The sequence below is a fragment of the Aristolochia californica genome, unplaced genomic scaffold (genome assembly GCF_029961685.1).
Source record: "Aristolochia californica isolate CCGP_79_NKW_82.1479 unplaced genomic scaffold, dmAriCali1.0.hap1 SCAF_14, whole genome shotgun sequence".
NCBI lineage: Eukaryota > Viridiplantae > Streptophyta > Magnoliopsida > Piperales > Aristolochiaceae > Aristolochia > Aristolochia californica.
This window is the reverse complement of record NW_027181815.1, coordinates 5,208,578-5,477,005: the sequence shown is the minus strand read 5'-3', so window position 1 is coordinate 5,477,005 and position 268,428 is coordinate 5,208,578. Positions and strand designations below refer to the sequence as shown.

Here is a 268,428-nt window from a genome sequence, read left to right as displayed (position 1 = left end):
ACTCGGATTAGATTCGTTTTGAATTAAAGGGTAAAGATATAATTATTGTTTCTCTCATTAATATAAATACAATGCGGGGGAGGATTAGGACGTGACTTAACCTAATCCTCATTCCCTCCTCACTCAAAGCCTCTCTCCTCTCTTCTCTCACTCTTCTTCCTCTCGTTTCTCTTCTTTTTCCTTCACCTCACCTTCAACCTCTTTTCTCTCTCTCTCTCTCTTGTGCGGTCTTATCATGGGATCCTAAATCTAACATGGAATCAGAGTTATGGATTTAAGATCCTAATATTAAGATGGTGATTAAGAGTTTTTTATGACCAAACCTTACGTGGAATATTTCTATATGAAGCAAAGATTCAAGCTACGACAAGATAAGTTCCTTATTTTTGTTGCTTGTTCTCTTTAATGACATTCTTGCTGAGGTTTTAATCTCTAAAAGTTAATTAAGAGATGATGATTTTTGTCCAGTCTAGATAGAAGCTTATAACATTACATTTCTTGCTTTGGAAGTGGTTATTTCATATTTTGTTTTATACTTGTTTTGCAAGATTGGCCATACTTGATCAAGATCAATTATGTTGAGTTCGTTTGCATGTAAAGTTGACTCTTTGTGCTTGAAAGCTCTATCATCCCTATGTTAGTACCTGTGATCAACATGATCTAAAATTATTGCTCCATTGGATTTTTTTTTTTTTTTTTGAGTTCTTAAAATCGGTTATGTGTTGTTCCTCTCTTTGCTTCCTAAAGAGCTTGAAAAAAAAGTGTTGTATTTCCTCTCATTAGGAAGTATTCCACGTTGAGATAAGAGTTGGATTTACTTACCCAACAATTCAAGGAAAAAAGGGAAGTAAGGGGGGGTTAGTGCACTTTGTAAGTGCAGGGGGAAAGTGAAGTACTTTCCCCAGTGAAAGTGAGAGGGAAAGTGTAGTATTTACTTATGTTAGTGTGCGCAATGAAAAGTGCAGTGTATAGTATTTGTTTGTGTTAGTGTATACAATGTAAAGTGCATTGTAAAGTACTTATTTGTGTTAGTGTGCACAATGGAAAATGTGGTGTAAAATGTAGATAGATTATTTATTAAATAAATATATTTTGATATATCTAACTTTCAAAAAATTAAATTAATATTAGTTAATAAATAAAATATATTAAATATAACAATTAAACAAATATTTACTTTTATATTATTAAAAATGTAATCAAATTGTAATTTTATAATATCTAAATATGAAATAATTATACAAACATCGTACTACACAATGTACTACACAAACATCGTAATAATAAAAATAAAAATAATACAAATATAACTCAATCACCTATTTAATATAAAAAAATTACATTTGTACATACAAAAATACAACACAAAAAATATTTGTCAAATTAGGATGGGGAAACAAGGTGGATCTAGGTCCATTTGTTAGCATTTTTTTTTGTCAAATTAGAAGTTGGGGGTTTAAGGTTAAGAGTTTAGGGTAGAGTTGAGTTCTTAAAAATATGGCTCGAGGTTAGGTTGAGTGTTTAGAAACTCCACTTGACCCAAACATTAAACAGAGCTAAAATTATTTTAAAAGGAATGAAAGAAAATAAAAATAAATTATTAGTTTTAATTATACTTTATAATTAAAAAATAAAATTGGGAAATAATTAAATATTAAGTATTGCATAATGAAAAAATCCAAAATATGAATATAAAATAAAAAACAGAAAAACGAGATTATAAAAAAATAAAAAGAATATAAATAATAACAATGGTTATTTAAAAGGAAAATTTAATAATAGTAATTATGGTGTGCGTTGCATTGAGTTACTGTAGTTCATCTTCCTCGCTCAGCGAGTGGAACGAATAACGGAGGTTGCAGAGAGGGGAGAGAAGTCATCGGTGCAGGGGATGGTGAGAAGAAAAGAGTCGAGCACCGGGGAGAGGTCGCCGAGGAGGCGACTGAAATCGCCAAAGGTCGTGATCGAGAGAGGAGTCGGAGAGGTTGCAAAGAGGGGAGAGAAGTCGTTGAAGGTCGTCGGTGCTGGGGACAGCGAGAGGAAGGGAGTCAAGCGCCAGAGATAGGTCGCACAAAGGGCGATTGAAATTGCTGAAGGTTGATCGCGAGCGAGAAAGAAATTTTTTTTCTCTAAAACCCTCTTTCGACAGAGCCCTCCCGATAGTCCAAGCCCGATGTAATTGAGGGAGGGAAAGTGAATTCAGAGCTCGACCCCTCTGAATTCAGCTCTGAATTCACTTTCCTTCCCATTATGCCTAAAATGGGGAAAAGTGAAATACATTTGAAATTTACTTTCCCCTTGCACTTACGCTGGGCAGTAACGGCTTTTAATATATAATACCCAGTTACACTGGGCACTAATAGGCCCTAAAAGTTTTTTTTTATGATAGTTGGCGCAAGTTGATGAAGGAACATTTCTTTTTTAGAAAAATCTCCAGCTTGCTTGAGATACTTGCAATTTGGTATAATTTCAGTTGCCTTAATTTGTTTTCTCCTTGCCTACAATAATTAAGGCAAGTCAAAATTGAGATCCCTTTGGTCAAGTGGTGCCTATAACCCAAAAGGAAAGTTTCTTTTTTTTTTAATTTTTGAAGTGGCTAATTTAAATGAAGATCTTCCATAATTTGATTTATTGATTGATATTCCTTCGTCATTAAGAAATATATGTGGTTTATCTATTTGATATTGGCTAGCAAGTGGAATATTTATTTAATGCATGATTGATTGATTAATTTCAAGTTAAGCCAGGTTGGTTCTTCTTCCTCTCTCAAGTTGGTTCATCTTTGGCTCTTCTTGTTGGCTTGGTTCAAGTTGGTTTGCTTAACAGAGAAGTGAATTAATGTATGATTAAAAGGCTTGTTAAACCTCAATTTTCTCCTCTTAAGGCTCAGCTATTGAGCGTTGGTTATATCGGTTATTGATCCTCTTCTTATATATTACATAAGAGTATTGCTAATTTAAAAATTGATGGTTGAAGATTACATGGGAAGTAAAAGTGATTTTCTCAAAATTACAAGTATACCCTTGAAAGGGTTGTCTAGTTATTTGAGTTGGTCACAATCACTTAAGAGGTTCCTCATTCCTCCAGACTTCTTAGGTCATCTAACCAAACTAGCTCCACCTATTGATGAGGAGGACACTTCTTGTAAAATAGTTGAAGAATTATACATTGGTTATTAGTTGGCTAATAAACAACATGGAAGAGCATGTGGCCAACGATGTTATTTATCTTGAGACCACCAAACATATATGGGCCAAGTTTTACTTTAGTACAGAGAACTTACAAAAGTTATATAATTTTTTTCAATACATGTTCAATACAAAGCAAGGGGGAAATCTACATGAGTATTTGGCTCAGTTTAGAGGGTTGATTCAAGAGTGGAAAATTTCTCAACCCTACTTCACCGATATCTCGGTTCAAGAAAAGCAACGGGAGGCCTTAGCAATTGTTAATTGTTTGGCCAATATCAAGTTATATCTTGAGATGGCTAAAACTCATCTCTGTAGCTCCTCAACACTTCCATCCCTCAATGACATAAGTGTAACACTACTTTAGATACCAAACCATGTTCCACCTCTCAACCTGAGGTATCATCTGCTATGTACTCAGGTAATAAAGGTATGAATTCTACCACCAGATGGTGCGGTAGAAATTATAGAGGAGGCAGAGGAAGAGTTGGTTCTTCTGCTATGTCCTCTTATACATATCTCTAAAATCCATTGGGATCCTTTTGTTGAATCAGATCATCAACTTTGGAGTGCTTACTTACCATCACCTTGTTTCCGAAGAAACATATGGAGACAATATAGATGGATATGATGTAGATATATTTATATACAAAGAACACAAATTACTATAGGTAAAATATAATTTAACATAAATAAGTGATAATATTAGTTTTTTATACTTTGTCTCTAGGACATGATAGTCCTCATCCCCCACCCCACCCCCTCCTCTACACGCAAAACACTGTAAAATAAATCTTACCTGGTGGTGCCGACATCCGGCAGTGGCATCTGGCAACAGCCTGTGATAACGAGCTCTTGACTGGATTCCTCTAGTGGCAACAAGAAGGAGAAGGAAGGATGGAGGAGAAGAAAAAAGTGAAAAAAGTGAGGGAGGAAGAAAAATGCAAAGGGAAGTAAACAATACCTTGAGTATAGGGCTCGAGTCAGGGCGAGGGGAAAATAGAGAAAAAAGAAAAAGGAAAACAAGGAAGAAAAGGGGAAAGAAAAAGGAATAAGAGGGGAGAGAAAAAAGAAAAAGAAGGGGTGAAAGGGAAAAAGGAAAAACAGAGAAGAAAGGAAAAAATAAGTAAGGAAAAGTAGGAAAAGAAGAAAAAAAAATGAATTACTCCTAATGAATTTGGGAAATTTGTTGGGAGAATGGTCTATGTACTAGTGAAATTTCAAATTTGGTTGGGACAAGTCCAAAGAAAAAAACATGGAAGAAGGGAAAGAAGAAAATGGAAAAAAAGAAAAGAAGAAAAAGAAAAAAAGGAGAAGAAAGAAAAAATGAAATAAAAAAATCGGAGGAGAAGAAAAAAGAGAGAGGAAAAAAACACAGTAGTGGGGAAAAACAAAAAAATAAGGGAAAATAGGAAAAAGGAAAAAAAAGGAGAAGAAGGAACAAAGGAGAAAAGAAAAACAAGAGGAGAAGAAAAAAGAGAAAGTAAAAATCTTAAAAATATTTAAAATTATTAAAATTACAAAAAAATAAAATATTTTCAATGAATTTGAGAAATTCATTGGGATAAGGGACTCTCTCAATGAATTTTCTAATTTCGTATGGACAAACCCCCAAGAAAAAAAGGAGGGAGAAAAGAAAAGAAGAAAAGGAGAAGAAGGAAAAAATGAAAGAATAAAAATACGAGGGAAAAAAAGGAAAAAAGGAAAAAGATTTAAAAGTAAGGAAAAAAGAAAGAAAAAAAAGAGAAAAGGGAAAAAAATATTAAAATTTAAATTTTTTTAAAATTGTGATAAAAGATTTACTCCTAACGAATTAACGAATCCAGAAAATTCATTGGGAGAAGGGATGAATTTTACAATTCCATTGAGAAGAGTCCCCTATGAAAAATAGGATGGAGAAAAGGAAAAGAAGGGAGTTGTATCTAAAAGAACATTTATGACGAATTTATCATTTCACTGGAATTAAAATTCCCCAAAAGATCATCCTCCGTTTGGATTGCAAGCTACAATTCGCCTATATGGGGCCTAAACTAGTATTAACCGATCAACAATACGATAGTGAATTCATTCCCGGGCCTTATACACACCACCCGTCACAATGTGGGAACTCGCCATGCCCAAAGTCATTACTTTAACCGCAAGGAGGAGAATGTTGAAGACAAAGTTAACGGCTGGAGTAGGAAAAAATCCTTCCCTTCAATTAGATGTCTTTTTTCTACCAACAAATTTTAAATTCACTTGAATTTATTTTTCAAGCCTTCACTTTTCCTAGCAAATTTTCCCATGGGAAGATTTTTCCATGAGTAGGAAAATTCCCTGAGAAGATGTATCTTGACAAATTTAAATTTGTTGAAAGAGATCAACTTCTACTAGCGAATTTTAAAATTTAATTTCATTTGCAGGTTTTTTTATTGGCCCAAATGGATTTTCTTGTAGTGAGAAAATGGATATTCTGATGTTAGACTCCCATGTGGCATCGAAATCAGGAGAATGCTTCCACTTCACTCATACTTTAGTTTGTAGGCAACCCATTACCATGACCACATTCCCATCAACCTTTTTGTTTCATCAATCTCTAAACAAGTGACAATTGAGGGGCGAGTAGTGCCTTACAAGTGACAATTGAGGGAGAAGGGCCATCCTACACTACTTGTAAGTCCATTTAGTCCAATAGAGAAACTATAGCTAAGTAGAAAGCTCGAAATTGACAAAGCAACACAAGTATGCATTGGTTTGAGAATGATAAGTAGTACTCTTGGGGAGGGTTGTCTCTGAACACCTTTTCCATCTACCAGTGCGGGAGGGGCTTCTCTCCCTCCCTGTTGACATGGGAGGGTGGGGACTCCTTCCCTGCTTGTGAACAGAAAGGGAGAGTGAGGGGCATAGCTCAATCCCTCCTGCTTAGCTTTTGTTAAGCAGGGGAGGAGGGCACTTTATGTCTGCAGGTGGGGGAGGGGCCAAACAAAGAGTCAGGGGAGGCTCCACTTGTCCCTCGTTTCTCTGACTATTCAGATGGTAAACGGAGGGAGGGGTAACCCCTCCTTGCTTCTGTTGCCACTGGGGAGGCTCCGTTGACGTGACCTCTCCAGATACCAAATTTGGTCGCTTCGTTGCTTCTGAGGAAACTTCGTTAGAACGATTCAGAATCACTTTTTGGTCAAATGATCAAGAGGACGTTTAGATTTTCTGGAGACGGCTTCAAAGAGAGAGAGAGAGAAGGCCCTCTGTCCGCTTCAACGAATTATTTAACGCCTCACTTTCTCCTCACATTAGCCTGAGTTGGCCGCCGATACAAATCTTGGTAGGCTGTAAATGTTATATAAAATAAATTAAATTAGTTTATATGCTATTTATTTTTATCTATCGAATAATAATATAAAGGGTACTTGGATAAATAAAGAATAATAATTATTTTAATAATAATAATAATTTGTTATTATAAAATTATAAAGTTATAAATATAAATAAGTATATACATATTTATTATAATGTATAATAAAATTATTAAAATATTTAAAAAACTTTAAATCATATTTATCTTAAATATATATTAATTTAATCGAATATTTTGTTCCATTTTTATTTTTAATAAATGTTAAATAAAAAATAGGATAAATGAGCGAGGAACAGGACACTGTAGTAAATAAAGTAAACCACGAACACTCTTTCCGTCATTCCATGTTGACCTTCCCGGAAATTTCAAACTAAACAGCTAAAAAGTTTAAGATTCTGTTCAAGCGTCCGCATCCGCGTCCGCGGACAACTTCACACAATTTTCGGCTCCGCGATTTCTGGTCGCGGAAACCGAAGGACTGATTTCAGATTCTTGAAGAAATTAAATAGAAATTCAATCGGATCATACTGGTCCTCTCTCCATTCTCCGGAATCTGTTTGCAAGTCGTCGAATTGATGGGAACGCCCGAATTTCCCGATCTTGGGAAGCACTGTAGCGTCGACGACTGCAAGCAAATCGACTTCTTGCCTTTCAGTTGCGATAGATGCAAACAGGTTTGGTTTGTTCAGCCTTTTTTTTTTAGTTTTCTTCTTTCATCATCGGATTCTGGTTCAAGGAATGAGGTATCGACCCTAGTTTAGTTTCATATAGGAGCTTCTGGTTTTTTTGTTTGTCTTCTGTGTTGAGGATGGTGTATGGTGATAAATTTTTTTATCTGGTACCCTTTTCGGACATAGGAATGACGCTTAATTGAGTTGAAGGAAGATGGGTGTTGTCGTTAGTTTCCTATAGTTTGAGACATGATTATATTGCTACCATTTTTAAGTCCTCTTTGGTTCTTTTAAGCTTTTTTGGGTAAATTGTTTATTTAGGCAGATCTGTTGTCCTATGGAGTCATATCTCTTAGGTTCTAATGTTTTTCTCTGTGTACAATCCTTTCAATCAGGCAATTATTTGATACTGAATAGTAATGAAAAAGTCCAAAATATGAATATAAAATCAAAAACAGAAAAACGAGATTATAAAAAAAAATAAAACAGAACATAAATAATAACAATGGTTATTTAAAAGAAAAAAATTAATAATAATAATAATTTACTGTAGTTCATCTTCCTTGTTCAGCGAGTGGAATGAATAACAGTAACGGAGGTTGCAGAGAGGGGAGAGAAGTCGTCGGTGCAGGGGACGGCGAGAGGAAAAGAGTCGAGCACCGGCAAGAGGAAGGTAGAGGGGGCGACTGAAATCGCCGAAGGTCGCGAGCGAGAGAGAAGCCGGAGAGGTTGCAAAGAGGGGAGAGAAGTCGCTGAAGGTCGTCGGTGCTGGGGATGGTGAGAGGAAGGGAGTTGAGCGCCGGAGACAGGTCGCACAGAGGGCGATTGAAATCGCTGAAGGTCACGAGCGAGCGAGAGAGAAATTTTTTTCGGAAACCCTCGTTCGACAAAGCCTCCCAACAGCCCGAGCCCGAGCCCGAGCCCGATGTAATTGAGAGAGGGAAAGTGAATTCAGAGCTCTGACCCCTTTGAATCCACTTTCCCCCTGCATTGACACTGCGCACTAACAGCTTTTGGCATGTTTTACCCATTTCACTTACGTTGCGCACTAACAGGGCCTTAGGTGTATCGGGTCTTTGGTTCAATGGCTTCATTGGCAAGTTGCTAGTGTGATGTCCTGGGTTCAAGCTTCTCTTGCATATGAGATTCAACATTGAAGGAAGGGGGCATCTTTAATAATCATTAACAGCAAAAATAACTACAATCATTTTTTAAAACCTCACTTAGAAACACTTTTGTTCTACATTTCTTACCAAGAAACCATCTAGAGTTTAACTTGTTTCTCGTGACAATAGTGAATTATTTTAGTTCTTATTGAAATGGCCAACTGAATTCTTTTCCATGTGCTATCATGGCTTTAATGTTGTTGATTCTTGACAATTTTTGCACAGGCTGCAAATAACAATGTGCTTTTTGTCGGACACTTCATTCTACAACTTCAAAGGTCATGTTTTATGGGACATTATATTCGATCAGTTTTGTCAATATACTAAAGGAAGCTGAAGGAAAGTGTTTCTCGTATAGTTTTCTTCTTGAATTGAAAGATTGAAAAAAAGGGTTCTCTGAAGCCTTCCAGTCTTCTTGTTGTGTTGCACAAAGATCTTTCTTTCGGAATTCATAAAACCTCAAAACCTCGAGTTGGTACTTACAATGGAAGATCTGCTCCTTCCAGCTCTTGCCTCCAACATTTGGGTACACCACTATGAAGCACTCAAAGAGACGAAGTGGTAATGTCGGCTGTTTCTTCTATTTAGGTTGCATAATTATTCACAAAAATGTCATCTAACCTCATCAAGAGGAGTAGAAGTTGTGGAACACCTTGTATGGGCTCACATTTTTTTGTTTCATTTCTATTCTGTTTTGAGACTCCTCTTTGTTTGGGGAAACTATTTTCTTCCCTTCACCAAAAAGTTGCTAATTGGTGACGTTTTACCCTATTCTGGCTCAATCTAGTGCAAACAAGATCCTGAATATAATTGATAACATTTTAAATTGACTGATGTTTAATACTTAAAATCTATGAAAGAGTTCAAAATAAAAAGGACAATTGGATTTCAGTAGCTAAAACAGGCAATGTTCAGAAAAACCACTTTTAAGCTGATGCAGACATTTGGCAATAATGTATTCCAAAAAGTACTTTTATTTATTTATGTATGTATTTATGTATTTATTTTGAATGATGAGAAAATATTTAATCAGAAATGCTTTTTTTGTTGTTATTTTCATTATAGCTCTTCTGTTGCTCCTCTGAGTATTTGTTGCTGATATATCTTTATATCCTTTAATTTCAATAATCTTCCATGTAGGTATTCTGTTTAGAGCACAGAAGTCACATTAAGCATCAGTGCCCAAGTGCTGACCCGAATGATGTAACTGTCCTCATCTGCCCTCTATGCGCCAAAGGGGTTAGGGTAGTTCCAAATGAAGACCCAAATATCACTTGGGAATCACATGTAAACACGGATTGTGACCCATCAAATTATGAAAAAGTGACAAAAAAGAAGCGTTGCCCTGCCCCTGGTTGCAAAGAAGTCTTAACATTCTCTAACACAATCCGTTGCCGGGACTGCATGAGAGAGCATTGTTTGAAGCATAGATTCGGGCTTGACCACAAGTGTGTTGGACCACCCAAGAAGTCTGATGCAGGTTTCCCCTTTGTTGGTCTTCTGAAAAGGAGCCAGAAGAACAATTCAAAAACCACTCAAAGTTCGAATGCACCATCAGCATGGGCCACAAACTTGGTCAATGCAGCTTCAAGTGTTCGAGCCTCAGCTGAAGCTGGCATGGCAAAGTTGAGTATAGCAACAAACCAAGCCTTGCAAAAGGCAAGGGAAGGAATGGCGCAGAGTAGCAGTTCTGGTGCTGGAGAGGAGGAATATTGTCTCCAGTGCCAAGCAAAGTTCTCCTCTGTTAAAGCTCTAATAGAGCATGTAGAGAGAGTTCATGAGCAAGGTGGTCGAGTAGGTCCTAAAAAGGTTACAATTGATGTGTGTCCTAAATGTAGTAGAGGGTTCAGGGATCCAGTTTCCTTGGTGGAACATGTGGAGAGGGACCACGGAGGGACTTCAGTGGCTTAAGGTAAGATCCATGACTTGCATTTTATTTTCTCTTCTTTGCATTTCTGAATGTCATATTCTTTTTTCTTTTTCTTTCAAAAAAAATATTCATAAAAATCTAAAAAACCTCTTGAAAAACATGTCTGCCATCAGTTTTTACAATTCGCTTATTGTGGATTTCATTTTAAGACATATATGGTTTTGGCAGTCCCATTTTTGTTGTTCATCTTAATAATTTTGCACATCTGATGAACCTAATGCACCAGTAATGTCCATGTTGCAGGTCCAATCACTGGATCAGACTTCACAATGGAAATTGATCAGAGAGACACAACTTCCTCTTTCCTGCTCCTATTGTCTACCGACATCTTTGGAGGATTGACAGCAAAGAAGTTTCACTTGGTGCTTTGTGCGTCTGGCACCCTGTAAATCTACTGCGGCGGCTGCAGATTTAGGAGTAAAAAATTTCTCCTTAATTTGCAGATACTTCTCCTTGTCAGCATACTGTCGAGTTTGCAACATTTTTTTTTTTTTTTTTTGTTCACTTGAAGGACCAATTGAGTTCATTTGCTTGCCCAATTGTGATGATCCCGGGAATCTTCAACATTTGTGCCCGCTTGAAGTCGATTTAATCACAAATTGGACGAAAAAAATGGTGTTGAATGCTTCCGCTATCACTTTTGCAAATAACCGTGAATATTTTATGAAAAATTTATGTAATGTTTTAAAGACCGGAGGGGGTTGGTTCTCGTTGGAGTCCCAAGTTAAAGCGTGAGCTGGTATACCATTGCGATGTGAATTATGAACCTTTAATTATTATTTTTTTTAAATTGATTGATGGTTTCAAAGTTAGTGGTTGGAGGTGGATAGAGCCCCTAATCTTGCTCTCCCATTCGTATTACTTTTCCTTAAGGATTCTGTATGGAGCAATCCGAAGAAGAATATGGGTTTCTCCCTTTTCGGGGGCTCCACGTTTCCCCTTCTCACCGGCCTTCGCGGCAGAGTAGAAGGAAAATTTTGTTTTACAGAAGCCATTTAAATTCTGTATCAGTACCCAGAGCAGGAAGGTATCTTCTTCTCCGTTGGATGGACCACTTTTAAACTTTACTTCGTCGTCTTCGATTAATTTACATAACAAGGAATATCACACAATCAACGGTTGGATGGGAGATAAATTACGTTCGATTTCTGCTCTGTGGTTGTCTTCTTGCGAAGCTTCGTTCCTCTGTTTGTCTGATAGCAGTGGATTTGAAATCATGGCAGATTGTAAGGAGGAAGGAGATGGGACCCAACTTTCCACGTGTCCTATCCCTCGCAACGTCACCACTTGCTCTGCATTCACTCCTCTCTTTTTCTTCACTCTCCTCTCTTTTTCTTCTCTCTCCACCAGCCCTTTTTGCGAATAAAACCACCCACACGCAGGCAACCACTGTGGGAGGGAAAGCTCCATTTCAAGAAGTGGAAGAGAAGGAAAAATGGCTGCGAGAAAGCACAAATGGCATCCACCTCCGCCTCCTAGCCCTAAAATCCCCCACCTTCCGCGTCGAACTTGTCGGCAGTCGAGAGCGGTGAAGGCTGTCGCTGTAAAGGTGATTTCCGGCGTCGGTGAGCATGAAAACAACTTGGGTCCACGAGGGAGACTCGAGTCGCTCTTCGACCGAGAACGTACTTTCTCTCGCTCGATTTCTGTCATTTTGTTAAACGCTAGCGATGGAGACGATCGAGACCGTGGTGAAGAGAGTGGAAGCCGCCAAAGCGGTGCGGAGGCTGACGGAGAGGAATGGAAGTTCCAGGCCGAGTTCCTACGAGCCGAATGTAATTTTCTGAGGATGGAGAAGAAAGTCGCTTTGAAGAACTTGAAGCGGAATCGAATTCAAATGGAGAAGATGCTACAGACTGCTTGGCAGACCCTAATTTTGGTGAGAGGGTCCGTCTCTCTTACTGTGTTGTAATTTCTCTCATTCTGTTGACATTCTTCTCTTTTCAAATTCATTGTCGGAAATCTTAGGGGAGAAAGAAGATGTTCGAAGGGAAAAACGCAGGGACTGATCTGCTCGAAGAAGAGATTGAAGAACTGGAAGAGAACCTGGAGGAGTTGCAAAAGAACTTTCGTGTTCGAGGTTACGAAACTCAAAGATGCTGTAATTTTGATAAGAAAGCTTCCATTCTTTGCCGTCGTATAGAAAAGTTGGAAATGATCGCGGAGGAGAAGAAGTGCGTCAGAGAGATTCGAGAAATGGCGGAGGCGAGCTTAAGAATCGAGAGTAGCTGTTATAGATCAGAGAATCATGTCTCTTTGAACCGGAGATCCCAACTCGCCTATGTAAGAAAGAATCTGTTGCTTACCTCCTTGTTTCATGGAGTACTCTTTAACTTCTGTCTAAATAAACGGTTTTCTTATTTCATAAACGTTAAATGTTTACATCAGAGGAGCTTCACATTCTTCTTTTCTTCTGGTCGTATCGTCTAACCTAGTACTTTCTGTGAGTTTCACCGTTTCTGCTTATCGGTTTGGCGTTTGTTCATTATTTTTCACTGGCTATTGTTCCATTGCTGCTGACCAGCGAACTGATCGAGTAAGTATCTGAGATACTACTCTCTCTCACTGTAACATTACTATTTACAACAAGGTAATTTCACGTAAATACCTATTTAAAATAAAATATTTTTAAAAATACCGATGTCATCAAAATATTTCTAAAATTACCCAATTTTGACCGGTCAAATGCCTATGTGTACAGTCAAAAATGACACTTTGACTATTTATGTGTCACCACATAATCTGTGCAGTAAACATATTCAACACGTCGTCTGCCACATTATTATTTTACCATGTCATCTGCCACGTAATCTGACACATCATTAAATAAAAATTAAATATTTTTTTAAAAAATAAAAAAATCAGATACATTTTTTATTACCTAATATCTACAATATTGGACATTCATCTTTGGGAAAAGTAATAAATGTTATGTCTCGAAGCCTAAAAATTATTTTAGAGTTTAAAAATACAATTTATTTGTATAATTTTTATCATATTATTTACAAAATAATAAATTATTAAAAATATATATTAATTAATTAAAAATCTTACAACACCTTTTATTATCAATTAAAAATATTTATTAACTAAAAAAATATAAAAATTTTACTTGAGTTTAAAAAATAAATGTACCGGTACACTTTTTATTACCTTATATTTAAAATAATAAGTTATAAAAAATCTTACTCTTACCATTTTAACACCTTTTTATTATCGATTTAAAATTTATTTTAATAAAAAATTTTGAAAATTTTAGTTTTGAGTTTAAAAATCAAATTTATCAATACATTTTTTTCAAATTTATTTTTACCTTTATTTTTAAAATAATTAAAAATAAAATAAATATATAATTAATTTAAAAAATTTACTCTTACTAATTTAACATATTTTATTATTGATTTAAAATATTTTTTATTTTTTTATTTTTTGAGAGAGGGGCATCGAGGGCGAAGTCTGAGGCCGAGCAATGGGGAGTGGCGGCAGTAGCCACTGCGAGAGGGGAGAGGAGAGGAGAGGAGAGGAGACGGCAGCGAGAGGAGAGAGGCCGAGGCCGAGCGGCGGCAGCAGCCACTACGAGAGGGGAGAGGAGAGGGGGGAGAGGAGAGGAGAGGAGAGGAGAGGGGAAAGGGGGGGAGAGGAGAGGAGACGGCAGCGAGAGGAGAGAGGCCGAGGCCGAGCGGCGGCAGCAGCCACTGCGAGAGGGGAGAGGAGAGGGGGGAGAGGAGAGGAGAGGGGAAAGGGGGGGAGAGGAGAGAGGCCGAGGCCGAGCGACGGCAGCAGCCACTGCGAGAGGGGAGAGGAGAGGGGGGAGAGGAGAGGAGAGGAGAGGGGAGAGGGGGGGAGAGTAGAGGAGACGGCAGTGAGAGGAGAGAGACTGAGGTCAGAGGAGGCTGAGGCCGAGCGGCGGTGAGAGGGCGAGAGGAGAGGGGGAAAGAGGAGAGGAGAGGAGGTCGAGGCCAAGCGACGACAGCGAGAGGAGAGGCGGCAAGGCCAGAGGAGGCCGAGGCAAAGCTACGGCGAGAGGGCGAGAGGAGAGGAGAGGAGGCCGAGCGGCAGCGGCGGCGGCGGCGGCGGCGGCGAGAGGGCGAGAGGGGGCGAGAGGAGAGGAGGCCGAACGGGGCGGCGAGAGGGCGAGAAGGCGAGAGGAGAGAGAAAGATGGGAGGCGACACATATGGAATTTAAAATAACTTATTTTGAAATATAATACGGTGGAATACAGTGAGGATTATTTAATTTTTATTTAATGACGTGTCAGCTTACGTGGTAGATGACATGGTAAAATAATGATGTGGCAAACGACGTCTCGAATATGTTTACTCCGCAGGTGACGTGGCGACACATAAGCCGTCAAAGCTCATGTGTCTCTTTTGACTGTACACGTAGGCATTTGACCGTCACAGTTGGATAATTTTAAAAATATTTTAATGACGTCAGTATTTTTAAAAATATTTTATTTTAAATAGATATTTAAGTGAAATTCCCTATTTACCATCTTAACGAGCCAGAAAATCTGTTAAAGGAAGGCTATTTTTAGTGTTTAGGCATGAGGACCTCCGCATCATTTGAAAATATGATACACCTTCTATGCTGTGAAAAGGGAGAAGTTCATTAACACTTTGCTGTTATTTGCATGAACGTGGAGATGATTCGAAGGAAGATGGAGGGTCTGTCCAAGGGGATGTTGGAGCAGATGGAAGAGTACGGTAACCTGTTGGGTACCAGCAGCAGCTCCTCCGCTTCCACGTCCAGGAGAACTGAATTTTCGGAAACAGAGACGCCGCAGCAGGCAAGAAAATGACAGCACAAACCATGCAAATTAGTAATTACAATCACACAACCACTTTAAGCATTGAGGATCTGTAGTAATTTAGGAGTCAAAGATGGTGCCAATCGGTGTGGTCGAAACTCTAGGTCGAATTCTAGAAAACGTTGTAGAGATTGAAATGAATTCCGGTTAACGTGGGAAATTTTTGCAGGAGAGGCGTGGAGAAGAAAAGGGACGTTGTGGGTGGCGTTGTAAGGCGATTGTGAAGAAGATAGCGGAACAAGTCAGATCAGAGACTGAACAGTGGTCTCAGATGCAAGTAATGCTTGGCCAAGTCAGAGCACAGATGGAAGAACTGCAGGCTTCCAGAGATTTATGGCAAAATCGAGCGATCGAGTCTCATGATCGGCTCCTGGCTGTTCAAAATAATGTAAATACATTTACGGTAACTGTTGTTATCTAGATTAATCACAGTTTGCTTCATGGTCACATTTTTTTTTTGAAATACTTCCAGAGTTTGCTTAATGTGGAGAGAGATGAAGCTTAAGGCAATATCATTCTGGTAGACTTCAATAACTCGATCCTCTAAATGAAATCTTTGGGTTTTCAGATTCACGAGTGGAGACATAGAGCTCAGCTGTCTGAGACAAAAGTATCGGAACTGGAGAAAGAGGTGTCGCGGCTCCAAGTTGAGCTCGAAAGATTGAGAAATGCGGATAGGAAGGACTCCACCACGGCTGAAATCCCACAGGATATTGAGAACGCATGGGGAGCTGCGAGGATGAAGGGCTTGGATAGAGTTACGGATTCCCAGAAAGAAAAGGAGAAACGGGTATTGGTTTGTTGTCGTTTGAAGGAGAAACCAAGGCAGAAGGAAGAGGACGGAGATCAGAGGAAGAGGGCATGCTCCTCCTGTGGAACACTTCCCAAGCGGCTGCCTCTTCAAGAGTTGGGAAATTCTTCCTTGTCGCGGAGAAGACAAAGTAGCGCATCTGTTTTCCCTACAGACTCTCCTCATCCTACCAATGCTGAAAGGGGGGATTAAGAGATGCGAGAACCAGAAGAACTGTTAATTTACAGAGATGCGAGAACCAGAAGAACTGTTAATTTACAGAGAGAGAGAGAGAGAGAGAGAGAGTTCTTCTTCACTACAGACGAGACGTAGTAGCTACTTCCACCGAATGAGCAGGTGGGGCAAGCATTGGCACATCTGCTGACAAATCTATGATCTCTGGACACAATTGTAGCCAGTACATAAGAGATATAGCCAGCAACTAGTAAGACATTAACAATCTCAACTCAAGTATCTCGTTTCATTTCTTCGATATTTTGATAATATGAAATTTTCTTCACGTTTACAAACGCCTCCATTATAAAGGTGATAAAAAAATTAATCAAATAATAAATTTATACAAATAAATAAAACAAATCGTTGATACCTGTGTATGTTAGTCATATTCACTCTTCATTGGGGGTAGGGTGGGAGGTTTGAGGGTTGCAACAACTTCTCACACATCAATGGAAATTCAAGGCCCAATACAAATACAATCGAAAGGATGGTTGGGTCATATACAGTGATTTACACTAACTTGTTCCTGATCTTCGTCAGCATCCCCGTCTCTAAAGCAATCCGAGCTTTTGTTTCTTAACAAAATGATGGCAGGTGCCCACATGCAGCGCGTCCAAACCTTTGAAGTTCTAGGCTCAAACAACAAACTCCAAATATGAATACACACCAATTAGGTCTTGAATTATCTAATTCCGGAGCATTTAACAACCAGCAGCTTTTAAGAAGTTGTCAAATGGACTAGATGCAGGTAGCCTATACATCTGTGGCTGATGATGGAACTCAGTTGCACAAAATGGCAAGGCAAGTCCATTGGAGCATTTGAGTGGAGCAGGGATGAAATTCTGGTCGACAAAAGGATTGCCTACCTGTAGTTTCAAATTAACAAATTTTCATGGAAGTTCAGACAGCGGTATCTATTTTTTTTTAAAAGATAAAAATAAAAGCCAGCAAATTCACTAACTATGCATTAATAAATTATTAAATCATTAATATTTTTCGATATCTCCAAGTATTTCCAGTTATAATGAATATCCATTCATGAGCATATAATGGAAGAATTATTCCCCTTACCGGTTGAAAGCCTTGGTCCATGAGTGAATATGAAGGCTGCTTCACTGGATCTGGTCCAAAGTCAATCAGAAAAGTTTCCTGTTTCTGTTGTTGACTCATGAAGACAGACATTTTCTGTTGTTTTCCAGCAAGTAGGGCCTCACAGTGACTAGCCATTTCTTTATAAGGTACATCAGGTGCAGTTGACACTGAAAATCTCCCAACATGTCGAGCTGTCTCCAGAACCTACACAGATCTCAGCACATCAGTTTTAAAGCACTCAATTTAGTTTTTAAACATTATAAGAGATAACCTCTTCATTTGGAGGTTAGCAGTTTAATTTCTTACTCCTAGAAATTAAGAAACACAATCTATCTAAAGTGTGCAATGTTTTCCTGCAAGAAACAGAGGTTTCATCTCCCTTCTGTTAAAGATCGAGAGTAACTCTTCCATTTTGTTGCAATTTACTCCAAAAAGAAGAGAACATTAGGAAAATGGAGTAAATTTTTTCTGCTCTTCAGTTTCTTTTCTTTTCTGGGAACCTGAATCATGTCTCTCCTTCCTTCTCAATGAAATTCCAATAGACATTAAAAAAAAAAAAAAAAGAGGGAAATGGAGAAGCATACAGATTCCAGAAGTTGATTGACACTCAAAAGATTTTTAGTGTTCACATCGAACTCAGATTGAGAATCGGTCTGGCTTCCAAATGGGTCAGAGAAACCATCATCTTCTATTAACAGAGCTGGCAAAGCCTGCAGATACATAATGGATACGGTCAGCCAAAAAACATGCTTAATTGATAAGTTCAAACACGATGTCTACAATAAAAATTACCTCATCAAATGATTTGTGGTCTTTAGAACCAATTTGTGAGATTTGCCCATGTGTCTCTAACAACTGAGCCCCTAAAGGACAAACATCATCAGGCAAAAATTCGCTAGTGAGTTGTTGCCTTATAGTAGTTGCCTCTGCCTGCAGAAGAAGCAAATTTAAAATATTACTATTTTGAAGAAATAGTGTTTAAATAAAGTTTCTGAGATGCTCAGGAGTCCATTTGAACTTACATCTGATAAGTTTCCCAAGCTCTTAACAATTGTAGAAGCCAGGGATTCTACTGATTGACTGTGGGTGATAGTCATGGCAGAAAGAGACATTGAAGCAGCACTTTCATCTTCTTTTGATCCATAAACTTTCAGCCGATGGTCAGCATCAATATTCATAGCCTGTAGTTTGCAATCTTCAACCAAATGAAGAAATGGATCAACCTGAGACAAGCATAACAAATTACAATCAACATAGAAAGGTTAAGTAAATGAACATTCAATTATTTTACCGAACCAGGTTCATCACATATTTTTATTCTTCTTTTTCTTTTTCTTTTTTATTTTGAATGATGTGATTCATCATATATAAACAAACAAGTGCATGGTCTAGTATTGCAACTTATTAATGCATGTTATTGATACCACTGTATCTGTCAATGATGCCTTAACACAAGGGATAAGGGATAGAATATTATAAGCCTTCGCTGAAAACACAATCATAGATGTTGCTAGAGTAAAGAGGGAACGGCGACGAGATGGCTGCAAGCAAGCTGCAAAAACAATGAAACAGGCATTATTCATTGCAATTAGGTAATCAGGACAAATGAGAGGAGAAATATGCTTGGGTTTCTGCAAGGGCAAGACAAATGCATAATGTGGACAATAATTAAAGATATTTCCTTTGAATCATAACCAAAACCCGTGAGATAGCTTGTTTATGACTATTAAACATGTTATTTGAAAATGATATTAAAAGCAAAACCTTGAAATAAAGTTAGCAGCAGAAAAGATTCAACATCTTATTGCAGCTTTAACTGATTTCAGTGCAAGACGTTTTAGGCTACAAACATTGCCAGAACTGCAAGACAGGAAATCTCATACTAAAGAGATAGACATTCAACCTGACACCTCACTAGCTTTTCCTGCTTATTTCTTATAATAATGTAGTAAGAACGTAAGTGAATAAAAAATGGAAAATCTTACAATTAAGAAATATTTGATTAAGTTCCCAGGTGAAAATGCAAGTTAATCTACCAGATGAGAAGGAAACTGTAGAAGCTTACCCTCATCTTTAAGGGCAATGCTTCGAAGTGAAAATGCAAGCTGAAAACTTCGAACTAAAGCCTCATGACTGGAAACCTGCATGATGTAGTAAGACCAAGAGATACTTAAGAAAAATATGACATGAATTCCCATAAACATAAACAGACTTTAAAAATAAAATTAAAGAAAAAGAAAAATTTGTCATTAGGTCAATGGCATTTACACATACGGACAGATTACAAAGATAAAATATGACATCTAATGCAAAGGCTTGGTACACAATGTACTCAAATTCAGTTACAGCCTAATAGCCTGTGATATATGAGACTATCTCTAGAATACTTTTTTTTCAATATTTCTCTAGAATACCTTAAACACAAAAAAAATCCCAGCAAACAAATGTAGCCATCTCATCAATTCATTGCATAATTGAGACACTTAAATTGAAAATTAAAAATTAGCTATTGACTACGTTTATTTCATTGTGCAACCACGCTGGACCCTCTGATATGATTGAGTCTATCCATCAAGTTTCAGTACAGGTGCCAAAAGTGCAGGGCTTATGGTCATTAAAGGCGACAACTAGGATTTCCATCTGACAAAAAGGAAGAGGGACTCATATAATAACAATAACCCTAGATATCCAAAACCACAAGACTGATGTAATTAGAGGGTTACAAAACACACATGTATCACCTTTTTTTCCTCTCTTATATGTGGAATCTTTTCAAGTTTTTCTTCTCTTAGCCTCTCACATAGGGACAAAACAGATGAAATCAATCCAGAAATCCTGAGTGTCTGGGTCTAAACCTGACAAGCAAGAGATCATCCAAATCTAAATCTGGACCCAAGTCGAACTCATTTTTCTGGGCCATGCTTATCTCCAGATTACTGTGCTGATTGTAGACAGTAATAGACTATGGTGAATTATTTTCTTTCAAATATAATGTAAGTTGCACTCTTAAGGCAGGAGCTCACATTATTTTTAAGTTTTATTTTATGTAATTCCCCTACTTTTACAAGTTCACTGATGTAATTTTTGTTTACTATTGAACATAAGAGAAGGACGCAAGAGAAGCGACTCATTCTCTGCATGGAAACCTAAAGCTCGTGCTGTCTTCATCTCCTCTTCTTCTAACTCATTTTTCTGGGCCATGCTCATCTCCACATTACATAAAATAAAACTTAAAAAAGGTAATGTGAGTTTCTACTTTAAGATTACAACTTGTATAATAATTGAAAGAAAATTCACTTGTTTATGAATGACATATTAATAATCATTGAATCTAGAGATAGCATGAATCAGCAACTAGAAACATGAACCAGGCCTGAGAATCTACTGATTTCAAAATTACCCAATCTCAGACAGCAGAAATCACTGCTAGCTCAGAGTGAATATACAGTAAATGTGAATCAGTAGTAAGAGAAGAGTTTGAGAAGGATGAAACTATACTGAAGAGTGGATGAAGTGGAGGTTAATGTCACAGGCACTTTCATAAATATGCATGAATAAACCAAAGGTTAGCATCTGAAGGGCTACGGTATGCACATGCAACAAGAGGGAAAGCAAAATTCTTGAAATAGTTCTCAGACTATCCACATTAAATGGAGCATACTGTTGGGCTATGATAAAACACAACCTACAGAATATAGCGCTGGCAGAAATGAGAATATTTAAATGAAATTACTGCAAATGACTATAAAAACAAAATAGAAGTGCAAATATAAGCAAGGAGAAGCAGAAACAAGCAAATGATCAGAGGGAATAATAAGAAAAGGCTGAATAGTACAACAGTGAGAGGCATTTTGAAAAAGAAAGTAGACTGATTATCAAGGAGAAGAGGAAGCCTAAACATGACAAGAATAGAAGAGGCAAGGATAGATTTGTAGAAGGTTAATCCAAAGATGGAGCAATCAAATGAAGTGAAGATAGAAGCTTTTGATGATGATGATGATGATGATGAGACAAGTACTGCACAATTCATGCTATATTTATCACATCTTATTTGATATATATTACATAAAAACATATTATTGAAGTTGGGTCCATGTCTATCCCAAAATGACTTGCTGAGTTAGAAGGTCTTTTCTGAAATAATGAGCACAAGATCTTTCTTATAATGGATCTATGTGGTACTATTTTTAGTATTCTCCCTCATGTGTGGGCCTTCTTTAAGGCTCCTACACATGGACAATATTGGGTAGAAGCCCATGTCTACCACTCTGATATCTTGTTAAAATTGGGCTCAAGTCTATCCCAAAAATGACTAGCATAGTTAAAAGGTCTCTTCCCAAGTAATAAATGCAAATCTTTCTCATTGTGGATCTATATGGGTCTATTCCTTACACATTAATATTCTGAAAGACTCTCGGTGCATATTACATAGTATATGCAGAAGGTACTTGCAACAACATAATCAAGGTAATATTTCAAACACAAGTTAAATTTTAGGGAACTAGAAACCCCCCTATGAGGCCATTGAACCAAAGGCCCACTCCCCCAGAGAATGAGAAAATTGAATTTACATGTGGCTGCATTGCTAAAAAAATGAAAACCAATCCCACGGAAATCGTGTAGATCCTCCTTCAGAGCCAAGACAGTTGAATTTACAAGCTAATTTAGTAATCCAATGCAGGGGTTGCATATGCTTCAAGTTCATCAAACACATCTTATTGTAAGCGGCATGGAAGCGAAACAATTGAGAGTCAATGAAAAATAATTGCATAAATACACAATTGCCGCTGCACTTGTAACGCACAAAACACAAGATGCTCTCACCTTTGTTCGGGAGAATAGCAAAACTAGGCTGTATGTGTGAGCAATTGCTTCAAAGTTATCAGGAGAATTTTCAGGGCATGTGGCTTGTGCCCATATGGATGAAAACATCAGAGTGATTTGACGACTGCTTAATCGAAGAGTAGTTGGGTCCTGACACAGAAAGATAAACAGTAAAGCAGACTCAACTAGTAGCAAAACTGTAAGAAATGTCAGATTGTTTAGTTAGGCAAAAACTGTAGAAATGTAAAGCAGGTACCTACCAAATCCTTACTCATATTGTTAGAAGATTTAACATCTGTATCAGAAGGGAGTGAACCACCTCTGAAGCTAAAAGCTCTGCTCTTTGTGGACTGCAGTTTGATAAGTGGGGAACTATTATTGCCCTTTGATACTATATCATCATTCATCACGGCTTTTTCCAAGCTGTCCTCACAAACACTTTCTCTCAAGGAGCTTCTTTCTCTTCTCAGCTTCTCAAATAGAGCTGCAGAAGATGAAAAGACAGATACAGTTCTTGACAGAGTCCTCCGAAGATTATTCCCTGGGGAATCCAGAGAACCTGAGCTAGTAATTGGACAAACAGAAGATGGCACAAGGATAACAGAGAAGACCCGGTGGGCCCCCACCCTTGTTTCCTTGTCTGGGAAGATCATCGCCAGAAGTAACTGATGAAATAGTGACTCAGGAAAAGCCTACAGGATGTCAAATAGATTATCAAATCAAATCAAATTTAAGAAAGTGAAAGAATGAATGAAAGGAACCAAATCAAATTACCTTGTTATGGTATGACAAATTTGGTACTGCTGCAATTATTTGTGCAGTTCGGTAAACAGTTGCAATAGTTGTTCGAGCCATGATGGTAGAAGTTGAAATGTTCTCCAACATAACAGCCATCACATCAAGAACAAGACCTGCATCCCCAACCTGTTCATGATAATTGAATTTTATCCAGTCATTGTTTCAGATGTAATTTTTCTTGAAATGAATCTCATAACATACTGCTAAAAGAAAATCAATTGGTTAGTGAATATTGGTATTTTAGCTTTCAATTGTTTGTTTCGTTTTTAATCTCTAGCCACCCAGACTGGTTAGGCAGCCAAACTATACTCCCTTTCCTCGATAATAAAATCTCTCAATTCAATGTTCAAAAAAAAAAAAAAAAAAGCATCAAAATTATTTACACAACAATTCATAGCAAATAAGAGAAGAAGAATGCTCTACCTTATTTGCAACTTGCACAAGGCACTCATCTACTGCTGTTCGAAATTTTATGTTACATTTTATAATATCAGTTCCCAAATTGGCGTCATCAAGTGATAAATGTATGCTTTTCCTTAAATGCCTCATGAGATCAGTCACTGCACCAATTATTGCTACGGAAGACTGAATCTTTGAGTGTTGAGAAAGGATGGTTGTGACTTCAACAATGCTCAGCTGCATATCAGGTTGTTTGACTACAGTCTTATGATCAAGGTGCTTGATCAAGATGGATAAGAGTAAGTGTGTATTTTGCCCTGGCATAATTCAAAGAAACCAAAAGAAGGTCAAGTAATCTGATTTTAAAACAATATTCTTCAGATCATCTCAAAGTTGTTGATTGTAGAAATTTGGAAAAAGACTAGGGAGAAACCAAAAGGTACCGTACCAGATTTCTCCATTAACAACTGCATATCTTGCAAGACAGGAAGAGCAAGCCCATGTTGAGTTGACCACAGATTCTCATGATCAAAAAATCGAAAGAGGGACTCCAAAACCCGCCGTACAGTAGTAGCCTCCTTGGCCAGATTAGCCATGTTTTGCACACAAATTTTTGCCCAAAAATGAGGATTACAGGCATCTTCACTGTTGACAAATGCCAAAAGAGAGGCTTAGACCACAATTCACACCAAAGCACATTCATTTGTAGTGTCTTAGAGGTAGTAGTCTTACACGTTGATGTTTACTTCGCCTTTCACAATGCTTTTCCAAGAAGGAACTGTTGTAGGAACATACGCAGGGGCATGGCCCTCAGCCTTCCGCACTTCTTGGACCCACCGGTTCGGGGCACCCTGTCTTTCATCTGAGTTTTTTCTAGGACCAGCATAGTTTTCCAAGACTACAGATACAACCTGTAACAATAGCAGGAAACAAAAATGTAAGAACTATCAGACAATATGTAGTAGTAAAAGAAACAATGGTTCACAGAGTGAGACCAGGATCATAGAAATATAGAAGTAGTTAGCACTGAGAGAGTCAGACAATGCCTACAGCTCAAAAGTGTAACACCAAAGAAAGATAAAATATTTTTCCTTATTAAACAACAAAACAATATACAAACCAAGAGCATAGCAAAATTTGTTTGTAGAAACTGGCCATTGCTGATGTCATTTGATGTTGGTGGAAAAAATTGCAATGAAAAAAAGATTTCTTCCTCAGGCAGCTTCACTTGAGAGTCCTCTCATTCCCTAGAAGGGAGTATCTTCCAGTACTTCACTGCCTCCAAGCATTATCAGAAGATACTGGAAACTAGTGTCAGTACAAATATTTTCAAATCCAGCACCCCAACCTCCTTGGAGCCAACACCTCTCAGCTATCCAAAACCTAAACTATGACTGTAGTTCATGTTGGAACTCTGGCCCTTCAAGGATCGAATTGTATATGGACCCACACCCCCAGGTCCGCCAACCACTTTGCAGACTACCCTGCTAAACGGGGTTCAACCCTCCAAAGCCTCATTGTGGAGGATGCCCCCCCTCCATAGGTTGTATTTCTTCCTCTTTTTATAAATATTCACACATTCAATAAAAAAATAAAAAAATAGAAGGTTCTTGACATGATATCACTTTTGGAAGCAACTATTAGAAATTTCTAAAGGTAGTATTAACTAACAAAACTCTTCAACCTTGCAGTAGATTGCATGCCCATCTTACTCCTTAAGTTTCAAAGATTCCAATGTCGTGGTAATGTATATTGCATATAGTATGAAAAACTTTATAAAAAAAAAAAAGCACTATTTTTGTCATAAAATCAGCTGAAGGGTATTTTCTCAATTTACATTAGTTGTAATCTCCAGTATAGACATTATATTGTTCAGCATCTTCAGATCTACATCTAATTCAAATTTGGTGTAATTTGAGTATGTATATTGGGAGATATAAGGGTTTAAGTAAAGTGTAAGTGAATAGGGGCATATTTATAATTGTCTTTTCCTTGAGTAAATAAAAGAAGATAGGGTTCAAAAGCACAAACCCCAAGGAGAAAAATTTCAGACTCTCTTCTCTCTTTCTTTTTCCCCTTCTTCTCTCCCTCACTTTCTCTCTCTATCATCTCCAATATTACTCCTTCATGGTATCAAAGCAGTAGATCTTGGATACAAACCTTCATCTTCCATCTTTTCTTTTCATTGAAGCCTACGAATTCAAGAAAGGAGATTTTTTTTAAGTTTGTGCATAACTGGTTAACAAAAACGAGCCTTTTTCTCATTCTTTTCTGCCATAACCCAAGGATTGTTGGCTTCTACTGCATTTAAGTGCAATCTAGTGCTGAGATAGAGTCCTAGGGGGATTATTTGACTTGGGAAAGTCCCATTCTTCTGGTCCACAGCCCAATACTGGGTTTTTCTGGGTGCATCATCAAATGGTAGGTGACATCAACCATATCGTTGGTTGATCAATATTAGTTGGTTGAAATCATACATATTGGTTGATATTGGATTGAATTTGGTTTTTTATGAAAGTGTGCATAGAAACCTTAATTTCTGATAAGTGTGGCCACCTACCTTGCACACCTATCTTATGATTGAAGCATTGTTTGCTTGATTATGACTGTTGGGTGATACTTATGGCTGATTCTGGTAAAATAATTACTCTCTCAAAGGAATCTGGAAGTTCTAAGGGAAATCACACAATCCTAATTACTTCTGAAAGACTAAATGGCTAGAACTATCTTCGCTAGTAAAAGTCAATTCTGATATACTTAAAGAATAAGAGGAAGTCCAAATTCATTAATGAAGACCCTCCTAACCCTTTGAATGATGATTGGGAAGCTGAAGATAGTCAGGTGATAACTCGGCTAATTAATAGCATTCATTACAAGTTGAGGAATCAGGTAATGTTTTTTTTTTTTAAAAAATATGTATATATTAACAAAAAGAAATACAAAGAATCAGGTAATGAATTGTGACACTGCTAAGGAGATGTGGGTATCCTTAGAATCTATTTTATGCTCAGGAGAGCAACTTTTCACTAGTGTATGAGCAATATGGCAGACTATTTAACCTCAAGAGAGGTCAAAGGTCTGTTACAAAGTACTACAACGAGTTGATTGGTATACAGCAGGAGATAAACATTTTCCATCCCTTATTACTAATGAAAGGGAGTCTAGAAAACAACATGTATAGGGTACATATTACAAAAAAATTGGATGGCTTGGGGTTATAATTTGATGTTGTTAGGGCACAACTATTAGCCTCAAAGGATGTTCAATCTTTGTCAGCCTTTAGCAAAGACTTGCATACAGAGTCTGCTATTATATCCCAGGGAAGTAAAGATATGACTAGTGTTCCTGTATCTGCATTCAATACTCTAGGCTCCACAAAATCATCTAGAGGTAGAGACGGAGGAACTAGAGGCAAAGGTGATTGTAGGACAAAAAGGAAATGTATCCATTGTGGACGGTCTAACCACTTTTCTGACAAGTGTTGGGCCAAGTTTGGCAAGCCAACGTGGGCAAATTCACTTATCCATGGGAGTGTAGAGGCAATCTATTGGGCCCACAGTGAACCTTGTCCAAAAGCAGCTAATGAGATGCAATAGCTAGTTCAGCGTATAGCACAATTGGCTGCTAGTTCTACCTCAGCATCTATGGCTTAGTCTTCCACCTTTATAGCCACTTTGGATAGTTCAGCTTCCTTCACCCACCTGGGTTTTTAACTCAAGTGCTACTACCCACATGTCAGGTATGTCATCTCTATTTTCTAAGTTAAAAAATTTTGTTGCCATTAAGCATGTCATTTTAGCTAATGGATCCATTTCATCAGTTCAAGGAATGGGTACATTAGTCCCATATTTTTCCATGTCACCTCAGTTTGTACTGTTTGAATAGATTAAAGAACATCTAACCATAGACTTGGGTCCCCAAAGATATTTTCTCGGCATTGAGGTAGCTAGAAATAAGGCAGGACTAGTATTGACATAGAGGAAGTATGTCACAAACATGTTGTAGGAATATGGTTTGAGACCCCTATGGAAGTTGGGCATGATCTTCATAATGAACAGAGTGATTAACTTAATGAAAAGACAGTTTATCGCCGATTAGTTGGTAAATTCATAAAGGCCACAGTCACTCATCCAGACATCTCTGCTGTTAATGTTGTTAGTCAGATTATGGACTGCCCACGTAAGGTTCACATGGATACTCCACAAAGAATATTGAGATATTTGAAGGGGTCATCTGGAAAGGAGTTATTCTTTAAATCTCATGATCATGTGAAAATAGAAGCCTTCTCAAATGCTGACTAAGCAGGGTCAAAACTTGATAAAAAGTCTACCACAAGCTATTGTGTGTTCTTGGGAAATTATTTGGTTAGCTGGAAGAGCAAGAAGCAAAACGTTATAGCCTGATCCAAAGCTGAAGTTGAGTATAGAGCAATGATTCATGCTGTTAGTGAATTGATGTGGGTAAGATTTGTGGTCAGATAATTTAACCTATAGAGAGAGGAATCTATAACTATGTACTGTGACAACCAGGCAACCATATTCATTGCAAGAAATCCGATATTCTATGAAAGAATTAAACATATTGAAGTGAATTATCACTTCCTCCGAATGCAGTAATGAAGAAGGAATTTATCACTCTCTATGTTAGGTTTGGTGACCAACTTGCAAATGTGTTTACTAAATCATTGGGTAAGCACGAGTTTAAATCTTTTTGTGGCAAGTTGGTACTTATGGATATATACAAAGTTTTGTCATTTTACATTAGCAATAATCTCCAAAGACATTATATTATTGAACATGTTTACATCTACCTCTAATTCAAATTTGGTGTAATTTGAGTATGTATATTGGTAGATATTAAGTGAAGTGCAAGTGAATAGGGGCATATTTGTAATTTTCTTTTACTTGAGTGAATAAAAGAAGATTAGGTCGAGCATGACCACCAAGGAGAGCAGTTTTAGACTCCTCTCTTTCTCTTTCCCCTTCTTCTCTGCCTCACTTTCTCTCACCATAATCTTCAATATTACTCTTTTTCTATCTTGATACTGGAATATAGGATTTTCCAATAATTGAACCTAATGAAGATCAATTCTTTGTGGAATTGATTGGCAGGCATTTATAACAGTTGAATAAACATTTGTTAACTAGAAATCCTCTAAACTCATTACTCCGCATAGCATTGAAATAAGGGATTTCCTAAGACAAAATTCATTTTTATCTTTATAAACAAATTTTTACTAGTCCTTGTTAACATTTTAATAATTATGTACTCTACTTTTGAGACTGAGGAATAAAAATATTATTTCTGACATTTAGGCACCCAACACAATATGTTGAACATTGATGGATATGCTGGCTGACCTCACCTTATTTAGATGACAACACCCATGGAAAATATGCTTAAGCTAATTGGCTTATCAAGAGAAGATCAGGGTGACACCAGTGAATCAGGTCAACTTTATACAGAGAAAAAAGTAAAAACTACGGATTCTGCCGTGCTTAGAGATTTGGAGTTACCTATACTTGTTGTACAGTGAATTCCTCGTGTCTATATAACATTCACATAAGCATATATATAAGCAGGTAATATATTTGCATATACTTTCCCAGTGTATATAATCGTCTTCATATTAATCAAAAACTATGAAACTTTTATATCCCAAAAGCGGAAAGACTGGGAAGCTCTCTTCCCTTGTAAACTGAAGCTTGAAGACATTCTTCCCCCCCCCCCCTTTGTCATTATTGCTTTGATACTTTATACAACAAGTTCACCATTTCAGGAAAAGCAAAAAAAGGGTAAAAAGTGGAAAAGACTGAAATTGGTTACTTAGTTATGATGAAATGTTGCCTTTCCAAGATCACCAGTTTTTAAATCACATACAGAAAATTAAATCATGCAATTATGATGCCTCTGAATCCTATTTGGATAGATCACTTAGAAACCAGAAAGTGAAAAAAAAAAAAAAAAAAAACTGTTTCAGTTTATAAATCTCTAATATGATTTTAAAGAAATACCAATCAGTAGGAAACCAGCAACTACAATATATATTGACATCCAGAGAGGAGAAATACGATATATATTGACATCCGGAGAGGAGACACAAGTTACAGAACAGTAAGCTTACGTTATCAAATTCTGATGAAATATGAGAATATTCACCCATGAACCAAACCTACACATAAGAGCAAGGAAAAAACCAACATCAATGTACTTGGATAATTGGCTTTATGATAGATCACTAAGGAAAAGGTAAAAAGGAACAGCACTGAACTCATAACAAAAGAAAACATAATAAGGTATCAACCAATCAAGAAAAAATAAATAAAACTAAATTTAAATGAATAACAGAAGCCATACCATTGAGGAAAGGGCCTGCAATGCAGACGACCTCAGATGGATAGTCTTTTCATATTCTCCAATTTCCTGGCTTAACTGACATAGTTTTGGGATCAAGCCTTCTAAGTTGAACATATAAGTACCATCGACCTGCAAGCACAAGGCATTTCAAATTAATTATGATGGGTTTTTCCTTGCACCGAAAAGTAACAAAATCTCATCTAGCACCTACCTGACAATTTACGAAGTCAAAAAGAGCTTGGCAGCCTATCATACGCATCTCATCTTGCCGTGTTTGATCCAACAATGTGTATATGATGCTGACTAAACTACTTGCAAAAAGTGGCCTGTAATGCATTCAGTTAGATTCACCAAATCCTTTTTTCCTTTTTTATTCCATGATATGTAGCTCATAATTCAAATAAAACAAATGAATCCATCCAGTCAACAACAATAGAAAAAAGGGTGCCTCAACAAAAAATACAAAAGCAACAGTTCACTGGGATAGATTAAAAATAGTCACCTTAATATATAATCCAGAAACAAAATCAAGGGCAGATAAAGAAAAAAGTCTTTCTTGTTTACATATACTGAATCACAATGCAACAAAATTTCCAGTGTGTTGAAAACAAATATAACTAACAACGTTAAAAGATTTTTTTTTAAAATTGTAAAAGAAGAATCTTGTGAAGTTTATAATGAGAGATAAGGACCATTATTATAATGCAGCAATAAAAAAATGAGAGAACAATCAATTTGCCTTGACAATGTGAAAACTAATCTTTTTGGGATAAGGACCTATAAACCAAAATCAAATATAGTATCTTCTCAGGCAAATGCCTTCAAGCAACCCAGGCTCACTGAAAACTTACTCAAGAGGTTATAGGATACAGCCAGATGAAAGGCATAATAACAGTCAGAGAACTCACATTTGCTCCTGACATGAAGATAACAACTTCCTGTAAATACATATGACAATAATAGCAGAACCGAAACGCTCATTTCTTAGTTCTTTGTAACATTTTTGCTCCAGCAAGTTTGTGATCTGTTAATCCATAGAGGAAACTCTATCAGTGAAGCAAACTTGTACATTTTAGCAAAATGTAGTTCTATAGATAACAATATTTCTGGCAAACATACGTTTATTAACTGGATATTGGTCTGTAATTATGAAAATTGAAAGAGATAAGTTTCATATCGAGAAATCTGTTCCAAGTTGGAGACTCCTATATTGCTTTCTTTGACTTTCATTCTTCTTTATTGGTCCTCTAAATAGTGTAAAACTTGGGTCCACACCCCATAATAAATAGCTATTTTTTTAAACGATAACTGGCCTAATTCAGAAGGCACTTTCTCAAATAATAATCATAAGATTTTTCTAAATGTTAACCTTGAAGGATTATTCTTACTAACGTTCTCCTCAGTTTCAAGCCTAAACAAACAATGGGACTAAGACATGAATGATATAAATGGGGCACAAACTAGACCAACATAATAGATGTCTTGCTCCTTCCATGTTAAAATTAGGTTCAATTCCACCTCAAAATGACCAACCAAGTAAGGGAATATTTTTGCAACTAAACCGCATAATTTTTTCCAAAATTTAACAATGTAGGATTATTCCTACTAACACCCTCTCATGTTCAAACCTAAACAATCAAACAACATCCCAAATGCAGACAACATGAATAGGACACAAAGTAGGCTCAACAAACAAACACCCCGTTATGGTAACATATTAAAGTTGACTCTAGATCCATCTCAATGCGACTAATATAAGTTAGGAGGTCTATTTCCCTACTAATAACCGCAAGATTCTTTCAGACTTTAACTGTTTGAGATTGTTCCTACTAGTACTCCCCCTTCATTCTCACACGGCAAACAAAATTGAAGCATAAAACATTGATAAATAAATACCATGTTAAAGTTAGGTCCATGTATATCCCAAAATGACTAGCTGAAGTTAGGAAGGCTTTTTTCAACGATAACCCACATGATTTTTCAAGGATTTAACAATATGGGCTTGTTCCCACTAACGCTACCTCTCAAGTCCAAACCTAGAAAAACAAACAACAGCCTAAGATGTGGACAACATAAACAAGGCATAAACTTAAATGGGGCACGAACTAGGACCAACAAAACAAACACCCTACTCTAATACAATGTTAAAGCTGCATCTACATCCATGCCGAAATGACTTGCTGAATTTATGATGCCTTTTTCCCAACTAATAACCACAAGACTTTCCAAATTTTAATCTGCAGGTTTTTTTCCAACTAAAAATGGAAATTAAATAAATAGATCACAAGATTCTATGCTGACCCTTAACCAAAACACAATAAAAATAGGCCAAAAAGACTGCTGAATAATTCAGATTCCAGAATGCCATAATTTATGGTCACCTTACACCAAATAGAAGGATCTATTCAAACAAAGAGAAGACAGAAAAAAAAAAAAAAAAAAACATAGAAACTACAGTTTAGCATTTTCACATTAAGGAAATCACGAAATGGTCATACCTTTGGAATACGCATTGGGTTTCTCGAAGCATATTCACAAAGTTTTGCAATCTTCCGATCATTTGGTTGTTCACTCTAACAAAGTCAAATGAGAAAATTGTAATCATGAGACAAAAAAAAACAAATAAATGACCACAGTTTCAATAGAAAACCCATCTCCACTTAAGTTGAACCATGACTACTGACTACTGACTACTGACTACTGAATAGAGTATTAGCTATGTCTCACTTAAAATATCACTTCCTCAAAAGCACACATATGAAATATAACCTAGACTGCATAGTTTCATTTTCAGCCATGAAGCATACGTCCAAACATGTGACAGAAGAAAAAAAAAAAGTCGTGTATACTTGAGTTTGGAAAAAGAGAAACATACATACATCCAGACTCCAGTAAGTATAAAACTTGCCATAAGGAAGCCTTAGTTATCTCACAAAAGACTGCAGATAGTGCGGAAACCTTGCTTGAACTAATAGAAGCAATAAAATTGCAGGGTACAACCAAAAAAAAAAAAAAAGCAAATAAACATGGGATTTACAGAATTCAGTCCAAAACAGAAACGTTTCCCCTACGATTCTTTGGTTCTATGAAACATTATTAAGATGAAATATCACATTCAATTTCCAATTTTTCAAATGAAACTTTTCATGCATGTTGACGAAAATTTAAATAATACTTATTCTTTCACCAAATAGCAAAACCCTTAGATATGGTACTCCCAATTTCCTTGCACTTAATCATTGACTAATACAAATGAATTTCGAAGACATTCATTTGTATTCGTTCAACCAAAGGCATACAGATCATAAATGACTAAGATCATAGACAACCAAATCATTCACAATGTCTAAATGTGAACCAATCCAGGAAAACAGATTGAAAAACAATCTGACGAACAAAATTTAACCTGTGATCGGGGGAAAATATCCGTTAGGAGTTTCTTGTAGCGCTTCACGGGTTGCCTTGATCTCGCTCGCATGGAAGGACAGAAGAAGCAGAGACTACCGCAAATAGGCAAAACCTTCCTTGAGATGACCCCCATTTTCTCTCAATCTGTAAAAATCAAATTCCAACTTCCTTTTCTTCAAAGCAAAAACCGAGTAATAGTCGATTCAAACGATTACAGAGTGAAGGAAGAAGGAAGAAGGAAGAAGGTCCGATCTCTTTTGCAATTAGTGGCCCTCAGATCTCGGGAACCAGCCTACAATCAAAGCTAAAAATTAAAAACCCACATTCTCAAATCCAAAAAGCGCATTTCACAAACGTCTATCACTGAACAGATAAAAGCATATAAAACGTCAACACCGATTACGAAAATGATACTGAAATACCTCGATGCGACGTTACGAAAGCAGACCGGAGGCTGGGCACCCCTTGAAGTTCAGCCAGAAAAGCTCAGGATCTCCGACATCTCCCTCCGCGAAACATTCTGAAGAAATGCCCCTCCCCTCTTCGTTCTCCTCTCACGCTTATTTTTGGCTTTTATTGCTCGCCCGCTAATCGAACAGAAGTTTGTCCACCTAATAGAAATTCACCATTTTCGGAATAATTTAAGACACTTGTCATGTCGCCCCCAATTCTGCTGAAAATTACAAGCGTTTTTTGTTTTTGGCATTCTCGCGGAAATGGACCGGACGATCGAGTAAGCATTTCTGTCCTACCTCCAAACTTCTTTCAACGAATCAGCAACGATTTTCTCTTGAATGGGCTTTCAATGTTTTTCCTTCATTAGTATAAAATGATTTTCTTAATGCGTGTTTAACGAATTACGGATACAATTTGGGAAGCAATTAACCTCGGCAAGGAGGGGGTACTACTGAAATATATAGCGAAGACTGAGGGTATTCCGAATATTCTGTTCTTTAATTTTTTTTTAAGTTTTCTCTTGGACGCGGAATGGCCGGATTTGATCTCGTTGATCGGCGGTGAAGGGCTATCAGCCAGCTTAGTTTAGGGATAAATTATATAGAAGTAGCACCCATAAGATTACTCCACTTACAATTGTGACTTAGAAGTCGCTTAATTTCATATATTTTTTTACTAAAATTATTAATAAAAATCTAAGACCCCGTTGAAATTTTATATCCCAAAAAAAAAAACTATAAACATTTTTATTATTATCACATTTCCAAAAAACCTTAAGATAAAATTTTATTAGTGATTTACTAGAAAAATTATATGAAAAATTCTTAAAAAATTGACATGTTAATACAGTTTTCCAGGGAAATAAATTCAATTTAATATCAATTTTATCTATTACGATACTTATTTGATAATTTTTTAGTATAAAAATATTAAATATAAAATTATCGTGAATTTTTGTCTTGTGCTAAAATTATTATAGCATTAATTATCAAATACTTATTTTAAAAAATTCATATGATTTTTCGCCCCATCTTAGCAATCAAATTTTAACTGAAAAATTATTCTAATAAAAATTTTCAACTAAAAAATATTTACATGAAACATAAGACATTAATAGTCCCTGGTATCTTTTTAAGTTTCCTGGAAAATATACTAACAAGGTCTAAAATACTCCTCTATAAAATTATTATAATTCTAAAATACTTAACTCAAATAAACCTCTAAATGATAAAAAAAATTTCATTTAACTCTTCCTATGAAACTCATTAACACATTTTCTTTCCTATGAAGCACTAGTTATTGTATTTTGTCCAAAATGAATTTCTTCCGAACGTAAGGCTCGAGGAGAAGTGAGTCAACAAAGCAACTCGGACATCATCAGAGCGTCCAAAGACCGTCAAAGGAGTCCACAAGTAAGAATGTCTCCAACCTCGAACTTTGGTCAATTACCGGTGCGCTTTGCGCACACGCCACCGGCGCAAAAATGTCGTAATTGCGTGTACTTGCACGGCACGAATATCTCGGCTGTCGTAATGCAAACCGGGACATGTGGGAGTGTGGGACTACTAGTTTCTGTAGACCGCTCCGCTTCATGATGAGGAGGTGAGGAACTTTGAGCAGCTTTCCATTCCACGGTGGATGTACAAAAACTCTCTCGTAGACCCATCTCTCGAGATGTGAGGTTCTAGTGAAGCTGGCTATGCCACGTGGTGGCTTATGGTCGCAGATTTCTAGTCTTTTTAAAGGTTCACTTTACCGCGGCGTCATTTGGTTTCTCTACTTTAACTGCGTTGACTGTATATAAATACACCGCAAAGATCTCTCGCATTCAAGGCTGAATTTTTATAGCCTGAATAAAACCTTGAATTTCCCTCCCTCGCGCCGGAAAATTCCCGCGGGGAACGTGTGGAGGGCCTAGTCCGGCGCTATACTCTAGGTTATTCGCGTTTGGAATGATCTTTTCGAAGCAGGTACTTGGAATTCTCATCCCTTCTTTTGTTCGGTGCGCTCTGAAATTTCTGCTGGGGGATTTCGAACTTTTAGGGTTTGGAATAGGTGGGGTTACTAGTTGTGATTGGATTTTCCTCACTTCCGGTTACTCTTTTATCTCCCCAATTATCTCCAATGAAACGGCCGAGATCGTACGGGGAAGATCTGGACGCCATCGGCGACAAGAGTGTTTGTAAAGACTGGGGAAGGAGAGATCAGGAGTCCGACCGTTCGTCATCTCATCGAAGGTTTTATCTGAAGACTGAAAACGCTCGCAAAGGTTCATCTTCTTCCTCAGCTTATGCTCGTTCATTTGATGAGGACCGAGAAGTCTCTAGAACATCTAGGAAGCGTTTTGATCACGACTCAGATGGTTTTGACCGGAGAAAGGGTTTTGAGCGCTTCCGTGATTGTGGCGACCGAGTGCTCTCAACTTCTTCGCCTCGTAACGTTTATGGAACCGAGAGGATTCATCGGTCGGAAAGCTTTTCCTCATCAAGGAGGGATTTTCCAAAAGGGTTTAGGTGGGAGAGGGAGCGCTCTAGGCGGGAAGACAGCGTCTTGTCTTGGCGAAGACTGAGCATCAATAAAGACTCTGATGAAGACATGAGATTTGGTGTGGATAAAGGGAATCGCTTGGGTTCTGAGGACAGGGGAAGTGTGAGATCTCCACCGGGCCATATAGAGGCTGTCAAATCACCGCCATGGTCTAAAGATTCTAGTGGCGAGAGATCAAAGAGCGTTGACACGAAGAAGAGCGAGGAAACACATGGAGAGAGCGGTAACAGTAGCGAAATGGAAGAAGGGGAGCTGGAGCCGGAGCCGGAGCCAGAGCCGGAGCCAGATCCAGAGCCTGAATCTAGACCTGAATCGGAACCTGATCCGCCTACTGTTGTCAAATCTGAGGCCTGCGAGATCTCGCAGATACAGAAGGAAGCTCGGGTTGGGTCAGAAATAAATCCTCAAGGTGAAGAGAACTTTGAGAATGACAATAAGTTGGATATTTACGATATTAAGCAGGATGATGAGACTGTAGAAACTATTGCTGGTGAAGTGAAAGAAAGGAGTAAGGCCTTGGATGACTCGGAGGGAACAATTAATGATATTGGTGCAGAGCAGGAGGTTAAAGCCGATGAAAATGAAGTGAATGGAGAGAAACTTGAGGAAGAAACTTTGGCTCTTTCTTCCCCTGAAAAAGAGGAGACAACAGAGACAGCAGGAGTTGAGAATGTCCTACCTTTGGAGGAGGAATCAAAAAAGAACAAAGGTATCAACCTTGAGGTCCACGCAGAGGAGAATTATTTACCCAGTAGGAATAGAGAATGTTCTCAAGGAAGTGATGCATTAGAAGTAGCTTCAAGGATTATGGGTGATAAGTTGAACATGGGCGATGTGAAGGACAAAGGCAAATGTCTTGCTGTTGTGCTGTCCCATGAAGGCAACTCTCTAGAAGATAGTGGGTCCTTGGGAAGGGATACGATGGCTGGGAGAGAGGATCCAATGGAAGGACCAAGCACTAGTGGCTTCAAGTTATTTTTTTCATCTAATTTAACTAAACAGACAAAGGTCAGCAGTACTGGTGTTAATAGGAAGACCGAAGAGAAGTTGAAAATGGAACCCTTGGAGCTGTCCCTTGGATTACCAAATGTGTCAGTAGCTCCTCCTTTCCATGAAGATTCCCAGCAAGGTGCAAAGTCACCAAGTCATGGAAGGAGTGCCCAAACTTTACCTATAACTACGTTTTGTAAAAATTCTGAAGGGTTTACTGCCTCAATCTCCTTTTCAGGTTCCCAGACATTTATACACAACCCTAGCTGCTCTCTCACACAAAACTCTTTTGAAAACTATGAGCAATCTGTCGGTAGTCATCCCATATTTCAGGGTATAGAGCAAGTTTCCCAGGGGAGTTGGCATGCACAGTATCCCAATGATGCTAAGCGCAAGGAGGTGTCTCTTTACCAAAGAGTAATTCAGAATGGAAACGGTGCTCTAAATTCATCTCTGGTGTCTCCTAGAATTTTGAATGGTCAATCTGGAATTGCTGGAGTCCCTAGCCTGGACAGACAAGCAAGTCTTCAAAGACAAATGTCAGAGCATTTTAGGCAAGAAGAGGTTAGGTCTCCCTCTCAAAGTATTGATTCTCATGATGGTAGATCAGAACACAGTGGGGATCGTAAACGGATCTTGAGAGAGAGAAATAGTGGTGGTGTTTTATTTAGGTGTAGCCAAGGGGAAACAGAACAATTTGGGCCAGGAATTGCAGAATGGTATGTTGGAAAGATAGTCTCAGACCCAATACGAACTGTGATGAGAGTAATTAAAGAAATGCCTGACCAGTCTGTAGTATATTTAAAGGAAAGCGTCTTTGAGATGATAGAGAATGAAGTTAAGCTTCGAGCTATGCAGGAAATGCTTCAGAGGAGGTCTGACCTTACACTAGAAACTCTGACTAGCTGCCATCGAATTCAGTTAGAGATCTTGGTTGCACTTAGGACTGGACTCAGTGATTTTCTTCGGCGGGCCTCTAGTGTTCCTTCTTCTGATTTAGTGGAGATCTTTCTATATTTGAAATGTAGAAATCTCGCTTGCCGCAGTATCCTTCCTGTGGAAGAATGTGATTGCAAAGTCTGCTCTCAGAAGAATGGCTTCTGTAGTGCATGCATGTGCATTGTTTGTTCAAAGTTTGATATGGCTTCTAACACATGTAGTTGGGTAGGCTGTGATGTTTGCGTGCATTGGTGCCATACTGACTGTGCATTACGTGGTTCTCATATTAGAAATGGAAGGAGTATAACTGGTTCACATGGAACAACAGAGATGCAGTTCTTTTGTGTTGCCTGTGGTCATCCTTCGGAGATGTTTGGCTTTGTAAAGGAAGTTTTCAAGACCTGTGCAAAGGAGTGGAAGGCTGAAACACTTTACAAAGAACTGGAACATGTCAGGAGAATCTTTTGTGCCAGTGAGGATGCAAGGGGAAAGCAACTGCATGAAGTGGCCGTTCGGATGCTCAGTAAATTAGAAAACAAGTCCAATCTTCCTGAAGTCTTCAATTGTATAAATGGATTCCTGTCAGGTAAGTTGGCTACTCTCTCTCTATCTAATAATCAGTCATTAATAAAACAAATCGTTTATAGGAAGACACAAGATTATTAAATATACTTCACTGGCCTTGTTATTATCTTTATGCTATAAAGAAATGCATTATGTTCTGTAACCATAATTAAACTTACTGTTTATTCTCTAAGTTTCTTGTTCAAAAAATTCGCGTGGTATATATTTGAGGCAATAGTATTTAATTTTAGATTTGAAGTCAAGTTACACTTATTTGTAATTTCACTTACATGAGATTCTTTTCTATCTTAAAATCCAGTAACGGACTCCAAATATCACAAGACTCCATCTTTTTCAATAAAGGAGCCCCAACCACAAAATAATCCCAGTGAAGGAAATAATGGAATTGCTGGTCTAACTCAGGAACGACCTTGGCTAAGACCTTTAACTACAGAGAAAGCTCCTGCTCACTTGGAAACTGTGGGTGGGGTTGTCTCTATACTGGACTGGAAGAGGACAGGAGCCAGAGGAAGTGACGTGGTTCCAGAATTGCAAGTAAATGTTGAAAAGAGGCCTATCCTGGATGAGCTGGAAAGCATTGTACGGATTAAACAAGCAGAGGCCAAAATGTTTCAGGCAAGAGCTGATGATGCAAGAAGAGAAGCCGAAGGCCTGAAACGAATTGCAACTGCCAAGAATGAAAAGATTGAGGAAGAGTATGCAAGCCGGATCACAAAGTTACGTTTGGGTGAGACAGAGGAAAGACGGCGGCAGAAATTTGAAGAACTTCAGGTTCTTGAGAGAGCACATCTTGAGTATTTCAATATGAAGGTTAGGATGGAAGCAGATATTAAAGATCTATTATTGAAAATGGAAGCTACAAAGCGTAACCTTAGTATGTGATGCCTATGACTTTTATATTTGCAAGGTTTGAGGACTCATCACAGTGTAACTATACCACTAGAGGAGAGAAAGCCTCAGGTTAGAATACGTGAACGTAGGTTGTACTATCTATTCATATGTTCCATGCAACATAGAGTTTTAAACTTCATATGATGTACAATTAGCTTAGCTGTTACCTTTCTGCCTTCTCTTCCTTTTTCTCTAACTGGAGTCTGTACAGTGATGCTCCATCTTTTGTGCTATGCATGGTTCCATTTGAAGAAGCAAATTCAAAGAAAATGTAGATTGACCAACTGGAGTCTCTCTGTCTCTCCCAGTATTTTCTCTTCTGTTTTTATTTTTGCTTTGTATCTGTCTTCACATCAGTTGGAACATAGGTACCATTTTACTACTACATCAATTCCTAACATTGTAAGGTATGAAAGGATGGGGTTGAGATCTAGCAGTTCTGCAGAAATGTGGCATCATTTGTTGAAGCTTGGTTACTTTTGTTTTCACCAGGAGCTCAGGTATACTATTTACCACTGTACCTTTCTCCAAAAAAAAGAAAAAAAGGTATGCTTCTATCTTATACAACCTTCACTTGAATCAGTCGCTTATTCTTTTTTGGCAAGTCCCTATTCTTGCATCTGATGGGCAAAAGTCACCAACTTTTTTGACCCATGATCAAGAAAACATTCATATGCATGGTAAGTACTAATTTCTACCTTGCCCAGTAAAGCCAAGATTGTTAGATTCCATGTTTGAGAGACATTGATCTCAATATATTTGGCGGAGGATTTTTTTAATTTCAATTTTGCTAGCTGGCCGTGACTTTATTCTTTTCAGTTTGAATTTGGGTGGAACTGGCTGTGAATTTCCATGAGAACCCTCTACTACACCAAAATTATATGAACTTACATTGTACTTTATTCATACTACCATTTACACATTTAACGACATTTTTTATTTTTTGAAAATGGTGATAACTTTTATTAATCAACCTTGGCACTAGTAGTACAACAGCTTAGGTGGAGCTATAGCTCAATCCAAAGGCCAAATGATCTCTCGATTCCTCCTCTTTTGCAAGATCATCAGTTTCTGAATTTACTGACCTTGGGTCTTGTGCCAAGTATTAGATTCTTGATCTCATAAAATAAGTGCCTTAATTTCCATGGCACTACAAGTGATTTACTCACTCATCCTATTATCAGAGCAGAATCTCCTTCTACAATTAGCGGGCTGTTAAAATACTGGTTGAATAAATTGGTGCTAGTCAATAAGGTTCATACTTTGGCTTTACTGGAGTTGCATATCCCTGCTGAGCCAGAGAAAGTCATGAATACCTATCCGTTTATGACCTCTAATTAGGACATCGACCTCGGGGCGGGGCTCCAATTGGGCCATGGTGAGGGGTTTTGTAGTCTCATTTAAATGGTGTTTTCTTTATGCTTGTTTTTATTCTTGTTCAGTTATTTCATTATTCTAAAACTTATCTTTAAATTTTTTACTGAGATACTTTAATTGTAATATTTTTTTTGAAAATGGTTTTAATTGTAATACAATTCTACTTGTTTTCTCTATTATAAATTAAAACCCATTGTACTTAATTATAACCAAGTCAATAAATTATTTATCTTTTTCAGAAATTCAAGATGGTACCAGAACAGGTTATGTGATTTGATTTTGTCGACCCACAGAGATAATGTGATCATTTTCTTATGTCAATTCTATTAATTTAGGTTGTGTTCTTCTTTTTCTTCCTCATTGATGTTTTTCAGTCACAATACCCATTTTTCCCTTGATGTTAGTACTTCTATAAAACTATTTTCATTGACCTTGTGCTAATATTTTTTATTAATGAACTTGGGAAAGGTGGTACGCCCTGTATGCAGTTAGTCCATTGTAGGGTGCTGTGTTTTAAGATTAATCTTTCTTGTGGTTCAATGTGTTACTTAAATTAAGGTTAAGGTTTTATGGTGGATTTATTGTTTTTTCTCATAGGGAAATGTTGGTTCTGGTAATTATTCAGTAGTAACTTTTGTAACATTTTGGTAAGATACTTTGATAATACTAAGTTATGTAATTTGTTTCTATGAAACTATTTTTATTTGAAATGGTAAAGTTATGGTTGTTTTTATTGTTAATATAGTTGAAATATTACAAAATACAGAAAGAGGAAGAGGAGTTTAGTCAAGCTACAGTAAGGAGCAAAGAGTCCCCAACCAACAACTGCCATTAATTATAGGGTTACAAATATACATGCATTCCTTGGACATGAATGCAAGTCCTTAAGGATGGGGTAGAGGTGGGCATGACATGGGTCAGGTTTTTGAAAACCCATTCTTGTGTCATGCACTTGCCTGATAGCTGTTCCCACGGGAACCCATGATGAGGTTTTTTTTTTTTGAAATGATAAGATCCCATGATGAGGTTGAAAATCCAACACCGTCTCTGCCTTATTTTCTTGCTTTTAGTCCTCATTTTTTGTCATTTGCCCCAAGCCTTGCATGCTTGGCCATCTCTGTGTTAGTGCATGACTCATTAAATTTTTAACATAACCTTATAATATTTGTCCAAAGTTAATGAAACATATTTAATAACATATTGAATATGAAATAGATAAAAGTAATAAAGGTGTAAATTAACCAAAACCTAATATGATTCTATGCTACAATTAAAATTGTCTCCCCAGATACCTTTGTTCAAGTGAAGAATCTCCTTGTTTTTTTAATATTGGTGATTTCTTAAATTAAAAAATTAAGGGTAGCTTTGTAACTGCCACAAATTTTTTGCAGCCAGGGTTGGAAAAAAAGAGATGGCAATTTTGGTATGAGCTTCCAATTTTGGTAGATAATAGATCTAGAATAGAGGGAGGCCCTTGTAGGTGTTATTTCATAAAAAACTATTATGCAAAACTGCTTCAATCACACTGCTAATGGAGCTAGTTGCTCCATCATTTTTTTGTTTCTTTCATAGGCAATAGGGGATGGCCACCATTGCCGACTTCCAAAGGGTCTTACTTGGTTAAGTGAGATTCTACATGGAGCTTTGGGAAAAGCTTAATGTATGAAGCTGGCTGGCATGCAGAGTTGAACTCGAAACTTATTGAAAATTTCATCCCATACCTTGAAGGAGTAGTGCACAAGGATGTGATCCACTGTTTTTCCTTGAGCATCACAAACTTTACAGAGGCTATTCACCACTGGATACAAATAGCTCCTCATATACCTTGTAGGACTTTGGTAGGAACAAATAGTTTGCGACCAAGATGAGCCCTACAGGTAGCACTGCTGCTAGATTATTTAGAAGTAAAGTGAACTACAGGAATAGCAACTTAAATTGGTTCATCCTGTCTTGAAGACTGTTGTGTATACCTTCCAAGTCTGGAAAGCAATTCTACCTCTTGTAGTGCTACTGAGTCATGCAAAGCTTTTCTCAGTTGTGGATTCCATGCTACCCTGTCTCGTGCATTTAAAGAACAAAAACATTCTTATTTATTGGCAAGATTTATATTCTCGAGAATTGAGAGTTTATTGATGCATCACCAATTTAAATGTTTGTCTAGAATTTGATAGATGTTCATCATTGAGCCTGGAATCTGAGATTGCAGAGGTTGCTTGCATTTGTAGATATCCTGCCAAATATTTGAAATTCTATATGATGGAATGTCAGTAGGAATCCGAGGATGAGGATCAAACCCATATTGTTGAGAATCTGCCTCCATAATGAATCATACATGCTCAGAAGGAAGTCTTTGTATAAGAAGAAAAGGTAGAACCCAATCATATTTCTATAAGATTACAATAGCTCGACAGTTAATGATGCACAGAGGTTTCCTCAATTCTAAAGCCAACGAAATCTTACCCCAACCATTTTCTATATGAAGAACAACTTCACTTCCATGAGAATTTCGATCTTCTCTCTTTCTTAAGATTTTCACTCCTTTTCTCTCCGCTCTGTCTCATAAAGCCACAAATTCCACTCTGCAAACAATGAACAATTGTCTGTCTTTTCATACAACAGATACTGCAAGACTGGGACTAGAAATCATCCGCCCCGTCGAATTCAGAATCATCCGTCGCAGCCGCTTCTTCACTCTCCGAGTCGCTCACAACGTACTTGGTCTGCACCCTGTTCGCCCTCTGCGGTCGGGCCCTCGGGGCCACAACGGCGGCCGCCGATGAATCAGGGGAGCTTTCTTCCTCCTCTTCCTCAATTTTCTTTTCCAGCATGGACCCGCTCCCGCTCTTCTTATTGAACGGAGAGGCCCTCATCTTCCTCACCTTCTTCTCCGGCGAGATTGTTGAAGTTTCAGACGGCTTCAGCATTTCAGTCATCAGTTTCTCGGTCAACAGCGTCTTCTTCCCTGCGCCGGCCGCCGTTCCTCGCTTTCTCGCTTGCTCCTGCCCTGTTTTTGCATGCGCATTAGCAGGTTTTCTTCCTCCCTTCTTACCACCTTTTTGGGCAGGCTCTGGCTCGCTGTCTTCTTCTGGGATAACTTCCATGGCCTCGTCGTTTTCATCATCTGAAATCTCAGTGATTGTTGAGGGAGGCTTTCTTGAGGTGGTCCTTTTGGCGGGCTCATTCTTTGGTTCCTCGGTCTCCATGGCTGCCAGATAAACGGAGACAATTAAAACCACCGCGAGAAAGCGGGCAAAAAAAAAAACCCGGAAATACACGGGCTGATTCGCTCGATAAAAAACCTGTTTTATCAGAGGGCGGAGAATCTAGGTTATACGCAGCCAGACGTTGTCTCAGCTCGGGAATGTCGTCATCATCCTCATCAGTATCAACCGATGCAGTTTTTTCTTGCTGATGAAATACCCAATTCAGAAGATCAGCAGAGAATCTCAAAACAAATATCTGTCAACATAGTGGAACATCAAAATCACCAACCTTTTTTGCTGCAGGTTTCTTCGGTCGTCCCCTGCCTTCGGGTTTTGCTGGCCCTCCTACAGAACAGGTAATCCTTATCAATCCTTATCAAATTCCAGTCTCTTTATCGTCATGAAGCAAATCTTTAACAATTGTTCTAGCTTACCCATCTCGATGGGCTCATCATCTGGCATGGCAGACTCAGGTATTGTCTCGGGATTATTGACCTTTTTCGTGTTATTTTTCCTTTGGTTCTTCACTTGTCGAGAAACTTTCGAGCTACCTTTTCGGGTCCCCACAATTTCCTGCATCGCTGCTGCATCTCTCTCGTCTTGCTTCTGCATGAGAAGTCGAAGGTTTGAAGGATGAATGAAACAAGTACAAGGAAATTTACATTTTATGATAATCAGGGATACATACATCGAGTTCCTGGAGAAAAGCATCAAGATCCCTCATCCATAAACCCTCTGGAGTCTCTCCCTTGAGTTCCTCGACCTCTTTTTTTATTTTATCCTGATGAGCCAAAAGCTCTTGCACCTTTTCAAGAATCAAGTTTCCAATAGGCATCGAGAGCAGATAATCGTAATCGCTTGCCTGCACTGCTACTGTGGCGGCTACCTCCTGCTCTCCTTCAGCCTCATCTGACTCAGCAGCATCTTCTCTATTTACAGTTTCACTATTCTTCGGTTTGTTCGGAAATGGAGTGAAACCCTTCTGTTTCAACTCGAGGAACAGATCGGCTCTCTTCCTGTTATTGACAACAATCTCTCCTTGCACCACGCCCAGGATGAATCTGACTTTGTTATCCACTTTTAAGAAATCAAGTTCAAGATTCTCGAGCATCGCTTTCTACAAAATTATAGCAAAAGTCAAGTATTGTTCATTGCACAAAACAAAGAACAATTCGTTCTTACGAACATAAACGAAGGCTCACCTTTCTTTTCACATAATATTCAAGCCTTAAAGGGACGAACTCCTCCAAGACTGAAAAAAAACAGAACAGATCAGAATCGGAGATAGATACAAGAAGAACTCGATAAAGTATCTGATTAGCAAGAAGAACTCCATCAACTTACTCTGTTCAGGGTTGTCATACTTTTTGATGACTCCTGTAGAATCAAACAAGTGCATGTTACTCGTACTACTTGTAGAAGTTAGCCTGAACTTTTTCATCAGTCCCTCTTGCTTAACAGATTTCATGGTCTCCTCAGTGAGGAAAATATCAAAACGGATTGAAGTGACACCACAGCTGTTATTGAAGTCCTGAAAACACCGGAATTTATCAGCAGGAATTACCAAAATTATTCACGGTTGTACTACCAAGAGATACGGGTCAAAGTTTACCGTTATGAATGGATCCTTGGTTTTATCACTACCGATGACTGAGGCCTTCAAGAACGTGTCATATTCATCAGTCCATCTTCTGATTGGCAGCTCCGTTATCCTCAAAGCCGTTTCATCAACTTCCTCTATGATCCCACTGATGGTATATGATTCCTTGGACGTCGATTTTTCGATCATGCCCTAATGCATTCAGGTATCATCTAGTTTAGCACATTAATCTTCGTGTTCAAGAAATCAAAAGCTTCGAAATGATAAAGATAAACAGGATAAAGTTACCTTGAATCCTTTGTACCAAGGGTGCATGGGCACCATGGATTCACCACTTAACAAGCGTTTCACGTTTGCGACAATGTCCCGTGGATTGTAGTTGGGTATGTAAGTGCTCCAACCAGTTCCAATTCCTTCGCTTCCATTTACAAGAACCGTAGGTATAATGGGCATGTACCTGAAATCACATTAAAGACGAACCTTGAAAAATGATCTTCCGTGATCATGGAAGGTGTTTGAAGTTTAACAGTGATCTAGTTTCTTTGCTTTTTTACCAAGTAGGCTCGATATACTGCCCATCCTCATTCAAGTAGTCCAGAAGAATGTCATCGTCCTTCGGGAACAAATATCGTGTCAAAGGCGACAGACAAGTATAAATATATCTAGCGCTTGCATGATCTTTGCCCCCCTGTGACAGAAACATTTTGAGGGAAAACAGATTAGTTATTTAGAAAGGAGACATCAATATTCTCTGAACTTCAGTTTTTAAAGGCCTGTTTCCTAGACATGAGTAGAACTAGGATAAGAACTCTTAAAAGTGGGTTCTTCGACGCCTGGCTATACCTGTTGGCGACTTCCAAACTGCCCGTTAGGTTGTAGAAGATTAATGTTGTTACTGCCAACAAAATTCTGCGCCATCCCAATGATGGTAGCATTGAGACTCTGCTCACCATGATGGTAAGCTGAGTGCTCAGACACAAAACCAGAAAATTGGGAAACCTGTATTGATCAGAAATCGAATACAAGCGATTACTTCAGTCCACTTCTTCATAATCAAAGAAATTTTGAATGCAACTCGATGAAGGAAACCGCACCTTAATCTCCTTCACAAAGTTTCTCTTGAAAGAACAGAAAAGAATCTTCCTCTGGCCCGGCTTCAGACCATCAACCATAGATGGTATGGAACGTTGTAAATCCGCCATTGAAAACAATATCAGCTCCTTGTTGACAAAATCACTGTATTTGATGAGTTTCTCCTTCTGATCAAGGTGGGTCCCCGGCTGAATGAAACAAATAGTTCCTTCATTTACAGATTTCAGAAAGGAGCCAAGTGACTCCCAATTTCTCGTATTGCACAACGTACCTCAAACTGGCGAAGCCAATCTTTCCTTGCCTCGATCTTTTTCTTGCTAAATGCAAGCTCAATTGCGTCCCCATCTTGATCATCAGCCCATACGAAATCCTTCTTGTGTTTGCCAATTTCTCTGAAATACTGTCTCCCTTCCTCACTCGTATTTGTCCCCAACCCCTGTCAGCAGAGATATGATAGGCATCAGTAAATAGTTGAAAGGCATATAGGATGGAATAATCAATCAAGTTGGCCAGGAGGAGCTCGCTTCTCAAAACAGACCTTATAATACTTTACACTCCAACCTTTGGCGTTTCCTCCCAAGCTTTCCTTCCATGTCTCATATTCGGGCATGGTATAGAATGACAAGATTTTCCTAGTTTTGTTATTGGTTGCCTGCACATCACAGATTATTATGTTAGTGATCGCTGAGTAAAAAATCCATCACTGAGAACCTTATCTAAAAGCAGTCTTTGTCTTAACCTTAACAATAGGCGTGATGAACTCCACCAAGAAAGAAGGGATTCTGAGCAATGAAGGCCAGCACGAATGAAAGAAATTGATCAGCAGACCCTTGATATGGGATCCATCATGATCCTGTCGTGAAAGGATTTAAAGAAAAAAAACATCACATTAGATCTAAATGAAAGATGGCGGAATTTTAGAACCCACCTGTCCAAAACTTACCTGATCAGTCATAATCATTATATGGCCATATCTCAAAGATTTGACATTCTCGTATTGTTTGTTCTGCTGCAGACCTAAAATTTGTTTAATGTTTTGAATTTCAGCGTTCTCCATCAATTGCTTATGGGATGCTTCTCTCACATTGAGAAGTTTCCCTCGAAGTGGGAACACACCGTAGAGGTCACTACCCACCACATCAATGCCTGCAACCTGTAAATATCACATACAATAACTGGTTACTCTATAGTTCATGATTGCCTTACAATGATGTCACTATAGTTAATATTGTCTACCGCAAGAGTCTTTGCTGAGTCTCCTTCTGTTAATATCAGTGTACACTTATCAGAGTTCTTCCCACCAGCCTCGTTAGCATCTTTGAGCTTCTCAACAGATACTCTCTGTTTCTTGCTTCCATCCGTTTTCTTAAGTTCTTTGCTCTGCTTAAAATTGGCCCAAGATAGAAGACTCTCCACGATGCCAGACCTAGAGACTGAAACACAAAAAAGACAAACGACTAAATCTTTGTTGCTTTTTTTTTTGTTCTCCTTTCTAATATGAAAAAAAAAAAACTATTAAGAGGAATAAAAAGGAGAAAGAGCCTGACCCTTTTTAAGGAAATCATCTGAAAGTTCGCATTTTGATCCGAAGGAGCTTTGACGAGTTGTCAAGGTTTCTTTTGTTTGTGAATCAAACGCTGGGTTGTCAATTAGTGCATTGACAAAGACCCACAAATGATTTCTCGCAGCATGTGGTTTCAAGTGGGCGTTCTTGTTTTTCTTATTCACAACAGTCACTAAGTGGTTCGTAATCTGGTTGGTAACGTATTCCACATGCGTTCCACCCTTGATTGTGGCAATTCCATTTACAAAGCTGACCTGGTAGAGAAACTCAAGAGGATAATTAGTTCCCATTTTTCATGTTTAATATCACGGCACCCATTAAACCTCTTCAAAATGTTCTTTTCGTACCTGTTGAAAATGCCCATCACTGAGACTTGCACAAACTTCCCATCTGTCGTTTACTTTCTCTATGATTCTGTTTTGGAGAACAAGCAAGATAAGAGACTTTTGGTTCTTGAGAAAATGTTGAATGGGGAATCTTATTATATGCTAGAACAAACCTGGGGAGCTCCTCTTCTCTGGATTTGTTGGCAGATTTAAGATAGAGATTGACATAATCTTGAAATGACTTAACTGGTACCCTTTGTCCATTTAATTCAACTTTAACAGTCTTTCCCAGCGTCCCAGCCAAGTCCACCACTCTCTTCTTCATTAGTGCAACGACATCGTCTTCCAGATGAGTCATGTTGAATTTAGCCAGATCAGGTTTAAATGTAATTTTCGTCCAGTTTTCACTTTCCTTGCACTTGGTAATGACGGGCTCCGATTTGTTTCCCATGTTGTCGGAGAAAACCTTTGCAAAAGGAAGACCATAGCAAACAGTAAACAAGGCTACGTTGGTAGTGAATTCTTGTAGAGAGATATTGAACTGTTGAGACTTACTTCTTGAAAAGAAGAAGAACATATACGTATATAAATGGCGAACAAAGCCGGTGGCAATTTTATCATTCTCTATTTCAATTTTCAAATCCCTTCAATCTTTAAAAAGTAAACGAATAATTTCAAGGTGCTATGTAAGGTTAAGAAATACAATTTCAAGAAACAAAACATTCACCAAAGACGATAAGATACCACATCTCAAAAAATGCGATGAGAAATTAAAGAAAATACCTGATAAACATTTCGATTACTTGCAAGGGCATACCGGCAAACTACTAAATGTTAGTCATTGCATAAAATCTCGAAAAAGGAAAATATTTGGAACAAGAAGTAAGAAACCCTAATGATTGAAATAAAATGATCAACCAAACAAAATAAGGGGTAGTGTTACTTCTCCAGGAGCGTTAACGTGAGAAGCACAAACAGAGCTAACATGAGGGAAAAGGAGGAAAAGATAAAAACCAAGATCTAAACTGAAGACAAATAACGCATTAAAAGCAAAACCGAAGATCCAAACTACCTGCTTATACTTCTTTAGACGCCTCCCATCCGCCGTCTGAATGATAAACTCCGTCGAAAATATATTGGTTAGCTTAGCGCCATACCCATTTCTGCCACCAGTAGTTTTCTTTACGGTATCATCATAATTACTACTTGTCAACAGATGACCAAAAATCAACTCAGGCACATAGACACCTTCTTCTTGGTGCATCTCCACAGGGACACCGGCCCCATTATTGTAAACACTAATACAATTCTGCTCAGCATCAATATCGACTTTCACGGAATCCATAAAGGGGTCACGTTGCTTGTTATCAGCGGCATTGACGAGGATCTCATCAAAGATCTTGTAAAGGCCAGGGACATAGGTAATGGAACGATAAAATATTTCCCCGGACTCATAGACCCACAGAGTTTGGGTGTGTTTCTCAATGGATCCGATGTACGTGTCAGGACGAAGAAGGATGTGTTCTAGCTGTGTTTTCTTCTGATATGTCTCTTCAATGGTTTTCTTGCCAAGCGGGGGAGCGGCATTGCCAGAGGTGGAGTTGAAGGCGCTGCTGGTCTGTAAAGGCAGCTTCTTTTGGGTGGCGCCGGCCATGGTGGTCTGGGGAAGGGGAGGCAGACAACGAGATTGTGTCTTGATGCAGAAAGAAAGCACTGATCTTGGAGTGGAAGGGGAAGGGGAGACAGAGGCGGGCTTTATTGTTGTGCAGACGCAGGAGGGAAAAGACCGAGAGCCAACGGTAGCATGATTTGAATTTGAAATGCGAGGCATTTAAAATGGACGGTTGATTGGAGTTGTCAGCGATCGATCGGCTCTCGGTTCTTATTTTGAAATCTTCAGTAGTCCAGGTGCACTTGCACGTGCGATTCGTTTCGGATGAAACCGGCATGAGGGTTTTGGGCTGAAGGGTGCGATTCATATGTGGGCCTTCTATAGAGCGATTTTTATGTGGGCCTTCTTTTGAGCGATTCTTCCCGTCCCCTCGGGTGTCTAGTTTGTTATTCTCTTGTAACGGCCCAGATTTAGGTCGAAGCCCGTTTTGTTTTATAGTGTAAATGTGTAATATTCAGCTTCTAATAAACTGTTCTTAAATAAAAAAAGACAGGTGGAACGGAGAGAAGGACGGGAAACCTTTCAATCCACATCAAAGAAACACAGAGGAGAACAAGAAATAAAACTCTGGCTATGTTTTACTCTCATTTCAGTGTTCAGAGGGGTCCGGCAGCATTTTGGAAGATTAGGGAATTATTTGTAGAAGATTTGAAGCATTGGGAGCAATGCTCCCGAAAGTTAAAAAAGATCAGAGTAATATTCCTTTTTGTCTTCATTTCTGTAGTTTGATGACTTCTACAGTCATTGCAAGAATTTATGGATAGAATTCTGCAAAGAAGAATATGCATCTTCAGTTCTCCAAAAATATAGCTTACAGAAGAGTACCAACATTCCTTTCAAAAACTTACACGCGAACTTAGATCCTCAAACAGCTGAGACTTCAAAAATATATACCCACTTCCTCTGAACCCAACCGATACACACCCTTAATGAGTCCTTCAGTAGTTCAGATCTCTGTATCATGAATCCATGGCTTCTCGGTTTGTGCTCTCAGCACATAATATCTATCTAATTCTAGCTACTCAAACAGCCTAAGTTGTCTCCAGCCAATCAAGAATAGCACAAGTATCAGTTTTTTAATCAATTTGGCACCACACCCAGAAAGGATACATGCCCTGTCAGTTTTGTTCAACTTCCTTGAGCATCTCCACCACTTTCTTCATTTTGGGTCTTTTGGCTGGTGTAGAGTCCGTGCAGAGCAAGGCTACTTTTAGAACTGCAAGCATTTGCTTCCTCCAAGTAAAAGATACAGTGCTTAGCTTCACGTCCAGTATCTGCTCTGGAGTCTCTCCCCTAGTTGGTGCGCTGTAGACCCACTTGACCAGATCAACTCCATCACCAAATGCCTCATCCACTGGGGTTCGGCTTGTGAGGATTTCAAGCAACACAACTCCATAGCTATAGACATTACCCGGTACAGTTACTTGCATGGTATAGGCATATTCTGATAAAATGGGGGAGAAAACAAAGTAAATTAACAGAGAAGTAAAAGAATAGGAAGAAAGACAAATGAACAAATGTATCATACCTGGAGGGATATAGCCAAATGAACCGGCAACAGCGCTAATGCTTGCTGTGCCTTTTGATGGGTCCAGTAGCTTTGAAATCTCAACCTCTCCAACCAAAGATTTGAAGTTGGCATCGAGGAGAATATTACCTGATGAGATATCAAGATGAATAATAGCTACATGATGAAGATATGCCAACCCTTCAGCTGCTCCAACTGCTATAGAAAGTCTTCTTGGCCAATCTGGCTCAAACTCGCTTCTAGTGGAGGTCTGAAGAAGCTGAGACAAAGTACTATTAGGCATGTAGTTGTGAAGCAACAGGGCAACATCTTCATATATTACAAACCCGATGGGCCTCATGAGATTATCATGGCAGAGTTTTCCAAGCCTCTCAAGCTCCCTGATCATTTTATTCTGGTGGTGGCTTACGGTTCTATCCATTGATTTGAGCCTTTTTACAGAGAGAACAAGCCCTGATGGCATAACAGCCTTATACACGGTGCTAAAAGTCCCAGTAAACATTTTATTTGAATCCTTAAGAGTTGCTTTAACACAACATTCAAAATCTACAGCTTGTTTCAAGTTCTCCACAAAGATATTACTTGCTATAATGGCAGGGGGATACTGGCTCTCATCAATTGCATCAGAAGCTGCCTTGGCAACCCTTTCTTGTTTCTCTCTCATCACGAACAACAAAACAACAACTGTCACCATGACAAAGACAGCCAATCCAGAACCTATAACCACTAATATGGTCTTGTATGATACTGTGTGCTGGCTATAGTCATGATCAGCACCAAATGAACTCCCACAAGAGGAGCTCAACGGATCTCCACATAGCCCTTTATTGCCTGAAAAGTTTGCACTCGAGGCCTTCTGGAAAGGTCCAAAAGTAGGCACTGGACCCGTCAGCATATTATTTGAGAAGTCCACCTCTATCAAGCTCATCATGCCCTTAAGGTCAGAGGGAATGTTCCCTGAGAGCTGGTTGTTTGAGACATCCAGCGAGACCAACTTGTCTAGCCTCCCCAGTTCTCGTGGAAGTGGTCCATGAAGATGGTTGAAGCTCAAATTCAAAGCTATCTGCAGATTCTTGATCCGACCAATCTCAGGAGGGATGCTACCTGTCAAATAGTTACTACCCATTTGCAATTCAAGCAATCTTACACAGTTCCCAATCTCATGAGGTATCTCCCCTCTGATTGAGTTCTCACTCAGATATAGAAACTGCAACCTTGACATGATGCAGAGCTCCTCAGGTATGGTACCATTGAATCGATTATTACTAAGATCAAGCTTGTTCAGATTTTTACAACTCGAGAGAGACTTGGGTATGTCCCCGATTAGACTATTGCCAGAAACAATCAACTCTTGCAGGTTTACGAGCCCCCCAAGCTCATCGGGTAAAGGTCCCATAAATCCATTATTAGCTAAATTCAGGAGAGTGAGATTAGAACATCTAGCAAACTCTGGGACTATTTCCCCATAAAGAATGTTATTATCTGCTTCAAAGTAGGCAAGGCTGCCAATGTTACCAATATCTTTAGGAATGCCCCCAACAAGCTTGTTATTCCCAATTCGAAGATTTGAAAGGCTTTTACAAGTTCCAATCGAGTCGGGAAGATTACCCTCTAAATTGTTCATAGTCAAGACTAGAACTTGTAATGTCCCTGATGCAAAAAGATTCTTAGGGATGGGTCCCATAAGCAGGTTCGAGTGAAGGTTCAGCACTTCAAGTTCAGAAAACAACCCCAGATTTTCTGGAATGCGTCCGCCTAAGAAGTTCTCATACGCCGTAAAGACTCTCAACTCAGTTAGACTCCCAACCCAATTTGGGATAGTACCGTTTAATCTGTTTCCTGATAATTGAAGTTCTTGCAGTTTTTCAAGATTTCGTAGTTCACTGGGGATCGTTCCCGTAAGCATGTTGTCTGAGAGGTTTAATGATTTGAGATTCATTATGCTGCCCAACTCAGACGGTATTGAGCTTACAAATTGATTTCCAGATAAATCTAGATACTCAAGTTTTGACAATCTCCCAAAAATATCAGGAATTGCGCCTCCGAAGCAATTAAGAGAAAGATCTAACCATTTTAATGCTTTGAGCTCTGAGATTACGAAGATGTTACCTTTCAGCTCCCGGCGAGGCAGTTCAAGCCTTTCAACCGATCCGTTCGAGTTGCTTCTTATTCCAATCCAAGCGCAGTAGTCAGAATTGTTCACACCCCAACCCAACACGGACAACTCTTTCTGAAGGGCCAACATTGTTAAGTGATTGCTATGCTGAGAAGATACAAACTGGCTGATCACTGAAAAGCCTAGCGGTAAAAGACAGAACCAACAGAGAAGGGCCATTAGTGGGTTCATATGTTCTGCAAGCGAAGCTTCGATCAAAATGGCCCCCTTTCCGTCAACAAACAATCCCTTCCCATCGAACCCATTTATCTCCGAACAGATAGAAGGAAGGACTACAGAATATTATTCTGTGTCAGTCGTGAACTATAACAAGATAGGAGACGGAACTAAGAGCTCCCAAATTGAAGAAACTCTTCCTCGATAGAAAAATTAAACAAGCGATCACTGGTTACAGTTAATCCCGCCAGACAAATGCTACTTTGTCTAGGCAGGCAACTTTCAGTGACGATGACTTCAGAACGAGAACCAGTCTTCTTCTCTACTCCCTCTGTACATGGCTACAATGATTCTTCTTTGGCGCAAATAAGGGAGAAAGAATAGCTCCGACGAACTCCTACTCTTTTACCGGAAAAACCACGACCACTGGAGAAAACTCATGTCCCTTATCGAGAATGTTTCTTCCCTCAAAGCTTATGCTTCTGGTCCCGCCGCTACAATGTCAGCATCCTCCAAGAAGTTTTATTCACAACCCAATTTTCTTACTTTTCAAAAGAAAACTTCATCATCGAGATGAGGAAGAAGGCTTCCGTTCAATCTCATAACAAGCACCAAAAACCACGAAATCCAACACCAGAGGAGAGGCCCTGTTAAAAAATTTCCCACTTCTGCTAGAGCCGGTCCTAGTGCAGCGAGCTCAGAGGGGAGCCTGCTTTACTGGACGCTAATAAATGAAAGCCTTCCTCCTGCAAAAGGGGTGGCCAGTTCCGTCACGAGAAAAGCACAGCGCTGGTCAATACGTCAGTCAACAGAAGATCTTCAGCGGAACAATTATACTTTCAGCCTTTCAGGGTGAGAGAGAGTGGGTCTCCAACTAGATCTCATTCCTTTTTTCCCCCTTTTTTTTCTTCATATAGGCCACTAATTCTTCTACCCTGATCCTATAAAATTCGTATTAGTTTCTTCCCGGACTAAAAGATTTTCTACTAATTCAAACACTGTCCGGCGCAGTTTCACATATATTCCCGTATCGAAAATTTGACAATCGTTAACTGGCGTGATCGCAAGAGCTGACTGCAAGTGGTTTTCCGCATCGATTTGCAGAACAATTTGCTAGCCTACTTTATTCCAGAAATCGGTAATCCGGTTCTTTTGACTGATTATTTGATTTGGTCTGCTAAAAAATATGATCCAGCTATGTGAATCTCATTTTGGGCTTTTCCTTTGCTTGCATGAGCCAGGTCTGAAGCTACTGCAACTGCTTCACAAAGTAAAGAAAGGAAAGTAGGAAAATAACTTCTATCCACCATTTTATCTTCGCACTGAATTTTTCCTCTGTTTTTTCACCTATGATTCCTTGAACATAGTATAAAGCCCAACTCACTTTACACAGGCCATTCGTTAATTATGCATTGATGATAACAAATTCTGAAGATAAGCTTAAGAATTCAACTATTTTATGCTGTCTGGGGCATTAATTCGGGGGCACTATGTTTTAAGCCTTCGAGATTCTAATAAGACTCTTGGGAACTCTCCCGGCCTTGTTCAAGGGAATCAGGAACAGGATTTAGGGGTGCGAGTAATGCTTTCATCCATTTCTATTAATTATTCCTAGAAAATCACAGTTCGCATATTAAAAAACGACACCAATCAGCTGGTAATTTGGGAAGTCTCTTCATCAAATTGTCAAAAAGATTGAGAGCAGGAGGGAGCTGAGAGGTCAGGCTCAAATCAAACTGGGTCTCAAGTTTATTAATCAATCTCTCAACGTATGATTATTATCTAAAAACAGGCGTTACAGTTAACTGGACAGAAAGCTGAAGGCTGCAGGCACCTCCTACCACCAAAGCAAGGTTTTGGGCTGGACATGACCATGCCTTTGGATGCATTAAATAGTTTTCTGAAGATAAGTTATTTCAGATGGAAGGGACAGGGGCGAGCGAGCAATTCACGTAGAAGGAACACAGGGTCCCACGATATGGGGAGTGGCATCTAGGAAACACTGCAGGGACAGCCATGTCGGATGACAAATGACGACCTCCCTCCATGAGATGATAAAAAGCTGCACGAAGAGAGAGAGAGTCTGTTCAGACACTTCAGAGTAATCTCATTCTCCTTGAAGAGAGAACATGGCGGACATGATAGATGCCCCGGCTCCTTGCCCCGTGAGAGATTTGACTTCTCTGCAGAAGCCAGGAAGCCATATCCTGCTTTCCAAAACCAAGTTCACATTATTATAAAAATAAACCATTCAAACTTTTAAAGAAAAAAAAAAAACCGAGAGACGACACCACCGGCAGCCACTCCATGTGGAGGGCGGATGGTGCAGGGCTCCACGCATCTCCCGTTTTTTGTTGGGACACACGTATCATAAGGCATATGCATGGCAGCAGACATCCGTGGTTGGTGAAGCAGGTGCGGTGGACCTCCTCCTATCATGCCTTGTTTCACCTATTCAAGACATCTCCCTCTACTCGTTCCTCCTAAAAATTAATAGTTTCTTCTTCCTCCAACTTTGTTTTTAACTCACTCCCAAAATTTGTAGGAAAAATGGTTCAAAAAGCTTTAATGCACTTTATAAATGGAAAATTTACTTTCACTCATTTAAGTGAAAAAACTAGTAAAAGCAAATTCAATCTATGAGATCAGCGAATTCACTTTCAATCGTTATTTCACTCCACGCTGCAGTTGGATTTTAATGGAAATACTTAGAACCAGTCCACCGCCTCTTGAAATCCTTCTCGAAAGTAGTTGTAAGCAACTGTTGCCGCCCATACCCGGTAATTTTATCTTCCCATTCTCTGTCTTTCCAAATTTGGAGCTTTCCGCCATAATCGTACAATCTCGTAAGCGATATTCTAAAAAAAAAATCCCAAATCATTCACTGCAACATCGGTCCCGTCGCCCGAGCCTCACACATGTGTCGTGCAGGATTTTCCTTTGTCTACCTTCACTGTCGAGTCCCTCGTCTCTCTGACTCCTCTCTCGTCTGTCGTCGCCAATCCGTATAACCATTGAGCGCCTACCGCAACTTTCTCTCCCTTTTCTCTGCCTCCGTCTCTCATTCCCCCTCCCCGACGCTTCTGCCAACATCGTCACTGTCGCCCAACGTCGTTCTCATTGTCGCCCTATCGCCGGCGCTACCCTTGCCGCCCTTCGCCAGCAAATCTAGTGCAACGAAAACACTCATCTCTCTCGACGTTGTCGCCCGACGTCCTCGTTGCCATCGCCCCATTGATGCCATTCTCTCTATCGACAATTACCATCGTCGGTGCCGCCCACCCCCCCCTCTGTTGAGTAGATGGGATACCAAAGTTATCCCCATCAATGCCCCGTTAAAAAACCACACGGAAGAACCTCTTCGTCCTTCTGGACGATGCGATTCCGTCCACTTCCCTCCACTGCCTCTGCTCTTCTTAGCCGCTACCAGTGTTGCTACTCTCTCCAAACCACTTCTGAAAACATGCTTACTCTTTTGAAGATCAAGATGGGACTCTCCTCTCGGACCACCATCTTGCGGGAGCATGATAGAGATGAAGATAAAGATAAAGATACGAAACTTTTAGGTTTTTACCCAACTTTTTAAATATAAATAGATAAATGATGAACATTTAAACTTATCTAGGAAAATACCCAACTTTGACTTGTCAACTGCACATGTGTACAGTCAAAAATGACATGTACACTATGAAAGATTACACATCGCGATGTCATCATACCACATCAGCAACATGTGAGTTGAACAACAAGTCAATTGACATGTCATTACCCATTTAGGGTGCCACATCATTAAATACTTTAGCACATCATCATGTCAAGTCATCTTGCACCACGTAAGCCCTAGTCACCCTTCTTATTTTTTTCGTTCTCTCTCTCCTCTCCTCTCGCCGTGCCAACTGTCGCCGCTCCCCATTGCTCTCCTCCTACCTCTGCTCCGCCATTGCTCTCTTACTACTGCCACCGGTCGGCCTCGCCCTTGACGCCCCCCTCTCAACCTAGACTTTGTCTCAGCCACGTATCTCACTCTTCTTTTTCGTTCTCCTCTGTTCATCCTTTCGCTGCCCCCTTTCTCAAAATCGAAGCCTATCATTTCATCTCCTCGCCTCCCCCTCTCTCAAATCCAAAGTTTATCATTTCCTTCCTCTCTCTTAATACCCTATCATTTCACCCTCTCGCTACCCCCTCTCTCAAAACCGAAGCCCTACTCACCCTCAAAATCCAAATTTTTGAAGCCGATTTAGGAGGGTAATTTTTTAGGGCTTTTGTTAATTGAATTTAATTACTATTTTTTATTATCATGTTGATTTTAATTATCACTCTTTGTTCGTATCTGTGGCGGTTGGGTTTTATTGCAAACATCTGCTTGATGACGAAGGGTTTAGATCAAATATTTTTAAATCAATAATAAAAGGTGTTCAATGGGTAAGAGTAAGATTTTTTAAATAATTAATATAATAATTTTATATTTTTATTATTTTAAATACAAGGTAATCAATTGTGTACCGATAAATTTTATTTTTAAACTCTAAAATAATTTTTTAAAATATTTTTTAAAATTAAAATATTTTAAATCTATAATAAAAGGTGTTAAATAGGTAAGAGAAAGATTTTTTAAATAATTAATATAAAATTTTATATTATATCATTTTAAATATAATGTAATAAAATGTGTACCCATAAATTTGATTTTTAAAATCTAAAATTAAATTTTCAAATAATTTTATAATTAATAAATATTAAAATCAATATTAAATGTCTTAAATAGGTAAGAGTATGATTTTTAATTAATTAGTATACTTTTTTTATTTTTTAATATTTAAATATAATTTTTTAAACTCAAAAATAATTTTTTGAATAATATTTTTAATTTATAAATATTTTAAATATATAATAAAATGTTTTAAATAGTTAAGAGTAAGATATTTTAATTAATTAGTATACTTCAAATTTTTTTAATTATTTTAAATATAAGATAATAAAAAGTGTACAGATAAATTTGATTTTTAAACTATAAAATAAAATTTTCAGAAACATTAAATTATTAAAAAAATAAATTGATAATAAAAGGTGTTAAATAGGTAAGAGTAATTTTTTTTAATTAATTAGTATTCTTATTTTATTTTTAAACCCTAATATTAATTTTTCTTATTTTAAATCGATAATAAATGGTGTTAATTAGGTATGAATAAGATTTTTTAATTAATTAATATACTTTTAAAATATTTTTTATTTTAAAAATAAGGTATTAAAAAATATCGCTAAAATTAATTTTTAAACTCTAAAATAATTTTTTCAATTTATAAATATTTTAAATCGATGATAAAAGGTACAACATGGGTGATGATGTGGTTTGCCATGTTATATTTTAAACTGAGAGTTTTTGTGTGATTTAATGATGTGTCATCCTATATGGGTGATGATGTATTGTTAGACTCATTGAGTGCTGACATGGCATGATGATGTGGCGACACATAATTGGTCAAATCCTACATGTCACTTCTGACTGTTCACATGTGTACTACTTTGTAAGAATATGAAGTTAAGAGTTTTTTAGTCTTACCTAATTTAATTGTTTTATGCTTTCAGCTAGATGATTGAGTTCTGTTTAGAATTTACGAAAAAAAAAAAAGTCACAAGACAACGTTATGGAGGAGAAGGGAAAGTCGGTACGTGACAACATGTCGGCTTCGCAACCATCAACCTGTCCTCAGTGGGGATGGACGTACCGAAACACCTGTTGTAAACATGGAGTAGGCCTTTCCCATCTCAGTCGACGAAGCCAGTGAACTTGCCAGGAAGTAATCATATAGATCAGTCTACCCAGCTAGTGAACTTTCTGGGCAGTTATCATACAGATTAGTCTACCCAGCTCATTTTCTCCTGTTATTATCCTGAGGATAATCGTGACTTCGCGTATGTACACAACATGAATTGCACGCCCATTGACAGCTTCAACAATCTAGCTTTTGGCCATCAATTCAGTTTCCAGTCAGAAACAGAGAGCAACTATGAAGTTGATTTAACCATTTTCAATGAGAGCTTCAATCGTCAATCACAATATAGATTCATGGAGTCAAGGTAGTTGAGTTTTAATAATTTTTCTCGCAAGGCCAACAACGATATTCCTCCTCCAACTGGTTGGTGTAATACTTGCACGGGAATTGGCTCGAACAATATTTCTTCGGGCACCTTCAACAATATTGAGCTTCCTCTTGTAGATTCTTTCCTTGATTCTGCTCCCATTATCGAGGTATATACAATCTTCTTTCCTACATTCTGAATATAGGAAGTCTGCTTACCTCAAAATTATGTGTTTTAATTTGCAGATAAATTTCGAGTACATGGACCAAGAAGACGGGATAGAAAGACAATCTTTGCGAGGAAATGGATACATGGATCAAAATAACGGGATGCAAGGAGGAACGACTTCAAAAAAAGCTAAGAAATTTTAGGAACACAGATGCCAAAAGCAAACTACTTGTAGATGAAAGGCTTATTGATTAGATAGCTGGAAGATGATCGTTTCGGAATTACGATCCATGAGAATGGTTCAACTGCATTTTTATTTTTTTTTGCATTTTCAGTTGGATGATTGAGTTTTTTTTATGCGAATTTATAAAAAACGCAAAGCCAAAAAAAGCCCATCGAAAGGGGAGATACAGAAGCGCGTCGTCCTCTTCCTCTTAGGTGTACAAATGTTGCAGATTATGGAACAGACTCATAATGAGCAGTAGAAGTGGATTACCTTAATTGTCTAATTTGCTCTTAATTATATGAAGTAATCAATAAAGTTAATTTGCTTCCGTCAATATAGGATAATTGTCCTCCTTGAGCAATATATCATAGATTTTGCCCTGTTCGTTATAACTTATTTTCTGTGACTAATTTTAATTTAGAAATTTGACTAAATTACCTAATTTTTTAAAATATTTATTAAAATAACCAACTCACAAATTTAATTTTAAAAATACCCAACTTTGACCTATCAATTGCCTATTTGGAAGGTCTAATACCTCTGACGGCGAGTGATGCCACATCATCAACCATATCACCAACCTAAGATAGCACATGCCACATCATCCAACACGCCATCAACTGCTACATGGATGACACATCAGCATGCCATATTAGTGACATGCCATGTCAACACAATTTTTTTCTTTTTTCATTTAAGTTTATTTTTAATTTTAAAAATATTTTATAAAAAGTAACTTTAGGTTTTAAAAATCTTATTAGTTGGTACCTGTTTGATATGATTTTAGGTTTTGTAAGAATCTTAGAAAATGTGAAATATTTTTTATAATTATTTTATAAATTATATTTTTTTATAAAAAAATTTATAAATATGTACCAACAAATAAGATTTATAAAACCTAAAATTAATTTTTCACAATATTTTTTAAATTACAAAAGAACTTAATCAATAATGGAAAAAAAATGGGAGAAAACAAGTTGTGCCGATGTGTCAATCATGTGGCCACTAACATGGCAATTGATGATGTGTTAGATGCTACCTTTAGATGGTGGTGTGGGATGACGTGGTGCCACATGGGCGATCAAAGCAGAGGTGTGCACAAGACTTTCCAAGTGTGTAGTTGATCGATCAAAGTTGGGTATTTTAACATTAAATTGTTGAGTTGATTATTTTCATGAATATTTTTTTAAAAAAAATGAATAATTTAGTAAAATTCCATTTTAATTTTGAACAAGGATATAACATTCACTAGTTGGAAATGACTATGAGCTTATAGTGTGATCGTGCAACTTTTTATTCAGAGATACCGATGGAAACCCCAAAAATAGAATTAATCAGAATCAGGAAGCTCTTAATAAAAATGCAATTAAATTTTAATTGTGACTAGTAAAAATATAGTTCAGTTGTTCATCATTTTCCGGTCACATACATAAATAACAATTCTATTATGTTTCCTATCTAAACCCCAATCTAGAGAACAAGGAAGAGATTGAGAGAGAGAGGAGTGAATAGAAAGGAGTTCCTTACACCGTTCGATTGATTTTCGGTGATGATATGGATATCATTCAATCAGGTTGCAGAGGATGTTTAAGATGCAGGGGCAAGTATTTATACCCTTTAAAATAAATAAATAGAAAAGAGACACTTGATATTAAGAAATCTGAAAAAAAATTCTTAAAAAAAATCCGAATAAAGATTGGGATGAAACAAATCAAAGATATCCATAATACGATCCTCCCGTTTTTTAAGTTTCATGCTCGGCCCAGATCCTCTTATGCTCATGTTGCGCCTTCACTAATGCCTCGAGTTTTTAGGGCTATTGGTTTCAACATGGTATCAGAGCCGTTTGGTACTTTTTTTTTATCTTTTATCTTTTTTTTTAATCTACACAGTTAGTACTTTGTAAGAAAAGGATGTTAAGAGTTTTTTAGTCTTATCTAATTTAATTGTTTTATGCTTTCATCTAGATGATTGTGTTATGTGTAGAATTTACGAAAAAAAAAAAGTCACAAGACAACGTTATGGAGGAGAAGGGAAAGTCGGTACGTGACAACGCGTCAGCTTCGCAGCGATCATCCCAAGTCCTCAATGGGGATAGACGTACCAAAACACCGGTTGTAAACATGGAGTTGGCCTTTCCCATCTCAATCGACGGAGCCAGTGAACTTGTCGAGAAGTAATCATATAGATCAGTTTACCCAGCTAGTGAACTTTTCGGGTAGTTATCATACAGATTAGTCTACCCAGCTAGTGAGCTTGCAGTGCAGTTATCATACAGATCAATCTACCCAACTCATTTTCTCTCGTTATTATCCTGAGGATAATCATGACTTTGCGTATGTACATAACATGAATTACACGCCCATTGACAGCTTCAACAATCCAGCTTTTGGCCATCAATTCAGTTTTCAATCAGAAACAAAGAGCAACTATGAAGATGATTTAGCCATTTTCAATGAGAACTTCAATCGTCAATCAAAGTATGGATTCATGGAGTCAAGGCAGTTGAGTTTTAACAATTTTTCTCGCAGGGCCAACAACGATATTCCTCCTCCAGATGGTTGGTGTAATACTTGCACGACAACTGGCTGGAATAATATTTCTTCGGCCACCTTCAACAGTATTGAGCTTCCTCCTACAAATTCTTTCCTTGATCCTACTCCCATGATTGAGGTATATACAATTTTCACTCCTACATTATGAATATAGGAAATCCGCGTACCTCAAAATTATGTATTTTAATTTGCAGAGAAATTTTGAGTACATGTACCAAGAAGATGGGATAGAAGGACAATCTATGTGAGGAACTGGATACATGGATCAAAATAACGGGATGCAAGGAGGGACGACCACAAAAAAAGCTAAGAAATTTTAGGAACACAAATGCCAAAAGCAAACTACTTATAGATGAATGGTTTATTAATTAGATAGCTGGAAGATGATCATTTCGAGATTACGATCCATGAGAATGGCCCAATTGCATTTTTTTATTTTTTTTATTTTTTTTTTGCATTTTCAGTTGGATGATTGGGTTTTTTTATGCGAGTTTATAAAAAACGCAAAACCAAAAAAAGCCCCTCGAAAAGGGAGATACGGAAGCGCATCGTCCTCCTCATCTTAGGCATACAAATATTGTAGATTATGAAACAATCTCATAATGAGCTGCAGAAGTGGATTACCTTAATTTTCTAATTTGCTTTTAATTATAAGAAGTAATCAATAAAGTTATGTGCTTCCAACAATATAGGATAATTGTCCTCCTCGAGCAATATATCATGGATTTTGCCCTGTTCCTTTCAACTTATTTTTCGTGACTAATTTTAATTTATAAATTTTACTAAATTACCTAATTTTTTAAAAATATTTATTAAAATAACCAACTCACAATTTCCTATTTGGAAGGTCAAATAGCTTTGATGGCTGAGTGATGTCACATCATCAACCATATCACCAACCTAAGATAGCACATGCCACATCATCCAACATGCCATCAACTGCTATGTGGATGACACATCAGCATGCCACATTAGTGACATACCATATCAGCACAATTTTCTTCTTTTTTATTTATTTATTTAAGTTTATTTTTAATTTTAAAAATATTTTATAAAAAGTAACTTTAGGTTTTAAAAATCTTATTTGTTAGTACCTGCTTGATATGATTTTAGGTTTTGTAAGAGTCTTAGAAAATGTGAAATATTTTTTATAATTATTTTATAAATTATATATTTTATAAACATTTTTATAAATATGTACCAACAAATAAGATTTATAAAACCTAAAATTAATTTTGCACAATATTTTTTAAATTAAAAAAGAACTTAAATCAATAATGAAAAAAAAATAGGAGAAAACAAGTTGTGCCGACATGTCAATCATGTTGTCACTAACATGGCAATTGATGATGTGTTAGATGATGTAGCACATGCTACCTTTAGATGGTGGTGTGGGATGACGTGGTGCCACATGGGCGATCAAAGCTGAGGTGTGCACTGGACTTTCCAATTGTGTAGTTGTTATGGTCCTGGGTTAAGTACCTATGTCTTCCGCTTCTAATAGGCCGGTTTTTTGGGTAGTATTGGCTAGGTGCTTAACATTTGGTATTAGAGCTTTGGCTAGGTCGCGAGTTCGATTCCCGGCAACGGCACAGAGGCTGGATTTAAATACTGGTAGGTCCAAGGGAAACACCAGGTAACGAAACCCGGGTTGGGCTAGTGTCGCTGTGTCGCGCGCAAAGGCTGGATTAAAATATTGGTAGGTCGCGCCGTTGTTGCGATGTTGTGGTTGGGTTAGTGTCGTTACGCCACCGTGGTCATAGGCTCGCGAAGGGGGGTGTAATGTTATGGTCTTGGGTTAAGTACCTATGTCTTTTGCTCCCAACAGGTCGGTCTTTTGGGTAGTATTGGCTAGGTGCTTAACAGTAGTTGATCGATTAAATTTGGGTATTTTAACATTAAGTTGTTGAGTTGATTATTTTCATGAATATGTTTTTAAAAAATGAATAATTTAATAAAGTTCCCTTTTGATTATGAACAAGGATATAACATTCACCAGTTGGAAATGACTATGAGCTTATAGTGTGATCGTGCAGCTTTTTAATCAGAGATACCGATGGAAACCCCAAAAAATAGAATTAATCAGAATCAGGAAGTTCTTAATAAAAATATAATTAAATTTTAATTGTGACAGTAAAAATATAGTTACAGTTGTTCATTATTTTTCGGTCACATACACAAATAACAGTTCTATTATGTTTCCTATCTAAACCTCAATCTAGAGAACGGGGAAGAGATTGAGAGAGAGAGAGGAGTGAATAGAAAGGAGCTCCTTACACCGTCCGATTGATTTTCGGTGATGACGTGGATATCATTCAATCAGGTTGCAGAGGATGCTTAAGATGCGGGGGCAAGCGCTTGTATCCTTTAAAATAAATAAATAGAAAAGACACACCTGATACTAGAAAATCTGAAAAAGATTTCTTAAAACAAATCCGAATAAAGATCGGGATGAAACAAATCAAAGATATCCATAATACGATCCTCCTGTTTTTTAAGTTTCACCCTCGGCCCGTATCCTCTTATGCTCATGTTGCGCCTTCACTAACGCCTTGAGTTTTTAGCGCTATTGGTTTCAACATGGTATCAGAGCCATTTGGTATTATCTTTTATCTTTTTTTTTTAATCTACCCAATTAGTACTTTGTAAGAATAGGACAGTTCGGTGGATGTTAAGAGTTTTTTAGTCTTATCTAATTTAATATGGTTTATGCTTTCAGCTAGATGATTGTGTTCTGTGTAGAATTTACGAAAAGAAAAAAAAAGTCACAAGACAACGTTATGGAGGAGAAGGGAAACTTGGTACGTGACAACGCATCGACTTCGCAACCATCAACCCATCCTCAGTGAGGATGGACGTACCGAAACACCGGTTGTAAACATGGAGTTGGCATTTCCCATCTCAGTCAACAGAGCCAGTGAACTTGCCAGGAAGTAATCATATAGATCAGTCTACCCAGCTAGTGAACTTTTCGGGCAGTTATCATACAGATCAGTCTAGCTAGCTAGTGAACTTCTCGGGCAGTTATCATACAGATCAGTCTATCCAGCTAGTAAGCTTGTAGTGCAGTTATCATATAGATCAGTCTACCCAACTCATTTTCTCCCGTTATTATCCTGAGGATAATCGTGACTTCGCGTATGTACACAACATGAACTGCACACTCAGTGACAGCTTCAACAATCCAGCTTTTGGCCATCAATTCAGTTTCCAGTCAGAAACAGAGAGCAACTATGAAGATGATTTAGCCATTTTCAATGAGAGCTTCAATCGTCAATCACAGTATGGATTCATGGAGTCAAGGCAGTTGAGTTTTAATAATTTTTCTCTCAGGACCAACAAAGATATTCCTCCTCTAGATGGTAGGTGTAATACTTGCACGATAACTGGCCGGAACAATATTTCTCTGGCCACCTTCCATAGTATTGAGTTTTTTCCTACAAATTCTTTCCTTGATCCTGCTCCCATCATCGAGGTATATACAATCTTCTCTCCTACATTTTGAATATAGGAAATCCGCATGCCTCAAAATTATGTGTTTTAATTTGTATACAAATTTTGAGTACATGGACCAAGAAGACGGGATAGAAAGACAATCTGTTCGAGGAACTGGATAAATGGATCAAAATAACAGGATGCAAGGAGGAACGACTTCAAAAAAAGCTAAGAAATTTTACGAACACAAATGCCTAAAGCAAACTATTTGTAGATGAATGGCTTATTGATTAAATAGTTGGAAGATGATCATTTCGGGATTTCGATCCATGAGAATGGCTCAACTGCATTTTTCTTTTTTTTTTTGCATTTTCGGTTGGTTGATTGGGTTTTTTTATGCGAGTTTATAAAAAACACAAAGCCGAAAAAATCCCATCGAAAGGGGAGATACGGAAGCAAGTCGTCCTCTTCCTCTTAGGCGTACAAATGTTGCAGATTATGGAACAGTCTCATAATGAGCAACAGAAGTAGATTACCTTAATTGTCTAATTTTCTCTTAACTATAAGAAGTAATCAATAAAGTTAATTTGTGTTTATGGATGATGTTCCATTATGTGCTTCCGTCAATATAGGATTATTGTCCTCCTCAAGCAATATATCAAGGATTTTGCCCTGTTCCTTACAATTTATTTTCTATGACTAATTTTAATTTATAAATTTTACTAAATTACCTCATTTTTTTAAAATATTTATTAAAATAACCAACTCACAAATTTAATTTTAAAAATACCCAACTTTGACCTATCAATTGCCTATTTGGAAGGTCCAATAGCTTTGACGGCCGAGTGATGCCACATCATCAATCTAAGATAGCACATGCCACATTATCCAATACGCCATCAAGTGCTACGTGGATGACACGTCAGCATGCCACATTAGTGACATGCCATGTCAACACAACTTTTTTTCTTTTTTTTTTCTTTATTGATTTAAGTTTATTTTTATTTTTAAAAATATTTTATGAAAAGTAACTTTAGGTTCTAAAAATCTTATTTGTTGGTACTTGTTTGATATGATTTTAGGTTTTGTAAGAATCTTAGAAAATGTAAAATATTTTTTATAATTATTTTATAAATTATATATATATATATATTATAAACATTTTTATAAATATGTATCAACAAATAAGATTTATAAAACCTAAAATTAATTTGGCACAATATTTTTTAAATTACAAAAGAACTTAAATCAATAATGTAATGAAAATAGGAGAAAACAAGTTGTGCCGACGTGTCAATCATATGGCCACTAACATGGCAATTGATGATGTGTTAGATGATGTAGCATATGCTACCTTTAAATGGTGGTGTGGGATGACGTGGTGCCACATGGGTGATCAAAGCTGAGGTGTGCACTGGACTTTCCAAGTGTGTAGTTGATCGGTCAAAGTTGGGTATTTTAACATTAAGTTGTTGAGTTGATTATTTTCATGAATCTTTTTTTTAAAAAAATGAATAATTTAGTAAAATTCCCTTTTAATTTTGAACAAGGATATAACATTCACTAGTTGAAAATGACTATGACCTTATAGTGTGATCTTGCATATTTTTATTCAGAGATACCGATGGAAACCCCAAAAAATAGAATTAATTAGAATCAGGAAGTTCTTAATAAAAATATAATTAAATTTTAATTGTGACCAGTAAAAATATAGTTTAGTTGTTCATCATTTTCTGGTCACATACATAAATAATAATTCTATTATGCTTCCTATCTAAACCCCAATCTAAAGAACGAGGAAGACATTGAGAGAGAGAGAGGAGTGAATAGAAAAGAGTTCCTTACACCGTTCGATTGATTTTCGGTGATGACATGGTCCATGAATAATTTGATGTTTCTTTCTCTTGCTTGAGAGAGATTATGAACCTAGAATTTCATATTCTGTTACAACGAAAGGCGTTGAAAAGAAGTTGTTAATAATAGATTACCTAGAAAACAGGTAAAAGAAATTTCCATCCAAGATTTAATAGTTGGTCCATTCTCATCCTAGGTAAAGTCCACCTCCCCCCGTAAAAACACCGCACATGATACTAGGAAATTTAATTGTGACCAGTAAAAATATAGTTCAACTGTTCATCATTTTCCGGTCACATACATAAATAACAGTTCTATTATGCTTCCTATCTAAACTCCAATCTAGAGAACGAGGAAGAAATTGAGAGAGAGAGAGAGAGAGGAGTGAATAAAAAGGAGTTCCTTACACCGTCCGATTGATTTTCGGTGATGACGTGGATATCATTCGATCAGGTTGCAAAGGATGCTTAAGATGTGGGGGCAAGCGCTTATACCCTTTAAAATAAATAAATAGAAAAGACACACCTGATACTAGGAAATCTGAAAAAGATTTCTTAAAACAAATCCGAATAAAGATCGGGATGAAACAAATCAAAGATTTCCATAATACGATCCTCCCATTTTTAAGTTTCACGCTCGGCTCGTATTCTCTTATGCTCATGTTGCGCCTTCACTAACGCCTCGAGTTTTTAGCGCTATTGGTTTCAATATGGTATCAGAGCCTTTTGGTACTTTTTTTATCTTTTATTATTATTTTTTTAATTTACCCAGTTAGTACTTTGTAAGAATAGGACCGTTCGGTGGATGTTAAGAGTTTTTTAGTCTTATCTAATTTAATTGTTTTATGCTTTCAGCTAGATGATTGTGTTCTGTGAAGAATTTAAGAAAAAAAAAAAGTCATAAGACAACATTATGAAGGAGAAGGGAAACTTGGTACGTGACAACACGTCGGCTTCACAGCCATCATCCTGTCCTCAGTGGGGATGAACGTACTGAAACACCGGTTGTAAACATAGAATTGGTCTTTCCCATCTCAGTCGACGGAGCCAGTAATCATATAGATCAGTTTACCCAGCTAATGAACTTTTCGGGCAGTTATCATACAGATCAGTCTACCCAGCTAGTGAGTTTGTTGTGCAATTATCATACAGATCATTCTACCCAGCTCATCTTCTCTCTTGCATTTTGAATATAGGAAATCCGCATGCTTCAAAATTATGTGTTTTAATTTGTATAGAAATTTTGAATACATGGACCAAGAAGACGGGATAGAAAGACAATCTGTTCGAGGAACTAGATAAATGGATCAAAATAACAGGATGCAAGGAGGAACGACTTCAAAAAAAGCTAAGAAATTTTACGAACACAAATGCCTAAAGCAAACTACTTGTAGATGAATGGCTTATTGATTAGATAGCTGGAAGATGATCATTTCGGGATTACGATCCATGAGAATGGTTCAACTGCATTTTTTTTTTTTTTTGCATTTTCAGTTGGTTGATTGGATTTTGTTATGCGAGTTTATAAAAAACGCAAAGCTGAAAAAAGGCCATCGAAAAGGGAGATACAGAAGATCGTCGTCCTATTCCTCTTAGGCGTACAAATGTTGCAGATTATGGAACAGTCTCATAATGAGCAGCAGAAGTGGATTACCTTAATTGTCTAATTTTCTCTTAATTATAAGAAGTAATCAATAAAGTTAATTTGTGTTTATGGATGATGTTCCGTGATGTGCTTTCGTCAATATAGGATAATTGTCCTCCTCGAGCAATATATCATGGATTTTGCCATGTTCCTTACAATTTATTTTCTGTGACTAATGTTAATTTATAAATTTTACTAAATTACCTCATTTTAAAAAAATATTTATTAAAATAACTTACTCACAAATTTAATTTTAAAAATACCCAACTTTGACCTATCTACTGCCTATTTGGAAGGTCCAATAGCTTTGACGGCCGAGTGATGCCACATCATCAACCTAAGATAGCACATGCTACATTATCCAACACGCCATCAAGTGCTACATAGATAACACGTCAACATGCCATGTCAGTACAACTTTTTTTCTTCTTTTTTTTCTTTATTGATTTAAGTTTATTTTTAATTTTAAAAATATTTTATAAAAAGTAACTTTAGGTTCTAAAAATTTTATTTGTTGGTACTTGTTTGATATGATTTTAGGTTTTGTAAGAATCTTAGAAAATGTAAAAGATTTTTTATAATTATTTTATAAATTATATATATATTATAAACATTTTTATAAATATGTACCAACAAATAAGATTTATAAAACCTAAAATTAATTTTGCAAAATATTTTTTAAATTACAAAAGAACTTAAATCAATAATGTAGAGAAAATAGGAGAAAACATGTTGTGCCGACGTGTCAATCATGTGGCCACTAACATGGCAATTGATGAAGAGTTAGATGATGTAGCATATGCTACCTTTAGATGGTGGTGTGGGTTGACGTGGTGCCACATGGGCAATCAAAGCTGAGGTGTGCACTGGACTGTCCAAGTGTGTAGTTGATCGATCAAAGTTAGGTATTTTAATGTTAAGTTGTTGAGTTGATTATTTTCATGAATATTTTTTTAAAAAATGAATAATTTAGTAAAATTCCCTTTTAATTTATAACATTCACTAGTTGGAAATAACTATGAGTTTTTAGTGTGATCGTGCATTTTTTTTATTCAAAGATACCGATGGAAACCCCAAAAAATAGAATTAATCAGAATCAGGAAGTTCTTAATAAAAATACAATTAAATTTTAATTGTAACTAGTAAAAATATAGTTTAATTGTTCATCATTTTCCGGTCACATACATAAATAACAATTATATTATGCTTCCTATCTAAACCCTAATCTAGAGAACGAGGAAGACATTGAGAGAGAGAGGAGTGAATAGAAAGGAGTTCCTTACACCGTTCGATTGATTTTCGATGATGACGTGGTCCATGAATAATTTGATGTTTTTTTCTCTTGCTTGAGAGAGGTTATGAACCTAGAATTTCACATTCTCTTAGAGCGAAAGGCGTTGAAAAGAAGTTGTCAATAATAGATTTCCTAGAAAAACAGGTAAAAAACATTTTCATCCAAGATTTAATAATTGGTCCATTTTCATCCTGGGTAAAGTCCAACTCCTCCGTACCCTTCAAAATAAATAAATAAAAAATACACCACGTGATACTAACAAATCCGAAAAAAGATTTCTTAAATCAAATTCGAATTAAGATAGGTACGAAACAAATAAAAGATATCCGTCCCGTTTGTTTTTTTTTTTAAACTGGTTTCAAGATAAATATAACAAGATATCGTGAAGAGAAAATTACGAATTGGGGAATTCGCTGGGGAACGCCATGGAAGGTCAAACTTCTTCTGAAGATTTCAACCCCAAGGAAGTAGGCAAAGTTGCAGACGCAAGCCCAAAATGGCCAAAGAATCACGAACACGAGGAAACAAATAGCAACGAAGGAAGCATCGATGAGATTCTCAAAAAAATCCCTTCCGGGTATAGGTTTTGCCCATACGACTACGAACTTATTTTGTATTACCTGAAAAATAAGTTGTTGGATCTCCCTCTGCCATTGAATAAAATAAACGAAGTCGATCTCTACGGTGACTGTCCGGAGTTCTTCGCTGGTTCGTTTCTTTCTTTTTCATTTGTCTTTCAACATATTTTTATCACGTTTGAATATCATACTATTTCGATTAACTGGCAGCTAACTATAAGGCATGGGGCGAGAGACAATGGTATTTTTTCACGCCTCGATATCGCAAGTATCCAAAAGGGTCTCGCCCGAGTCGAGAGGCCGGGAACGGCTACTGGAAAGCAACAGGTTCTGATAGAACAGTCGAATTTGAGAAGAAACCGGTGGGACTTCGGAAAGTTCTGGTTTATTACGAAGGAAAACCTTCCAAAGTAAACAAAACTAACTGGATCATGCACGAGTACAGAATAGAGTCCAAAAACTATAGGAAACATGATTACAATGAAGATTCTATGAAGGTAAGATTTGTTTTTTGTTGTTGTTTATTTGGAATTTGGGATACAGAATCCATATCTCTTTCTGTACGCAGTTGGATGAATGGGTTCTTTGCAAGATTTACCAGCAAGAAAGAAGAGTTGCTCCAAAACCTCGCCGAAAGAGAACAGCCACGGTTGAAATTGAAACAAGGAGACAGACCAGGAAGCCCAGAAACAAAACGGTACCCATTGAATTAAAGCCTATAGCACAAGTTATTTCTACTACTAATCAACAGTCTTTGAACCCCGTGCAAACCGACCTCGCTATTTTTCCTTCAATGAATGGCTTCGTATATGACCAACATATGGTGGATTCACATTCAAATGGCACAGCTCATCAAAATCTCTTCATGCCGAGATACCCTCTACCCAACGACTGGGCAGCTCATTACGGTGATGACGTTTATGCGTCTTTGCAAGATAGTTACAACAACTATCCGCCTGATTTCTGGGACCGCATGGATTCTTTCGACCGTCACTGCAAAAATTTTTAGCTCGTTTTACCATGTTTTAGGTTATTCACGACTGTTGAAAGTTATCGACTGTAATTTCTTATTTATTATTTCTGCGTCTGGTTTGTTATAGGAATCTGATCTTGGTTTCGTTTTGTTGTTTTTAAATCAATTTAATAGTATGTTTTAGTTATATAGTTCAGTTTTATGTGATGTATTTTATCGTTCTTGAATTGATGCGGAGATTAGGACAGATTGAATCGACCTGCAGACCTTTTTCTCTATTTTCCTTGGGGTGGGATTCAATCTTTAATCAGAGCAAAATTACAAACCGAGTCAATATAAAAACCCGTTTAAAACTAACCATTCAGATTATACGATTTAAAAGACAATATGAAACCGAGTCAGACTTCAACAGTCTGATTTACAAAAGCAGGATAAATATGAAGGTTTGGGAGGAACTCTTAATAGATTTCAATTGCTCAATTTACCCTAATCTACATTCCAGGCTTTTCTTCTTTCACTTAGTGACAGGATAAACCCTCAATTGATCTAAGATGGGTCCGCAAAGGGAACCGAAATCATTAACCTTTGTGTGGTAGTAGGAACTGAAGAACGTTATCCTGGTCCTCGCAGTAGCAGCTTTGAACACCAGACTTGCAGCTTTGTATCCACCCTTTCCGGTTGAAATGTAAGGAACTTTGACGGTCTTATCGCCGGCGAAAGCCTCCACAAGCATAGATCCATGGCAGCCATTTTTAGCGTCTCCTACTACAAAAGAGAGGTTGTAGGTTGTGCCGGGGATTGTTCTGAGGACTTGAGCGATGGCGCTTTCCCTTCCGGCCACCAGTTCAATCGCAGCTTTGCCAAAGGGAACGTTGTAGTGTCTTGAATCGATGTACTTTACGGCTTTGAGAGATTCAATGATCCAACCAGGGAGTGGTGATGTCAGATCCTCTCCTCTTGGGGGCATGAGGACTCCATTGGAGGAATTGTGGAACACATGGGGACCCTCTTCGAAGCCACTGTTCTTTACCAAGTTATCTGAGTAAAAATGAAGAGAAAAAGGCTAGGCATATCAATATTAAAAAAACTAACAAGAACAAGAACAGCACAGACTACAAGCAGATTAGGGGTCGTCAAAACAGAGCACGAGAAGAGGAAAATAAGCCGAAACTTCACAATAGAAATGGAAATAAAAGAATAGCCATTGTTTCAAGAACCCTTGTTTTATTTCAAATGAATTTAGATAGAAATGCCAAAGTCTAAAACTTCAGAGAAGATGATCAAACAAGGATAGATGTCACGCATACCTCTTGTGGGCATTGCCGGGTACAGCTCCTTGATCGCAACAGCATCAATAAGAGGGCCACACGCGGGATCTTCTTGAACTCCGGTATTGTGAAACGTCACTTTGACTACCTTCGAGGAAGCTCTGAAGCCGAATGCGTATGTATCCCCGCCATTGCTGCTGTAGAGTGTCTGCAACGGAAGGTCACCAGAAATGGGCGGGACAGAGACCCTGAGAACTTCATCCTGCGCGCAGGTTCTCGAAGCGCTGAAGGTGATGGCATACAGAGTGTTATTCTTAACAGGAACTGACTGGCTGATTGAGGCTTCATTTCCAAGCCGGACGGCATGGTCACCATGTGGCACTGCGAAGAACATGCCACCTGGTTGAGGTCCACTGGAAATGTACTCGACAAACCCATTAATTTCCCACTCGGGGAGGGCGTACTTGCCACGGATCACTGTCTTCTTGAGGTCCGACGACTTTGGGGGGGTCTCGAAGTTACCATTTGGAAGGAGAGCTGCAGAAAACGGGAAAACAAAGTTAAAAAGGCCCATTAGATGAGCTGAACCTGAGCACAGACGAAGGGGAAACTCATAGAAACAGAGATGTAACAACTATTTTCTCATCAGAAAACTAGAGTGTGAACCCTAAAGTTTTCTTCCTGTGAATAAACCGAGTTGCTTCTTCATTATTCAGCTCAAGTAAGATTCCGAAGTTAAATAAACAGCTCCAACTCTTCTATAGAACAATATAAATGAAAATGGATTAAATGTATCAAGGCATCACTTCAAAGCATATAACCCCAATAACTGTCGAGAATAGCAAAATCTGACTACTACAAAAGTCGGCATTTTGAAGGCAAGACAGTGAAAAGTGATCCCTTTTTTTTCTGAAAAATAAACCCTTAAGAGGTTAGCTTCGCATTATCCTGCAATAAAGATCCTTCTACAAAAAAAAACCCCAAAACAAAGATCTCAAGTGCAGGCAGTCAAAAGATTCAGAGAAATAAGGAAGAGGAAGAAAAGTTCGGGTAGATCACTCTCTTGACTCACACTATAAACAAAACCAGCGGAAGGAGAAGAGAAAAATCAGACTCTGGCATACTCTGAAAAAAAAAAGAAACACAAAATACAGAGAAAGAGATCAAGTTGGGAAAAGAAGATTACCACTATCGTATACTGTAGCCGCAAGAGCAGAACTGAGGAAGAGGAGGACGGAGAGCAGAAGGAGAGTTCTTCTGGACGCCATTGTTGTTGAGATCTAAGAGCAAGTAACCACACTGGAAAGAGATGAGCTCCTGAGTACATTTATAATCAGAATGGAGCCAATGGCAAACCCATAGGCCACAGCTAAGCAGTAAGAGATGACCAAAATACCCTTATGATATATTTTGAAAGATTAATATATAATATTTATGTGTGACAGTGTACTACGTTTATTGTCTTTCGTGGTCATCCTAAAATAATAGAGGTAAGATCCTTTCCCACTAGAGGAATGGGAACATTTCATTTCGTTGTCGCTTCACCAGGTATGAGACGAATCGCACACCTCTTGTCGGGTCGAAGCCCGACATGCCCCGTGGTCTAACCAATTTTCGTTACGAGATTCGTGCGGCCCGAAGGGGCTCTCTGGGCTTGAAATTGGCCAGGTCGATTTGGGACCAGAGTCAGGGAGCCCACCGAATTCCGTGATTAATTAGATAGAATCACTATTGATAACAAATAATGCGTCATTTAAAAAAAAACGATCACATGGGGCCTTCCGCTGAAGATCATACCGAGCGTGATACATGGAATAGATTGAGGATCCTGTGGGACCCAGAGAGTGGACGAGGTGAAAAAAGCAAAAAGCAGATAGCGTCATTAATCATTGCATCACCGACACGACTTTCATCGTCTCGGGCCGCTACGAAGATTGGTTTTTCGAACCGGGTCTAACGCAAGCTATTTGAATTTTCAGGGACCGGACTTTGGTCCTCACGGTAAAAAACAGAAACCCTTGCTATGACTCAAACTTGGTGGTTTCTAGGTTTGCATTTGACCGGAAGGCTTGAAAGGAAATGGCCCTTTGGCGTCATTCCATCAGGTCTGAAGCAACACCGAGTGTATTCATCAATTCGGATATAGAGGTTGTTGTCTTGATACCTGTCTCCTACTATTTTTGAATCCAGCTATTAATGGTTTTGGCGGGTCTCATAAATGTCTAGATTTAAAGCCAATTAGTTCACTTTGAAGATTTCATCAATTCAAAATTTAAGCAAGAGCAAACAAGTTTTTTGCAAGTTATCTCTACTACCTACCCATATAAGGAAAGGTTTTATTCAAGCTCGGCGGCTCAGATCAGCTTGTATTGGAGTTAGGCTCGAGCTCAAACTTTCAAATAAGCTTGTGAGTCGACTCGTTAACATATTTTTTTTTTTTACAAAAATACCATTTACTCTTATTACTCTCGCTTATTCCCTATTTAGTTGGTTGATGCTCTTATTTACCTTAAACCTCAAAGATGATCGATCGTTCAACTCTTTTGGGTACCTCAAAGATGATCGATCGTTCAACTCTTTTGGGTCCCTCAATATCTGATATTGTTATTTACTAATAGAATAAATATTATTGATGAAGTTGTTTGCTCTTTCTTTTAGGTCTATTAAACTGGTTATTATACATTAGTATGTTCCATTGCAAAAACTCCTCCGTGATACCTTGCAGTTCAATGGTACCAAGGTCATCATAATATTATCATTATTTATTTTATATTTTTTAAGTTTATAATGTTGGTTGGATTTAGAACTCGGCTCGGGTTCAAACATGGCTAAGTTTTGTGGGTTTAAGCTCGATTCCAATTTTAGGCTCGAGGCAGAGCTGGAACTCGGGCTCAAGTTCGAAGTAATCAAATCAAGCTAAACTCTAACATATGTAGATTCAAGTTTGAAACAGCTCGATGCCACCCTTAAGGGTACAAACAGAGTAAATTACATAGATAATTTCCTCTTCCCCTATAGTGCATCGTTTGAAAATTAAAAAATACTCCGACAATTAAATATTATCACTTCTCCATAAATACACATGTAAAAGCCATTTATTTCGAGTGGGAGAGATTAATTGTATGGAACTTTCGAACCATCATATATTAGAGGAGTACCCATGCTTTTGATATTGTACTATTAGAGGAGTCCCCATTCATGGGTTTTAAAAAAAAATTTAGGTCGATGCAAGAGCTATTTAAAACAAGGAAATGATAGTAAGTTTGATGATATATATTCGGACCTCTCAAGTGTTGGAGGTTATGATTCTAAGAGAAACTCATCCGTGAGGTAAATAATTTATAAATAATTTTCATGCTTTATGGTAAACTAAATTAATATACGGGTCTGACACAAATTTGATTGCATTCCTAGCTTCGTTTATTTGAAAGATAATAAGTTTTGTGATGCCGTGAGTCCTAGCCATCCCTAGTTTTTCAGCTTAGGGATAAATAATCTCTAATCTCATTTTATTAAACAAACCTTCATTACCCAATGCCTAGGTTTTCGGGTCAGGTTTGTTCTACCCAATCAACCCAATGTACACCTTGGCTACCAAGCGGCCCTTGTATCAATCAACAAAACCATCCGAATAATATTTCATAGTATACTCCTATCAATGTCCAAAAACTCTACCACCAGCAGATAGGTCACACAACTCCTAAGTATCACAAGAAATTAAAATAACCATCTCCTCATCCATATGTTTCCACTATCGACAAGCTAACGCCTTCTATACATATTGACAAATGGACACAAAAGATAAGGGAGAAGCAAAAACACTAAATTGAAGTGAAACAAGAGAATCTGACAAATTCAGACAAAAGTTATCTTATACTAGGTTTCTTAACCACACAAGCAGATGAAGATCGATAAAAACAAGAGTAGAACTTACCGAAGGAGCAACAAAAGAAAACAAAGGCACAGGATGGAGTATAGAAGTAAAACCATTAGGCAAAGAATTCGGTTGAAAATATACTTGAACTTTATGTTCCCCTTACTAGAATCATCATCTAAGAAAATGAAAGGGAAACCACCAGATTTTCAACATGAGAATGCCTACCAAAATAAGGAGTAGTATAAAGAAGGGTAAAACTTGTTGCAACAAAAACTTTAAGATAAATTTGATCATAATACTTGCAATCCTTTTCTGTGTGTGTAATACCATGAAAAGATACATCAAATAGCTCATAAAGACAACTTATCAAAATCAACACCAATATGTTGAACAAAATAGACACACCCAAACACCTGTAGCAGAAAATTAAACAATCGGAACTGAGGTTTAAAGACTTCAAAAGGGATATCCACATGCTACATAGAGGACAAAACCTGATTAAATCAAATAACCAAAAATAAGCACAATTAAGGGTGGCATCCAATCAAGCCGATTCACGAGCAGTTCGAGCTCGGCTCTGTTCGATATGATTTATCTCAATCTCGAATCGAATTTGAGATCGAGTTCAGGTTCGTTTAAGTTAATGAGCCGAGCTCAAGCGAACCGTGGTTCGATTTAGAAGCTCGCAAGCCGACTCATTAACTTAATGAGGGCCCGAGAAAAATCAGTGATGCGGGAGATATGCGGCAGGTAACGACAACTTCAAGCTTAGGAATCAAGGAAATGAAAATTACGGGCTTGGGAAGATCAGAGAAAAATCAGTTCTTGCTGGCGAGAAAAATTGGACTGAAATCTGCTTGTTTAGGTAAGTTTTTTTTTTTAAATTGATATAATTTTCTTTTCTTCAATTTTTTCCTCTCTGATCTTCTTCCTTCCGCTTAGGGTGCTCTTGATTCCAACCTCCAACTCCATTGCTTGCGTTTACACAAGAATCATCAAAACGATATTCATATTCTCCGTATTGTAAGAAAATAAAGTGAGGTTACATGTTTCGAAGAGGAAGATGGGCTGGAATTCACGCACAAGAGTGAATAAATCCACAATCTAAAGGTACAAAAGGTTTGAATAATTATTTCTCCTTTCGTGAAAGATAAAAAGTAAGAAGACCACAAAAGTTGTTTTGGCAAAGAATAATAATATTCATTATTCTCTTCCCAAGTTAAATCACTGACTTTTCTTCCGAAATGAAAGCCAGCCACTAATGGGTTATGGATGCCTGAATAAGGGCGGATGCCATTTTTTATCCAAACAATCCACTGATCAAGGCAGTGATCATCTGTTGAAAATCTCTCGAATCAAAGGTTTTGGCCAGTTTGGCGGTCCCGAAATGGACGTCTGTGGATTTTGATGTTTGATGACGATGATATAACGATGAAGACAGATAAAATAAAGGCTTGTTTTGGACAACAACACTAATTAGAATAAGGACAGTAAAGTTTGTGGCTCATATCTGGCTCAAGCTCTATTGATTTCATAAACTCGTCAGAGATCTTTGCATAATTGAAAGTTATTTCAACTTCTATTTTAGTAGGTATGTTATTTTAATGATTTTTTTTGTGTTTGATTATTATTTAGAAGTCAGAGATTTTATTTTAGCAGGTATAAGTTTATTTTTTGTTGGTTAGTTAGTCGAAGAAATTGATCGATAATTTTTTTGCAATTCTTAACCCCATAAAATTGATATGTCCTATAACAGTAAGCACATCTCTATCAATTAAATTGTCTTTTAGAGGTTAGTGCTCACGCAAAAACAGTGTGAACTATTTGTTTTGTGGTGGAATTGACTTTGGACAATACCTTTATCTGTTATTAAATTGTCTTAAAGAAGAGTGAACTAGTTGTTTTATGGTGGAATTGACTTAAAAGAATCATTGTAAAAAAGGGAAATTATAATTTTGTTTTTATATATGGTAGAGATGTGAATGATTAATGTTAATCTCTTACAGATCTGGTCGAAATGATTTCCCTATGAGAAGGGAGTTGTATTTTAATTGTTGTGAAGGTCACAATGGCCTTCAACTTATTAAATAGAGTAATTCCCAATATATATGCAGGACTCTAACTATATAGATTTCAGTTAAATTATAACCAAATCCTGAAGTTGGAGCTCGAACTCAACTCGAGCTTGAACTCAGTTATAATTATTGGGCTTGCACTTCATAACAATTTTAGGCTCAAGGTTCAGCTCGAACTTGAGTTCGAAATATTTAAATAAAGTCCAACTTGAACATAGGTAGGTTCGGGCTTAACTCAATTCGATGTCATCCCTAAGCACAATTTCTCTCTAATAATATTTCAGAACATGCATATGAAAAAGAAGAGTGCTTGTTACATCAAGTACATGCCAATTTTTTGCTCTACAAGCCTGTTTTATTGAGGAATATAAATACTCGACGTTTTATGTTTAAATCCAAGTAGAGAACAATAATTTTTAAATTTAGGATACATAAACTCTAGACCATTATCTCTACACAACACAAAATTGAGTCTTTGTTTCACAATAAAATTGAACAAATACATCAAACATTTGTATCTTGTCTACTTTACTAACTTCACCCTCAAATGTCACAAAAATGAATAATAAAATATATTGGGAACCCACGTCCACATGGACCTAAATATTAGAACGGACCAAATCAAACCAAAATTGACTCCTTTTATTTCTACGACTAGGGTACAAGGAACAATGTTGTTTCCCCAACTAACAAGACTCACACTAAAACCTAGAAGTATACAAAAGAAAAGGAAACAATTGATGAAGGTTTTTTCTTGTTGAATCTCCCAATCAAAGATGTCAGTCATCATAGGCAAATCCCTAAAAGATACGAGAGAACAAAAAGAATGTAACCAAACAATTCAACTGAGTAGTAATATTTCTAATTAATAACAAATTAATTAAAATTTTAGAAACATAATAAGCATAAGATAACACCAAAGAAGGTGACACTGGAACTACTCTTTTACCAATTACTTGAGATTGTAATCCATCAATAAGAACAACAGAGGAAACAAAAGAAGAAGGATCAAGACATGAAAATATAGATTTATTACCTATCATATTTTCCAAAGCACGAGAGTAAAGTACTAGATTAGGTGCAAGTGTAGCCAAAAAACTAAACATAGTTGACTGAAGAAAAGAAGTATTAAGTGGCAGAGGTATTTGATTGATTTGAAGAAGTACTTGCACTTATGGTAGATGGGTCAGTTTTCTACTTCTCAACAAGCGTAGATAATTCATTTACGGAACATTACCACTATTATCTGAATACTTTCTAAGCTTATATACACTAGTCAATACGGAAATGTCAATAGTTGATAACATTTGAGCATGCACACTTTAATATTCTGGTCCAAGTCTATGAAAAAAATGTTGCAACATCTAGTTCAGTTTGTTACCACCTAGTGGTGTGAGAGTGATAGACTCAAAGCTCTTGATCTAAACTATTCAACTCACTGAAGTATTCAATCACACTTGGTTGTCCTCGCTGAACCGTCAATAATTTCGAATGAATTATATACACCTTCAACAAATTATTTTCATGAGAATACACAATCTTTTAGAATCTCCCAAATCTATTTTGTGGTTATACAATAAACTACCTAACTCTATATAGATGAATCCATACTATTAATTAACTAAGTCATAACAACAATATTATCTTTCTTCTTAACTTTTGACACCAGAATAGGTGAATCTTCTATCAATATATAAATTTGTCCTGAACTTCAAAAAAATAAAATAAAAATGATCGAGACCACACAATATTGTTTTTCCCATTCAACTATGGATTAGTAAATGGAATATGAATAACAACACACTTTTGCATCAGCATTCTGCTAGAAGATACTACACTAGAATCATTACATTACTATATGATCAATTTACCTTTCAACGCACCTTCTTTGTCAAAGATCAATCAACCTTTTAAATTGCCTTTTGTGACCGATTAGCCTATCTTAATGATTGCTCAATAATGTTCATCCACCTTTGTATGACCAATCAATCTATCTAGATGATCACCATTTGCCAAAAATTTTAAAAAGTATTTTCAACCTTCTCTATTCGACCCCACACATGACTACACCTAGTCTAATACAGCAGTATACTTTGATTTCTTTGCTATATTTAGGGAAACTTAAGAGTACTACATTCACCATGAGAAAATGGAAAATTTCCCTCAAATCAACCTTACTCTAATACCATGAAGAAAAGATATAAGATCGAAAAAAATAGACAATTAAAATTTCAGACCTTTGAGATGATAGTGCATCTACTCTCATGGATCTGCTTAGGGATAAGTAATCTCTATTTTCATTTTTTTAAACTCCACTTTCAGCTACGCCAACATGATTCAAATACCCTTTGAAGCTACGCCAACATGTATCATCCACAAAAGCAACGAAAGAACCAAATATCACAATTTGTTCTTTGCAGAACTTTTATAAATACTAAATGCAACAACAGGTTATCATGTATGTATTTTCATCAAGACACGTGATCTTCACTTTGAGACAGGATAAACCCTGACTTGATCCAGAACATGCCCACAGAGATGGGCGTAATCATGGAGTTTTGTGTGGTAAAAGGAACTGTAGAATGTTATTTTTGTCATCGAAGCAGTGGCTTTGAACGTGAAGCTTGCAGCTTTGAATCCATCCTTCCCGTTGGAGTTGTACCGGGCTTTCAGAATCTCTTTGGACGCAAAAGCTTACACTGCCATGGACCCATGGCATCCGTTTCTCACATCTCCAATCACAAAAGACAGATTGTAGACTATGTTGGGGACTGTTCTTAGAATCTGAGCAATTGCATTCTCTCTTCCCGCCACCAGTTCGATTGCAGTCTTACCATACGGACGATGAAATGCTTCGAGTTGATGTATTTGACGGCTTTGAGAGACTCCACGAACCAACCAGGAAGTGGTGATACGCGATCTGTTTGTTTTGGGGGAAGCAGAACGCCAGCGGACTAGTTGGGGAATAGGTGAGGACCATTTTCCAAGTCCCCGTTCTTTGCCAGGTTACCTGAAACATGTAGAAATCTAGTAAGGTCATCAAGACGAGCAGAAAATAGAAGCACAAGTAACCAATCGCGTAACGGGTAGAGAATGTTAGAGAATCGATCGAATGATACCTGGGGTGGGCAATGGTGGGACGAACTCTTTAATGGCTACAACATCAATTAGAGGTCCACATGTGGGGTCTTCCTGAATTCCGGGATTTTGGAATGTCACCTTCACTGTGTCAAAAGCAGCCTTGAAAGCTCAGGCGTGTGTGTCTCCGCCATTGCTGCTGTAGAGGGTCTGCAAGGGCAAGTCACCAGAGAGAGGAGGGACCGTGACCTTGAGGACCTCATCTTGGGCGCAGGTTCTTGACGAGCTGAAGGTGAGACTGTAGAACGAACCCTTTTTCAGACGTATAGATTGGCTGATGAAGGCCTCATTCCCAAGCCTGACAGTGTGGTCTCCGTGCGGCACGGGGTAGAACATTCCACCTGGCTGAGGCCCCCCAGAGATGTACTCCACTGAGCCATTGATCTACCATTTGGGAAGTGCATACCTGCCGAGAATGACCGTTTTGTTGAGGTGGAATGCCTTGGGGGCGACTTCCAAGTTGCCATTTGGGAGAAGAGCTGCAGGGAGAAGAAGCGAAAAGAAATTAACACGCACCAAGAGGATTGCATTTGATACTTCCAAAAGGGATAACAAAATGAGCAAAGAGATGCTTAATCTGAAGTAAAATCTCTATTCAATTCGATGAAGCCGAGTGACTTCAATCAACAGTTGAACCCTGTAAATGACTGAAGTGATCATCTCAAATGCAACAAACCAGAAAGGAATGTGATAAGAGCGATGATTGTTACCATCATATTGTTTATTCAAAAAAACAGAACCATTCAGAAGGGAACAGCAAAGAAGAAACCAAAACAAAACTCCCATTTTTTCAAGTCGAAGAAAGAAGATAAAGAGGAAGTGATAGGCTAATAAGACGTGTATTTATAAGGAAACAGGGGAAGATAGAAAAAACAGAGCAAATGCTAAAAGAAACGAGGAATAGTCGGTTCCCAGTAGCTTCAATTTGCATAGACTTTTCTCCGCGAACTAAGGTGAGATTTCATGTGCCCCACCACCCGGTCTACCCCCTTCATTTTTTCGTAATTAAACATCACCTGTCGGCGTGATTTTTTCTCTATTTCATATAACTTTCTGTGCCAGAGGTTTGGGAAATTTTCCATCTCTATACTTTAGTTTAAACTTTAAATTAAAGGGGAAGAACTCCGAATTCGTGCACTTTAGTATCGTCGAATCCAGGTCCTCTGCTTTTAGTGGTGGACAGGAGCTTGGAAAGCAGGAAATGGACAAGTTTTTCAAGGTGGAATAAAATCATTAATGCATTCGACTGTGAACTTGCAATGATCTACTCGATCCAGAAAGGAAGCCCATAAGTGTCCTTACAGTACCAAAAACCCAATGAATCTTGGGGCAATAGACGACTACACGTTATGCATTAATGTGGCTTTTGAATGACGCTGGTATCGACTGTGATTCTCTACTATTCTTTTGAGAGAAAAAAGTTGTTATCTGTTTCCGGCTTTTCGATGAAAACGGCAAGGAGAATGAAAAAAAAAACCATTTTTTGAATAAAAGAGAGAGAGTCATTGAGTGAAGTTATGGTCAAAGCCTCCTTCTCTGGTTTTTCGTTCTTCGAAAAAAATTTCCACTCTCTCGGCTTCCCTCTCCCTTCTCCCTCTCGCTACTGCGGCTACACCTAATCCTTCCCCCTGCCCGTCGTCGTCGACTCCCGTAGCCTCGCCCTTGCCTCGTCGTACCCCAGCTAGAGTAGCTACTACGAATCCTCTCTTGTCGTTGTCACCCCCTACCACCGCTTGCCGTCGTTAGATCAGCCGGCTACAGCTCTCTCCGGCACCGCATAGAACCCCACCGGATACCTAAGTCGAGGGGGACAATTGTTTCCCCCCTCGATGCCCCGTCCCTCACAGAATGCGAACTCGCACGTGTAGTTCACGTATGTGGTTTTTTTTATATAAAAAAAAACTTTGCAAATCTTTTTTTTTTGTTTATTTTATTTTATTTTATAATTAATGTGCACAGTTAATTTAGCTCCCTCTCTTGAACTTCATATATATGCACAAGAGTGAACTTCAGCTGTATTACTCAATTCATCTCGTAACATCGTTAGTGGAGCACCAACGCTTAATTCATGTTGATGAATCAGATGAATACAGAAATCATCTCCACAGTTTAATTTCAGGAATTCGGATTCTGCAGTATATTGCGAATCATCTGGATGAAGCAAGCGCGGCGCTTCAAACCCTCGTCGAAATTTATTTTTTTGATCTCTCTCCCGTGCTCTCCCTCTCTTGATCTCCTCCTCCTCTGGTCTTTCTTTCTCAGAAATGTTTTTCCTATCTCTCTCGGCCTCCATCTCCCATCTCCCTTTCGCCACTGCCGCTGTACCTAATCCTTCCCCCCGCCCGTCGCCGTCGACTCTCGTATCCTCGCCCTCGCCTCGTCGTGCCCCAGCTAGAGTAGCTACTCTCATCGTTGTCACCCCCCTACCATTGCTTGCCGCCATCAGATCAGCCAACCACCGCTTTCTCCGACACCCCATAGAAACCCCCCCCCCCCCCCCCCTCGGATACCTAAGTCCCAACCACCTCTAGTACCGTTTTTCCTCCAGACGATGCAATAATACGTAAAAATATAGTGTGTTAAAGTTAATATTTGATTAATTTTTCTTGTTTATTTATTTATTTATTTATTTATTTATAATTAATCATGTGTACAGTTATTGACTCACTAATTACTGTATTAATGTACAATAAACTGTAATTATTAAATAATAGAATATCTAATTTAATTAATTAGTAAAATAATATAATTTAATTATTCATTAAATTACTTATTCATGTAGTAATCATGTTTGTTTTGCCTAATTTAAGATTTAAGTATTATGTTTTAATTAAGTATACTATTACAAGTTTCTCATTTTCTTATTTTTTGATATTTTTTTTATTTTGGGGCTCTAATAGTAGAAACTGTTTTCTATTGCATATGAACTCGTTCATACTAACACCAAGTTTGAAATTAAATTTCATGTAAATAAATGATGTTTAAATTTTAAATTTGTTGACTAACGCCCCGTGGTTATAGTTGGGAGATGAATTCACGTGGATGCTTATGCTTTTGGGCATCATATTATATGCTAATTTCTTTATATTTTTTGCTTACTAGAAGCTGTATTATAAAATCATTTATTTTGCATTCAACACTAGCAAACCATTACCATAGCCTTATCTCACCAGCGTTCAACGAAAACGGAACGTCCTTTTTATTATTCGGACGTAATGGATGACGTGAAAACAGAGCAGGTAACAGATAATACCTTACCCTTATCACACCTCCCCTCTAATTAAAACATTTAGGCTAATCTTAAATCAAAAACAACTAATTCAATGGAATGCATGAACCCTTAGTTCAAGGAGTTAGGGTCTTCAAACAAGTCTTGCCTTGATCGGAAATTCCAAGATCATGTCGGCCACGGCAAGGTTTCATGTCCATTCTGGTCGTGGTCGCCAGTCAAGACGCAGGAGCGTCTCCAAGAGTAAGATTCTGCTTTGACAATAATGGGGCAATTGAAGCGAACCGGTGAATCTGTGCTTCGTACTAAGGGAATCGATGGATCGGAAAGCCGGCAATCGCTCCATCCTCCGTCAATTTTGAGGCCGAGCCATGGACATCCAGATACGAAACCCATCACAGAAGGCGGAGAAGCAAATAATGAAATGCAATAAGACAAAAACACGATAAGGATTGGATTTTAAAAGAGAATAATAACGAAAGAATCGCTGAAAAGGCTCGGACACATCGAGTGGCGTTTGTCGCATCCAGTGTCGTTATCTTCTCTGTTTCTTTTTCAAGCTTTTTCCAGTTTTAAACGATGTATTTGTATTTAATTATAAAAACCCATCAGTAGTTCACCGTAAGTTTTTCACCTGCACTAAGTGGACTTCCATTATTCTTTTAAATCTGACGGCACAGGTGGAAAAATACTGTCTCCTTCTCCACTCATTTGTCCTCACATTTGACTTGCCATATCAAAAGTGACAGACAAGACAAGGGCGACTCGTGCAGGGCTCTCCTTCTCCAGCAAGTTAAACTCGAGGTTTCAACGAATACCACGTATTTGAAGATCTACTTGACATATTATTCTGAGCAACACCCGTTGCCTTGTGAACTGCCGCTATCTATGCCTCGACAATGATGAATGAACCAGACCGATAACTCTCCAGAGGTAATTCGTTTTTAGCTCGTTTTTCCATCTCAAACCCTCCTTCCACCTTGTATGCACGATTGGCCTCTTTGCCGGTTTAAAAACTGTCGTCTCTGTCACTGGAGCACGGAAAGAGACAAATGCACGGAAACCGTCTTCGCTCTTTTTCTTCTTTTTCTCTTTTTTGTTTTTTTGCTTTTCTTTTTCCCACTGGACAGTCGAGGGAGAGCTGCAGAGAACGGACAGCAGTGGTGTCATCTTTGCTCAAACCAAAGTACAGACACCAACTCGATTCTAAGTGTCATATCGCTCACAGCATCACTCGTGAGTCACCCGGCCACATTTCTTTACATCCGAGCATGACCTGGATCCCGCCAATTAGTAATTTTTCCTTCTTTCTTGCCAACAAAAGATCCAATTTATATTAAAATTGGAAAGGACAATTTTGGAACTTAGTTTTATATTAATATGCGTTAGTTAGATATAAAATTATTTCCTTAACCGCCAGGCAGCACGACTAACGCATGTCACGTCACGTGTTTTGCTCTGGTTCTGTCTTCTGTTTCTCAATCGGCCGAAATGCAAGTTTTGGGAACGGTCTGCCAAGCGTTAAAAAATAAACTATATCAGGCGCTTTTCCCTCTGATTCTTTCTATTGTTCTCTGGCAGCCCTTTCTGCCTTTAAAACCGTCCGAACAGTAGCTCCTTTCAGCCCTCCCGTATATTTTGTTTCTCCTCGGAGGCCGCCGCCTTCTCTTCCCTTTCTCTCGCGGTTTTCCTTCGGCTTCTTCTTCCATTCGATCAAAGAACATTCCGATGTAAGAGTCACTCTGAGCTCGTTAATGTGTCTGCGAATTAATTTGGTTTTTATTATCCTTTTCCATCCGAAGATCGTCGGATTTTTATTTAATCTTTATAGGCCTTTTCTGGCGATGACGAGTCTCCTTGTGTTTTCTCCTACGGTGAACTGCAGAGTCTCTTCTTGTTAAGGATACGGAGATGGCGAAAAGCGCTTTGGATCTAGCCTCTGGTCTCGGGGGGAAGATGGACAAGAAGGAAGTTCTATCCGCTGTTGATCAGTGAGTGTAGCTTCGATTTTACCACGCTTTGCTTTTCGAACTTGCTCTGCATATGCTCACTTTATGCATGCACGTATGATTGTCTTATAAACCTCTGTTCTGTTTCTCTTTTTCATTCGGTTACTGCCCGATCTTTGCTTGGCTTGATCTGCAACGATAATTTTTCACATCTCTTTAGTACTAAAGCTGGTGTTTCATTTCTGAAAAGTAATCTCTAATACCGCAGTACAGAATTTTAATATGATCGTGGACGAAGAACTATTGTGCTTCCAATGAAGGTGAAAATCGTCGGTAAAATAAGATCTGTTGCTTTCGGCAAGAGTAGTTTACGAGTGACGTATTTGGCGAGAAATCTGATCGATCAAGCTAATTGAAGTTGGACGATTAGATATATCTTCAATATTGATTCCGATGCTTTCTAACGTTTATATTTTAGCAGAAATGAAAAAATGGAAGTTCCTAGATTTTAGACATTTTATGGAAGAATGTACCTGGTAGAAAGCAGAGCATCTGAAAACAACACGTCGAAGACAAAACCATTTGTTATATGGTTGGTTGTCAACAAGACAAGGGTTACTTCAAATTCTTTTTGGTTATCTTTGAATATGCAGTTCTTGAAGTGGATGGGACATATAGATGAAATGAAATTCATTAGAATCTGGAGCTCTGTCATAAAGCACGTAATGGTGTTCATGATTGGAAATGTTTGTGATCATCACTGTTCATCATTTATTTGCAATTAAATGTTTAGATATCAATTTTGGAGATCTTTAAAAATTAAAGGTACATTGTTTTTTAAACTTGTGCTCTTGCAGTTGTTGATGTATAACAGAGCTTTGATCTTACTTCCTATCACCTCAAATTTTGTCTTCACAACATAAAATTCAATTGTTTAAGATAAGATATTTCTCCTAGACTAAATCTCGTCGTAATGTGTCCAGATATGAGAAATATCATGCCTGCCATGGAGGGAATGAACAAGATAGAAAGGAAAACTACACCGACATGGTAAGAAGATTTCACAGCCCCAATTTGTTTCAAGTGGTATCCCTCCATTACTGGTTTCGTCTTTCTTGAGGACATACTGGCTTGTATTTGTGCTTTCATGCTTTGTAAGATGTATTTGAAACTTGTCCATGCCATAGGACATTAGGGAACCATTTAAACTTTTGTTTTCTCAATAAAATCATTATGTGGGAGATGCTATTTAGGCAAAAGACCATTGATACTATTTAGGCAAAGAGATCACAAGCTCAGGATTTTATTCCTAATGCTCCACGATCACCACTTGATACTTGTGGCATCATGAGATAGATGTGTATATGCTGCATCCTTGTTTTGGATGACAATCATAGAAAGATACATTAAGATCCATTGCTGTTTAACAAACTCTAGGAAAATTTATTTCTACGGAACTTTCTGGTTGACACTCTAGTTTAGCAAATTGTAGGAAAATTTCTTTCTACAGGACTTTCTGGTTTTCAATCTTATGGGAAAATCAATGAGCTGAAAGATAGTGGGCTTTACTAAATCTTGGTTAAGGTTTGATTGCTTACTACAATGTTTTCTAATTCACAGCTTCTAATTCATAGACTGGACTAGAGGAAGCTTCTGTCTTCCGAAATGTTTGAAATATGTAAAGAGAATTATATCCAAAAATTATAGTTAAAATTTTATACTTGCCTTTCATTATCTCAAGATAAGATTTTCTTTTCTCTGGATAAGTCCTCTTAATGGAATATCAATGTAAAGATTAGGAAGTTCTGTGAGAATATCGTTATTAACTAATCACCTATATATTGCTGGTGAATGGGAAAAATCTAATTCATGAATCTTGTGACAGCAACTATAATGGTCAAAGCAGAAACCCTTGAATTGTTCCTCATTGTGAGCTTTTCTTTAAGGAAGCACAAAGTCCACAGATTTTATTTTATTTTATTTTAAATGGCAGTGCACCACAAAGTCCACAGTTAAGTTAGATAGGTTTGAAAACAAATTCTCATTATTATCCACTCATTGAGAAATTATCCAGCATGAATGAAATGAAAAGCTAAGTTACTGTATCTCTCGCGTGTACATGGTGTACACGGACCTTATGACTGCAGATTAGTAGATTAGCTTTTCATACATTTTGATATTAGAAAACTTTTAGAAATTTTTTGTGCTCGTAGAACACACTTCAGCATGGAGATGCATAATTGTGTGAAATAAATGTTCCATTGTACTAGGGATAGAAAAATGAAGATCAAGAACAGTACGTAAGGTTATGAACAGTATATAATCTTATAAATTATCTTAAAAAAACATTCAAGTTGGCATTTGGAAGTATGATACTCTCTTGTTGTAGAGGTTCCTTGTGGCCAACTTAGTCCTGTTCTTGTCACCAGAGATTTGATATGGCATTTTTTTCTTAATGGGCGTGCAGTAGGTTTTTGGTGGTAAAGTTGGAGCACATTAGAGCCCTCATAAGGGTATGACGTAAGAAATATTGGATCTTCGAATTTTACTTTTTGAGCAATTTTTGTTCTGTTTTCTTTTTTTCCAGGTGAACAAATACTATGATCTTTCAACCAGCTTTTATGAATTTGGATGGGGAGAGTCTTTTCATTTCGCAACGAGGTTAGTGTTGCTGGTAGTAATAATTTATCTGCTTTTATACATAATGGATGAACAGGAGTTTAACTTTTAAAGTTACAGATGGAAAGGGGAATCACTCCGGGAAAGCATCAAGCGACATGAGCACTTTCTTGCCTTAAAACTTGGTTTGCAACCTGGAATGAAGGTATGGTAATACTGTTCATGTTTCATAAGCCCAGTAAGGTTCAGTTGCAACTTGATTTTACTGAAGTGAGCTTGTCTTTTAGGTCTTGGATGTAGGATGTGGGATTGGTGGACCACTAAGAGAAATTGCTCGATTTAGGTAATTTTTGACATGTGCAAATTTCTATCTTTGCCTAAAAAACTGAACTTCATCTTTAGAGTTATCTGTTTTAACTACATATAGTTCTTTTGTATAAATAGTTCTCTCAGAAGAAGGGAACATGATTTCAACTGTTGCATTTGAAATGTGTTTGGATCAATTGCAGCTCAACATCCATAACAGGGTTGAACAACAATGAATACCAGATAGCAAGAGGAAAAGTAAGTGTCTTACTATCATTTCTTTAAAAATAGTGCATGGCTTTGGACATTCTTATGGCAGATTTCAAGAGGCTATTGTTTTTCTTGGTGGGTTTTCCTCGATTCCTTTTTTTACAGTGTTATTTACCTTTTATTGTGTCACAGGTGCTCAACCGTGTGGCAGGAGTGGACAAAACCTGTGACTTTGTGAAGGTAATGTCTTAACTATATTCTTTCTAGCTTCTGGCTAACGTTCAATTCTTTGTTCTTGGTGCTTCTACTTTTGCGTATCTCTGCCAACGTGATTGTCAATGTTTCATCTGGAACTAATAAGTCACCTATATGTGCAGGCAGACTTCATGAAAGTACCATTCTCTGACAACACGTTTGATGCAGTATATGCCATTGAAGCTACCTGCCATGCACCAGATGCGGTTTGTTCTTTCAAATGCATCCTTAAATTGATCTAAGGATTTCAGTAGTTTCATGAGGGCGTTTTTGGTCGTTTACTTCTGATTTTGCCTTGGATGTCTGATTCCTACAAGAGTTATGACCAGAAAATCAAGGTCATTTTCATTATCTCATTATTCTCTGTTCAAAACAGTTTGGCTGCTACAAAGAGATATTCAGAGTGTTAAAGCCAGGTCAATCTTTTGCTGCGTATGAATGGTGCATGACCGACTCATATGATCCACAAAATGAAGTGCACCAGAATATCAAGGTCATTTTCAATATCGCAGTTGATTAGCTCTTTTATTCTTGTGTTATGTCGTTTTCTTTCAGTAGTTGTAATAAAAAAATTTAATTAGGCAGGCCCAAATTGAGCTTGGTGATGGCCTTCCAGACATTAGAACGACAAGACAGTGCCTGGAAGCATTGAAACTTGCAGGCTTTGAGGTAAGAAGCATAATTGTCTATTGTTATGTTATAGATACATGCTTGATAAACAAGTATTTCCTCAGGTACTTCATAATTACTTTATCATTCAAAAGTTCTGAGTTGAGTATGCACTGCTTCTTTTATCTGGTCATAGGTAATTTGGGAAAAAGATCTTGCACTCGACTCTCCTGTGTCTTGGTATTTTCCTCTGGATACAACTCAATGGTCTCTATCCAGCTTGCGTTTGACAGCTCTTGGGCGTGTTGTGACAAGAAATCTGGTGAGTTTCCATTGGATAGCTCAACCCTGTTTTTGGTCTCGTCTTGAAATTGGAGTTCTCTACCTGTGTCTTCCTTTTCGTAGATGGCTCCTAGTAGTTAATAGAATAATATTTTGCTTGTGCAGGTCAAGGTCTTGGAGTACGTGGGTATTGCACCAAACGGAAGTAGCAGAGTTCAGTCTTTCCTCGAAACTGCTGCAGATGGGCTGGTTGCTGGTGGAAGGTAAACAAGCATCTGAACCGACTTTATATATTCAGTGATTTTTTTCTTTTGTAGACATGCTCGATGGTTATGAACCACACAAAAACATCTAGAACAGTCGCGTTCTAGAGAATTGAGGTTGTTTTTGTTTGTTTAACAAAGAGTGGAGACACTACTGATAGTCTCCTCCATGGACCATTGAGATTGGAAACTAATAATATGCTTTGAATTTGGACAGGAGAGAGATTTTCACACCCATGTACGCGTTCGTAGCACGGAAGCCTCTTCCTACCACTGCTTGACCTGCTTCTGGGCTTCAGTGAGTTCTAGAAAGAGTTAAAAGAGTCTGAAATCAAACTTGATGTGATACAATGAAATTGCTCTCTTTAAACGGTCCTGTAATTCTTGTTTGTTATTCTATTTTCAACTCTCGAGCTATAGAACCTAAAAAGGGTCCTCGCCGTAGCTGTAGGAAGCATAGTTTTACCTAGAACTGGAACTGGAAAATATTTCTCGTCCTGGTGTGCGCCTGATGGTCCTGTTTCTTCTGCATTTTATTTTAGATAGGCTACAAAATTAGGCACAAAAGAAATCTGTACGGCCAAGCATTACGTTGAGAATGCAGCCCTGTTTTTAGCATGTCTGCCAGGTGCTGAGTTTGAATTCCTGTCATAATACGAATCCCAAACAGTATTCGGTCCCCGCTTCGACATATGTCAAGATTAACATGTTTTTGTCATCGAATTTTCCGATAAGATGTAAGACAGAAGGGAGTGCTGAAACAACCAAAATCCTCGAAACATGTGGTAATATATTCTATAGATCATAAGTATACAACATTAAAGGAAACGGTTCGTAAAATTAAAGAGGCAGCAGTGGCTGGTTTTAAGAAACCCAAATTCCCTGTAACCTTAAACTGATGACCATGTTTTGATTTGCAATCTTATTCCATCTTATACAGGGTTGATATTTAACTTTCTCTCTATTTTGTCTCAATTCCAAAATAAACTACAAATAAATTTAAAATTATTGAATTAAAAAGAATTAAAGAGTATATATGTCAAAACCTCGAGAAGGAAAAAACCTATTCCCAATCTGCATGAAATTTTGAACCTCACCCTCACCCTTGCTCGCCTTGTGAGTCAAATGATAATGTCCATCCTAACTCAGTAGATAACTAACAAGGAAGATGACTAACATATTATTAATTTTCCAATCTCAATGGTCCATGGAGGAGAAAATCTTAAAGTAATATATAATAATCTTAAATTATGGACATCCTTCTTTTCAGACCTTGCCGTGTGTAAAATGCATTTTTGTAATATATAATTTGACTTTGGATATTTGTCTCCATGTTGTTTATGAGCCATGATATAACTAGCTGTCTAACCTACAAACTAACTTGAAGGGGGAGGATCTTATAAAAAAAATAAAAAAATTCTTACTAACTCCAACATAAAGTTCAACAACCCTTGATTTTTATATGATTTTTATATTTTTAAAAGAGGGTCATTTCCCAAAAATGTAAATTTAGGTCGTGGGTTCAAATTCCGGCGACTCGATTGGGGCGAATCACATCCCACCCAATCCGAACCAACTTGTCTTCAACCTCCAGCCTCCAGCCACGCAGCAGAGAGCTGCCAACAGCATCGGCCACCGTCGTAATTGACGCCGACGCACCAGGACAACGCCCAGGAAAATCTGCGACTTCTCAACCATGATGACACAGCAGCAGAGACCCTCTTTCCCCGGATTCAACAAACACCCAGAAAGGTCGCTCCTGTTAAGAAAATCTCAGAAAACCGCAATATATCCCAAGACACAGTATCTCCCTCGTTTAAAAAATCCACCTCGTGGACTCTTCAAACCTACTAATGCTACATGGTACAGCATAAATCACCCCCCACCCCATCTCCATCAACCGGGCTACCAAAATGAAAAGACAATCCCAACCAGCATCCTCCGCAACCGAATCCAGCCTCTCCACGAACAAACAGAAAGCCTCCGTAATCCTTTTAAAATTACATAATGCAACCCCTCCCACTACAACAAAAAAAAAAAAAAACACAAAAACCTGAAAATACTAACCCCCTAGAACAGAAGCTCACACCTAAATGGTCGTTCTCCCCTCTTCCGTTCAAATTTTCCGCATCTTTTAAATTCACATTGCTGCCAAAGATGCATCACGCCCACCTACTGCAACTAAATTCTAGATAGAAAAAGTTTAAAAATTCAAAAAAGCGATCAACGCATAATCTAGTGACGATTTGCTTTTGTAAAGCAGAAGAACCGTCTACAACATGGGTGACGGGAAAGAGACGATAGGATGAAACTGGAAACTGGAAAAAAATTCCTGCGGTAGGGCGAGAAGCGGCCAGGTACGAAAACGGCGTGATACAAATTGACGTCGGCCTCATAACAAAGACTTCTCTGAACCCAGAAATCAAACAAGATGAGAATATCACACAGTTAAACCAACTAACCTCGATGGGTCTCAACCATATGTAGTAGACGCAAAGGAAGAACTACATAAGTCGTGCAAAGATGTAGCACAGACCTACTTGGACCAAACCTCAGTTTGCTTCTTTCTGAATCTACTAAGATACAACCTTCTGAAAATGAGAAAAAGGAAGAAAAACTATCAGAGGAGAGTGAAGAGACTCGGGTTTTACACCTTAACCAACCCAAAAATCCTGTAAGGTTTTTTACGGTTGCTGAAATTCCAGATTTCCAACTCGCCAACTTCAAAACTTTTATATTCTATACCCATGCACTGCTATCATACCATAAAAAATGAAAATATTTCTATGATTTAATAGGGGATTTAATAGACTGAAATTAATGGGAGAAAGCTAGAGAAGCATTAGGGTTCACATCAAGGAAGAAGGAAGAAGAAGAGGGAAGAGAGACAGTTGGAATGAAAGGAGGGTATACGATTTTCCGAATCAACTCATTCCCCTTAAAAACCAAGTCAACCCAGCTGAGTCGCAACCTGAGTGGAATCCTCCAATTTTTCACGAAAGGAAACTCTTTATCCGTGAACTTCACATTGTTTTTCTATTTAATCTTTCCTCGGTCTTTATGATTTTAAAAACTGCTTTGTTTTTTCCCCAGTCATACAATCACCATCTCTCCGTTATTGAAGACTCAACCGTAACAATTCGAAGCTCTGCTCACTAACGATTTTTTAATGGGAAACTAAATACAGAATTTTCACTGTGTTGTCGGAAATTCTTGGGTATGCAAGAACCACTTGAAGTGTGGAACAAAACCCAGATCAAAGACATTCCACCGACAGAGACTCCATCAAGGACCATCGCTCTGGAAGCTACTTCTACCCGATACAACAACAACAAAAGTAAAGATTGCCGTCGATTAATCTAACAACACCAAGACAGTTAAAAGCCCAGTAACAAAAATCCCGACAGAGCTCATGGCAGCGTCCTTTGGGGCCAGGTTAGTCCGAATCGGTGCCGAGGCAGCCGGAGTTCCGAACCCGGAGGTTGAACTTGCCGGGGACGGTGAGGACAAAGGAGCAGAAGTGGGTGCAGAAACGAGGGGGGCCACCCTGATGTCCACCTTCTGTCCTCCGGCACAGTGGCCCGGAGCGCCGCAGATGAAAAAATAGTGGCCTCTCCTCTTGATGGGAATGGAGTCATTGCCGGAAGAATGGCTGGCGATGGGGGAAGAAGCGTTGCATGATCGATAATCAGCTTGGCTCACCTGGAGGACATTGTGGAATTGCTTGTTGTATTCGAAAACTGCAAGCGAAAACACATCAATCAGTCCATGACAGAGATTGAGAAAGCCACGACTCGGTCAAGTTCACAGGCATTCAGTGAGTTGCACCCGAGTTGGCTTTCAATTTTATTCACAGGGCAGAACGTTGACAGATGGCGCAGGCGTCTTGCCAAACAGTCACCTCATTGTCCTGGACGTGACACGAGTCCTGTCAGCAACGGAGCCATCGACGACACTCGTCGATAGGTCCAAAGAGACAGAAATCCGGCGCTGTGAAATCCCGTCCGACGGGACCCATTTTAGCTGACCGTGGGAAGACTATAAAATACAGAGAGAAGCATGCGTATATATAGAAAGAACAGAAGAAAGAGGGGAAAAAGACAGGAATAGGAAGCCAAGAACTCGTTGAAGGTAAATGAAGAACAAATCTGAAACACAACGTGGGGATTTAAGCAGAACAAGCTCAAGAAAAGGAAAAAATTCTGCTTGTTGTCGAGGATTCTACAACAAAGCGAAAGAAAACAATATCAGGATCAAACAACCAAAAAATGCTCCAGAAATAGACTCAAAAACACTATTGAACGGTGTGGGATTACAGAAAATAACTTTAAAGAGAGAAACAAAACAGATAGAATTTCCAGAAAATGCTTATAAAAGATCAGACAAGAAAAAGCACGAAGAAGAAAAAATGAAAACATGCAACACCCATCAACCAAAGGAAACATAAAGCAACATGAGACAAAATCTATTACTTACCAATGGTATCTCCCACAAGGAATGTTTTCGAAGCAGCCCAAGCTTTGTACTCCAAATTAGCAGCACCAACCGTCCACCCAGCGCTTTCTCCGACCTTATAAACCTCGGCTGTGGAGACCTTTACAGCGGCACAGAGAAGAAAGAGAACCAAGACCTCTGCAAGTGTAGCCATGGTGGAGATGGAGGAAGATTTACAGGCCTTCAAGGTGTATATGCATTTATATATATCAAGAGGGACGGAGAGAGAGAGTCCGGCAGGATACCGAAAAAAAGCAGGCTAGTTAAGAACGGACTTATCATCTAAGGAAAGGCAAGAAAACAAAAGAAAAGGCTTATTATTATGGTAAACAGACTTATCATCTAAGGAAAAGCAAGAAAACAAAAGAAAAGGCTTATTATGGTAAACACTGACCCGTGACCGGGTCGATGGTGCGGTGCCACTGGAAACCGAAATACAACTTTACTGGAAGTTTGGAAGGTCTGTGCAAATCTTAGGAAGCATAAAATATAAACTTTCAGAAACCTGGATCAGTCTAGTGCCTCTATATTTCGAGTTTTATAAACAATAAAAAAAAAAGGGTCTTGAAGAAGAAGCCATGACAGAGTGAACATCACTTACAAGCATCGGCTTCATAGATGTGATTTACATTTTTTTTAAAAAAATTTATGAACATTTTGTTCAGTATACAGTTGTAGACCCTTCACAGCAACTCAGGTAGGGCAACAGCTCGAGGGCGTATAGAATATGTTTTTGGAGCCTTGAACAGGAAGGTAGAGTGGGTGGAGGTGGCTTTTGGAGGAAGGGAGACAGTTACTTGGTTAAGTCTCATGATGGCTTCACTGCTGTGGAATCTGGTAACCACTTACCTCTATACGGTTCATTCTCTTAGGGGTCCCAACCACCAAAGATGGGTTTTGATTGGTTACATTAGCGATCTCCAACAACTTTACCTCCAAATTTTCTACAGTTCTGCTTCTCTTTTATAGTTCTTTTGGGTTCCAAACAGGCCCTAGAAGCCTGGCCATTTCCGTTCCGTTAGCTCACCTTGATTGTTCAGTACTAAATACAATTTTATGTTGATCATAATTGTTTAGTTTTTATTTGTGACCCAATCATTTGTATAATGTAACTACACTCACAAGAGAGAGTTTGAGACGGATGATTAGACGTAAAGCAACAAGTTCATTAGTTGCTCATAACTGATCGTTTTTTTTCTAAATTCAAAACTCTGATGTTTCCTGAGCCCACATTTGGTCCCTTGCAGTATAATCTAGGTTAGGTTTTGCAATAACAAGTAAACATGACCATCACAAATGCTGAGAAAAAGCTTCATATATGCTGTTTATAAAGTAAGTCGTAATGGGCTCGCTGTGGCCCAATCCCTAAATATCCGTACGATTTGCATTTGATATGTCTTATAATGGTGGACTTGTGCCAGGCGAGACATAGCCACAGGAGTCTTGTTTGAATCAAACAGGGAAAAAATTAATCTCCCTCATTCTTGTAACATGGAAGCAATTACATTTTCCATATCGTCTTTAAAGAATATACACTAGCAGAGAAGCATTTTGCAGCCCAAATTTATAGCTCGGAGTTTTCATAACTGTTAATTTTTCCACCTGTTTTGGCGGAACCATCTTCTGCTTGTTCGTCATTGTCGTACATGAATCTCTTCCAGAACCAGTGCTGCTTCCACACTCTTTCTGTCATCTCCTCGATTGGGATGTTCTTTGTCTCAGGCAGCAGGAAGAGAGTAAAGAAGGACATGATGAGCACCCACCCAGAGAAGAAGGCGAAGATGCCGTACTTGAGATGGCAGAGCATGGACAGAAAAGCTTGCGCGATCACGAAAGTGAAGAGAAGGTTGACACACACCGTCACACTCTGGCCTGCTGACCGTGTTTCCAGAGGGAAAGTCTCACTTGGGATCAGCCAACCCAAGGGCCCCCACGACCAGGCGAAGGCCGACACGAATGTGCATATCAAGACCACGACTAGGACCGCGAACCCGCTGCCCAGATTGTTGCTCTGGTCCTTCACCTTGATGCCTAGGATTATGGCAATCACCACCTGTAATACCAATTAAGAAAGATATATATATATATATATATGTCACTTCCGGTTCGTAAAGAAAAAGGGAAGACTATAGGCTTTATGTAGCGAGTATAGACGGGGGGGGGGGGGGGGATAGGCCTCACCTGGGAGAAGAACATCTGGACACCGGCTTCCAATAAGAGGACACGCCGGCCAACCTTGTCGACGGAATAGATGGATACGACGGTGGAGATGACGTTAACGGCTCCTGTAATGACTGCCGAGTACAGGGAGGCGTCACTTCCGAACCCTAAGGTGTCGAATAGGACCGGTGCATAGAACATGATGGCGTTAATGCCTGTGAATTGCTGGAAGATCTGCACCCCACCAAGAAAGGAAAGTTGATATTTAGTTAAAACTTTGTAACGTATTGCCTGGCTCAACAACTGATTAGAACTGATGGGACCACTTCTATCTGCGGTCGCTCATGACATAGGACAACTGGTGGGCTCAATCATCAGACGCTGCACACGACCGACTCGAGTTGTCTAGCGTGAACCTATAGACCTGACTACCGTGCTCGTGTGGAATCATGTGAAAAAATGGATAGGAGAGGAGGAAGGAGATGGAAACCGCATTATGACCTGCATGAAGATGGCGATGACTAGTTGGGGCCGGTTGCGACGCTTGAGAAGGTTTCTGAAGGGATGCTTCACTTGTTGGGCGACGCGGCTCGCCTCCACCAGCTCCAGGAACTCGGGTTCAATGTTGTCCGTCCCCCTGATCTTTCTGAGGACCGCCTTCCCTTCATCGAGGCGTCCACGCTCGATGAGGCTGTTGGGTGTGTCCACCACCAGTATGGACCCGACGGTTAGGAGGAGAGCAGGAATACCCGCGAGAGCCAGCGAGAGCCTCCAGCCCCATGGATGAATCCTGAAAAGGAAAAGAGCCATTGGGATTAGTTGTTGGAAGTTAATCATTTAAGACCCGGTGTCCTATTCTTTTTTTTGTTTAAAAATGGGCACACAATTTTTGATAGTAGTGTTCCACATTCCACCAAATTTTAATTCCATTTTCGGGAAAAAGAAACAGAAATGTAGCTAGGGACTGTTATAAGTCCATTTCTGCGATCCCGGTCAAAACCTTCAAAGTACCATAGAATTACGCATGTTGATGGAGCATGTGGTTTTGCTGGAAAAAAACTATTCATCCAGATCAACGCGGCCACTATATATGGGGATGAGTGTTTGGTGCATAATACCAGAAGCTAAGCAGGTGTGCACGTATGGAAGAGCATAATGTGTTTGAAAGGATAGCATGAGGTCTTCTGACCAAGGTGAAAAGAAAACAACGTCAAGGAGATTACTTTGCGGTGCCGAAGTTGACTAGGTTGGCAAAAAGAATGCCAATGGTGACGTTGAGTTGGAATAATATGTTCAGCCCTCCACGGATTCTCGTCGGCGCTATCTCCGATAGGAAGAGCGGTACCGCCTGAAAATAAACCACCAAGGGCAAGATGGATGTTAGGACAATAAAAATTGAAATTTGACACTTGCGATAGACTATAGAGTTAATGCGTTGTGACTTTCTACATTCCAAGTCAAAGAGATCCGGGAAGCATGAACGCATGCGTGGACGAGCGCGTTCATTCTTTAACAGTCGATGAGAGGCAGGGAGGCCCGCTACTGGTTTCCGATTTCATTTTCATAGTTAGTAATTGAAAATCTCGGTAAATGGAGCCCAAACCGATGAGGAAAGCACGCATGTCAGTCATGCCCTCATCGAAGACGTCAGCATGTATCAATTCAATGTGCCGACTTTCAAACAGAATCAGTGGAAGTTTGAAATCTTGGACTACAGCTCCACGTGCACGCTTTTAACTGAACCTAAAACTTCAACGACGACTCCGATAGCATGGAGGAAGAAAACAAAGCGATCAACGTCTATCCAAAAAGAAAGACAGCGACAGAGGAAGACAAAGGAACACAAATAACGAGATTAGGTGAAACTTGTAGAAGAGGACCAGGAATTGGAAAAGTTCGACGAAACATATAACGTTTGGAAAAGCAAGCTAAGAACCTATAATTTGTGGAATTTGACAAAGAGTTCATTAATCATCTCACTGTCTTTTGCTAAGAAATTGCAACTTGCAAGTGGAAGGAAATGATCCTTTGTGGACCAAGTGATTGAGTACGTGACTTCGTAAGCTTTTGGAAAAGGCTGGGTGGGACACGAAATCCACTCTCCACGACTCGTGAAGAAATCAGATCCGTGTCTCTCAGATGAAGATCATAAGGAGGTTCTCCTCGCCGTACTGATATTGGCTTGGTAGAAACCGGAAAAGTTGTCTCTAAAGGAAAAAAAAAAAAAAAAACAGAGAGAAAAGCCTTGAGCTTTTAATGGATACCATAAACAAATGGTCGGCCTCTCACCGGTTTCTATTTCCAATTATCTTGGATAAAGTGGCTTTTCTAGAACAAGCACAATTAACAGTTGAAATTATTATATTAGTTGTCCCACATTTTAAAGCAACCAGTACTTAGAACAAGAAGATAAACGCGTAGTAACTGCTACCTATATGTCGGCATCGTCGAGTATTCGATTATAGAGAAGAGAATCGGTGACGTACCTGATTCGCGAACCCAACCCCGCACCCAAGGAAAATCCTTCCAATTATGAGCATCGCAAGATCTTGGGCTGCAGCATTCAGGATCACGCCAATTATGAAGAAAATGCCGGCGATGATCATAGTCAACCTACGGCCCAGCCTCCGAGTAGTTATGGAAGCGAAGAAGGTCGAAGTTAAACCGGCTAGATACAAGGACGAGGTGAACAACTGTAGCCCTTGATTATCGTACTTGCAATAGTTGCTGTCGAGTTTCTCGTGTTTCTTCCGATATACGACGGGGAAGAATTTTATTAGGAAATCGTCCATTGATGTTACGCCGCCTGTAAAATAACAGGGGAAAGGATAAGCGGAGAGAAGACGATTCAAAAAAAAAAAAAAAAAACAAAAGGAACTTGCATATTCGTATCTCCAGAACAGTAGGTCGCTAACAGTAACTAAAGAAAACACTCTATAGGGCCAAAAACAGCCGAAAAAAAAAACAAAATTAAACAGCATTCCCGGCAAGTGGACAACAACAGATTTAAAACCGAGAGCTGAAACTCTCTAGATTACCAAGTAATTTTATTCTCCTTTGAGCAAAGTTACTGACAATTTTGTTAAGTTTAAATCACATATATTTCCGGACCATTAGTCAACATGATAAATCACAGCACATGAATGTGATAAGAAGCAGGCTCCATTTCAAATCGAGCTCTTAATCGCAAACCAAAGATGAGGCTGTAACATACAAAACTGCAACCATTTTTCCCGCCAAGAGGTCCCTGGCCTCTTTCTTCATTTCTTTATTACCACGGTTGAATTACAAACAAAAGAAAAAAAAATTGCATAAAAGAATTGAACCGAGGAAACAGAGAAACTAAGCTTTTTCTCGTCAAACTAGTCCAATGCCCAAAAAAAAAAAAAAAAAAGGAGGAAAATCAACAATCTGAGATTCTGAAGACAATGAAATAAATGAAAATATTGTTAAAACTGAAAATTTTCTCTTCGAGGAAACAATGATGTCGTACCCGAACATCAGGCCTCCTCTAAATTCTACTTCAAAGAAACTACCGAAAGTGTTTCGCCAAATAAATACCACCTTAAGTGCTTCAGGTTTATAGCCTGAGCAGACTCCAAGCCTGTTTACCTTGTCGTTACATACATATAATTGTTTATAAAAAAACCACTTAGCAAAGTAGCAGTTGCAAAGAAGATGTTGCTTCACAAAGAAATCAACTAAACGGACTAAAAATCCAGATCTGGATCACTCACCGGACACACCGACGTCGTAGCCGAACATGAGGCCACCGGTGGCAGCCATTATGCAGGAAACCACGACGACAGGCGTGATTCGCGCTTCAAACTCGACGCCGGATGTCGACGGAGCCGAAATCCCTCCCGCCGGCATGATGAAGGAAGCAGAAAGACAGCGGAGCTAATTGCCTACTTGATGCTAGCTATATCGTACCGTCTCGTGGAGGGGGGAAAGATATGGATTAGACGACAAGAAAAGAAAGCCGCGGGAGCTGATTTAAATAGACAATCGGCGGATGTTGAAGGCGAACTTCACCCGCGGGACCCAGTAAATCTCTTTCCACGTGGAAAAATAACAGACGGCTCGCCAGTCAACAAACGGAACTTGAGTTCACCTTATTGAGTCGAAATCTAGACCATTATTCAACGGAAATATGCAACCTTAGTCAGAGAAACTTAAACTGATTCGTACGCATATCGGTTGTGTAATATAAAAAATAGAGCCGACACGCAGAACAGTATCGGGTGATATGTGATGATAATTTGGTGTCATCAATCGGATGAGGCGGGTATAATATCTTCTCAGCGTCCGATACAGCCCTAGTCCGAACAGCCAAGAAAGGAAAAAGGTCGACCACGCGATCAACTTAAAAAAGAGACGACGGGCAGCCGTTGATTTCGGCTGGATTCCGTTCACAAATTTTGGCATCGTGGATGGACGACTCGGGATCGGGTTTTCTTGACTTTGACATAACGCCTTAGGTAATAATATTTTAATGATAAGATGAGCTCAGTGAACGCCACGTAGACTTGAGAACTGAATGGCTGGCGGTTTGTTCGAGGAATATTTGGTGTGAAATCACTGACATTTTTAAAGCGAGAAGAAACTAATTTCGAATATTCATATTTCGTAAGAGTCAAAGATGGTGTTCTGATTTACGTGAGAACAGACAAACATCTTTATTAGATTACTCGAGGTGAGTCTTGGTTTGAGGTTTTTGACGAGACCTCCTTGAGGAGACTCAAATCAATTCATTTAAGCTAATTATAGATTTATGAGCATTCCATTAGAGGTTGATAAACACAAATTTGAATGTCCTAGCAATATTGTAAAACTTGGTAAGGTAACCGGCTACGATCCAACCCGGCTCAAAAGGCTTTAACCATCGGTTGAACCAGTGGTGATGTCCTTCACGTTATCCACAAATCTTACACAAGCTCGGACAGCCACTTCTATGGCCGTTCCACTTTCACATTTGTCCATCAGACTAAGCTCGCCAAAGGCCCATCAGTCCGGAACAGGTTCAATTATCAGTTCGCCTGCCTTTGAATAAAGATCCTTCTACCAAAAGTCTCACAGCCTTGGTCATCTGAGCTAAATAACAAATTGCATTGATGATAGACTCCTGACACTTGTGCACATCGATGAGAGGCTCGCTGCTGCAGATCCGGATTATCTGAGAGTACGTAAGTGTTTGCTGTTTCAGCTTTCTTGGTTAAGATTTCGCTGCTAGAAACTAGAATACGATACTTTGGACTTGTGATTTTCTAGGAGTGCAAATTGAGTTTGCAGTAATCTGTGCAAAATGACGGTAGATTGATTTGGAATCATTTCAACGACAACTAGGTAAGGACGAGATTATACGAACATTCTTGCCATCAGAACGCCGTTATAACAACAAAGAAAATGCTTTCGCTGCCTTCTGTTATTAGAAATTTACATGAGGTTTGGGTTACTTTCCATATAGTTTCCTCAGAGGGTATAAGAGGTTTTTGTTCTTTTTTGCTTCCATTTTGTGGTACGGTACATTGATTTACAGTAGTTTCAGCGACGACTAGGTCCAGACGATTGGTTAATTTGCCCTCACGAATACATTATAACCAAAGAGAAAATGATTTGTTGGCCTTCAGGTATTAGATATTATTAGACGTTAATGTGATTTTCCTCATAATTCTTCACAGAATGTCATGGAGGTTTTTGTTCTTTTGGCTTCATTATTGTGGTGGACCTCTTCTGTTTTGAGATGATTCAATGTCATGCAGAGCCATTGTTACTTGCATGAGGAAACTGTTTAAATATGTTGCCTGATGAGACAAAATGAAGAATGGAATAAGTAAACACACCGATGCTGAAATAGGTAATGATGTGATGGGGACAGTTTTTTTTTTTTTGAAAAGTGTGAGATTTTATTCGAAAAGAGAAAAACCTTACAAAGAGGGTACTCTTACAACGAGTGATGGGATGGAAACTCCTTTGGCAAGAGCATCAGCCATGCTATTGGCTGAGTACGGGACATGAGACCAGGTTATGATTTAGTTTACTTTCTAGTATAACTTTGTAAATATGTGCCATCTGAGAGAATCTAACATTGTAGCAGAATTGCTTGGTAATGAATGTATGACATGCCTAAATATTTTTACTTTTTTCTGCATTCATATGTCCTGTACTTTCTCTATTTAGTCTGAGATGTGATGCCACCATTGTTAGAAGATGTAATTTCAGTTTACTTAGTTTCACTTAGCTTTCTTGAAAAAGTATTTTCTTATGGATACTTATTTCCTAAGGTGTAAAGGAGGCAGGGACATTAATGTAATATTTATCACAGTTTGTTTTAAACTGACTGCATTTTTTTTCTGCGGTTCTCTTCTAATAAGTTCTGAACTAGTTGAGAACTCTGGAGTAAATAACCATTCCTTTGCATTAGGTCCATCTAGAGACTTAAAGTTTGGAGCAAATTGTGTACTCTTTATATCTTTTGACTGCACATTTTGAACATTCTGAAATGAAAAATGTTGTTGGTAAATTGTTGCATTTGGTTACCTTGAATGTGCTTCAACCAATCTTTTTGGCAGCATACAGCATATAATTCGTAACTAAATGTGGAAAACATTGTTTGTCTTGAAAATTTCTTCAATTTGTCCTTTTTTGTCACCTCACAAACATCATGGTCAGATTTATGGTATTTTTCTTCTCGATGACAAATTTTCTATTGTGTAAGAAGCATATAACAAACATGATATTATTTTTCCAGATCATTATTGCAGAGCAAGTGGATTTGCCAGATGTCATTCCCTGTCACATGTCAACTCATGGAGCCCTGCTGCAAATTATGCCATTGCAGGATGAAAGGGCTTGTTATAAAGCACTTAATGAAAAGGAGGAAAGTAATCTAAATCCTTTAGGTAATTTATATTCAAGTAAATATTTTTATATCTATATCAATGTGTATATCTATATCAAATTTTATATATATAATCAATGACTAGTTTGACCTGGATCAATGAGTATAAAGATCTTAGGTTTATTAGTTGGGAAGGGGCTTCTTAACTTGGCTAGCCATTTTTTGTTAGGCCTTAGACCCATTCTAGTTTCCTTTTACTTATTTGGACGTGATTAATAATTTCTAATAGTTTTTTTTAGGAAATCATATCTTTTTTATGGATATCTTTTTGTTGTTTTACCTTGTTCCGTCCCCAGAGTAGGAATTTGGACGTGTGCAAAAATTGAGGAAATAGAAGCAGAAAAGTCTTTGATTGAAAACGATGCTGTAAGTTCAACTAGCATTGGTTATTAAAGCTTTGTTCAGTGATTTTGATGAAATTCATAGATTTTTTTTTTTTTTTGAAAGGTGAAATTTCTTAGATGTTACTAGCACTGGCATTATAGGTGCTATATTTTTTTTCCAATTGATGCATATATTACTATTTCTATTATTATTTTATAATTATTAATTTTATTTTTTTCGTGGTAGTACAATTTTTTATTAATCATCATGGCGTCAGAAATAAAGGATGGAAAAGACCATTGAGACAATGCGAACAAATTTCAATGCAGTGAGGTCTGGAAGAGCAAATCCAGCGATGCTTGATAGAGTTGAGGTAATTAGCATTGATCCTGGGACTAGTTTTTCAATATACTATGTGCCATAATTAAAACCCCTGCTGGAATGGAAAACTTAAGATTGCTAAAGGAAAAGCGGAAGATAGATGCTTATACTCACCCAATGTCTGGATCATTTTTTTTCTCTGTTAGTGGAAGCAATGTTTCTCACTTGCACTTAATCTCCTGTTAATTTTAAAAAATCATTTTATAATGTTGCTTTGAAATTTGTGGAGCCATTGTTTACTTTTTATGATTTGTAGGGTGAGGTAATTGAGAATGCGGTTGAGTTTTTCTATGATATACTTACTTAACGTTGAAATTATTTACCTTTTTCATCTTTAGCTCTCAGAAATATCTGAAAAGAACGTCAAGGTTGGGGGATATTTGTGTGAATAGATTTTTTATTTATACTTAAAAAAGCTTCCTGTTTAAACTTTATCAAGTTGGAAAACCCAGATAAGCATGGTGGGTCGAACAATCATGAGGAACTTGCATTGGTCAATATAGCATTAAACCAGCATTTGAAACAGAGACAGCCCATCCTGTTTGGTTGTGAACTGCTTGACGTAACCGGTGTAATTGGTCAGTCAACAATTCAATGTTAAAATGAGTTTCTTTTCTCATTTATTTGATGTTATCATTGCTAGACTGGGTTGTTCTTGTGGTTGTACTTAGTTGAGCCAGTTTGACTTGGATTACTCAGGCCCCTTTAGTTGATCACCTGTCAGGTTGTGCAACTTTGAGTTTGAACCCTTTTTTTTTTTTTTTTTTGTTGTTGTTTCTATCATGGAACTTTCCTGGAATTCTGATAAGAGGCTAGTGTACTCTATTTGCAGTCATGTGATTTTTTCTCAACTTGGCACATTAATAGAGCAGTTATGTTTTACATCTTGATGTTCATATAGTTAGAATCATTTTTGCAAATTGAAACTTAGCATCAGGCTATGGTTGTATATTTGCTACTACTCGGTTGACCTGGTGTTTGTACTTTGTTAAACCACATTGACTTGGACCCATTCATGCCACTAGGTTGATGATGAGTTCTAGTTTTGTAACTTGTTTTAGTTGAATCATTCAATCATGAGACTATCTTGATGTCCAAAGAGGAAGCAAGGTAGCAAGGTAGCAAGGTGCCATCTGTAATTAGTTTCATTTTCTCCCATCAAAGATATTGCCAATTTATGGTCTAATTTTGTCTCTCATCAGTTGGTGCGGCAAGTGGTTGGGTTGGCCTGAACCTACTATTAAACAGGTTCACCCTAACCTAACCCCATTTTTTTTTTGAGAATTAATAATAATAAATAAATAAAAAAGCCTAACCCCATTTATTAACTGGTCTTCTTTCCCTTTGCCTCAGCACCTTTACCATGACTTCTTCCTGAAGTATTTTGTCCTCTTCCATGAGTAATCATGTCTGAGGTCTCAATACATTCAATCTTCAACTTAGGTGACTTGGCTGGAATGAGGTGCATGGTTGCACTATATTATCAAACGAGGGTTTTACTAATGAACTCAAAATCTGTGTCTTTGCTACATCAAGGTATAGTTGTAAATTGGTAAGAAATATGGTTGACCAAGCTTCTATTCTTGCAAGAATCCTCATAACCGAGCAAAGTATTCATTGAGGTTGTCTCATTGTTTTGTATTTATATATTGTTTGAAAAACATCATAAAACTTTTGTAGGTTGTCAGAACAAAAGTAAAACTTAGCACATGTGTCTCATTTAATATTGTTAGTTTCCAAGTGGATAACATTGTTAGCTACAGATTCTTCCATATTGTTAACCAATCAAGTGATTACCAAAGTATCCTCTTTCAACCACTTCTTATAGTTGGCATCTTCCTCATTAGGGGAGGGAGGAGGCTTTGTCAGATGATCTGATATGTCTCGAGGAATGAGGAATCTCTTCACTAACTGAGAGAAGAACAATTGGAGACACCTTTCAACAGAACTGTAGTTATCTTCAAAAAATCATGCTTACCATACTAATGCAGGAAATAATTTTCTGACATGGTTGGTATTGACATCGGAGGACTCGAATAACAACAGTACTTGTATGTTAAAGACTGATTTGTGTGTGCACAATGGCAGCGAGGAAAGACAAGTTTTCTGCTGAGGAAAAGTTCAAGTTTTTAGCAATAAGAGAGAACTCTTAGATGCCTTGCCAAAAATTAGGTCCCTTTGCATGTCCAGTAGAGAATCTTTGCTAAAAAAAAAAAGAAACTTAATGATGGCTGTTATCTCAAAGGTGGGGTAGGAAACTGATAAAAACCCAAAATTACCCCCAAATAAATAAGAGAAGAAGAAAAATAGAAAGAGAAGCCACCACAAAAGAAAGTGCCACCTCCAAGAAACAAGGGGTGTGGGGCCTGAGGACAAAAAGGGTAAATGTCTAAGGGGCATGAGGGCAAAAAGGGAAAAATATTCCATTTTTCGTGATAAGATAAGATCTTACCAGGTTAGATTTATCTTTAATTAATGTAGTCTTTCAATTCCTACAAATCTATCCTAGATTGATGTAATCCTTTCAATTCCCTAGAATCTCTCCTCGAGTTATGTAGTCCTAGTTGATTAAGGAGTTTCCAAAATAATGCTATAAATAAGGGTGTTAGTTGAAGGAAAAATTAGTCAAACCTTTTCCAAAATATTTATTGCCTCTCTGTCCCCTATCAAATTCGTACCCTAGCACCTCTCCTATCTTCTCTCTTCTCTTCTTCTCTCTCTCTATCTCCAGGTTGCTATAAGAAACATGTGGAGAGATGCAATAAAAGCTTATGAGAAGCTTGAGAGGGTGTCAATATTCAATGGGAGCTTTAAATGAAAAAGAAACACTGTTGTTTATTCATTTTCTTACATTGGTCTCACGGTCATGCCTGTACTTTTGCTGGAGAAAAAACTCTCTGAAGACAATGTTAAGGATTTATCAAGTGATTTGCAGGTGTTGTGAGAATTTCATTAAAAAAAAGAGAAAAAGGAATGGCTTGGTGTGGTCATGTGCCATGTCACGTACTGATTGGACTTGAATCCAATTGTATGACCAGTTTGGTTATTTTCAAGCCAAGTCCACATACAGCTGTACCGATGTGTAAACGAAAGCTGTATTATAAATTTGCAAGCTATTTCGTTTTTATGAAACGACCTGTTAAACATAGATGAAGTCATGCTTCATATGCCCTTTTGCAGAATTCCTTTTGATACTGATTTTTTGCTGGTCTGTGTGCAGAAACTGACAGATAAACATACGAAGAAGATCTAATCACTCCAAGCTCAGTAGGAGAAGGTATTGTACATTGCTAACTGTGCCTGGTGTGCAAGTACGATTTAACTATAGTCATCCATTTTACATATGGCCAACTTCAGTGGAGATAAGTTGGCATTTTCATTCATGTCACGTTCTCCTGATTTACTGAAATGACAACACTTTATGCAATGTAAATCTGCTTCATATGATCATCTATCGAGACTCTCTATCCTGATAGCGTGTGGTCTTGGTCAATTTCACTACTTCATGCAGATAACAATTTATTTTTCCCGTTTCTTTTGATTCTCAACAAAGTGCCAGGTACACAGAATTACATGAACTGGAACGCTATTTGGATCTGTAGCCAGACAAACAGAACCACAGCAGACCCTTGTCCTACTAGGGGCCATTTGAGGATGGATTAGCCACAGGAAATATTTCGTGTTCTGTTGTTTTGGCGTGGCAGTTCAAGATAGCTTCGAGGTCATCTTCCGGGGAATGTGTGCAATGTCAATGTGGTTCTCACTGGTGTGGCTACGCCTGGTGGCCATTAGTTTAAAAAAAAAAAAAAACCAGCACAAACGCGGGCAAGTACACTGCACAGCTAGAATTGCAGAACAATCCAATCGCTGGATGCCGGAAATACTGGATATGCTTCCACTAATTTGGCTTTTCTCGCTAAAGTTGGTCTATTACTTCAATTTGGAATTAAAAAAAACTCTTATCAGAGTTTGGATTTTGAGTAATTGTTTACGCTAGTGACATGCACTCAGATTTCTTCAACTCTCCTTTTATTCTCACTGTCCAATGTCAAATGTCTTTTTCAAGGATTTTCATATCTTTTTACATCTTCACATGGTTTAACTGTCTCCGAATAAATTGACAGGAAAACAAAATCTGCTCTTTTATTATTGTACTGTGTTGTCTTCCCTGTTTGTCCAACGCTTAACATCTCAATCTATTCTTCAAATCCGGCAAGTCATCTATTTTACTTGTCATTTCTCCATTTTTCTATAGAATTTTGGATATTATTCAGTTAAATAATGATCCTTAAGTGGTTTCTAATTTTGTTTTCAAAGAATTTTGTTGAAATTCTAGTGCAAGTTGAGGTTGTGGATAATCACTAAACGACTTCTTCAGATTAAACCAGTTATTTATAAGTCAACTTTAACCGGACACTTTGGTAGTCAAACAGTTTCTGCTTCGAATATCTTAGTAATAATAATAAGTGTAAGTGATGTAGGTACCCATCACCTGACTTCTCCTACCCTCTTTCTTAGATACTTTGGCTTTAGCAAATTTCAAACATTTCATTAGCCCTTTCCATAAAGATCCACATTAGTTTAACACTGAAAGAGTGTTTTGGTCATCAACTATCATATATTATAAGGAAGAAAAGCTTGAATTTTGTCATATTCTCCCAAGTGAAGTAATCGTTCTGAATATAAATAAAGAATGTAAAAGCAATGTGAAAGTTCAAAAGTTGTTCAGTTCCCTGTCCCTGTCCCTGCCCCCCTTCTTTGTTTCTCTCCCACTGAGTTGAGTTTTATCACAAACCCAGTTGATTTTCCTTTGCTTCTTCCATATAAACTTTACCCTTAAACCGAAGAAGCTTCCCAGAAACTACGTTTCCGGCCCCATGAAATCAGAGGCGAAGAACAATTTGAAAGTGACTCCTTCAATGTCTCCCTGCTCATTTTCTATTCGATAATGCTCATGGCACAGTGGCTGCTCTCGACTCACCTGTCCACCATTAAAGCTAAAAAGCATGGTGCGATTCTCAGGACTCAACCACCGCCCGTAGGACCGTCGCCATTGTTCCGGTTGGGTACTTGTGTTTACGTGTAATCCTGTAATGCGAGCGATAGCTTCTGATCTGATCTGCCGAGTCATGCATGCAAGTGCTTCACTTTTCAATAGGGCCCACCCTAGTGTCTCACTTGCCCCTCTCAATCATGCTTTGCGACTCGGCGAATTAACTCGCGATTTATAGGTGAGTCGAGTGACCGGTTTATATGCAGGGGGGGGGAGGGGAGCGTCACCCCTGCCCTGAAGCGATGAGCGAAGCAAACGAGCGTGGTGGGTCCGATGAAGCAAACCCACCTCCCGACTACTTCTGTACTGGGAGGTCATTCAATCTGCGCTCCCCTTCCACAGACAATCATGCTCATGTGCATGGATTGGACGGTCCAGATTCTTGACGCCGAATACTGTCGCTTCTGCGCTATGCTCTGCCCCTTCCGTCGCTTCATTCCTTACTTGTATTATTGACAGAATGACCCATCACCTTTATGCCACGTGTCACACAGAGCCGAATGCACCTCGTCAATTACTATTTCTAAATTTTATTTATTTTTTGTACAGGTGGAGGGAGGGGGCATATACGTAATACGAGAGCTTGGATCTAGTGATTAGATTAATTAGGGTAATAAGTGTGTGAATAAAAACTCTTGTCGTGGCCCACGACCATCCGTTTCCTTTTATTTATTTGTAATTTTTTAATAGCCACAATCAAAGCTGAAAAATTATATCTATTTGAACAACCCTTTTTTATATATTCCACATGAAGGATAAGATTATATTCTCTCTCCATCCAACCTTCCTCTTAATTATAATTTATCCCCACACTAATGCGTGTCCCAGTATTTCACTCGCGCGTTCCCTGTTCGAAAGGAAAGGACAAGAGTTGCATAAATGAAATAAGATAATGCGGGAAGCTTGTCGAGGGCCCCGCCATTGTATCCTTGTTTTTTTCCTCCGGTTGCTTCGTGGGTTGGCGTACGTTGACGGTTCGGGTCGGATTCTTGTGACTTTCTTGAGGAGGAGCCACGTAGGATAGCTTGATGACATGGCATGTGTCCGGGCCTGATTGATACTAATTATATATCTGAAAGCGAATGGAATGAAAGGTGCAGGCGACAAAGGGACGCACGGATGGGGGTCCCACGTCTGACGTAGCCGACACCGGTAGATTAATAGTGGAGAAAAAATGAGTGAAGATATTTTTGCTGGGGCGGGAGCATGGGAAAGTGAACCCTGTGGTGGCCAGTTACCGGATTCGAGAACACCAATAAGCGCAGACTAGGACGCCCACCGCTTATCCTTCAAGGACACCTTCCACATTTCTTTTTCTGCCATGTGGCACTCTAATAAAATTAAAAGCCGCGCGCGTGTGGAGAAGGAAAAGCGGACGCGAGAAATGCGATGACATTTTCACGGTGCAGTGAAATTTTTTGTCTTCCACTGGGACCCCCGCGTGACGCATTGGTTTTTATAAAACCACGTGGATCGCCCAAACGAGGAAAAGGCTTCCGTGACCGTGAGGGGGGATAGAAGTGGATCGGCAGCTTTAAAGTGGGACCCTTTTTTATTGGAAGTTTTGGAACCGGGGGAACGATATTAGCCGTTGAATGGAGTTCCATTCGCGCGGTCACGATAACGCGGTCTAACGAAGCGGCCAGTTCCGTTGCCTGCTAGGACTCGCCTTCCTTGGGCGTCGGGTTCTGGCAAGTGATGTGGGGTCACGTCAGATGTGAGATCCGACGGCGAAGAGAGGTTCTTCCGGCGCTCAAAGAAATTATTATCGTCGAAGCCATTGTACGTCGCTGTCAGGTGGGCCCGACAGTCAGAAGAGATTAAAAAAAAAATCCGCTCAAAATCCGTCAGAACCGAAATAATGGGATTGACCGGCTGATCTGATATTTCCCGGTGGGCGGCGCTCGGCATGTGACAACGTGACCGGCACAACCGTTATTGGGATCCGTACGGCAGACGCATGTCTCGTTCCAGCTTCAAATGGAACGCCGTCCGCTTTGTCAGGGAGGGTAGTAGTGTGAGACGCGATGGCAGAGTCTGGAGTGGTCGCCGAACTTGGTGAGGAAGAAGCCGAAACTCTCTCCGACACGTGGCGGTGTTATTTTCCGGAGCTAGGCTCTCTAGAGTCCAGTCCATCAAGACGTCGACCTTTTCTGCCATGTTGGCACCGTCTAACCACATCCGTCGATGAGCATTTAATCGTACGAACCATATTAAAAAGCGGACTAAGTGAAGAAAATCTGCCCGTCGGCTGCGGCTTTGGAGAGGGAGTGCGAACCCAAAAAGGGAGATGAGATTAGAGCAGAGGCGAAAAAAGAAAAAGGGTCTAGAGAAGCTCCAAGGGGGGAGAGAAAGAGGGAAGAACAGTCCCAGGGAGAGGTGCTACTCTGTGCGGAAAAAAAGCCCCTTCTCCCCTTGTTCTGCTGCAGTTTTCAAAGATATCGACGCAGCGACTCGATTTTTCTGGTTCGGAAGTTTCGGAATCTGAGACCTGCAGGAAATCTGTCGAATTATGGCGGAAATTCGGTCGAAAGATGCTTTCTCGCCTCAGGGGAGCGAAGAAACCAGATTTTTTGATAACCGGATCTGATTTGATGAGAGTTATTTGGTCGGATGGAAAGGAATAGAGAAGCTAGGCGTGGGACGATGGCGGCTACCGCAAACGGATTGTCACGGCGGAGGCAACAGCGAAGCAGCAGCTTGAGAGACTCACCTGGTTCCTTTTTTTCTTCCCTTGCAAATCTCTCCAGATTATGGTGTTTTCTGTTTTTGTTCTGTGCCCTCGAGATGCTTACGATATTCTCTTGTCTTCTCTCACAGAGGAAGAAGGAGCTGTGGAGTTGCCGGAGAGTGTGAGGCTTCGAGATCGATCCATTAAAAAAGATAGAGATCGAGATCGCGAACGAGATCGTGACAGGGACAGAGATAGAGATAGGGATAGATCGAGCCGGAGCAAGCGGAGGAGAGGAGATAGGATACTGCATGGTAGTAGAGAAGAAGGAGGAGATGATAGCTCGGAAGAAAGCCTGGATGACGAAGAAGAGGATGAGGAGGAGGTGGTGCGGTTACCTCCTTCGATGAATCACCCTTCATCGTCTTCTTTGACTACGCCTAATCATCACCGGAAGAGCTTTACGACGAAGATCGTTAAGGGTTTACAATGGAAGGCTCCAGATGAAATGATCGGTGTCCCTGTTCCAAGAAAAGCTCGGTCAGGTAGTGATAAATGAAAGAAATGAAAGCAAGTTTTTCTTTTCCTCTTTTTTGTTCATCTAGAGTGATTTCAGGTTTTGATTGTTTTTTTTTTTTTTTTTTTTCACAATTGTTGTTGCAGCCTCCGTGAAAAGGTCACATGAATGTTGGGTTTCAGGTGCGGGGGTCGGCGGAAGTGGAGGAGATCCGGTTCTCCGGCAAGCTTCTATGTCTCCGGCTAGGCCGGCTGCATCCGCTGCTCCGATCTCGCCATCTTCATCGCACGCATCCACTCGGAAGAAGATGGTCTCTGTTCCAATTTACTTGTCTCCTCTTCTTTTCTCTTCTGGTTTCCTTTGTAAAAAATCCACTTTAGACTACCTTTATTAATTTGCTATTAATTTTGCTTCAGAAGCCAATAGGGTCGAAGCACCGGCCGCCGAAGATCTCCAAGACATCCTCTTCCTCCATTCAGGAGATTGAAATTGAGGTTGCCGAGGTCTTATACGGATTGACCAGGCAGTTCCAGTGCCCTACAAAGCGTGAAACCTTTAATTCAAAGGATACAAATGGATTGATAAATGATGCTAAGTCGGCAGTTTCTTCTCCTACCTCAACCTCTCCACCTCCGGCAGCCGCTGCGTCTGTTACCGCTTCATCTCCAACTGCTGGTGGGTATTTTGTCTGTCGTGAACGGCAGAGTTTAATTCATATCTACTTTTACACGATCGATAATATTATAATTTAACAATTTTGAATGCTTTGTCGATTCTCTGCAGCGAAGAGGAAAAGGCCCAGACATGTGAAATACGACGAGGAGAATCCTTCAAGTTTTGCTTCGCCTAATGCTTCCGTAGCTTCTGCAGCGAAGACTGAGGTGGAACAACCGTCAAATGGTGAAATCTCTTCGCCGAAACAGGAAAAAGTTATGGCGTCAGCCCTTGAGAATGGCGGGGGATCTTTTAGTTCTGGTGGTTCACAGGTTGCCTCAGTACCTAGCGAGGAACAGAAGGACCCTATGAAGATGGAGAACGATCCGATTCCTGATTTGAAGCTTTTGAAGGAAGAAACCGGAAGAGGTGATGAGGTTGAAGCGAATGAAGAAACTGTGGCACCAATAAAAGAATCTCCCGTTTGCAAATTGGATGTTGATCTGGAAGATGCTACGGCAACAAAAAAGTGAGTATCTTGATCCAGCCATTTCTATGTTTCCTACTCCCCCCTTCTTCTCCTCTTCTTAACTTTTGATTGCAAAACAAGATGTCTGAGATGTCCTTCTATTGGATTCAGACAATCCACGGGCGAGAGTTTACGAGAAGAGAAGTTCAACATCGATCTAATGGTGAGGACCATATATCATGTCTAGGAATCTAGTACTATTTCCTTTTCTTTTTTTTTCCAAAAATGTTTTACGAACAGTTTTTATCGTTTCTGCAGGCTCCTCCTTCTGCGAGATCGTCTCCAGAAAGGGACAGCATGATCGATTTGGTGACAGACAAAAAACCTCCAGTTCCCGAAATGAAAATGGTCAGTGACCGTCTGGCGGTTCAATTCAGACGTTTGTGGTATAAATCAGTATTTTTTATATATTTTTTTCCTACAGGTGCCGAAATCGGAGACTGTACTGATGGAAGAGCATAATGTGGTCGAAACTGGGAAACCGGAATCAGCACAGATGCAATATGAAGAGAAGAAGTCTGAAATACTGGTAGAGGAATTTCTACCTCAGAAGCAGGCTGCTAAAGAGAGACCTTTTGATCTGCAACTTGATATTGCGAAGCAGGAAAAAGATCTGGGCGTTGGAAGCTCCAAGCAGCAAAGTTTCAAGCAAACGTCAAAAGCTTCGAGAAGCGAAAATAAATCAGAGAAATCAGGTAGGTCCACTGCCCTATGTTCCTGGTGCATTTTTAGTTCAATTTTGACGCGCTTAAACGTTTGATACTTTTCTATTCGAACAGCTCAATCGGGTTCTTTAGCTTTGCCAATACCGGTGGGTGGCTGGCCGGGCGGACTTCCTCCTCTTGGGTGCGTTCACCTGCAGTCTTTTTCTCTTTTTCTGCCTCTCTCCGTCTGTATTGTGTAAACAAGTAACAGTCTAATGGGGTGGGTGATAGTGATTGTTTCCTTCTAATCAGCAGGTTTATGGGCCAGATTCCATCACTTCAAACTGTCGTGCCCGTGGATGGGAACACAGGATCATCTACGCACGTCCAGGTATGTTTCCTTAGTCTTCTCTGCTGAGATGTTTGGTGAGATTTCTACTTACGACCGGTGTTTATATTTTTCTCCAGCCGCCCCATTTTCATCTTCAGCAGCCCCCCCGCTCAAAGCGGTGCGCGACCCACTTTTTCATTGCACAGAGCATACACTATAACCAGCAGCTTGCACGGATGAACCCTTTCTGGACTACTGCGGCCAGCTCAACCTCGTTGTATGGGGCCAAGCAGTACAACCTTAATTTGGTGCCTCCCACTGAATCCCCTGTGCTTGGTAACCCGTTGCAGGGCAGCTTTGGAGGTAGAAATTCTAGTTCTTCGCATGAGAAGGGGCTCTCAGCCGCATTTTCGGGTCAGACTTCCAAGGAGAAAAATCCTGCTGGAGGTGCCGCAGCACCAGCTTTTGTGGATGCTTCTCAAAGGAAACAGCAACACTTAATGCAACCAGCCCCCCAACCGGGATCAGGAAATAGCATGCTGGTATGTGTTTTGCTACTTGTTTCTTAGTAATTCAATCTTGAAAAATTGCAGAGCAGTGTGGAGTCTTTTTCATTGTCTTTTGGGTTTAGCAGGCTCCTGCTATCATTTTCCCTCTGAGCCAGCAGCCGGCCGCAGCGGTACCCCGAATGGGTGCCGCCAAATCTGCCACCTCCACTGGCATCGCGGCCTCCACAATGAATGTTGGCAATCCAGTCCCTGGAGCTGGGACTACTGCATCGTCACCAGCAACGACTGTGAGCTTCAACTATGCAAACGTCCCTGCTAATGAAGCTCAATACTTGGCGATATTGCAGAACAATGGCTACCCATTCCCGATCCCGACACATGTTGGTGCTCCACCTCCGTACAGAGGAGGAAGCCATACCCAGGCAGTTCCGTTCTTCAATGGCTCTTTCTACGCACCTCAGATGTTGCATCATTCACAGCTTCAGCAGCAACCACAGACTCCGAGTGCACCAGCACATCAGAATACAAGTACATCAAGTGGATCATCTTCATCACAAAAACAGAGGTTGCAAGGATGCAGCAGCAATAATGGTGGTCCTCCAAACTCGCATAGCTTCCCTGCTGCAAAGCAAAGGCCCCCCCCAACTCACCTGCCTCCTCACCAAGCTCGCCAGCTTGAGGTTGAAATGGGCAGTGAAGACAGCCCATCAACCGCTGATAGTAGAATTTCCTATGCTCAGAAGAATGCTTCTCTTATCTACAATCATAATTTTGCAATGCCAATTCACCCTCAAAACTTTGCGTTAATGTCACCGGCGGCAATGGGTGGAGGTAATCACTCCGAGAAGCAGCCACCTCAGCAGCAGAATGTCAAAGGTGGTGGAATGGAGCTCACTGCATCTCAGGCGTTTGCGATGTCCTTTGCTACACCTGGCCTGGACTTCTCATCTATGCCTCCAAATCACGCAATTTTCCAGAGCATGCCTGAAGCAGCCAGACAGAGCTACCAAATGGCTGCGGCTGCTGCAGCAGCTGGTGCCCAGGCAGTGTCGCAGCAGAAGAAGAGCTCCAATCCAGTATCTGAAGACGGGAAGTCTTCAGCCTCCATTAGCCCAAAGCCTTCCACTGAGGAGGAGAGGAAGAAGGCACCTGCAAGCATCTCACATTCTTTGGCTTTCTCTAGGCCTGAAAATGGTGATCCTTCCTTCATTGATAGTTCTAATCGAACTCTTAACCTCATTCAGACAAATGGAGGCCGTGGTTCTCGGTCTACAACATGTGTGACTTCACCCTCAAATTCTACTGCCCCTTCAAATATTAGTAATCCGCCTAATTCTCAGCATCAACAGCAGATTATTCAGCTTCAGAAGCAGCAGCAGCAACAACTAGCTGCTCGTACCAAAGCAGCTGCATCCAATAATGTCTATTCAGATCGTCTCCCTTCAATAGCAAAATTTCCTAATTCTATTTCTGTTTTTCCCCAAGCTCTGGTGCAAGGGAATAGCCCGGCTGGCCAGTGGAAAACGTCTACAACGAGATGCACAACAGCACCTATAGCATCTCCTGCTCCATCTTCTGTCAAGAACTATCCTCAGCAGCAAAGTAGGACTCAACAGTCTGGTGTTCCAGCAACGCAGATATCATTTGGTGTGAATTCGAAGCCATCGTCCTCCGGGCAGCAACATTATTCGGCCAATACTAACGCGTCTCAGCCATCCATAGTGGGATCACCCTCAGCAAAAGGTTCTGGTGGTAGCCCGAGAACAACTGCTTGCAGCACACCTGGCCCAGGTCTTGGTCCAGGTCCTACCGGTGCTATGTCGTCACCAGCTAAGAATTCACCATCAAGCTCAGGCCGGAAATCATCTCCGAGCAGCAGTGGGAGAAATTTGCCATCAGTTCTTGGGAGTTCTCATATTTCTTCAGCTCTGAACGCCAAGTCCCAGCAACAGCAGGGTCAGCAACAAACTCAACAACATCAACAGCAAAAGACACAGCCGTACCAGCCAGCTCAAATCTTCTTCTCCAATACATACATGCAAGCACAATCACCGCAATCGGCGAACAATTCTGCTTCGTCTGGTTATTATCACAGAAGACCAACTGAACAGCAACCTCCATCTCAGCAGCAGCAACAAAATTCTTCTGCAGCTTCTTCTGGAATGCTCTCGCTCTGTGCACCATCATTGTCATTATCTGGCGGAGCGACGTCTGATCCTGCCAAGGCTGTTGCAGCTGCATCAAGTAATTTGAAAGGACTTCCACCTCCTGCCCTACTCCATGCAGCCCAATTTGCTGCCCAGTCTGCTAGCGGTCCACATCCGTTTATGTCACCGGGTTTTCCATACATCCATGCGGTACCCGCTGCACCCGTCAAATCTGGTGATCAGAAACCAGCAGCAGGTAACTACTCCGCGGGATTATTTTCATCCAAGTAGTGGTTGTATGAGAAAGAAAAAAGAAAAGAGGCGAAACTTCTCAATTGAGTCCATTGCTTGCCCAGGAAAATGATAATTTGCATCCCTGCTGGCAGCCTGAGAAGAGATAAAAAGAGGTGGGAGATATTTCGATTCGATTGGAGGGGCTGTCTTTGGATGGAGATTGCGCCTGCGCAGGGAGGGCAGTGGCCAGTCCCCAGTGGGAGTGGCGGCGGGATCGGGGCATTATATGAAGAATTGGACAGACGCGACAAGGTAGCGAGGCTGCCCGCAATTTTGGAAGGGCCGCAGAGGCTCTACGTCTGTTTTATTTTAATTTTTTATTAACCTTTGTTCCTTCCCGTTCTGGAATGGGTTGAGTTCTATTATATAAATATATATATATATAATATCTGATTTGTAGGGAATGAGGTGGGTCTTGTGGATACAGGGGATTTATTCATTTGTTTCGACATAATGTAAGAGCGTAGGAAAGCCCGGAAGGTCGATGGTCGTCGGGCATGACTCACAACTTTTTCTTTTCAAATTGTAAAAAGGTTGGGGACCCATCATTAATCCCGGAAGGATCTTGCAGAGAAGAGCTTGGGTCGGGAGGAGAAGAGTTGTATATGTCTGTCAGGAGGTAAAGAAAATAAAGAGAGAAAGAAAAGTAAAGCTTCATTATCTCTTTTTTTTTTGCCTTTCTGATTCCTTTTTTTATTTTGCATGGTGGCCCTCTTTTTGCAGTTAAGTAGAGCGGAGAAGAGAAAAAAGGATGCGGATGTGGGGAGAGAGAGGATGCGTAGTTTGCTTTGGTCAGATTGAGAAAGGAGAATGGAGTATTGGGATTGTTTTTTATGCTCCCTTGGACTTGGCTGTGATTGATAATAAATGTCGAGTTCAGTGTGGTGGGTCATTTAATTGAAAAAAATGTTGGTAGCGTAGAAAACAGAGGAGAAGAAAAGGCGTTAACTTTATTATCGTGGGTAGCCACGTGCATGTCTGCAAACTGGTTTTTGCATCTCTATTATTACTACAGAGCCTCCCCCAAATTTTGTCTTTACTCTTGCATCAAGGAGTAAAGGCCGGGGGGCAGGCAAAGTGCCAAAAGAAAAAAATGGGAAATCTCAATAATTTTTATCCTAAAACACATGGATTGATCTTCCGCTCTTCATTTTTACCTTTCCTTCCACCCCAAATCGGTCCACTCCCCGCTACAAACAAACCATCCACTGAAATCTGGTTTACCTGACGATTCAAGCACTCGATTTTTCTACGAGTGCTCCCAACATAACAAAAAATCCGACGCATCAAGTTTCTCTTTCTACTTTCCCTGTTTCGAGGGTCCCGCTACTCTAAAAACGTGAGAGAGATCCGGCTTTTGCTTCCCCACCCTCTTTTGATCCTCCCCCAAAAATCAAGAATATCGTACACGATGGGAGACAGATAAGATAATGCAAACAAAAGGAGAAGATTCCTCCTGTCCTATATACCCTCTTCTTCCGAAGTTCGATAAGCATTTCTTTTTGCAATTGGAGTCTGTCATTCGTGCAATGGCGCTCGGGATCTCAGGATCGCCTCCTTCCATTCCATATAAACAGGTCTCCGGTTGGGTGCTTTTCGGGATCTCTTCTCGATCTCCTTGCTGCAGAGATGGAAGGCATTTAATGGTGACACCCAATTGCCTATACCAAGTTGTTGACAATTCAGTCGGCGGAAAAGTGGATTCCGGCGAACGCTTTTCCTATCTCGGATTAGATTCCGAGATGCGAAACTGTTGTAGGATTTCGCTGTTGTTTGAAAAAGAAAAACAGAGGAATGCACTCTGTAATTGAAACAAAGAGGAAAAAGCTGTCTGGCTTACACCCTATCTGAAGTCCAAACTGGCTCCGAGACGTCGAGATGCTGTTTGTCTTCAGCCTATCTGATGTTTATCTCTTTGCAATTGCTATCTAATGATCTTCTTTTGTTTGTTCTGCCGGGAAAGACCTTTTCTTTACGTTTCTACGGCTGTATGAAGTCTTGAACGGGAAAAAGGGTTTTCTAACAATGGCGCAAATTAAGGAGGAGAGATAGAAAAGCTCGAAAAAAAATCATCTCAGATATTCAGATGGAAATTTGGTCACTTCTGTTTTCTCTTGCCTAATTTTACTGATGATGAAGCTAAATAAGATAGGAAGTACGACACTGCTTTCACAAATATTCTCCGATCCTTTTCGATCTGTTATGAACTTCTTATATGATATCTCTAATTTTCCAGAACTTTTAAATGGCAGAGACGGAGAGGAAAAACGACGAAAAATCAACGGAGTTTGTTGAGATGCAGATGGGAGTCTTTCCGGTTGCTGTCAATGGCGCTGAGAGGAGGGCATCCGATGATGGTGAACGAAAAACGTCCAAATCCACATCTCGCTAGACTTGAACAGAAAAGACAGGCAGGGGGGAGGGGCGTGGAGTAAAATAAATCACATTCTCCGATGACTTTATTCTTTCTTTGAGCAATGAGACAAGGAAAGCAACATAAACACAGGATGCATAATTGGGGATTCGTCTCTGCAATTTTTTTATGGGTCTGGTTTACATCATCATATCATCATCAAACCGCTTAGATTAGCTTCAAAGCTTCCCGTCATCCCGTCATTATTATCCATTCCAACCACACGCCCTCCACACGTCCACCTCAGTATTCAATCCAGCCAAATTTTAATTTTATAGAAAAATTGGCCAGTTCTGGGCCAACTGAACGAGAGGTAGAAGATGATGAAGTCGGCATCGCATTTGGTCACGTCAATGAAATAAAAAACTGCGAAGGTGCGAAACTTTCGCATTAAAAAATGGGAGAGACGGTCGCAGTGTGAATGGTGAAAACTGGTGTCGGCGACGGCATCTCTTTAAAGAATGAAAGGGGCTTCAATTATATATTATAGAGCCAACATTAGGGCGGGGGGGATTGTATTCCTGATTGAGCGACACAGTGGTCGAATGTGGTTTTATGGCTTTCCCGTGCAGGTCCCCCACCACCATGAAGGTGTTGGAATTGATAGTTGGAAAGGGAAGGGACCTGATGATTTGAATGGCTACAGAATCTGGATTACGACTCGGAAAGTATGGGGATGACGACAAAATTTTGGGTGGGCCCATACAGAATACCTAAATCTATATGTAGAAAGATTGATTGGGGAGGTGGAGACTGTATACCCTCCAATTTAAAATTGTGAAGGATTAGATGGTTGTGTAGAGGGTTTCAACGCTTGTAAATAAAGAAACGCGAGCTTTTTGTTGGTGGTGAAAAGAGAAAAAGGGGATTTAATGATTCTTATCTGAATCCTCAACGTGAGAAAGAATCTTCTTGCATACCCTTACTGTTGTCAAATGGGAAAACCAAGTATTAATAGCCCCGTTTTATGTAATAAAAAACCGAACCATGTTCAATTATTGTCCCTGCTAAGAGTGTCAATTGGTCGTAAATGGCTGAAAGCCTAAAAAAATGTGCAATCCAGAAACAGGTACTAATATTGCTTCAATAAATGAAATATTTACATTTCCGACACAACAGCATCAGTTTGGTCGCAGAATACTATCGTTGGAACATAATTTAACAGATAGAAAGAGAGAGAGAGAGAGAGAGAGTGAAGATAGCAATTCATAGACTGGTCACATGAATAAATCATTGCACGGGAAGAGGACAAATATTGTTCCAAAGCCATTGGCGAACAGCACCCTCCACTGACAGTGAAGCCTGCAAACGATAAGAAGAAGAAGAAGAAGAAGAAGAAATGACCTCCTATTAATATCCTATCCATGGCTGGAAAGGAAGAGCAGACATAATTGGCAAGGGTAACAACCCTCTGTGTCTGCTTTACTTTCATGGGTAATCATATTGCGTCTGACTATCACAATAAACTCTCAGTGGGGTGAAGAGGTGTAGGTGGAAGATGGTGTGCTTCCCACATAAAAAAATGCCTGATTAGGTAGTTATGATGGCAGCTTGCACCAGGGGATGGGCTTTACAGCTCAAAGGAACATTGTCTCTGGAGCTCAATGCCACAGCCAGAAACTACTACGGTCAAAGTCAATATTCTGAGGCTTCCGTTCATAACTGAAAAATTCAAACAGCACAGTTTGCACCGGACACAAAAAATACTTAGTCCCTTTACTTTACTAACCGTGTGGTAGAATATATTGTGTCAAACTCGAGTGCCTTCAGACAAACATCAGATAAAAGTCGTAGCATAATCACAGGGGAATTCACTGACTTTTGTCCAAACTTGTGAATGGTAATTGTTGACCCAATTGATCTCATCAGATGATAACAAAGACAAGTCGATCATTTCACTCTGCACATTTGAACTGGTCAGAAGATAGAAAAGAAAAGACATTGTCAACAGAACATAACAAACTTTTATTCAACTTTCTTAAAGTGCTATTTAACAAGAAGATGGAAAAGGAAACTTCATGCTTATCTCAGAAACAAATTATGGTTTCTATATGGCTTCACTAAGAATATGTTTACTCTAATGGGCAAGAGTAATGGGAAAAGTATAAATTTATATATATAATTTTTTAAATCGGTATATCAAATAAAAGATATATATAAATTCTATACAAAGTTATCTTGCTTGATTAAATGAAATATTTTAAATAAATTGATGATGTTTTCATAATTTTAAAACTAGGATCCTTTAGTTTGACAAGCACTGTCATTTGCTTCACCTCCTACCAGATGTGGACATCTTTTTTTAGAGATGTCTTGTGAACCCTAAAATCTGAGATGTCTCAGACTATACAGCATCTTTGAATATAACGTCTTGTCTTGGGTTAAAAAATTATTAAAATAGTGAAAAAAGAGATAACGTATATGTGTATCATATACATCCAAATTCCAAGATATCTTACCCAATTTGCGAAACATCTCAGGAAGGTGCCTTCACTGCCTCTAACCGCTCCTTGTAGCTCTAATAGAGCACCTCAACAACTACCCCTTTTTTTATTATAAAAACCTTTTAAATTTCTTCTTTGGAAATACTTTGAAACTTGGGATGCATATTTGAAATACAAAATCTGGCTGGAAGTTTTGACAGACTTGACTAGAGGCTGACGAATAAAGCATGCATGAATTTCTTCATGTAAATAAGATACTCACATTCACACCCATCAAAAGTTGATTTAAGAAAAAAGCCATAAACTCAAAATGCTAATTCATTTTCAAAATTTGACAAGTTTTACTGTATAATTTGATGTATTTACATACAACCCCTTTCTATTTTCTTGCTCTTGCAGGAAGGATGTGTACTTTTTTATTGATTTCAAAGGGTTACCTATTTTCCATATGGAAGTGTCAGGATAACACTTTCTGAACTATTTGAAAAGCATATTAGCTAATAGATTATTTTCTTTACTTCAAATATCTCTTATCTTATCCCGAAGGAAAGGATAAGACACTTGAGGCTACCTGAATAGCAACAAATGTGAGATTTTCAAATCCCAGGTATCCAATTCCACCAAACTGGTTTGGTGTTTCTACCTCTTTCACAACAAGTAGATTCTGAAAAGGGAAGGACGTAGTTTAGAATATTTGACTCAAGCATATTCAGAAAAGAGCTAAGATCTTGACATAAACACAAAAGAAGAAAACTGAATTAACCAAACTAGTACCTCAATGCGGATACCAAATGAGTGGTCGCCATAGGATCCTAAATGATCATGCCTACTTGTAAACCTGTCATATTTCCATAGCGGAAGCTAATGCTTTGGGGCCCTTCATGAACATTTAATGCCACTCCAACACCATGACCAGTCCCAATAAAATAAATCAAAAAAGTCAAAAATCTGCTTATAATGCAGCATAAATACAAGAAAGAATTAGATGCACAGAAGAAAAAAGAAAAAAAAAAGAGAGACTAAAGGAGAAGAGGCAAGCTACCATGTCAATAATCAAGTCTAATCTTCCATAGGGAAGAGCGAGTCAACACATCAAGTACAAAGCCAAGAGTATTCTCTAGGAAGACAGCTTGATCCAGAGCCATATGACCCTGTGAAGCAGATGTTCACAGAGGAACAGAAAAGAATTTGTCATTGTTAAAAGATCATTTAAAAAAAGATAGTGTGATTCCCTAATGCACTGAAATATGTTATGGCTAAAAGATCATAAGAAATGATCATGTGATTTCCAAGATGCCTATCATTTCTCGAACACCTTTAGGCAAATGGAGCATATGAAAGAAGGATTTGAAAAACTAAGGTCTAAGCACCTACAGTTTTCATGTGTGCCTCCAGTCACCATGATGCAAATAACACCATAGCAATCAATAGTTTAGTAAAGTGAAACATTAAACACAACAGCGAGATTTTAACAGAAAAAGCACCTGAAGCACTCTCTTATCAATCATTCTCTGTTGTTCAGTAGGTTCACCAAAATGTACTGTCATAGTCACATCAGTGGCCCCATCAACATATTGGGCCCCACTGTCCAATAAGAAGAGTTTCTAGTCATCCACAATACTACATTTTCTTGATTCTGGTCTGTAATGTATGACAGCACCATTTGCACCGAAACCTGAACAGAGTCATATACAAGGTGGTTATTAAATTGCCAAAAAAAGGCTAGATTAACAAGTAAAATCTGAATACATAAAAAAGAATAGAAGGCCATGCAAGGATCGAGACATAAGGCAGAGACCACCTATAACTATGTCAATCTCAACTTGGAGAACATATTGAATAGATCACTAAAAGGGCTTAGAAGAAGCACAAGGAGAGGAAGAAGATTCCTTTTCGAGGATCAATGTCGAAATATGGTGCAAAAATGGTAAGAATATAAACTCATTTAGCCAATGAGGAAATAGAAGAAAATGTTAGCAACTTGTGATCATGTCAAGAAAACTCATAATCAGGATTAATTTTAAAGTATGCACTAAGAATGTTAAAAAATTCTGGGATTAAACAAAACTTTGAAATATAAATAAAATTATTTACAATAGATTTTTTTGAAAACATTTACAATAGGTATTGGCATAAAAAGAGAAAGTAGTTGCTTCATTTAAGTGCGACTTTTAAGAAAATATATCACTAATGGTGTCAAAGCTTGTATTAAAAAAGCCAACCTACTGTCCACGAAACTCAAGAAGCTTATCTGCTACTTCTACTTCTGTTAGTCCAACATTCTTATGAAGTTCCTCCTCAAACCAAGCCCAAAAGTTGGCCAAAAGTGCTGCATCTCTGTAAGAGAGAGCATGTTGGTTCCCATTCTTGAGTATTGAAGAGCAATAAGATGAATTTTTTACCAAAAAACTTCCCTATTATGTCACAAGAAGAAAAGTGCCCAAATTTATGGAATTTTACAACCACCACCTGACCCTGAAAAGGAAAGGGTGGTGCTCAAATTGTCCACTATGGAGATTTCATGAATGCTTTACTTGCCTTTCCTTAAAATACTTAGTATTTATCTATGTAACAATGATGGCACGATGCAAACAGATCATATTTATGGGTTAATCAGATTTTATCAAGACGTGGCATGCAGTTGACCCGTTTGTCTTTTTTCACCATCGTCGTCATCATCTTCATCAATCCTTGTCCTAATTAAGCCTGGGTTGCTCAGATGAACCATATCTACTATTATAATATATTACACTCCTTTTCAACTGTATTCTGTTATGAGAAAAATTCTCTGTCAACTTACACATTACAGTTTCTAACAAACGAAATGAAGAACCCATAACATGATTCAGTTTGTCAACTAGATGGTTGATGCTTTTGAAAGTTCCATAAATTTTTCTAATCATCAAAGGTATGATTCGATGATCAACAACATAGATGACAGTTTCCTTGTCCTCATGAAATTATAAATAGGAAGTCTAGACGCAATTCATAAGACAGTATTTCATAGTGCTCCCACCAAGTAGGATGATCATGACTAAGCTAAATAGGACAAAAAACAGTTCAGTAATTTATATATCCAAATAAAGCAATCGGAGTGACTGCCTACAATAAAAAAATGTTGTCTGAAGTAACTACCTCAAATGTGAATTTCGCATTCCTTCAATTTCAGCATGGTTTTTTAAAGCTTTTGCTAAAGTAACAGGAGAGACCTTGTAAACTCCACTGGGTCCCTCAGATAGAAAATTTGGCATTTCTGTACTTTTGATTTTTCTACCATGCCTTTGTTAATAGTATCTATCACAAGCTGAATGATACGCATGGACAATTGCAGCATTAACACTGGATTTATCCATCCAAAGCTTGCCATCTTCAGCTGCCAAACTGAGGATATAATTTTTATGGCATAAACATAGAGAATTTACTTTTAGATAAGAACTTTTTGCGGTTACCTCTCCATTACAGAAAGAATGGACTCATACGGTCTGAGTTATACTCCTGAATTCTTCAAATGGGCTATGACTGCTTAGAATTATCGACAAATAGTTTATCAGATGTAATCTCTAGAATTAAGCATGCATAAGCAACTGGAGAATGTGGAACATCATTTCCTCGCTGTGAAAATTAAAACAAAAAGTAAAAAAGGAAGCATTTTAGATGATAAAATTTTAGGCACTAAATAAATGATAGTGATTACCAGGTTAAACAACCACGCGATTTCATCAAGCATAGAAATAAGAATACCGGTGGAACCTACATCAAGCAATGCAGATCTCAACCAAGACAGCTTTGATGAGATATCAACACCAGCATTTATGATGTCATGCACTCTAATTGGTTTCACTGGAGGCTCTGGCTTTGATTCCTTCAAGATTTCATCAACCAGATTGATATTAGATAAATAAATTAACTCGTGTTTCTTTTTTGAAATAGCCCTTTTCAGCTCCTCTGCTGCATCAGAAGAAAAAAGAAACTATACCCATCACAAAGTTAAGGACTAAAGGGCATAAATGGTGCTGATTGCTCTGTAATTTTAAAATATAGCATGCCAAAAGATTTAGATTGAACAAACTCTTGGAGAAGTTGATTGTGACCTACAGGGTCTACGCCAATTCTGCAACCTGGGTCTAGGATGTCATTAAGCCATTCACTAGTAGTCGGAACTCCAATATTACCAGACCGCATCAATATCCAATTAGAATTCAACTGCGTCTCGGCCTAATATCATAAGCAAGAAACAGTAAGAAAAAATACAGCACATAAGTTCAAAAGCCTCTCAGATAAATTTAGCACGCAAAACTATCTTGCATCAGTGCCTGAAGAAAATAACGGCCATCAGTCCAAAGGACTGCTTTATCCTTCGTGACAACAGCAATTCCAGCACTACCAGTAAATCCTGATATATAGGCCCTCCGCATATAACATTCTGCAATGAACTCACTCTGGAGACCATTGAAAGTCAACATAAAGGATCTAGGAAATGATAAAGAGTAAAATCGAATGAAAATACGAGATTGTGTTCTTCCAACAAAATAAACAACACAAAAATCCCGTATAAGATTAAGGCAGAACCAAAAACTGGTGTGAATCTTCTGAAGGAATTATCTAAGCGTCAAGGCCAATACCAGGTCTCGTAAACAGCTCCCGCAGAGCTTGAAGCTTCTCGTCAGGCTTCGCGCCACAACACCTAAGCATAGGAGGGTTAGGAATTCTAGATTCTCTGCGAACCAACAATCGTGAGGCTCTAAAATTTCGTAAGAGGGGAAGAAAAAGCGAGAGAAATCGAACGCTGTGAGGCCGAAACGGAGAAGAACGAGAGAAGGCACGAGTGAATGGCGAGGAGAAGTAGAGGAAGGCTACTGACTCCATGCGCAGGAGCCTCCCGAGCAGAGAAAACAAGCAACAGATGAGAAGGAGTATCCAATTGGGGTTTTTTCTCTTTCTGGTCGGAAATGGACAGTGCGGAGTGTCAACTGCCAGAAACTGCAGAACAGTTTCTCTGCAGTTCACTGGCAGCGCCAGAGAAAAGAAATTAAAAAGACTCGCGGGCCACCTTACGCTTGCCACTATTTTTGTAAGCGGCGAACTCCTTTGAATTTTGATTGTCCAAAATGAATTTAAATGAATTTAATATTTCAATTCATTTAAGATAATTGATTGAACTTCAAAGGTGTTAGTGTAGATAAGTGCATTAAGGTATTAGTGTAGATAATATACTTAAATAAAATATATACCTAAACATATAATTAACCAAAATAAATATGGTTAACACTTATAAGTGTAGTATTAAAATATATTATAAATTAATTAATGAAAGACTATATTATATTACTTAATGATTATTGTTTATTATAAGTTAATATAATAATTACGTGTGATTAGAATAAGTTATAAAAAATAAATAAATAAATTAAAAAATAACATAAGAGAATATAATAAATAAATAAATAATTTTTTAATAATATAAGATATATTTTAACATTAAAAATCACTAATTTAATATATTAATAAAAATTTAATATAATATATTTTATCAATAACATAATATATATTTTTATTTATTATTAATTAATAACATATTACCACAAAATTTAAAACCATTGATTTAATTAATTATTGCAATGGTATAATTAAACCAAAACAATTTATCAAATATTTACTTTAACAATATTTTAATTACGATTATTAAATCACTAATTTAATATAATAATTACAAAATGAATATACTAAATAAATAAAATAATTATTTTATAAAAAACAAAATATAGATTATTTTACAAAATAAATATAATAAAGTTATGACACTTGTTTAATTTTTCCTAACTTAAGAAAAATTAAACCAGCATCGCGGCGCTTTGACAGTACGTCAAAAGGGAGAAGAGAGGGAGGCCGAAAGGCTCGGCTTCCTGTGCTTTGCGATGGAGGCTTTGCAATGGAGGCCGTGAGGGAAAAGAGAGGGAGGCTGATAGGAAAAAGATAGAAGGAAAAAAAATCTAACGAGGAAGACCAAGAAGAGAGCGGGTTTTCGGGAGAAAGAATGCGAGAAAGAGAACCAAGCGAAATAAGAAAAAAAATATCGTCGAGGGAGAGAGAGACATCCCACGCGATTGTTTCGTGTAAATGATTTGCAAAATAGGTACGTGATTCCCTGATTTTTGTGTTAAAGAGAGACAATGGAATGAACGGAGTAACGAGCAGGTAATTCATCCCTGCTGTACTTTAAACTAACCCCCTATAAATCTTCTTATTACAAGTGGGCCATTTAGGTTGCGGGACCGGCTGACCGCAAATATCTGTGTGTCTCAAATTGAAGTCGAACTTGCAGTTAGTATGTCTTGCGAGTTATGGAGCTTCTTTAACAATTCCCGCCGGAAAAGGGTTGGAGAAAAGAAACTCTTTTCCTCGCATAGCCAGCTGAGTGGACTCCCGATCTTGCGGCTTCCTCTCCATTGCTGCAGACGACAACTGATGGCTGTCATCACTGAAATACACAGCGATAACGAAGAAAAACCCAGTAGTAGCAATTCTTCTGAAGAACGGAAACATTCTTCATCTCCTCCTCCTGTCAGTTCTTCACCAAATCCCTTCATTTTCTGGTTTTATTTCACGGTTTGCGTCTCACTCATAACAGTTCTTTTCGCCGCTGTCTATTCTTTGCTTCCCCAAGATGAGAAATCATGGTTTTTAGGTTTACCTGATGATCTTCGCCTCCATTATTCTAACGGCAAAACCATCAAAGTCCAGATAAACCCTGGTCGTTCGCCAATTGAAATTTTTGCCACTGACACTGGTCCTAGAGACGCTGAAACGTTGGTTGTGATTCACGGATTCGGCTCAAGTTCCTTCTCTTTCCGACAGCTGCTTCAAGCTCTTGGATCAAATGGTTATCGAGCTGTCGCTATCGATCTCCCTGGGTCCGGGTTCTCCGATAAATCAGTTTTGGAAGAAAGCGAATCCTCGGGTGGGGTCTTAGCGAGGCTTTGGGATGTTTATAATGAAATCAGTGAGAAGGGCTTGTTTTGGGGCTTCGATCAACTCATCGAGAATGGGCAAATTCCCTACGATCAGCTTGAAATGAGGGTTTCAAAGAGGAAAGTCCTGAAGCCCTTACAGTGCGACGCTGCCGAACTGAGTCGCATTATCCAGCAAGTGATAGATTCCATGGGTTTAGCACCAGTCCATCTAATTTTGCACGATACTGGATTGGGACCTGGCGCGATTTGGGCATCTGAAAATTCTGGATCGGTGCGTAGTGTGACAATTATTGACTCAGCACCAAGTTCAGGAGCTCTACCATTGTGGGCCCTGGAAATTCCGGTGATGAGAGAGTTTGTGTTGGGTGTTCCGCTTGCATATTATGAGTTGATGAGATGGTGTTGTTCTCGATCCATACAGAGGCATGTGGCGGACGCCCATAGAGCTCTTCTGAAAGGGAAGGGCGGTCGGAGAGCTGTGGTTGGAGTTGGGAAAGGCTTGAATTACAGTTTTGATTTGGGGGAATGGGGTCGTCAGGAAAAAGTGAGGGATGTCCCTATTCAGGTAATTTGGTCGAGAAACTGGTCGGAGGGGTGGACTGACGAGGGAGGCCGCGTTGCTAGTGCATTACCTCGGGCAAAATTTTTGGTGCATTCCGGAGGAAGGTGGCCTCAGGTGAATGTCGTATTTTCAGTTCTTAATTGAGCTTCGTTTTAACAGTTTACTTTGAACGATCTTGTGTTTAAGCAAGATGCTGAGAACAGGATTTACTAAAAAAATTTGGTGCATATGCAAGACACAGGTCCCTTCCTGTCCTTTAAGCTCCTAGATTTTCAGTTGTGTTTTGTTCTTCTGTGCTTGGAACTTGGATCAACTGAAAAACATATAGGACATTACCATTTCTCCAAAAGGCTGTTTATGTGCTTGTGATCTTTCGGAAGTTGTTAGCCTTGGGACCAACATCATTTTTAGTCTCACAAAACCGCCAAATTCTCTGGACTTACAGTGGGCTTGGTTTGTCTAGTTCCTTGAGAAGAGTTGTACTGAGGGACATCTCATCTCGATGTAGTATTTGCAGTGCATTTTCTGTGAATCTTCTTTACAATTCTATTTTTACTTTGAACTTGTAGTGTTTTTCGATAATAAATCAAAGAATGACTCAGTACATAATTGGAGGCTAAGTGTGGGCTGTGAGAGGAAGATATTCCCCAAACCATAAGAGTAGGTTGTGAAACCCCCTTCTATTAATGGAAAGCAATTTTTAGTTTTTGGTTAGAAAGCTGCTTATTTTCATGGCAATTTTGGAATGACTCCCTCAAACTCTCAACTAACGTGATTCAAGACTTGCTTCTGTTGTTAGTATTGAGAGTCCAAAGCGCATATGAATCATGAAGAGATTCCATACGAAGCTTCCATCTACTTAAATTTTTTTTTTTAAAATTGAGACATTGTGTATTCTCAGTGGTCTTTGGTGTTCTATATGTAACCTTACTAATGCCCGCCATGACATTTTCTAATTATCTGTTTTATGCATCTCATCTCCATATGAAACTTCTGTCTAGTTTCAACTGTTTTGGTATGGCAACATATGGTGCATTTCCAATCTGTTCTTCTTTGTTGATCTATGTGGTACTTGACCAAAGTTTGGTCTATCCATTCTGTGATTACCTGACTTACAGCTTCCATTGGTTAACTCTACTTCTCCTTGTCTGCCTTTGATGAATCACCAGCCCGTTTCAATTTTTACCCTTTCATTTCTTTAGGTTGAGCAGACCGTTTCAATTTTTACCCTTTTATTTATGTAGATAGCTTGCTTGTAATTCACTGATGTTGTTTGGGCGGTGATGTGTCAGGAAGATGCTGTGGATGAGCTTGCTGAAAATATTTCCAAGTTCATATCTTCACTACCAAAATCAGTTAGATTGAGCAAGCAAGAGCCTTTACCAGAGCACATCCAGAATATGTTCAATGAAGCAAGCAAGGATGATGGTCACCATCACCACCATGATCACCATGGAATTGGAGGATATGGGAGCAATCATCATGTTCATGCAGGTGGCTACATGGATCCCTATGGCCTTGATCATGGATGGGGAAGGTAATGCTGTGTGATCCTTTTTGGCATGCTTACTATCTATTTAGATTTTCTGTTCCATATGGAACTCCTGAATCACCTGCATATACAGCCTTTTTCGATAGCTGTGAATTTGGTGGCAAAATTTGGTACTGTTGACATGGTCTTAGGGTGCTTGTACTAAAAAACCGGCAACAAGAGTGACTGACTATATTTGCATCTAGCTAGCTATTTACACCTTCCCTTCAGCAGCTTTAGAGGGAACTCGCTCTTTTTTTCTTTTTCTATTTGGTTTATTTTATGTAACGGTGTTTCCTTATTGTCAAAATAGAAAACAAATTTGCCTAGTTTGTGTTTTTTTCTCAGAAAAGAAAATGTTGTCTCCCAAGCATTTTCTGGACTCCAGATTGCCTGAACCGAATTATAGCCTTTTCACATTAATTAACCATGAAAGTGATTAAATTTGGCTGTTCTACATCTGTCTGAATTCCAACCAACCGTCCTCGCATTTAAGCAACTGATAAGATTGAATTCGCTTTTTTAAACATCCCTAATGAGAAGAAAAAAATTGTCACCACCACGTGCTGTACACTTATCAATTCTAGATTTTAATAGTTGGAAGGAAATCATTCAATATCCACGTACTTGGTGTTGAATTAAAAGCAGGACTATCGTCACTAGTGAGCTTCTGTGAGGGAGCTTGAACATGCACCACACGAGAAAATTAGAGCTTAGATGAGCAATCGGCACATTATTAGACTTTGTACTTGAATTCCGTACCTTACAGAGAAGAGCTATACCAGAGGATTCGGAGGGCGTGGAACGAAGGAGATCATCCACCAGAAACCCAGATTTTCTATCCAGATCTGTCTGCCTTTGCCGTGTGCTTCTCATTTGCATAAAAAGAGCACTGTATAGATCATTATGCACTGAATTTATAATGGTATATTGACACTATTAATGCGTCCATCAATTTAATAATCGTTTCACATTTGCCCAAAAGAATCAACATTTCCAGATTCAACTGCCCCACATGCGCCCCGAGAATTTACAAGCCCATACTTTGCCCTTGTAAACTACTTGATAATTTCTATACATGACAAAGTTGGTGTTTGAACTGGGACAGTCCTCCCAAATGGTTTCAGTACTAAAAATGTCCACCCGTAAGAAACTGGAGAAGTTAATCCTATTACTGCTCAGATGTATGCGGGCCCTCCCCACTGTAACGACTTGATGAAGATGACAAAGCGGCCAGCTCCAACTCCTGTTTTTTACTGAGAAATCTCTGTGCAGTTGAGTTGACAATCTTAATAAAAAAGTGAAAGAGCATGAGCCAGACTACGGTACTCCAGATTGATGACCATGACAAGCTCCATTTCTTTGCCTGGACGAAATAAAGCAGGATTTTCAGTAGAAACACCAATATCCGGGGAACTATGTGAAAAAAGAAAAAAACAGGGTTTCATCAATTTCTTCCGGGCGAGTCTCAAAGCAGGACATCCTTTTAAAGCAAGCTTAACCCACAATAAGTAATTGAATTTAACAGGAAAGAAAACATCAAAATAAATCTGCATTTCAGCCTTATTAAGTGCCCATCCCATCAAAGGGGTAAGCGCATTATCAGAATATACTATCAATATTTTACTTTAGTGGCCCCTTATTTTTGTTTTCTTGTCCACATCTTCGAATGCTTGTGCAGCAAGCACTTAATAATGATAGTACTACAGCTCAAAAAGGCACAGATCTAAGTTCTAATACCTTGATAGTAGGAGACGGAACATGAGCTGTAAGATACTTCTCCTTAACCTTGTGCAGCTTTGAAATGAGGTTTGGCAAAATAGAAGCAAGACCAGGTATGTGTCCAAACATCCAAATCACTTCGTTTTCTATCCACTCCAAAAGTTGATTATTGCAAACAGAGATGATAAATACCGTCTGCTAAAGAAAGAGCGGATGAGTACCCCAATGAATTGCAATACAAAAACTCATTATGTGGAAATTGAAGCAACTTAAATAAAATACAAAATTATTGTGCATAACATTAACTCTGATCAAGCCAAAGCAGAAAGATGACTATAGACAGAAACTAAACTAACAACTTCATCAAACAAAAAAGGTAAGAAACTTCAACAGAACCTGTATGTGTGCTTTAATCAATGCTTTTCCTGTCAAGGTTGCAAGAAAAAACTCCCAAAATGGTATTCCAAATTGTCCACACATAATACCAGCTAGATCAAATAGTGGGTTTGGCACCTGAAATGTATTAGATAATGGACAACACCTTTCAATATCTGCTTAATTAGAAGAAATACTGAATTTCCTGATCAACCATCAATAAGAGAACTGTGGAAACAACGGTAATAAGAAAATGACAAATACCCAGATAAAATAATAGAAAGATATGATTAGGAACTAACTGAAGCAAGTATTAAGATTGTAAAAAAGTCCAAATGTTGTGAATGAGAAAAGAGCCAATGTTGGAGACGACTAAGACAAGAAGTTCTGGTTCCAGCATCTTTAGAAGAAGCATCAAAATCCTCCATGCCTTCCATCTTGCGACCTGATAAACGTGCTGAAACAAAAGGAACCCCATAAATTAAGTTATAGCAAACAGAAATTCAAACAGAAACCTCCCTTCGCTTCTTAATAAAAATCTCTTGCCATTCAAAATAAAAGAAACAGAAATTCATGACAAGAACATCCTGATGCAAAGAAAAAGGCCATTAGTTACAACTATAATTATCCAATATCAAGGCTTTTAAAAAGAGACAGCAGACCAGATGTATCCACCAAGGAAAACAAGTAGATACTTCTTGTGCACAAGATATGCCCATTTTATCTTGGACACTAAACAACTACACAAGTTCCAGCAGTTCCTCAGGTTCCCCACCATGAAACGAGACAGGTAACTATGTGACAAATCACAAGGCAATTAAAGAAGTTAAGATACTATAACATAATAAGCGAATTTTCATGACAACTAAACAAATGTCATAGACTCATGGCCAATAAACCCCCCTTCTCTCTAGATAGTGAACAAGTTCAACACGAAAACAAGCGTTTTGAGAATCAAGAGGACAACATCAGGCAGTCAGGTTCATAGTTATACTAGTCACTAGATTATAGTTTCTTAGAAATTTCATTAAGCCCTTATGAATGTAGGCTCTATTTCTGATATTATATAAATTCAAAACATTACTTGATGTGCAAATCATGGATAGCTAGTAATGTTCACCACCATATGGCTATGCTCTATTTGAAAAGCCTAACAAAAAAAAATATAGGTCAAATTAGATATATCCAGATTGTTAGAACCATAAAATATGCTCAAAACCCTGCTGGAAACAAACACAGATAGATTCTGGAGCCCATGACATTTAGCTCAATAGTATGAACAAGCAACTGTAAATACATCAGGAAGCTTTTATACGAAAACTACTCATTTTTCTTTAACTGAAAAAAAACCATATCACATCTGAGACACATGAACCTGATTAGACAAACACACCCGTCCTACAAATGATAATATGATTCTTTTGCCAAAGTTTAAACCATAATTACAGGATTGTCATTTTTCAGTTCCCCCAAGGGTTTGCACTTTTTCTCATCATATATTGCTAGAGTATTTTGACAAAATTTCTGAAAACCAACCACAGTAGTTTTATTGGATGGCTCCATGCAGGTAGCATGCGTTTTCCCTTCCCTAGAGCAACCCTCCCATTCTTGGTACCATTATGCTCAACTGCGATGGGAGCAACCCCCCTCCCTTCAGTTTGTGGTGGTTTATCCACTGCCACAAGTGTGAGAAACTCCTTTCAACTCAGTCATATGGGTGCAGTTGACTCTAATGAAGCCAAATTAAGATCTCACCTTTGTGGGTTGAAATTTTCCAGGATCATTACTCAAGCCCCCTAGAAGAGGAAAGAGATTACATAGTGGGTATTAGTTGGTGTTCTAAGAAGAGTGATCCTCCTTGCGCATATGGAGATTCTTTGCTGAGGTCTTGTGAGTATCTTTCTATGACATGGCTGCATACTCCTCATACTGCTAATGATGTAGCTGGCTCTGCAAAAGAGGGGGTCAATAACAATCGCCTGCTATTTTTTAGCCAGACATCTTGTTGGCTATGAATTGTACTCTTTGCAGTTTTACCTGCAGAATTTTGTCCCTTTTATTTCAATAAAATTTCTCATTTTTATTTTGAGGGGGGAGGTATTGCCTATGAGTTTGGCAGCCTTCTTCTTCTTCCTGAGTGATTTATTAGTAGTCTCTCAGCAACAATCAAGGTTGTGGGTTAATTTTATAATTTCCTGGAACATTAGCTCACTAAAGAAATGAATGATTATATCATATACCTGCTCTTGAGATAAAATATGGAGGAAGCTCCCCAAGAGCAGTTCCAACACCCCACAATATGGCCTCTAGTTGAACTTGAGGCAATATGCTGCTAAGTGGGACTCTAACAAGAGAATCAGGTAATGATGGAAACACTGGCGGTCCAAATTCTGAGCAAGCTTTGTCAAGCCACGATGGGCCCCTTTCCAGTTGAATGGTATCATATGGAGCAGCCTTCAAATCAACTCGGCCACACTGCATGGCCTTTATTGTGAACAAAGCAATATGTGGGCCCAGATATAGAACAAATGTGTGCAAACCTGATCCTGCAAAAGGCCATGTAAACTGGTTAAGATATATGTTACTCATCAATGAAAGGCATATTAATAGTTCTCAGCCAAGATGATCTGATCAATTATTCGTGCAAGAAATCAATAAGCGACACAAAGAGTAAAAGAATCTAGCAAGAAAGCTCAGGAAAATATAGGACATAACTTAACAGCATAAATTCTTTCTTAATCAGTCAGATACTCACATCCTTCAAAACAGATAAAACTGAGCTACTAAGCAATGTGTGACCTATAACTTATGATTTTGACAAGAGCCACCTAAAAGACACATTTGACTTACCAAGCCCAATTGATGAAGCCACTCCAAGTGCCACCCACCAGACAACAAATCTCAAGTAGCTGAGAATTTCCTGGATATGCTGTACAAATATGGCATCACTAAGAGTTAAAGAAAAACCGATCTACAAAAATTAGTTCGAACGTTTTATAGATAGAATTTTCAACCTCATACCTTTTCATATGCATCACCAACACCAATGAACCAAAGTCCAGAAGCCACTGATACAACACCTAATAGCATAAGCCAAACACCCCTAGACAATAAATATAACACAGACCGCTTTAAATATTGGACACTAGCCAAAATAAAAAACTTCATTGTCTTAAAGGGTTGCGTCATCAATGTCAAATTTTCTAGTTCCACCCGATGTTTCTCCTCAAGGCCTGAAAAATTAAGAGATAGCAACAGTAAGCACAGATGTAAAATTTTCCCAAACTTCTACACTGGCAGCAAACCATAGCTAGCGTCACTGATCACATGTATCAGATAAGTGGAAAAGCACACGTCCATCCATACAGGACTCAAAATAAAGTTACCACTAAACATGGTTGAGGAACTAGAGAAATAAACTGCAACCATAAGAAGCAGGCATAAATGCAATTTCAAATATTACGAGATTTGAAAATTTAGAAACAACAAAAAAAATTAAACTATTGACCAAGATGCAGTCCACAAAGATACCACAATTAGCAAACAAGAATATTCAAAAAGTTCATTCAGTGACTTCAGATCAGAATAACTAGCTACAAGCAATTCAAGTTTCATATTTGGTTCCGCTTTTATTTTTAGCCTGACGGATCTAAATGTGCAAAATAGGCAAGACTACGACCTTAACAACTTGGTACACAAGATGCGTAATTATATAATACTCTCCATCTTGCAGCGAATTGAAATTCTAAACTTTTGTTTATCGAAATTTTCTAGGCGAAATGCTCCGTATTACATAAAAAGTTGAAAATTGTGTTTATCTAGTTTGACGTCAGAAATAAAAAATCGAGATCAAACTAGCCAGCTTCAACTCAAACAATTCAAAATTTTCCATCATTTACATCCATACTACAAATAGATATCAACAAAACGAATCGAAGAACCGCTAACTAACCGGAACTTGAGATCGCGTTGGTGACATCTTTATGAGAGGCTGGAGAGAGCGGCTTTTTTCGGATCCCCATTTTTCTGACCCACAACGTCCCTCACATGCTCCAGCTCATTCGATCTGAAAAACCCTAGAATTGGATGAGGAAGCCCAGAGGTGGAGATCGATTGGAGGGATAATGAGTCCCGCAGGTTTGAGCAGATCGAGGAATCAGCAGAGCTGCAGATCGAACATGTCTGTTCGCGTGAAAATCATTGCGCAGCTTTTATCGTTCAGATTTCTGAACACCGGCACACAGCCGGGGAAACGTGACTTACACTCCAGAAGTCCTGCCTAAAATAAGGTGCAAATATATTTTTAACTTTCCATTATTAAATCATAAACTTGGATGCGACGTAGCGTTTCGTGCAAAATTCGCTTGAAAACACGGACTTGACCAATGCGTCCACCGGAATCATGGGAGCTAATAGTGCGCCATCGACAAAGAGTACAAGCAGTGGGCCCCCTTGGTCGACGTCCTCACTCCTCCGGTGGGTTAGGGAAAAGGGAAAAGGACTGCAAATATTTGAATTTTTCACTGTTTTCGCTTCTCCAATTTTAATTTTCTGACAATAAGTTTTTACTTTTTACTACTTAATTTTGCAAATTTCTTTTTCGAAGGAGATAGAAATTTGAGATCGTGTTTTTGTTTTTGAAAACAGAGGGTTTTATAGCACGGAAAGACATACAAGAAGACTTTCTCAGATTTCTTCTTATTTACATCCCTCGGATGTTAACGAACAGACATTTGCTTCATTTATCTTCTAAAACCTGTCCAATTTTTTTAATCATAGCGTGCATCTTTCTGTAGTTGCTCTGAACCAGAAAGAGACACACCGCAAGACCAGCAGCTGCCTCTGCTTTTCCCTGGAGGAAACTTTTAAAAGGTGCAGAGAGATTCGATGCTTTCCGTGCAATGGCTCGTAGAAGATTTTTCAGCTGTGTCACTGGTTACGTAGTGAAGGTGCAATGGCTCGTCATCTCAAGCATCTTTTTCAGTTTCAAGAAGATTTCAACTCGAGCTTGATATCAGTGTTTGCGTCTTCCATGAAACACTGATACTGCGATTGTTGATTTGTAGTTGCACATGGTCGACATGGACTTGTCCTGCCTTTCATGCAATTTCTTGAGCAATTGCCACAGCACAATGAGAAAGACAAATTGGACATCAATTTGATGAAGTGTCCAATGTTTTGTTTGCCAACTAGCACAAGGATCATCCGCATTAGGTCATAACGAGAAGGTAGAGACTTGTAAATAATGGACGGGTGACCAGGCTGCTTTGGAGGCATTCGAGGAGTTTGGCAAGCGGCAATACACATCGAAAACAAGTCAATAGAGATGAATAATTCGGAGAAATGGAACCTTACACTCTTCTCTAACCAAACACCTCCGATCGGATTTCACCGGCGTTGGTGGGAAGGGGGATTCCGAACAGCACATCTATAAGTTTTTCTTCTTTAAAAAAATATGTTTTTACTGAATACAATTTTAAATACTCATTTAAGAAAATTAATTAACAAAATACCCATCTTTTAAACTTATCAGTCAAAATACCTAATTTTGATTGGTCAACCACCATGCTAGACAGTGAACTAGCCACATCATCATTGACCACCGCCACATCAGCCCTAAAGCCATGTCAACCTTATTTCTATAATTTAAAGGATATGGCATCTCTAAGTTAGAACTACTTCCACTAAACCGATTGCTCATGGTCATGTAAATTTCCTCCCACCAATCCCCACTAATCTAATTACTGAAGTATGGAAGCCAAACGCAACTCAATCTCTTCTTTTGCACGTCTATCAAATGGATCTTCACCGATGTATAGGTCCAGAATGGCTTGACACAAGAGTTTGCTTTGTATACTGCCAACTTCTATTCCACCAACTGCAGTCAATTCAAAAAGGATAATTCAAGGTTCAGCCTTCATATTTGAAGTGAAAAGTTTATATTAAACAAGCTCGACAAGATAAAATATGAGTTAATAAATCAGAAATGCTAAAAGATTTGATTTCCCCTAGTTTACGAGAATTTTTTTTTTTTTTTTTGGGGTTTTGACTTAATGGCTAATCAAAAACATTAGTGACTTGTGAATTGAACCTTTCGCTCAACGGCTACATGGGTAGTTCCCCTACTGAAGTCTTCAGTTCAAGTCTTACCAGGGGTAAGGAGTGCAGTGAGTGTGTCTAATTAATATTAGAAAGGAGAATGATAGTATTTGCCTAAAATGTCACTACTCTAGCTTTTATTTCTTTTCCAATAGGGAATAGGGGATAAATAAGCTCTTGAAGTTCAGGTTCAGGAATCACAGACTGACGTCAAGAGGCCTTTTCCCCACTAATAAACACGGGATATTTTCAAGCCAAACAAATTTAGAGCTACTCAAGCACCATATGTTTCAGCAACTAGCTCAATTTATAGTTGCTTTTACGTGGGCCCTTGACCCAGCTTAGGACTTGAGAATGAATTGATGAACTTATGCTCAGATCTGTTCCGATACTTTTTTAAAGTTGAGTTTGTCCCAACCAAGAGGAAAAAGATCTTTCCAAAGCCTAAATCTAAACTTTTCACCCACCATTTACTCAGGTAAACAGTTTCAGTCATTTGCAGATTCTATCCTCCAACAAAACTTAAAAACACCCCTGAGCTAGAAGCATTCCACAAGAATAAGATAGGTAGCAAATAGATGCAGGAAGTACAAAATGATTAACAGACATGTGTGACCCAAAAACAAGAAGCCTCATGGAAGAAGAATAAGCCATGATATATTACATAGGGGCTGTAAGAGGACGGAATATAGCAGGATCTGGATTCGATCTGAATACAAGTATCCGAAACCCAAAATCCGATATCCAACTCCATCGGATAATATGAACCTAAAAACCTTAAACAAGAGTAAATAAAATACTAAAAGATAAAAGAAATAAAATCTTAAATAATTATAAAACCCAAAATTTGGAAATGAAATTAAGAGTAATATTCTCAAATCCTATGAGATTATCACACATTTCTTCTTTCTCCATTCATCCAAATAAATATCGAACACAAAAATCACTACAGAATATTGACAACTTTGAAGAGAATTCAGATTCAGATATTTACTGGATCTAGATCTCTTGGTTCTGGTTCTATCTGGAACCGGCTTGGATATCATATGAGATATCCGAACCATCAGATCCAGATTCTAGACATATCCAAAATTTCAGATTCAGATTAGATCCTATTATTATCTGAATCCGTGTGATGTGGTCCTTTGGCTCAATGGTCACATGACGGGTTTCTTGTATGAGATCTTGGCTCAAGTGTTCAACATTCCAGAAAAAAAGTTATCTAGATCCATTTACAGCCCTATTACCATCCATGGAGTTGCTATACAGACGACAGAATAGGTATTTTACAATTGAACAATAGTAGTCTTTGTGATAAACTAGGGGCGGCAATCTTATCCATTTACCTGATTACCCGTTTGTTTCAGCCCCTTACCCAATCAAAGATTTGAATAGTGTTTACCTGTTTACTGCTTATTAAACAGAAAGGATATGGATAATGGTTATTCCAAACCCGATTACACAATTATCCAAAAATATTTAAAGATAATTTTATAATTTTAATTTAGAAAAATGAAAGTTTACACAACAACATTCTCTCTCTAATCTCTAACTCGATCTCATTATCCTCTTTGTCAAATTTCATTCTACAACTTGGCATATTTTTTATGAAATTATTTTAATTTGTCTTTATTTTTATCTGATGTTTCAAGATAGAGGGTCATATCATCCTTTGTTAGGCACACTGGCCAACATGAGAGAGGCATTGTCCTACCATTTTCTTTTGAATATTTAAAACAAACATCAAGAAGAAAAAGACTGGAAGGGATTACTCACCTCCCTTACATGGCTGATTGGAAAGAAAAGAAGAGGGGGTGAGGACTTCCCTCATTGGGTCATTGAGCGAGGGGAAGGCCCCACCTCGCTTTCACCACTCGTTTATAAATGTTTAGTGAACTGACACATAATAAGCAGAATGCACGAAGATTCGTGAAGCCAATCCCACATAGATGGGACAAGACAGACAATGAGTTAACTGTGACTAGTGGTGATGCCACTCTCCAGCTGTTCCACTGTAAAGACTATGATCAGCATAATTTGGTTGATGCAACTTCATTTTTACATGGATAAAGATTCTTTGGCCCTTCCACTGCATAGACTTGGAGGCTTGTCCAAGTTCATTTCTACTAGGCAAAAATGTCAAAGCAAGAAAATTACTAGACCACCTCAAAACCAGATGGGAAAGTACACAAGAGGGCTCTGGGCAAGTAAAAAATTTATTCAGCAGGCTCACGTGCGCAAATACGAAAGAGCCTCACTGAAAGTTGACAAACACGACACTGTAAGATTGGAGGGGCTGCTGCAAGTGATAGAATAGTTACAATACAATTTGACATTGAGTAATTGACTTGTATCGAGTTTACTCTATGTGGTAATATGAAATTAGTTGGATGATCTTAGCTGAGATTTGTCTCCTATGTGAGAGATTAGTAGTTCCTACTTCTTTTATCGACATTGAATTGAATTTGTAGGTCGATAGCAAGGTTCAAAGTATCACTGACACCATAACATTCTATTGAGCAGAAACATATCATGGACATGAATGTAAACTTTAAGAAACATGGATAAAATATGGAAAAACTATAGATACACGGAAAGAGAATTCAGTTTCAATTAGAGGGTCTAGATGACTATGCATAACCAGTACCATGACCAACCATGGCAAGACATGTTGCAGTCCCACACAAGCAATTTTCAGGAATAAAAGAATGCCATTTAAAATGTTACTTGTTGTACGAAGGGTATATCCTTGTTCCCTGGAAATTTCTATTATTGAACCCCTGGGCAGCTGATACCCATCTTTAAATTGGGATGTGAACCTGCAGCATACAGTTTACATTATAAAAGGATTTATAACACATTCAGATAATCATGTATAATGGAAGGAAATGTTTACAGCATTAAACTCTGGAGAAGGAATGAAACAACCATACCCTTAAAGACTGATGGAAGATACGGTGTGGTGAAGAAAGTTAAGGATAACTGTTACCTTTGAAGCAATTCTTTATTATCAGACCGACTAAATTTTTTCAGTCTGGTTCCTACAGACTCTTCAAATGCATTACGAACTGAACGGATGTTTAAACTGCCATATACAATCTGAAGTCTAACAGTCATACTCAAGTCCTTATCAAGAATCTGTGCATAGAAATTCTTATTTTCTTTAAGTTCAGACACCGAAAACTTTCCAAAACTTTCAGCCATTAAGTTCTTTATTTCCTGCTCATCAGCATAAACACCTGCATAAAAGCAAACGTCAGTGTCACAGAGACCCCATACAAGAAAAAAAAGTGGATTGTCGTGGGATACTACATTACTTTAGTTGAAAAAACCCATGATGTACGACAGTTGCATGGCTAAGGGGATTGCAGCCAAACTAGGATAAGGCTGCAACTTGAATCACTTAGTCTAAATGTAACCTAGACAAACTATTTTAGCTCACACCATAGAATACCAAAGGTCCAAGATTTTTTCCAAATTTTGGAGAACAATATGTAACTATTGCAACTCCAAGAGCATGTGAAAACAGGTGCTTAACATTCAACAGGTAAAACCTCATTTTCTGCAAACAGATGCTTGACATTCAACAGGTAAAACCTCATTTTCTGCAAACAGGTGCTTGACATTCAACAGGTAAAAAACGTCATTTGATAACTTTCAAGGTTCTTGCTTTCGGATATTTGAGGCCATTACTTTATTCTTGCAGGACTTCGAACCAGAAGACCTTAAAATATACAGAACAGGTTCAGGCACTAAGCTCACTTTATTTGAACTCGCTTGCAAAAACTGCACCTCAACATATTAAATTCCAGATGACTTTGGAGCATGAATGCAAAAAAATGGTTCCCACAACAAAATCCACCGAGATGGAAAATGAATGAGACAATGAATCTATGCACTAAGAGAAGAAGACTAAACCACAGCTTCAGAACAAAAAATATCCAAAGGAGGACTAATATCTGGACAAAATTCAGTTGCATCGACCTCATGTAACAACTAAATAATAAAGGTTCACCGGAAAAACGATATTTAGCTACCTTATTAAAACAATTAAGAAAATAACAGTCAACGACGACTAAAAAGAGTTGATGGTAAGTAAAGTAACCCCATTTCTAGAAGTACCACTGTATGTTCTACCAAAGGGAACATAACTCCGACATAAGAAATCCTATATAAGATCTCTTACCAAAGGCGTAGACATCTACGTTTTTCAGACCCATTATGCTTTTCTTGCGCAACCCAATTCCAAGTAGACGCTGTGTGTCTTTCAACAATGTGGGAAACGAGACGCCAGTTTTGGATTCAACGGCAGTTCCATCAGAATTATCAGCCAAAGAGAGAGAAGCCCATGGGGTAAGACCACCACACGGATTGGGGGATAAGAAATGTAACACTTTCTGGAAGAAAGGGTCAGTTGGGTTTCTCAAGTCATGCGAAATAGAGAACCCTGCTCCAATGCCGGCCGTCACAGCCGCTGCTAGAGACACGGTCAGGGATCTGGGGAAGAAAGTGAATGCATTTGATTTCGGTGGATGCCTAGGTGGCTGAGAAAACGAGAAAGGAAAGCGAAGCGAAACCATGAGAGAGATTATTCTGTTCGGGGAAGAGTGAGCGTCTCCGATGTGAACTGTTACGTCGATTTCTAGTTGGCACAACGAATCATCCGACAGTCACGGGACTTGTTTTCTCTCCACTTTCAAAGACTGGGAAAACGGACATTGTCGGTACTAACCACTAACCAGGACTGAAACGCGCATTAGCCCATACTGCCCCAGTTTTCCAAAGATATGGTCGGTGTGTTGGATGAAAAGGCTGATCCCTTCCGATTTCACATAAAAATTATAGTAAATTTTATATCTAAAATTTGAGGGGCTTTAATTTTTTAATAAATATAAATAACCTCTAAATAATTTCAAGAAATTATAGGCAATTGTCTAGGAAGTAACCATAACATCTACATATCTTCCATCTCTATGACTGCAATTTTCTTCTTTTATGCCCCTTAAAAATAACAATAATAATATTTAAATATTCAAGAACTGAAATGGCATAGAAGAGTTTTACTTTAAAAGGAGTGTTTTTTTTAATTTTGATAGTAAAAAATTAAGATTTAAAAAATGGGCAATAGTCGCAGGGATGAGGGAAAGGGACCGGGACGTGTTTGGAGGGTAGGGTCAAGTTTTCTAAAGCCTGCCCCATTCAACCACTCTCAAAGAAGTACCAAAATAAATAAATACCTTTTCGCATATTTAATAGTAGTAATTAAAATATTATTAAAGTAAAACATTTGATCAATCATTTTGGTTTAATTATCCCATTGCTATAATTAATTGAACTAATTGAATATATTATTAGTTAATAATACGTAAATATATTATATTATTGATAAAATAATATGTTTTTTTTTATTTTTTTTATTTTTCATAATTTATTCTAGTCACACATAATTATTATATTAATTTATTATAAATTGTAATAATTAATTAATATAATATAATATAATATTTTATTAATTAGTATATTAATATATTTTAATACTACAAGTTAAATCACTTATAAGTGTAGTAACCATATTTATTTTGGTTAATTATCTATTTAGGTATATATTCTATTTAAATTAATTATAAAAAGTTACTCATTCTCTTGTTTATATCATATTTTTCAATTTGAGACACTAACACTGGAATTTGTTTTCAAGTGCACTTGAACTTATCAACACTAACTCCCAAGGATGAATTAAAATTAAATAAATTCATTTAAGATAAATTGAAGTCTAACGTCATTTCAAGTTTATTGTGGAATAACCCCCGTAACTAAGGAGACAAGGGAGGTGCATGTCCGAACGGTCTGCCTTTCTCATTTGAGAATTGAGACTATTTTCCATGGGGGTGGAAGATAGCTGCTCTCATGTCCACAAAAACGGAAGGGAGGTGTCTAATCAGAATTCTGATGACATCGTTACTTATCCATAAGTCCTTTCGATGGCTTCACAAATTCTCAGTCGAGTAATCCCTTCTCTGACTCTTTATATAGCAAAATCCCAGAAAAAGAAATGAGGAAATCCTGTGTTACCCATAGACTTTGTTGTGTAAACGGTGAATGCAGTGATCACAGTCGGATTCTCAAACCAGCAACTAATGGAGGAAAATGAATGCCTCCCAAACTGCAGATTATAACTTGGTAACCACCGAGGAGGAATTGATGGGAACAGTCTTTTCAATGGAATCAAGAAATATTATCCACATTCCGCGAATAACTAATCCGAAAAAAACCATATTTAGAATCACAGTTTCACCGGTCTTGAAGACGGCGAAAGTGGTTGGATAGGGTCGACTCTAAAGCCATTTGACGGCAAAACCGAACCCTAGCTGGGTTCGGTATAACGTTGTTGGGCCAAATCCAGATTTCCAGGCAAAAGCGAAGCAAGAAGGGAGTTTACAACACATTAGGCTGCCGACCGCCGACCGCCGACCGCCGCGATAAAATTTTATTCACTTTCCGTCTCAGGGCAGTGAAAATATTCCAACGTGTCAAGTATTTATTTTTTCATTGGGACGTCCGAGTTAACGCATCTTACAGAGTTTTCTGTTTTTGGCTACTTTACTCGTATAGTTTTGCACAAGCCGAGGCAGACGACGAACAGAAAATTCCAGGACCGGGATTTGGAATTACATGGGAATGTTTTGAATTGAAACGAAGAAACGGAAACGCTCGATACGTAGCTCGGAGTCTGACTCGCTCAAGTGCGAGATGGGAAGGCCGATAAATTGAAATAATGCGGCCTCGCTGTACATGAAGAGATCCCATGCATCTGTCTTCGGGAATCTCTGATCACCCTCCTTCTGTCGCTTCCGCTCCCCTTCGCCTTCTCTTTAAGTCCAACCGCCAGAGCTTTCTCTAGCCGTGCCATCTCCGGCAATCGGAACATGACTTCCCCGGCTATTTTCCTCCGTCCGTCTCCTATTACCGTTGCTGTACGGAATCCGCCGATCCGTTTGCCTCTCTTCGATCAACCGGAACTCTTTTGTGGTACTCTCTTGGCTGCTGCTGCCGTTTTCTTTTATTTGCGAAACTTGTTGAAAAGAGGGAAGTAGCGGAAAGGAGGAAAAGACAAAAGAAATCCTCCTTCGTTCCATTTCCAGCTACTGTCACTCGATTTCTTCATCGAAACATCTGCTCCGTTGCGCTTTAACTTTCAATAATTACCGAGAGTGTTTCTTTCAAGAACACTCTTTATCTTTTCGGTTTTCTTAATTCTTTTGTTTCTTTCAAGAACACTATCTTTTTCGTTTTTCTTAATTCTTATACAGACAAACAGTATTATTCGGAATGCGATTAAATAATATTTATATTTCGACCAGAAGAACGGTTTGGTTTTTCTTCTGAAAAGCAGTGATTAAATTGACTTGTCGTTTGCGCCCTCTTTTCTGTTTTTAAGAAGAACCCTCGATTTTCCCGCTGAGGGGGTACGGCTCAGTTCGCCGAGAAGACATTCGCGAATCAAAAGATTGGATCAACTGATCTCTTTCCTGGAAACCGGACAAGATCAGTTCCCCCGGCGAAGCAATCGGATTCTTCTTCCGGGGACTAGATGCTTTCTTTTTTCTTTTTCCTTTTCGGTTTTTGCTGCTTCGGATTTCAATAGGAGATTAAATATATGGGCTTTACGTCAGAAAAATCTTCACCTCTCGTTATTTTATGAATAAAGTTATCAGATTCAATTCTTTTTCGTGTCTACCATTGTGATATAATTTATTTTCCCTTCCCTTCAGGTTTTCGTATTCCCGGAAGAGGATTCAGACAAGGAAATGCTGGGAGTTCAAGATGCCATGCAATAACAGAAGTTTGTGCTTCAGAAGGTATTATGACGGTGCAGGCTTTCGTATATACATACACAAGTGTGCGCGCGCATTACTCGTACTCTCTAATGGGCACACGGTCTTCTTTCTTCTAACAATGGAAAGAACTTTTCTTGTTGTCTTAGATTGTTCTTTGTTTATTTAGAAAGACTGGATCTGCACATCTTATGACTACCGGAAAAAAGACTCCAAGATTCATGTTCTGTTATAAAGGGAAAGGATTGGCAGGCAGATGATGCTGCACTCCCCTAGTTACCTTATCTAATTGCCAGGATTCAGTACATACGCAGGGACGCCTTTGCACGCCTTGAGGACATGAAGAAAAATAGAACGCAGCCGTTAATCATATTCTTGCGTAAATTGCAGGTGTACTACGCTTACCGGTGATAGAGCGACCGGAGCTGGTCGAGAAGGTGAACGAAGAAAAAGCCGTTGGCAAGGTTAGATTTGTTGCTTGTCATCTTGTCTTTTCACTGAATAGGGCAAAGGATTTCGTCGCCATTGATCGATTGGGAACAATTCGTATGAAGGTTCAGGAACAGAATGATATAGAAAAGCGAATTGAACTGGTTAAGAATATGCTTAACTCGATGGGAGACGGGGAGATCAGCGTCTCGGCCTATGACACGGCTTGGGTCGCGTTAGTGGAGGATGTTAGTGGAAGCGGCGCCCCCCAGTTCCCTTCTAGCCTTGAATGGATAGTGGAGAATCAGCTCTCCGATGGGTCTTGGGGCGATCAGCGGATATTCATTGCCTACGATCGGATCATCAACACTCTAGCTTGCGTGATCGCGCTCAGGTCGTGGAACCTTTGCCCTCATGGATGCGAAAAAGGTAAATCCCAATCTTTACGTAGCTTACTGATTTTGTGCTTTTAATCTTGCATAATTCAGGCTCGCTAGTTTCATGGACAGGCATGTCGTTTCTTCGGGAGAACATGGTGAAGCTTGAGGATGACAAAATGGAACACATGCCCATAGGCTTCGAAGTCGCCTTCCCGTCCCTGATAGAGATTGCGCGCTCCTTGGACCTTGATGTGCCTTTTGATGCTCCAGTTTTGCAGGAAATATACCCCAAGAGAGAAGTAAAACTCGGGAGGTAATCGGCGAAACAGCTACTTACTGCCAACGGGAAAGAAACTCGAATGCGTTTCTATATCGGCAGTGACATCGTTTGAAAATATATATATTTTTTTTTATGCGAATATAATTCAATAGCACAGAACTGAACTTAAAGAGGGTAAATGTGAGGCAGGATACCTATGGAGATGCTGCACAAAGTGCCTACGACCCTGCTCCATAGCTTGGAAGGAATGCCGAACTTGGACTGGCAGAAGCTGTTGAAGCTACAGAGCCAGGACGGGTCTTTTTTGTTTTCTCCGTCGTCCACTGCTTTCGCGCTGAAGCAGGCAAGAGACCCAAAATGTCTAAGTTATATCCAAAGGATGGTCGAAAGGTTCAAAGGAGGAGGCAAGTTCCCTCCATCTACATTCTCGCCTACGTCACGAGTCATGACAAAATCCAGCATTTCTTCTCCTGGTATTTGAAGCGATGCTCGTTCTCTTCTTGCAGTACCGAGTGTGTATCCTGTCGACTTGTTCGAACATATCTGGGCTGTCGATCGCTTGGAGCGACTTGGGATTTCTCGGCATTTTGAGAAGGAAGTAACGGACTGCCTGGATTACACATACAGGTAAATCTTAATCTCCTATTTTTCTAATCATGGAGTGGATAAGCTCAAGTTTGTTTGCTAGCTAGCTACAAGATTCTGGGCGGGCAACATATGAACACGTCTCCTGCGCAACCTAATCCTAGAAAACGAAATTGCTGACATGAGGGGACAGCAAATGTCCGGAGTCTTGTAACCTAGCAAGGGACCCTCCCGAACCGTCGTCACCAATCGTTATAAAATTTTCAGGTACTGGACCGAGGATGGAATCAGTTGGGCAAGGAACTCGAGAGTGCAAGATGTGGACGACACCGCAATGGGTTTCAGGCTCCTCAGGTTGCATGGCTACGAAGTATACGCCGGTAATACTAACGATAGATACATGACAACATTTACCAACCACGGGGACGCCTCGACGTTAGTGGCGTTAGTCTCTAATGCGTTTGGCATTGCAGATGCCTTTCGGAACTTCAAAAAGGGCGGGGAGTTCGTCTGCTTCGCGGGGCAGTCGAACCAGGCAGTGACCGGACTTTTCAATTTGTACAGGGCCAGTCAGGTGTCGTTCCCGGGAGAGAAGATTTTAGAAGACGCCAGAACCTTCTCGTACAAATTCCTCAGGGAGAAGCAGGCGTCCGGGCAACTCGTGGATAAATGGATAATTGCAAAAGACTTGCCTGGCGAGGTAAGTAAAATGGATAATTGCCAAGGATTTGTCTTGAATGGAATTTGATGGGTCAGATTTTGGGTGAACAGGTGGGATATGCGCTGGATTTTCCATGGTACGCAAGCCTGCCGCGCATAGAGACGAGGTACTATTTGGACCATTACGGCGGGGAGAATGACGTATGGATTGGGAAGACTCTCTACAGGTACTTCACTTCACTTCACTCTAGTTCTTGTTGACTACGCGAGTGAGCGGCGCATTGGGCAGTTTGAATGGATTGAGCACTACGATCCATCTTGCTTTTGCAGGATGCCTTACGTGAACAACAACCTCTATCTAGAACTCGCGCGAATGGACTTCAACAAGTGCCAGGAGTTGCATCAGTTGGAGTGGCGAGAGATCCAAAAGTGAGCCGATTCTGTTCCTTCTCCACTCCCGTTTTCTAGCGGATAAGTCAATTGTGAGCGGGCTGACGAGAGAAGAACTTTTCTTTTCCCCTCCCTCTCTTTGGCAATCGATGCAGTTGGTACGACGAGTGTAATCTGGAAGAACTGGGCGTATCCAAAAGGACTGCGCTGGAGGCATACTTTGTGGCGGCTGCGAGCATATTCGAGCCTGAAAGGGCTTCAGAACGGCTTGCATGGGCCCGAACCGCACTTCTTGCGGAGGCCGTCTCCTCGTATCTCAAAGACGGGATTGCAACAGGCCAAGCACTTGTTCGGGATTTCGCTAACGGCACCACCTCCTGGTACCGCTACCAATCTATCCCTCCCTCCCTCAATCCCTGACAAAAAAATAATTAAAATTGTAATTGTTCCGCCTTCTCTTAAGCTTCGTCTCATCAAATCAACAATGACGTTCAGAAGGAGTGGTTTTAAAATTTAATATTTCAAAAAGTAAGTTTTTTTAATAATAAAAATATTATTTTAAAAACAGTATCTAGTAACAAAAACATGCGAAGAGGTTCAAGCAAGAGAGATGCGGGCGGTGGTATTCGGCGGCTTCTTAGAGTACAGACCGGGAGAGGATACGATTTCTTCGTTTTCCTCTTTTTATCTTTTGTCAGGAGAGGACTCTGACATGGCTTGTTGCTTCGATTGGTCCCGAGAATGATGATGAGGATGAATGAGCGGAAAAGGGGTTTGTGGATGCAGGTCGGGTTCGAAGAAGACAGGAAAAGGACTGGTGGGAGCGCTGCTTCAAACTCTCCGCCAACTCTCCTGGGAGGCTCTTCTTGCTCACGGTACAGACGTACGTTTACAACTCAAACAGGCTGTAAGAAATCCGCCAACCCTCCTCTCTGCGCGTCTGTCATTGCGTTGCGTCGATTCCGCTCATGTTCGGCAGATAACATTGAACTAATCCCGCTTAATACGTCGTTTTGAAGTGGGAGGAATGGCTGAAGGCGACTGATATGAGAGGAGAAGACTACAGACGGGGAGAATCAGAGTTGATTGTGCGCACCATTAATCTCTGTGCGGGAAGGTCGACCTACCCTGAGCAGGTTTTGTCTCATCCGCTCTACGGACGCTTGGCCCGCTTGACCGACTCCGTCTGCCACTACATTCTTCGCATGCGAGAAACCAAGGTGAGACGAATTTCAACTTTTTTGACACAGTTCCTCAAGCTTTTATCTCTAAGTTATAAAAACAAAAAACATAGAAAAGAGTTTTTCGACCATTCGAATCTTTAATTGAGAAGACTTCGTTACTGATTTCTTGTTAATACTTAACAGGCCCAAGGTTTGAGCCTCGGAACAGAAGCAACGAGCAGATTGGCCGATGAATCAATGGATAACCAAATTCAAGAAATTGTCGAAGTCGTCCTACAAAGCTCAAAGGGACTGGACCGCGACATCAAGCAAGCATTTCTTACGGTCGCCAAAAGTTTCTATTACTCGGTTCGTTGTCCGTCAGACGTCTTAAACCTCCATATTGCCAAAGTACTTTTTGAGAGGGTATGAGTAAGATGGAGGTCGTAATAATTCAGATTATCCCGGCTTCATCCACGCCATTACCTATAGTAAAGCTTCATGTTGACAACAAGACAAAATAAAGATGAGAAGCACTCAGTCATATTCAAGTTCATCTGGAGTAATGGGTCTTTTGAGTGGTATAATGGATTTCTTCTCCACGTCTCGTGATAATGCTTTTCTCATATCTGAAAAATGGCAGACAAGACGATAGATAGAAGGTGAGGAGCGTAAGAGAACCCAAATAGAGAGAAGCAGACTCACCTAGCCCATCTTCTTCCCCCGAGTAATATCGCAATACGCGTCGATATATGATGTACCCAAGCTGAGGAAACAGAAAAATCAGAAAGCAGGCCCCCCGCTTGAGAATAAATATTTGACTAAACCACGTGAAAGACAAAAGCGTGGAAATCAATGTCTGCCATCGGGCAATCACAATGCCACATGGGCAATAGTTCGATTTCAGTCCAATCACAAGCATTCTCAACCCACCACAACCACCAAAGAGCTAACCTCAGACAGTACCAAAGATGCGGCATTCCAGTAACATTCCCCCCCCCAAAAGACAGCAGCCACGAACTTGCAGATAATATCAAACAGTACTCATGATGAAAGCAAAGAACAGAAAGAAAGGTTAATAGAGGATCTGACCTTTTCATACATCTTTATGGCCGGCATGTTGGATGCTCTCACAAAAAGGTCCACAAAGTATGCCTTATCTCTGCCCAGAAAACTTTTATTCAGTGCCAAGACAAGACACAGACAACATTGATATCCGCAATAAGCTCACAACGTGGCTACATTATAGGATTGACCAGAAAGTCATTCGACCATATCACTATACAAAATGTTTTTGTTCTACTGGAGAGCCATTATGATATCATGTAAAACCAATTTTTCTCTTTGGATCAGACTTCCAGTCTTGATATTTTCTAGCTTTCATAAGTGACGAACCAAGACTCCTTGTCATGGAGGTAAATAAAGCTATCTAACATAATAAAAAATTTCTTTTTCTAAATGGCCATCTAATATCAAATCTGCCCTAAGACTAAACAGAGTTACTGTTACTGCATTAACAGGCCTCGAAAGTGGTTACACAACAGCACGTATATGGCTCCCAGCATCTACTTAAGGCCAATATCATCTGAGCATGAGGTGAGCAACTAACTATACAGCCATGGATTCTTCGAATCCATTATGTGCAGTTCCTTTAGTTGTTTTTTATATTACTTAATATATAAATGGCTTGATCATGAAATTTTTCTCCATTTCCAATACAAGTATCTATATGGAAATCTGGGATGTGGGCAATGAACAAGTATGAAAGATCTAATGTTACCCATATTAATATTTCTGTCACACTGATGGAACAATATATATTTTTGGTACTAAGCAAATTTTTTTTTTTTTTTTATCAAAACAATATAAATTGCGGACTTAAATTCCCTTAGCATCAACACAACAAAATGCACTCCCAGACTCCTAGGAACATGTTGTACAAGCTTTAGAACTTAATCATGAGGAGAGTAAGATTCACAATAGAAATTAAATATAATGAATGATATAACAGAGCACCAAGCTTCTCCCTCCCATGCTCAAGCTTGTATTAAATGAAACACGATGGAACTATCCCACAACATCAGTAGCATGCTGACTCGTTCAATTAGAAGAATGAATAACAATTTTTAACTGCAGTAGGGAGTGACTGTACTTACATTTTATCACTGATTTCTTCCAGCAAATTCATGAGCTTTTTAGCTAATTGTTGCCTCCTGTACTCTGGAGCCACTGTTACTGCAGTAACATGGCCATGCCATGATTCACCTTGTCCTTCAACTTTTCCCATAACTGCATAAACCATCTCTGGAGGTTGAAACAAACTTCACGCCAACAAGAAGTTCGAAACAGTTGCAAAAATATTCAAAGACTATTGCGAGTAGCAAATTCACAGAACAGCAGTAAAGATATCAACGGTAGCTCACTCATGTTAGATCCAATTTTTTCTGATACAACACAGAATAAGCGGCAACAGCAAAGATAAGATTCAGTAATAAAATTGACAAATAAAACAACATTTATGAATGACACAATGTGCATCAGATGCTAAATATACAAAAGACAAGACAAACCTAAATCCAAAAACCAGTGAGAACAGTCAACCCCAATTTCACTAAAGATTGAGATAACTTGTGCAATAATGTCATAGAATGTGAGAAGAAATGAATATTGATTATATCAGTGAAGAGAGACAAAAGCCTCATTCCAATTTCACCAAGGCATAAGGTACTGCAAAATTGTAGAAAAGATTTCGGAGGTTGACAACACAATTAAAAATCACACTAATTATGAACCTGATTCAATGGAGAAGAGTACCTAGAGAAGAATGAATGCAACAGCAGTTCTGAACTGCCAAAGTGATGTAGTTACGAGTAAGCATGTTATATCCATATCGGCTTAGAGACACTGTTGCAAATGATTATATTCCACTTTACTTTTCTGTTATGATTGTACCAATATCTTTGCTATAAGTAGAAAATTATTAAGATCATTTGTTCCCTATTCTTTGGTTATGATGAGATTTTATTGTGTATATATGAGTGAAGCAAATCGCACTAAATATAAGGCTAATGGACAGATAAGGGCTATTCCATTATGAATTCCAATTATCTGAAACCTATTCTATAACCCACTTTATTAGAACAGGTAAAGGGTATTCCATAATCCATTTATTTACCCAATTAACTGCAGATAATATAGTAAATGACTAAATAAATAGATAAATAATTTTTTAAAATATAACAAAGAAATATGAAAAATTATAAAAATACCTATAGAATAACATAAAAATCATAAAATAGTACAAATACCAAGCATAAGATTATATTATCTTTAACTAAACATTATTTAAATTAAGTCATCCTCTATACAAAGCGATATTTTTTCTCACACTCACATATGGACAAGCGAGTAATTGGATACTATTCTTTACCCATATCCATTCCGTTTAATAAATAGTAATGCGGCTAAATAGGTAAATCAGTACATGGGTAAAGAATTTTATTCCGTATCCTTTTAAATGGCCAACAAAATAGTAAAATGGGTATCAGATATAATTGTCACTCCTAAGAGTTCAGTTCACCATGTACGAACAGGCCATTACCACCCACAATTGTTCATCTCATATCAGACTTTGAGAACTGATATAGTCCCTGTTACCAGCAAGCTGCAAACACCAGAGGACAGCTTGATGATGCCTAATGATGTCAAAGACTCAAGATCAGTCAACCATTTTGAAAAAGTGTGAAGGAACTGCAAAGGAGAAGGAGTGGAAAACGAGATTTCTGGAAAGACTCTCCTTGGGGTCGACCTCAACCCCTAGCTCTTTTATAATAAACCTCAGTACAATAACTGCCCCTATCACTTAAAAAACACTTAAACCCTTATTCTCTCTCCATACTTGTTCAAATTACATGAAAATAGGACCAGAGACAAAAGTAAACACAGAGAATAAGATGACGTAGCTGTTGGACATTACAGTAAGTGCCAAATAATGATATTGCCCTTCAATGGATTTTCTAACTCATTTAAACGCCTTTTGCCTGGTGATCATGATATTCTCAGATCAAGTTAACATCTATCTGATGAAAAAAAACAGAAAGGGAAACAGGGATTACAGGAATAGAAGAACAATTGACTGTTTGTGGGTATGATCAATTGAATTAACAGGTCAAACACTATATCTATATAACAGGTCATACATCTACAATAGGTACCCCACCTATGTTTGAGGAGGATACTCAAGCTCCTTAAGTAAGTGCAGGAAGACATCAGAGACAGAGTAATAGGTACACATAGCATTAAATTTTGGACTGACATTTGACTCAGACAAAGATTTATTGCTGAGGAGTATTCTGACCTATTTGCTCTTGCCTGAGGCAAAGAAATGGTTGTTGCCAAAGCAAGATCCCCTAGTTGCTGGAACCTCCAACTCAGATAGGGACGAGGAAGCATTTCCTGAAGTTAGATTGATGAGCACTCTTGAATCACAATACCTCTGAGAAGCGATGATCTCAATATTTGGAAAGGTACTCTAATGGAGACTTTCCAGCAAGCTCCTTTTATAATGCAAGAATCACTTAGTGCTGCCCATCGACCCCAAACAGCCCTGGTGCTACTGTTTGGAAGCAATTAGGCCCTCGAAAAATGACTTTCTATAGCTGGTGTGCCGTTAAGAACAGGCTATTGACTTATCATAGTCTACAAAAGAGGGGGACTATCATCATCAATAACTTATGCCATTGTGAGGGCAGGTTGAGGAAAAGGTTGATCATCTCCTCTTAAATTGCAGTTATACACAAGGTTTGGTGTCACATTGATGTGAGACGATCACGATGATTTTAATTATCATGTCTAATTGTTGATTAGCTGGCTCTTTTGCTGTAATTAGAAAGAGAATGGGAGAGAAAATAGAGAAGAAAGAAGAGGAATTGGGAAGAAGACTTTAGAAGGAGAAGACAGAACTGAGAAGGAGAAGGACGGGAAGGAAGGAGAGAAAACAGAGAAAAATCTTTATTAATTCATCTTCAAAAAACTGATCCCACCGTTCTGTTACAATACATCTAATAACTAAGTTCTAAATTCAAAATAGATCAAATCCATAACTGAATAAATATGTAACAAATTCATAAAATCAGGGAAATAAAATTATAAACATGAATATTCCCAGTGGGTCCCATTGGGGCTTGATCGGCATACAGGTGTCCCCACCAATTCTCCTGGGTGGGCAAAACTCGACCCCATCGAGTGTATCTCCTTATGGCATGAATGATACTCCAACAAATCGGGGTTCTAAGGAATTATTCAAGGCCGGATTGCAAGGTCATAGAATCTTTTAGGGAGGTTCTATTTTCTTCAGCCAATGATGCAAAAGCGAATGTGAATCTGGTGATGTAGAGAGGGAAAGAAGAATAGAGAAGGGTAGAGATGGAGTAAGATTGAGAGATATTAACAAGTCTGGGAAAGAAGTAAACCATTTTAGGGGAAAGGGAAAGATTTTAGGTTTAGGGGATGAGTAGGCAGAGAGAATAGAGGAGACCAAAGGAGAGACTTAGAGACTAAAGAGGGAGAGTTTTTTTTGTAAGTATAATATTTTTCACACGTGCAAATTGGCACATGTGCGGGTGATTAAGAGGCATCGCAAGGGGGATTTATGTTTTTTCTGCATCAAAGGTCTGGGGTTGATTTGGGATGAAGAAGAGGAAATAGACTCCGGTGATGGAAAAGCAAGTTGATGCATCAAAGGTCTGGGGTTGATGGAAGATCAATGGTAATGGGGTTGGTGCAAATGGTTGGCCAGGGCAGACGATGACGACTGAGGCTCTGACTAATGGAGATGACGAGAAAGAACGAAGAGGGTTCTCGTGGCTAGTTGAAATTGGTCCAGCCGACTGGGCAGTTGTTCGGTTGGGCGACGGAGGAGAAGCTATCAACTTCTCTGATGGCAATGGTGGCGCCTCTAGTTTGGAGAAGGCGATTGGAGTCTCGATGACGGCATCTGGTTGATGAAGGCAACCGAATACACTCGACGGAGTCTTTCCCCTTTTTTTTTCTTCTCTTTTTCTCTTTCTTCCTCGATCTTCTATCAATCTCGTCATCGACGGAGCTTCAATGGAGTCGTCACTCGGAAAAACTACAATTTTCTAGACTGAAGCTGAAGCTCTTCCATTGATGAAGAACATATTTGTTGGAGATTTTTTTTCGCCGGTTAAGTATCTCATCATGGCGCCAGGAGGCGTTTTGTCCTTTTCCATGGCTTTGTTGGTGGAGAACATTGTCTGGCAGCATGGCGGTTGGTTAAGTGGCAAAGACTTGGCATCAAGAAAGGAAAAGCAAGCAGCATCCTAAAGATACGAAGCGGCAAGATGGCTGAGAAAGAGATTGGTGTAGTAGGAGCCAAAGATTTACCATTTGAGCTTACAGAGGAAGACAACTTCACCCTTTTTAATACCAAACTGATGAGGGACGATCGGTATGATTTTGATTATCGTGTCTGATTGTTGATTAGCTGGCTCTATTGCTGTAATTAGAAAGAGAAAGGGAGAGACAATAGAGAAGAAAGAAGAAGACTTGGGCAGAAGAAGAAAGAAGAAGACTTGAGAAGTAAAAGAAGGACAAGAAGGAAGGAGGAGACAAAACAGAGAGATTTTTTTATTAATTCATCTATAAAAACTGATTCCACTGTCCCATTACAATCCATTAAATAATCGAGTTCTAAATTCAAAATTCAAAATTCAAAAGAAGATAAAACCCTTAACTGAATAATCTGTAACAGATTCGTAAAATCAGGAAAAATAAAATAATTTATAAAAAAGAATACTCCCAATGGGTCCCATTGGGGGTTGATGGGGCATACAAGTGTCCCCACGACTCATCTTCCTTTTTTTATCTCGGTTTATGGCGCACTTCATTGGCTGTTGCCCCACATATATCTAGGCAGAAAGAGACAGTCATGTTTTTCAGGGGGAAATGAAGAAGCGAATGAGATCTTTGATAAAAACACTCACCACAATATATCAAGGCTACACAACTGTAAAGATTTTTCAGAATTTGAGGTTTCATATGTAATGAAGAACTGGCAATTCCATATCCAAGCTTACCATCACTTAGTACCAGAAGTACTCACAAGAGAACCCTCTCCAAGAAGGTCAACTCAAATAAAATTTTGATGGTGGCGCTTGTGGAAGTCCCAGGCAGGTCGGTTTTGGCGGCACATTCAGAAATCACAACATCAACAATATTCTCTCCTCTTCTGTGCCAATTGGGATACCTTCTTGCAGAGACCACAGTCCTCCTTGGGCTTCACATTGGTAGAAACTATTCCAGCTCCCCCTCAACTATTGAAAGGGACTCTCTCATTGTGATCCAGTCGTTCAAGAAGGGGGCCAACCCCTCCCCGCCCCCGTCTTCAGCTTAGCTTGGTTCAGGAAATCTATGATCTGACCAAACCATTAAATATATCATGGGTTTACACTCCAAGGTCAGCAAATAGTCACGCAAACAAGCTTGCTAAAGAGGGAACATCCCTCTCCAAGATGATCATCCAGTGTCACCACATTTCAAATAGAGATTAGTTGCTGTTATTTCAGTATATCCATCTGTTTTTTAGTTTTGTTGTAACCTCGTTCTGTATTTGGGGCCTCCCGCCTCTTTGGGGGGCTCATTGTATCTTTCCTCCTCTCTTCAATAATATCTATCTCACTTTTCAAAAAAGATAAAATAAATAAATATGTTTAATTAGTTGATGAGAACTTTATTAGAAAGAAAAGAACAAGAGGCATCACAAAAGTTGCATGACACAACGGAAAACAAGGTGGCTAATAAAAGACAAACCATAGAACATATCAAAAGCAACACAGAAACCAAGCAGAACGATATAAGTAGCTCCTGCCTGCTCCTTCCGTAGCAAGTGAGTCCTTATTAGCAGATTTATGTACATATATCCATTAGACATTAGTACCCCTAGAAGTATCTCGAATCCTAGAAAAATGGACAGGGGACTGCCATGGTCCATCCTTGCACCAAGCTAATGATCATGAGGGAATCCCCTTCAACCTCTACAAGCCATAAAAATCTGTCTCTATGGATTCTAAACCCAGAAAGCAGTAATATCAATTTCATTTCGTTAGTCTGTGATACACAGAAGTCCTCAGAGCATAAGAACTACAGCCTTGTGATGGGAGTGCACACTCCTTCACAACCTGTGGTCCCAAATTCTCGACAAGCTACAATCAACACTTGGCATAATACTATCCACAGGAGGCATCCAATGAAATAAGTGAAGCATGGGTAGTGTAGAGAGTGGCAATATGCTTCCAATACCTTCTGATCATAGTGCTGAGGTAATCAGCCAAGTTCAGTCAGCAGGTTAATTCAAGAAAGAATCTGGTGTAAAGCAATTAATGACTGAGAAGTGGCAGCAGCAGAAAATGTCTACTAGCCCAGAGACTTACAACCAAGGAGACTTGCCACTGAATTTTGCCAAGAACCAGGAAAGACCACCATAAGTTATAATTAATGAAATTAATGAAATATGCTGAGAAGCATATACTCAAACCTCGAACAAATTATGATAAAGGACATGTGAGGCATTAACTCATCTTAAAGGTTAAAAAGCTCGTTCATAATGATTTTTGGAGATCCAAATTACATTTATCCAGGCCCTTTAGAAAATGTCAGAAAAGTACCCTTTGTCCTTTTTTTAATTGTTGATCCATTAAAGAAGAAGAAGAAGAAGAGAAGAATACCATAAGAATACCGTAGGCGCATGGCTACCCCCTGATGCTCCCATCAGAATTGAGCTTTAGCCATCCTCTGAGGGAGGGACCTAGGCCACAAGGTGATCAATGCTATTAGGGGTCAATTGATTACAGTTTGCCAGTTTCTTCTAATGACAGAGCTAGGTAGGTGAGAATGTCTTTTAGTTTGCTTCCCAGAACAAAATGGAAGCATTTTTCTCTCAATGATTTCACCAATAGATGGTTGCTTACCTTCAAAATCCTTTAAATGCACTCATTTCAAATATTCCATGAGACTACTGCAAAGGTGAGACCCAAAAAAGCTTTACCATTTTTACCCAATGGACAGAATGCAAGAGGAAGAGAGAGAGTGTAGGGTGAAAGCTGCCCAGCTAGTTGTCAAGCAAGCAAAGAAGGAGAAGACAGTTCAAAGATTCTCGTCAACTGGAACAGAGCTTGCAGGTTTGGTCTTTTAAAGCATTCCATCTTTTGGTGAGTTAATCTGCAGTAACAATTTTACTTTTTGATGTGAACCATAACATGAGTCACTTCAAGTGGCTCAGAGATGCATTAAATTGGGTTCCTAGTGGGAGAGGAGTTTGGCTGCTGCCACAAAGGAGGATGTATTGAGAAGCAGTTGTACAGAGTCTATAGACACCAGACTGATCTTTCACACCATGAGGTCCTCCCCCCAACCCCGGATGTAAGTAGCCTCTAGGAGAGAGAGAGGAGTCTAAGCGCCTCAACATCTTCATCCTCAGTGAGGGCTCTCCTGAGGTTTTGGCTCCAGAAGCAGTAGTTTCTATGCATAGAATACGAGTTTTTTGTATCAGTCACTTGCCACAGTAGACATTTGGGAAGGCCCTAGAGAAACGACAGACTCCTATCCAAGGGTCAGGCTAAAAAGAGGTAAGGATGTCACTTCTAATATTGATGGAAATATTGTCCTTAATGCAAGACCCAAACCTACAGATGGAAGTCCATAGGCTGGACAGGCAACTAGGAGGGCAAGAGGGAGGGAACCAAAGGCACTCATTATAGTGGCATTTTGACTGGACAATCCTTTTCCACATGCAAAATCCCTTTCATTTTGGCACTTCCATGGCCACATAGCGAGAAGTGCCGGAATTCATAATTGTAAAGCACGTAAAACCAAGGCCACCTAATTGCTGTGGCAAACAAACTCCATCATAATTAACAAGGTAGTATCTGAAATCTGTGGAAGTACCTCTCTACAAAAATCTCCTCTTGATGCTCTCCAAGTCATTGGCAAAAATGTTGGACAATGAATAAGGGACAGATAGTAGTTGGGAAGCCCAAAAAGAGTGAATTTCACCAGGGTGGCTTGTCAAGCAAGCGGGAAAGGGTTTTCATGCCAATTGCCAAGGCACACCTCCCAAATCACTTAATGATAAAGAGCCTTCCAAGGAAAAGGGCAAGGCCAAGGTATGTCATGCTGAAGGAGCCCAGCTTGCACCCCAAGCAAATCAGCCATAGCAATGACCATACTTTCTTCTACGTTGATGCAAATGAGCGAGGATTTTGACCAATTGACATGCAGACCAGAGACGAGTTCATAGCAAAGTTGCTTTAATACAAGTGAGCTGGTCAGTGTCCCCACTGGAGAAGTAGATATTATTGTTTACAAAATGAATATGGGTACACAAGATGGCATGCTTAAGGGTACAAGAGTGGTATCCAATGAAAATGGTAGAAAGGGTCTCTCTAGCAATGTTGGAATTCCCAATGAACCCAAGCAATTTAAAACTAATTGACAATAATAAAAAGCTACTTCTCCCTCCCACCTCAACCTCACACTTTGTTTAAGGAAAGGAAGCCAAAATGAATCAGCTATCTTCAAAATACAGAAAGTATAGAGGAACAGAAATGTAAAATTAAGATGATGAGTGAGGAAACATACTGTATCCCATGATTCCGTTGCCAGGGCCTTCCGCGACATGAAAATAATCCGGCCATCGAGCCAAATAAGTCATATAGAATGACATATTGAACTTTCGCGAGCGGCAAACAGTGAGAACATAGAATTAGTGACAGAAGAAAAAGTTTCAAAAGTAGAACAGAGTAAAGCGAAAACCCAATAACGAAATAAACAAGATAAATTGATGGTATTATACAAACGACTCACAGTTTCAGTCAGATGATCAAGATTTACTGAAGCAAACCGAAGGAGATCACTGCAGCAAAACCTTCTAATCGACGTCATGGTTCAGGTAATGCAGATTCTGTAGAATGCTTCTCTTCAGCTGTGCTGCAGTGAGGAACCCAGCAGGTATTTGTAACCTGTATGCTACTTCTAAAAGTCGGTCCGAATCATTCTGACTCGACCGAGTTAACACGGTTCAGCGGGAGAACTGAATTAATGTAAAACTCGGTTGCGCACTCTGAACGAGTTAACCGAGTCTTTTTTAAGCAAGGCCCAATTTTTATTTTTATTTTGTTTGGATACAGGTGGAAAATGAAAAATAAAAGAAAATAAATAATTTTTAAAATTTCAATGATTAATTTTTTTTTTCTCCCAAAATTCCATGATTTTGTAAGAGAAAATCAGAGGAAAAGAATAGGTGCGGGTAAGACTACGTATCAAAATCTCACACCCCCATTGGCTCAGACGACATCCCCTTATCCACTTCCATTGCCTACCACCCATCCAAATCCCTCCTCTCTTCTCTCACTCTGCGATCACTAGACAACCACCATCGCCTACTCTCTCTCATTTATCTCTCACAAACACCTCTCTTCCGTCCCAAACATGGCGATGTCAGCGCAAGCCTCCTTCTTCACCCCTTCCCTGTCCTCCTCCAAACCTGCCGCCACCCGTGGCCTGACCTCATGGAAGGCATGTCCGGCCAGAAGCCAAACTTTTACCGTCTCCCGGGGTATTAGAGCCGCCGCGGCGGACGGGACGGCCGAGAAGCCAGCGGAGGCTCCCGTCGGATTCACGCCACCCCAACTGGACCCCAACACCCCGTCTCCGATTTTCGGTGGAAGCACGGAAGGGCTTCTCCGCAAGGCCCAAGTGGAAGAGTTCTACGTCATCACCTGGGACTCACCAAAGGAGCAAATCTTCGAGATGCCCACAGCCGGCGCTGCGATCATGAGACAGGGCCCCAATTTGCTGAAGCTCGCCAGGAAGGAACAGTGCTTGGCTCTTGGGACGCGACTGCGATCGAAGTACAAGATCAATTACCAGTTCTACAGGGTGTTCCCCAACGGTGAGGTGCAGTATCTGCACCCCAAGGACGGAGTGTACCCGGAGAAGGTGAACAAGGGTCGCCAAGGAGTTGGGCTGAACTTTCGATCCATTGGGAAAAACGCCAACCCCATTGAGGTCAAGTTCACAGGCAAGCAGGTTTATGATTTGTAATCTAAAAAGCTGTTGGTCAGATGTTTGTAATTCTATGCAGTTGATTTTGGGTGGGTGTGTGACGGTGTTTTGTATGTGAAATCTTGTTTTAAGATGTTAAAGTACCACATGATCATAGACCGTCTGGTTTCTGTTCTGTAACTCTCTGTGATTTCAGCAACTTCTTCCTCGCTGTTGATTCTTCGTTATGAGCTCTGTTGAGAGAGCCAAGAAGTGGAATATTTAATCAAGGAGATTTGGAATCCTCTTTTATATTTTCCCGTTCCATCTCTCTTGGTAAGAAAGATCAGGGGAGAAGAAGAAATTAGAACACGGGTTGTTATCAATTTTGCTATATGACTTCACTCAGAAATTTTTCTTTATGTAGAAAACGACCCAGAGTGATCACCTTTTTTCTTTTGAAACTTTTGTTTTGATCTTATTTACTAAAAAAACAATTCTGGAGATTCTCGGATTAACAGCTAAAAATCTCTAAGCTTAATATCTTGAATAGTTATCGTTAGTTTCACTACTACTGAACTCAACAGATCAACCGATTTAAACGAACTCCATTCCTCAGAGAAATAAAAAATTATTCAACTCTTTTGAGCAAGTCCAAATCTCGCCAACGCTTTCATATTGGCACCGATAAGATTTGGTCGATCACTGGAAAAAAAAAAAAAAGAAAAAAAAATCCAAGCACTTTCAACTAAGAAAAATCGATGAGCGGGGCAAAACCGATGAACAATCAAAACAAAGGCAAACATTTTCTTGCGAGCAATCAAAAAATCCACCGCCAGCAGCAGGCTCTGTGGGAGCGCCATTGTTACTCACTTTTCCCCCGTCCCTTAGTGAGAACCCAACCACTCTACGACACTGCGGATTGAGCTTTGCAAAAAGTAAATAACAAAACAAAGCAAGTATTCTGGGTATTTCGTTTTCTCAACTTCTTAGATGGGAGAGGAGGCGGTGAGGAAGAAGATCGTGTTGGGAAAAACCCTAAATTTGTGGGTTTTTTCGACCATAGGGGAACCGCGAATCGGATCAACGACTTTCGCGAATCGGACCTCGTAAAAGACAATTTGTATTTAAAATAAATAATGAAAATGAGAAAGAGTAAAAGAAAAAAACTAAATTAACTCTAGGTCAAATATTTAGGTTTGAAGGGTTTTTTTTTTAAATTATTACTCTATGTAGGGAATAAAATTTAATCATCAAAATTAGAACTTTGATCAATTATCTAAATTGAAGAAACCTGATCAGTAGTTAATTGATACTCAAAGTCAAAACATTTGGCCATCAAAGAATGGATGTATAGTCAAACAAGTGGTCAATGGTCAAAATTAGAGTTTTAGTCAAAATTGGGATGGATTACTAAGATCAAATCCAATGGACAATCAAGATGAAGCCAATGGCAATTGGCATGACTGAGATCAAATTAAAGGATAGGGCCACCTAAGTGTCATGTAATCAAAGGAATCATAGGAAGGCTCTAAAGTAAAATGTCACAATCCCATGGGAAGAAGTACTTTAAGGGGAGAGGAAGACGATACAGGAGACAAAAAGGTGGGGGTTGCTACAAACATTCTAATTAACTAATTTCTTGCTATGACAACTTAAAAAAAAAAAAAACAATGGATCTACCCAAAGATGAGATTGGCAAACAAAAAAGAATACGTTGTATGAAATTTAAATTATTTTATGTTATGTCCTATTATACTATTATACTTAATTATTTTGTATTTATTTAATAAAATTAACTAAAATGTTTTAATAATACTTTTGATGAATTCTAACATGTCTTTGTTTTAATCACGACTGCAGACCAAAATAAATGACTAATCTAATCTACTACTAAGTATTAGTGAACTCGCAGGACGTGGACACCTGATACTCACTACTAAGTGCGTGCTAAAATGTTTTACCTGAAAGCCAAAAGAGAATTGCCGACAGAGACGGCCGCAGGAAGAAATAAAAGACGAAGACCGAATTGAACGCACTCATGAGGTGACAATCTAAATCGATTATGATTGGGAAGGAGGGGTTAGTGGACGATAAATACTCATTACGCCTCCGAAGTAACTAAACGTTTCTTATCCTCAGCTTAATGGCTTTGCCAATAATTCGAGACATCTATTTCATTTGCTTTGTGCCACATGGACGAACGCAGAAGAAACTTGTGATGACAACGACTAGGGCCGATGTACGTCTCTGTCTCAGGACTGCCCCCAATTTGAAGCAATCCTCGATTTTCAAATGACAAAACCATAAGAGCCAAAACATGGGAAGAGCAAAAACTACAATTAGATTCGAGACGTTTTTAGGAGAAACCCCAAGACCTTGGCAACTAAACCAAAAGACGATTGTCAATTTTCATCCACAATCCAAACCGGAGATTGTATGCATTTATTCTATGTACAGAAGTCATGCGTACATTAAACTTTTATTTTAATGCACAACACATAGAACCACGTGAATATTTACACACTCAGGGGATGTACACCGCATAAAATTCTAAGAGAAGCTTTGCAGTTTGCACCACCCTGTTTATTGTCACTATGCTCCTTCGAGCCACGGACTCACGCTCCCACTGGAGTGGTTGCGATGGCTGATTCCATTTCGCTTCTGTCACGCGTTATCCCACCGTCTCCTCCTTTCTGCTCGCCACCCTCCCAAATTTCTGGAATTACCTGTGCCAAATTAACCATGTTCTCCAACGCGTAGTCGGCTTCCTTGCTTTTCACTGGTTTTCCGACCTGTACCAAATCCTTTTGGTTAAATATAAGCAAGCAAGTTTCTTCTGTAGCCTTTTCAATAAAGTCCAGTAGTCCTGTTAGGCCGTCGCGCTAATGTTAACGATCAGTATGAAAAAAATAGTAAAAGGCAATCCATGTTTAGGATTTGCATTTCCAGATCATTCGATAAGATTGTGATACACATGACACGGAATCTGGCCACCGGTGCCTATGCTCATGTGGTTTCTTATCAACATTTGTCTGTACCAACCGGATGAGTATCCTAATAATCAAGTACTTACCTTTCTATTACTGCGCAGATAAATAAATTATTTTTAATTTACAGTGGAAAGCACCAAATATTATATCAGTTTTCCTTGCTAAATTCAGGAATCTGATATTCTAAATAGTTATTTTCCTTGCTAAATTTTATATCAGCTATTTCAGATAAGAAGACAAAATAGCTCATGGAAGTTGAAACGCAGGGAATCAGGACGTACCAGTACGGTCCGAAGGCCTACTGTTTTGCCGGCAGCTATATTTCGGTCATTGTCGTCAAAAAACAGCTGCACAATCAAACCAAACGAAGCCAGTGCGAACCGTCAATTCAGTTCGACGAGCACCACGACCATAGTTGTGTGCGCCGAAACCTACCGTTCGATGGGGATCTTCCCCGGCAATTTCAATGGCGATTTTCATGGCGTCCATCGATGGCTTTAAAATGACCGGAAATTCGTCCGGACGCGTTGACTTAGATATATTCGGATTGAGAGTCTCAAAGCAGATAATGTCATCGAAGCAGTCATCTAATCCAAGCCGTTCTAAGACTCTCCTCGCGTGATTCCTGTCTGAATTTGTAAATAACTGACAAGAAGAACAAAAAAATAAAAAAAATAAAAATAATATCTAGTTTAAAATTTTGATAGAACAAATTCAGCTCCGTCTCGGATGTGCAAGGTTGTCGAGAGACCTACAAGTTTTCTTTGCGTGATGCTACGCAGAACGTTCCTCAGTCGTAGATCAGGCTTTAATGCTTCATAAGGCAGAGATCCGTGCACGAAACTGCATGGACCGAGAATCGTAGTGGAGATGAAATTTTGACCAAATTAATGAAACTAAAAAATGATATGGAACTTCTTTGCGGTCTTTCTTACCTGTGGTACTCATCGGCATCGCTGTTGAAACCTAGCGCCTGCAAAAACAAGAACGCTACTCGATTGTTTCTTCAAGTAATTAACCTACTGAGAACTTGGTTCAGTTTTTAGGTCCAGAAAATTACTCTGAGGCCGGCGAGCGTGCTTCCGTAAGTTCTGAAAAGCTCGACTCTAAGAAAGGATGCCCTTTCGGCTGAAAATCCACATTTTTTCACAAGAAATTCTGAAATGAAGGAAACTAATAACTGATCACTTCGCGTATCATTTCAATTACTTAAAGTTAATTTTTCGGATTTTAAAGGAAATAAGTACGGATTCAAGCTTTTATTTCTTTTCACCATCGATGTTACTTTTGCAGACTACATTGAGCCCTGCCTTCGAAGAGTACAGAGTATCGTCCAAATCTGCAAAGATCAAACGAAAACATCAGCTAAAAAGAAAAACGTTCAGACCATCGAACAAAAATACAGATAAATACAGAGACTTACCCAAAAGAAGGCAATCAAAGGGAGGCTCTGACTTTCCGGTTGACTTACCGCAAGGTTCCATTGCAAATACTGAAATCCAAAACGCCTGCTCGAGCGGAGCGGAGCAAGCAAAGCAGAGTCGAGAGGGCTTACAAACAGGAATCAGGAAACGAGAAATGGCGCAACTGGAACAGAAACGCCGACATATCCGCCCTATTTATTAGCTACGAGAGGAAGGACTCTGATCCGCCTACTAAACGCACTAACCCCGCGTCTTTCAATTCTAAATATATTTCCACCGTCAGATCAAAAGTGAACGGAGATGGATGTGGCACGGTCAATAATTAGCGATATTTAACAAACGAAGTTCCCACATCTAAGTTTAAAGTTTAAAGTAGAGGTCCAGTCATGATAGCAAAAAAAACTAAACAAAGGGCCCACAGTCGTTTTCAAAGTAGATAAGTCGGGGTCGGTAGCTGATAGTTAGGACACGGTGACAATTCGTCGCGTTTCTCTTACTAACTTTTACAGTTTCGTGTACGTCCAAACGTTAAAAGTAGGGGTGGGTTCGAACAGAAGATATACATTGGTTTGAGTTAAGCTCTGGCCGCCGTCCGACAACGCCTCGCTGACCGTTAGATCCCCTGCCCTCCTATCTCTTTGCCTCTGTTTCCGTCTCTCGCGCTGCATAGTAACGGCCGAAAACAGAGTCCGGAGAGAGTCTAGATCCCCCCACCCCCGCATTAAGACGACTTCACAGGTGTAAAAAAGAAAAGATTTTGTTATTTTAGTAAAAATATATTTTTAGAAACTATTAGTGATTTTTTCAATAAATGTTGAAAAAATATTTTTAGTATAAATATAGGAACTATTAGTGCATTATATTTTTTTGGGAATATTTTTTAATTAATTTTTTTATTGAAAAATCATATAATATCCATAATTTTATAGATAATTTATTTGACATGTATTTTATAAAGAGTATTACATGTAGGTTAACCTCGAACTCGGTTAAAATTATTAGGCTCAAGCTTAGATTACAATTTTAGGCTCGAGGCTAAGTCAGCTCGAGCTTGAATTCGAAATTTTTAAATTAAACTCGGCTCGAACATAGTAAGGTTCAAACTCAACTGGATTCGATGCCACCCTTTTGCCCAATTTTAAGTAGAGGGCATGCTCAAATTTATGTAGAGGTCATACCCAATTTTATGTAAAATATATGCCTAATTTTATATATAATTTATTTGACATGTATTTTTTTTAAATTAAATATATATTGGAACTCGAGCTCGATAACAATTTTAGACTCGGCTCGACCTCGAGTTCGAAATATTTAAATCAAGCTCGGTTCAAACATAGGTAGGTTTATGCTCAGTTGGACTCGATGCCACTCCAGCCGTCTACCCGCAACAACAACAAAAAAAAACCCCACTGAAATGTTGGAAACGAACTCATGTTGATAGGCAGCACGTGTTATAGCAAGCTCCTACAAAAAAATGAAATTCATCGATTACTCATTGGCATTTAATTAAATTACATTCTAATAGTAACTTTAACATAATTACTCTACTTAGATTCATAACATATTTATAATGCAGTTCACAAGCATATTGATCTATCCGTTGATAGGACGATTGAGATAACTGTGGATGAAAATTGGAGGATTGAGATAATGTTTCACATGTTTCGTACCAAATATCTTTTCATATTGGATTAATCTATAATATTATAAAGTTAACATAAAACTAATTAGTTAGCTAAGTAGGAAAATTTAAAGTGTTTAAATTTTTTAACTCTTATTAAGCCAATTTCTATGTCTAATAAGTAACAAGTTTTTATTCATATTCGTTTCATATTTATAAGTCACGCAACAAAATGTTACTTAGTCGAGTTGCATCTCTTCCATGGGTCTGATTGCTACTCTTATGGTATGTCACAAAAAAAAATGTCAGTTGCACCCTAATAGGCTAATGCGAGCCGGAGACGTGTGGGTCCATATGCAATCCACATCATACTCTTGTACACGTGGCGACTGCGAACCTCGTATCGCGATGAATGATCGTGCGCCCAAGGTTCCATATCTGACATCTGCCACGTCCCATTCTATCCATCGCACCCTATCAGGCTTTCCACCTGTTTCTCGTCTTCCCAGCCCTGACGCATGGACAGATGGCCTCTGTCTTCTCTAAACGCCTCTGTTGCTCCTCCGACATCTCAAGAGCTTCCCAGCCGGAAGAGTTGGATAAGCTTCTCGAGACACTTCTAGGGTTTACAGATGTATCACCAGGCTCCCTCAATTCATCCCTCGACCGCCTCCTCGAGTCAAGATCATGCGGCTCGGAGAAGAATCAGATGATCGAGAAAGCGTTGAGATTGGGATCGGTTCTTCAAGAGGCTGCCCAAAAATGCGAAAGAAAGAGAGCTTCCTTGCATAATTCGATGACTTGGCCTCTGCCACCTGATCTTTCTGTCAACGTAAGATCACTTTGTTGGATTCTGCTTGGTAATTTATGCTTTTTTTTTTTTTTCCTGGATTTTTCCTTGACCATTTGTTATATCGTCAATAACTCTACCTAGTTCTATTTGACATGCTGTTGGATTTGAATGTCGAACAGTCTAAGGTGAAAGTGTTTATTAGAAAGACGAAGTGTACTACGCTCGAAGAGTGAAATGAGGACGGCATTGAAAAAAAAGAAAACGAAACAATGAGACGAGGTTAATCAATAGTGTTTTTGCGTGGCAAAAGATGTGGTTTTTCTTCAAGATCGAGTTTATTTAATTATTTATTTTGCTGAATACTTCTATGGATTTTGTGTTTCCGTGCCAAATTTTTTTATTTTATTCAGAGTTTTTGAAATTTTAGAGCGACGGATCGCTCCTACATGGAATTAGCGATAATTAACAGGAAATGAGGGAACTGGAATGGGAACTAATCGATGAATTAATAAATTCAGAGAAACAAACAAACATTACTTAAAATTCATTACGGGCTTTTCAAAAAAAGAAAAGAAAAAGAAAAGTCCATCACCAATAGCAGTCACGACAAAAGTTAATTTGCTTTCTTCGTGTACGAAGTCTGATGCATAAGGAGGCCATACCGTGTTCCTCTCCTCTCCTCTGTAATTTTCATGAGGACATCAGTGTTAAAAAAAGGAACTTTTGTGAGGATATCACCGGGTGCCCTTCTATTTACCCTTCTTTTGCTTAGTTACTTCTTCTTCTTTTCCAATTCTTGAATTTTGATGATTATTTTAAAGCACTACATTTATCGGTCACCTTTCTGGTGTCTGGAGTGTCTATTGTTAATGTTGTATTTATTCTATGGTCAAGAAATTTGCAAGTGGTAGGTTAAAGGTGACCGGAGTGTCTATTGTTAATGTTGTATTTATTCTATGGTCAAGAAATTTGCAAGTGGTAGGTTTTCATCTTAGTTTGTAAGACCGTACCCTTTTAACTGACAAGGTAGGTTATAAATAAAAGCTGCACCCTTTTCCAAAGAAAAGGGTAGCTGAATAACGAGAGATTGTTGTATGTTTCAATGCCATCATGCAAGTTGAATGCTCTTTCACTGCAATTTGCTAATCTTGTATTCATCATTTCATTGTTTTACTTCTCTGAAGGTTTTTTCCATGCTTGATACGCAAAGTCTGTGCCATGTAGCAGCAACTTGCCGGATGTTCAACAAGTGTGCAATGGATCCCTTGTGCTACACCAATATTGATTTAACATCTGTTGTTCCAAAGGTCAATAATGGGGTTGTTAACTTGATGATCAGACGTGCAGGAAAATATTTACAGTAAGTTCTCTTTGCCCTTTCAATTAAGCAGGTACATCTATGGAAATTAAAAAAATAGGTACTACTTTGAGATTTGGCCAATGAACTTTTACCTGACATACAGCACTTACTTCTCTGTTAGTTTGACTTAGAAAATAGAAATGAGTTCTGAGCTAGTACACTAGGGTCAAAATTGTTTTCCTTGGTTGCCTTGCTTAGATCCAAAAACCACTCATTCGAAATTACTTAATTGTACCTGGACTGCCATTAGGAAAGCAACTAAATAGTAGCCTTTAGTAGTGCCAAAGTTCTCAATTTCTGGTACTGACTATGCAATAGGTGCTATTTGGCGTCTGATATGATGTCAGATTAGATAAAAAGGCATATAGAATGAAGGAAAAAAAATGAAATTATGAATAAAAGATGTAGCAGTATGTGTAGTAAAAATATATGCTTTATTCAAGTACAAAATGAAAATTGGGAATACTGAATTCTTTGTTCATATCCTTGAGGGATGAGCTCATGACAGTCCAAAACTCTGCATAATTGCGCCTTTAAATATCTGTAATAATTTATACATCCTGTCTAAAGCTTTGTCCTTGATTTCCCCTTGTCCTCTGTGCTGTTTTTGTACAAATAAAAACTGTTCTGTTAAGCTGTTTAAGCTACTTTTATATTACTGATGTACAAGCTTTCTGGATTTTGAGACATGCCTATTTTTGTTTCACCTGGTTTATGTATGAGACATAATGAAAGTCTTCAAAATAATTTGCTTGGGGATTATTTTCATAGCATTTGTTAATAGCTTGTTTCATTTTCATTGTTAAACCATCATTGGGACGTCTCAATCTGAAACATGTTGACTAAAGATCAGTATGCATGTGCACATTCAGAAAAAAGAGCAATTTGAGTATAGATTCTTGGTATACAACCTCATCCGGCATATTCTCTTCTTGTGAGCTTTATTATTGCATCATATCATTATTATTTAGTTGTACTAAATCACACTGGTAATCTTATTGCTTAAATCAGGTCCCTGAAGCTTGGTATACTGTCTGCTCCTGCCGTGCCAGTTGGAAATTCGGGAGCAAAGTCTTATCCTGTAAATATTCCTGTTGATGCATCACGTCTATCGTGGAATGATAAGAGATCCCGCCAAGGGAAGGAGTCATGTGTTCTTACGAGATCCTGCCTCATCTGTTTAAACATGGACAATGGCAATGCTGGGTATAGTAAAATAATTGGTGTCCCCATTTCATTTTGTGTCTTCATTTCTGAAGTCTTGTACCTCATGTCTTTTAGTCATGTCCATCTATTGCGAAATCAACATATCGTGCAATTTGCCAATCAGTTTGGTTCAATGATGATTGAAGTCTTATCTTTCTGAGCATTTGTACTTTGACTTTTTGCTCTTTATGTTTAGGTCTCTCTTGAGGCGATTACACCTCTACAACATTGAAAGAATGGATACTTCAGCTCTTTGTGCAGCAATATCATCCTGTCCATCTCTCCTAGATTTGGAAGTTGTTGGGCTGTATGACTCTCTATCTCTAACATCAATGTCCAACTTTTGTGCTTGATTGTAAAGGATTTTATAAACTTGCATATCTTAGTCTCTTCTAGGTTTGAGATCTCCATGTTGTTTTTTAAATTTCACATTTTTCTCTGTGTTAGAAGGCATGGGGGGGGGGGGGGGGGGGTTGTAGGTAAGCTTCTTTGCAGCCCTGAGGAATAAGCTTCGTGATGAAAATCAACATATTGTGAACAGTTTTTTTTTTTTTTTTTTGAGGAATCAAAGTAGTAGAGGAAGCAAATAACACATGGATGGAATTCATTGGTAAAGACGACAATGGAATTAGCTAATGATAGGGTTAAGTGGAGGAAGGTTCAAATAGTAACATCTTTATATCAGGGATAAGTTGTAATAAGGATGATATATGTTATGCACTTTTAAAATCAGAAAGAAAAGTGTGTGTGTGCGTGATTGCCTTTTTGAAGAAAAAACAATCTGAAATGGTTTGAGGCACATTTCTCATCTATGGGTACATTCCTCTATTTGGATGAGTAATACTAATAAAAAGAAAGTTTCAGCAATCTGTCACTGGTGCATTCTTTCAAGCTTTTCAATCAATAAATATTGCTTGGTCTAAAGATAGAATAAAGTAAATGAACCAAGTTTACCTCTTCTCAGGGCATGCTTGAGAATCCGAAGCATATATGTGTGATGCGATTTGTTTTGTCCGCACACCATAAAAGTATCTAAAATGGATTGTTTTACATTTTTGAAAATGGCATTGCCTATAACTAGAATAACTATCTCACATAAAATGTCAATGCATCATTTTGTGTCCTTGGACATCTAAAGTGTGTATTTACCTTGATGTAGATCAATGATTTATGGTGTTACTTGCAGTCTACTAGTTGCTTTGATTCTAGAACTGTCATTACTATGGGTTTGTGTGTTGCCAACTTGGTTGCCACTCAAAAGAAGTTCGACTAGGATATGGACCTGGCAGTATGGGTCTGGGGGATCCTACTTGACTGGACCCCATGTCATGCCATGAATCAGTCTGACTCGCTCTGACTTTGGTCCAACTTGGATGATTCAATTCTGCCTTGGGTCCAACCACCTCACTCCTGTCTCGTTCTTATCCTGAGGGATGGGCTTCTTTACTCCGCAGATGCAAACCATCTTGGTTGAGCTGACTGGGGTTTTTAGAGGTCCTGATATGGGACCTGACTTTGAGATGCAGAACCATGGTCATTGCCTATCTGTACTTGTCTTTCAGGGGGTAGATGTCAAGTTTGGTATTTGCATCTTTTCTTTTGGAGATTATCTGTAGAAGGCAATAGTTCCTTACTTAGAATCCATGAACAGGCATGTAGAATTGGGACAGGTATTGGAAGCAGTGAGCATGAACTGTCACCTTATAGAACGTCTGTTTTTTGAGTCATCTAAAACAGGTATGCACTCTTTTCACCAGTCCATTTCTTCTGATCAAAATTTCTCCTCACTGACCTAATTCTTTAATATCAGGCAGAGACGACAGTTTGAAGCCACTCACTTGTACTGACTTGGTAAATGGGTGCCCAAAGTTAACTTCCTTGGCCCTCAGAGGTTTCAAGCTTCAAGATTGTAAAGTTCGTGTGCTTGTTAAGGTGCATTGTTATGAGTTCTTAGATGATATATTATGTTTGGGCTCTTTTGGTCCAAGCTGACTGGACCTAGGAACTTTGATTCCATTACAAGTGTTTGAAGTAGTCAACCATCTGCTAGTTTAAGCAAGCTGATGACCAGGAACACAGTTTGTAATGGAAATCTGTCAAAACAACGAATGATTGTTAGGGTTAATATTGAACTTTAATTTTGTTAGTGCATTTACTTGTATACATTTTGGCATGAATTTTCATGGCTTGACTATGTCCTATCATGGTTTGCAGTAGTACACATATTTCCCCTCCCTGGCAAACATTATTACACAAATTGGCATGTTTCATCATTTTTTATCAGTCTTTTCTTTGTAGGGATTACGCCAACTGAAGTCTATTGATATCTCAACTTCTTATGCTGTTACTGGCACCTTTCTGAGGTTAGTGATTCTAGTGAACGAGTTTTGTCTTTCCTTGAATTTGTATCAATATATGAGATCTCTGTTTGTTTTATGTTCTTTGTGTAACGTTTTAGGAGCCTTGGTAATGCTTCAATTGGACCATTCTTGGAGGTGTTAAGTTTACGTGACTGTATGCATCTCAGAGAAGTAACTCTCTCTCCCTCCTTCCCTCCTTCCCTTCGTATGCATGGCTTTATGGTTTCTCACTGTGCATATAGCTAGTGTTTCTTACCTATATGAACTGGTTGTTTCTTACTGCAGGTGGAGGTTGCTCGATTTTTATCTGCTATTGTAGCCGGCGACTGCAAATTTCTTAGATACCTTGTGGGTATATGCAAAACAAAATTTAGTAGGTAGTCAGTGTCAAATATTCCATGATATGAACCAAGTCTTTACATGGTTCTGCTTTGGACTCCAAATAGGACATATCCAACAAGGAAGGTCTGGCTTCAGAAGAAGACTGGTATGATAGATGCTACACCCCAAGGTACTATGGAGAAACTAATGGCTAATTATTGTAGTATTTTTCCTGATGCTGGTAATGACCATCATCTATGGTTGCTTGCTCGTAGTATACCCATATCACGTGTCATGGAACAGAGGCCCGAGATCTGTTTGCTGGCTGAGTTTCCATTAGAGGGGAGGTAACGAAATGCTTTTACCCGGTTTGGTATGTTTGACAAATTTGCATTAAAAATGTGATATAATTGCAGATAAATATTTTTACACACTGAGACGGTGGTGTTAAAGGAGGAGATACTTCTCTCTTCCTCTGCGGATGGAACACTAAAGCTGCCACAGTTTTATGTAGTTCATTGCTATGAGTGCAGTTAAGAGTTAGGAATTGTATTCATACTTGACAGTTTAATTGCTTTGGATGGTTTTAGCAGCTTTCTTGTGGTCGACCATTACAACGATGGTGAAGTGAACAATGATATGAACTCTCCTTCACAGTCAAGTAGTCCTGATCTTGCATCTGACAGCTCATCATTTACGAGTACATCGGAAAGTAACTACAACAGTGACAACGGTAGTGGAAATGAGGATAGTCATGATGCTGGTTATGCAGTCTATGACGAGAGCTCTGATGAAGTTGAATTACTACTTGTGTAGTGATGAATGTTGGTTGCAATAAACTCAGGTCGTCCACCAAGAAATGTTGGTACTCCCCTGTTATTGTTTCTTATGGTGGGAACTGTTAAACAGAGTCACGCTTTGCAGACTTCAATTTAGCTGTTGCGCTGTAGAATTTCTCATCAAGAGGGTTATTAAAAGAAGGCTTGAGAGTTGGTGTAGAACTTTTTCACATGTTGTAGCATGAATTTTAAGAATGAGATTCATGTAACCAACGTTATTTGAAAAGGGCCTAGAAGAAGGCGGCGTTGATTATAAATCAGGAGCACATTCAATGGAGTTTGATTGGATCTTCTATTCAAGTTTGAGTTGATGGAATGAGACATTGTTAGACTGTTAATACATTGCCCAACTTGAATTCGTGTCCTCTGACGAAGCTTTACCGCTTAAGCAGGTTACTTGTTGTTGATTCTGTTTGTTGATTGGTGGCAGTCATATGGGAAGTGGGGGGTATCCATTGTCAGAGAACTGTTAAACCAGCTCATTATTGGGTAAGGTTTCATCTTAGCGTATTTTCTTAGCTCATTATTGGGTTGATTTTTAATATCCGTGGTGAAAACTGGCAGCATCAGTCCCATATGCCATTATTAATTTGGTATAATCTATGGGGGAGTCACAATATATTGTCCGTTTGAATAACAGTTCTGATCAAGCTGTTGCATTTCTCATATGTAATTAAATGCCGAGTGCAGAAGAAATCGATTGAATTCCTTTGCACATTGACAATCCCCACGATGACTAGAGGGCTAACAACGTAAAAATATCATATTCTTCGAAAGTAAACAAAAAACTAGTTAGGAGATACAAATTGCATTCATATACTTGTATAATATACTGTAAGCAAGCGGTTTGTCCACATTCATGTTGTTGACACGACAAACAGGAGGAAGAGAGTCTGCGCTTCAATCTGGCCCCAGCCACCGCCTAGGCTTTGTGGGCAGTTCCATGGCCGTAGATGAACCTGGCTGTACCTTCGGTGTACACCTGCGTTTCCTTAGCCAAACTGTTACAGAGATACTTCCCAAAGTCAATACCAAACAAGGGTTTAAAATATCCACTTCCTCTCATCTGAAAAAAAGGCAAGGGCCCTTTTCATCTTAAAAGACGAACGAACGAGACATGAAATCAATTACCATCTTTTCTCCCTCGTTTCATGAAAGTTGTTTCCACAGACAAACCGGCAATGCCCCCCCCCCCCACAGCATTTTCATAAACACCTCGAGAAAAAAGAAGACTTTTTAAAAGGCTGCCACTTACGATTTCCTGACGACTTTGCTTAGGGTTGAGGCAGATGCGAAAGTTTTGCCGTCAATGTATCTGTTCTCACCCTTGATTCGCCGCTTGATTCTTGTGTCCAGCTCTTCTACGTCAGCCGTTAAAGGGGAGTCCGATGCCTGCAATTATTTTACCACAATTGCTAAATCTTCGTTTGTTCCATTCAAATCACTCAGTGTGGGAAGTGGTCTACTTACCATTACCCATCCCCATGTGTCAGCATATGAAGGGATGTGAGCTGAATATGGCACAACATCTGCGAGAACAGGCAAGCACTGGTTACCTTCACAATTCCTACGAGACTCCGGTTACAATACCTGAAAAAGAAACACTGTACTCACGTTTGAAAACCTGTCTTAATGTGTTGTAGATACAGGAGAAAACTTCAGTATGGCTGAAAGCTCCAGCGGGTCCGGCCTGCAGTGAAAATTTCAAAGATTAAATGAGGGAATTACAGTCGACATCTCGAAATGGATTGTTTAGCAAAGGTGATGTACCCCTGCGAATACCTGTGTCACAAAGATGCCTCCTTCGTTGAGTTTAGGCTTCACGATGAATTCGTAAAAGGATTTAGTGTAGAGCTGATAACAGGGTCCGCCTTCGATGGGATCCGCCAGGTCGCCGATGATGACATTGAAGCGGTCTTCCCTATTTTCGAGCTCAGCCCTGCGAAACGGAGCAGGTAAACAATTGCGATAAGACCGTATAGAAACCAATCAATGTCAATACGATCAGAACTCCAGAGCTGAGGTAGGAAACCTGGCATCGTTAATGATAAGCTCGAGTCTGGAATCAGAATAGGCTTCCTTGTTTACTTGCAGATGAGACTTGCAGAAATCCACAACTTCCTGTTAAACGGAAGACACCAGTGAATTGTGCTGTGCAGAGGAAAACGACTTTTGAGTACAGAGTATCCATCACAATTCATATACCTCGTCAATGTCACACATGACTACCTTCTCCACAGTCTTATGTCTGAGTATCTCTCTTGCCGTGGAACCTTCACCACCTCCCATTATGAAAATGGTTCTTGGACTGAAATGAAAATGTGAAATTTGAACTTGAATAGTATTTTTTGTGTAAAAGAAAGAAAGATAAAACAGCAATAAAAAAGAAAAATTAAGAGATTGACAAGTAAACAGTTATTACTTGATGTGATGAAGGAGTGCTGGATGAACAAGGCATTCATGGTAGATGAACTCATCTATTTCAGCACTTTGAAGCTTCCCATCAATGACAAGGGCCTGTATCAAAAACTGAAAGTCAGAAAAAGAGGCCTTGGATAAGAAAGCTACAAGTTGATTTCAGTTTCTAACTTGTAAATTGAAGCACAAACCTTGCCAAAGGGTTTGGTGTCCAGCAATGCAATGTCCTGGTATTGACTGGCTCCAGTATGTAAAATGCTGCAAAAGAGTGATTTATAATCTATAAGCGCAAAGGCCGTCCCACAGTAGTTCTCTTCGAAGGCAACTTGCGAGGCTTATATTACAAAGAATAGGTTATGTTTCTTTACTTTCAGCCCCACGTGAAGACACTTTTATAATCTAAATTTCCAGTTCAACCTTTTTCACTTTCAAACTTTCAGCTCTTTCTTGTCTTGAACCTTTTCAGGATTGGACCCTGCTCTTCCCACCAACATACAAATTGTTTTTTTTTTTCTGTTTGAACATTTTTTATACAAAACTCTCTGGAATCACTCAAAAGCCTCGTCGTGGAATTAAAAACTGAAAACACGGTGCTACTTTCCCTTTTCTTTGCTTGTTTTGATAATTTAATCAAAATACAAAAAAAACAGGAAGAACAGAGAAGGCAGAAAACGAAAGAAGTTTAATCGAAAACTGCATGTAATGTTTACCTGTTGAGAGCAAAAGACCATCTCAAGTCCTCATCAATCTCTTCTTCGTACCAACAGCTCTTCCTGCGACCTTCTCCACCTATGTTGGCGGTTCCATAGATAACATTGCCATTGCCATTGCCATTCCCATTGGAACCAGCAATCTCACCCATTTTCTGCAATTCAAACACAGTTGAAGACTCCTTGTTGGAGAGCTACGTTACGCAAAAGACAGCGAGGGACAGAAGAGAGAGAGAGAGAGAGAGAGAGAGAGAATGTGGGCTGGTGAAGGAAGATGGGAGAGGCAGGAGAGTATTATATGTAAGTAGGTGGCAGAAGAATCGATGAGAGTGATAATTCCTTTGAGTTGAATTGAAGAAAATAATGGGGAAGGATTTGTAGTGGGGCAAGAAAAGGAGGTAAGCCGCATGGATTTTCGCAACCATATCTGATTCCCTGGGGTTTTACCGATACGACCGCGTGAAAAGGTGTCCCCTTCTGGTATACCTACATCCCATATGCTCTGTACGTAGAGAGAGACAGGTGAATGATGATGGAGGTTGGAGGTGGTGGGGAGATGATGATGTGCGGACAGAAAAATGAAAATCTTTTGTACATTGAGAACTCTTTTTTTTTTTTTTTCTTTTTTTTTTAAAGTCTGAGAATAGACTGGGGGTAGAGAAACCCGCAGAGCAGTGAGCAGTAAGGATGATGGAAGAGGTCCACACGCCATGGAAAGAGTGCATCTACTTTACGGCAACAATATGCGTTTGAGGTCTGGAAGTTCCAAGAGAAACAGCAGCACGACACTCATTATATGTGTCTTTTCCATCCCCTTTCATCTTCTCTGTAACTCTTTCCCGTCGGGCTGGTTACTGTTTGATTATTATCCGTCTGTTGCCAGATGGAATTTGGACAGGATCATGCACCGTCTACTCGAGGCACCACCATGCAACGACATCCCCTCGACCATCATCTCCATTCTGAAATCCTCTTCGCATCAGACCTAGCGCACATCCGTCGTTGGACATGACTACACATTAAAAAGTATTTCGTTTTCCTGCGTATTGATGTAGATGTGGGCGATCGGACGGCGGCGAAGTGGAAGAGGGTACGGAGAGAGAAGGGTGATCGATGTTGCAGGAAGCATGGAAGAGGAAAAGGATAAAAGATGATGATGAATCAATGGCATGGGCATTGGAATTTGGTGGGAGGGGAGAAAGCGTGCGGAGACTTGTCATCATCACTCTCACCTTACCACGCATAAACCGCGTGCATTGCTCATTATCACCATATTCTCCACAAGACGAGATCACTTGTGAGCCCCCCGGTTCCTTGGAGGGCCCACTTGATCTGCGTGTGCGGCTGATGTCAGATGGTATCAGCATGAGCTGTCCGTCCACGTCAGGTGAGCCACTTCCAAATGGGAGGAAACTTTTTTCTCTTTCGTGACGTGAAACAGATGCCTGTTTCCCAGCATGGTGGCTGGCTATCAATTTCTAGTAACCCAACATCTTGACAAAATGAGGCCAGCGAACGTCGCCATTGTCACATTTTGTCAATTTCGTGTTCTACTTTCCGGCTTCCTCCCACGATTAATTTCTTTCGCTCGTATAAGAAACCAGTCCATGGTTCCATCTGTGCATGGTCAATAAGAACCGATAGTCCAGTCCAGGCTGCTAGTGCTGAACGGAGAACAACGAGGGTGTGATTAGTTAAAGACGTGACGTCTTGTTATTACAATTCACAGTCAACTATTACTGTCACGAATCCTATTTTTCTCTTGGAACTTTTCCAACGAGTTGAGTCATCACAAAGAAAAATCAAGTCGAATGTCTCTTTCTGGTGGGTGGGTATATTGTAACATCTGGGATAATTGTCAACTTTTATTACAGCCCCATTGATGACTATTACAGCTACCGACTAGATATGACCTTATGTCACTTGAAATCTTGTAACTTTATTTGTTGTTTTACTTAGAGGATTAGATCCATTTGTACATCGACAACCTATTAACACTAATTCGAGTGAAGTAACATACCCAACTAGTGATAGATGTCTACCCTTGCACTATTTTTGACGGGGTCTCAAGACTCTCTATATGAATGATAACTCATATGTTACAACTTACCAACATAGTATGCATTGTGGGATTCGAAAGAGATGATATCCTCGTGGGCTAGATGATTAGAATTTGGGAGTCTCAAGCCATCAAACCAAATTTGATGTGCCCACATTTGTTGCTCTTTTGTCGAGCTGTGTTACATTTTTCAGTGACAGTGCCAACAAAGAAGACCAAAGAAAGAAGACAATGGTCTACCCATGATCACACCCTTTAGCTGTCCACGGGGTCTTCAATTGAACCAATTGAAGACAAAGGGCTTTTTCCGGTTTGGTGCTGAAAGGGGTCTTCAATTGACCCAATAAAACTAACATAATCAACCAAGTCTATAACACTAGTTTAATGACAATAAAAATCTCTAAATTTTGAAGGTAGTGATTATACTCTGCTTACATTACTTTAAACTTTGTCAAAAACCGAATCGGGTTTTGGGTCAACTTAATCAGAACCTAGAACTTGAGATTCCGACTCGGGGTCCGGGCCTTTAGGGCGATCCTTACCGGTTCAGGACACCCCTTTGCTCTTAGCAGACGCGACTCGGTTATGATCGACCTTTTCACAGTGATTATTAAGCAGAAAAAGAGAGGGCAGAAGGCTTCAGGTTTCTCTCCTCTTTCATGGCTACGGGAAGTGGAAATCCGCCTTCTCAAACAGCTCCCTATCGGCCGTATCGTCATCTCCGCGTACTTACGGGTCACACCCGCGCCGTATCCTGCGTTAAATTCTCCAACGACGGCACCCTTCTCGCCTCCTCCTCCCTCGACAAAACCCTCATCATCTACTCCTCCGCAACCTTCGACCCGCTTTGCCGCCTCGTCGGTCATTCCGAGGGCGTCTCTGACCTCGCCTGGTCCTCTGACTCTCACTACGTTTGCTCTGCCTCCGACGACCGTACCCTCCGGATTTGGGACGCCCACAATTACGAATGCGTCAAAACCCTCAAGGGTCACTCCGGCTTCGTCTTCTGTGTCAATTTCAATCCCCAGTCCAATCTCATCGTATCCGGCGCCTTCGATCACACCCTTAGGATTTGGGATGTCAAGACCGGCAAATGTGTTCGTGTCATTGAGGCTCATTCCGACCCTGTCACCTCCGTTCATTTTATTAGGGATGGCTCCATTATCGTCTCCGGTAGCCACGACGGCTCTTGCAAGATCTGGGATGCCGCCACCGGTGCCTGCCTCAAGACTCTTATAGATGATAAGGTCCCGGCGGTATCTTTCGCCAAGTTCTCTCCTAATGGCAAGTTCATACTTGTAGCCACCCTCAACGATACTCTGGTACTTTCTTGTTTCCTTTTTTTATTCACTCTTTCTTACTTTGCCCTGTCCAAAACTATGCAAGTTTAATTACGTGATACTCCGGTTAATGTGCTTTCTGGTCGATTAGTGATTTGTTCTGAAAGGGGAATTGCTAACAGCCTGCCGTTTAACTGAGCAGCCGCGGTAGCTTGTTTTAATGTTGTCCAACAAACGAATGATTCTTCAATTATCCACATGTTATGGGGCCATTGTTCGGGTACACCTTGAGCTTCTCCGATGATTTCCATGTCTTTAGCTGAGTTGTGGACATGTTTCTGTTATAATTTGATACAACAGCTACCCCTGGTTAAGTTTCTTCAGCACTGCTCAAGACAGAGAGGGTTTTTTTACTCTGGGTCTATTCGAGCTGCCATAAGTAAAGAAACTGACAGGAAAATCATTCTCTTTGACTAGTTTTGCTATTGAAAAAATTTCTATGGGAAAAAATTTCCCTTGTACTGGTTTTCTTGTATTTGTGCCGCCATAGGAAACAGTGTAAAAATTACTTGTAGTGCGTATGTCTACAGTTGAAACAGAGAGAAAGGCTTTACAAATAATTAAATACCAGGTGCAGGTAAGAGGTGAAGGACCACTTTAATGATTTTTAGTTTAGTTTTTCTATGGTTTCCTATTGAAGTAATAGGAAACTCGTGTTCCTATACACTTAACGTTTTGAAGACAAGCGGAATCAACTAGAAAATTTTCCCTTTCCCAAAATTTAGCACACAAATGGCAACAAATTTTGGGCAAAAGGAAAATTTTCTTCCGTTCATTTCTTCTAATGCTTTCCTGTCAGACAAACACTGATTTTGTTGTAGACCTACTTATATTTACTATAGGGTATTGGTGATACGTAGAAAAAAATTACTAAATGCTTATAGATAACTATATATATGTGGAACTTTGGATATCCCTGTTAACTGTGAAACTTTGGATATCCCAGTTAACTGTGGAACTTGAATCCAAAACCTCATATAAGAAGATGTTTCATGTGGCCATTGAGTAATACACTTGATATCTGGTTTAGGTAGTTGAGCAAGATGTTACTTTTTTGTGAGTTTGACTATGTAATGGTTAGTATTAAAACCTTTATAGCCTGTTGATTATCTTGGTTGTCCCTGACTAGTGTATACTGGGCTGCTTTCTTAAGCAAGAACCTTTCAACAATTTTCACAATTTTCTCTTGAAGATTACCTTTTACACAATTTTGAGAAGGTTGCTTGTCTGCTGGTGTGGCTGTGATGTCGTCCATTACTGACATTGTGAATGATTGCAGTAGACTGCAAAATGTAGTGAATACAAAAAATGTTGCAACATCATGTACACAGGGCCCCATAACTTCTCTAAATAAACGAACAAAAAGGCTGCTTTTAGTTTGAGTTTTGCTTTTTTATGTAGACTTCGCTTGCTATAATCTAGTACACTCTGGAGTTTGCATTGATTCAACTACTTGGTGTGTTTTATAATATTACTTCAAATGTGTATTTCAGAATGTTCAACAGTACAACCATCATTGTGAATCCTTAAGAAGAACAAGTTTCTTTGCTAATGGACCTTAATTTGCTGATATTTTCACAAATGCATTCAATTAAGTTAGTGCTACAATTAGCAGTTTCTTCATGTTGGGAACTATTGAAAAACTCTTGATTGGCCTGAGAGATCCTTTCCTATGGTGGTCTGTTCAGAACTGAATCCATTCCCTTTTCTATCAGCTGCAGAAGGCTAAGCATGTAATAGTTGGCTTGACCAGCATGTAATAGGTCGCCTATGGGCACCGTGGTTTTCTATAATTAATGATTAAGTAGCCAAAGTAAGAAGACCTTTTTGTTCCGACTAATGATCGCAAGATTTTTCTTGAGATTAATCAATATGGGATTATTCTTTTTTTTAATAAAGATACTTTTTGCATACCAATATGGATAATCGAGGTCTCAGGCTTCATCATATGTTATAACTCATGTTTCGAAAAATCACGTGCAACTGTGTTGGGTTTTCCATTACTCCTGAAACTATTTGCCAACCATCATTAGTTTCTTATTTGTTCTCCTCTTTCTTGTAAATGATATAAGTTTTATTACTCACTCTTTCTTTACCATTTTGCAGAAGCTGTGGAACTATTCATCGGGGAAGTTTCTAAAACTCTACACTGGTCATCTCAACAGAGTATACTGTATAACTTCCACATTTTCAGTTACAAACGGCAAGTATATAGTAAGTGGTTCTGAGGACAAGTGTGTCTACTTATGGGATCTGCAAGGGAAAAACATGATTCAAAAATTAGAAGGCCACAAAGATACTGTGATCTCCGTATCTTGCCACCCAACTGAGAACAAAATTGCATCAGCGGGTCTTGACGAGGATAGAACAGTAAGGATATGGGTTCAAGATGCATGAATGATATGGTGGCAAAAAGGCTACAGTTTGGAGGCTCAAGTTGTCGATTTAACTGTGAGGAATCCACACCGAGGTCGTGGGTGCTTTTGAAAAACTTTCTCACCATTTTGCTATAAGTACTGATGCTCGCTTATTTGTATCCAAGAGCGATGTCTCGACACAAAAATTAAGGCGTCCAATGCATGTAGAGCAATGGTGTAGTGTATCTCCACCATGTGAGGAAAACAGAAATACGATTCCAGCATATAAATTCACAATAGATACGTTCGAAGATCATTCAGGATGTATATGTTCATCGATGAGAAGTTCCATTTGTACATCTACCGTCTTAGCTTTCAATGTTTACACACTGGACTGCGTTAATAGTTTAATAAATTTCATGACATGAAGGAGACAGATTCCAATGTTGAATAAAGTGTAAGGTTCAGTTCATTTGGAACGTCGATGGTCCATAAATTGGTTAATCAAATGGATTCTTTGTTTTGCTGCAGCAGTTCCCGTATGTATGTGCATACATAAAGCTGATTAATGCAACATCTGATCACAGACTCTGGTATCCTGTAACTTTTTGAAAATGGCGAATAATCTCTTGCTGGATGGCCTGCAACAGTTGGGGTTGACATCATTGTCTTTTTCTCTGACCAAAGGTGTCTTCTATACCGCTACTGACTTTCTTTCTTCGCTCAGCTATCATTGCCGTGTATTCCTGCGAAATGGGAAAGCCTGGGCTAAGAAATACTGCAATTTTCATCGATTTGAAACTGTACAAAGACTACTCGCCATAGGTATGTTGCAGAAAATTCGAATAGGTGAAACTGAACCGTTGCAACTAGTACAAATGGACAGTATCTCCAAGCTGTTGCATGTAATGAATCAAATGAAATCGGATAAAAATCTTAAATTTGAACGTGAAACGGATTTACTGCGTTGTGATGAAAAAAAGTTTAAAGCATAAAAGAATGAGTCACGACCTGGGGATATGCATACAGAAAGATGTACCACCAAGTGCAAATCAGTGAGAAGACAATTGCTGTGACCACAGCTGAATGCAGTAGTGCCCAGCTACCAGTAATTGCTAGCACGCCTGTAAGAGTTATTGACCACGGCTGACACCTAGGTGAAGACAGAAGCTAGGAGGTCAGAGGAGGAGAATTTCCTAAGGTTCACTAACATAAACAATAACCAGAGCTTATCTGGTGCATTCATATATTCAATGCTTAAAATTTTGTGAAAAAAAAAACAGTGGGAGGAGGCTCGGAAGAGTGCTATTTCTCAATGACCAAAATGATACAGAAACAGTTAGATGAAGGGCGTAATTTCGATGCAAGAATCAATTCAGTGCATTGCAACCATATGAAACAACAACAATTTTGTAAAAAGATGCTACAAATGGAACTAATGAGTCCTTGCGTCCTTAGCACAAGGAGAAGTATGTAACATTTTTGCCTTTTAATCCTCCATAGCTCACCATTCACTTTTTCCAAGATATCCAGCTTCTCCAAATCAGAACAGAATAGAGATATAGGATTAGTTGAAGTTTAATTTATCTAAGAATTTTCTGATAAGCAATCTCCCTTTCTATTCCCTGTACTGTACATATATCTCCCTAAGATTGGTAAGCCTTGAAAACTTGGGCTGCAGCTCAGTGATCTCGTGAGGGGTTTTCTAGTTGGAAATCTTGAGATCGAGCCCCTTAGATTGGGAGGTCTGCATATATCCCGTTGTAATGAATTCAAAATAAAAAAGAGAAGATTGTTAAGCACTATTTGTTTCCTACCACCTTACTTTCTCCCGAGCAAATATCTAACATCATCTCCTTCAGTAGCAAAGAAGATGAGAATGAGAAAACTTCACATGTTGATCGTTGCTCTATGTGTAACTGAAACTGGAATAAGTTCAGAAGTCTGTACAAAGTGCTGACAGAAACATGAGCCCAAAACACCAAGAAAGAGCTTACACCAAGCCAGTAGCAGTTGTCAAAACTGCATACATTTGTCACTATATATATATATATATATATATATATATATATATGTAGATTGACCTCCAGTGTGTACAGAGTGTTTGCTCTAATCAATCCTTAATTAGTGGCTAGTTGAGCTATGGAGCTAAGATAAAGGAACTCCACTTGAGCTATGGAGCAAAGATAAATGAACTCGAAATTAGCAACAAGCCAACATTCAGCAAAATGTTATCTGTATTCATAACTTAACTAAATCTATTTAATTTTCTGAGAGGCTTTGGTCGACCTTCTGACCTGTTGAAAAATTAGATTTCTTCCTCTCATGACTATTGCTCCATGAGATGTATCAAGATAGTTCTTTTGTTTGGTTTGTGCCTCATTATTGATGCTCGGTCAATGCCGCTACTGTTCCATTCCTTTTCTTATTTTATGGTTGCTCCACTTCCACATGAAATTTACAGTTTCAAGAAAGTGGCCTCATAGATTGCTCATGTGCTGCTTCTCACACACTCAAAGACAACTAATCCATCATAACAGTAAAATTTTCTATACGAGAATTTAAATAAATGTTTTAACTACAAGAACTGAAATTGCCAAATATTAAGATCGATAAACATGCATTACTGGCAAAATTTTGTTTCTGGCATCAGCGGTTAATTTTGTACTTCAACAAATTACTTTACTTTTCCCTGACATATCCAACGGAGGAAACACACAAAAATAACTGCACCTTGAAAGCAGATAGGCGACATTAGCCCTTTTACTATCATCAACGAAAGCACTAATCACTGAAGCCGAGGTGTTAGGCACCAGAAAGAGATACACTTGGCACTAACCAACCAAAAATTGAACTTAAGGAAGAGAAAATGAGAGCGACGAGAAGATTATACCATGAGGGTTTGGTGTCCCACACTGAATCATACTCCAGAGAAAGGTAGTTGAGGTAACCATCCATGTCATCGACGACGCCATTTTCGTCCAAGAAGAGAGGCTCGTTGGAGTCGTTTGGAACGCTGCGAAGTAGGAAAAATTGCGAAGATGAACAGGTATGAAGGAGCTTAGACAGACGTGGTTTTGGCGAGAAAATTGGATTCGTGAAATGAGATTCTCCTAAAGGAGGAGGAGCCCTCGTGAGAGACGCTATGGATAGAGGGAGCCGAGTCACAGCTCCCATTTTGTCCCAACAGCAACTGCAGTATGTCGTGATTCGTGAGCAGCCTCTCCGTTTTATCGGCTAAATTGCGAGCAAGGATATATATATATATATATATTATTACCTGTTTATCTTCTTAATATATGTCAATTTTTCTTGGTGAATTATGTTTATTTTTTATTTTTAATTTTTTTCCTACGTTTATATTGTTAGTTAATTTAAATCTGTTTATTGATATTTTAGATATCAGTTTTTTGTTAATATTTGTCTATTTAAATTTAAGTTATGTGTAAAATTACGGAATTTAAATTAATAATTGATGGTTAAATAAACTTTCCATTATTTAATTTAACTTGAGTAGTTGTAGCCAAAAGCCTATTAGTTCGAATAAACCTCTTATAATTGGTTGTTTATCTTTTTTTTACTAAATTAAAAATAAAATTAAAATAGGATGTTTTGTTAGAGGTGGTTTCGATCCACCTCTCTTGATTAGGTTGACTTTTCGTACTTAAACGACTAATCTTTTAGTTGTATTTGCCAGCCTTTTGACATGGTGTATTGTTTTCGTCCACTTTATTTAATTAAGTTGACTTTTTCACACTTAAACGATTAATCTTTTAAAAACAATATAATTTTTATGTTTATAACAAGACAGAGTGATCATCAAGTTTCATTCCATAACCGAGTGATTAGTACGTTTAAGTGATTGATTCTCCTCATTCACTCGTGCTGCAGACACTAATACGAATGACGAGTAGGAACGTTATTAAAAGAGCTATCAATTTTACCAGTCTAGCAAATCCTTCATTTCTGCTCTGTGAACTGTGAAACTCAAATATTCAGAAACAAAAGCACAAGTGAACATGATAAACGAAGAAGGGTCGCGAGTCCAGATTTGCTAGGGAAGAATTTGGAGTAAGGGATTTTCCTTTTCCTGTGCCATTGGATCAGTTTTTTATTCAGAGTCAAGCTTGAGAGGTTTTACTGAGCCTTTCCTTGCATGACAATCTAATCGTCGTTGAGTGCGATGCAAGCTACTCAGCAGTTCCTTAAGCACCTTTGTTTGGAAAACAATGTTGAGATGAGCAGTAGGCCGTTTACTCGGACATCTCGGCACTTCTCTTCAACCTTCAACTACAGCGTTCAAAATCCCACCAACCGTCTCTTCTCTCTCTCTCTCTCTCTCTCTCTCTCTCTCTCTCTCTCTCTCTCACATTTTAAAATAAAGAAATAACAATCAGAATATTTTTCTACTTTTTGTTGTTGATTGCGGCTCATCTGAACATCCCGGAGTTCTTGTGGACCGTTCAGCTTGCTGCCGAAGCAAGAGGTTGGCCGAGAGAAAATCCTCCGAAATAGAGTTCCAGTGGAGACTATGGAGGGCAAGAAAAAATTGTGTTTGTCTTGCCAGTTTGCTTACGGAGGGGAAAGTCACGATGAGAAGATTTGCAATTGCTTCGCCTTTTCTCATCGTGCATCCTATCAGCTCCTTCAGAACTGCGATCTTCCCCCACCCATCAAGGTTTTCACGGGGGAAAAGGAGGCGATCGTAAAATCTGCTACAGTGTTACAGCTATGGCCTCCCACGTAAGTCTTGATTCTCAGATGCTCATCATTTTCTTTCAAGTCGTAACGAATAACTATGTTAGAACTAACACTCGATTATTTTTTCGACGCATATAACAGAAATAGAAGCAGAGTGGAGGCACAAGATGAACCTGAGGACAAATTGGGTCTTCTCAAAGCTCTGCATCTATCTCAGACTCGTGCGAGGGAAGCGGAGAAGAAAGCCTCTACTTTATGTGCTGAGAAGGATCATCTAGCAGAACTGTTTTGGCGGGAATCATCCCAGTTAGTTGCTTACAAACAATGGCTCAAGCTGCTTGAGCTCGAGATCTCCCAAATGAGATCACAGCTTGTTCTATCACAGAAAGGGGAACAAAGAGATGAGACAAGAGACGAAGAGGAAGACGTTACTCCGCAAGGATGGGCTCTCGCCCTGTTTCTGGTTGCAAGTTTTGGCCTTGCACTGAGTTGCAGATATTTCTTTCTTTAATTAACTTTGCTTTCATTATTTTTTCCTGAAAAGAAGACAGCTATCAAAGAACGAATCAGGTGCCAAGTATAGTTATGCAGGCCTGCAAACTTTTGAAACTCGAATTTCTGTGAATAGTTGGAAGGAAGAATACAGAAGGCTGTGTAGACTCAAAACTTGTATCTATATTTACAAGTTCATCTATTTACCGATGCATGCATATATACAACCGATAAAGCCTCAGACAATTGTAAGATGAACAGACCTCAGATGTGCATAACATTCGCTGATAAAAAGCATTCGAAGCAAACCCAACAAATATGTTTCCCACATTTGCACTCGATGTGGCTATAACCCTGCACCTTCCCTATAGTGTACCCACGCATAGGAGACTTCTTTACGTGTTCCTTCCCCTTACTCTACTCATTCCATGCCAAGTCTGGATCATCCGTGAACTCTCGGTACTGCTCACAAGACATACAAGGATCATATTCCAAGTGGCACTTCCTGCAAGTTTCAACATAGCAAGCTCCACAGGCAAATGGCAGCAGCATTTCAGAGGAATCACTTTCCACTGTCTTGTAAAATGCAGCTCAATCAGGGGTTGGGCAATATCTATACGCGCCACCACTAGATGCAACAAATGCTCCCATTACTGCCTTAAAAGATCATCCAATTTGTCCTTCGACAAAAGAGTTCTCAAGTCCGCAAACAAGATCTTATATTTACACCCAGTGAAAGTGCAGCATCATGGAAAGCCTTCTCGACTTCGTATGGCAGACTCACTGCTCCACCAAGCAAAGTCGGCAGGACCTGCCTCCACAAACTTTGAGCTGGTAACATTCCTCCACCTCAAAAGCACACGCCTTCAGAACTGGTCAACCACTTGGTTGCTTTGTTAGGCAATGTGCTTTCTCAAGAATTACATCTTCTACCTTTTTCTTCAATTTCTTGCTCCCTCGGAAAGATCAGGTGCCTTCTCCTTCAGCCCATGTAATTCAGGACTGAATATTTGAACCACCTCTTTAAGAAGATCATGTGGGAGGTCTCCACTTCGAAGGCAGACTTCCATTTGCTTGTTCTCATGAAGGTGCAACAAGGTTTGGATAACTTTGCACTCAGCGACAATCACTTGCTCCAGAGAGCCAAAGACTTTGATGTTCATACACTGCTTGTCATGAAGAATCTAAGTTTGTGTGTCTTTTTCCAGTTTCTTCATGAGATCAACCCCTTCCCGTGAGAATAAAAGATTGATTACACTAGGAGTGAGGTTAGCATGAGTGATAATTTTCCCTTTCATTAACTGCTCAAGGGGCTTCCACATATCAGCCGTTAACTTTGTGCCAGTTGAAGAGATCTTTACACTATACAAACCATTTTCCATTCTTTCAAGATTACAACAAACACCTGCACAAGGAAAGTCAGGCAATTCTAGTCAATAAAAGAGAAAAAAACTCAAACTCAACTGCTAATGAAGTAAGAAAAAGCAAACTAGGTAGACTCAAGAGTTAACCATCACAATGTTTGACCCCAAAACCTTTTTAAAATAACTTACCATCATATGTAAATAAAATTAAACCAAGGTAAGTGTTAAGCACCTAGCCAATACTACCTAAAAGACCGGCTTGTTAGGAGCGGAAGACATAGGTACTTAACCCAGGCCCATAACTAGGATGTCCTATAACATCACATCCCCCCTTCGCGAGCCGACGACCACGGCGGCGCAACGACACAGGCCCAACCCGGGTTTTTATCCTACGACCTACCTGTATTTTAATCCAGCCTTTGCGCGCGATGCAGAGACACTGGCCCGACCCGGGTTTTTATCCTACGACCCTACCAGTATTTAAATCCAGCCTCTACAGCGTTGCCGGGAATCGAACTCGCGACCAAGGGTCGGCTCTGATACCAAATGTTAAACACCTAGCCAATACTACCCAAAAGACCGGCCTGTTAGGAGCGGAAGACATAGGTACTTAACCCAGACCCATAACCAGGATGTCCCATAACACTAAGTTAGCGGAACCCAAAAGAAGTGACAAAAGAAATAAATTGATAGTTTAACAAAGCAGCACAACTTAAGTCAATGTGTAAAAAAGAATACCAACCTTCCAAACTGGTGAAGCTTCGAGTAAAGAGCCCAGTTGTTTCTTAACAACAAAATATACAGAACCAGGGCAAGATACAGAATTGTGAAACATCTATTGACATTGAATCTTTTGCCATGGCAGACAGCCTATTAGAACTCTACCTTGTAAGTGTTCCAAAGCATTTGCTGCCTCAAGATATAAACTCCCATCAAAAGTTACTATAGCTTTCAATGTATAACCTTTTGGTTCAGGATCCCACAAGTACTATTTGAAGTGTTGTTGCCTGGCATAAAAGCAGCAATCTAAGTAGAGGTGTCTGCATAAGAATTAATAGAAGGCTTATCAATAGCTTCTCCTCTCAGCAGGAAAACATAAAAAAATTGTTCTCTTTGTCACAATTCTCAAAGCATCCCATATCTCTGGCTCTGTAGATTCGGGCCAAGCCTAGTTAAGACAAAAGAATCTGTTGAATTTTGCAGTGAACGAACCTGCCACCTATTATTAAGGTTGAGCATTCAGCAAGAACAGCACCTACATCCTCAAACTTGCATCTAACAATTGCAATACCCTTGAAGGGTCTATGGTGACAAGAAACATTGGCCTTTACTAAATGAAATGGATAGGCTCTCCCGTGACCCAGAAAGGTTGACTTTCAGGCAATACCTTCATAAAAGACCCACAGAAATCAGCACCATCCAAGTTTCTACATACTTTTCAGCAGATTCTGAACTAAGAAATGTTATCTTACCCCACTTTTCCAAGTCATCATTCTCTTGTCCAATACAACCATACCTGTAGAAATATCTACATGACAACCATTTTTATCAAACATCACAAGAAGCTCTTTGTCATTAATAGAATGTAGAACCGGAGTAAATTTCCACATTCAAGTACTCTTTGTCCATTTCAAGATGCTTAATTTCAGCCCCACTGCCAAACAGAGCCACAGAAGGAGAATAACCAGGGCACCATGAAATAAGCATTTCTCAATGCATTCATCAATTAACCATTTGGCTTCATACTGCAAGGCCATGTTTAAAAAAGCAGAAACTTCTCTCACGTCTCTTGGTGAGGCAAAGAACTCAGTTGCCCCTTTGGCAAAATCAACATCAATGCCAATTCGGGGGGTCCTCACAAGCAGTTCAAATATTTTTCACACAGCAATGCAGCCTGCTTCTTATTTCCACAAAAAAAAACATTTTAAAAGATCACTTCAAAATCGTGTTATCACAGTTTTCTACAACATATGTTCCTCTATCATTGAAATATCAAAGGGAGGTGCTGGCTCAAGTATAAAAAAACATTCATAGTCAAATGCAGTCACACAGACCAAATTTTGATTTGAAATTGATAGTACTCACTGTAAACAACCCAACTTGGCTTTTGCCATATATCAACAAAGACCATGAGGGATGGAATTTTACACGTTGTACAGTTAAAGCCACCTCATATCCAAGGCAATCATACCCAGAAAACATGGCCGCATTTTCTGCTAGTGATGCAAGTATTACTTTCTTCAATGCTTTGTCATGCGAACTGGGTTCCAGTACTCTGGAATAATAATTTTCAGTTCTTGCGGAAGACACTGTTCCAGTTCCAACACAGTCTCCTTACGTCTAGGCATGGATTTGCATTGATGCTGTTGTTCCAGCACCATATGTTTCTACTTGCTTGTCTCACACACTCTCATTTCCTGTAAACAGAGAAAAAGAGTGAGAAGGTCTCCATCTCTATGGCAAAATTGGACCTTAAGGCAGTCTGCTTTAGATTTCTCTTCCTGAGTACCTACTCGGTAAAATATGCTAATGGGATTGGTCATTACTTGTGCAAGAACAAGACCCCTCTGGCCTAGTCCATAATCACAGCCATCCAAGATAATCTTTCCCAGCTTTGGTTTGAGACCTAATTTGACCAAGTGCCTACCAACATCAGTGAGCTCTAATATCTCATATTTTGAGATCACTGCACCTAACTGGACTAAATTACGAATGGCCATCTCAATTGCCTTTGGATCTGGTGCATCAACAAAGTCAAAATTTTGCACATTTTAAATTCCCACGGCAAGAATTCTGAGAAAAGCAAACCTAAGGTGCACTTTGCAAATTTTGGGCTCCTGGTGAGATGGTAATGTTCAAAGTTCTTGTTCAGAGTAAAGCCTGTAACACTTGCCTGGTCTGGTTCGATTAGGCCCTACCAGATTGTCAGAGCTACGACTGACCCAAGACACCTTACACACATTCATACCACTCCCTGGTTCAAATCTGCTCTCTTTTACCATGCCTGAATCAACGACATACATCAGGAAATTTTATTTTCCCAGCATATTTCTGAAATACCCAAATCTGTTCTTTTGTAGAAAGCTTTCCATGAAGCGGGAGCACAACTGCCGCAGGAATCTGGCAATTTGTACATGTACATTCCAATTCTGATTGAGAAGTCAGAAATGCTAGAATGGCTCCATCATCCTCCACCTTGTGGATTTTTCTTAACTTTAATGGTATCCGAAACATATGAAGCACATGCGACAGAATTATACAGTGAGGTGGTGTTCAATGAGCTCTCATTGTATGCAAATGGCATATACTGAATGTCCAATGGTTTGCTTCTCCCTGTAAATCAAGGAACCCACAACCAAAGAAACAGTCTGAAAACTTCTCTTCATCTACAGCTGTGACATAATGATCAGCTTTAAATGAGGCTTTTGGAGTAGGAGCTTTTTTTCCAGTGCCAGGAGAAGATCAGTATTTAAGCTTCTTTCATGGGCTTCATCCATAATTATGAACGAGATGCCAACCAAATTTGCATCAGACATGCAATGTTGCAGGAGACAATGGTCTGTAGTGAATATTACGCTTGAGTTGAATCTCTGGAGTGATGAAAAGAAGGGTAACAAACAACAGAAGCACCAGAATAGTGCCACAACTTTCTTCCCAAACTCTTTGTGCCAAAGATCTGGCAGCAATTTTGCCAGGCGAGGTGCAAACACTTGACCCATTAGCTAGGCCAGCTCCTGAAATAAATTTCACCAATTGGGTACTCTTCCCACAACCTGTCTCCCCAATAAGGACAATGACCTGAGGGGAAAATAAAAGAGTAATTCTTGGAAAGGAGACACATAGTTTTGTTCTTCATGCAAAAGTATGCTTTATAGCCATGCAGTGAAGAAGAGGACATGGTAAAAAAGAAAATAAATCAGGTCGGATCTTTTTAAAGTTTTTACTTCAACGGGTTCATAGCCAGTAACCCCCAGACCCTAGGAGACTTGAACTTGAGGCCTGAAAAACCCCTTTAGGCAATTGAGCCAAGGTCCAAGTCTCAGCAATTCCATATGTCTAATTCCTGTGTACCTAGTAGGAAATGCTGCATTACCACGAGATAACCATTTTAAATTCCGTGTTCATCGCTTGTTGCAATAGAAGCAGGCCAAAGCAAATAAATATTGACAGAAGTACCCGTCGTTTCAGATTTACGTTTCATACATTCCTTTATCTTACATGAAGATAGAACAGATATTTAAAATACTAAACATGTTGAAAATCAATACGAAGTTTAGAGAAGCTTACGCATAATGAGAAAAAAAGAAAGAAAAGCTATGCGTCCTCGAATCTTCAAGTAAACTAAAATAAAAATTCTTGGATTGACATTAAAAACTGTTGCTTGAAGACTGGATAGAAGACTAATCAACACAGAAGTAGAGGGAAAAATAACTAGCATCATCTCCTCACCTGTTGGCTGTGTATTTGTCGGAGAATCTCCCGTCTGTGAGCATAAATTGGTAATCCATCGACAAGCCTCCGACACTCCCGCGTCATAATGCGCTGAATCCCACCCCAGTCCAATCGTCCCCAAACCCGAAAACTGGAATTTCCACGTCTGGACAATATTCTGAGCTGGTTCCCGTCGAGTCGCGCCAGAATACAGTGCATTGCATCCCTAAATTCCTCCTGTTTCCTCCCAACCATCTCTGTTTCGGCAACCAATGTTTTTTTCTTGTCCAAATACTGACAACACAGAGCCAAGGGCGTCGGCCACGGAGACTTCTGGAAGCTTTACCAATCCCATCAGGCAAATTCTCAAGAACTCTGGCAATTTAAGATATTCAGTCAAATTTAAAATTTTGATAAAAGTATGTTTTAGAGCATAGGATATATAATACCTTTTAAAACTACCTTTTAGAGCATTTTGATGCAACAAGATAAAAATATATTCATTGGAGTTGACTGATTGATCAACAAGAAGGTATAATCGATCAACCAAATTTACGAAGGATTACAAAGTGATCGATGGATGCCATAATTTATCATAAGGCCATGGAAACTCTAATTGAAGGTACAACTTATCAACTTTCTTTGTAGCTTTTAAACAAATATAAAAAATAACTAGTTTTATCAAAAACCTTATAAATAAGGAACCGAACTTGTCCATAAGGAAGTAATGAACATATATTAGCGAAACCAAACCTTTGAAGAGAGATTTTTATGCTTCAATTTCCAGTTTTACCTTTTAACAAAATTTGCCTATATTTCTAAATTCTCTGCATATTTCTTGGTATTTTTACTTTAGGTACAAAAAAGAAGTTATACTTATCAAAATGTGTTTCTTTCTCTTAGGCCATGATTGACTTCCAAGCGCATAATGCTGCTCTTGTTTTTCAGCCCAACTCGTTTTGATGGCCCCAAACCTATTCATCGAAAACCCTCATTGCAAATAACTAACCCAAATTTAAGACTCTCCCTCTTGGCTCAAATTTGTCCTTATCAAATATGATCTCCTTACAAAGTCATGTTCACAATTTTATTTGCTAAGAGACAAAATTGGTTTCTCTAACCGTGACTTATCTTGAGGGGGCATTATAAAAGATTATCTTCTCTATGGTTTAGGAGATAAGATCTTTGATGATTGCATTTATCTTTTCTGTTATAAATTATAAATATCACTCTTAATCAATGCAAAGAGGTGGTTCAATCTAGCTTCTAATAACAAGTTGTTGTTTGGAGTCTAAGGTATTATTCATAAATCTTGTTGGTATATTTTAAAATTTGACTGTTACAAATTTCATAAACAAATTAAGAGATTGAATGTATCTTCAAAAGCCAATAGTGGTTTGCAACTTGTTCATTTATTTTGACCTCATTTAAGATTGAAGAACAAATTAGTTACTTGTTCAAGTGAATTTAGCAGGAATAGAGGAATTGGGAACAATGACATTGTACTATGGCATATAATTGGTGTTCATCATATCCCTTTCCAAGAAGATTTCCCAATGATGCCGATTATCAATGGTGGGTTTGAGTTGAGACCTTCAAAGAGGTCTAACTATAATTCTCAAGAAAATTGAATCAAAACTAGGAGAAGGTGGTTTCAATTGGGTAAATCTTGTATATATCCACTTCTACATTGCAGACATAAAGGATTTTACATAACGTTAGCCATGACAAAATAACAAGGTTTGTTTGAGTGAGTGAGTGAGTGGTTTTGTGTAGAATAGTCTACCCCTACAAAATAAACATAATAGAAGGTATACTTGAAAATAAGCAAAAAATTACCCATTTTTCTAACCTTATTACAGAGTTACTCTACTAGTTTCATGTTTAATGATTGAACTTGTAATTTGTATGTTTTATTTTATTTTATAATCTTATATCTTTATCAAATTTATATCTAATTGCACGATTTAGAGTATCTACAAGGTTGCGTTAAAATGGGATGAATCCTGAGCCCTTGCAAGGATTGGGACTGCAAGACTGCACCCTTTGCTGGTGCATTTTCGCGAGCGGGACGAGCAACCAGGGACCCAGGTCCCCTGACGGCTTCCATTCAAATCTGGCCAGTGATTAGTCAGGCTCATCAACGACTACGTAAATTGCATTGTCCGTCCAATCTTGTTTCGTGACGTGTCATCTGTTTTCTGACGGTTTTTCACATATGCCGAACTTCCCACCCCGAGACCCTTCTCGAAAACTCCCCGCGTTTCTTTCCTTCTAGTTTTCAAAAGAAAAAATAGACATCAGGATTTCTCCAGAACATGCTCCTGTTCTTCTTTCTCTATTTACTGGCGCTTCTCCGATCTTCGGCCTGCTTGGTTTCCTCACGACTGCCCTTGTCGCCTGCGAAAAGATCCTGTGAGTTTGTTAATCTCCTTTTCTATTTTTCTCTACAGAATGTTTTTCTTTCCTTCTTGTTTTATTCACTGTGTGCTATTAGTGTCTGAAATTGCCTCTTGAGCTGTAGGTGGCTTGATTATTGTAGAGTATGTGTTCTCAGAGAAATTCATTTTATTCACTAAATTTTAGGCGCCGGTAAGAACGATCATGGCGTCCAAATAAAGTGAGAATTATTTCTTGTGGAAAAAGTCTGGACAACGTCTTGAGTTATTGGGGAATGTTTCTACCCATTTTCTACCAAATCAGCTATTTTACCTCTTAACTAGTGAATGAAAGAATTAAGAATAGTTGGAAGTGTCAAAACAGCTAAAGTCCGTTTTATGGGAAGAGGTAAGTCCGTTTCAAATTCGAATTGAAACAACGCTTTCATCTTTGTATGCTGAAAAGGAATCACCCGTTGAAAATTCGATTTTGTTCTTGCTGCTTAATTTGATTATGGGGTTTAAATTCCCTCTAATGGATATGCGCTGTAACACATATTCCTCTGGCTCGGTGAAAGGATCATCAAATATAATAGGCATGTTATACATCTGTATATGGAGCTTACTCCGGAAAACTGATGAGTTGTCGGAGGGTTTGTTCTCCAATTAGAGTCTGGCGATCTGTCAGAAGTCCCGGATATCTGGCATAGTTAGCTTTTCTGTTAGTTCATGGCATCTGCTGTTATCTTCCTCCGTTTGTCTTATCATTATATATGAGATAGTGTATTTGTTATTACTTCTCATTGATTCATTTTGTTGTCCATTAGAAATGGTGGAAATGGCGGAACCTGTCTACACGGTGGCGTCTGATAGTGAAGCTCCTGGAGAGGACCAAAAAATGCCCAATTTCCCTGAGCCTGCCTTGGGAATTGACCTTGGGACCTCTCAGTGCAGCATAGCAATATGGAATGGTTCATGTTTAGAACTCCTCAAGAACACCAGAAACCAGAAAAGGATGCACACTTATGTTATGTTTGACAATGAAATCCCTTCAGGAGGAGTGAACGAGGAATTGGGCCATGATGAAAATGAAATATTTTCAGGACGATCTATTTTTAACACGAAGCGTTTGGTTGGTCGGTTGGACACAGACCCAGTTGTTCATTCCAGTAAGATGCTTCCTTTTCTGGTGCAGACTTTGAGTATTGGAGCTCGTCCTTTTATTGCAGCCTTGGTGAATAATGTCTGGAGATCCACCACACCTGAAGAAGTCTTAGCAATCTTTTTGGTGGAATTGAGAGCTATGGCAGAGGTCAGGCTGAGGAGAGCAATACGAAATGTTGTTTTGACAATTCCAGCCTCATTTAGTAGATTCCAGCAGACTCGAATCGAGCGTGCTTGTGCCATGGCAGGGCTCCTTGTCCTTAGGCTAATGCCGGAGCCAACAGCTGTGGCCCTTCTATATGCTCAACAGCAGCAGCAGATCATACAGGATAATTTGGGAAGCGGGTACGAAAAGGTTGCACTTATTTTTAATATGGGTGCAGGCTACTGTGATGTAGCCATAGCAGCCACTGCTGGAGGAGTCTCACAGATTAAAGCTTTGTCTGGAGCTGCTGTTGGAGGGGAGGATATACTTCAAAACGTTATGCGTCATGTTCTGCCTAATTTTGATTGTTTCTGTGCAAGCCATGGCATAAATGAAATCAAATCTATGGGGATGCTCAGAATAGCTACTCAAGATGCAATTCACAAGCTCTCCTCACAGACCAGTGTTTTGCTAAACGTTGATTTGGCCAATGGATCTAAAATACGTACAAACTTGACAAGGGAAGAGTTTGAAGCAATGAATCATGAAGTCTTTGAGGTATGTAAGGATCTCATAAATCAGTGCTTAAATGATGCAAAAGTGGTTGCGGAGGACATAGTTGATGTCATACTTGTTGGAGGTTGCTCATACATTCCCAAAATCTCCCGTCTGGTACTGGGGTTATGTAAGAAGGAGAAACCATATGATGGTATGAACCACTTAGAAGCAGCAGCTTGCGGTGCTGCACTGGAAGGAGCTGTGGCATCTGGCGTCACTGATCCTACTGGACGTTTAGATCTTCTAACCATCCAGGCAACCACAATGAGCCTTGGAATCCGAGCAGATGGGGAAACGTGTGTGCCAATTATATACAGGAACACCACAGTCCCAGCGAGAAAAGATTTGTTATTCACGACTGCACAGGATAACCAAACTGAGGCACTGGTTGAAGTATACGAAGGAGAGGGAAATCAGGTGAAGGACAATCATCTGTTGGGATTTTTCAAAATCTCCGGTATCTCTCCTGGGCCAAAGGGGATCCCAGAGATCAACGTCTGCATGGATATAGATGCTTCGAATGTGCTGAGAGTGCTGGCTGGTGTAGTTCTTCCTGGATCAGCTGCGCCTGTTACACCTTTTATTGAAGTAAGGATGCCGACCGTGGATGATGGACATGGCTGGTGCATGGAAGCCCTCCGCAAGATATATGGCTCCAAGTTGGACTTGGCCAGCTTAAAGAAGGCTCCACACTGAAATATTGAGCGTGTTGATTGCCTGGTGTTTCGCTGTGTCGTACCTTTTTTAGTTTTGTCTGGAATAACTCTTCATCAAAGTATCTCTGTATCAAATACTAGTATGTGTTTCTCCAAACAAGTCAAAGTTTTTCGTAGTGCAAAATCTGCAAACAGTAATTGTCATAAATACTCTGGTTCATTAAGGAGTAACAGCTTTCGCACTCGCCGGGAAACTTTCGGTCGCAGCTGTAGAATCAGGGGATGATTTTTTTGGGTGCACGGCTGGGCAGAATCAGCAGATAGTTATTGTCAAGAAACTCGCCGGAAAGCTCCGGTCTCAATTATAGAATCAAAGAATGAAATTTTTGATGACGGTAGCGGGATGACCTTCGCTGACAGTGAAAATCAAGTGTACAAAAAAAAAAAAAAAATACTAATGGTAAATGGTTTACACACGTCAAGGTTGAGTAGATTTATCTACAAATGGGTGCTACATATGGGTATAGATGGAAAAGAATACTCTGTGGCCATGATTGTAATGGAAGGGTATCTCATCTTATACAGGAACACGGGTCCTGATGGGTTTGAGTTTGAGTCCCAAACTCTCTGGTGAAAGTAGTTCCGGTGGTATGTATGAAGAACTGCCCGAAGAACTAGTGGGGCTTGAGAGCGGCATTGAATATGGAATTGGTTGTCTGTGGAAACCAAAGCCCATCAGAAAAAAATCGATCGGGATGATCATGGAATGAGGTTGCTCCTCTGTCACCAAAGAGCCACATCTTTGAACCTGCATTCCATATACTGTAGATTTTAAGTAAAGGTAGAAACTGGTCATCTCTACACCACTTAAACGAAGTTTCTCATTCTTCGAGACATCATTTAACTGAAAAGAACCTCTCTTAGACCAATAATTTGCCAACTTATACCATTCTCACTCAAAACTTTCTGTACTGATGCAAAAGCACAACTAAATGACGAAGGCAGGCACCAACGCGCCACAAGTTTGATTTTTTGTGGAAATGATGGTCTCTTTTTCTAGATGCACAATTTAGGAGAGAAGAATTGGAAAAGTAGGCCTTTCACAAGAACTACTAACAGTTTTATAAGCAGTTACATATCATGCCTTATGAAACAAGAAAATGGGATTACCTCCACAAGTGCACTCCTCTTTTTATCCATTTTAGAATTCATGTAAATAGCTTCAAAAAAGGAAGGACTGCAATCACCAACAAAAATGAGAGTTCTGCAAGTCAATTTTTTCAATCCTTCTGTCAGGTCATGTCTCCTGCAAATGAAAAAGGGCAGAAAAAATGTTACCCATCTAATGATTTTATTTTGCTTCAAGTATTATTAAACCACTAAAACAAGCATCTTCACCATAAAATGGTAATATTAAACTTATATATTTGCAGCCAAGTCACCCATAGCAGCATGGTTGACGATAAATGACCAAATAGGTCCAGTTGTCAGGGTCAATGTAGAAGGAAATTTTTATCTCCCAATTTATGTGACAGAGGAGAGGCACTGATGTTTGCGGGACACAATAATATCACTGGAAGGTGTGAATCTCTCTAGGGCATGAAAGAGAGAGAAAAAGGTTTGTTTTAAGTTGTTTAATCAACTGAACCCTATCGCTCTAAAGGAAAGGCAAATTTGTAGAAACAATCAAACGGACCCAATGCATGCGGCAGAGATTTCAGACATTTTAGAAATTATTAAAATGAATTTTGTAAGGAGAGGAATAGTAATAAACATTCTAAGTAGTTAGAATACATGCTCAGCGGTAGCCATAAATCTAAATGGTAGCTAATATAGAACTTTTTAGAATTTATTGAATTGTATTCTTTAAATCAGGAACAAGAAACAAAAAAGGGATTTCCTAAGAATAAACAAAAGAGGTAGAAATAAAAAATTCAAAACAAGTCAGGATGTTACACAGTGATTCTTATACATAATTGATAAAGACTTTCAATCTCCGAAGTTTGCTTTATTTTAACCATGTACATGGTACTTGTTCCTTAACTATATACTTAGTTTTAGTTGATGGTCAACACATCGATGATTGTTGATATTGGGCAGCACATGCCCTATCTCCAAAGGAATATTGTTGAATTTCTAGAAAAAAAAGCTTCATTGACTTGATGTAATTTGAGTACAATGAACCTAAGGAAACAAGTAGAATCAAATTACAATTAAACTACCCTTATTCCAATTACACTCAATGTTAAACACTAAAAGATAACTCCTAGAACAATTGAACAACTGAATATAAACAGAAGACTAACATAACTAAAACACCTTTAATTGAGACTCTTTTGTGAGACTTCCTGTGAGACACCTGTAAGGCTCTACCATATTAATTCTAACTCTGGGAGACTTCTTGCTATGATAGTCACGTAAAACTCTTAAACATTCCCCCTTAAGTTGGATTTTATAATGAAAAATGATTTTTGGTCTCCAATCTTCATTGGCTATTTTTTTTTCATAGATGTTAAATTTTCATCATTTGTTCTCCCCGTTTTTTGAATATTTTGGTCACATAAAAATTAGCATAATATGTGGAACAAAATACTTTTTTTTGCACTTCTTCTTCTACTCACCCCCCTCAAGCTGGGGATGAAAAGGACATAGAGATCCAACTTGCACAAAACATAATGTGGGAGAAGAAAATCACTCCTAGTTGTACGACAAAACTCCATACACCAATCAAAATGGTCATAATCTGAAACACACTCCACTCAATTTTAAAGGAGGAAAAATAGCCCAACTTTAGGGCTTAACAAAGAGACTTCTCACTTTTTAAGGGTAGCTCAAACATAAATCACTTTTTGGGTGAAGAATAAAAGATTTGACTCAACCTGGATGTTGGGCACACTCCAATACTCAACCTGCATTGTTTTGAAGTGATGAAAATGCAAGAAGATAAATTGAAAAATATTAAAGGAAAAAAACTTTAACCAGAAGGAAGTGATTATGCAACACTCATACTTCTAAAAGAATATCGAATATGATCTTAAAAAAAACTAGGGGAGACTATAGTGGTTGAACTTAATAAATTTGACCAAGTATAATTTTTTTGGAGGTGACCACGAAAAAGCAAAATTTTAAAACAACATTGAAGCAAGAAATTTTTGCATATTTCATGGAGTGATTAATTCTGAGCAAAAATCTTAGATTAGAAGAGAAATTTGGCTAAAAAACTAGGATTCAAGGAGAAAAAGAAACTCAATTCACCCCAATACATGGAGAAATAATATGAGAGAAAATAAAAAAAATGAGAATTTTCAACAGAACTGACCTTTAGTACTTCTGATATCAACTAGACTCAATGAACTTTAATTTTATACCTAATTTGACATAAAAAGTTTATTTTTTTAATATTTTATGACCGCTTGAATTACTTTCTTCTATAGCATGACCCTTGCTGACTCCAATGAGAATCTCCTTACATATAGATAGGGGTGGCATCGAACCGAGCCAATTCGCGAAAGGTTCAAGTTCGGTTCGGTTCGGTTCGGCTCGGCTCTGGATCAGTTTGGCTTGACCCATCTCGATCTTGAATCGAATTCGAGATCAAGGTTTTGTTCGTTTAGTTATACGAGCCGAGCTCAACCGAGCCTCGGTTCGGTTCACAAGCTCGCGAGCCGGCTCGGTAACTTAAATTTTTTCGGACCTTCGGGGACGACGAGGAATCTTCAAAAATCTCTCAAATCAGGTTAGTCCTCGAGTCCTCTTCTTCCTCTCCCATTCACTCTCCGCTTATCCTGTCGTCCATTCGACGATGTTGCAGAGACGACACCGAGCAGGGGTGGGGGAAAGTCTGGCATGGAGCAGCACAGACAAGTACCAATGGGGACAATCGGTAGAGCTGACGACAGGTGACATTGACGGGCGGGAAGGTTCGACAGCCGCGACGGGAGTACCAGCGGGTTACATTATTTATCTTTTAGTACAATGAATGAACTTTGAGAGATTACCAGCTTAAAAAGATTAGTATATAATGATCAAACCAGGAAAAGAAGTGAAAGCAGAAAGTGCAAAGAAAATAGTATACAAGTTCTCTCTACAAATTATTGCAAAAAAAGGAACACTTCAGGAGAACCCCGTAACATGAGCTAATATTATGATGATTGGAAACAGAATAACACCAAGCTGAGCCCTTGAACTTTCCAAATGAAGTTCTCTTTGAAAAAATTGCAATAGATACTCTTGGAGTTGAAAAAAAATAACAACATAGCATAATGGTACATGAACAATCCATCTTTCCAACATATACCATATTTCATGTTATTTTAGTTCATCACGTAATTATTTCAGTTCAAGAGAACTGAATTAAGCAATAGAGCTAAATGAAATGTTGGAAACCGAATGGAAAACAGGACTCACTGATTAATAGCTTGAATAAAGCGCATGACATTTGGGCTTTGCCTTTCATCCAACAACTGCAGATACACGATAAATAAAAAAGGAACAGAGACATCAATGCGACATTTTTACTCTCAGGGTAGAATCTGAAGGTTGTTGGAAAGTCCAAATAGTAATACAAACAGAAAAGACTTGAAATGCCAAATTGTGCTTGACAGCACTTACCCTTCTGCATGCTTGAACAATATCTGACTCTGCATTATGCATCCCACAACGTACATCCTGAAACCAACTCCAACAAATTGATATTTAGGCATTTCTAGTGGGGAAATTAATTCATGAAATGAGCCAACTTGGTACCTTACTGAAATACCGTTGGAGCAGGCACTCCTTCACAATACCACACATGCCATAGTAGTAGAGCAAATTCAGTAGCACCTGTAGTATGAACTAAGTTAAAGCACCTTCTTCACCACATTAAACTGATTCTGTCCAATTGGCAATAGGAGTTTTGCACATTACAACCTTATTGCGAAACCATTCTGCCCACGAAGGTGCTTTGCAGAGAGGTGAAACAAGGATTAACCCACGAACACGATTCTTGTACTTTGTCTGCCACAATGTGGATAGGCAAAAGCAAATAAGATTATAATAACATTCTGAGCCCGAAAACTATCAATATTGTACAGACAGAGGAACATCTACACCTACTGCAAATAGTGCAAGGATGTAAGCCCCAGCTGAGACGCCCAAGCAAAGTACCTCCTTGAGCCTGCACAGAAATTAAGTAACATGGAAGCGTAAATTCCAGGGGGAAAAAAGATGCATCATATCCTTATCGCGAGTTTGTGTCTACTTACCCAAAGAAATCAAGAACTTCGGCAACCTGGTCTGCGAGATCATCCACGTTGGCAAGGGGAACATTGGAAGGGATGGCAGCAGCACCCAACTGCAGGGACTCTTGAACAGATGGTGAAAAAATACTTTTAATTTAATAAAATGTACATCGTTGATGCAGAATGGGAGGAGTGTTAAAACGGACCTCATGTCCCGGTGCATCAATGTGGTAAATGCAGAAGTTATGAAGTAACAAAGAGGCAGCATCAGGACAGAATAAGAGGCCTTGAAAGCAAGTCATATCTGCAAAACCATATTGAAAAAAAGTATAATGGAATGAGACTGATAAAAAAGCCACATGAAAATACGAATTAAAATAAGATAAGAAAAAGAAAATAAATGAGCTTCCGATGTTTGAAAAAGAAAAAGTGTTTCATCGATTTCCGAAAATTGGGTAAATAAAGTGGCAGATAGTAGATACAATTGAGAGCAACATCCGGATAAGTGATCAAAGCAGGCTTCTCTTCATCTCCGCAAACGAAAACAGAGATAGCACCTTTGCTCGTCTCCACCAGGCATTCCTGAAAGGTTCGCTGGTAAAGATAATAAGAAAAAAGGATATAAAGAAATCGAAGCACTCCTAAAAATAGAAGAAGATCTACATTGGATAAGAAATAGAGATATCCTAGAACCCCCTACCTTTCCTCCCAACGGTATCATCTCAATGTCGACAGAGACGGAATCACTCGACTCTCCCATGACTCCTCTCCTCCGAAAAAAACCCAACTAACAGAAAGAAAACACGGACATAGCACAGGAAAGAGAGGAGATCTCTCAGAAATTAGGTCTCATCTTCTTCTCCTTGTTGCACTTCTTTTTCCGCTTCTTGCTCTTCGTCTACCAGTATGTGTGTCCGTGGCACTGGTTCCAGTAACGAGTAACAATTTACAATAATACCATCATTGTTGAACGAAATTGCGGCTCTGATGGTGCAAGTTTTGGTAATAACAATTAAGAAATGCTGCACGGTTTCACACATGTCGGTGGAATGTCGTCTTGGAGGAGTGTAAGTTACCGTTGAGTCCACGCAACGGTCGCAAGAAACGCGGAAATCCGCTACCATCCAAAAATCTTCTTACAGAGAGAGTGGTACCATTGTAATTATGTTCAACACTAGAGGGTTTTTCCAGATCAGATGGCTCAGTTGGCATCTTACGGCTGTATGCCACCTGGAAAACGCATTCCTCCTTCAACACGACGAAAGCGAGTGACGGAAAATCTAAAATTCCGAAAATTTGCAAAAGAGGGACGAACGGATGAGGTGGAACAACTAATAATTGTATTCCTAAAGTGGAAGTACTTCGACGTATAACGAATGAAGTAAATTACGACAATGACCTTAGTGTACGATGGAAAGTTACGTGTAAAGTGTAAAGAGTATTTTTATTAATTAAATATTTTGATACATTTAACTTTTATAAATTTTATTTTTAAAAAAAATATATTTTTAACTTGAGATAAATTAATAAATAATTTAAAATTGAATTAGGTAATTTAATTATTTAAATATTTAAAATAAAATAATTAAATAAATACTTACTTTTTTAATATCAAAATATTATTTTTACGGTGTTTAAATTCTCATTCTTAAACTAGTAATTAAATATAATATTAACCATCATTAAATTATATTAAACAAATTATTATATAAAATTAGTCTAATAACTCAATCTAGTTGTACCTACATTTTTCATTGATAAATTAAGATAGATTTTAACTTGTGATGAATAGATAAACAATAAAAAATTGAATTAAGATGATTTAATTAATTAATTATATAAAAAAATAATTAATAAAATATATTTAACTTTTTAATATGAAAATATTTAATCAAATGTTTGTTGGTGGCTTCAAACTTATAGAAATTTTGGTGTATATGATGTGTGCAAACGACTATGAGATTTCTTCTACTTCTCGTATACCTCCTTCATCTTGATATCATCCACAACATCAATCCAATTTCCCAATTCAATACTCATTATTATGGATTGATCTGTTTTTGTGGCACAATGCTTGAAACCTCTTTTAGTTTTTTTCTCGAGAACAAAGTAAATGTACATGATATAAATCCTTGACATAGCATTATAAGAAAATCATTTTTTTACACACCCATGTGGCACCCTTGTACACAGCTAATGTGAAGATAGTCCCTTATATTCATAAAAAAACATCATTTAAATTGTGAAAATGTTTCAATTCATGAGAAAAGAGGGTGAGATACAGAAGAACACTATTGGGAACTCATAAAGAAGTATTTCCTGCTAGGGAGTATGAGGGCCTACCATAGCGATTAAATCGGCTTTAGGGCCTATTTGTGGGCAGCGTGGAAAGTGGGTTGAAACCCGTTAGTGCACCAGTAAGTGACCAGGGAAAGTGAAATACAGTTGTATTTTGCTTTCCCCCGTTTCAGGCATAAAACGATGGTAAGTGAAATCCGAGGGGTCAAGCTTGGATTTCACTTACCATCGTTCAAATACATCTCGCTGTCGGGGAGGAACCTCTGTCGAACGAGGTTTCAAAGAATTTTTTTTTTCTCTCTCGTGACCTTCGGCTTCTCTTCTCTCTCGGCCTCCCTCTCCTCTCCCTCTCGACCTTCGTCATAGAGCACAGGAGGCCGAGCCTCTACTGTAGAACCTTTCGACCTCCCTCTCTTCGCTCTCTTAGTGTACCGTTGGAGCGCCGCCTCCGTTGCATGTCCGTTGGCCCGTCGCCGTAGTCTCCTGCCATTGAGGAAGACGACACATGCAGGAAGACAATGGTTTAATTTTTCCTAAGTTAGGAAAAATTAAACCGTTGTAAAAATAATAATTTATATTTTTTATTTATATAATAAATTTTGTAGTTAATATATTTATTTTATAATTACTATATTAAATTAGTGATTTAATAGTCATAATTAAAATATTGTTAAAATAAATATTTAATAAATTGTTTTGGTTTAATTATCCCATTGCTATAATTAATTAAACCAATAGTTTTAAATTTTGTGACAATATATTATTAATTAATAATACATAAAAATATATTATGTTATTGATAAATATATATATTTATTATAATAAATTAGTGGTTTTTAATGTTAAAAAATATCTTATGTCATTTAAAAATTATTTATTTATTTATTTTTAATAATTTATTTTAGTCGCACGTACTCAGAGGGAGTCTGCAGTAAAATCTACAAAAACATCATATTATCGAGATGTTTTAGCAATTCAGATGTAGCAAAATTATTAATTATTATGTTTTAATACCACTAAATATTTTTTATGTTGTAGTTTTGTATGAACAGATATAATTTTTTATATTAAAAAGGTAGTTGAGTTATATTTGTATTATTTTTATTTTTATTATTACAATATTTGTATAGTACGCTATGTAGTACGATATTTGTATAATTATTTTATATTTAAATATTACAAAATTAAAATTTGATTATAATTTTAATAATATAAAAGTAAGTATTTGTTTAATTAGTATATTTAATATATTTTATTTATTAACTAATATTAGTTTAATTTTCTGATAGTCAGATATATCAAAATATTTTATTTAATAAATAATCTATATACACTTTACATTATACTTTCCATTATGCATACTAACACAAACAAATACTTTATACTGCACTTTCCATTGCGCACACTAACACAAACAAGTACTTTACACAACACTTTCCATTGCGCACATTAACACAAACAAGTATTTTACATTCCCTCTCACTTTCCTCAGGGAAAATACTTTTCATTGTATTTCATTTCCCTCTGCACTTACATTGTGCACTAACACTTCATTTCCCTCTGCAAGAAGTATTTCTTGCTAGGGAGTATGAGGGCCTACCATAGCGATTAAATAGGCTTTAAGTCTTTGGCGACGCAACTGGTACAATGTGAAGAGAAGATTACCTTGTATGTAATAGGACCTTGAATGGTGTCCAAATCATGAGTTCCAATAGCCACTAATGTCCTCTTCTATGGAGAAGAGATACAAAAATTCAAAAAACATACCAAAGAAAGATATGAGAATTATTAACTGAAAACTCATACTTATCTGCACAGAGGAAAGACAGACAATAGAAATAAATTTGAACAAAAATAAACAAAATAAAGACAATCAGAAAAAAAGGGTCGAGAGCTACCTGCAAATATTCTGACGAAGCCTGTCTTGTAGATCAATGAAGCTGTTGTATCTTGCTTCATCAAATGTCAGTCCTCTCAGAACAGCACATATAACAAAAGGACGTATTAAAGAAGTCTGTAATACCCTTAAACATCTGTAGTCATCTTCATACAATATATATATATATAGAGAGAGAGAGAGACTCAAAGTATCTCACTCGACAACCAATTATTACGTCAAATTTTACATGTATTTTGAACATTTCCTTTCGGGGGATACCAACAACAGCACAAGTGGTGGAATCAAGGATATTCCTTCCTTTTAGAAAAGCGCTCTAACCATGATGAATCACCGTAGGAAAGAGCACCTTGAGTAGATGAACAAGGAGCTAAGCATAAGTGTGCTGTTTATGTTAACTAGCAGTTACCTTTCTCCTCTTTCTTTTACCTCTTTCTGTTTGCCTCGATAATGGATATAAATTGTAAATCCATTTAATGGTGTATACAGCAGTAAAGTATTGCAAGATAAAGTCTTTCCTTGGCCCTTTCCAGTGCAAGCAAGTGTTCTGACTTCTTTGGATCATCTGCAGTTGTTAAGATCAACAGAGTTAAACACTAAACTAACAAAGTAAATAAGGAAAATAATTAATTAATTAATACAAAAATAATTAAACGAATAAATAGATAGTTAAAGAAACCACAAGCTTGGTGTTGGTAGAAGTTCAACTGAAAGGACCTTTCAGCAGGAAGTTAATTATTTGAAAGGGCAGTATGAATTTTGTTAAAAATATTAACAAATAGAATTAAGTGGCTCAAATGAGCCTGATTCAAGGCAAAATAAAATTCCCCTCACAGAAGGTGAGAAAGACACCTCGAGAAGGTGGTGGTTTTCATTTACAAATATGATGCCACAGGGACCTCACTTCAGTCTTATAGTAAGTCCAATAGACTATCTTAAACAAATATCCTTTTCTTACTCCACTCACCCTCCATAAGACTTATCAAATTCATTTAAAAAACATGCAAGTTTAAGAACAATATTTGCAATATCAAGAAGTACTAAAACATATCCAAAATTAGGGATCATCATTCAGAAGAATACTCGGAGAGTTACTTCTTGAGACACATATGGCCCTAATAATGCAGATAAATACTATACAGAAGTTAACCTCCAAATGAGCCACAAAGCAGCCTAGTAAGTTTGGTCTCTTGTAGGGTATACGGGAACTATTCTCAGCTAATGCGTTTATACCACCCTTATCAGGATCTTTGTATACTTTTTTGCATCTCAACTGAATCCAGAACATTTTACTCCTTTCATCTCATGCAAATGAAAAATGTTTCTGAATTATAAAACAGATGGCGCACAGCTATATCTATGAGGTGATTCTCCAAGAAAATTAGGTGCCAAGGAAAAAGATTGTGATGAAGAAGAACATTGTTGAACCCTCCTCAATCACTAGGAATGAAGTCATTGCGAAGTAACTTAGAAGCCAATGGATTTGGTAATCAGGGGATTTCTTGGCAACTGCTTGTTATCACCTTCCATTTTGTCTTGATAGCTCCCATGTTAGTAGCTGAGTTGCTTCTACCTTTCTTCTCTTCTCTTCTCTTCTTTCATTTGGCAAAATCATTACTTCAATCACAACCAAAAAGAAGAAGGAGAAGAAACACAAGAAGAAAGACAGAGCTCCTACATGAGAAGCTGTTGACTGAAGATTTAGTCAAGAAGAGATGCAAGAGAGATCAGATATGCCACTATTTATTTAGTTCCCCTTCAAGAAGACAAACTTTACCTGTAAATAAGAGATTGACACCGTATGAGTTGTAGGAGAGGTAGAGGCCCTAACCATTATCCCACGTTCAGATGGATCATCTTTACCCAGTTGGCCTACTGTGTAAGTTTTACCAGTCTCGATTTGACCATAAGCCATCACAGTCCCATTAGACCCATCTAAGACACTCTGCTAGTTTACACTAAAAAGATATTAAAATTAAAAGAAATTGAAAAAAAATAAAATAAGTCACTGTGCTTCTGTAAAATTTAAAACAAAGAAAAATGAAAAGTTTTAATATCATCCAGCTCCCTCAATTCTATCTGTTGCAACATCAACTAAAGAGAAGAATGCTTCGTTTGTTGCATGACATTCTCCAAAAAACCCCAAAAGCATCGATGAGAAAAACATCCTGTCTCTATGATAGTGTGTACTTTAATTAGATAGTTTCAAACAGCAGATTGACCGAATTCTTGATAAAACATGGATCAGATGCACTGATTAGCTTAGCAAAAGAAAACAGCAGATTAAGGAAAGTTAAACTGTCAAATATGAAATTCACCATACTTTCAGCACATAATATTAAAATCACTATGATAAATCTATTCAATGAGAATTTTGCAGTGCCATTTCAGTCAGGTCAACATTTTTTAAGAAGAAAAAGAAAAAGATGGATAGCAAAACAAAGCAAATCTTATATCTTAAGTAATTAAGACTCCAGGAAGCCTCACCTCCACCACTTGTTTTGCAACAACCTCATAAACACGCCTCTGAGATGCACTTTCAGTAAAGACTTCATCAAACTTAAAAGATTATGAACTCCAATTATTTTTCCGTAATTTTAGCCTCTTCAACTACACAAAGAAGAATTATAAACAGTTAATGTCAATAAATTTCCCTGGCACTTTCCCTTGCACTTTCTCTTTCCTTTGGTGGTCTACGTTAGCTATTCATTTAACCTAACCAAATGAATCCAGCACACAGTTTCCGTCTCCAAACTCGAATTTTCCAACATAATTCTACGAATCTAGCGAAACCGTTTAATCGAAATTATTAATAACAAGGACAAAAAAAAAAACGCATAAGATAAGTTAAAAGTTCTTACTGAGGTCCCGAACGGTGGCTTTAACAGTGTATCGTCGTTGAAGGAGTTTCGAATCAGGAAGCGCCAGTGACGGATACCACTTTTCCGACTACGGCCATCTCTCTTTTTCAGAGCTCTTCTTCTGCACCACCACTATTTCTTGCGACTCTCCTATATCCCAGAACACTTATGACTTTCAGGCACCAGCGATTGGACGCCAACGTCATCGCTGACGCTTGGTCGTCCGACGGTTCGACCTTTACCATTCGGGCGTTAATAGGAGAGAAAAGTTAAAACCCAGACAAGCGTGCTCAGAATTGTACGACATTGCCCGTCCAATTTGGTCGTTCTTAGGGGGATTATGCACCATTCTAAAAGAAATTAGAGAGCAGAGGGAGGGGCGGTTTGCTTGATTGAGAAGCAATTCCGGCATCATATTAGCCTCTTTGTTGGGCATGATGGGGATGAGCTTTTCAGGAAGAGCTGAAAGCGCTCAAGATCGTGTATCATCTTTGTCCCAAAAAGATTTGAGTACCAAAGTGGGTTTAATTATCTAATTGTTTAGTGGTGAATCAAGGATTTGTATCTTTTTATGCCAACATCTTCATCGCCTTTTCACATGCGTCCCCTCGCCTACATAGTTAAATGGGTTTATTGATTGCCTTCACTTATGACTTCCTCATCTGAAATTACCTCCCATACACATCTCTATGGGAGAAGAAAAAAGATGAGGAAAATGGAGTAAGCAAAACACCAACAAGAAGAAAAGGACAAACCATTACTTTATATATTTGACTGAAGTTTAACCATTAAGCAACAATATTGAATAGTGATTTTAAGTGGGTAATCAAAGCTGCGACTCTCTTTCTTTTTCATGATTCTTTTCTTGGAGCCTGGAGGGGCAGAATAATGAAGGGGGATGTGGGGTGGGTGGGCCAAATAGCTGCGTCATTGCTCTGTGCTTTTAGACTGGTCACGCTTTGTTTATAATTTTCTTGGACAGAGCTACCAAAGCTATTTTTAGTATCATAAACACATCTCCATAAATACAAATAATAGAAACCTCGAGTCTCTGGTCAACACCCACTCTAGAATTAAAATTGACAAGGGGGAACAGAATAACATCAAACAACATCAAAATATTTGCTGGTTCGCTGTTCGTGAAAATTTGTTAAATTAAAGGATATGATATCTGCTCTCCTATTCAACCACGCACACGCAAGTCGCAACCAACCCTAGCCTCGTTCAACCCAATTTTCTGAAGAAGCTGCCTAATCTACTGCAGTTGTGATGCAGGTGTCATTAGATTATAGTAGATAAATAAATATAATAATTATTGAGAGCTGAGACTGAGTATTTGCAATCCTAGTATTTTTGGATGAGTTGTACTGGGTTTCGACGATCAAGAATCTCAAGATTAATGTCACCCCGTGCCTGCATTAACACTGTTCCAGATCCGAAACCGTTTTCCATTTATTTTTTACTGGTTGAGTCTTAAAAGTTGTTATTAATATTGTGCCATCAAGCCTCCTCTTGAAGTGTCCTCAAAATCTGTCAAAAAGAATCTGTTAGGACTCAGGGTGATAGTCGGCACTCTTGTCTTTGAGGTTTCAGTTGTCATGCATGTGGTAATGTCAGGTAAAGGGTATGTCTTTATGAGGGAGAGGGAAGGAGAGCAGAGAGAGACATGCTTTTCGCCTTTTTGTGTGGCTTAAATCCAAAATTCTGATTAATCAGTGAAAACTGAAAACTGAAAACTAGCCTTCCGAAACGAAACCCAATTTCCAGATTTTTCTCGTCTCCTTCCTCCTCCCGTCGATGTTTTGGCTGTCTTTCGATATTTCTCCATGTTTCCCATTTCTGGGTCTTTACTCTTGAGTTTATATTAGTCATGGTGTTATTAGCAGGACCTCTGACAGTGAAACGAGTACCTGTTGGTCTCCTTCCCTCCTTTTTTTACTGCCCATATTCCCCTTGTTTGTCTCTGGTTTAATGGCCCTTTGTCCTGTAATTTAGCTGACCCATTTCGCTGTCAAAAGAAAACCTGATCATATGCTTTCCTGGAGCGGCAGTTTCTGCCACTTCTGGCTTGTGGGTTCTCAAATTCTCGGTTGAATGAGTCATCAGATTTTGCTTCATGAATTTAGTAGTTCGCAAATCTGCGGCTTTTAATCTTCTAGGCTAGAAAAATTAGATTTTCATGCTGTGGATGGCAGAATAAGAAGAGGAAGCAATCTGGATTTCTTATGTTTGGCCGGGAAGAAAAAGAGAGAAAAGATTGCTTGAGAGAGGGAGATAAAGAGGCTTAAGTTAGGCATTGATTCTCAGGATGAGGGATTTTCCTTCTTGTTTTGGGGAAAATGGAGTCCAAGTCGCAGATTCTTCTTCCGGGACTGGCAAAACGGCTCAAAATTCGGTCACTTGTGTTTACCGGAGTCGATTAGGTGGCCGGTCTTGTCTGATCACCGTCACATGGAGCAAGAATTTGATGGGTCAGGGTCTCACTGTTGGAATAGATGATTCTACTAAGCACTCTCTATGTAAAGTTGACATCAAACCATCTCTCTTTTCTAAGAGAAAGGGGTCCAAGAGTGTAGACGTGGATAGCACCACAGTCGACATCTATTGGGATCTCTCCTCTGCTAAATTCGGCTCTGCTCCTGAGCCTTTGGAAGGGTTCTATCTCGCTGTGGTGTTCGATCACGAAATGGCTCTTCTTCTCGGTGATTTGACTAAAGAGGCATACAGAAAGACTAACGCTACACCTCCTCCTTCAAATGCAGCTTTCGTATCTAAAAGGGAGAATATATTCGGTAAAAAGGTGTATTGTACAAAATCCCAGTTCAGCGAAAATGGGCAGGTCCATGATATTCTGATAGAGTGCGAAACGACAGGGCCGAAAGATCCTTGCCTCTCGATCCGGATTGACAAGAAGATGGTGATGCAGGTGAAGCGACTCACCTGGAAATTTCGGGGGAATCAGACCATTTTGGTTGATGGGATTCCTGTAGAAGTCTCTTGGGATGTCCACAATTGGCTATTCAGTAGTACCATGGGAAGTGCGGTTTTCATGTTTCAAACGTGCCTCTCTGCCGAGAAACTGTGGTCTAGTCATGTTGGCGACCCGTCTATGCAGTCTTGGTCTTCTTCGCAGATTTTCAGAGAGCCCCAATCGCAAGGACGAGGTTTCTCTTTGATTTTGTATGCTTGGAAGAATGAGTAGGGTGTATGTTCGTGTTCTGCCAATGAGTGCTAACAAAGATTTTTAGCAGAGTGATTTTTTTTCTCTTAACGGATGTTCATGAAATTGTTTTGTTTTTATTTCTTTTCTGTTAAATGTCTTTGAAAATATTGCAAAAAGTTCTGTCCTATAATTGGCTTATTTTCCTTCTATTCTTACTCATTGTCGTGGGGATAGTTAGAATTTGGTTCTTAATTTTCCAGCAGAAGTGGTTTTACTTTGTTGAACATGTACAAAACTCCAGCTAAACCTTGATGGAATACATGGAGGTGTTTTAGGATTAAATAGCAGCTGAAACTCTTGCTTATACTTAGCTATATCAACCTAACATGATCCGAGGAGATTGGTTTGCTTGGTTGTACCGGCTTATTGGTGCCAATCTACTGAAATTCTTACTCTATCCAGTACTGTTTGTTCTTTTAATTGATGGTAAGAAGTTTGCAGACCATATTTGTTTTTCTTTTCATCATGAAGAAACTTTTGCCTTCATTAAAGGGAGGAAAGAGCTTTGGATTGCACCAAGCAAAATAGTCTGTGGCCAGTGTCCTAGTTCATTTGGGTGCACTCATGGTCTTAGGCTGCTAAAGTAGTGAGAGTGGAAATGGCATAATTGCATCCAGGGTAACTGTTATTCCATTCTATTCTGGATTTGCAACTACTTCGTTTTAAGTTTACTAAAATAATTGGTTATTTTATTGTCACATTTCAGGACATTGAGTTATTCCACAGTTTACTTTATGGTCAAGATGTTATGCTCAGAGGCAGAATTCTAGGTGGCACGTGATAGTTCTATTGAGGTAACTTCTTTCCCTTCTCTGCACTTTCTCAATTCAAGCTTTTGGTAACAGACTAGAGTCAGATTAAGAGATTAACGATGTCTTTTAGCTGACATTGTTGAAGAAGTCTTTTCTTCACTGTGTCACATGCTCAATATAGAAGGTTTCCAGGAGACCCTTTTGCAGATTGACACAAAATTCCATCTTGAATGTAGAGTTCATTATTTCCATTTATCGTTAAATTTCTGCTGAGTTTTGGTGATACTATTTAATTATAAAGCATTTGTTTTTGCATCAAACTATCATAGCTTTGAATATCAATGTTTAGGAGTTCATTTTTAGTGGTCTAGTGCCCTTCAAATATAAATCTGTATGCCATCCATGAACATGCCAGATTAATATCTGGATATTAGCACTAATCCCTGGATATATTATTAATGCAGACATTTTCCTTTTATTTATGGAATTTATGCTATACAAGAAAGAGTATTTGAATTCTCGTGTCCTATAGGAAGTGTGCACATGCATTTTTGTCTGCTCCCAAGTTCTCTATTATCTATGTGACTGATTACTAATAATGGTGTTAGCGGGAATAATCCCAATGGATAAGTATTAAGTAAGTTCATTGGTTTGTAAGATAGAGCGATAGACCTCCTAAATGGTTAGTCATTTTTGGGATGGAATCAGACTCAATCTTAACATGGTAAGGGAGAGTATTAGTAGGAATAGTCCCACATAGATAAGTATTAAGTAAGTTTTTGGTTAATAAAATTGAGTAATAGGCCTCCTATGTGGCTAGTCATTTTGGGATGGAATTGGACTCAAACTTAACAGCGGGTAATGAATTGGAAGCAAATCTGCCTTTTTAGCCTATGAGGCCAGCATTCATTAAATAATCTAAGGTTTTCAAGTTTCTGAACAAAATTCATTCGTAACTATCTTCTAATATGATTTAGCTGAACTATTCCACATGTAGTGGCATAGAGAGAGTAGAGCTACATCTGTTTCCCCTCCGCTGTGACGTACCTAAGTCTTGCTCGTTGGTGTTCTTAAGAGGAACACAATTTGTATTTTCTTGTCCTTTTTACTGAATTTTTTATGCAGGTGTGTTTATTCATTCATTTCTTCTCTTAAATTAACTAGCTTTTGTAACTACATTGTTTGTGATTGATCGCTTTCTTAAAATTCTATTAAGCACTTTCTACAATCTATTATACTTAATTTTTTGGAACTTGCATTGTTATATGTTTATATTGCTAGAATTGCAAGAAAGTTTGAATGGAAGAGAGGGAATCTTCATGGTGGTGTTTTAGTGTCTATAATCGATACAATTAATTTTATCAGGGATAAATTTGCTGAAAGTATTCAGGAAAGGCAAATGGAGAGGCCCTGTTATTAAGCCATAATAGAGCTTTAGGCCATTTTAGCTTTGAACAGGCAGTGTATACTATCAATTTTGTTTAAATTGCATGAAAGAATGATCTAAAATTGAGTTCCATCCAGCCTATGAATTACCCTTCCCTTAATTATAAGGCTTGTAATCTGTCAACGTTTTCAGAAGTCGATAATTTGGTTTTGTGCATGGATAATGTGATACTGTTAACCATGCTAGTTTCTGCCTGGAGCTGTCAATAGTTATCTACTAACCCTGTAGTCTGATATATTCCATTCAAACTTTGGGTAGAGATATGAAAAAATCACTGATTAATTAGTATGTTAATTATTTATTTGGTTCATACCTATCCGACTACAAGTTGGTAATTCAGTAGGTTTATTTACAGAAACCAGCTTATGATTTGTACTAACCCTGTAGGTTTATACTTGGGGTATTACTCCATTCAGTTATTTCATGCTTTGCACTTACTGTTTTCTTACTGACCTGAACTGCTAGTCGTCTTTACGATTGTCCTAATTGCTGTTTTTGTGATTTTTTGTACTGCTTTTACCTTTGAGTATATGTACTTAAAAAATATTCAAGATCTTCTATCAAAAATGCTTGTTACATTAACCTGGTTATTCTATTCAAGTCAGGAGACACCAATGTGATCTTAGAAATTTATAGAAGGTTGGATTTAGATATTTGAAGAATAGGTAAAATACCGAGATCCATGTAGCTGACCTGTTGCCTGCTCCTTATTTTCTATTTTTCTTTGCCTTGACTGGTTGTTGTGAGCCTTGTTCATTGCTGCTCCACGTGGAAGATCACCATAAAGCTTCTGCATCCTGTAACTTACTCGTGCACCTTTGACTTTGTTAAATTTATAGTTTGGCTCAAACTGAAGACTTTTTCATGGTGTCGAGCTAGGTAAGGTTCAACTGGTGAGATCTTTGCATAGCTTGAAGGGTAGAACCCTTCTCAAGTCTGCTTATTACTGATTTAAGACCAAGTTCTTGTCTCTATAATGGGAATCAAAATTTAGTTGGTCTTTAGACAATTTTATGCTTCAGTTAATCCAAAACCTCCCCAAAGAAAAATTTGTTTGAAGCTTACAGGTAAGTTGATAAAGTCAATCAGCATTTATTGGGGCCGTAAATGAATTGGATATAACACTATCTGAATATGATCCATTTACAGATATGCAGATTTATAAAACATGAAACACAGATTATTTGAAAACCGGATATCAGATTCTATCTGATTCAGATAATATCCTAATCCAAAGCCCTAAAAAATAGAGGAAACAGAAGTGCGAGTGGAAAAGCATCACTGGATTACCTCAATTCTATCAAATATTACCGGATTTGCTCTTCTGGATCATGTTTGGGAGACAATAATTATGCTAAATAATAAAGTGAAAGAAAAGAAAATAATTGTGTTGATAGATCTACATAAGATTTCGCCTGAAGTAAAGGTATCTTGTGTTTTTTCTGGGGATATCTCGGCACACATATATGCTATACGAATCACTGTTTAATCAGTGAGAGATGAGTGTTGGACTCCTCTTGTTTCAATTTATTGAAAAACTTTGTACACATCTTCTTTGAAGAAGTATATACACTTGTAAAAATGGTAAGACATAATAGCTAGCACCAAAACTTGCAAATGATAGAACATAATGGTGGAGAAGGATGTAAGTTGTCATCCCTCTCCAAACTCTACATAATTGTGTTAAGGTTTTTATTGAAGAGCTGGTATGGCAGAGTTTTATATGATTCTCACAGAAAAAAGTTTCATAGAGAAATAACTGATATGACTGAGTCTTAAAGGAGTCTCATGAGAAGAAGTCTTACGTGAGTGTCTCAGTTAAAAGTGTTTTAGTTATTTTAGTTTTCTATTTATATTCAATTATTTAATTATTCTAGGAATTATCTTATAGGAGTTAGACTTTGGGTAATATTGGGATATGAGTAGTTTAATTGTAATTTGATTCTACTTGTTTCTTATATTATAAACAGAGGCTCATTATACTGAGTTATAATTGAGTTAATGAATAATTTATTTTTTTCAGAAATTCAACATAATATCAAAGCAAATTCTGTGAGTTGATTTGGTCAACCCACAAAGATCATGTGATCCTTTTCCTATCTATCATATCTATTAGTTTAGGTTTGTGTTCTTCTTTTTCTTCCTCATTTATGTTTTCTAGTCCAATACCTATTTTTCCCTTGATGTTTGTACCTCCATAATATTGTTTTCATATTAAAAATTATATATTGATAGAAAGGATTTTGAGTCTATTTTCCAACGCGAAAAGAATTTTGTCAATCAGAGTTTTCTACAAAGAGAAATCGACATCTAAAGCAATAAAGATTCATGCGACAACAAAACGCTTCATTTTTTGAGGCATTTTTGGCTAGGCGTCTGACAATTTTATGCCAACAAGAACGAGACTTTATATGAAGAATTATATCTCTAAAGAAATTTCTTTGAATTTAATTTATTTAGAAACAAGTTGTTTGTGATTTTGAGTTATATTTTAGGAGATATCTGTATTTGAAGTTGTAAAGGTCAGTTCTGCCAAAATTCTTTTTTTTTTTCTTCCAATTTTTCTCTTATTACTTTTCCATGTATTGACGTAAATTGAGTTTCTTTTTCTCATAGAGTCCTAGCTTATTTTTTACATATTTTTCTTTTAATCAGAGAGTTTTGATCAAACTTAAGCCCTTCATCTGAGTATCTATTAATTTGGTTTTGAGGGAAGATCACACGAGGCAATTTGACTCAGGGTCTCATCTCTAGTGTTGGGTTGCTTGTCTGCATCGATTGCAGATCTTTCGCATTATCATCTCTAAAAATTATGCTCACCCCCAAGAATTGTTTGAGGTAATACTTGGTCCAACTTATTTGTTATTTTTCAAATTCTGCTATTTCAATCTCTCTTAGTTTTTTTTTTTTTTTTTTAAATGTCACACTCATTATTGATTTCATAAGGAAGTCTTTATTATTCTCTTTAGAAACACAGTTTGAAGTAGAGTGTTGCATTCTCGCCTCCTTTATCTGAATTATGATGTGTTATTATCCTTGTGTGCTTATAATATTTCTTTCATTGATAATTTTTTCATCACTTCAAAGCAATGCCTAAACCCAATTTACAAAATAATAGAAGTGCGCCCAACATCCAGTGTGAGTCAAGTTTTTTATTCTTCACCCCATAGGTGATTTTTGTTTGAGCTACCCTTAAATTGTGAGTAATTTTTTTTCATGCCTAATTTAGGCCTTTTTTCTGACTTTAAAATTGTGGAGTGTATTCTTGGACTATGACTGTTTTAATTGGTATATGGAGTTATGTCGTACGGCTAGGAGTGATTTTCTTCTCCCATATTTGTTTTGTCCAAGCTGGATCCCTATGTATTTTTTATCCCTAGTTTGAAGGGAAGAAATAGAAGAAGTACAAAGAAAAGAGGTATTTTACCTTATGTGACTAAAATAATCAAGTAAGAGGGAGAGTGAGAAATGAAAAATTTGCATATATGAAGAATTTTTTTCGTCAAAGAAAATTGAAGACCAAATTTTTTTTTCCTTGTAAACTGAAGTTATACACTCCAACTTTAGAGTGAGTGTTGAAGAGCAGGTATGAAAGAGTTTTACATCACTCTCGAAGAAAGACATCTCACAGAGAAATCATTAATATTCGGAATCTTAGGTTATTTTAAGTTTCGTAGGAGTGTCTTAGGTTATTTTAGTTTTCTATTTATGTTCCATTTTTTAATTATTCTAAGACTTATTTTTATGAGTTAGATTTTAGGAGTAGCTAAGATATGAGTAGTTCAATTGCAATTTGATTTTATTTGTTTCTTCTATTATGGATAGAAGCTCATTGTACTAAGTTATAATCAAGTTAATCAATTATTTCTTTTAGAAATTCAATAGTTTTGATGACGATGTTTTATTGAATCAAGTTTGCCTAGGTGACTTGAACAATCACATTGATGTGGATATCGTTTGTCTTGTCAATAAAATGGTTATGTGGATCTCTAAAGATTTGTACCATGAGACCCTAGTTCTATCAATATTGTCTTAACTTAAATTTGTCAAACACTTTAAATTTTCGAGTTCATGCTAATTTCTTGTAGGAGGAAGGGTCTAATGCGTAGCATCATTATTTTGCATCTGTCTTTCTTGTGATTTTCATAACAGGGCAGTATTTTGGACGGTATGTGAGATTTTTGAGAGGAAATTGGGTCTGAACCATTGTATGTGCTGATTGGTTAAAATGGGTGAGGACATAAATCAATATGGTCCAATGATTCAATTCTAAAGTTGCTAGTTAGTGGCTTTTTGGCTTTGTAACATCTTCAAACCATCCCTGCTGGAGATAAGAATTGATCAATTCTAATCTTGGAACCTCAAGAACTGGAATTGGGCATGTGAGATTGTTTAATTTGTAGGTACTGGAATCTTATACCAGCGAATTGATGTATTTACTCTCTTGTCTGAAAGTATCCATGGCTAGGGAATTACTGGGTTCCTGGACAGTACCTCCAAGGGGTGTGCATAAAGAAAATTTTGATGGTTCGTGCTTGTTTCGGGACCTGGAGTCATCATCAGTGACGATGCTGGCCAGCTCCTCTGTATACCACGACAAACAATGTGGCAGAAATCCTAGACCTAAAACTAACCTTAATTTAGTTCTGTTATCTCATTCTTCTCAGATTTCTGTGGAAAGCGGTTTCTTAGGTGGTCATTCCTGCTGTCAGGGACTGCAACCTGCTGGTTAAATGTTTTTGCGGACATCCGGTTAAGCCATTTATTTAGGGAAGCAAATGGAGTAGCTGATAGCCTGGCCTGGCAAAATATGCATGTAAGGAAGGCCAGAGAACAAGATTACAGAGCACGGATGTGGCGAGGTGCGTTGCCTCTTTTTGCAGAAACTGTAAGCAGCATCTTAGGGATAATATTAGGCTTACAGATGCATGCACGCTATAATTTAAGATTATACTCACATTTTTCTAATCAGATAATTGTTTTATATGTTAAGAACTCTCTGTTTTTTTTTTTTTTTTTAAGAAAAAAAAAAGTGTTACATTAAGTCAATGCATTTTATGATTTGGCATGCAGAGAGAAGAGAAGGCATCTCTGTTGAGATCTATCCAGGGTTTCTACATTCTACTTTATGGCACAAAGCCATAAAGAACTTTACATTTGGGAGCCCCTTAAATAACGATAGCCGATCATGATTGAATGGCTGAGATAATCGTTTTGTTTGAACAGTATTTTTGTATTGGATCAGTCCTCGACAATTTCTTTAACAAAGAAAACTCTCAAATTCTCCACAGAGACATCAAGCTATGTTTGAATGCCTCCCTCCTTCCCCACATAAATCCGCAGAAAGCAGACCCTGTCATGAAGGTAATGACCAGCTTATATAGGAAACACAGACTCATATGACTGGACTGATATTAGGTTCTTAATTTGTAGAATTATTGACACACTATAATATATCAAACATCCGGTATACATGGCACATGCTTTGTCTCATAAAGCAGATGTACAAACTCTAGGAGGACGCCCCTGAAGCAAACACCATTCCCGAAGCATGACAAAGATAAAGAGGACTTAATGTGTCTTATTGGCGAAGAATCACTGCCTTCAGCAATTAACAATGTTTTGGGGAAGATTATGGAAGGAGAGGGGAGAGTTGACGTAGAGAAAAGCAAGTTAGAAGCACGAGGAAGTTCAGTGAAATGGCACATCGCACACTGCAACTCCATGTTGTCAAACTGCTAAGTTACTCCTTGAAGTTGTAAAATAGTTAGTCTCTGCTAAATCTGAGTAAATCCCGCGTAAGCAATCTTGTTTACTTTTGGCAGCAGTGTAGTTCCTCCCAAGAAGACAAGCAGATGAATAATTGTTAACTGTGAGCGATCAGCCCTCGAACAAAGCCTCGAGCACTTACGGACGTTTAGGAAGGACAAACGACACTGAACCCGTGTGCATATTCTTTAACATTGCTGAGGGGTGGTGTTGCTATTTCCAATATCGTGCTCAATCTCTATGCACTATTTTAAACTTAAAAATATGAAGGGATTCAATTTTGACTTGGAAACAAACGAAGGAGCACGACACATATTCCTACTTTGTCCCGTTTCATTCGGAAGCCTCCACTATCTCTCTTGAAAATGAACCAACTTCCCGTCCCAATATTCAAAGTTAAGCTCTATATAATAGTCCTTGTCCCCAATTGTATAAGCCGAACAAAGATTTCATATTTATGCCTTCTCTCCTCTACTGATTTCCGATGCAGTCTTCGCAAAGCGTCGTTGCCACCACGCTATCGCCTTTCTTTACGAAGCAAGAAGACCGACGAGAGGGGCGCTAAACACACTACAAAGAGGCACACCATTTCATACCCCGCTGGACACGTCGTCTTCAGTCCAAGACGCTTCGGGTTTCAATAACAAATTTGTTTTTTTGGGTTGACATGGCAATGATACTTTTTTTCTTTTCTTTTGAGCTATATGTGCAACACCACCGTCACTAAGAAATATATACTTGCCATATATATATATCAAACAATATTAAGTGAGTGGGAAGGGAAACAAATGATTGATTATAATAAGAGCTATTCTCTGTTTTTTTTGTTTGTTTTTACTTTTAAAACCTCTGAGAAGCACTTATCTGGCGACGTTTGAGTTGAGGAGAGACAATGGAGATGAGTCCGCCTAGAGGGGGCTTCATCTTGGACCTGTAGGCCATCTCGTCGTACGGCTTCCTGTAAAACTTCAGGAAGGGCAGGAAGGAATCACGGGCTTTGTCGTTTCTGTTGAGCTGGCCATTTTTTCTGAAGAACATGGCTGGGGACTGCAGGAAGGACGGCCTGGGTGTCCTGGGATTGGGTTGGAAGCTCCGAGCGTCGCGCGGGGTGAGGGAACGGCCGGCCGGGGACGCGAAGGAGTAAGACCGGGCGTTAAGAGGGGAGACGAGGGCGGGACCCATAAGAGAAGGGCTAGAGCCGAATTCGACATTGGGGATGAAGCCCACCTGAGGGGAGGACGTGCTGAGATACCATGGTTTGAGGGAATCGAAGTTGGAGACGGTGAAGGTGAAGCGGGAAGAGGAAGAGGCACCGATTTTAGCTGTAGGGAGAGCGGTGGGATTGAAGCGGAGGGAAGACGCGCGAGGATACGACACGAAGGATTCGTCCCACGAGTCTTCGAAGTCCAATGACGAGACGATTGATGTGGATGTGGATGCTGAGAGGTCCACGAACGCACGAACGCCCTGCCAATACCACGTCGCCGGACAGCTTGTTAGACACTCATCATCAAATAAACTTGAAAATATTCGAATTTAACAAACAGCTATATATTCTAGTCCGGCTCATTGTCATTTTTCCCGCCGGTTGAAGAGTGGATAGGAATTGAACCCGTGCAACAGTGAAATATTTGAATTGTTCAACGAGTAGGTCATTGAATCACGTGGAGCGCACTTCCATCGAAAGTGGATTCCACAGTTAAAAATCTCATACTTTCAGTGCACAAGTGGTAACAAAAGGTAGGTTTGATTTGTCTTAAATTAGAAAAGAAGAAGAAGAAAAATACCTTCCATAGGAAGGAAAAATGAGAGGGAGGGTCGATAATGAAGGCCTTGCGCATTCTTCCCGGGTAGTATTCCGATATGATTTTCAGGCTCGCCAGTAATAAATTAAGGAAAGCCGATGCTGATCTGAAAGAGCCTGCATATTACGCGATTGAAATCAATCAATGCGCGACAAAAATAAACATAAAAAGTAAAATAGGCATCTTCTGTACAATTCATTTTTGTTGACCACCGAGTACAGAGTATCAACGGTGCAGCACGCTGTCGTATTGAGAAGAAAAAGGAGCCTCCTCCCTTTCCGACATGGCTTTCTTTTTCTATCCTAATCGGTCTCTCGAAGCGGAAACGGCTTCGTGAGAAATGGAAACTGCCGGTAGCTTTGCTGCACAGCTACACCAAAGAAGTCGACTGCCAGAAATCGACAGCGACTGCAGATTCCGGGGGGCATTTCCGATTTGGATCAGTTTTTTGTATTCGGTACTACCACTTTCTCCTCTGACAACTAGGCACACCATCCTCATAAGTCAAGATGCTCCACTAACATGCGCCAAAGCTCTGCCATCTGAGGGCACACGCCAATAATGGCTTGGCTCCTTTGAGCACAGCAGGAGCTTACAAGCGAAGCAGACTTTAGTCTGATGCACGCGGAAAACTAAAGACTATAAATCATGATCCATAATGTGCTTCACAGACTCACACCGTGTAAAATGGATTGCTGCGTTTATTACCGACAAAAAGATTTAGCTCTCCAGAGCGTGTTCAGGCAGACGGAGATGTCGAAGATGTCAACGAACAAGCCAAGTGGCAATTTCGGTTATTCGTTTCCTTTCAATTGGCATAACCGGAAAGTAGAAATAGTGAAAAGCATAAAGGACAGGATTTCGAATCCGCAAATAATTGGTACATGATATGACCTTTCAAGGGAACGAAACCAGACTGATTTGTTGTTTGGTAGAAGAACGGACTTACTTGCATCGAGGAGAAGTACGAACTGTTCAACGTTTCTGGGCATACATCCGATCGCGACTTCAAGCGTAAATACCAGCAAACGGATGTACCTACAAAGGAAATAGGGTTAGAGCTTCAGTAAAGATTAACCAAAACAACAACAAGTTGACAGTTTCCAAAATTCGGATGATTACATCTTCTGCGAATGGAACTTATGATAGTCCTGCTTTATCCGAAAAACCTGAAAAATTTAGGAAAAAAGAGAGTTACGGAAGATGTCGTTCGAAACGAAAAGAAAAGGAAACAAATTAAAATATCCATGTCGAATTACCATAACAGGTCTTGCTTCTTGGTCATGACCTGCAACGTATGCGACGCCGTCCGCGAGTTCGGTGGAGAACTCATCCGCTATCAAATGGTCTGTAATTTTTTAAAAAAAAAATTCATAGCCATCGGAAATGGGAAAAAAAAAAAAAGGAACAGAGGATATCTCAGAACTTTTACTGTAGAGATTTGATTACTTTGAATACTTTAACGACTTTCTTATGCTGGTTATACTGTTAGAGACAAAAAAAGATAAGCAAGCTTCCTGGGAAGGAAAAGAAAGCAGAAAGGACCAAGTAGAAGAATAAGTGTAGAAGCTACATCTTTTTGCGGATTTTGAGAAAAAAAGAAAGGAGCATTGGAGCAAGGAAAAGTAGTATACCTGTGCCGATGGTATCCCTCCAAGAAAGGCAGGCTCTCAAATGTTTAGCAGCTTTCTTCACGTTCTCTCCTTTGGCTTTCAGGAATCTTTCCACACAAGCATAGTTACAGAATTTCTCCTGCAAAGATAAGAGCACACGAATTACAGATCTTCTATGGAAAGAACAGTGAATGAAAAAACAAAAAAACGAAGCATCGGAAACTTTTAAAGAGAGTAGTTTCACTGTTTCAGAATTTGAAGATAAAATGAACAAATAGACGACAATTCTTCTCCAACCACGAAAATAGTAGAAACAAAAGCCAACATACGGCGGGAGTTTCCACTGGAGAAAAAGGCCGCAATCTCATCAGCACAAAGGGAACAACACAGAAAATCCAACTAATGCTTAAAATCTATTGGATCACAAATACAGCTCGCACTAATCAAAACAATTAACTGAAAACGAAATAGTAGAAGAGAGAAGTAGAGTAGTTTTTTTTTAATGGGAAAAGAACAACCTAGAAGGCTAGGATCCTCATCGTCGTCATCCAAAATACTTGAAATTTCACTACGTCCTTCTCAAAGAAAAGCGTTAAAAAAGAAAAAAGCTCAAAGGGTTCAATCTACCGCTAACCTGTTTCACAGTAAGCGGAGATTGTTTCCGCAAGATCTGAAGAACTGCTTCCACTTTCATCTTATCCCTCTCCTCTCCCTTCCCCATTTCGTAAACAAGAAGCAACACAGAGTGCAGATGATTTTACAAATCACTTTCACGTCCCTAACACCCCATTCCTTCGGGGTGAATCAAAACAGAAATGCAGAGAGACAGAGTGACAGGCGAGCAGGTTTCTCGGAAACGAAAGGAGAAAAAGAGCAGGCGAAGTGTGAGGGAGAGCGAAGCATGTGAAGACGTCAGTGAAGCGAAACCAAGAGTCTAAGCCTAGTTGCCACTGCAGAGTCGAAACTCGAAACTGAGGTGGTCCTATTTATAGGAGTGAGGAGAGGAGGAGTTGAAGTAGCCCGAGTGACGGATGCCGTTATGCCGCAGAGACGAGCCACGCCCGTCGCCGTCCAAGTCAGCGAACGTCAAGACCCTAGGTAGTAAGCACCAAAAGCTCCATGACGGCCGACGCCGACTCGTAACGGAAAACGTCGCCGCCTCATTAAAATCATCGAATATTTCAGCCACCTGGCCGTAGCGTCTTTTTATTGATTAGATATCGCTTGCGAAATTATAAAAAAGGATAAAAATAAATGAGGACACGCCTGAACCTTGGGGCCGTCTTGTTGGTGGTCATTAACGTGGCTTACAACCGCAAAGACCGTTGAGCCACCTGGCCCACCAAATCTAATGATCCATATTTCATCCAAAAATGCCCTTAGGTCCCACGTCTGCTTTTCTCTTGGATCTAATCCAGAAGTCAAAACCAAATAGTCTTTTTGCCAGCTAGGAGTTTGCTCTACCTCTGCAGTAAATATTAGAAAAGGAGGTGGTAATCTGGTAATTTCGCCTTTATTATTTCGAACTAGTTTTATCGGCTTCTGAAAATCGAAAAAGGTAGTAATTTTTTTATAAGTGTTATATAGAGGTAGAACGGCCACGTGATGATGCCACAGGATCCGAAGGGTCTCGACTCTCGAATCAATCTCGCCACCCCGTGAACCGATCCGCCGAATCTTCAGCTGCTGCCGCCGTCCGGCGAAAAGAATTGGGAGATGTACTATAATCCCAGTGAATAATGGGAAAACGGGAAAGATAAGATGACAAAAAAGCAAAAACGAAAGGAAACAAAACGTAGAGAGACATTCTTCAATCCAAAAAAGAGGGCTTCGTCCTGAAGTGAATAGAAGAAAAACCAGAAAGAAAGTAGTAGTAATGTAAACAAAAGTCAAAAGAAAGCGAGAGCGTAGTATATAATAAAACGATGATTATTATAAGATGTGGAAAAGCGGGGAGTCGTCTCCAAGCAGAGGGAAAGAGTAGAAAAATGGGCATTCCCGAAGCATTTCTCTCTAAGTGGAGTGGAGGATAGTGAACGGGTTGTTCCTGTTGTCTTGATTCAAAAGGGAAGAGATTCTTCTTTGGGTGTCAGGCTGCCCACTTTGAAAATAATCAATCTCTCCTCTCTTCAAATCCTGTAAAAAAGTTTTAAACCAGCTGAGTCTTCTTCTTCTTTCTTCTTTTCTTCTCCAGCCACCTAACCTCATACAAACACTTTGGCTTTCAAATTTTGAAACAGTCGATACGATTTCTTTTAAAATTCAAAATGTTGCGGCTAAACATCATTTGCCTACTCATTCTTGATTCTTCCCGTGTAAACCCACTACACCTTCCCTCTAGCTTACTGCGTATAACACTTTACAAGTCCGAGAAGGAACTTTCAGCCTTTACAATTCCTGGGTCCGAATAGTGGAAGGTGGGCACTGGCCCACATCCGTTGGCAGGTGGCAGGTACCGATATAATTTGGTTTCCCCAAGGACAAAGATTTAAAAGTCCTTCACGTATACGTGACGTTGTAACAGTGGAAGGCGGAGGGGTGTGTGGGCCACCACGAAGAGAGATGCTCAGAGAAATTGACGTGGATTTTGGGCGCCACGCCTGCTAAAACGTCTTTGATCACTGAGAAATATGTGTGGGCCCACATTTCAAATTTTTATATGAAATCTGTCTTTATTTTTTAGTTTCGTTTTTTCTTGTATGAATCGGCCTATAGATCTCACTAGGCGATGATTGGACCTGTATGAATCCCATGTTTTGGGGCCACATCAGATCTGGATGGGCTAAGCTGACTTCTAAATTGGATCTTGTGAACAGAGTGTTAGGACTGAGCTGGAATGAGTACATTTTGCAAGAATGAGGCCCACAACTGAGTGGCCATACATGGATGGGTCTTAAGGAAAAAACCATGTAAATATTGGTCAGGGACAAGATTTCCCATCCCTGTCTCAAATCTAACCGTCAAATTTATCAATTTTTACCATCACTCTTTGAACTTGAGTTGAACCCATCCTTGCAAAAACTGGTCCTTATGAAACCATGGGGTGGGGATGGGTTTTCAACAACTCAGGCTCACACTCACCCTTACGGTCTCTGTTTAGAACCCCATGGTAAAAAAAAAATTAACCATTATTATTCTAAAAAATAATCTTGAAGAGACGGCTTCTCTGTTAGAAGCTTACAAGATTCAAAGTCCCTCTCAATTATCTTCCAAGCCATTATCATTATTGTATCATGAGGAGTGTCTGACTTCTCATTTCCTTTTTTCTGTTTTCAACATGGTCCTAATACTAAGCAATCCATCCTATAAAGCATAATTGCCATGTTGTTTAAATGCCGTGGACTGTTCTTGCAGCTCCATTCACCAACCATTTCCTGTTTTCTTTCCAGTGATAGTATTCTGTAACTTCCCTCAATTTTCAAGACCTCCTTGTCTTTTCCTCCATTAAATGTATTCGTTCTAACCTCACTTCCTTCTTGTTAGGATGGAACGACAAGAACATGAGGAGGTTTAAAGGAATCATGATTTCTGAAAGTGGAGAGAACTGGGTTGCACTTGATAACACCTATTTAGTCTTGTTGTCTTCATCTCTGCCTGCATTATCCAATTTAATTTCGTGTCCATGTACTCATAAGTTTCCATTAGAGGCAGAAAGATTGGAAGATTTGGTGGGACTTTCACTAAAGACGTCTATGATGACTGAATCAAAGGAAAAGGTATTTTGTGCTGGTGGGAGTGACTCATAAGAGACAAAAGAAAAACACTCTTAATGCTCAGTATCTTAGATATAATGTGAAAAGCTTTCTGGTTTACTTCAATTGAGAAACAAGACTACACGAGGTGAGACAGATTAAAGGTGGTGTAAGTGGAGAGGAATTGGTCAGTGTTGAAGGATATGTGGCTTGATTTAGAAGAAAGTCATGAAGGGCTCCATGAAGGGGCAAAGTGTGTGAGAGTGAGAGAGAAAGAGAAAGGTTGGCTTCTTGTCCTACAAGGGAAAAAGGTGGAAAATGACATTACACCGAGAGAATATGTAGTGCATGATTGGTCTACAAGGGAATGGAAATACGGTAGGAACATTGATCTAGACTGCACCCTTGTCTAAGCAAATTGATGGTTTCTCTCTCCCTACCACCTCTTCTTTCTGTCCCTCTATTTCCTCTCTTCGCCTATCATGAAACACATACTCTCCTCCAAATGGGGTGGGTGCAGTCCCTCCTCTCCCCATTGAAGAAGCTCTGGTTTCGTCTACATTCGGCGCACAAAAAGAGTAAATGTTCTCCCTTCTCCACCATGCTAGCTAGCTACATTTTTTGCTTTTGCTTTGATAATATATCAATCTGTTCTCCCACTCGCCTTTCTCATTCTGCTTTTGTTTCCATGAACGTTGAAGCTTTCGCAAGTGCTCCTCTTCACGGTTGTAATGATCGTTACCATTTTCTCCAATCTTCTCAGTTTTCCTCTTTCTTCCATGGTTTTGCCCCAAACTTATCTCTTCTCTGATTGCCAGCACCATTTTGCTACTGCATTATTTTCCTCTAATTTCATTTCACGCTTGAGCTGGGAATAGTTGGAAGTTGGAGGGCTCATTTTTATATTATTTCTCGTGTCTCTGTGCATTTCTTCTCATTCATCTCAGCGGAGGATTAACTAAAGACGACGTCTGTTGATGTGTTTTTCAGGCAGAGGGATATACATTCTCTATGAGGACGTGAAGTCGTGCCAATATGAAGATGTACATGTACTGTGGTCAATCCTGGTCGAGTCTCACCCACCAGCCTTGCCATCCAAACAATGAGGTTCCTTACGAGCCCTTTGTTAAATGGAAAAACAAGAAGGGCAATAAAAAATGAGACTCTATTGTACATGGTAATAATATAAACTCAGCACAGCACAGCACAGCACAGGTCTTTTGTTATTTATTTTTTCTTAATTTCCCTTGTAATCTTTCGGTTAATTTTTTTATAGACATCTAAGTTTAGCAGCGCAGTTCTGGACAGACCCAGAATGAATGATCCCAATTGCTCGACCAGATTTTTCCTGGTTCTCATGGTTGTATTGTCTATTTTGGCTGTTGGGGATGTTGAAACTTCAACGCAAGACTTACGTTTCTAAATGCAAAATGCAAAAGTCGGAAGCTGCCATAAAAAAAAGCCAAAGAGTGTTGATTGGGCTTCTTCGAAAAATTTTCTGGGTGATTTTTTTCTCCGTTCCCTTTGGAGAATCGGCATTGGAACCAGCCAGGGTCGGAAAAAAAAATTTAAACGTTTGGTAGCTCTTCTCACGGACAGAGTCAAAAGAAATGATAAAAATAAAAACCAAAAAAGGGCATCAGAAGATGAAAACAGATGATTCTTGTCACAATAGGTGTTGTTTCATCACAATATGTCACGGAACTTCTCGGTTACTTCTCCAACCAAGCTTGAGAGTCTTTTGGGACTCGGGAGGTCCTGTATAAGCCAGAGATACCAATCAGCAACACTACGCCGAAGCAGCAATAACTATTGACGCGTGTTACGTACGGCAGAGAGAGAGAGAGCGAGAGAGGGGGAGAGGGAATCCAATAATCATCACTTGGCCGGTGTGGGCCGGAGTTAGGTGCCGACAGGTTGAAAAACTTGGGACTTTGTCGCAACAGTATGGCCCTCAGTGCATAGCCCGTACAATAATGGTGGAAATGTATGTTTCAGGTTCTACTTTTCCTGTCCGAACTGGAATTCAGTAATAACTAGCCAAATTCAACATTCAAAGAAGCTCAAGGATGAAGTAACCGACGAAGAGTGTTGCCAGCATCTATAGGCTTTTGTCCTAATATCACGAGCGGTGTTGATAGGACAAGCATTTTGCCACACCCAATGACAACACGGCAAAGAATCTAAGATTGTCACAGACCACTATTGACTCATCTCGGATAACAACTAGACGAGAAAGGGGAACAAATTTTCGAACTCAGAACACTGTGTCAGACAGAAACCACCATTTCAGAAAGTGACCTGAGCTAGAAAAACTGTAGCAGAACGATTGCAGTTGTGTTTAGTCCCAACCTCGGTTTCTTTGGGTTCTTTACGGATGTTGAGTTTCTTGCACCCACTCACCTACTCCTGAAGTTGCAATTTTTTTCTCAAATGTTGTCTACATTTCATAGGCTCTCTCTCTTGTATGCCATCTCGTAGAAAAGAACGTCATAACCTGCAGGTCCTCTTGATATATTTAATTTTGCCTTCGTTGAAAAGTATAGATTGATTGCTCAAGAAGATTTCTCTATGCGATCAAACGAAATAGTTTGAGCCTTCGGGAGCAATTGGAAAGGAGGATTTGGCTGCTGCTTGGATTAGCCAGATCCTCTGACCTCTGTCCTGCTTCCTAGACGCTACTCAGTGAGCAAGAGCCAGGAAGTCCAAGATCAGGGTTATATTTACATTTCGAAATTTAGTTTTGCTATCATTTAGCAACACATCAAGAAAAATCAATTTAGGTCTTATCAATTTCTCGACCATTGCTCGGAAGTCCGTTTCCAAGAAGACTTCTTCTTACAGTTTCTCATTGTTCTCATCTCTATCTGTGGATGTGGTGGCATTATCATCGGATTTTCTCTCAAAATCCATCAACTTCTCTGAGGTGGCTAAAACGGTTGCAAGCGTCATCACCTCCTGATGCTTCAACTCTTGTCTAGCCCATGGACGAAGTCCCGCAAGAAAAGAAAAAAAATCAATCCTCATTGGTCATATTAGAAATGCTTAACATTAAAGAAGTAAAGGACTGTAGATACTCACCAATCCTCACTTTTTGCTTCAATGCATGCAATTCCTTTCAAGTTAGGTAATTGACATATTAGAGAAAGAAATGGTGCTTCAACTTGTGCTTAAAATCCTCCCAAGTGTCAGCCGAGTTTTCATCATCTTTGATATCACCAACCCTTTTTCTCTACCACAAGATAACATCATCAATGAGAAACATAGATGTGTGTACTAACCTTTGCTTCCTCATCCATGAGATTTCAAGCTTTGCAATACTATTCAACTTTTCATAAGAAGTTCTTGATCGCCTTCGGATCCTGTACTCCCTCGTACGGTTTAAACTTTGGAACCTTAATCTTCATGTACGTAGGAACCCTTTCCCATTCAAAATGACTCGCTTGAGAATCATCGCTATCGTCCGTTTCTTTATAAGCTGAAGTTAGTAATCTTTAACTTAAAAGAGTATTATTGAAGAAAATAGGGAGTAGTTTTATGTGACTCTTATGGTAAAAGTGTCTCTTAGTAAAAGAATTGATATAGAAGAGTCTTACATAAGCCTCACAAAAGTAAATCTCAAATAGGGTGTTTTAGTTCTATTGGTTCTCTATTTGTATAATAGTTTGTTTAGTTATGGCCATTTTGCTCGTGTTTTTTCTTACGAATTCTACTTTGAATATAAATTGGGATATAGATAATTTAATTTTACTTTGATTTTAATTATTTATTATTATAAATAGACCACCATTATACTCAATTACAATCAATTAATGAATATCAATTATCCCCTAAAATTATAATAGTTAAAAAGTAAAAAAAAAACTAACCTGTGTTTATATTTTGAGCAACGAAGTAAATTAGTTGATCTCAGTCAAACCCGATCCGGTCTAATATTATTTCAAAGGGACCACGAGTCCCTTTGGGTATCCCATTGGGTATCCCATTTCCAGAGCCACGAGTCCGCAGAACTTGCCCTCACTCCGTCGTTCGTATCTCTGTTCGTAGCAACCATATATTTATTTGCCCGGGAAAAGCCGAGTGCGGAAATGGCAGCGACAGCGCTACCTCCTTTCGCTACTTGTCCCCATTTTCTCCGAGTCAGATGTGTAACTCTCTTCTAGTGCGTTTTCTTTTCCTTCGTCTTACACCGACGAAGTTAAGGAATTTAAATTTCTGCATTTCACCTTTCTATCTTCTCTTTTTGCAGAAAAATCTGCAGCCGAACTGGCGCTTTCGGTGTTCCTCCGGCGGCTTGGACAGAGGGACGCCCCGACTTTTAAAACTCGCCGTTGGCGGAGTGACAGAGCTTTTAAGATTTTTCACTCCAGAAAAGAAGACGTATTTCTTTTTACTTTGTTTGCACTTAGCCCCATCACACTGAATCTCGGTAAACCGTTTTGGCAACTGCTCATCCTTTTATGTCACCTTATCGAACAGGGAAGTTTATACACTTGACGATGAACCCTCAATTAGTGGAGTCGACGATGTTATACGGATTCTCAAGTCAGACTATCAGCACGCCTATTTTCTTACAGGTAGTGTTTACTTTTCGTCTTTTTGTCTCATTAACTGATAAAGCCACGGGCCTGCTCATCTAAGGGGGGTTAGTGTACTTGGAAAAGTAGATTACTTAGGGAAAGTGAAAGTAAATTACACGGTGATCTATTTTTGCTAGTGAGAGTACTTTTTTGTGTTAGTGTGCAATGGAAAGTATAGTGGAAACAGCATGGAGAGATGAGCGCAGGACAGGAAGACATGGGCTATGGGAGAGAGAGTGAAATCACTAGGGGAGGTAAGGAATTTCACTTTCGCTCTTTTTTCATAAAAAAACTAGCGAAAGTGAATTCATGAGGTAATTCACTTTCCACCCTAACATTCCCTATGCACTAACGAGTTTTTGTCACTTTCACTAGTGAAAGTACTTTCATCATCTACGTTCCCTGCCACTAACAGGACTTTCTAAACTGACAAGTACCCTTTGCCTCTTGCTTGTCTCACTTTATTTTCCTAGTTTTTATGCTTGTGCTATTATTGCTGTCATGCCAATGATTAATTAAAAAAATATGGTAAAGATGTTTCTTGGTTGTTTGTTCCCTGGTAAGTAAGTCATTTTTGCATGTTATTGTAAATGCAGGGAAATTCACATCAGCTATTTATGCGGATGACTGCCTCTTTGAAGACCCAACAATTAAGTTCCGTGGTAAGATTTCTCTTTCCTCTAAACAAAGAACTAATTTGCTACAATGCCATTTCATGTTTTCATCTCCGTTTTATTTGGATTTCATTCTATCCTTCTGTTTTAATAAGTTCTTTTAGTCTTGAAATGTTTAAATGGCTTTTTATTCATTGTGTAGCAATGAAATATGAGGGACACCTTCAATCTAAACCTGGGAAGGAATTCCTATTTACAAGAGATAGGGACAGAATTTGGTTTCAAGGAATGTTTTATTAATCTATCTCCATTAGGATCCGTCGAAAATTCTCTCTCTTTATTCCTCCGACTATGCCAATTTTATAGTTATATGCAATTGGATAAAATTTCATGTGTTTCAGTAAAAAGAGTATACATTCTATCATTGCTCGATTGATCTATATGTTTCAATAAAGAGTTAACCAATAATGGTTTTTTTCAACAAACGGGAAACTTAATTAAGATGCTCCGGGATGAAAGTGAGGGAATGTCTACAATACCTGGATTTAGAGGATTTTGAAGTTTATTGATGAGGGCTTGACCGAAAAATTCATAAGTTTCCAAACAATATGGGCCAGACACACCCTCCTTAACCAGAGCATCAGGAATACTATCTGCTTCCATTCAAATGTGCTGCCAAGCAATTATTAAAATGCTATAAATATCTTGGATCCCCTCATAGATGTATCTGAAGTGACATTTTGGGTTTGAGCTTCTTTTCGCCAGCTGATGATATTGGCCGACTCACCTTCAACTTTTATTGTAGCTGAGAGATGTAGAGATTAGTAAGGTGTATTATTTGGTCATCCAAGCTATTGAATCCATGACATATAGTTTATTGTCAGATTCTGACACTTTCACTACCATAATTCCATTATTGGATTGTCCAACTATTCTATTAGTCTCATTATAGTTTAAAATGAGACTAGGACACTTTTGTGCCAACACAGAGAAATTAGACTAGTTATGTAATTAGCCAGCAGTATCTCTGATTGTTGACCTTTCCATCCACGAATTCAATTGTAAGTGGAGAAGAAGTCCTGCATGAGCAATTATTCCATCCATGGGCCACCTGATTGCTGTTTCACTTGCATCATTTTTTTATAAACCAATTATTTAGACTTTCTCAATGCCAAAATTTGAAAGAAGATCTTAAAATCTAAATGCAAGAAGACCTTATGTTTATATGTGGAGTTTCTGCTAATATTCATACCTTTTTAGATGCCTGATGGATCTGAAAGTCTCTTTGTCACATGTTCTTTATGTTGAAGATTCTAGTCTGACAGAGAACTATGATAGAAATGAACTTACTATCTATTATTGCTGGCACTGTGCAGGTAAGGTATTGTACTCGCGCAACTTGGAGTTGCTTGTGCCTTTCTTCGACTGTCCTTCTCTTGAGTTACAAAAAATTGAAAAGGTGTTAACCTTTACTTTGTTGATGAAATGCCTTTCAGTAACAGTTTACAAATGTAAAGAGTCAATAGTGTATGCCTATTTATTTGGTATCTGGTTTCCTTTTGTGTGAAAATTTTATTTGCCCTCACTTTTTGGTTGGTAGAACTGGTGGGGTTTGTCTAACATTTGAGACGGTTCAAAATGATCTGCTTGTTAGTTCTTGTGGAATTCATTCTTTATGCTGAGACTGCAAAACAGTTATGAGAGATAACAAGAAGAAGTTTGTAACTAAAACTAGCTCCTCTTTGCAAGTATGCTGAGTTAGAGGATTTAGGGTTGAGAGAGAGAGGAAGGAGAGAGAAGCAAGAGAAGAGATACTGAGAGAGATAGGAATTGCTGCAGGAAAGAGTAGGCAGCAAAACTATGGTCGAGTTTGACCTTTTTTACTCTATTTTTATTCACTTTAAGTAACATGATACAAAAAAACAGAAATTCTCCTCTCTTAACTTTTAGCCCTTGTATCTTTATATGTTTATATCCCCTCACAGGAATGTTCTTTTCCGTTTGAAAGGAAAAATGATTCATAGTGCTTCGATGTGTCAAAATCAGCAGCTCTCACATGGCCTATTCAGTGCTGCTAGTATTTAATGGATGGTTCAATCACTGTCCACTCGATGATGTGGCAAACTTCTGTTCATGTTGTTACTTTGTGTGGTTCAAGGGTCTTGGGGATGTCAATCTGTGGACAGATAAGAAATGGAAGAAACTGAAACTGAAATGGATTGTGATGGTAAGAAATACTTGAAGAAGGTGATTTAACTACGAGGATGTCAATCAGTGGATAGGTAACTGGTAAGAATGGAGGAAGACCGAATAAGGGTAATTTGAATGTAGTGAGTGGTAAAGCTGAATGGAGGATGATCATTTTAAAAAAAAAAAAAAGAAGAAGCTGAATGGAGGATGGCTTAAGTTGCTGACACAACATAGGTTGGGTAGGGTTGTGATAATGATGATGATTATGAATTTCAGTGTTAGGGAAAGAGGTTATTGTTAAAGTTGGGTCTAGCTCTATCCTAGAATGACTAGCTATAGTAAGGAGACATTTTCACAACTAATAGCAATAGCCTTTTCCAGCAGCACTTTCGTCACATCTTGCCCTGAACAATTAGACCAACAGGTCTGAAACATCGACTACAAAAATGGGAAACAAACTTAAGGTTTTTGAATCGAAGGCATGCTTTGACATTATATTAAAGCTGGGTCCAAGTCCAACCTACGATGACTTTCCCGAGTTAGAAATTATTTCCAACTAGTTATTGTAGAGTTTGTTCAGAGTTTAATTTTATGCTGGATTATTTCCACTAACGGATATGATGGGCCTATGCAAGTTAATGGGGAACCACTATCAGTCCTTCAATCACAAGGATATACCATATGTTGCATTTACATTGCTTTTAATTTTTAATGTGAAGTGGGAAAAAGTCCTACGTTGAGGAATCTTAAGAGATTGAATGTTAAATCATAAGCCTCCTAATTGTGTAGTCATTTTGGTAAGAAACGAGACTTAAACCAACAGTGATATTAGAGCAGCTTGAGTGTGTGGGCTGAGACCCAGTGTGTGATCCCTAGGTTATTTAGCTCTATGAGGTGAGAGCCTGTTTTTTTGTGTGTTGTGGACACTTCTTAAGTCTGGATGAGGGGGAGTGTGAAGTGGGAAAATGTCCCCCACTAATAAATCTTAAGAGAAGTGGACGAGTTATAAGGTTGAATAATTGGGCTCCTTGTGGTTAATCTTTTTTGGATGGAACTGGGCTCAACTTAACATTTAATCTACACAAAGAGTTCCTGAACGCAGCTCTGTTTAGTCACTCTTCCACAAATTGGTAGTTCTTTGATTTGAATTTTTGAAATTACTGATGGTATTCTGATTATTTTTTTCTTTGACATTAAGTTAAAATTCATGAATCTGAGCTGATACCTTTGAGATCTAATGTTGCATACAGTGAGTTAGCTGCAAATAATGGTAATTTATCTATAATTTTCAATTTGATATTGATGAAGTGTTTGGTAAACATTGTCAGCCACCCATTTTGGTTAAACAAAACATAGCACCTTTTCAGGCATTTGTCGCTAAAGATGCATGTGTTTATGTGATTTAAGCATGAAGAGGAACTACATCCCTACGAGATTTCATTTCAAAACTTGTCAGTCTCAACAAAAACCACGCAAGTTCACACTTTTGACTTCAAAAATTGCAATAAGTTTAAGTAGAGGTTTGTAAAATCTAGATATTATCCTATGAGATTAGGTTTGAGTGATAAAATGATCATTTTACTTTTTTTTTAAAATGGAAATATTTTTTATTGCTGATATATCATGCAGACAAAAATTAGCTCCCAACAACTAGAAGTTGGTGGGAGGCATCTCATTTAGCAAGCTGGCTACTTAGGAGTTACCTGATACGTGGGTGTCCTGCCACTCTGTGAATTAAATTGAGCATAAATGTGATATTCCGTCATAGATATGTCTTTGTTTTCTAGGGGGTGAACAGTCAGAGACAGCTGGATCTCATGCCAATTCAAATCAGGAGGGTGAAATTTCTATAGCCCATGAAATGTGGCAGGCACAATTGCTGGGTCCGTTGGTCCCACCAAATCCGAACTCCCTCCTGCATCACCATAGTGGATCTAACTGACAAGTAGGCAGTTTTGGGCTTAGTAACCTCATCGAACCCAAATCGAGAGGGGTCACAGCCTGATACCTGTGCTTAAGTTAGTCCATATATGGAGCCACGGGAATCTACTCACATACCTCCTCGATTTCCAAGCAATCCCGAGACTCAAGGGTAAAAGCTTCCTCAACTTCCATCTCCAATAGTTCCATTGAAAATCCTCTACCAACCCACACCTTCTCAGGTCAGAATCACCTATGCTTGGCGACAAGTTCATCGAATTGTCCATCTTTCACAATTGTTTCGTGCTAACACCGGCTCCCATCCTTGGCGCGTCATCTCACCTCTCTCCAGCCCATGTAGCTCTTCACCCACCGGTTCCAGCTGCAGTGATTGAGGAATCAAGAGAAAATGTGACCCCTCAACAGAAGGTCCTTGAGGGGAAGAATTAATAGATCTGGTTCCGGGAAGATTTGTGACGAGAAGACTCTCTAAATATGCACAAGCTTTGGGCATCTGGTATGACCCAAAAACCAGGTTTTTCGGCCCCTGAAACCAGTTCCAGATAGCAGCTTCTTTCACCAATCCTTCCTCATCAATATTATGTTCTGGAACATGAAAAGGTTAGGCTCTACTCGGAAGAGGGCCATCCTTCAAGAACCTCTCAAGCTAAACAAGGTAATTATTGCTTTGATTCAAGAATCTAAGGTAGCCTCTTTGACACACACCGTCATAGGAGATGTTTGGTGCAAAGTCAACCCTAAATGGGCAGTTTTGCAGCTCAGGCTCGGCTGGTGGCATCTAGTAAATTGGGATCCTAACTCTGTGGATGTTCTTGACTCTCACCTAGCAGACAACTTGCTATCAAAATCAAGTCAGAGGGGGAGTAAGTTTACAGCGAGATGCTGCTGGGGAACTTCCTCCCTAGCCAAAGATTCTTCAATACTATTGCTACTTCAAGGGGTGTGCTGCCAAGAAACATTTCTATTTTTTTGGTAGATCATTCAAACTCTTCTTCTAACTCTTCAGATAATTTGTGTTATGGTGTGATCCTGTGTGCTACAAGCCTACAATTCACTATGTGCATGTGGGTTCTTCATTTGCTTGAAATGCTTTGTTTTTGTTTTCTGTCTGTTGGCTAAATAATGGAACGCCTACTTTTATCAATTAACTACTAATAATTTTTAATAGTAGACTAATGTTTGACCTATTTCTTTTTAGGGTGTCGATTTTGATGTACAAGCTAAATGGAAATTGAGGTATTAGTTGATTATTCTTCATGGATTTGACTTTTATTTGCTGATTTGATCGAGGGAAAATATTATTCAGATATTTGCTGATCTCTGGAGCAGTGTAAGGTTTACCATTAGTTAATGACTTGCTCGTGCTTGATTGTGGAATTTATTCTTATAAATTTTTTGATATGTTTTGCAGTACCTTCTTAAAACTTCCCTGGAGGCCTCTGATTTCAATTGAAGGAACCACTGTTTATGATTTAGATGAGGAGTTTAAAGTAAGAAGTATTTTCAATTACTATGAATATTGCACTGGTGAGTTTGAAGTGGGTTAATATTCTGTCTTTACAGATTGTTAGGCACTCCGAGAATTGGAGTGTTTCTGCCCTTGAAGCAGTGGGGCAAATATTTGCTCCTGGTAATCGAGATCAGGCTTAATAAAGAGTTGGGTCAAGGGTTAAAACAATTGTCTAACTGTGATAAATTGTCACTCAGGTGGGTGTCAGCTCAAAGATTTGACAGATAAGAAATTTTAAATTCTTTTTTTCTTTTTTTACTATATAAATTTTAATATTTTATCCCTTTCTTTGTTTTTTCTTTTTTGAGGAGAAGTAGGGGATTGGAGTGGGAGGAGGTTGTGCACTTCAGAAGTCTTTATCAAAATAAACAAAAAATTATGGAGTTGTCTTTTTTGTCAGTGATCCTGACTCTACTGCTGCAGCACTACCATCTTGCTTCTTACAAAAGGCTTCCTCAACTTATATTGAAGGTGTGAAATACACACACATGCAAGTGTGACTGTGTATACTAGCTATTTACTGCTACTTATGAAAATGCAATAGAGGAAAATGGCTGGTAGGACAGATAAACAAGGGAGAAGAAGGCCCATGGAAGGGAGGTAACGAGCTTGACAGCGACTACCACCCAATCTTAGCAAGGAATAGCGAGTAAGATACCCATTATGGAGTGCCATTTTCTTTTATAACTTGAATATTTGTTTCACTATCAATTGACAGATTTATCAGGATGCTAAAGTAAAGTGAATGCATTTCAGATTTTTTAGGTTTGCGCGTTCATTTGGAATCATGTAATAAACCAGGGAAACTGTTGCAGGAATTCACATGTTCAATTACAGCAGAAAGCGAAAAGAATGTAACGTTTTTTTGGTTGACGGTGAAAACACCAGTAATCCTAGCATCAATAGTGTACGAGTGATTACATGTATCAGCTAATACCTTTCTCTCAACTACCGACTACCGAGGAGTTGATCTTGATAGATTTGGTGTTAACAGCTGGGTTCATCTCTATGGCTCATTTAAAGATTATGCAAGTAAGAAATGCCCAGCATCAGTCGTGGATTCTTAATTTTTCTACGGGAGAGCCACTCTTGATGCCAAAATGAGTCTCATAGCTGTCGCGAGCAGATGGCTTCTTCTCCTCTAATAGCTCACCAATTTCTTCATGTTTTTTAGACAAAAAAGTTGGGACTTTCTAGTTTCGACAGTGAAATTTTACCACTGGCGACAGTCGATCTCGCTAGCGGCCGGCGTACGTGTCTGAGGATTATCACAGCGCAAGAATGTAAGATACGTCGGGGGCACTGCTACTTATCCCTGGTTCTCGGATAGCCGAGACGGAAAAAAGAATAATGGCCAATATCAGGTTAATTACTACCATATAGAAGTGCAGTACAAATGTCGAACGGAGTCGGCGAAGCTTAATCCATTCTTCGTTCTTCGTTGGTCATAAATTAGCCTAGTTGGTTGGGACCGCAATTTTGAACCTAGCGGGCTTCTTTCAAAATTTTCATGCTCTGAATCAAATCCTCCAAGCAGGTGCTGGCTTTTTCAGCAGGAGTGGCATACAACGTCTTGGGCATTAGCTGCTCAGCGATGACGACCGGGGTTATGTTTACCTCTTCCAGCAATATCTCCAACCTTTCCAAACAATAGATGATGGTCGATGTTTAGATAATTCTTGGCCAGAGCCTTAAACCCCTTCGAGAAGCTGGACCAGCGTTGGTAAGGAAAGGACGAATGGACGTACACATCAAGATAGAGTAAAAATGTTTATTGTTTGTTTGTATGTTGATGATTTAATTTACGCTAGGAATGACAAGATGATTGAGTTTGAAATGACTGATCTTGGAATGATGCCTTATTTTCTTGGCATAGAAGTGATGAAAACTCTTGTTGGTATTTGTATTTCACAGAAGAAATATGTGCAAGAAATTTTAAACAAGTTCCAAATGAAGAATTGCAATTCTGTGAGTATAACTAACTGAGTTTGGTTCGAAGCTAAGTAAAGATCATGAAGGAAAAAAGGTCGATAACACTCTTTACAAGCAAATTGTGGGAAGTCTAATGTATTTTATAACATCAAGGCCAGACATAATGTATTATGTTAGTCTCATTAGCAGATATATTGGAAAATTCGACAAAGTTGCATCTTCTAATTGCTAAAAGGATATTTTGATACTGGCAAGGAACCATTGATTTTGGTTTGCTCTACAAGAAGGGAGAAAAATAAAATTTGATTGACTTTATTAACAATCATTATGCATGAGATATAGATGATTGGACTAGTACATCGGAATATGTCTTTATGCTTGGTTACAGGGTCTGTTTCATGGTCATTAAAGAAATAGTCAATTGTCACTTTATCAATCACTGAAGCTGAATTTGTTATTGCAACTTCATGTGTTTGTCAAGCTATTTGGTTGAAAAAAAATTCTTGAAAATGTACACTTCAAACAACAGGGAGCAATAACAATTTATTGTGATAGCAACTCAACAATCAAATTCTCTAAAAATCTTGTTCTACATTGAAAAAGCTAAGGAAGTTGCTTGGTGTTTGCACACTGTATAGACGTTATTAAACTGAATACCAGTAAACTTTCCGTTTAAGGGAGGGATTGTTGAAATTTCTTATTAGTCCTAATCTAGTGGAAAGGTGTTTCCCTCTCTCCGAACCGTAAGTGATTACAATTTACATGAATCCTATGTAATTTACAAAGTGTGGTGCTCGACATTTGGACTTCCAACATACTCCCTTGAGCAGTTCATACAAATATTCCGACTTTGCTGGGCTCAAAGAAAAAAAAAAAAAAAAAGAAACATGCAGTATGATCGCCATTGAAAACGACAGAGAAAGTCAATAAGGAACATCAACATTAAATTTCATCGCACCATCCACTCCACCAGTTGGATGGGTGTCTCAGATTGTTGCACCGTCGCCCTACAAACGAGTCGATTAATGCATATGGTGGAGGAGGAGAGGAGGTGAACATGACAGAAGAAAACAAGCGTAGCAGAAACCCCAATAACATACAGCAATGGTTCAAAAAATCATTTGCCGATGCTAGATGTTTGGTAGAAACACAAGCACCATATTTATTATTTGTATGTTCCTTCGTCCTTAAGAGTAGACATCGGCGCAAAGTCCAGAAGTGGTCGGCAGTTGTGGTGTCCACTGCTGGTTTTCTTTTTCTTCTTGTCCTCGACTTCGAAATTTATTTGACCAACACCTAATTTTTTATATCATTCTAAATGGACGTTTTGAATGAATTTCCCAGTGTAGGCTGGGGCAAAGCCTCGTGCTTTCTCTTGCTCGGGAACTATACGGACCCAGATACCAGATTGGGTATTGGGGAAGATGAGGATGAGCTGATTGACAGAGAATTAGCCTTTGCTCAGATAGAGGCCTAGCCGCACAGTTTGATTTGATCTTCAATAAGAAAGCTGGTCGCTAGAGGGCCAGAGAAGCATCCTTTCAAAGGAAAGTGGTTGAAGGTTGAAAGTAGGAGGGGGGCGCTTCTTTTAGCTTTGTCTTCGCAGAGTTGGTGGTGTTGATAGCCGCAAGCAAAACCAGAAATTTATGCTGCAGTAGATTACCTGTTTCGTGATGCTGGTTTATGCAGCATCGATGTCGCTAAAACTAACATTCCTATAATCTTTAAAGTGATCGATCAGACAGCTTTGACAGTTTGGTTTTGGAGAGCTAATACTTGAGGAAGAATACAGAAGTGGTATTGAATAAAGTGTTTTGCAAAGCCTGATCTTAATTCCTCCGGAACGGGTGACTGTGTCGAGTTTTGGAGTTGGGTGGGTTTGGCTCATCTTATCCATTCTGGGCCAACGTTTATACGCACTCTCCAATTTGAGAACGTGGCTTTTTGTTCTTTTCACACTTATGATGACTGAAAAACAGCTCTCGATTTATATTGCCTTTCTGAAGATGTTTATGCGATCAGATCAATGTCTTTCCACTACCCTCGAGTGATTGATGTTTTCGAGTGAGAAAATCAAAGAGAGATGGGAAGGTGGGAAGGATTCATCTTACCTGAGAGAGGAGAGAAGGTTTGCACCAACTAGCAATCAAATCTAAGCTGAAGCAAGTTTTATAGGAACCAATCACCCATGAGTTAATGACGAAGATGGATTTTTATAAAATTGCTTAAATGATAACTTTAAGAGCTCTTTTATTTTTTACGAACAAAATATAAAAGGTCAGGACTGTTACCGTGAATCCGTCCTTGAAAGGTTACATGTTAAAGGAACACTCCTGCCTTCCCATGGAAGATGACAGGAATATCTCTTTTCTAGTATACCATATTCTCTTTATAACCCTTCTATGTTAGTCATAAGGGAGGATCCAAACCAGGGATGGGGTCAAAACTCGAAATCTCCCCTTCTTTCCAGGAAAGTTCGATCTATATATAGATATGGCCGAAACCCGTATCTGTTCTTCCGACTACCATCGCCATGAAATCCAATGCCTGATGTTCATTGTTAGTCGAGACCGAAGTTCCTTCGACTTCTTCCACGCTAATACCCAAATTGAGTCAATTAGAAAGAATGAAAACTAATCGAAAATTTCGACTCGTTTATTGTCCTTTTCGAATAGAAAAACTCGGGTAGTTTGTGGATAGTTGTTTATGAGTCGAGTACAGAGCTGAAATGTCAGAGAAAGTTCACGAGAATAATTTTTAGTTTATTCTCCGTTTAATCTATTGAATCCGAATTGGACGCACGAGTTGAATCAGGTTCAATTGGAATCTTTTGGACTACAAGGAAAAGTCCAAAGATTTCCCCTGTGAGCAGTAGCCTTCCATACCGTGAAAAGCCAACTTGCTTTTCCTCTGTCAATTCCCACCGGAATGCCGGTAAAAGATATTTACTTTCAGCCATTCAAGAAAAGCCAGAGGCCTCCGTCTTCTTATCATGTACAGTGACGAGATCATTTATCCCGTTTTGTTTTTCCCGTAGTGCAGAACAAGGTAGGATCAAAAGAAGCATTAGTACCGCGCAGCTGTGATCTTCTCCTTTTTCTTTCCATCTCTTCTTTTTTACAGTTCTGGTCTTCAACACCTGCCACTGAGAGAATGCGTCTTTTTTATTTATTAGCTGTCGATGTGGTTAACACGCAGAGACAAGGACACGCTCAAGTGAGGCGGCTAGGTTTTTGGCATAATTTTCTTATTATGGATTCTTCCTAACCCACTATTTCGTCTGCTCTGAGGTGTACCTTTGTGAAGTGAAGGTTGGCTGTTTCGATCGACTGAATCAAACAAGGACTGATGTTTCCATGGCGATGCACTGACTTGGTATCGCCGAGAATCCGAAGAAGACAGATTAGACGCAGAGATGACAGAAAGATTTGGGTACGGACAATTGAAACGCCAAAAGATGGCCAAGAATTAAGAGCAACAAGTATTATTATACGCGAAACGAATTCATTAAATTAGAAGCAATTATCAGCTTGAGACATATGCGATGTAAGATGCTTAATGCCGATCATGGATCATCCACCTTTGCGCCCTGGATTATCTAGTCCTCGTGTTGGGGTTATCGGGGATCGTCATCTCCGTCATCTCAGACCATGGTTGGCTTCAATTTTAATATTGATTAAAAAAAAACCAAAGAAAGAAGGAGATTATTTTAAGTGTTTTCCGTGACGGTGTACGGCCTTCCACGGCAACTCGATCAGTTTGGAAAATAAAAATCAGGAGTCCCAATCTTCAGCTTGACTAAAATATTGACTCATGTATAATTAAACAAATGTGCTTTTTTGGATGCTGGGGCTGCGACAAGTCCATTTCACCTGATTTTCTGGAGAGAGAGAGAGAGAAGGCCATCAAAGAATGAAAACACCCAGATCTTTCTTCGAGCTTGTGACAACGTAGGAGAGTTCGGACTTGAGATTTCTTTTCTTCAATGAATGAATTGTTTCAGATTGCCTGGCATTGTCAACAATTCGGAGAGATCCTCAATTGGCATTACTCGTTATCTAAATCCCTTCCTGTCTTCTGTTTCGCTTTCCCTACGGCTAGGGTTTTTCTCTGTCATTCTGTTTCATCTCTCGCTTGGAGCTGAGCGAACCCCAGTGGTTCCTAAACCCGGTGGAGTGGAGATTATACGGCATTGAGGTGGAGGATTTCTGTAAATCCATTGTTATGCGGCGATGGCAGGTTGACTTCTAATCTCTGTCTATGAGGGGATCGATGGTGATGTTCAGGTACCTCTGTGTTCTACCTACAACAATTGTTTTTGGGTTTGTTCTTAGTTTTTTCCTGACTTTTTCATGTTCCCAGTTACATGAACAACAAACTCAATTTCAATTTTGGGTTTCCTCCTTTTCGATTTGATTTCTTTCATCTTCTTTCTTTTACCAATTTCCTTTCAAACAGTAGTAAGATTAAAAATGGCTTCACTAAAACCCTGAGGATTTGGTTTTAGAATTAGGGATGGTTTCATCGTCGAAGCTGATGTCAACTGTGCGTGCCAAACCCATTGAAAGATAGATGTATTCAGACTCTAACATGTAATTTGCCCGTGTTGCTAAAGAAAGTGTATCCGACTTCAAATAATTGATCCACTTGTTCCTTCTAGTCTTTTCTTTTATGTTCTTTCTCCTCTTTTTTTCCTGCTTTTTCTTTCCTTTTTGCTTCAAGAGCAGTCGAGTGTTGACCAACAAATTCTTATTCATTCCATTGTCGACTGATTATTCATTTTACAAAATCAAACCAAATCCCATGAGCAAAGAAAACAAATTCTTATTTTGACTCTGCAAATTGCTACTCCAGAGCATGACTTGAGTAATCTGGTTCTGAGTCGGGTGATATTAGCAGGAAAAAATTAGACGAGTAATTGTCACTAAAAACCTCGATGAGAAAACCCAGTGAGAAGATTGGCAGGATCGGATGTCTATCTAGAATCCATAAAAGGACGAGCTGTTTCATTCCATTAAAAAGGTGGTGGGCACAAGACACCACTTGTCTAATTTCAATCCCAGTCAACATTAGATACGAGAGACAAAATTGGAAGTAGTAGTCTAATGATGTGTGCTTCTCTCTCAGTAGCAATCGGTGAATGAAGTGGAGAAACACTTTTTTTTTTAAATAATCACCAAATCAGCGACGATAATGACCATTTTCTTCTCTTTTTTTAATCCCTTTTGGGCGTGTGATTAATTAAAGAAAGGTTGAGAGAGGAGTTCAAAGTTGAGATTATTTTAAGTAGAAACTGAGATAAGAAGGGTTTTGTCTTTTTACATCCCAACTGCTGGTGAATGCAAAGCCAGTAGCACATTATTATATGTCCTGATTGGCTTTATCTGCTTTCCTTTAGCTGCCGTCCATTAAACAAAAAAGAAAAAGAGCTGCATTTCCGTACAAGAAAACTGAAATTGTGTTTCCCTTTTACTTGGTTTGGGTTTCGATTTGCTGGACTCTTTAATGGCTTTGCGACTCAGCTTATGTGGATCAAGCTGTGGCCGTGAAAAAGATGGGGTAGGGTGGAGGATACCTTGGCGCTCCGTCTTAGTTTGGTGGGCTGTCCTTTTTCAATTCAAGAGCCGAATGCTGTTTGATTTCTTCTTCCGCCTCCTCCTCCTGCAGTTGGGTGTCGTAGGCAAGTGTTTGGGGTGATGAGATTGGTGTTAGAAAAATGATGGATAGATACGTACTTCGGACCACAAACCTTAACAGTACTCTTCGGTTCCTGTCGTTTTCTTCTTTAAATTCCGTCAATTGCACCCATATGCCATGGTTAGACCTCTTACGGCATGGAATGGCCGGAGATCCTTTCTTCACTCTTTGTCCTGTTTGAACAAACAGTCTTTACCCAGATGAATTGCCGGAAACAGATTCATCTGTTAATTTAGCAAATGGTTATCCTATACCGCTTTTGTTGAAAATCTTATCCTGTCTTGAAGAATTGAACGTATAAAGAGAGCCCCGCACATGGTGTGTTTGAAGGATTTTGATCATAGAATTGAGAACATCGCCATGGGGGACCATGATTCCGTTTCCGGGACTTCAAATTGACGATTCGCCTTACAGCAAACGAGTGGTAGTGAGAGACTTTATTATGGATCCTTCCTCTATCCTCTATCACTCACATGTATCTTCTCTATTATGGATTTTTTTTATCATCTACCATTAGTTTCATCTGATCCCTACACCTGGCATTTTTATGAGGACGGCATTTCATCAACCCATTGAATGGTCAAGATCTTTGATTCTGAATCGTACGGTTCAAAATGAAGAAAGAAAAACAGGCTATAGGTAGGAAGAGAAGTACAAAAGCCATGTGGTGTGTTCTCCTTCTCATAGTAGAAAGTCCAGGGATCTACTACTCCTGCGGGGAAACGCAGAAAAACGCACGAGAAGAGACGGGGACAACTGATGGTACGAATTATTGGTGAGACCCGCAACTGTTCTGAAGAATCTGAACTCAAAAGCTAGCCGGCCGTTGCCTGAGGGCAACTTAATTCTCGACTTAAACGAATATATCGGGCGATATGAGATTTTGAGATGGGGAAGGTGTTTGAATAAACTGATGCGTGATGACCGATGGAAGGTGATGGCGGGGATGGGAGAGATTGGGACAAGCGAGAGGGGCGGTAGGTGTTACAGGCGACGTCTCGAGTGTGGATTATCCGGCTCTCTGGTGAATGCTAAACGCATCACTGGAGGTCTTTTTTTATGTTTTTTAGCTGCTGCAACAAGGGAAGGGTGGGCAGGGGAAAATCACGGAGGTGGAAAGGGTGCCTCCAATTTGTCCGTTTTTGTCTCCGTTAATCTGCTGCGCTTTGCAAACGCGGCCTTTCCAGTGTATATGATGAGTCGGAAAAATATTTCTTTTGAAGAAGAAATGTTCTTCTTTTAAATTTTTTTTATCAAACTTTACGGTTTACACAGCACGTTCTTTGTCTCCCTCTCCCCCATTTTTTTTTTCTTTTAAATTTGCCAAACGTATACATATAGATAATCAATTCGCTCCCCCCTCCCCTTCTTGTCCCTCTCTCTCTCCCCCACCCCTTCCACCTCTGTCGCCTATCTCCCTGTCACAAGAGTTTCGTTCACGATAAAAATCATTTTAGCCTCTGCTTCTCTTCTTAAGTTTCTCGACCCCTCCATCTTCTTTCTCTCCCTGCCGCACTTTGTCAATATAACGGCTCTTCTTCTTTCTCTTCTTCTTCTTTTCTTTTTTCTTCCGTTTTCATACTATCTTTATGTTCTTATGACTAGAAAGTCTCTTGATCGTAACTAAGAATGATGGGTCTTATTCCTCTGGAGCCGGATGATTCTGGGTTCGTTGAAGTTGATCCGACAGGAAGATATGGCAGGGTATTTCTCAATTTCGACTTCGTTTTGACTCTTACCGTTTTTCTGCGATTGGTTTTACGTAGATTCTCGATTTTTGGGGCTAATCCTTTGTCTTTTGCAGTACAATGAAATCTTGGGCAAAGGAGCATCCAAGACAGTGTATGTTTTCCGCATAATTGCGACCGATCCTTGTACAAGTTCTTCATCGTTCGGTGTTTTGCTACGTGGATGCTTTTTTTCTTTTTTCTTTTCTCCGTTTCGCGGTGTTGTGATGTTCTTTCGGTTGGCTTGGATGCAGTTACAGAGCTTTTGATGAGTATGACGGGATAGAAGTGGCTTGGAACCAAGTCAAGCTCTATGATTTTCTTCAAAGTCCGGAGGATCTTGAGAGGCTTTACTGCGAAATCCATCTTCTAAAAACCCTTAAACACAAAAACATTATGAAGTTCTACACTTCCTGGGTTGACGCTGCCAATAGAAATATTAATTTTGTGACTGAAATGTTCACCTCAGGGACTCTCAGACAGTAAGCGTCCTTTTTTTCTTGGTCTTACCCATTCTTGTTTTTGTGCCTATTTGTGGTTATCGTCATTGGGCATTCAAGCGTTTTCTGGTTCAATTGATGGCAGGTACCGGCAAAAACATAAAAGGGTTAACATTAGGGCAGTCAAGCATTGGTGTAGGCAGATCTTGCGGGGTCTTCTCTATCTCCATAGCCATGACCCCCCTGTCATTCACAGAGATCTCAAGTGCGATAACATCTTTGTCAATGGAAACCAAGGAGAGGTCAAGATCGGCGACCTCGGTCTGGCTGCCATCCTCCGGAAATCCCATGCCGCCCACTGTGTTGGTTAGTGTCACCCAATCTCCAGATCTCCTCAGTTTTATTTATTTCTAAGTTTCCTCCTCTTTTCGGGTTAAGCGCCTTCATCATCATTTACTTATTCAGGCAGAGCCCTTTGTTTGGAGATTTCCAGTCTCCTCACATGAAAGACCTATTGAATATGATCGGAATAACGTTAGGTAATTTAGACACCTCTTTTTCGCAACACAGGCACACCGGAATTCATGGCGCCTGAGGTTTATGACGAAGAATACAACGAATTGGTAGATATTTACTCTTTCGGGATGTGCTTGTTGGAAATGGTCACTTTTGAATACCCTTACAGTGAATGCACTCATCCCGCTCAGATCTACAAGAGAGTGACCTCTGTAAGGGCATAATCTCTGTCTGCATCTGAAATTCGTTCAAGAAAGAGGCCACTTCTAATGTTTATTTCTCACAGGGAAAGAAGCCAGAGGCATTGTACAGAGTGAAGGACCCTGATGTTAGACACTTCGTAGAGAAATGCTTGGCTACTGTTTCTCTCAGGCTTCCGGCAAGGGAGCTTTTGAAGGACCCATTTCTCCAGATTGATGAATCTGGGTCTGATTTGAGGATGATCGACTACCATAACGAAATTGAAGACGTTGGCCCTCTTCTCATGCAGCCTTTGTATGACCTCCATTATAGTGCTGGCTCATTAGTCACTTGTTATTCCAATCATGAAACCGAAAATGGCTGGGGATATGATGTTGTTGGAAACGAACCCCATGCTATTGAAATTTTCTCAAGAGAAGATGAGCCTTCCACTAATGTCGACATCTCGATCAAGGGAAAGCGCAGGGATGATGACCATATCTTTTTGAGGCTCAGAATTGCAGATAAAGAAGGTTCGTGACCAATTACTGCTCCGAAAGCTATAGAATTTTGACAATGTTCACCGCCTAGGCTACAATTATTACTGTTCCTTCTTCCTGTATGAAAATTTTGAGGAATCTCATTAGCACTGTATCTAATTACTGTAATTCATTCTGCAGGTCGAGTGCGGAACATCTATTTCCCATTTGATACCCAGACTGATACTGCATTGAGTGTTGCAACAGAAATGGTTGCAGAGTTGGACATCACCGATCAAGATGTTACGAGAATAGCCGACATGATTGATGGAGAGATATCTTCGTTAGTCCCAGAGTGGATGTCTGGCACTGGTATAGAAGATGCGTCTCCCACCATCTGCCACCACTGTGGCTCCAATGGTTCTTCAAATGGATCGCTGTTTGATGACCTCTCCTCATGTAATACCGGTGGCAACAATTTTCTTCGATGCACTCGCCTTGAATGTGCTGCTATGCATGGCAGATTTGAAGAAATCACATATCAGGTGGACGGTTCTGAGCATTCTGTAACAGAAGGGGCCCCGGTGGTCTCAAGTCAATCAGATGGATTGCAGTATCTGGATATTTGGGCTCAAAATGAAGGTCTATGTGTGACATCAGAAGGATCTCACTGGACGCACGCCGATGAGGAGAGTGAAGGTCACTTGAATCAATCAAGCTTGACCTTGAACGATTATTTAGAGCCCACTGGGAGAAAATCTGTTTGCCATACTGCCTGCAGTTCTACTGGGGGATCTGACCTCAAGAATCCGTTATCAGCTTACGATTTATCTGAGAATTCTCATAAATGTCAAAGGAATCATATGTTTTACTCGAGAGGGGAAACTAATGATTTGTCTGATAATGACGAGAACCAAGCAAGTCCGGAACTGAGATGGTTCGAATCCAAGTTTGAGATTGAGTTAAGGGAACTAAGAAATCAGCAGTTTGGAGGGACAGAGAAAACTTCCTTCTCACCACCCGTCACGGAGAGCAATGGGCTACAGAAGATGGAAAATGAAGCTAACGGCAATAGTTGGGTCAGGACAACCTCACATAAAGAGAAAGGCAAGCTTGCATCCAAGATCTTTCCTTCCGGGAAGCATTTATCATCAAAATTTCCGTCTCACACTACCAGTTTTCGTGTGAGTAGCTGCCCCAATTCGGACACCCAGACCCATGAAAGCAATCCAGAGCAAATGTTCACTGCCAAAAATTTTTATTCAGGAGCTCTACTTCTAAGCTCCCTTCACAGGACAAGGTCACTTCCAGTTGATGCATGTTTAGAACTATAAGGTTCTCTATTTTCTACCTCCTTCAACACCCACTTTTGTGTTGCTTCTTCCTCGGTTTATACTAGATTGCTACATCTTTGGAGACAGTGTTCAGGGGAAGGCACATGAATCCTATGGTGTTGGTCTTTGAGATCACAAGCAGAGCTGTAATTTTTCAGTTATATAATTCACTACAGTGTACATTATTGTCAAATTACTACAACAAATAGAAAATGAGCCTTCACTCTTTAGTTTCCTATGCCTTTGATACAGTTCTTTTCTGATCTCTGCAGACTCAAATTTCTAATTTCTTCGGGTTGTTCTGCTTTGTCTAATTTGTCCGAGGATCCTTTCTTTGGTGGATAAAGGTAACTTGTTTATGTAATCTGCAAAGGCAACCCTGATGCTCAATTATCTGAAGCCGGCAGCAACTTTAGAAAGGCCATCGTAAGGGGAAATACTCTGCTTTTTGGGATGCCACCCACCAAGGTTGCGATTGGGGAGAGGTTCTCTGTGGAAAGTCCTGTAATAATACCCCGTGAATGGCAAAAGCCAAGGGCTCAGGGATGGAGGGAAGGAGGGACCCGTGAAACAGCGTCTTTTTATTAATATTTGCGAACATGATTTGCAGGTTTGATTGGTTCATCTTGCGTAATGAGACTTCAAAAGGACCGGATGATGGCAGGTGATGTCTCTCTTTTTGAATGATTGGAAGCTTTTACTTTCAAAAGTTTGGTAAGATGATGCGAAACGTTTCTTCGTTTGCGTGGCTCAAAAGAGCACCTTTGACTACATAATAGAGCCGTAGGTAATGATTCCTCTGCTTTTTAAAGTGGCCTGAGCCTTTTCCTCTCTACTTCGAATCTAAAACAATAGCTGAATCTTCGGACAGCTAATTGTCGTCAACGTAAGCTTGCTTGCCACTGTGAAGCAAAGAGAATCTGTACATGATATTTCTCTTTGCTATGAACGACTTCAGACCCTATGAACCTTGCGAATACCTTCTTCCATTCCAACAGTGTATGCTTGTTATAGAGGCCTCAAAAGTGGGTAGTCTTCAAGCGGTTCACGTTCTGACAGGGTATCGTTTTCCTTTTGCGGAGTCCAAAGAACTTCAACAGCCTAAAAAAATTACATAGAAACAAACAGGTCTCACTTGACGTATAAAGAGGGAAACTGTAAATTTTCTTTACTTTGAAGAATCTTTTGGGTTGTTACCAGAGTTCTGTTAGCAGGATATGGAACCCATTAACGATGGGAAGTTTATATACTCCCTTAGCAGCCACAAGAAGGGTAAAATGGAAATAGAATCCTCCAAGTCAGGCAGAAAAGCACCTGTAGGAGCAGGATATGCAACAAATGACATCTGCAATACTTTGATGCTCTATTTCTAAGGACCTCTTATTGCCTTTTCTAAGGAAATAAATAAAAATTAATAATTAATCTAATATATTATTATACTTATCGATAAATTTTTAATCACATAAAATGTCAAACACAAAATTACTATGAAAATTGCCTCATGCTCAAAGTATTATATCATCAACTGTTAAATACTTATTCAAAATTTTTCTATATGGTTTTCTAACCCATCTTGGCAAAAAAATTTTACTTAGAAAATTATATGATTTTTTTTTTAAATTGTAATTAAAAAAATATTTTAAAAAAACATGAGGCACTAATGGTCCATATATTTCTACTAAAAATGTCTTTTCAACATTTATTGAAAAAACCACTAATAGTCTCTAGAAATGTATTTTTACTAAAATATCTTTTCAATTTCTTTACGAGCAATGAGGAAGGGACAAAGAGTTTTTTTTCCCTTGTTTATGATCTTGCCGTAGGGGTGTCTTTGAATAAATTATATATAAAATTATGCATACATTTTTAAAAAATATAATGATAGGGGAGGTTCAAGATTGAATTTCAATAATTGATTAAAATACACCAATATTAATCTTTTTTACTCCAATTGTTGTCTAACTTGTTTTGTAATTTTTGAATCCCCCTAGATGAAAATTTATATTATAGGAAAACTAAAAATATTTTTCCTATGATACATATTCCCAAAAAACCTTTGAATAAAATCTTATTACAATTAGTGACTTATTAGAAAATTACAAGAAATATTTTAAAATTTTCTTAGGAAAGTTAAATGGACCTTTTATTGTCTCTTCTAGGTAAATAAATAAAAATTAATAATCAATCTAATATATTATTATACTTATCGATAAATTTTTAAATAAATAAAATATCAAACACAAAATTACAATGAAAATTGCTTCATGCTAAAAATATTACAACATCAACTGTTAAATACTTATTCAAAAATTTTCTATATAGTTTTCTACCCCATCTTGGTACGAAAATCTTACTTAGAAAATTATATGATTTTTTAATAAAAGTTTTTAATTAAAAAATGTTTACAAAAATGAGATAGTAATATTTTATAGAAACTTATTTCTATAAAATTTATTTTAAATTTTTTCGAGAGGCAAAAGTTTTTTTTTTTTTACTTTATGATCTCGCATGTGCGAAATCGCACGTGCGAGATCATCTTCGCTCGGGGGAGGGGGGAGATTATTTCTCCCCTAAAGTTAGGTTATGGTTTTCCGCCGAGACGACTCAGAGGGAAGGGGTTACGACGCCGAGGAGGACCTGTCGTCAAGGATGACGGCTGCGACGGAGATGACGACGACGGTGATGAAAGCGGCGGCGACGGAAACAGAGGCGACGGTGAGGAATGGAAGAAATGGAACAGATGGCCACAGAGGCGGCCGGCGAGCAGCTGCGACGGTGGTAGAGATGACTAGCAAACAGCTGCGACGACGTTAGAGGCGGCGACAACAGCCGACGGGAGGGGCTCGGAGGTGACGAGGGGAGGAAGAAATTTCCCCCCCCTCGCTCTCGATCCCACTCCCGCTCCCCTGTTCCCGATCCCGATACCGATTCCGACTCACCTCGAGCCGGCTCGCGAGCCAACGAACCGAACTTGGCTTCGGTCGAGCTTGGCTCGTTAAGGTAAACAAGCCGATTTCGGTGCTCGAGCTCGGTAGATAACAAATCGAACTCCAGCCGGCTTGGTTCGAAGCCACCCCTACTCTAGACCAATTTGTCATACCACAATGTACTCCATTGCTGAACCCCTTGAATCTCTGGCTGGTTGTGCTTCGCTTCTTAATGCTGTCCACATTGACAAGTGTCTCTTCATCAAACTTTCCACGCTCTTCAATGGATAGCCGATTGAACCTTTTCTCATTGTCTTCTACACTGCGTTTTATATTAACCTGCAATATTGGACATCATAATACAGATTTGCTTTTGAGCAATCTCACAAGAAAACTTAATATTCTCCCATTAAATATGGGTATAACTAGCTCAATAAAATTCTATCAACAAATCTTAGAAGAAGCTGAAAAAGTGCCGCATTTGAAAAGGAGGGGGAGAACAAAAAGGAACCAGAAAAACAGAGTTTAATACTGCACTTGATTCTTCTTTGTTCTATTACTAAAAGAGAAGTTCAAAGAAATTGCATCAAACAAGCTAAGCTCCCAAGTCAAGCTCATTCCAATGTGAGCATAATGTAGATTCATATGAAGCCAACAGCAGAACCAAGTCATGAGCATGCTTAAGTATCCAGGGTGATGGATACAGGTGATGATTTCCTTGATTGGAAAATAAACAAATAACCCCTTGTGATATGTAGTTATAGAGTTCCCTAGCATTTGGAGAGACCAGGATGTGTGCTTCTAGTTCAAAGCAAAACACATGCATACCGTCACCTGAATTTTTTTTCTTGTAATTATTCTAGTCTATCCAAACAGAGGAATTGGATATGGACTTCTAATTCAAAGCAAAATTCATGCATGTTATCACCTGATTGAATTAGTCAATTCACATAGTAGGAAATCCACAGTATGTATTAGTCAATTCACATAGTAGGAAATCTCAGATCCTCCTAACTTGTCCTAGGTAGTCAGGGTTTGGCAGTAGAAGAAATTTGTAGCACCATCAACCGCATGAAGATAAACAGTACATGTGGATCAACATCAAGCAGACAATATGCAAAATGGCATACACCCAGAAGATTCACAGACTAATAGAACCACCACAACTAAACACAAATGTAAGACAAAAGTTACTTGACTGAATGCAAGAGAGACCTCAAATGTAAGACAACAATATATATATAACTAAACTAATGTGGAATTTTAATCATCTAAAGAAAACAGATCACCCAAATGACGAATTTCAAGATGGACAGCCTTCTCCTATAAAGGCCAGGGATTTGAGACTGACAAGACCAGGAGAGAGGCGGAGCATTCTTTACTGTGGTTCAAGCCTTAGGAAAAGAATCAGTGTAACTGAGTATGGTGCTCCATAGACTGAAGCTTAAAAATGTGAGTGAGAACAGACGCAAGGGCTTAACTTTCCCTTACTAGATATGGTAAAAAAAGGAAGCCGTAGCTTATCATAGAGTAACCGGAGATACAATAATCTGGATGTCGACGTAGAGTCAACACAGTCTCTGTATGAAAGATTGCATCATCAGAAAAGGAAATGCTAAAATAGCAGAAGTAAAAACCTAAATGAAGGTCAAAATTCTCAGTGTACTCTTGTTTGCAGAAGTAAAATGAAATATTTGAATCAGTCAACAGAAAAAAAGATTTCAAAAAAATAAATCGTTCTGGAATTGATAGACTTGGGTCACTTAATCAAACAGACATCGGCCCTGAAAATTGGATGGTTTTTTTTTTCCTTTATAATCACTAAAGATGGCTTCGGTAGTGATTGTGACACTGAGTTTCAAGGAGGAAGACTTTGCCAGCGAATGTGACTTTTGGGCTCACTCATTTTCTCGATTCCAACTGAACATGACCTGTAGTACTCTGCAGATTACTTCAAGGAATAAGATGACTTCCAGGTTCCTTACTCGTAGTGTTGCATATGGCCAACTTTTGAATCGTCCAATTGAAATTGATACATCCGAACTAACTCCACGATCATTTCAAACCTAACATGCTACATGATTTTTAATGGAAAACAAGGAGGTTAAGACGAAGCAAGCGAGTTTTTTATGCGAGTTTTTGACCTTGTAATGAATATGGCAGTAGTTGGCCGCCCACTTGCAGCATCCATTGACGACGTCATTTTACAAATAATCGTGCCCCAAGAACGCGTTCTGACCTCAACGCCTTGTCATAGACCAATTCCAGCTTCCTCCTCCGTTATAAAACCCTCCCAGTAATGAACCCCGGGCGCCTACTATCTTTTCGCTCCAGAGAAATCGCCGGAATATTCTCCCTCCCGTGGCTTCCAGCCGGCAAATCTTGTAGCTTCGCAAAGAGTCTTGCCTCTCGAAGATGTGCCCCTTGAGGTTTATCCTGGTCTTCTTTTCCGCGACTGTGGCAGGATACTTTGCCTGGAGAAGTTTTCGGGATTCTACGGGTACTAAAGAGGACGGCAGCGGTGTCGATTCGAAGATATATTCGAACGAGAGTCGTCAAGAAACCGGATTTAGAAAGGTGGGTATTGTTTTCTGTTAAATTTTCTTTTTTTTCTTTATACGTATGGAGATGAATCGTGGAATTGTGCAGACGGTGGAGAAGGCCTTCTGGGTGTTCGTTGATATGGCAAGCGGGAGTTATCTGTGGAGAAATTGGGGACAGCTGAAGGAATGTGGGAATACAAAGAGCTGTTGAGCTCTGTTTTTGGTTCTTTTTAATCAAACCTGTTGTTTTATGGTTTTATTCCTTTCCTCGACTCGAGTCTGTAACTACAAACTCAGTTTTTCTTCAATAATAAGAATCAAATTGACCACTTTTTTTTGCCTTTTTTTCACGAGAGAAAAATCAAGATCAAATATTTTTAAAAATCGTAGAAAAAACATCAATATTTACATGTAATTAACATTTTAAAAGTGGTTTGGTACGAGCTATACGAAACTTCTCAATATAACCCAATCTAAACCATCCGATGTCTTGGACTTGTTGAAGGGTCCCAGATCTAAACGTTGTGGCCCACGTCTTTTGAATTTTAGACCGATCCAATCCCATCTCTCCGTTCTTCAAGGTTTTGTAAGTTCACCCAATCCCCACTTTACGGGCCGAGGTTTTGACTCGTCGCCTCTAAATGGGTCGTACCCATCTATAATGCTAGTGAATCCGGCCCGTTGAGCTCCTCATCCACGGACCCCCGAATCGGAACTTGAGGTGATGGCCCCACTTATGCGTTCTTCTCTTCCATGCAATCACCTGTGTCTTATTAGTTTCGAAATCTAGAGAATTCCTTTGAATCGCTCGAAGAAGAAGAAGAACTCGGCAGCCATGTCGTCGTCGTTCATGCAATTTCTCGTCAGCCCTACACGAAACTGGTTTGCTGCCCAGCACTGCAAAGCCTTGTCCAAACGTCTTCGAAAATACGGTACATAAAATCTCTACCTCTTTGTTTGGCGGTTGTTTTTCCTACTCCTGACGCCCTTTCTCTAATATTTTTAGGGCTTCGCTATGACGATCTGTACGATCCATACTACGATCTCGACATCAAGGAGGCCATGGCTCGCCTCCCTCGTGAGATCGTGGACGCGAGAAACCAGCGACTGAAGCGGGCGATGGACCTTTCCATGAAGCATGAATACTTACCGGAAGATCTTCAGGTTTTTAAATTTTTTTTTTTTTATATGTTAATTGGCATAAGGTTGCTTTGGACTGTTTATCGGGATTTTTTTGTTTGAGGGAGATTGCTCTACAGTTTTTATGGCCTTATGGCCAAAAGGTAACGTGACAGTTAATAATAGTTATGGTAATAGTTATGGTGGAATCTTTTACTCGTGTTTCTTGTTGATCAAAGTTGGGTACTTTCTTTCTTTGGAGATTCTATCGAAATATTTTGTTTGGGAAATATAGACTCATTTCTGGTCAGGATTATTATAAAATTTAGTGATTAGAGGGGTTTTCGATTGTCTAAGGTTTCAGTTGCGGAGGATCATATGTTTTCTTCTAAACTTTTCTTACTGTATAGCTTGAAGTTAGTCATCCGTTGAATCGATTGAACTGATATTTTAAGTGGCTTCAATTTTGTTATTCTTGGTGAAATTTGAACTTATGTCCTCGGAGAATGTGTCAACATAGATTCAGTTGCTTACTAGTAATGATGCGTCTTATAGTTATTTAAAGAACGTCAAAGAAATTGTTGAATTGCCGAAGTTTTCTAAAATTCATATTTTGATCCGGTGATTTGTGTGAAAAACCATATCTAAACCAAAAAGAGTATGTGGATTGGGCCTTTGGCTCAACAGTGCATGGGGGATTTCTAGTTTCAAATTTTGAGTTCAAGTCTCAGTGGCATATTGGGTCCAACATTTAAAAGAAAAGGGCATATTGGGTACATGTTTTAACTTATTGAATGGCTTGCCTGAGAACAGATGCAGAAGCTAACTTTCGTGGGTCCAGATATGTAATTAGATCATTCTCGAATTTCGGAGATTTATATGTGATTCTCTAATCTGGACCTCATGATTTTATGGTTTAACTTGGAATTTGCTGCATATGGACAGTTTGAGTTCTAGTACATTTGCTTAATAATCTGTTTCGGGTAGCTCAGACTGCTATTTTTCTTTGTAAAGCATGCTTTGCTTGTTGTGAGGCTAAATCATGAAGCTGCAGGTGATAAATTTGAACGTTGTATAATTGGAGCTTTAAAACATTTATTGCCAATATATTTATATGTGGTATAGTGTTGTTTTTTTTCTGGCAGAGATAAGCTATCCGTCACTCACAATAATAGAAAAAAATAAAATTTGTCACCTCATAAAGATGAAGTATATCTTTCAAATATCACAGATGGTGTATTCTTGTTCTGCATGCAAGCTTCAATCTCGTATTAACCATCACCATTCAGCTCATGTCTTGTTCCTTTAAGTCTGTCCTGCGATTCTCAGTAGAGTTATTTTAATATTTTGGAAAGCAATATAGTTCCATCTGCAATACACCACCTTCTGGATTTGCCTTTGGTTCCTTTCTACTGTAAGGCCTATTTTTTTGTAAGAAAGATGATTCTAATAGATTTTGTTATTTTGAATGTTGAACCCATACTGTGGTTGGGCTTTCTGCCCCCTCGAGCCTGGTTTGTAATATGTTATCATCATGTTGGTTTGGAGTGGCACAGCCTGGTATCTGTTTTACTTGGTAAACATTCTTTACTGTTCAATTTATTTCTCAAAAGAAAAAAAAAATGCTCAAAACGTCAACACTGGAAGAAGTGATTAGGCAATTAAGGGTTACTTCAAGATTTTCTAACTCATATGACAAAAGATTGTTTGCCATGTCAAAGGCAAGTAATTTTAAAGATTGGAAGGTTCAATGGACTTTATTGAATTTTTGTTAGGAATGTTCTTGGTAGTTTGTGTTCATTGACTCTTTTGGTTATAGAGGGTGTTAATGTAGGCTAGCAATTTCATCGCCAAAAGTTGGCTGACTTTTCTCAAGGTGATAGTGCATTTGAGACTTTCAAATCTCAGTAGATAAACACGGGCTTGAATATGAACATGTTGCAAGTTGTCCTAGCACTGGTATTCTGCAAGACTGTAGGCTTTCCAAGATCACTTTGGTTTTCTTTCTGGTAGTTATCATAGTATGAATGGTTATGGAAAACACTATGGAAATAATTATAGGAAATATAAAATTAAGAAGGGTTTAGGAAATATTGAGATATACAATGTTTCAAACTTTTATTTATGAAATAAAGGAAATACATGAAATGGTCGAGAGTAAAGAATCACGTCCGGTTTTCCTTGCTACTCTTGGGCATGCTGACTGTGGAGGATACCATGGACCATGTCTGTTCCAGAATTCCTTTGGTGATCCACAGATGGTTGAGGGTGACTTGGCTTGTGTTATTAAGTGGGCTTCTCATCACTATCATTTGTCATGGTGCCTTTATGGTATTTTTTATGCAATCAAGGATATAGTTGCTCCTCTTAATTTTTCTTGGACCCACATACTGTGGGTGGCCAGTCAGATTATGGACCCATGATGGAGTTTTCCAACAATACCTTGGTTTTGGGTACTCTGTTCTCTAGTTTTGAGATTGCTTGTCCTCATTTCGTTTCTGTATGTGCCTTTTCATTTCATACTTTTGGTTCTTGCTCTTCTTTCCTTTTCTCTTTTCTTTTGTACTCCTTGCAACACATTTGTATTTTTGCCCTTCTAGTGGGTTATCTTTTCTTGTTGTTCTCGGATATTTTTATGGTTAGAAATTATATGATTTAATCAAACAACTTGTTTGAGTTAAATATCTAGAAGCTTCATTTTTAAACCTTTTTTACTTTGATGAAATATGTTAAATATATGGTGTACTCTCAGATAAGTTTCGAGGATATTTAAATTTTTTAGTTTTGGAACACTTTTGTGTAAGTTTCTGTACTGTGGATCTTAGTCATTTTTATTTTAAATTTTTGAGAAGCAATTCGTCATTAATTTTAGTGACAAATACTCTAAAATTAGCACATTCATGTGTCATGGTCTACTTTATAAATGGTGTGGTTTCTTATTCTTAATAATTTACTATTCTAGGAAACATCTGTCTCTAGCCGATGTGTTCATAAAATTTTAGGTTAAGAATTTCTAATGATTTGTATCTGCTGATCATTGGGTTCTTTGTGCTTATTGAAATTCTGCCTAGTCCTCCTGATTGCTTGCTTGAGAAAACCCTCTAACCTACATATGTAGAACTACATTTTCTTAAGAAGAATCTTGAGGATTTTTCTTAATTACTCAGTTATGACTGAGTACCAAAGTTTGTCATTATACATTGAGCTAACCTTTTTTGCAGAATCTATTTAATGGGAAATATCTGGCAGGAGGAAGCAGACTTTGGGGTGGGTGGGTGGGGGGGGGGGGGGGGGAGGATTCAGATTAATTCAAACTCTTCAATTCTGTTATATTTGGTTAACCTGCTTTGGTGAATCCAATTGTTTTATCTGATCTAAACTGAAGGATGATAGAATATCTGTCTTTGAGATGCCTGCCTATGCTCCTTGCTACTTGTAACTTTATATGGAACGAACAATGTTAATCCTCCGATTGTAACACGCGCTAAGCTCTATTTGTTTTTGTGGGTTTGCCAGGCCATACAGACACCATTTAGGGGCTATCTTCAAGAAATGCTGGCTGTTGTAAGTGCTTATACCTCAGGCTTACTCTGGTTATTTGTTTTGTACACCCTAGCATTCTTACTAGGCTGTGATGTGGGCTGTGTAAGCTTGCTTTGTCTGCTCACCACGAGAAGAAATTACTGGTTATCATGCTCAGTTGCAAATTTTGCTATCTGTCAATTATCATTTTATCGTGAAAGTAGACTCTTCTGGGCTTGATTTTTACGCTATACTTATCTCAGATGATGTCGGTTTTCCTGTGAAAGTGTTATTAAAGATTGCTGCTTAATGTTTGTGTTTTTCTTTTTTTGGTTGGGCGGTCATTGTTTATTTTTACTGTAACCATGGTTACCACTTAGCCCTTTTTTGCCGTTGCTGTAGTTA

General features: G+C 38.9%; 28 protein-coding genes, 2 long non-coding RNA genes and 4 pseudogenes across 46 annotated transcripts in view; 16 read left to right on the top strand and 18 right to left on the bottom strand.

The window, feature by feature from the left end:
• Positions 1 to 6,950: 6,950 nt before the first annotated feature.
• On the top strand, positions 6,951 to 10,923 carry LOC137950475 (zinc finger AN1 and C2H2 domain-containing stress-associated protein 16-like). The gene is made up of 3 exons (XM_068796955.1): positions 6,951 to 7,196; positions 9,500 to 10,271; positions 10,533 to 10,923. The coding sequence occupies exons 1-2, from the start codon at positions 7,098 to 7,100 to the stop codon at positions 10,268 to 10,270; spliced, it is 870 nt and encodes a 289-aa protein (XP_068653056.1). The 5' UTR covers positions 6,951 to 7,097; the 3' UTR covers position 10,271; positions 10,533 to 10,923.
• An 801-nt stretch (positions 10,924 to 11,724) lies between these two features.
• LOC137950292 (uncharacterized) lies at positions 11,725 to 16,103 on the top strand. Its single transcript, XM_068796680.1, has 5 exons — positions 11,725 to 12,168; positions 12,258 to 12,572; positions 14,936 to 15,079; positions 15,270 to 15,503; positions 15,669 to 16,103. The coding sequence occupies exons 1-5, from the start codon at positions 11,725 to 11,727 to the stop codon at positions 16,101 to 16,103; spliced, it is 1,572 nt and encodes a 523-aa protein (XP_068652781.1).
• A 337-nt stretch (positions 16,104 to 16,440) lies between these two features.
• Positions 16,441 to 33,650, bottom strand: LOC137950042 (protein SEMI-ROLLED LEAF 2-like). The gene is made up of 20 exons (XM_068796391.1): positions 33,428 to 33,650; positions 33,004 to 33,297; positions 32,096 to 32,170; positions 30,506 to 30,621; positions 29,809 to 29,923; positions 29,598 to 29,726; positions 29,365 to 29,412; positions 23,973 to 24,151; positions 23,689 to 23,885; positions 23,265 to 23,557; positions 22,818 to 22,967; positions 22,304 to 22,735; positions 22,044 to 22,193; positions 19,285 to 19,360; positions 18,644 to 18,771; positions 18,242 to 18,442; positions 18,012 to 18,149; positions 17,804 to 17,929; positions 17,199 to 17,423; positions 16,441 to 16,993 (listed from the first exon to the last, which is right to left on the bottom strand). The coding sequence occupies exons 2-20, from the start codon at positions 33,136 to 33,138 to the stop codon at positions 16,829 to 16,831; spliced, it is 3,078 nt and encodes a 1,025-aa protein (XP_068652492.1). The 5' UTR covers positions 33,139 to 33,297; positions 33,428 to 33,650; the 3' UTR covers positions 16,441 to 16,828.
• Positions 33,651 to 35,307: 1,657 nt separating this feature from the next.
• Positions 35,308 to 39,702, top strand: LOC137950461 (protein OBERON 4-like). The gene is made up of 2 exons (XM_068796940.1): positions 35,308 to 38,523; positions 38,821 to 39,702. Exons 1-2 carry the CDS (start codon positions 35,586 to 35,588, stop codon positions 39,402 to 39,404), a joined length of 3,522 nt encoding a protein of 1,173 aa, XP_068653041.1. The 5' UTR covers positions 35,308 to 35,585; the 3' UTR covers positions 39,405 to 39,702.
• Positions 39,703 to 43,145: 3,443 nt separating this feature from the next.
• LOC137949620 (DNA topoisomerase 2-like) lies at positions 43,146 to 50,281 on the bottom strand. The gene is made up of 21 exons (XM_068795722.1): positions 49,648 to 50,281; positions 48,749 to 49,041; positions 48,597 to 48,663; positions 48,233 to 48,503; positions 47,922 to 48,118; positions 47,629 to 47,838; positions 47,425 to 47,538; positions 47,224 to 47,337; positions 46,957 to 47,121; positions 46,688 to 46,873; positions 46,437 to 46,592; positions 46,148 to 46,281; positions 45,882 to 46,050; positions 45,606 to 45,785; positions 45,338 to 45,524; positions 45,196 to 45,245; positions 44,682 to 45,110; positions 44,428 to 44,599; positions 44,283 to 44,338; positions 44,090 to 44,198; positions 43,146 to 43,995 (listed from the first exon to the last, which is right to left on the bottom strand). The coding sequence occupies exons 1-21, from the start codon at positions 50,227 to 50,229 to the stop codon at positions 43,427 to 43,429; spliced, it is 4,410 nt and encodes a 1,469-aa protein (XP_068651823.1). The 5' UTR covers positions 50,230 to 50,281; the 3' UTR covers positions 43,146 to 43,426.
• Positions 50,282 to 50,963: 682 nt separating this feature from the next.
• Positions 50,964 to 55,097, bottom strand: LOC137950043 (leucine-rich repeat receptor-like tyrosine-protein kinase PXC3). Its single transcript, XM_068796392.1, has 2 exons — positions 51,776 to 55,097; positions 50,964 to 51,691 (listed from the first exon to the last, which is right to left on the bottom strand). The coding sequence occupies exons 1-2, from the start codon at positions 54,120 to 54,122 to the stop codon at positions 51,366 to 51,368; spliced, it is 2,673 nt and encodes an 890-aa protein (XP_068652493.1). The 5' UTR covers positions 54,123 to 55,097; the 3' UTR covers positions 50,964 to 51,365.
• An 18,148-nt stretch (positions 55,098 to 73,245) lies between these two features.
• Positions 73,246 to 75,492, bottom strand: LOC137950066 (protein TEEBE-like). The gene is made up of 3 exons (XM_068796422.1): positions 75,370 to 75,492; positions 74,223 to 74,720; positions 73,246 to 73,953 (listed from the first exon to the last, which is right to left on the bottom strand). Exons 1-3 carry the CDS (start codon positions 75,449 to 75,451, stop codon positions 73,430 to 73,432), a joined length of 1,104 nt encoding a protein of 367 aa, XP_068652523.1. The 5' UTR covers positions 75,452 to 75,492; the 3' UTR covers positions 73,246 to 73,429.
• Positions 75,493 to 82,622: 7,130 nt separating this feature from the next.
• LOC137950291 (protein TEEBE-like) lies at positions 82,623 to 85,683 on the bottom strand (annotated as a pseudogene).
• A 2,384-nt stretch (positions 85,684 to 88,067) lies between these two features.
• LOC137949864 (cycloartenol-C-24-methyltransferase-like) lies at positions 88,068 to 93,522 on the top strand. Its single transcript, XM_068796078.1, has 14 exons — positions 88,068 to 88,232; positions 88,388 to 88,493; positions 89,435 to 89,501; positions 91,039 to 91,112; positions 91,191 to 91,275; positions 91,358 to 91,413; positions 91,580 to 91,634; positions 91,779 to 91,826; positions 91,964 to 92,047; positions 92,218 to 92,334; positions 92,427 to 92,510; positions 92,647 to 92,772; positions 92,898 to 92,995; positions 93,213 to 93,522. The coding sequence occupies exons 2-14, from the start codon at positions 88,414 to 88,416 to the stop codon at positions 93,274 to 93,276; spliced, it is 1,038 nt and encodes a 345-aa protein (XP_068652179.1). The 5' UTR covers positions 88,068 to 88,232; positions 88,388 to 88,413; the 3' UTR covers positions 93,277 to 93,522.
• A 3,084-nt stretch (positions 93,523 to 96,606) lies between these two features.
• On the bottom strand, positions 96,607 to 103,522 carry LOC137949622 (sugar transport protein MST4). 2 transcript variants are annotated; one of them, XM_068795727.1, is made up of 8 exons: positions 103,387 to 103,522; positions 102,136 to 102,455; positions 100,873 to 100,997; positions 100,151 to 100,439; positions 99,671 to 99,883; positions 99,136 to 99,542; positions 97,472 to 97,565; positions 96,607 to 96,735 (listed from the first exon to the last, which is right to left on the bottom strand). In XM_068795727.1, the coding sequence occupies exons 1-8, from the start codon at positions 103,520 to 103,522 to the stop codon at positions 96,694 to 96,696; spliced, it is 1,626 nt and encodes a 541-aa protein (XP_068651828.1). In that variant the 3' UTR covers positions 96,607 to 96,693. The 2 variants fall into 2 exon arrangements, with proteins under 2 accessions (XP_068651828.1, XP_068651829.1); XM_068795728.1 differs by lacking the exons at positions 96,607 to 96,735; positions 97,472 to 97,565 and adding an exon at positions 98,888 to 98,900.
• Positions 103,523 to 114,488: 10,966 nt separating this feature from the next.
• Positions 114,489 to 121,715, top strand: LOC137949497 (protein TIME FOR COFFEE-like). 8 transcript variants are annotated; one of them, XM_068795544.1, is made up of 15 exons: positions 114,489 to 115,024; positions 115,129 to 115,524; positions 115,643 to 115,806; positions 115,913 to 116,171; positions 116,280 to 116,679; positions 116,791 to 116,842; positions 116,938 to 117,027; positions 117,104 to 117,374; positions 117,459 to 117,525; positions 117,636 to 117,714; positions 117,792 to 118,196; positions 118,286 to 120,566; positions 120,667 to 120,856; positions 121,032 to 121,223; positions 121,328 to 121,715. In XM_068795544.1, exons 1-13 carry the CDS (start codon positions 114,922 to 114,924, stop codon positions 120,672 to 120,674), a joined length of 4,575 nt encoding a protein of 1,524 aa, XP_068651645.1. In that variant the 5' UTR covers positions 114,489 to 114,921; the 3' UTR covers positions 120,675 to 120,856; positions 121,032 to 121,223; positions 121,328 to 121,715. The 8 variants fall into 8 exon arrangements, with proteins under 8 accessions (XP_068651645.1, XP_068651646.1, XP_068651650.1 ...); XM_068795545.1 differs by having other exon boundaries at positions 121,005 to 121,223; XM_068795549.1 differs by having other exon boundaries at positions 115,679 to 115,806; positions 120,667 to 121,223.
• A 2,413-nt stretch (positions 121,716 to 124,128) lies between these two features.
• On the bottom strand, positions 124,129 to 130,327 carry LOC137950290 (aminopeptidase P2-like; annotated as a pseudogene).
• Positions 130,328 to 131,780: 1,453 nt separating this feature from the next.
• On the top strand, positions 131,781 to 134,854 carry LOC137950842 (protein AUXIN RESPONSE 4-like). Its single transcript, XM_068797487.1, has 2 exons — positions 131,781 to 133,108; positions 134,287 to 134,854. Exons 1-2 carry the CDS (start codon positions 131,789 to 131,791, stop codon positions 134,533 to 134,535), a joined length of 1,569 nt encoding a protein of 522 aa, XP_068653588.1. The 5' UTR covers positions 131,781 to 131,788; the 3' UTR covers positions 134,536 to 134,854.
• Positions 134,855 to 135,429: 575 nt separating this feature from the next.
• LOC137950077 (vacuole membrane protein KMS1-like) lies at positions 135,430 to 140,914 on the bottom strand. Its single transcript, XM_068796440.1, has 8 exons — positions 140,575 to 140,914; positions 139,644 to 139,855; positions 139,473 to 139,551; positions 138,863 to 139,168; positions 136,925 to 137,079; positions 136,644 to 136,760; positions 136,266 to 136,442; positions 135,430 to 135,891 (listed from the first exon to the last, which is right to left on the bottom strand). The coding sequence occupies exons 1-8, from the start codon at positions 140,642 to 140,644 to the stop codon at positions 135,697 to 135,699; spliced, it is 1,311 nt and encodes a 436-aa protein (XP_068652541.1). The 5' UTR covers positions 140,645 to 140,914; the 3' UTR covers positions 135,430 to 135,696.
• A 1,195-nt stretch (positions 140,915 to 142,109) lies between these two features.
• On the bottom strand, positions 142,110 to 147,465 carry LOC137950843 (fatty-acid-binding protein 1-like). Of its 2 annotated transcripts, XM_068797489.1 has the most exons (5): positions 146,908 to 147,465; positions 145,711 to 145,960; positions 145,449 to 145,540; positions 143,386 to 143,489; positions 142,396 to 142,500 (listed from the first exon to the last, which is right to left on the bottom strand). In XM_068797489.1, exons 1-5 carry the CDS (start codon positions 147,299 to 147,301, stop codon positions 142,489 to 142,491), a joined length of 852 nt encoding a protein of 283 aa, XP_068653590.1. In that variant the 5' UTR covers positions 147,302 to 147,465; the 3' UTR covers positions 142,396 to 142,488. The 2 variants fall into 2 exon arrangements, with proteins under 2 accessions (XP_068653589.1, XP_068653590.1); XM_068797488.1 differs by lacking the exon at positions 143,386 to 143,489 and having other exon boundaries at positions 142,110 to 142,500.
• Positions 147,466 to 149,647: 2,182 nt separating this feature from the next.
• LOC137950287 (ent-copalyl diphosphate synthase 1-like) lies at positions 149,648 to 154,875 on the top strand. Its single transcript, XM_068796677.1, has 14 exons — positions 149,648 to 149,750; positions 150,494 to 150,580; positions 150,947 to 151,414; positions 151,495 to 151,678; positions 151,835 to 152,049; positions 152,152 to 152,272; positions 152,498 to 152,610; positions 152,704 to 152,930; positions 153,002 to 153,117; positions 153,221 to 153,319; positions 153,436 to 153,660; positions 154,067 to 154,187; positions 154,300 to 154,500; positions 154,648 to 154,875. Exons 1-14 carry the CDS (start codon positions 149,648 to 149,650, stop codon positions 154,873 to 154,875), a joined length of 2,508 nt encoding a protein of 835 aa, XP_068652778.1.
• LOC137950845 (N-terminal acetyltransferase B complex catalytic subunit NAA20) lies at positions 154,780 to 165,436 on the bottom strand. The gene is made up of 6 exons (XM_068797491.1): positions 165,325 to 165,436; positions 165,100 to 165,190; positions 156,600 to 156,732; positions 155,536 to 155,605; positions 155,149 to 155,209; positions 154,780 to 155,072 (listed from the first exon to the last, which is right to left on the bottom strand). The coding sequence occupies exons 1-6, from the start codon at positions 165,400 to 165,402 to the stop codon at positions 154,981 to 154,983; spliced, it is 525 nt and encodes a 174-aa protein (XP_068653592.1). The 5' UTR covers positions 165,403 to 165,436; the 3' UTR covers positions 154,780 to 154,980.
• A 422-nt stretch (positions 165,437 to 165,858) lies between these two features.
• Positions 165,859 to 166,808, top strand: LOC137950633 (photosystem I reaction center subunit II, chloroplastic-like). Its single transcript, XM_068797202.1, has one exon. It carries the CDS (start codon positions 165,949 to 165,951, stop codon positions 166,561 to 166,563), a length of 615 nt encoding a protein of 204 aa, XP_068653303.1. The 5' UTR covers positions 165,859 to 165,948; the 3' UTR covers positions 166,564 to 166,808.
• A 2,102-nt stretch (positions 166,809 to 168,910) lies between these two features.
• LOC137950844 (uncharacterized protein C24B11.05-like) lies at positions 168,911 to 171,068 on the bottom strand. Its single transcript, XM_068797490.1, has 8 exons — positions 170,920 to 171,068; positions 170,770 to 170,835; positions 170,557 to 170,654; positions 170,432 to 170,469; positions 170,252 to 170,339; positions 169,932 to 170,141; positions 169,778 to 169,843; positions 168,911 to 169,298 (listed from the first exon to the last, which is right to left on the bottom strand). Exons 1-8 carry the CDS (start codon positions 170,978 to 170,980, stop codon positions 169,122 to 169,124), a joined length of 804 nt encoding a protein of 267 aa, XP_068653591.1. The 5' UTR covers positions 170,981 to 171,068; the 3' UTR covers positions 168,911 to 169,121.
• Positions 171,069 to 173,025: 1,957 nt separating this feature from the next.
• LOC137949985 (F-box protein At4g02760-like) lies at positions 173,026 to 179,720 on the top strand. 2 transcript variants are annotated; one of them, XM_068796289.1, is made up of 12 exons: positions 173,026 to 173,373; positions 174,519 to 174,694; positions 175,706 to 175,900; positions 176,097 to 176,207; positions 177,552 to 177,637; positions 177,711 to 177,832; positions 178,199 to 178,263; positions 178,359 to 178,431; positions 178,546 to 178,608; positions 178,707 to 178,771; positions 178,857 to 178,928; positions 179,175 to 179,720. In XM_068796289.1, the coding sequence occupies exons 1-12, from the start codon at positions 173,068 to 173,070 to the stop codon at positions 179,395 to 179,397; spliced, it is 1,557 nt and encodes a 518-aa protein (XP_068652390.1). In that variant the 5' UTR covers positions 173,026 to 173,067; the 3' UTR covers positions 179,398 to 179,720. The 2 variants fall into 2 exon arrangements, with proteins under 2 accessions (XP_068652390.1, XP_068652389.1); XM_068796288.1 differs by having other exon boundaries at positions 179,172 to 179,720.
• A 314-nt stretch (positions 179,721 to 180,034) lies between these two features.
• On the bottom strand, positions 180,035 to 182,877 carry LOC137949986 (thermospermine synthase ACAULIS5-like). The gene is made up of 10 exons (XM_068796291.1): positions 182,549 to 182,877; positions 182,030 to 182,096; positions 181,843 to 181,937; positions 181,626 to 181,728; positions 181,453 to 181,541; positions 181,203 to 181,359; positions 181,035 to 181,110; positions 180,891 to 180,949; positions 180,676 to 180,812; positions 180,035 to 180,421 (listed from the first exon to the last, which is right to left on the bottom strand). The coding sequence occupies exons 1-10, from the start codon at positions 182,698 to 182,700 to the stop codon at positions 180,343 to 180,345; spliced, it is 1,014 nt and encodes a 337-aa protein (XP_068652392.1). The 5' UTR covers positions 182,701 to 182,877; the 3' UTR covers positions 180,035 to 180,342.
• A 2,349-nt stretch (positions 182,878 to 185,226) lies between these two features.
• Positions 185,227 to 188,754, top strand: LOC137950852 (COMPASS-like H3K4 histone methylase component WDR5B). Its single transcript, XM_068797499.1, has 2 exons — positions 185,227 to 185,929; positions 188,054 to 188,754. The coding sequence occupies exons 1-2, from the start codon at positions 185,267 to 185,269 to the stop codon at positions 188,342 to 188,344; spliced, it is 954 nt and encodes a 317-aa protein (XP_068653600.1). The 5' UTR covers positions 185,227 to 185,266; the 3' UTR covers positions 188,345 to 188,754.
• Positions 188,755 to 188,776: 22 nt separating this feature from the next.
• LOC137950853 (uncharacterized) lies at positions 188,777 to 191,504 on the bottom strand. The gene is made up of 3 exons (XM_068797500.1): positions 191,198 to 191,504; positions 189,316 to 189,457; positions 188,777 to 189,050 (listed from the first exon to the last, which is right to left on the bottom strand). The coding sequence occupies exons 1-3, from the start codon at positions 191,479 to 191,481 to the stop codon at positions 188,967 to 188,969; spliced, it is 510 nt and encodes a 169-aa protein (XP_068653601.1). The 5' UTR covers positions 191,482 to 191,504; the 3' UTR covers positions 188,777 to 188,966.
• Positions 191,505 to 193,551: 2,047 nt separating this feature from the next.
• On the bottom strand, positions 193,552 to 196,784 carry LOC137950286 (ATP-dependent RNA helicase DEAH11, chloroplastic-like; annotated as a pseudogene).
• LOC137950514 (ATP-dependent RNA helicase DEAH11, chloroplastic-like) lies at positions 196,647 to 199,631 on the bottom strand (annotated as a pseudogene).
• Positions 199,632 to 201,554: 1,923 nt separating this feature from the next.
• Positions 201,555 to 204,434, top strand: LOC137950850 (heat shock 70 kDa protein 8-like). The gene is made up of 2 exons (XM_068797495.1): positions 201,555 to 201,707; positions 202,498 to 204,434. The coding sequence occupies exon 2, from the start codon at positions 202,500 to 202,502 to the stop codon at positions 204,231 to 204,233; it is 1,734 nt and encodes a 577-aa protein (XP_068653596.1). The 5' UTR covers positions 201,555 to 201,707; positions 202,498 to 202,499; the 3' UTR covers positions 204,234 to 204,434.
• A 137-nt stretch (positions 204,435 to 204,571) lies between these two features.
• LOC137950851 (protein NDL2-like) lies at positions 204,572 to 210,393 on the bottom strand. 2 transcript variants are annotated; one of them, XM_068797496.1, is made up of 11 exons: positions 210,116 to 210,393; positions 209,898 to 210,009; positions 209,622 to 209,719; positions 209,440 to 209,528; positions 209,291 to 209,351; positions 209,105 to 209,191; positions 208,940 to 209,017; positions 208,805 to 208,861; positions 208,601 to 208,656; positions 205,364 to 205,499; positions 204,572 to 205,001 (listed from the first exon to the last, which is right to left on the bottom strand). In XM_068797496.1, exons 1-11 carry the CDS (start codon positions 210,173 to 210,175, stop codon positions 204,771 to 204,773), a joined length of 1,065 nt encoding a protein of 354 aa, XP_068653597.1. In that variant the 5' UTR covers positions 210,176 to 210,393; the 3' UTR covers positions 204,572 to 204,770. The 2 variants fall into 2 exon arrangements, with proteins under 2 accessions (XP_068653597.1, XP_068653599.1); XM_068797498.1 differs by having other exon boundaries at positions 209,898 to 209,997; positions 210,116 to 210,391.
• Positions 210,394 to 213,054: 2,661 nt separating this feature from the next.
• On the bottom strand, positions 213,055 to 216,708 carry LOC137950749 (uncharacterized). Of its 3 annotated transcripts, XR_011111990.1 has the most exons (5): positions 216,472 to 216,708; positions 216,098 to 216,220; positions 215,388 to 215,555; positions 213,612 to 214,175; positions 213,055 to 213,444 (listed from the first exon to the last, which is right to left on the bottom strand). It is a non-coding gene; the product is annotated as an uncharacterized lncRNA (long non-coding RNA). The 3 variants fall into 3 exon arrangements; XR_011111989.1 differs by having other exon boundaries at positions 216,098 to 216,708; XR_011111991.1 differs by lacking the exon at positions 216,098 to 216,220.
• A 1,418-nt stretch (positions 216,709 to 218,126) lies between these two features.
• LOC137950661 (uncharacterized) lies at positions 218,127 to 219,810 on the top strand. Its single transcript, XM_068797245.1, has one exon. The coding sequence runs from the start codon at positions 218,780 to 218,782 to the stop codon at positions 219,671 to 219,673; it is 894 nt and encodes a 297-aa protein (XP_068653346.1). The 5' UTR covers positions 218,127 to 218,779; the 3' UTR covers positions 219,674 to 219,810.
• An 8,639-nt stretch (positions 219,811 to 228,449) lies between these two features.
• On the bottom strand, positions 228,450 to 231,801 carry LOC137950883 (uncharacterized). Its single transcript, XM_068797541.1, has 7 exons — positions 231,715 to 231,801; positions 231,102 to 231,219; positions 230,727 to 230,815; positions 230,590 to 230,636; positions 230,417 to 230,505; positions 229,450 to 229,583; positions 228,450 to 229,129 (listed from the first exon to the last, which is right to left on the bottom strand). Exons 1-7 carry the CDS (start codon positions 231,799 to 231,801, stop codon positions 228,503 to 228,505), a joined length of 1,191 nt encoding a protein of 396 aa, XP_068653642.1. The 3' UTR covers positions 228,450 to 228,502.
• Positions 231,802 to 235,223: 3,422 nt separating this feature from the next.
• On the top strand, positions 235,224 to 236,128 carry LOC137949494 (uncharacterized). The gene is made up of 2 exons (XR_011111862.1): positions 235,224 to 235,350; positions 235,763 to 236,128. It is a non-coding gene; the product is annotated as an uncharacterized lncRNA (long non-coding RNA).
• A 2,685-nt stretch (positions 236,129 to 238,813) lies between these two features.
• On the top strand, positions 238,814 to 246,578 carry LOC137950640 (uncharacterized). 4 transcript variants are annotated; one of them, XM_068797214.1, is made up of 10 exons: positions 238,814 to 238,920; positions 239,022 to 239,152; positions 239,252 to 239,349; positions 239,949 to 240,014; positions 241,343 to 241,425; positions 245,296 to 245,333; positions 245,509 to 245,587; positions 245,661 to 245,804; positions 245,925 to 246,256; positions 246,423 to 246,578. In XM_068797214.1, the coding sequence occupies exons 1-8, from the start codon at positions 238,861 to 238,863 to the stop codon at positions 245,745 to 245,747; spliced, it is 642 nt and encodes a 213-aa protein (XP_068653315.1). In that variant the 5' UTR covers positions 238,814 to 238,860; the 3' UTR covers positions 245,748 to 245,804; positions 245,925 to 246,256; positions 246,423 to 246,578. The 4 variants fall into 4 exon arrangements, with proteins under 4 accessions (XP_068653315.1, XP_068653313.1, XP_068653314.1 ...); XM_068797212.1 differs by lacking the exon at positions 246,423 to 246,578 and having other exon boundaries at positions 245,925 to 246,416; XM_068797213.1 differs by lacking the exon at positions 246,423 to 246,578 and having other exon boundaries at positions 245,922 to 246,416.
• Positions 246,579 to 254,147: 7,569 nt separating this feature from the next.
• LOC137949537 (probable serine/threonine-protein kinase WNK9) lies at positions 254,148 to 258,142 on the top strand. Its single transcript, XM_068795603.1, has 7 exons — positions 254,148 to 254,940; positions 255,041 to 255,078; positions 255,218 to 255,445; positions 255,549 to 255,769; positions 255,974 to 256,131; positions 256,206 to 256,632; positions 256,780 to 258,142. The coding sequence occupies exons 1-7, from the start codon at positions 254,866 to 254,868 to the stop codon at positions 257,910 to 257,912; spliced, it is 2,280 nt and encodes a 759-aa protein (XP_068651704.1). The 5' UTR covers positions 254,148 to 254,865; the 3' UTR covers positions 257,913 to 258,142.
• Positions 258,143 to 264,145: 6,003 nt separating this feature from the next.
• LOC137950518 (cytochrome b-c1 complex subunit 7-2, mitochondrial-like) overlaps positions 264,146 to 268,428 on the top strand; it is a 4,769-nt gene continuing 486 nt past the window's right edge. The window contains exons 1-3 of the mRNA XM_068797031.1: positions 264,146 to 264,314; positions 264,389 to 264,546; positions 268,018 to 268,065. Coding sequence (XP_068653132.1) covers positions 264,218 to 264,314; positions 264,389 to 264,546; positions 268,018 to 268,065 — 303 coding nt within the window. The 5' untranslated portion in view covers positions 264,146 to 264,217. The remainder of the gene's footprint in view (positions 264,315 to 264,388; positions 264,547 to 268,017; positions 268,066 to 268,428) is intronic.

Coding starts and splice junctions, on each gene's coding strand:
- LOC137950475 (XM_068796955.1), top strand. CDS start 7,098: ATGGGAACGCCCGAATTTCCCGATCTTGGGAAGCACTGTAGCGTCGAC. Junction 7,197..9,499: donor GTTGCGATAGATGCAAACAG/GTTTGGTTTGTT, acceptor TCTTCCATGTAG/GTATTCTGTTTAGAGCACAG.
- LOC137950292 (XM_068796680.1), top strand. CDS start 11,725: ATGGCTGCGAGAAAGCACAAATGGCATCCACCTCCGCCTCCTAGCCCT. Junction 12,573..14,935: donor GGAGATCCCAACTCGCCTAT/GTAAGAAAGAAT, acceptor ATGAACGTGGAG/ATGATTCGAAGGAAGATGGA. Junction 15,504..15,668: donor ATAATGTAAATACATTTACG/GTAACTGTTGTT, acceptor TTGGGTTTTCAG/ATTCACGAGTGGAGACATAG.
- LOC137950042 (XM_068796391.1), bottom strand. CDS start 33,138: ATGGGGGTCATCTCAAGGAAGGTTTTGCCTATTTGCGGTAGTCTCTGC. Junction 30,622..32,095: donor ACCCAATGCGTATTCCAAAG/GTATGACCATTT, acceptor ATGGATTAACAG/ATCACAAACTTGCTGGAGCA. Junction 29,727..29,808: donor TTGACTTCGTAAATTGTCAG/GTAGGTGCTAGA, acceptor TTGTGCTTGCAG/GTCGATGGTACTTATATGTT.
- LOC137950461 (XM_068796940.1), top strand. CDS start 35,586: ATGAAACGGCCGAGATCGTACGGGGAAGATCTGGACGCCATCGGCGAC. Junction 38,524..38,820: donor TATAAATGGATTCCTGTCAG/GTAAGTTGGCTA, acceptor CTTAAAATCCAG/TAACGGACTCCAAATATCAC.
- LOC137949620 (XM_068795722.1), bottom strand. CDS start 50,229: ATGGCCGGCGCCACCCAAAAGAAGCTGCCTTTACAGACCAGCAGCGCC. Junction 48,504..48,596: donor GTGATGGGCATTTTCAACAG/GTACGAAAAGAA, acceptor TTTCTCTACCAG/GTCAGCTTTGTAAATGGAAT. Junction 44,339..44,427: donor TGATGAGCCCATCGAGATGG/GTAAGCTAGAAC, acceptor CCTGTTCTGTAG/GAGGGCCAGCAAAACCCGAA.
- LOC137950043 (XM_068796392.1), bottom strand. CDS start 54,122: ATGAACCCACTAATGGCCCTTCTCTGTTGGTTCTGTCTTTTACCGCTA. Junction 51,692..51,775: donor ATTTGGCTATATCCCTCCAG/GTATGATACATT, acceptor CCATTTTATCAG/AATATGCCTATACCATGCAA.
- LOC137950066 (XM_068796422.1), bottom strand. CDS start 75,451: ATGGCGTCCAGAAGAACTCTCCTTCTGCTCTCCGTCCTCCTCTTCCTC. Junction 74,721..75,369: donor GGCTACAGTATACGATAGTG/GTAATCTTCTTT, acceptor CGTTTTCTGCAG/CTCTCCTTCCAAATGGTAAC. Junction 73,954..74,222: donor CCCGGCAATGCCCACAAGAG/GTATGCGTGACA, acceptor ATTTTTACTCAG/ATAACTTGGTAAAGAACAGT.
- LOC137949864 (XM_068796078.1), top strand. CDS start 88,414: ATGGCGAAAAGCGCTTTGGATCTAGCCTCTGGTCTCGGGGGGAAGATG. Junction 89,502..91,038: donor AGGAAAACTACACCGACATG/GTAAGAAGATTT, acceptor CTTTTTTTCCAG/GTGAACAAATACTATGATCT. Junction 92,048..92,217: donor CCTGCCATGCACCAGATGCG/GTTTGTTCTTTC, acceptor TGTTCAAAACAG/TTTGGCTGCTACAAAGAGAT.
- LOC137949622 (XM_068795727.1), bottom strand. CDS start 103,522: ATGCCGGCGGGAGGGATTTCGGCTCCGTCGACATCCGGCGTCGAGTTT. Junction 99,543..99,670: donor TCCAGATGTTCTTCTCCCAG/GTGAGGCCTATC, acceptor TTGGTATTACAG/GTGGTGATTGCCATAATCCT. Junction 97,566..99,135: donor TGGTTCTGGAAGAGATTCAT/GTACGACAATGA, acceptor GAGGTTTATAAG/GTCGGAGAAAGCGCTGGGTG.
- LOC137949497 (XM_068795544.1), top strand. CDS start 114,922: ATGGAAAGGAATAGAGAAGCTAGGCGTGGGACGATGGCGGCTACCGCA. Junction 115,025..115,128: donor CAGCTTGAGAGACTCACCTG/GTTCCTTTTTTT, acceptor CTTCTCTCACAG/AGGAAGAAGGAGCTGTGGAG. Junction 115,807..115,912: donor CATCCACTCGGAAGAAGATG/GTCTCTGTTCCA, acceptor ATTTTGCTTCAG/AAGCCAATAGGGTCGAAGCA.
- LOC137950842 (XM_068797487.1), top strand. CDS start 131,789: ATGTCTTGCGAGTTATGGAGCTTCTTTAACAATTCCCGCCGGAAAAGG. Junction 133,109..134,286: donor CCGGAGGAAGGTGGCCTCAG/GTGAATGTCGTA, acceptor GTGATGTGTCAG/GAAGATGCTGTGGATGAGCT.
- LOC137950077 (XM_068796440.1), bottom strand. CDS start 140,644: ATGGGGATCCGAAAAAAGCCGCTCTCTCCAGCCTCTCATAAAGATGTC. Junction 137,080..138,862: donor ATATTTTATCTCAAGAGCAG/GTATATGATATA, acceptor CTTTTGTTTCAG/CACGTTTATCAGGTCGCAAG. Junction 136,761..136,924: donor CAATCTTAATACTTGCTTCA/GTTAGTTCCTAA, acceptor AATACATTTCAG/GTGCCAAACCCACTATTTGA.
- LOC137950843 (XM_068797488.1), bottom strand. CDS start 147,301: ATGGTTTCGCTTCGCTTTCCTTTCTCGTTTTCTCAGCCACCTAGGCAT. Junction 145,541..145,710: donor AATAAAGAATTGCTTCAAAG/GTAACAGTTATC, acceptor TGTATGCTGCAG/GTTCACATCCCAATTTAAAG. Junction 142,501..145,448: donor ATATACCCTTCGTACAACAA/GTAACATTTTAA, acceptor AATTGACTGCAG/TTGGTGGAATAGAAGTTGGC.
- LOC137950287 (XM_068796677.1), top strand. CDS start 149,648: ATGACTTCCCCGGCTATTTTCCTCCGTCCGTCTCCTATTACCGTTGCT. Junction 153,661..154,066: donor GCTAACGGCACCACCTCCTG/GTACCGCTACCA, acceptor TTGTGGATGCAG/GTCGGGTTCGAAGAAGACAG. Junction 154,188..154,299: donor GTTTACAACTCAAACAGGCT/GTAAGAAATCCG, acceptor GTCGTTTTGAAG/TGGGAGGAATGGCTGAAGGC.
- LOC137950845 (XM_068797491.1), bottom strand. CDS start 165,402: ATGACGTCGATTAGAAGGTTTTGCTGCAGTGATCTCCTTCGGTTTGCT. Junction 165,191..165,324: donor TTGATCATCTGACTGAAACT/GTGAGTCGTTTG, acceptor CGCTCGCGAAAG/TTCAATATGTCATTCTATAT. Junction 156,733..165,099: donor CAACGGAATCATGGGATACA/GTATGTTTCCTC, acceptor TGGTTTATGCAG/TTATGGGAAAAGTTGAAGGA.
- LOC137950633 (XM_068797202.1), top strand. CDS start 165,949: ATGGCGATGTCAGCGCAAGCCTCCTTCTTCACCCCTTCCCTGTCCTCC.
- LOC137950844 (XM_068797490.1), bottom strand. CDS start 170,980: ATGGAACCTTGCGGTAAGTCAACCGGAAAGTCAGAGCCTCCCTTTGAT. Junction 170,340..170,431: donor GATGCCGATGAGTACCACAG/GTAAGAAAGACC, acceptor CGGTCCATGCAG/TTTCGTGCACGGATCTCTGC. Junction 170,142..170,251: donor GCATCACGCAAAGAAAACTT/GTAGGTCTCTCG, acceptor TCTTCTTGTCAG/TTATTTACAAATTCAGACAG.
- LOC137949985 (XM_068796288.1), top strand. CDS start 173,068: ATGGCCTCTGTCTTCTCTAAACGCCTCTGTTGCTCCTCCGACATCTCA. Junction 174,695..175,705: donor CGTGCAGGAAAATATTTACA/GTAAGTTCTCTT, acceptor TGCTTAAATCAG/GTCCCTGAAGCTTGGTATAC. Junction 177,833..178,198: donor AAGTTCGTGTGCTTGTTAAG/GTGCATTGTTAT, acceptor TTTTCTTTGTAG/GGATTACGCCAACTGAAGTC.
- LOC137949986 (XM_068796291.1), bottom strand. CDS start 182,700: ATGGGTGAGATTGCTGGTTCCAATGGGAATGGCAATGGCAATGGCAAT. Junction 181,729..181,842: donor GCACTCCTTCATCACATCAA/GTAATAACTGTT, acceptor TTTTCATTTCAG/TCCAAGAACCATTTTCATAA. Junction 180,950..181,034: donor ATTAAGACAGGTTTTCAAAC/GTGAGTACAGTG, acceptor CTGTTCTCGCAG/ATGTTGTGCCATATTCAGCT.
- LOC137950852 (XM_068797499.1), top strand. CDS start 185,267: ATGGCTACGGGAAGTGGAAATCCGCCTTCTCAAACAGCTCCCTATCGG. Junction 185,930..188,053: donor CCACCCTCAACGATACTCTG/GTACTTTCTTGT, acceptor ACCATTTTGCAG/AAGCTGTGGAACTATTCATC.
- LOC137950853 (XM_068797500.1), bottom strand. CDS start 191,481: ATGGGAGCTGTGACTCGGCTCCCTCTATCCATAGCGTCTCTCACGAGG. Junction 189,458..191,197: donor TGGGACACCAAACCCTCATG/GTATAATCTTCT, acceptor GTCTTCACCTAG/GTGTCAGCCGTGGTCAATAA. Junction 189,051..189,315: donor TTCTGTATGCATATCCCCAG/GTCGTGACTCAT, acceptor CCCATTTCGCAG/GAATACACGGCAATGATAGC.
- LOC137950850 (XM_068797495.1), top strand. CDS start 202,500: ATGGTGGAAATGGCGGAACCTGTCTACACGGTGGCGTCTGATAGTGAA.
- LOC137950851 (XM_068797496.1), bottom strand. CDS start 210,175: ATGGGAGAGTCGAGTGATTCCGTCTCTGTCGACATTGAGATGATACCG. Junction 209,018..209,104: donor CAGAATGGTTTCGCAATAAG/GTTGTAATGTGC, acceptor TTCATACTACAG/GTGCTACTGAATTTGCTCTA. Junction 205,500..208,600: donor TTTATTCAAGCTATTAATCA/GTGAGTCCTGTT, acceptor TTTCATTTGCAG/GAGACATGACCTGACAGAAG.
- LOC137950661 (XM_068797245.1), top strand. CDS start 218,780: ATGAGGGATTTTCCTTCTTGTTTTGGGGAAAATGGAGTCCAAGTCGCA.
- LOC137950883 (XM_068797541.1), bottom strand. CDS start 231,801: ATGGGGAAGGGAGAGGAGAGGGATAAGATGAAAGTGGAAGCAGTTCTT. Junction 230,637..230,726: donor AAGAAGCAAGACCTGTTATG/GTAATTCGACAT, acceptor TAAATTTTTCAG/GTTTTTCGGATAAAGCAGGA. Junction 229,584..230,416: donor CGTACTTCTCCTCGATGCAA/GTAAGTCCGTTC, acceptor CGTAATATGCAG/GCTCTTTCAGATCAGCATCG.
- LOC137950640 (XM_068797214.1), top strand. CDS start 238,861: ATGGCAGCGACAGCGCTACCTCCTTTCGCTACTTGTCCCCATTTTCTC. Junction 240,015..241,342: donor CCCAACAATTAAGTTCCGTG/GTAAGATTTCTC, acceptor GGCACTGTGCAG/GTAAGGTATTGTACTCGCGC. Junction 245,588..245,660: donor ATTTAGATGAGGAGTTTAAA/GTAAGAAGTATT, acceptor CTGTCTTTACAG/ATTGTTAGGCACTCCGAGAA.
- LOC137949537 (XM_068795603.1), top strand. CDS start 254,866: ATGATGGGTCTTATTCCTCTGGAGCCGGATGATTCTGGGTTCGTTGAA. Junction 255,079..255,217: donor AAAGGAGCATCCAAGACAGT/GTATGTTTTCCG, acceptor GCTTGGATGCAG/TTACAGAGCTTTTGATGAGT. Junction 255,770..255,973: donor CCATGCCGCCCACTGTGTTG/GTTAGTGTCACC, acceptor TTCGCAACACAG/GCACACCGGAATTCATGGCG.